The 221,425-nt window shown below is 40.3% G+C and overlaps 5 protein-coding genes across 22 annotated transcripts; 3 read left to right on the forward strand and 2 right to left on the reverse strand.

Annotated features, from left to right (window-relative positions):
• Positions 1-46,779: 46,779 nt before the first annotated feature.
• On the reverse strand, positions 46,780-56,856 carry LOC113016546 (uncharacterized). 13 transcript variants are annotated; one of them, XM_080297073.1, is made up of 12 exons: positions 56,705-56,856; positions 55,001-55,163; positions 54,858-54,895; positions 54,694-54,761; positions 54,331-54,601; positions 52,746-52,772; positions 52,573-52,655; positions 52,290-52,481; positions 52,035-52,128; positions 50,966-50,986; positions 47,856-49,136; positions 46,780-47,693 (listed from the first exon to the last, which is right to left on the reverse strand). In XM_080297073.1, the coding sequence occupies exons 2-12, from the start codon at positions 55,090-55,092 to the stop codon at positions 47,686-47,688; spliced, it is 2,175 nt and encodes a 724-aa protein (XP_080153199.1). In that variant the 5' UTR covers positions 55,093-55,163; positions 56,705-56,856; the 3' UTR covers positions 46,780-47,685. The 13 variants fall into 13 exon arrangements, with proteins under 13 accessions (XP_080153199.1, XP_080153203.1, XP_080153196.1 ...); XM_080297077.1 differs by having other exon boundaries at positions 54,862-54,895; positions 56,705-56,760; XM_080297070.1 differs by having other exon boundaries at positions 52,290-52,478; positions 52,746-52,769; positions 54,694-54,895.
• A 5,236-nt stretch (positions 56,857-62,092) lies between these two features.
• LOC145424437 (sodium channel protein type 2 subunit alpha-like) lies at positions 62,093-69,592 on the forward strand. Its single transcript, XM_080297773.1, has 3 exons — positions 62,093-62,334; positions 68,314-68,633; positions 69,347-69,592. The coding sequence occupies exons 2-3, from the start codon at positions 68,367-68,369 to the stop codon at positions 69,590-69,592; spliced, it is 513 nt and encodes a 170-aa protein (XP_080153899.1). The 5' UTR covers positions 62,093-62,334; positions 68,314-68,366.
• A 193-nt stretch (positions 69,593-69,785) lies between these two features.
• LOC113015665 (sodium channel protein type 2 subunit alpha-like) lies at positions 69,786-105,625 on the forward strand. 3 transcript variants are annotated; one of them, XM_026157765.2, is made up of 24 exons: positions 69,786-69,870; positions 70,281-70,409; positions 70,931-71,022; positions 74,160-74,450; positions 75,207-75,270; positions 76,079-76,220; positions 76,573-76,779; positions 79,006-79,284; positions 79,866-80,207; positions 80,966-81,098; positions 81,192-81,430; positions 81,543-81,716; positions 84,956-85,312; positions 85,745-86,269; positions 89,521-89,656; positions 93,297-93,451; positions 93,715-93,888; positions 94,277-94,399; positions 96,365-96,637; positions 97,795-97,848; positions 98,012-98,149; positions 99,899-100,003; positions 100,095-100,365; positions 100,469-105,625. In XM_026157765.2, exons 1-24 carry the CDS (start codon positions 69,800-69,802, stop codon positions 101,659-101,661), a joined length of 5,667 nt encoding a protein of 1,888 aa, XP_026013550.2. In that variant the 5' UTR covers positions 69,786-69,799; the 3' UTR covers positions 101,662-105,625. The 3 variants fall into 3 exon arrangements, with proteins under 3 accessions (XP_026013550.2, XP_026013549.2, XP_080154045.1); XM_026157764.2 differs by lacking the exon at positions 70,931-71,022 and adding an exon at positions 71,265-71,356; XM_080297919.1 differs by lacking the exon at positions 70,931-71,022 and adding an exon at positions 71,265-71,356 and having other exon boundaries at positions 79,866-80,186.
• An 8,664-nt stretch (positions 105,626-114,289) lies between these two features.
• LOC113016892 (uncharacterized) lies at positions 114,290-123,066 on the reverse strand. 4 transcript variants are annotated; one of them, XM_026160056.2, is made up of 5 exons: positions 122,626-123,066; positions 118,833-119,006; positions 117,941-118,197; positions 117,536-117,832; positions 114,290-115,607 (listed from the first exon to the last, which is right to left on the reverse strand). In XM_026160056.2, the coding sequence occupies exons 2-5, from the start codon at positions 118,978-118,980 to the stop codon at positions 114,507-114,509; spliced, it is 1,803 nt and encodes a 600-aa protein (XP_026015841.1). In that variant the 5' UTR covers positions 118,981-119,006; positions 122,626-123,066; the 3' UTR covers positions 114,290-114,506. The 4 variants fall into 4 exon arrangements, with proteins under 4 accessions (XP_026015841.1, XP_026015839.1, XP_080154046.1 ...); XM_026160054.2 differs by having other exon boundaries at positions 117,521-117,832; positions 122,626-123,018; XM_080297920.1 differs by lacking the exon at positions 122,626-123,066 and having other exon boundaries at positions 118,833-119,175.
• Positions 123,067-135,814: 12,748 nt separating this feature from the next.
• Positions 135,815-219,864, forward strand: xirp2a (xin actin binding repeat containing 2a). The gene is made up of 10 exons (XM_026157815.2): positions 135,815-136,071; positions 165,926-166,034; positions 197,048-197,193; positions 205,557-205,694; positions 207,151-207,231; positions 207,400-207,469; positions 207,821-207,924; positions 208,425-217,683; positions 218,629-218,762; positions 218,849-219,864. The coding sequence occupies exons 1-9, from the start codon at positions 135,871-135,873 to the stop codon at positions 218,721-218,723; spliced, it is 10,203 nt and encodes a 3,400-aa protein (XP_026013600.2). The 5' UTR covers positions 135,815-135,870; the 3' UTR covers positions 218,724-218,762; positions 218,849-219,864.
• Positions 219,865-221,425: the final 1,561 nt, after the last annotated feature.

The raw sequence follows: 221,425 nt of genomic DNA on the forward strand, positions 1-221,425 counted from the left end.
GTGTGAGTGTGTGTGTGCACAGTTATCACACTTGTTTCTGTTAAAGAACCAGTGCAACATTTTGAGAATAACTGCTCTGTTTTTGTCTAGAATTAGACAAAAAGATTGATACGTCTCTGAAATCAAAACTCAAGAGTCCTAGCAAAGAGACAGCTTAAACTAGACTGTGTTAGTTGGGCTCTGTCAAAAGCAACAACATTCACCTATAAACATATTAAAGCCCACCGATGTGCTTAAGATTCTAAATGACCTACCGTAAATGGTAGCTAGAGCTTCAGATTTGTGCAGCTTGGGTCATAATTTTACAATTATGCACTCTGAATTTGGACCAACTGCAGTGGGCTTGTCCATCTGCAAGGTAGTGATAGAACAAACTAAAGTGTCATGCCTTTTTGAATATTGATATTGTAGTTTTACTTGCTGTCTCACATGGACCAACTTTCCTATGGTTGGTATCGGTCCTGAATTTGTTTTAGTTTAGTTTACGTAGGGATAAATATGTTAAATGAACAAGGCAATTCACAGCCTCACAGTTTGCAATGTCAGTGGTTAGTTGCCCATTTGAAACACAAGAAAATCAATGATGTGCTCAATTTTTATAATAAATATACAGATTAAAAGACAACAAAATACTTGATAATACTCATTTCCAAATTTCAACCAACTATTTTTAGTTTTTCCCCTATCTCTCCTCTTCCATTTGCTCTAAGTCTATATACTGTGGTTTGAAAGAATAATAAAAGTACGATTTTGAACTAGCCTTGAAACACAATAATAATGGCAATTGTTCTTTTGATTGCCACGAACAAGCTCTCGACCCTATTTCTCTATTTCCAACAGTTGGTTGTGATGTAAAATGTAAATAAATGTAAATAAAACTATAATTCAATGGCTAGCAAATACTTTAATCTCTATATATTGAAAATTTTACAAAGGTAGTATTTGAAGTGTAATTTTTTAAAACAAATTTCATTGCTTCTTCTTTGAATAACATGCTAAGTGTTTTGGATCTGAGGAGAACGATCGACGGAACCATCCATTGTGAACACAAACCTTCCTCTCCTTACTATGCCATTTAACTGTGGCTTGTGTACTATTGCATCCTGAGATGATAATTTGGGTTTCTAACTGTTAGAAAAATAAAATAATTTTATTTATAATTAAAATCACCAGACAGTCTTCCATGTTTCTCAGCTCTCAGTACAAATGGAATGTCCAAGGAACTCAGTGAAGACCAAAGAAGTAAAACTGTAGATTTACACGAGTTGGGAAGGTTTTTTGGATGGTTTAAAAAGTACTTTTAATTACTCTAGGAACAACAAGTAAGCCTGCAGTGCGAGAGCGAAGTGCTCTAATGGGGTGATAAGATAAGATGGGGCCTGATTATTTAAGACCTTGTATGTGAGGAGCAGAATTTTGAATTCAATTCTGGATTTAACAGGAAGCCAATGAAGAAAAGCCAATACAGGAGAAATATGCTCTCTCTTTCTAGCCCCTGTCAGTACCCTTGCTGCAGCATTTTGGATTAACTGAAGGTTTTTCGGGGAGTTTTTGTTACATCCTGATAATAATGAATTACAGTAGTCCAGCCTGGAAGTAATAACTGCGTGAACTAGTTTTTCAGTGTCACTCTGAGACAGGATATTTCTAATTTTAGAGATGTCGCGCAAATGGAAGAAAGCAGTCTTACATATTTGTTTAATATGTGCATTGAAGGACATGTCTTGGTCAAAAATGACTCCAAGGTTCCTCACAGCATTACTGGAGGCCAAGGTAATGCCATCCAGAGTAAGAATCTGGTTAGATACCATATTTCTAGGATTTTCAGGGCCGAGTAAAATAACCTCAGTTTTATCTGAATTAAGAGCAGAAAGTTAGCGGCCATCCAGGTCTTTATGTCTTTAAGACATTCCTGCAGTTTAACTAATTGGTGTGTGTTATCTGGCTTCATGAATAGATAGAGCTGGGTGTCATCTGCATAGCAGTGAAAATGTATGCTATGTCTTCTAATGATACTGCCTAAGGGAAGCATGTATAATGTAAACAGAATTGGTCCTAGCACTGAACCCTGTGGAACACCATAATTAACCTCAGTGTGTGAAGAGGACTCTCCATTTACATGCACAAAATGAAGTCTATTAGATAGATATGATACAAACCACTGCAGTGCAGTACCTGTAATACCTACAGCATGTTCTAATCACTCTAATAGAATATTATGGTCAACAATATCGAATGCTGCACTAAGGTCTAGCAGGACAAGCACAGAGATGAGTCCACTGTCAGAGGCCATAAGAAGATCATTTGTAACCTTCACTAAAGCTGTTTCTGTGCTGTGCTGAACTCTGAAACCTGACTGAAACTCTTCAAATAAACCATTCCTCTGCAGATGATCTGTTAGCTGTTTGACAACTACTCTTTCAACGATTTCTGATATGAAAGGAAGGTTGGAGATTGGCCTATAATTAGCTAAGACTGCTGGGTCTAGAGATGGCTTTTGAGTAAAGGTTTAACTACAGCCAGCTTGAAGGCCTGTGGTACATAGCCGATCATTAGAGATAGGTTGATCATATTTATGATTGAAGAATTAATTAATGGCAGGACTTCTTTGAGCAGTTTTGTAGGAATGGGGTCTAAAAGACACGTTGATGGTTTGGAGGAAGTAATTATTGAAGTTAACTCAGAAAGATCAATTGGAGAAAAAGATTCTAAATAAATATCAATGGTACTAAGAGTAGCTGTAGATAATATTACATCTGTGGGATGATTATTGGTAATTTTTTCTCTAATGATTAAAATTTTATTTGTGAAGAAGTTCATGAAGTCATTACTAGGTAACGTTAAAGGGATGGTTGGCTCAAATAGTAAGATGTTCTAGCTTTGCGGAGGGCTTTCTTATAAAGCAGCAAACTATTTCTCCAGGCTAAATGATGATCCTCTAAATTTGTGACACGCCATTTCCTCTCCAGCTTACGAGTTATCTGCTTTAGGCTACGTGTTTGAGAATTATACCACGGAGTCAGGTACTTCTAATTTGAAGCCTTATTTTTCACAGGAGCTACAGTATCCAGAGTCGTATGTAGTGAGGAGGTAAAATTATTAACAAGATGATCGACCTCTGTTGGAGTAGCGTTCAGATAGCTGCTCTGCTCTATGTTGGTGCAGGGCATTGAAGATGATAACAGTGGGTGGATTATATTATTAAACTTAAATACAGAACTTTCAGAAAGACATCTACTGTGATAAATGTAAATGTTATCAGGAAATGATCAGACAGGAGAGGGTTTTCAAGAAACACTGTTGAATGTTCAGTTTCTATGCCATATGTTAAAACAAGATCTAGAGTGTGATTAAAGTGGTGGGTGGGTTCTTTTACATTTTGAGAGAAACCAATTGAGTCTAATAACAGATTAAATACCATGTTGAGGCTGTCATTTTTAGCATCTACATGGATGTTAAAATCACCCACAATAATTATTTTATCTGAGCTGAGCACTAAATCAGATAAAAAGTCTGAGAAATCAGACAGAAACTCTGTGTAAGGCCCAGGCGGACGATAGATGATAACAAATAAGACTGGTTTCTGAGTTTTACAGCTGGGGTGCATCAGGCTTTCAAATGAATTAAATGCCTGTTTTGATCTTTGGTTGATAAATAGGCTGGTGTGAAAAATTGCTGCCACACCGCCCCCTCGGCCTGTGCTTCAAAGTTTCTGGTAGTTAGAATGACTCGGGGGTGTTGATTCGTTTAGACTAACATAATCATCCTGCTGCAACCAGGTTTCTGTAAGGCAGAGTAAGTCAATTTGTTGATCAATTATTAAGTCATGTACTAACAGAGACTTGGAGGAGAGAGACCTAATGTTTAATAATCCACATTTCCTGGGTTTGAATCTGTGTGGAGTCTGGATGTTCTCCCCGTGTCTGTGTGGGCTCTCTCCTGGTACTCTGGCTTCCTCCTGTTGTCCATGTTCTAAATTGGCTGTGAATGTGAATGGTGGTCTGTCTTTTTGTGTTAGACTGGTGACCTGTCCAGGGTGTACCCTGCTTGTCACTCCATGACAGCTGAGAAAGGCTCCACCCCAACCGTGACCCTGAATTGAATGGATGGATCATTACCAGAGTTATTTTCTTGTAAAAAACAAACAAACAAACACCCGAAAGCATGATCTGATTTTTTTTGTATTAAAAACAGGAATGTCAATTTATTTTCTGTTTCCATCACTTTCCACAATACTTCCTTCAATTTGCTAAGTTCCACACTTTTACCACGCAATGTTCCACTGAAAATAATGTAATTTTAGCAACATTAAATTACACAGTAAGCTCAGCTGCACTGGTGTGATGCCAGAAAAACAAAGATGCAATGTGTAGTACAGCTTCACCTTGAAAACCTTGTGCGTGGATAGAAAAAGCTGCCTACCCTTATGGGGACTTCAGGCTATCTGGCGAATAAACTCCTTAGCACCATAAGAAAGGAGGAGAAGAGGGAACAACCCTTGTCAGACAGCTGTGTCCCTGACAGACAATAGATGGCCAGGATCCATCTGGATGCAGCAGCCCTGGACCAACATGATGTATACATCTTCACTCGCCAATGGGATCCATCAATCCCTCTCTCACCATGGTGACCAAGAGTGACACGTAGCCTATACCACCAGAGCCCTAATCTACTGAAAAAAATGAAATGCATTAATCTGGATGTGAACAGGTAATTGGTTTGAAATGTTTTATATTTTTTCTCAGTAGTGTTTGTGTTTTCCTTAACTCATTTCTTGTGCCTTCACTGTAACCAGGAGAATACAATGAGAAATTCAGCTTAAAAGGCATTCACACACATTCATAGTCTGATAGATGCAATGCAGAGTTAGTATCTTGTCCAAGGATATTTGGCATGCAGACTGAAGCAGCCAAGGATCGAACCACCAACCATCTGAGTAGATGACCTGCTCTATCACCTGAGCTACAGCCACCCCACCACTGGCTCTTACGGTCAGATGTTCCCCTGTTTGACAGAACACAGTGACCTGATGAGTTTTTTCATAGATATTTCTCTCAATAGAAGACTTCAATCACCTGAATCCTGTAATAAAAGACTACGTCAATTTTGACATGACTTAACGTTATGAGTAGTGAACCTTTAAGTACATATGAGGAGTGTAAGATTGTAAATGAAAGGAAAAAAATCAAAAGTGTGGAAAATGCTACAGTCTATGTGACAGGTGCTTTGCAGTGGTAATTCTAAAATCAGTGAGGACTTAAATGAGTTCTCCACAATGTGAAAAAGATTTATGCCAAGTAATTTTACACAGCTGGAGTAGCTCCTTTGAAACTGATTGGTAATTTTTATCTAAAATGTTGAGTTGACTTCATGAGATGACCTGTCAAAACACACTCAAACAAATAAAACCTCACTATTGTTGGTTTTAAAGAATCTTATTTAGTTCAATTTACTGAATAAATTTGTTTTATTTAAGTTTACTGTAGTCATTCGTGTTATTTAGTCATTTGGCAGGTTAACTCAATGGCATGCTGTTGAGTCAGTTCAACATGTTAGAGTTAAATGCAACCAGTTTTTTTAGGCGTTTTTGGTGGAATCACTTGACATAACTTTTTTAAGTAAATACAAAAAAGTATATTGAAACACTGAGATTTTTCTGTTTGTTTCATGTATATAAAAAGAAAATAAGACTGTACCAGAGCTGTGAGTGTGGTTGCTGGGTAGTGCTGATGAGTGGGAGGTTACACTTGGTCAAGCTGTCTTTGTAAGTCACATGACTTATTTGTAATATTTAGATTACTACACTATTTATTCAAAAAAGAATCAAACGACTTGAAATGAACAAATTTTATTGGAAAACTTCCAGTAAAACTGAATAAAAATCTAAAACTCTGTTCACCTGGTGTTTAAAATGGTATTTACAATTTCATATCGTCCTTTGAAAAGACCCTAGTTGAGTGTTTACAGCATCCATCCCTAATCTTCTCTTTTAAAAAAAAATCATGGGCAACCTTGTCAGCCAAGCAGTGGAGATGCAAAGAGGAATTGGGGGAATGGCCTTGCTACAGCACCATTCTGAATATGTTAACAGTGCTGCTTCCCTTGAACTGTCACAACTTGAAAATCCACCGTGTTAAGAGCTTCACACGCAGGCAGCCATGAATATCTGCTGGCTTCCACAGACTTAGCTGGGGAGGCTCTTAAAAAGCACTTGTTGTAATACATGACCAATTTCCCGGCAGCGAGTGTAGGGGAGTATTAACATCTCCTCAGCCTGGTTCGGCTTTAATGTGATGGAGATGTTATTAGAGCCATCGCCGGCCCAAATGAATGGCCAGTGGAAGCACCACAGCGGGAGGGAGGGGGGAAGGGGCCACATCGACCTTGGCCTCACCAAGGACAAGGACACTTGTGCTCATAAAAAGGGGTGGTCCAATTGTTCACACTAGCCATGACTGCTGAGCCAAGCCTTGGAGTCAGGCTTACATGTCCATATGCCCAGTTAGTCAGCTTCTATTTCACACTTTTTTTTTCAGTAAAATGCCATGACATTTTTTTTTTTACATTTGTATTTGCCATAGCTCAGTCTGCCCAGCATTTAATGATCACAAGCCTTTCATTTGGCCTCTTTGTTCTATAAATACATCAATAAATGTCACAAATTCAAGGATAAAATGTTTGAAAGTATATAAAGAGAATGATTTTGAGAAATGATAAAAACTATATAAAAATATGGAATCACATCATTTAAGAAATCTTTAATACATAGTGACATATATGTGGATTGCTCTGTGAGTTTGGAGATTATCTTATGCTATAAATTGGCTTTAATAGCTCTGGCGAGCCATGTGATTAATTTGGCTGTCCTGCATTGTTGTGGCAAGCAATTCTTCCTGTGTCAAGAGGTGCTCTCGTCTTTGAACATTTATCTTGCCTCCCTGCTCCTTTTAAGTGTAATTATTTCACCTTAATTAGAGGTGAATCATGCTTAGTAAACACAAAAACACGGTCTCTTCAGATTAATAAACCGAGGTAATGCGTTAGGCACGGGGAGTCGGTTTGAATGAGCTTTGGCTCTGCTCCAATTTGGGCATGATTCTCATTGTGCAGCAGCTCCCAGCCTTGACGAAAGTGACCAGTGAGTAGCAGTTGAGGACAGGATGGCTGGGCGCGGTGAAGATACAGCAGAAAAGGAGTTCGGGCCTGTGTCCAACACTGAATTCTGCTATTGTTTCAACACAAAAACATGTTGTTCTTTGGTGTCTGCTATTAATAATACATTGGCCAAAATCTGTAAGTCAGATACAGTAGAATAAGGCATGAGCCACCTTTTAAAAAAAAACCCAAATAGCTTGTGTAGTTTTTAAATGCTGTTTTATTATTTGTTTCCTTTTTTGCTTTTTATTTTACGTGGAATCAATTATACATATAAAATATACATACTAGTGAAATTTGGTTCAGTTCTTCAAAATACTTTTATTCTGTCCCTTAAGCCAGTCAATTTCATGTATTATTTCATTTTAAATAATCGCTAGATAAATGTAGACTGAAATTCTTGCTATCGCTCCTTAATGCATGTAACTATACCATCAAACTGAAAAGATAAAATGCTCTAATATTTACTTTCAGCTGCTATGTGGAGGGAGGGTGCAGAAGTAGGGAGGGGGAATCTACTCTCCCAGCAACTAATTACTTAAGCAGTTGTCAAAGGTTTGAAGCTCGCTCTTGAATTCCAATGAACACTGCCCATGGACAGCGGTGGTTTTGCATATATTATGAATATTTCAGCTTCTCCCAGTAACCTTGGTGTCGTTTGGCAGATAGGTGCTGGCAGAGAGCCATTTAAAAGCTTCTCTTTTGCAGAAGGGAGGAGACAGGGTATTAAGCTTTATCTATACTTGACATTTCCAAGTATTTGTAATTAATTCATATAGAAAATCTTTGCCCGCTTCATCTAAATGACTGGCCATGAAAAGCAAAAGGTAACTATTTGTTGGCTTTTCATTATTGTTTCTGTGAAAGGACACTAGACACAAACCCAACTGGTGCATGTCAAAATTACACATCAAGACAGCCTCATAACGCAAATAAAAAGGAAATTATGCAAAACAATTTACCACATATCTTCTCAAGCACATATAAATGTCTCTGTTTACACATGCTGTTCAAGATTCAAGGTGAGAGTTCACATGCAGTCAGGCTCTGAATACAGGCACAGAGATTTGAGATTCTGAGTGTGAATAAAGATGCACATGTAAACCTTATGAAAAGTTTAGTGTGAAAGTGCAGCTAGGTGGACAAAACTAGTCTGCATGTCACTACGCCTGGTTGTGTGTATATATACCTGTGTATCACATCGTTTCTATAGTTCTTTGAGTACTGAGTACTGTGACATGATATAAGCCTGGGGATATCTGCAACAATCTGGCCTTGCATATACTATTTCTGTAGTGCTTGTATTCCAGAAATGGTCACAAGCAAGATATCATATCCACTTTAACAGATGATAGCTAACAGTTTTGAAAACAACGCAAAACATTCTGAGAAGCCTCCACAGCTAACATGATTTCACATAAAAATTTAACTGGTTAAATAGCTGTTAATGTTTATACCAATGTATTACTTTTTTATTATGCATGTTTATCACTGCATAATAAACATGCATATCTGGTTTTTGTCACCTTGGTAGGGTCTCCCATGGCAAATGGATCCAGGTTGAAGGACCAGACAAAGAGCGATTCAGAAGACCCCTATGAGTGAAAAACCTAGGCAACAGTTGACCCTTCCTTGTGATAAGTTTACCCGGGCATCGCCCTGGAGCCTTTCTTTGTGATTTTTTTTTGTTTATGTTTAAGTCATTTTTAGTTTCTTTTTTGTCTGTTTTAGAGGGGGATACAGTCTCTGAGGTGATGGGGTTTTGAGGGGATAATGGGAGGAGAAAAGCTGCAGAGGCATGTAAGACTGCAACTCTGGTCCCAACTCTGGATAATCTCGTTTTGGGGGTTTAATAAATTTGGCCAGATTTCTAGAAATGAAAGCTGCTCCATCCAAAGTGGGATGGATGCCTTCTCTCCTAATAACCAGGTTTGCTACAGAAAGTTTCCCAATTAACTATAAAAGCCACATCGTTTTTTGGACACCGCTAAGACAGCCAGTAATTTAAGCAGAATTTGCAGCTAAACATGTCACTCCTGGTTTGATTGGGGAGGGGACCAGAGAAGACTGCTTTACCCCACTCGCCGACACACCCACTGGGGATCAAATTCTGGTAATTGGTGATTCTGCTCTGAGACATGTGAAGCCACAAATTTAAAAACTGCTGGCTAGGGGTAAACATAGATTCAGTAAAATTATAATACTTAAAGAAATGCTTGAGGGTGCTCCACCTAGGGACTCTGTCATCCTACTTGGAGACTTTAAGGCTTTTATGGGCAAAGACAATGAGACATGGAGGGAGGAATGAGCTGCCAGATCTGAACCTGTGCAGTGTTTTGTTACTGGAATTCTGTGCAAACCATAGTTTCACCATGTTCAAACATAAGTGTGTCCATAACGGTGTCAATAAGTGGCAAAAGTGGCCCCTAGGCCACAGGTCAATGATTTGTATTTCAATTTTGTAATTGTATCATCAGATCTGCATCCTGGACACTCGGGTTAAGAGAGGGGCTGAGCTGTCAACTTATCACCAAATGGTGGTGAGTTTGATCAGGTGGCGGTGGAGGATGCTGGACAGACCTGGCAGTGAGAATGCCTGGCAGAGGCCCCAGTCTATGAGATCTTCAAGTCCCACCTCCAGCAAAGCTGTGACAGCATTTCAAGGGTGACTGGGGATATCGGTCCTTAGTAACTGAAACTGCTGTACTGAGCTGGCCAACAGCGGAAGTGAAGGGAGCCATCCAACTGAAGAGAAAATCCCATTGGACTGATTCTTATATAGTGCTTTTCTACTCTCCCGGAGTACTCAAAACGCTCTATACAACATGCCACATTCACCCAATCACACCCATTCTCACAAGCACTTTCTCTGTATTTAGTGCTTTTTAAGTACATTCACACACATTCACACTCCCTCCGATGGATGCAATTTGGGGTTAGTACCTTGCCCAAGGATGCTTGACATGCAGAGTGGAGGAGCCAGGATAGAACCACCAACCTTCCGATTAGTAGATGACCTGCTCTACCTCCTGAGCTACAGCCACCCCTCATCCTGTGAAACTTTGTAAGCAGTCGATAGGTACTGACAGGCCAAGATGGAACGTAGTTTGGCCAGTGGCTGAAGCAAAAATTCAGGTGTAAGAGGAGTTTGGAAAGTCCACGAAGAGAATCTGGCAAACCTTCAGGTGACTCAGGACAGGAAACTGGTGCTCTACCTGCATTGTGTATAGTGCAGGTGGAGCACCGCCGACTTCACCTGAGGAGTTTGTGTCATGGTCCTGAGTCTGAGGACTCGGTGTTTTGCGTTTCTTTATATTATTCTTTGTTCTCGGTTATTCTGTTTTGTCTTTTGCTTAGGTTTGCTATGTGTTAGTGTTTTTGTTTCATGCCTGCCTGTGTTTTCTCTGTCTGTCCATGGTGTTATTGTGTCTGCTCATGAGTCTGCCTGTCAAGTTCAGTGTCCTGTCTGGTTCTCTGTGTCTGTTATTTCCTGTTTTATTCGGAAAGTTCATGTCTCATGTCAGTGTATTCAGTTTTACCTCTCCCCTGTCTCGTTAGCCTAATTGCTCCCAGCTGTGTCTCCCTCCTGTGGCCCATTCCCTGATTACTCCCCATGTATTTAAGCCCTGTGTTTTCCTGTGCTCTCTGTCGCGTCGTCTGTTTAACCCCATGTCCGTCTAGGTTTCTCTGTGAATCTCCCGTGTAGTCTATATTATTCCATGTTTCTTCGTGTCTCTCTGCTCCTCGCTCCATGTCCTCCATTTTGTATTAGTTTTCCCAGTTTAGGTTTATGTTCGGTTCTGCCCACACCTTGGTTTTGTGCACTGTAAATAAAACCCACTTGCACCTCCGCCATTGTCTGCTATTGGATCCTCCTTTCTCACCCTCCACACGACTGCCGCCCCAGCCGTGACAGTTTATCAAGTGGTAGAAGAAATAATTTGAGGACCTTTGTAATCCCACTGACACGTCTTCCACAGAGGAAGCAGAGTCTGGGAATGGTGTGGATGACTCCTCCATCACTGGGGGTGAGATCCTTGAGACAGTTATACAATTCCTTGGTAAAAGGGGCCCTGGGGTGGATGAGGTTTACTCTGAGTTCTTGAAGGCACTGGATGTTGTGGGGCTGTTTTGGTTGACACAGCTCTACAATTTTGTGTGGAGGTCATGGGTGGTACATCTGGATTGGCAGACCAGGGTGGTGGTTCCGATCTTTAAGAAGGGGGGCCAGAGGGTGTACTACAACTATAGAGGCATAACACTCCTCAGCCTCTCTGTGAAAATTTCTGCTAGTGTGCTCGAAAGGAGAGTCCGTCAGTTAGTTGAATCTCAGTTTAAGGAGGAACAATGCAGTTTGCGTCGCGGTCAAAGAACACTGGACCAGTTCTTTAACCTTTCGAGGATACTTAAGGGTGCATGGGAGTTTGTCCATGCACCCTCAAGGGCAGCTGATGTAGTGCAGATACAGAGAAAATAAAAGGGCAGCAGATACAGGAAGACCTGAAGTCATGTAGATTTACACAGAAAGGTACAAGTATGATGTGAACCACTCCAGCGCAGTATCACAAATCCCTACACAGCCTACACAAATATTATGATCAACAGACAAAAGAGGCTCTTAAGTCTAAGAAAACAAGGTTACAAAGTTCCCTGAATCTGTAACAAGGATGATATATTAAAAAGTGTCAGCAGCGAGTATTCTGTGCTATAAAGAGACTTAAAAGAGACAAAGAACGCTAAACCTCAATTATCTGAAAAGACTGTAAACAATTTTCTCCAGAATTTTTGAAAGAAAGGGAAGTTTGGAAATAGGCATGAAGTTTCATAAGACAGTGGGATCCAGGCCAGATTTTTTGTTTAGGCCTTGGTGGTAGCATTTTGAGCTTCTTGGATCGAATATTTAGCATAGTTGGACAAAATACAGAGTGTTAAGATCAGAATTGGTTAGCAAGTCCCAGTTAGTGCTAAGTTACCAGACTATAGTAAAAAAAAATATTAAAAAGGCACCAACAACACAAACATGCTTGAGGGTTGTAGTTCAATGACTGTAGTTAGCAAAGTAGAGGCCTAGCATAGTTGAGCCTACAGCTACCCGTGTGTGCATGCTCCTACCTTTAAGCGTTCAAAGAATCAATCTGAATGGATTATAAAAAATAAATAAGTAAGTTAATCGCCCATTGTAGTGTTGTTATAAATGGGCATTTTAAGATGGGAGTTTATGGGGACTGACTCAAATTTAGAGGCGACTGCTGGAGGAAAACCAGTCATTTGGCACCCATGACTGCCTTTTGATTGGCACCCCAAACCATAATCATTTTGTAACCATGGAGGTTTAGTAAATACAGTACAAAACAATGTTTTTCCCCATATTCTTAAGTGAAAAGATTTGTATAAACATAATTTAGAAATACTCAGATTGGTTCTGGTTACAACAGAAGGAAAAATGCACTGATTTGTCTTATTTGTGTTATGCTAACATTTACTTATATAATCAATGGATATAGCCTATGGAAACAAACTGGTTCCCAAAGAATAATGTCATGTTAAAGATTTCATTATTGTGAGGATATCAACTTGTTCTTTTTTTGGATGGGTCACAGTGGATTTTAGTACCACAGACATGATCTTATTGACCTAAACTGCAGCTGTAGCCTCATAAATTCTCTGACAGGAAAAGAAAGGAAAAAATAAAACAAAAACAAATGAACCACATTATCCAGATGCCAATTAGTGTGAAGCAAATGACGAAAGAAAGGCAACATGACTTAGAGCTCTTACAGAGATAAACATGAAAAGTTGTTTTTTGTGCCAAAAATGATGCAAATTTTCTTAAAAGTTCTGACTAGTGAATTTTTTTTTTATTTCTTTTGAAAAAAGAAGGCTGTCTGTTATCACAGTTTTAGCAGAATAAGCTGTTAGTTGCTATGATCTGATCAGAGTCTTGGATTTCCAAAAGCTTGGGCTGGTTTGGAATATATGGCTATTGCTGTGCTTAGAGTTTTTCTGAGAAAAAATATACATCTATGTGTAGTCTCTTTTAATGGTCCTTTGTCGCTGTTGAATAAACTATTAGTACCTATAAAATCTGCACTGACACACAAATCCTCAAAGCCAAAACATCTTAGCCACAGTGGACTGAAAATGGGTGAACTAGCCAACTGCTGGGTGGAATGCATTTTAGAAAGTCAAAATACAAAATCTGAAGCCAATGTATCTTTACTACGCACTTTCCCGGTTGAATTTTGGGCTCATATTAAGTAGAAATAATATTCATTTTGTAAATATTGGTCCCAATTTAAGTCAAAAATATGAATAAACTATGGCATGTCCTATACTGATAACATCTTGTTTTAAAAAGCTAAGCCGGACAGGCAAAAACAATCAGTTTGAGCCAGGACATTGTATCCTCACCCAAATAAAAAAATAAATAAAATGGTTCATTCCTCTTTTATGTACGGCCAGTTGTTTTAGTATTTTTTTCTACATAATTTTCAATAATCAATAGATAATAAACAAGTAAGTTTATTATCTATTTTACAAGCTAACCAGTGAACGTATTTGCTAGCTAGCTAAGACTAAGATAAGATGAGATAAGATAACCTTTATTAGTCCCACGCGTGAGAAATTTGTTTTGTTACAGCAGTGGACAGTGCAAAGTTGCATAGAAAAATTAGAGAAAAACAGTGGAATAAGATATCAATAAGATACTGTACACAATAGAATAGAATAAAATAAAATACTATATACAATAAAATAAAATAGAATACAAATGCTATATACAATATGAGTATAATACAACGATGCCAGAAACAGTATTGCACTTAGTGTTATTTCTATTGCACATGTGTGGATGTGTGTGTTTGATCAGTTGAAGTCTTTGTTGTAGACTACCAGCATTTAGCTTGCTGTGGCTAAAAACAAGGTGATCAGGAAGTATCAGGAAGTATTTTATTTAATAAAATAATTTTACTCTTTCCAAAGAAATTGCTGTGTTGTGCTTAAATTTGTATTATAAGCCAGTACACGAGTACAGCCATCTGTTCTACAGCACTAAAATAAGTGACCAAGAATACTTACAAACATGCAGCAGACAAGATGCAAGGTCTGGTTCTGAGACAGTTTTAATGGGAAAAAATCAAAGTAAAGTCTGATTACTTATATCTCAAGAGCAAAAGTTTGGAATTATCTTCAGCTCTGTGTACTGACACACAAACCCTTCTCAGTCTCCAGTCACAGGATCAGCGTCTTCCTACATCACTCCATTTTTCAGCCTCTCCATTACCGTAATCTGTTAGTGTTGCCTTGAGATATTTATTTGACCCATCCTCTTTGTGAAGAGCGGGTTCCTAGGAAGTTGTTTAGTGTACATCAGGATAAAAAGTCATTTTTACAAATCATCTAGTTACCTACCAAAGTCTTTTTCGAGTATCCCTGAGTACATAATTTGTCTTTTGCCATTACAAATAATGTAACAAAACAAACACTGGCTGATTACAAATGAATATTCTGATTTGCTTTCTGTTCCAAATTTTACCAAAAAGGTTGGAAAGTGATCCCAAATCTTTTCACATATCCATTATCTTTGGGTTCTTTGGGTCATAGTTCAGCACTGATTTCCCCTTGTGGGTAGAAGCCAAAGTTTCCTGCTCCTCAACCGGACCGCCTCATCAGCCTTAGTGTAAAAGGATCAGCTCCAGCACTCTGGGTTCACCAGATTGTCTGCTTCGTAAGTGTAGTAAACAGGCAGTTTTTTTTAAAATAACTCATTAGTGAAGTTATATCCTCACTGTGCTAATGACATCGGCTAAAATAATGTCCTAATTTTCAGTGCCTATCTACTGGTTGAAAGAGTGGATCACCTACCTGTAGGGATGGGTATTGATAAGATTTTCACGATTCCGATTCCATTTTCGATTCTGTTTAACGATTCGATTCTTTATCGATTCGCTTATCGATTCTTTTTAAAAAAGGAGAACACTAAGTTCGATTAGCTTAGAACTTCGTTTTATATCTTCTCTTTGAACAAGATATAAATTTAGGAGTAACGTGGCCTTACAAACCCAACAGTGAGATCTTAAGAGATCCACAGCCTACGGCTCTTCAATGGGTGTCACAGGGTCCCCAGGAAAAAAAATTGTAAATGTAAAATAATAAAATAAATATTCTTCTGTAGCAATAACAAAGTATAACATAAATTATTCAGTAGCAATTACACAAGAATATCCAGAAATGTCCCTGCCTACAATTAAACACATTCACTTACCTAAAATTGGGGGCATCTGCTGTGGCAAATGGGTTCAAGCCTTTGACCACAAACTTAGTCACTGCTCGGTGACATTCGTTTATCCTGTCCTGAAAGGAGACGCTACCAGTAGACTGCAGCGAGAACTGCCAGCATCTGAGCCAGACTCTGTCTGTCTCTCTCATCATGGTCACCTAAATGCACAGTAATGGCAGGTTTTGTAATAAGGCAGATCGCACTAACATAATATGCACGTGTTTGGAGACCGCAGACTGGGACACGGTGGAGGCTGCTTCTAACAGCTTGGACGAGTTTGCGGACGCTGTCACCTCCTGTGTCCACTTCTGTGAGGACGGCATTGTGCCATCGCGCACCAGGGTGAGTTATAACGATGACAGACCCTGGTTTACTCCTAGGCTCAGGGGGCTGTGGCTGGAGGAGAGTGGGGCGTTCGGGGGCGGAGACAGGGACTGCTGCGGAGAGGCCAAGTGCAGGTTCACTAAAGAAGTGGACATTGCCAAACATCAGCACTCTGAGAAGATGCAGCAGCAGATCTCAGAGAATGACTCGGCCTCTGTGTGGAAAGGTTTTAGGAATATTACAAACTACAAGCCTAAAACCCCCCACTCCACTGATGACTTGCTCTTAGCCAACACCCTTAACGACTTCTACTGCCGTTTTGACGAGCCATCAGGCAGCCTTCACACCTCCAACGACCCCAACAATAGAGGCACTTTGGACACTCATTCCCCCACCTCTCCCCCCTCCATAGAGCCATCACCACCTTCAAACTGTTCACCTGCAACACCCGCCCCCTCACCCCACACAAAAGAGGATTTCACACCACCTCCTCCGACCACAACTCTTCATATTCATGAAGCAGATGTGAGGAAGCAGTTTAGGAGTCTGAATGCTCGGAAAGCTCCCGGCCCAGACGGTGTGTCTCCTGCCACCCTCAGACACTGTGCAAACGAGCTGGCCCCAGTGTTTTCTGGCATCTTCAACTCCTCACTGCAGGCATGTCATGTGCCTGCCTGCTTCAAGTCCTCTACCATAATCCCTGTCCCCAAGAAACCTAGGATCACTGGACTAAATGACTACAGACCCGTGGCTCTGACATCTGTGGTCATGAAGTCATTTGAGCGCCTAGTTCTCTCCCATCTCAAGACCCTCACGGCCCCCCTCCTGGACCCCCTGCAGTTTGCATATAGAGCCAACAGGTCTGTAGACGACGCCATCAACATGGCCCTACACTTCATCCTGCAGCATCTGGACTCCCCAGGAACCTACGCCAGGATCCTGTTTGTGGACTTCAGCTCTGCCTTCAACACCATCCTTCCAGACCATCTCCGAGGCAAGCTTTCCCAGATGAATGTGCCTGATCCCATCTGCCGGTGGATCACTGACTTCCTGACGGACAGGAAGCAGCACGTGAGGCTGGGAAAGAATGTCTCGGACTCCCGGACCATCAGCACTGGCTCCCCTCAGGGCTGTGTTCTTTCTCCTCTGCTCTTCTCCCTGTACACCAACTGCTGCACCTCCACCCACCAGTCTGTCAAGCTAATCAAGTTCGCAGATGACACCACCGTCATTGGGCTCATCTCGGACGGGGATGAGTCTGCCTACAGGAGGGAGGTTGAACGTCTGGTGTCTTGGTGCAGCCACAACAACCTGGTGCTGAATGCCCAGAAGACAGTGGAGATTATTGTGGACTTCAGGAAGCACACAGCCCCACTCCCCCCCATCATCCTGACTGACACCCCCATCACCTCTGTGGACTCATTCCGCTTCCTGGGTACCACCATCACCCAGGACCTGAAGTGGGAGCCCACCATCACCTCCGTCATCAAGAAAGCCCAGCAGAGGATGTACTTCCTGAGGCAGCTGAAGAAATTCAACCTGCCAACACGGACGATGATGCAATTCTACACTGCAATCATCGAGTCCATCCTCACCTCCTCCATCACCGTGTGGTACGCTGGAGCCACTATCAGGGACAAACAGAGACTGCAGCGTGTTGTGCGCTCTGCTGAGAAGGTGATTGGCTGCAGACTCCCATCTCTGCAGGACCTGTACACCTCCAGGACACTGCGGTGTGCAGCCCGGATCTCAGCTGACCCTTCTCACCCTGGACACAGTCTGTTTGACCTGCTCCCCTCAGGCAGGAGGCTCCGGTCCATTCGCACCAGAACCTCTCGCCACAAGAACAGTTTCTTCCCCTCTGCTGTTGGACACATGAACAATAACCACATGATTGTCCCCGCCACTAACACATGACCCTACGCTGTGTCACTGCATCATTTCATGTTTGGCACTGATCACCACCTGCACTCATGTATATATCTTTCTACGTAGCACTCATAATTCTTATTCTCATGTATATATCTCATGTATATCTCATGCACATATCTTTCTTTCTACATAGCACTTTAATTCTTATTGTCTGCACTGAAGCACCGCAGCAATTTCCTAATGTTGTAAACCTCAACATCTGGCAATAAACCCATTCTGATTCTGATTCTGATTCTGCACTGTTAGTTGATTATTTACCTGCCGCATTAACGGGAGAGGACGTGCAAACGTTACCGCTACTGCTGGGTTGAGATTCCCGAGTCCGGAGTGGAATTAAAAACACGACATTCATTTAAGGTCATTGCGTGTTTTGTGAGCAAATGCTTTTGCATATTCGTAGTGTTTCCTCCCTTAAATGAAGTATCTACTTTGCAAGTATTGCAAGTTGCCCTGTTGTCATCCATTCTCATAAAGTATAACCAAACTTTTGAGCGTTTGAGCCGCTTACGCGCCGTGTTTCCTGCCAAGTAAATGATGCTCCGCAACGTGGTGACGTCATTCGGGGCGACTGGAATCGATAAAGGAATCGTTTGCAAAAATGGCAAACAATTCCAAGGAATTGAAACAGTGGGAACCGGTTCTCAACAAGAACCGGTTTTCGATACCCATCCCTACCTACCTGCATAACCAACCAGTTTCCACTGATCCGTTCCACTTCCACTGAAAAATCTTTTCTGGAACACTTATATGTTTGAGGGTGGGCAGCAGAGGACTGACCCCAAGAACATTAAATCTATCACTGAATCATCACTATCATGGACAGATTCTTTAAGTCAGCTCATTTCCTGGCATTTTTAGAAACTCTGCCATGTTCCTTCCCATATCCGCGTCGGCTGGTGTATACAGTTATCATGGATAAAATATGCTTGCAATGCTCTAACCTCTTTCCAGAGAATTTGTCCCACATTTCCTCTGTCACAGGCGAAACCTTATTTTTCCAATCCTCTGGCTCACTATCTGACTGCTTCTAGTGGACTCAAGTAAGCATTCTGAATCAGCTTCTTTTTTGTCTCATCTGGACCAATTACTGTCTTTTTGGTCTTGTTGCTCTCCTGAGTCATCCTAGTGCCACTTCGGTTGCATAACCTCTCCAACTGTTAATCCGGTCGTAAAGTCTGACGTCACTAGCCGTGTCTGAACCTAAACTCCGCTGCAGGTCCATATATCAAACGATCACTATGGCATTACTGAGAGTTGAAAAACTGTCTAAGTCTTTCATCTTTAATAAAATGATCAGCGTTCTGCTCTACCAGGTGTAACAATTGAGTTTAACATCCAGGCATCCATGAAAACGGAATTTATGATATTTAACGGAGTTAGAAGTTAGCAGGAAGTTAGCTCGCTAGCTTCTATCTAAATACAATATAGCATGTCCTGACTGCGGGGTTTTGGAAACAAATTAAAACGTACATCTCTGTTATCCCTTTCAACATAAATGAAGACAGAAAACTAAACAGCAGTGACGTTTGTAGGGTTACTGAAGTTGGGCTAGCTGGTATACAATGATGTGCTACGTGACCGCTAGCGACACAGCTATGTTAGCATAATATAAACAAGCTAACTTTTTTTCCACTTGATAAAAGTTAACGTGAGTGTTCTCGGTGGTCAGGAAAAAATGTAATCGCATGGCAGGATGTTGTAAAAGGACCAAACTTCAGCCTGGAGAACAACTGAGATAATCCATCCACAATATGAGGTTAGTCATTCATATACTGCTGCATGGGCTGGGCTGTAGTTACATCCTAAGGTTTTAAAAACTGAGCTTAAATAAATGATTAGTGGTAATAAAAGCCGAGGGAGGTCAACAGTGATCACTGACTGTTTTAGGCAGAGGTGGGACCAAGTCATTGTTTTGCAAGTCTCAAGTAAGTCTCAAGTCTTTATCCTCAAGTCTCAAGTCAAGTCTCAAGTAATGTCAGGCAAGTCAGAGTCAAGTCTCAAGTCACTGGTGTAAAAGTCCGAGTAAAGTCACAAGTCTGAAACTTTGAATTTCAAGTCCTTTCGAGTCTTTAAAAAAAAAAAACGAAAAAATAATGTTGCAGTTATATGCTAAATGTAAATATTAGACCATGTAATTTTAAAATCTGTGTTTTTCTCAACACATGACAAAATAGTGAACTTAGAAAATATACACAAATTGTGAAATTGCACCTCTTTAAAATGCAGCTCAATTAAACCTAGCTCCAAGAATAATTTTCACCGACAGTTCTGAGATAAGCTGCATGTTATTCTTGGATGCGGTTGTAGGACCAGCTTTAAAATCGCATGACAAAAATATCATACACATTAAAAAAAAACTGTATCACCAACGTAGCCTAGACAACATTTGCTAGTTAGATGAAGTCAGCTATCTCATTGTAGCATATTTATATGCATATTTATAATCATACGGTTCTTGGAGTGAGTGCATACACTCATGAAGTTTAGTAACTTCAGGTCACTGCAACAAGCCCAGGTACAGTTTACCGACGGATGGGTACAGGACCTTGAAATGCACCGTGTAGAACGAAAGACCATCGTACGTATCATAAGTTTACCAGTCTCACAAATTGTCGTCATAAATACACATTCCTTAACTGTTTATTAATAGGACCTTTGAGCTCAAGGGTAATTAATTAGTAGTGGAAATAATTTCTGGTACCCATCACAGAAATGTAGCAGTGACAACAATATTGTATGCTGTAATCGTACTGGGCAATTAGTGATACAAAAACCCTGTTTTACCCTGTGAATAAAAGTATATGTTTTTGTCAATGTACCATAATAACAGAAGCGAAACGCAATATTGTGTCAGGACAATTCACTATTTATGCACAATAAACAAAGGAGCATAGCGCGACAATTTCTGTTCAGCGCCAGACTTGCTTGTAACCTATATCACCAATTATGTAATGAAAATGACGTATTAAGTACTAAAAAACACTGACCTTCGTGTAAATGCTTGGAGCAGACTAACCTGTGAGCTGGAGTGTTCTGGGACGTTATATTTGATCTTTGAATGGCTGCAATCCAGGCCAGACTTTGTTACTTTGGAAACATGGCTTGAACAATTTCTCTTCAACGACGTAATCCGATAACAACCGATCTCTTTACCCGTCGGCTTCCCGTGGCTGTCATGCGACCGGCTATTGCAGTTAATGATACAACAGCTCCTTGACATTTTTGTGTTTCTTTTTATCGCTGTATAACTGATTTTAATTGAAAGCCTGCGTGCGCTAGTACCGCTTGCCACGAGTTCCCAGAATCCTTTGCGGTTCTACCCGTGAATGACGTCACATTTTCAATCTCTATATAATATGCATGTTAAATTTTATATTTGGGGTAAAATATCAAGTCTTTTCAAGTAAACCGGTTCAAGTCCAATTCAAGTCCCAAGTCATTGGTGTAAAAGTCCAAGTCAAGTCACAAGTCTTAGAACATTTTTTCAAGTCAAGTCTAAAGTCATAAAATTAATGACTCGAGTCTGACTCGAGTCCAAGTCATGTGACTCGAGTCCACACCTCTGGTTTTAGGAGCTTTTTGAGATTAAATGGAATAAAATACAAAACATTAAACATGTTAACAACACAAAAGCCATATTAAACGCAGACTACTTTATGCCCGGAAGTAGGATTCGTCATGTCATCACCGGATTAAGACTTTACCTGGGTTTGCTTTGCAATTAATGGGGAGTGGAATGGAGCCTAAATTTCTGATTTAGGCTCAGAAATGGCTAATGACACGAGAGTATAACAGATATCCAAAGATCAGTTAATTAATATTATGTTGATTAAAATACAAAGACCACAGAAATGCACATAATTGTTTTTCAAAATCCTGCCCACTGTGATTCAACCAATATCCTCTGTGCGCTCTTATAGAGGGTAAGCTCTTCAGTACCTCTGATTCTTGCAATAGCTCAGCCTCTTTCCTGGAGGTGATGTCAATCCTCTGAGATGACTACACAAGTGTAAAGACTTCAATCTGCGCCTCTGCCTCATCTAAAGCTGAACCCATCCACACCATTGTGTCCATTTTCTATGAGTGAGTGAGTTCGAGCAGCATGGGGGTGGCGAGTGTGTTTGTATGGGTGTGCATTTGTTTGTGTGTGTGTGCGTTTGGATCAAGTGTGCCTGTCCAAGAGGTTGCCAACTGGGATTAAGGGAATGTGAATCAGTGAAGGACCACCGTGGTAGTATCCAGTAGTGTTGAGAGTGTAACCCCCCCACCCCCCACCACAACCTTCCCAACCACCACCACTGCTGCCATCACTTCCACCCCTGTGTTCTCTCTTTCACCACCCTGCCCCTTCTTTTCTCCCCCCACCATACATGTCCCTTGTCTCTGCCTCCAGCTTTAGCACTTCCTAGTTTAGTTCTGCCTGAGCGCAGAGCAGCTTTCTCTCCAATTTAGTGAGTGGCAGGGAAGATGCAGACTGACACCATACTGATTCAGTGGAGTGTTCACTGATGTGTGTGTCTGTGCGTGTGGGTTGGGTCTCGACACACACATACTCCAAAACCAGAGAAGAAAAAATTAAGAAGTAAACAGAATTAAAAGTATATGCAGTATATGGTATCTCTCTCTCTCTCTCTCATATATATATATATATGTTTGTGTTTGTGTGCATGTGTGCATTTGAGAATGAAGTAATTTGTCACAGTAGCAGCTGAAAAGTATCTTGATCTTCCTAAAATAATCAGTACCTATTGGGACATGACCCTGTGTGTCTTTCCTAATTAGTAACCCATTCATGTTAGACAATACAAAGACAAAAAGAGGCTTTAAAAAAATCTTATCTTCCATCAGCTGCAATGGCATATCTCTAAATCCCCTCTTTTCATAGCGGAGACTGGTGTTTGCACAAGGGCTGCTTCCATGTGAAGTCTGTATGTGTAAAAAGCTATAGCTCTCTATGAGAAGGCCAGCTCTCAGTCTTCAGGGTGCCATCCTGTGGCAACATCAGAAGAAATGTCAAAGATTTTGAAGGCTTGGTTAAATACGACTGGATTTCTTTGCCTTAAACCTTCAATGACATTTTTGGCTGTTGGAAAGGTCAGCATGCAGCTCCTGTGAAATGCTAGCTCTTTTGGGGTGAACTTCAATACAGGATAATAAATCCCTCTCTATTTTTTCTTCCATACTTCAGCACTGGCCCTGCCACAATAGTCTGTCACCTACTAACAAAACACACATTTGATGTATATATTACTCTCTATAATACTCTCTATGTGATAAATATTCTAGTCCTAAAGCAATGATGATACATTTTTGTGGAATTCTACCACTTCGCCAAAAAACTGAGATATTAATAAGTGAGCAATGTTTTTGTTTTGTTGTTTTTTTAAAAAAAAAAAAAAAGAAGATATTTTCAGCCAATTTTTAAATGCATTACCTGCTAAATAATGACTGTTTTTCGTCTGCAAGGGTTTATTCATCACGGTCGACACTTTTTTGGCTACGAAGCTAACCCTAAGTTGTGTTGACCATTTTTGTAAAATAATAAAATTAAGCCTTTATGTCTTTATGACTACAAACTGGAGGCCTGGGCCAGGCTCAGTTAAAGATTATTCTGTAAAATAGCTATTGTTAGGCTATATCATACATTAACAATCATTATTTAAGTATTGTAAATGGGACAAGCAAGATATTTTTCATCCTTAATCTTTGAAACAGGATATTGGCCAGCTTGTTTCTGAAATTTTTATAAAATGTCACGAGGTTCCTCTGAGAGCAGAAAAGCAAAATGTTGAGTTTAGTTTACAGATTGTCTTTAAAAAACCATCTTTTGAGACAAGACGGATGAACTTCCCCTGACAGGACCATGAGCATTTCAGAGTGTTTTATAACTGAACTGGTTCCTTTTGACAGTAAGTGTAAGCAATCATACAACTTATTACATTATGCTGATTAATTACAGTTTTTAAAAAAAAGATGTAGGGGTGTCATTACGTTCCACAACAATGCTCCATCACCTTTTCTATTTCCTGTACTTGCAGTTTGGACAACCCAAGGGATATTTATATAAGCAAGTAAAGCCAGTAACATGTAATGTGTCCATTGGAGGAACCATTAAAATTGTTAAGATATGTTTTGTTCTTGCTCCAGGATCATTTCCATGGTTTACTCTTTTGTTTTGTGTTTTGCGTCACTTTTATTGCTCTCGCCACATAATGAGCACTAACTCTGCCTCTTCTCTTTCTGTGTGTACATAATCTAGATGTTATTCACCAAATCTTCTTTGTCTGTGTCCTTAACAGTCACAGACTGTTTTCATGTTGTTTTGCCTGATTGCTCCTTATGTGCCAAGTCGGACTCAATTTATGTAGCGAACTCCCACTCTAGCTGACTAATACATGTAAACTAACCATCTCTAATAAATAAAATAAATAACACCACAACCCTGTGTGTGTATGAGAGAGAGAGAGATGTGAAAAATCTAAACATTTAATTAATACCAGAATAAGAAACCATTAATATCTTCAACTGAAAAAATTTGTTTAGATGTTGTTGTGTCTCTGTGTTTGTGTAAGGGTTCTTGACTGGCTTGCTAAATGACATTCAGTACAGCTGTATTTACTTGCATGTGCAACTTGAAAACAACAGTTGTCTCAAGCCACTTTATGAAGACTCAACAAAAGTATGATCCCCTGTAATCAAGCAATTGGCAACAGGGGAAGAAAAAAACTCCCTTTTAACAGGAAGACACATCTGACAAAGCCAGGCTCAAAGTGGCATGCCATGTAGTCCAACTTTATGGCAGTAGATGAGGAAAAAGAGAAGAGAAACAAAGAAAGAGACAAGGACAATATATGATCTATGTCAGTGAGTCGACAGAGGTTCAAGAAAGTTGAAGTAGTTGAAAGGAAGAATTCAGGTTTATTTTATTAACTCTAGGCTGTTTGGTTTTGCTGCATATTGAGTGAACATTTTAAGACAGCTCACTGTGGGGATTGGCTCACTGTTTGGAGGCAGTCTCTAGTGGCCATCGGAAGAATTGCAGGTTTGGAAACTTTCACAATAGCTTGTTTTTCTGCCAGGCTTGCAAGTTGGTTTAATGTTAAAAAGACAGCATTGTACACAAAAGAAAAAAAAATATTGGTGGCTGAAATTCTGTTTCAGCTGTTTTAGGGAGTTCATATTGACAGACAGATTTAATTGGGAAAATAAAAATTTTGAAATGTCCTTTTTTAAATGTTTTGGTTACATTACATTACTTTCCTTAAAATTAATGCAGTAATACTTAATCAACTGTATTATAATTAGTGAATTTAGCACAGTAAAGCATTATATTAGTGCATTACTGAAAAATGTTAAAAACGAAAAATGTAGTAATACTAAAGCATTACTTCACAATGCAATATACCCAAAACTGGTTGCAGCATTGAAGCCAAACTTTCCCTATTTCTGGTTTGTGTCTGAGTTTTCTGTGTTTCACGCAGGTCAGAGAGTAAAAGGCGGGTGTTTGCAGACAGGTCAGCATCTTCCATGCAGGTCAGTTTGTGATTATCAGAAATGGGCAATAACCCGTTACTGTAATCTGATTACGTTTTCAAGTAATGAGCAAAGTAAGGGATTACTATTGCAAGAAAAGTAATTAGATTACTGTTACTTTCCCGTAAGTAAGCTGTGTTACTGCATTACTAAACTGTCATGATTTTGTTTGTGAGAGTGTCTCGTGACAATGACGTAAGAACGTGTGATGTCAGTGACAGCAACAGACTTGTGTAGATCAACAATGGATAATATGGAGTGTGGGAGAGAGTATGAACATGTAGCATTTAAAGCTTGGAAGTACTCACATTACTTTGGGTTTGATTCTGTAAAAAGTGACAAAAACATTAGTGTCTGCTGTACACTCTGCGTGGGAAGAAAACGTCTTTCTACAGCGAAAAATTAAACTTCAAATCTAACCAAGTACCGAGCACACTGCCACGGGAATGTGAAATTCACAGAGAAACCCCCACATCCCCCCACTGATATGACCGCTGCGGCACCGGACAAACCCCCACTCCTGCTAAACAGGTGAAAATAGATTTAAGAGCGACAGGACTCAGTGTTGCTGAATCTTTGATTTTATTTCTTGTTTGCTGTGTTTTACTATTTGAAAGAGTGAGTGTATGTATATGTATGTATATGCTGGAATATGCAGAAAATAGGTTTACATGTTAAACATATTTCTTCCAGTCAGAGACTGTTGCATATAATTACATTTTTGCTTGATGCAATGTGCTTTACTTATTCAGGTTGTGTATCATGTTTTAAAAAGTAACAAAGTAATAAAGTAACTAATTACTTTTGAAAATAACAAATCTGTCTCCGGACTCCGGAGTTATGTTTTAACAGAGACGGTTTATTTACAAGATCTTCAGTGTCCAAAACTCCACAGAGAAGTCCGCCATACACCGTCTTCCTTGTTTTAAGTTCAGCAAACGGTGGCCCGCTGCCTCTGTTCCGGTGCCCCTTTCAAAAACACTTTTAAACTTTGAGAGAAAATCAGCATAGGCAATCTCCGGGTCGGTTCACAACACTGCTTGAGCCCAGTTTAAGGCTTGACCGCGGAGTAACTGTACAGAAAAGGCCATCTTTGCTCCATCACTTTCATATGTCCGCCGCAGTTGCCTAAACTGCAACGTAATCTGTGTTAGGAAACCAGCACACTTGTGGACTCACCAGCAAACGGCTCCGGTGACGGTAGAGCTTGTTCTGGAGGTTCTGCGGAAGCGGGGGTTGGTAGCGTGGAGGGTTCCGGGGTTGGCGGCTGTGAAGGAGCAGACGGGGGAGGCATAGTGGGACCTGGCAGAGGTCTGTGCTGAGCGAGAGCCTGAGTGAGTGCGAGCAACTGATGGTTAATGTGTTGTAGCATCTGCTCGTGTCGCTCCAACAAGGCTTTAGGAGAGGGGGCGGATTGCTGAGCCGAGTCTGCTCGATCCATGGTATGGCTGGATTGTTATTGTCACGGGTTGCTCTGAGGATCCACTTGCAGGACTCCGGAGTTGCGTTTTAACAGAGAGGACAGTGCGAGGATAGTGCTATATACAAGATGTGAGAGGCAGGGTTCCAGGGCTCCAGGGAAAACAGGGGAATCACACACGTGCTCACTCCAACCTCTCTCTCTCCTTCCACACTCCACACGGGGAAACACGGGGACGGGTCCGGGGAATCTAGAACACAGAGACACACGTTAACTTTCTGAGACGGAGGCACGAAAACTTGGGCTCGACGTGTACTGACTAGAGTCTTCACAACAATCCAGCGTTGAACAGCTGACCTCCTCCCTCTAAAATACCAGCTGGTCTGATGAGGCCGAAGTGTTCCCAATCTAGGAAGGCGTGGGCCGAGGGCATGAACCCACCATGAGTTCCACCCCAGCAAAACAGGAGAGAGGGGGAGAGAGGGAGAGAGAGAGATAGAAAAGGAGAGCCAGGAGTTTGGAGATTATGATCAGCGCCTTGCCGATCCCACAGGTCGTGACAAAATTAATTAAGTAACAGGATTACTTTCTTGGAGACGTAATCAGTAATTAGTAACTAATCACTATTTTCAAGTAACTTAACCAACACTGGTGATTCCACATTTGTCTCTACACCCGAGGTTACCAGGAGGTCGTCGACCGGACTCTCAGCCTATGTGACCCTACAGCCTAAGCTTACACTCCTGAATCAGGTGGTCTCTGCTTGGAGTGGAATGGTGTTTTAATCTACCTGTTTTCATTGTACAAATTGAGAATTTTGATTACCAACAATCAGTCACTTGGGCTATTAGTTCATGTCTGTTAAAAATGTACACACTTTTGTTTTGTATTATTATAAGTTAACGGCAGAGGGTGGAGTAAGTGGATGTAAAAGTTTTAGAGTTTGTGCCTTATAGGAAGCTCTGATGAGTCAGGTAACACAAATATAATGTACAATGTAACGGATTACCGTAATTCCCGGACTACAGAGCACATCTGATTAAAAGCCGCATGCGCTTATTTTAGAAAGAGAATCAATTTTGTACTTGTACAGGCCGCACTGGATTTAAAGCCGAATGCGTTTCACTCGTAATATGAGATATTTACACAGAAATATTACACGTGAGGATTTTTAACGTTTAATTTAATCCGTAAGGTAACATAAACTTTATGGTAACATACAAAAATACATACTGCAAATGCTTTTTCCCCCCCTCGAACAGCGTCTGTAACACGGTTACCTTTAAGTATACGTACGTATCGGTAACACACAAATTACATTGCTCATGGTTTTTTTACGGAACAGTGCACAAACAATATTACAACGTCTCTTAACAACCGGTAAAAATATATACCGTATATATGCTACTTATCAATTTTATTGGTCTACTGGTACCAGGCAAAATGTTTTTGGCCGCATGAAAAAAAATGCATTAGCTGCACGCAGTGTTGGGAAGGTTACTTTTAAAATGTATTCCATTACAGAATACAGAATACATGCCCCAAAATGTATTCTGTAACATATTCCGTTATGTTACTCGATGAGAGTAACGTATTCTGAATACTTTGGATTACTTAATATGTTATCATGCTTTTTACAACTATGTGAATGTACTATTGCTGTGATTTATTACTGTTACTGAAGGTCCGCGGCTCCGAACCCGTAGTAAAGGGACCTCTGACTAATACGGCGGGGTCCCTGTCGGCTCGTAGCCGAAAAATAGCTTTACTTTGTTGTCTGGGTCAACTTTACTTGCGAGAGACAGAGAGAGGCGTTGAAAGGCTGCTCCAACGGAACTTATTGTTTCGGAGGAAAACACAAACACAAGCGTACAGTCGAGTCTTAATAGCGTACTTACAACTGGGCTTGTCAGGCACTCTTCTTGACTGCAGTGGTTATTATTATATTTACATGCTCCCAGCTCCCGTTTTTGCTCGATGACAACTCGTACTTTTCCAATCGCCTTTTTCTCCCTCCTCGCGCTCACAGACACATAACGAGTATAGCAGTCCATTCTCCCTGCAGCACGGACTACACTGCCCATGATGCTACATTCTTTAGAGCTATACCTGTAGCATTCTGCCTATTAGCTTAGCACAACAACAACAACAAAAAGGCGTGAGCGTCACCCTGTAACCATGGCAACCGTAACGCTGCTGCCTGGAACAACAGAACGTTCTGTTGTTCCAGGCAGCAGCGTTAAACAGCTGTCAAACAAAACCGAAACAGTCCTGACCCGCCACAATATGAAACAGGAAAGCACCGCCGTGTAATCCATTTATTTCAACAAAGTAACTGTATTCTAAATACCACCTTTTTACCACCTCATATTTTGTATTTTAAATACGTAACGGCGGTACATGTATTCCGTCACTCCCCAACACTGGCCGCACATCAGTATAAGCCGCAGTGTTCACAGTGTGGGAAAAAAGTAGCGGCTTATGACCCGAAAACTATGGTAGTTTTAATAATGAGTAAGTAGTAAAAATATTTTTAATTAGTTTTTAAAATTATTTAATGATACAGTGACACACCACATATTTCTGTTTTGTGGTTTGAACCATAGGTCATGTGACAAAAACTAGCCCTTCTTCAAGGCAAGAAACAGAAACTCAGTGAAACACAATGAAAGGCCACATATCCCACTTCTGCATGAATCAACATGTTATTGGTGAGGGAGCAGCACTGCAGTGCGTTCCACAAACATGTAATTAAAATATCGATCACGCACCTGCTCATTGGTTTACAGTCACTTTTCATTAGTTGCAGTTGTTTTCACTGCTGTGACTGCCGTTACTGAGTCACTTTCACTGAAAGAGAACATTACCACAATATTGTAAACAGCTTTCTCACTGGCAAGAAATGATCAGTAACAGTACTGCAACATCAAGCAACAGCTTCCCTCATCACTTTTTTTTCCCTTGGCTTTACCAGAGGACGTTGCACTCCACCATCCACAGTGATGCACAATTACTCCTTCAATATGATGCCACACAAAGACGATTTGGAGAGATGGAGAATCTGATGAAAAGCATTGAACAGGAATTAAATCATGTTTTCCACACCATAGGCTCAGAAAATGGTGCTTGAGACACTGGAGAGCCCAGCAGCGGATTCCAATCTGTGGACTGAAATTGGAAATGAACAGTGGTGGTGTCTCCATTCTGACAGCCTCGTGTCAATAAAAGTCAGTTTCCCTCCATTGCTTCCCATTGCTGACCACATAGGAACGTTTGTTAGCTTACTGTCAGAGCACTGGACAGTTAACAGTGTGCTAACATGCATAAAATAATGATTAGATTCACGAGCAGCGAGAATTTAACGATTAATCTGAATGTACAGCTCGGCAGAGTAAGCGAGGGAAAGGGGAAAACAAAGTCTTTTAAAACCTCCACCTGTGCCCATAAGTGCCATATTATACAGCGGTGAATTGGTCATTTTCTGCATTTAGCGAACAGCACACGACAACTGCACGGGCAAAGGAGATCTTATACTGTGATTTATGGTTCTGGAGTGAATTATGGAAACACTGACCTTCCCTTTACATCCCATCAAACAGATAACTGTGCATGTAAGTTGCTGTTATGATAGAGGCTACACTGTCATGCCCGCTTACATGTTCCAATATAAGCGAATAGCAAACAAGACTAGATTCATATCGGACCCTGCCTTTGATATTAAAGGCAGAAATTTGGCGGTGGCATTCCAGCGCATGGCACTATCATGTTTGAAAAAAATGCGCTAACAAAATGCCATGAGTGGTGGTATCTCACATTTTTCTTTTCCAGCAGAACATCATGACAATACCATCTCAGAGGTTTTTTTTTTTCTTCATATTATTAAAAAAAATCCTCTTCATCTCCCCCACCTTTGTTTGCACTTTCAATTTGCATATCAAAGAAATCCCATCGGGACCTGCTTTGCATATTTACATATGATTAGTAACTTTAAATGAACATGTCAAAAATGGTCGAATTTTCTTTTTTGAATGTGCGAGGACTACCTAGCTTGTATAATTAGTGCCAGCACATGTAACATAGCCAAAAAACAAAACAAGCTGATTTCAAACAACACAAGAGGCACCTTTTATATTGCCTTTCATTAGGCGTACTCAAATATTCCTGTCTCACCTTGGACCTCGAAGCTTGCTAAATGATAACTCCCTTCGAATGATAAAGACAAAAATATGTACTGTATGTTTGTGGTAATATTTCTTTGCAATGACATTAGGTCTCGTAAATTCCATCAGTTTGCTTGTGATGGGAATATTTTTAGATGTACGGAGGAAGAGTTTGAAAAGAGAACAGCTGGGTTCAAGGTCACTTAGTTCTGTGACAAAAACAATCTGTCTGCTTACTGTCATATAGTTCAAAGTCACAATAGGGTAAAGTGATATTCTGTCTTCTTACCTGACAGCAGAGTATGTCTCAATGCTGACATGTTATTCCTCTCATTCTAGAGGCCCGAAGTGAGATCTAAAACCAAATTTAAACATTTTATTTTGCCTGTGTTTTGTCACATGTGGGAGGGATGGGAGGGCCTGTGCCTTCTTATTTGCACCAACTTGAAGCTTGACATGTTTGACGCCTCGTGTGCTTGCGTGTGGATGCTGCGGAGCGTTGTGAAATTGAAGCCAAACTTTTGCCTGCCGAAACTTCTGGAAGGATGAGATCTCCTGCAGGCCGCGGTGAGCGCACGGGGAGCCTAAAAATGAACTAACTATATGATTATTAATTGGAGCCTATTTTGATTCAGTATTCCACGCTGCATATCGTCACGGGTCCTCAGTGGGGTTGTGTCTGCGTATCGGCGTGTTGAATTGGGGGCTGCAGCAGCAGTCTGGAAGGCTCTGCCGTGTGGAGCGCTGCTCGCTACCCGCGCATCGGCATACCAATGAGTGGGGTTAAGAAGGCACCGCTCCTCACGGAGACACCGTTCCTTCAGCAGACCCAATACGCCAAGTCTCCACGGACCTATTTCCAAAAGCTGCTCCTAATGTGGGCCTGTGTCAATCACCCCCACAGACAGTTCCTCCCTCGCTCCCTCTCCAGTCCATATGAAATAGTCATACATTAGGAACCAGGGGAGTACACCTCGCTGTCTAGAAGTCCTCATGTATTCTAATGCTATTCAAAAGCTGTGGGTAGTTAAGTGAAAGACAGCTGCTGGTTGTTGCATCCATTCCTTCTTTTTGGCTTTCAAAGAGTCGGATTTCGACATGCAAGATTTGGGCTGTCTTTTGTCTCTGTTTGTTTGTTTATGAAGAGTCATACTGTGCAGGCAAGAAGAGACTTTAACAGGAAAGACGTCGTTCTGTCAGCCAAAGGACGGGGGCTAGATATTGGATCTCGCCGTGACATGTTTATGTGACAACATCATTTGACAGCTTTGACACTCCATAGACAAACACCTTCAAATGGCTGAGCAGTATACCCACTCAAAAAATATAGGGACACCTTTTTGTTGCCAAATGTACACTAAATTGATGGGATAATGTTGTGTGTGTGTGTGTGTGTGTGTGTGTCTGTGCGTGTCTGTGTTTGTTTTCAACAGAATAGGGCTTTGTGTGCATTTCAAACATCATCAGGACTACAAGCCCAAACTTGTAATGTTGCTTCACTGACTGCCACATTAAAACGTAGTGAAGAATATTGAAGAAGATATTCACCTGGAATAAAATTATCCCTTCAAACAGGTAATTAAACTTTAGGTTTGGGGCTTGTATTTTATTTTTATTTTAAATACAGATTGGTGCATTTAATATGTAAGAGCATTATACATTGTAAAATCATTAAGCGGTGGACGATACAAGTAAATAAAACATAAACCTAAAAAAGGCCATTAATAAACTTCACAATCTAGTAAGTAATAGGTGCTGTTAGTTATTTAGTCATAATTTAGTCCTGAGGAAAGGACAAAAAAATTCAGGAAAGCACTTAAATGGATGTTTAAATTATTATGTGGAGGCAAATGCAGAAAAAGGATAGCAAACAATAAAATATTATAAAGACATGGGCCTAATATCATTTTTCCGTACATGTATACACTGTAGCGGCTTTTTAAAATATTTACTGGCCATCAAAGCAATTTGTACTACAAGACACATTTACAAACACACTCAAACATCAACAACTATTAATTTATCACAATTAAACCCGCACACACAGACACTTTTTTGCATCAGGGGAAATTTGGGGTTCTTTTCAGGGCCTTCAACAGATTGAACCAATAACTGATTCTAGTATTTCTCTGGCATGACTAAAACTTGCTTGGTATGGACTATTTTCAGCCACATGTAGTGCATTATTGAATCATAAAAGCAGCAAGACAGTGTTGTGGGAGAAAATAAGAGTAGACTATAGTGCCCACATTCAATCTATATTTTTAACAACAATGAAGCTTCACTAATATAAAGCTCCAGAATCCACACATATTACTGCTAAGTAGGATAGATATGATGGAATGGGCTGCTGTTTATATAGAGCTTAACTGATCTTACTGACCACTCAAAGCATTTTACTCTTAAAGCTGTATTTACCTTTACACATATATCCTTACAGCACTTTATTCTATGCATTTACCTACCTTTGGATCCACACCTGGTCAGTTTAAAATGAGTTTAAAAATCTGGCATGCGTGTCTTTGGACTATGAGAGGAAGCAGGAATACTAGGAGGAAATCCATGCAGTCACAGGAAAAATATGAAAAACTTTGGGGAATAATACTGAAAGAGCTTTAAAACATAAGAACAACATAAGAACTTGAACTGAAAAAGTTGACAAAGTAAAGGGGATGATCCCGTCTATCCTGTACTGACTCCTGATTTATCCCGGGGTCTTACATTTCTACAACTAACACATTATCCCGCTGTATGGAGTCACACTGCGAAGCCACAGAGGCAGCCGCTAAGGTTCTCTGCTACCAAGGATCCAATCTCCTCTGGGGTCAGAGTACAGAGGGTTTCCATGGCTGGTCCAATAACACCATGCTTGGTTGAGTGCGGCCCACGCTGGGCCAGAGGTATAGTCACAAGTCCACAGGACGTGAGGTAGGATGAGTAAACCACAGGGATCTGACTGGATTTATTCTCCTACCAGCATCTTTTTTTGGTCAACAGTGAACCTATTGTACAGTTTCAATGCGTTATAAGCAGCAATGTGACAAAAAGAGACAGGAAATAAAGACAGGTAGAGAGAGGATGGTGCTAATAGATAGAGTCTGACAATGACTTTTTTATTTCATCTTATTTTTTTCCAATTCTTTGTAAAACAGCAGGGGAAAAAAAATCAACCACAACAGTAAATGTATCGAGGGCCTTCAAGCAGAAAATTATAAACACTTTGTGAATAGTTTTTGTGCACACTTCCTCATGTACAACTTATCTCAGAAGTTAGTTGAGCATACGTGAAAAGAAGCGGATAAACCAATTAATTGTAAAGATGTGCTATGTAGAGAATGCGGATTCTTTTGAATAGATTCGTTTAAGATACAATGCTGAAGGCTGTTCCTTTGAGAGTATCGTTCTACTCAAAAAATTAACTGGAGTATGCAGCTGGAAAAATTAAACGGCTCCCATTCATTGTTATGATCTGAAATTAAGTTTTAGTGCATTGACAGTGAAATGAGACATTGGGCTGGTGCTAATTCATCTAGTTATAGCGTGACAAACATATCTTTACATGAGAGAATATTTGATAGCATAAAAAAGAAGGGTCACGAGAAGACTGTAAAATGTTGCCTTTGAAGAAATTGCTTTGAAAAGTCATTTCTTTAAGGTGTCAAATCCTGAAATACCTACACAAAGTGTCAGGAGAAACTTTGTTATTTCTCAGTTCCACAACAATTTAGACAATGGTTTGTAGGAAACTGTCAGACTTTAGCTAACTTCTGTCTTCACCTTCACCTGTTCTGCTGCTGTTTGCTTTTACTTTATATAAATATTGGTGGCTTCCTGCTGGCTTCCATAAAAGACAGTTAATCAGATTTTACCTTCATCTGGTAGTTAGTAATATTCAGATAATACACACATTATTCTGGACTTGATCTCTTTTATTATTATTATTATCATAGTTAGACACTGCAGAGGAAAGTGTAAAGGACTGTCTGGGGGAGGGGTTGGATAGGTTTTTACCTGAATGTATGCTTTACTTCAGCTGCACAGTTTCCCAGAAAATTAGAGCGACTTAAATTTTGTGTAAAAAGGATCTGTAAAAGGTATCATTAGAAGTCACGGATCCTATTTTGCAATAGTCATATGCATGCCTCTCAAATTGCGTCTTCATTTTGAATCTTCCACATAACATAATAAAGTGAGGCAACAGTAATCCCTGAGTTAACGTAGGTTTTGCACTTTTCTTTTTAAAATTTTTTTTAAATCTAGAAAAAGTGCAAGCGAGAAATACAACATTTTTTTCATCAGTCACCCTCACAAGACAAATCATTTTCCTATAGTCCTTCATTTGAATTTAAAGTTAAGTCTTTTTTTAGATATGCACATTGTCAGGAAAATCAATTCCCATAATAAGACCTTGAATTCCATCAAATAAGAAACAAGCCTTTCTTCTCAGTATTGGGCACAGTTACCATATACCATGAGGTCCAGTGGAGGAATTTATCATTACTGTGTGAAGCCTGATGGTATGTGTGCTTTTAAAATTAATGACAGAAGCACTCTGACTTTTAGTCCATCTAAAATTTTCATTAAATTTCATTATTCAGCTGTCTCTGTGGCTCTGAATTAATAAACTCCAGGTATCATTCCATGAATTCATATTACATTTGAGACAGATGGACTGAGGTATGCAGCATTTTTTCCCCTTTTACAATATCCTAAAAACATACAATTAAAAGTAAGTAAGTTCAAAGCACTTTCTTCAATGTGCAGCTTTGGTTCTTGCTTTGAAAATAGAACAGATAGAGCTGCTGCCTAGTAAGACGATCTCTCTTATAAAGAAAGACGGGCACATGGTCAGGGGCTATTTTTGTGAATGCAGAAATCAGTGGTTCAAACATATATCAGTTAGCTGGAAAAATATCTCTTTTTACTGACACTGTATCTGCATAAAACCCAAATATCCCTTAATGGCAGTGTCGTTAACTATTTTCATCTATACAACCTGATTTCCAAAGTACTCTATATGAAGGACAAATGGACAATACTCCTTTTTAATTTGTGACAGTATACTGAAATAACATCACAGTGCTGTACAGATGCCGACAAAGTAGCAATTAACTGAAACCACTTAAATTTAGGAGGTGATAAGCAACTGCAGGAGAAGGGAAATTATTTTCCAAAGCGAACATTTAGGCTCAGCAAATCCTTCCTAGATAAAACAGTGTAACTGGCAAGAGTCAGACTCATGAATACGGATTTATCTCCCACGAAAGAGTTTCTGACAGACATGTAGGGCATCTCTGCTTTTTTGTCATGTTTCTTGTTTTTATTTCCTTACATAAAACATCTGTATTGTTAGAAACTTTCACATATCCTGTGTTTGAATCCAGAAATCTAAAAGTATCCCCAGTTAATGTGGAGAATTTGCATTGTGTTCCATTTGACTCTGAAGAGCAGATTCCCACTGTGTTTAGGGACCACATTTGTTTACCCTATATGATGGCACTGAGGTTAAAGCTCCCTCTGGCTCTATAGACAGGCAGAGCTGGAAGGCAGTGTGAACACCTGTTAATAGCACAGCCGCCGACAGTTTTTCTTCAACAAACTCTTTAAGAGATTTTACATTACAACACGCCAAACAAGAAAGCATCTCTCAGGCTCTGAACCTTCCACCTTAAACTCACAGCAGACATGGATGTAAAGTTTGAGAATGTCAGCATATCAATGTACAGATAAGAAAGAAGCAGATGCTTTTGAAAAAAGAAAGGAGCTTCCATTTCTGCGGAAAAAGAAGGAAGGAAAACTAGGCTTGGGGTGGATTTGGGCAGTCAAGTCAATGTTCCCATCTGGTAAGAAGTGTACTCACGGAACACTTGTCAACACTTCAGGTGAGAAAAGTCATTAACTGCATTCAAAGATAGTCTTTTATCTGTTCCCCCTGGAAGTAAACTCTGTGGTCCTGCTTTCCTGAATGAATGGATTCCTGCCAGATCTTTATTTCTCTTTGCTTTTTCCATCTTGTTTCTCTTCGCTTTGTCTTCTTTTCAAAACTAAATTAAAATGCAGATATGTCAATAGTTATTTACGGGACATTGCAAAAAATTATCATGGGTTGGAAAAGATTACATCTAGTGTATCTTTTTGTCAAAAAATTAGTGAGTTTTTAATTTTTTCCACTTTAATTTAGAAACAGAATGCAACTGCATCTGCTTTACCTGGAGTGGAAAAATGCTTGCTCCACATTGTGTTGATTCTATTGTTTGGTCCTTGTTTATGTTTTCTCAAAACATATCGGTTTTTAATCATGTGCCTGATCAATGGATTGCCAATGTGCTCTTGCAGCTCTTTCTCTGCGTCAGAGGGTACGCATGAGAAGAGATAGTTTTAGACAACGAAATTCCATGTGGGGAGTCATTTTTGGAAAAATAAAACATAACGGACCTCAGCTAGTTTTTGGAGACTCAAAAACAAATTTGTTGGGGGTGGCCAAGAATTCTGCCGCCACAGCATGCAGAATGTTTCCATTCCACATGCTGGGCGGATCACTTTGTCCACCCTCTTTTTAAAAGTTAGGAAAACAACAAAAGATCAACTCATTGCTGTGCTTTAAATAACACTAATAAATGCTGGTATGCAAAATAAAACATAAATCCCATGCAAAGCAATGCTAACGTACTATCATAGGGATGCCTGAATAATGTCTCCATTACACACTTGCATGGAGAGGAAAAATAAAACACAAACAGTAAGTAACGTCTAATATTTCAGAGCTACCCAATAAGTTTCTAATTATGTATCATACAGTATTCTGAATTCATATCAAGCTGATTAACACAAATAATACCCAGCAAATTATTACTCATCTCAACCATCTTACACTTAAACAGAGGCAGTGAAAATATTTTTGTCTTTATTGCAGTGCCGTATTAATGCAGGTACAGGTACTGCATTTTATGTATGTCTCCATTTGTTGGTCTGCGTTGGAATAATTTCCTTTGGTTGCCTGTGAATTCTCATATGCAGAATTGAGTAGAATATGAATGATAACTTATACCCCTAGTTAGTTTGCCATAGAAAACCCATACGGGGGCCCCAAAGGGCAAAACTGTTGTTGGCCATGTGTGAGCAAACCTACTTGGGGCCCACATGGGATAAGGATAAGGCCCACACATCCCCACAGTTGACCGTCAGTTGCCCATTGACACACAGGTGTCTTCGCTGACACAATATTTATAATACTGCGATTACACCATAGAAGATTTTTACAATCAAAGAATCAAAAGATCAGTAAAAGGAAGTGAAACTGCATCTTACATATACACTAATATACTGCAGAAGAACTCAGGAAGTTAAAGTTCAATTCAATTCAATTTCTATTCAGTATCATTTATATAGCACCTAATCACAACAACAGTCATCTCAGGGTACTTTATATTGTAAGGTAAAGATACTATAATAATAGATAGAAAACCCCAACAATCAGATGATCCCTCATGAACAAGCACTTGGAAATAGTGAGAAGGAATTACCCATCAATCAAAACTTCGTTTTAAAGGGAAGAAATGTTTGGCAGAACCAGGCTCAGGGAGGGGCAGCTATGTGCTCCAACCAGCTGGGGTGATGGGAGGAAGACAAGACAAAAGAAACACTGTTTTAAGCCTAATCTTAAAAGTAGAGAGGGTGTCTATCTCCCAGTTCCAAACTGGGAGCTGTTTCCACAGAAGAAGGTCCTGAAACCCGAAGGCTCTGTCTCACATTCTACTTTTAAATTTCCTAGAAGTTATCAGGCCACATTCTATTTTATAAGACAAACTCATTTGGCAGTATTTGAGTTCGGTAGCCCACTGGGGCCCATCTGTGTCCTACATTTAAGCCATTTTACCCTAGTGGGGCTTGTTGTAGGCTGCCCATCCTGCGCCATGTGGATCTGTCCACATTGCCTCAATGGGCCCAAAGAGCACATGTTTGCTGGGAAGGTTATGGAAAGCAATTTGAGACTGCATCATTGTAAAGACTTTTGCAGCAGTTTTCAACCCACAGTGTGCCTTTCCCTTTCTTTTTGGTACATTGCTATTTTAATGTAATATTTTAGGTAATAGTCAAAAACTCAATGCTGTAACTTTAACTACTCATAAACACTTACAATAATATTTATTCAGAAACAGGGTACATTTTTAGCTAGTTTGTTAGTTAGTTTTAGAATGTTAGTTTTAAAAATGATCTCTCTGAGACCTGTGCAGTGAGGCATGGGGTCCCTCAGGGCTCTGTACTTGGACCCTTGCTGTTTTCTATGTATCTGCTGCCTCTTGGTGTTCTTTTAAGTTCTTTTAATGTAATCTTTCATTGTAACTCTGATGATCTGCAGCTTTATGTTCCTCTAACCATTGGAAATTGTGCTGAAGTCTCTAAAATAGAATCTTGTCTATCTGCAATTAGGGGCTGGTTATCGGATAATTTCTTGCTCCTAAATACTGATAAGACAGAGTTGATGGTCATTGGACCACAAAAATTTCAGCACTTGTCCCAAAATGTCATCTTGAAAATTGATGACCATGTCATAAATTGCAGGGACAAGGTAAAAAACTTGGGCATGTGGTTCGACATGGTGCTGAGAAGCTGCATAAAAGACATCAATACACTGTAAAAAAAAAAAAAAAAAGTAATATAAAAGTATTTTACAGTTTTGTACTGTTCTTCTAGAATATCATTAAATTCACATATATAGACTGTAATTTTACATTTCAAATGTAAATTAACGTAAAATCCGTGTAAATGTAATAAAACATAATTTTCTTGTTTTTTAAATGTATTTGTCTGTACATATGCATATTTAGATTGTTAAAATACATTCACAAATGTATCATAATTTCACAAATATTTGTCTGTTATTTGAAAGATTGAACTGTTAAATTCAAATGGAAAAATATATAAAATGATTCGTATAAACTTTTTTCACTTCAAATCATTATTATTATTGTTGCTGTTTAGGGTGATCGTGGCTCAAGAGTTGGGAGTTCGCCTTGTAATCAGAAGATTGTCGGTTCGAGCCCCGGCTCGGACACTCTCGGTCGTTGTGTCCTTGGGCGAGGCACTTCACCTACTGGTGATGGCCAGAGGGGAGTTATAAAGTAGAATTGTAAAGTGCTTTGAGGGTCTTATAAAGCGCTCTATGCAATCCATTGTTATTTAAACCAACTGTTAACTGTATATTTCTGTACATTTAAGTATTATTATTCATATTGCTGCATTCATTGACCTTGTTTATAGATAATTTCATTGTTTGATCACATTAAATTATTCCTAATTTAATGTTCAAAAGCACTTGAAAAAGGCAAAATCCCATGTAAAATTAGGGCAACAAACTGTATTGTCATTACTGAAAATAACCGTATTTTCATGGGAAAGTTATTTTCTGTTATTTTCTGATATTATTTTGGCGCTCCAGCTGCCGGAATATTACTAGTTTTTTAGGATTTTTTTTTTTTTTTACGGTGTAAGATTAAAAGGGATTTTGTTGGGCGTCGCTGGTTAAGCAGGCAACAATATGTCAAATCAGGGGCTCTCTGTCCTGTCCTACATCCCACATTAACCCCCCACCCTCCCAAAAAAAGCTAAATAAAAAAATCTTAAAAAACGAAGAAGAAAATCTGCTGTAGCAGCCCAACTGTAGTTTAGTTGTCTAAACTAGGCAATTTGACTGCCAAGGCAATTTCTTTTTCAAATAAAATTCATACTTGAATTTTGAATAGTTTTGACTTTTTGTCTAAATATGTATGTAGGCCGTGCAGTGCATCAAAGAAAAATGATTCAGGATGGTAAGTTTCTTTGTATCTTTTTCCAAATAATGTACAATATGTCAGTAGGCAATGGCAATATAACAACCTGGAAACATTTCTCTGTGACATTCAGGTGCTCAGAAAATATACACTGCTTAACCAGTTCCATGTTCAGCAACTTCTTTTCACTGTGGATGAATCCTCAGAAATCACCTCTGTCTGATTACAATAAAAAGAAAAAAAAAACAGCCATATTTAATAAGATGTCACAAAGAAAATTATAAATAATTGTCCACTGTAATATTTTCAATATAAAAACTTGGAAAACAGACAATTACAAGTGCCACTTTTCAGCTTAAATCTGTTAATTCCCATATAAGAATAAAGCCTGTTGAAATGGCTCATGCATGTTCCTGAGAGTGGGACAACCACGAAGACAGCCGAGACAAATGTAACTAATTGTGATATATAACCTCAAATTGGGGGCAGGAAAGTGTCTAAATAATGGCAGCTAATTTGGCTTGTATTGTGCTTTCTTGATGGGCTTAAATTGAATGAGTCAGGATCCATTCTGGCGTAATGTGAAAGCTGGAGCACTGGTTCACACCGGAGACATTCAAGGTCGAGCTACTCCGAATGAAGGGGTGACGGGGGAGTGAAGAGATTTAAAGAAAAGCAGCTGAGTCAATGGAGGACCGCGGAGCAGATTTGGCACGGCGTACATGTAACCTTGAATTATTGTTTTTTGTCTCTCTCTCATGCATTGAAAGCTTTTCTACAAGCCCTTCTCAAAAATATATCCTTTTTTGTCACCAACATTAATGGCACAATCAGCCTGAAAAAATTGCAGTCACAAATTATTCATTGTAATCCTCCATTTGAGGACCCTAATGCCTCTAATTGGGCTTTTATGACTTACAAACTCTATCTTCCGCTCCCTTTTTTACATTTTTTTCCCCCTTCTGGCGTTTGTTTTTCTTCCTTCCCGCCTTGCTGCAGAGTGACATTGAGCCTCTCCCTGTTGGGGTGCTCTCTTGTCTCACTCCAGTGCACATTTTCGCTGTCCCCTCTCCTCCTCCCCCAGACAATGAGCTTTTGACTGAATACATTATCCGAGCTGTTGTTCTGTTTGTTGTTGTTTTAGCATCCAAGAAAAGAGATGAATTATTAATGATGACAGACAAAAAAGAGAAAAAAAAAAGAGGAAAAAATCTATTATTTTTAGGATTGTTGCTGAGTGCTGCGGCTCCATCAAGAGGCCTGTGAATAAGACCGTAAATGCTGATAAACCTGATCAATTATTGCAAGAATTTTTGTTTGCATTAAATACATGCAGGATGCAGAACTAGAAAACAAACGTTGTCACTGCTTTGTTCTCACCATGTAATCAACAATTAAAAAGGATTAAAACTTTAATATTTAATATTCAATATCTTATTAAATGTATTTGCATGTTGCTTTTCCATGTTATAGGTCTTCTTCTTGGATCAAAATACAGCTTTCCATATCACATGCTGCTTGTAATTTTTTTGGAATCCCAAATTTAATTTAAATGTGTGGAAAAACAGATATGTTGAAAGCTCAGTTTCAGATAGGTAGCCTTGTGGTCTGGCAGCTTGACCTGTTGCTATCTTATTGATCCATCAGTAAACTGAGCTAATAACTTGAAAGACAGACATGGAGCAAAGCAACCCTGATCACCCGGTCATTTAAGAAGCTTTAGGCTCTAGTCTGCAGTTGTCAACTAGTGGAATAATGTTAACTGTGCAACCTTGTCAGACTCCTTTAAAGTTACTGTAGGTTACCTAATACAGGCTGTTGCTAAGATAGTCTCTATGCATGCATGGATGGACAAGCATTGCTGGGAACATGTGATTATGTATTAACTTGTTCCTTATAATCTAAACATCTACCAGATCACTGGCCACCCACCTGAATTGGGGTTGGTTTTTTTTTTTAACCACATGCTACTGTAAATCAGCAAAAGATCAGAAACTGGGAGATCCAATTTATTTATTAAAAGCTCTGGGTGTTCCAAACTGGGGAAATTCTGTTAAAACAGGAAGTTTACCAAACCTTTCCTCTTTTTCGATTCCTCAGTGGATCGCCATTGATCTGATGGATGTTAACAGGTAAAGTTTCACTCATATTAATTACATGAGCTTCTTTTGAATTTAAGTTTCGATGTTAGCCTCAAACTTGACTGTAAAGACCTCATTTTTTTCCAGATCGCATGGTGATGTAGAGGACATAATACTAAATCCTACATGTGGGTGTAATAAGTCTGCCGAAGGCACAACTATAAAAATCAATTTCCTCACATAATAGTCTCAATACTCTGCTGTAAAATATGTTATACAGAATCTGCTTTTACTTCTCAGAAGTGTATCGGTAGGTTCAGAGTACTTAAAAAAATGTAATATCCCTTTCCTCAAAAATATGGCAGGGTTCCTCCATACACGAGCTATTTCACTGAGATGCATGTTAAAATGAAACACTTTTTAGGTCATGATTTCTACTTATTAAAAATAAAATGAGCAGAGTTCTACAAAGTTAGGTAAAAATAATAATACTAATAATAATAATGAGATTCATAATGGAGATAGTTTCCAGCAGTTTGAGTTGTTTTATTCTGTCAAAGTGAAAATCAAATATCCATCAACTTCACCAATCATCTGTGACTCTCCTGGGTTTACGTCTCAATACAACCATCAAAGTCAGCGCGTTCCTCGGATCCATCTTAATGGTACTAATCTGAATCAGGGATTACTGTGCCCCCTTTTGGTTTTGAATAAGCACTGCATGGGCATTACAAGCCTCACAGCACATTCTCAGTGAGCTCACGGCTAAGAGGTGTGATTATTAGACTGATTAGAATGAAGGATGCACTACACTGGTGATCATCAGGAGGAGGAAATGCATTGTTTTTGCATTTGTTTCACTAAGTAGAATCAGGGGCCAAGGGGCTTGTGTTTTGATCAAAGAAACAGCCACCGGTGACATATTATCGGCTGTGATTGTGTCAGTTTGTCACCGCGCTGAATCAGACATGTGGACTATTCATCACAGAAGAAAGCTGCATTTTTTCTCCCTCTCTCAGGTCTCAGCGATAAGAGGTGAATGAAGAAAAATGACGGCGAGATGGAGCTTGTCCACTATCTATCACAAAGCAATAGGGGCCGACCACTGTATGTTGAGCCGTCAAACGCTGCTTCTGCTTTTGCTTCTAGTTTGTTTTATAGAGAGCTGTCAAGCATCATTAATCAAATTGGTTTGACTTTGTGGTTTGTGTCAAAAATTGTTGCTGTGTCCTACAAGCAACAGTGGATCGTGATTTTAAAAAGGCATCAGCTCAAGTAGAAAATTTCAGATATTTGATTGATTTTAATACCGCCGAGCTCCGTTTCAGACGTCTATTTTTCTCCCTCTCGTTTGTATTTATAGCGTTGCTTTTACTGTAAGTCCTTCTTCCCTCAAACGGGGGGGGGGGGGGGGGGGGGGGGGGGGGACAGCCTGCCTGTTTGGAGTTTACAGGATCAAAGAAGAGGTAAATATCATTTCCATAACATTTGAACCAGTTAACCACCAGCACAATACAGAGAAACACTACTGTAAGCGCCTGACAATGCCAATGAGGCAGGAACTCTGTGATTTGCCGCTCCGCCAAAGAGGAGGGAAGCGAGCGAAAACATGGAGGAGGTGAGAGGTCAACTGCGCTCTCCCTGCATCATTTTCCAAGCAGCCCCTCAAGCACTGGTGATGTTTTAGGCAAGTGTACCTCACTTTGGGGGGAGGCCTGATGGATGCCGTTCCCAAGGTGAATGGAAAGAATAGCATTAAGCTGCACCACACTGCCTGGGGAGAGCTCCACTGCTTTGGGTGATTCATCTATTGATTATTTCTACCAAAGCATGGAGGTGCCATGTAAACACACATATATTAGTAGTCTACAATGCACATGTGCACCCCTTACACACATCCAGACGCAGCGGATCCAGCAAAGCAAGCCTCGGGCCTGCTCACTGTTTTATAATCAGATTCCGACTTTTACCAGCTCGTGGGCATCTTTAAACCACGAGGCAGATACATCAGATGGAGAACTAAATAGAGATGAATGAAGAGATGAAGGAATAAATAAATGATAAATAGCATTACCTCGATTTGTGTGGGCCAGCTATTATGTTATTGATTCCAGCTGGAGTTTTTTAGTTGTACTCACAGCGCAGTATGTGGGCCAAGTCAGATGTTTACACTTATTTTGTGTTGTATAAAAATGGCAGAATTTAAATTTTTCTCAGTGGAGTGCTAAATGCATTCAGGGCGTACAATACATCTTCAACTAAAGCAGAATTCATCAACTTACAGGATTTAATGCAAATGTAAGTGTATTTAAAGATGCTCCAATCAGGGGACATGCGTGCTTTACGAAACTGAACACTTTTTTTTTTTTGAATAACTGAAATCAACTTGATTTATAAAGCACCAATTCACCTCATCAGTTGCCTCAAGCCATTTTATATTGTAAGGCAAAGACCATGAAAAAGAACCCCCAACAATCACACGACAGCCACATAAGCCAGTCCAGGTGACCAGAGGACATCATGCCACTAATTAAAACCCATGTCAGAGCCCGTCTTTGTGAATCCTGGAGCTTTTTGTGTTATTTCTTAGTTTTTAAAACCTGTTTTGTTTATTGGATCTTTTTTTTCTGGCATCAGAGGCATTTTTTCTTTAAAAAAAAAAAGTGGTGAGAAATGCCAGGAAAATTAACAGATTTCTGTCTGATAATTGAAATTCTCTTCTGTTATTAAAACTAGTTTTAGTCCCCACTAGATGTGATGCTGCTGGTGCAGAATAGCTTTCAAAATCCTGATCATACATGATACATTTTGGATTTTTATGAACCTACTCTAACTGCCCATTTTCTCTTTATTAAAAAAAAAAAATCATTTATTTTTCGTCGTTGCATAATTTTTCCAGTATTTTTTATAACTTTTTTTATAATTTAAATATATATTTTTTATAATTCAGGAAGATCTTGGTGGAAAGAGCTGCAGTACAACTGTAAGCAGTTTAGTGGCTTTCATATTGACATCAACATGATCACTGAAATCAAACATCAAAGACTTTTTTCATTTTTTAATTATGAATTTTGTGTGTTGTGTGAGTGATTAAGAGAGAGATTTTCCTTTGATTTTGAGGTTGTACGGTGGAGTCTTGCCGTGTAGGTTCCTTTGTTGTCCATCAGTGTTCTGTACATGCACTCACTTTTCCTTGTTTGTTCAGGTGTGTTTAACTAAACCGATCCAGAGAGTGATCTTGCATTCATCCCAAAGGCCCCTCATTAATGTGTTTGAACCTGTGTGTGCTCATGTGACTGAAGTGTCCTCCAGGATTTCACTCACCTCGTCTCCAGAGACAATAATCAGTAAAACCTCTTTGCGTCTGTTTCCTCTCTGTCGTTCACCTGGGCTAATAACATCACGGTTGTATGCTTGATCAGAAATGACATGTAGTATTTTTGTTATACCATGTTATAAATCCAGCTTCGTTGTGTCTGAATAATGACGAATATTAGTGCTCTGGTTGAAATTCAACCTTTCCCTGCTTGGAAAAGGATAATGCCAGAGTTGTCACTTACATTGGATATCATTGCTTTGGGCAGGAGAAAGAGCTTCTCTCCAGCATGTGTGTTTCTTTTCCTGCAGACTTCTTTTTTTTTTGGTAAACGTTAGACATGGCTCTTTCCCTTAGGGGCGGTAATGGCATTCTCCATGACAACGGCAGCGTGACATGGCTGTGCCCTTGAGGGCCAGGCATCTCCTCTGGGAGGAGCGCCGCGGAAACACGACAGGGTCAATGGTCACCTCCCATCATCCACCAGCAACCCATGCTCCTCTCTCTCTCTCTCTCTCTCGCTTCTCAGGTGGAGCAAGGAATGTTAGAGAAAGAGAGATAAAGAGAGGGAGACACAGAGAGAGAGAGACGAAGAGAAAGAAAGTCTTCAAGTGAGCCCACTCAGTCCAGGCCTGGCAAACAAGAAGCTTTAGCCACAGGCGGTTCTGGCTAGGTCTTGCATAGCTCCTTGCTGTTCCTTTAAGGCCAGGGCTGGATCAATACATATAGTAGTGCAGATTCTTTTGGCACCCAAGTATAGCTATGCAGTATTGCCCCAAGGTATGGGTCCATTAAAGACATAACTGTGTGTGCATGTGAGCAAAGTGGACTGAGTTTATTCAGGAAGGTGCTGAAATGCTTGGCATAAAACCCAGGCTTACACTAAAGATATTCTTTTTTTTCCCCTTTTCTTTTTTCTGGAAATGCAAGAAATTATCTCATCTCTAATAAATATTACATGTATTTCTTACTCACGGCATGTCCCTGAATGGGTATGGATTTTTGAACAGCAATAGCCTACGGGAAAATAACTCTGACACTAAAAAAAACAAAACAAAACAAAACAAAAAACCCCAAATGAGTATTAGAATAATGTTCCATATAATTTCAGTTAAATATATAAAATGCTTTTTGTCTATTCTGTCTTTGTAAGCAGCGATTTTATAAAAAAAAAGAAAAAAAAAATCTCAAAAAGAGATGGTGTCAGGCTCGTGCATTTTAAAAGCTAAGCTCTTCTGCCACCTGGTGACTAAAATCCAGACCAGAATATGAGACAGCTCTTTTTTACAGTATTATTGATATCTGGAAGCATACAAACAGGAATTCTGAAAGAGAAAATAAATTTCAAACATGCAGAAAATAAGCCTATAATTGCAATTAAAGACACAAAAAAAGAAGCTCTCGCATAGAGTTGTGTTTGTGTCGGCACATGCTGAATGAAAATGGTTTAAAAAAAAAAAAATAAAAAATAAACCCCACACAGGACATTTTCCCTCATGTCCTATGAATTTGGCCTTCTTCATAACAGAAAATGTTTATGCTCAACATGTATATAAATCATTTTGTAACAAAAATCAGACATTTGACAGTGAGCACAAACCTTAAAAAGAAAAGAATAAAAACTGATGATGTTCTTAGAAATTATTCAGTCTGGTGTCCACAGTCAGGCCCAACTGTGAACCAGGACTTTCATTCAAACATCTGAGAGGAAGCAGGTCAGGCACCTGTAGAAGAATAAGAGAAATGTTTCTAAGTCACAGGGCCTCTAGCAAGCAGACAGGCAGTGGAAGACAGTCAGACATGTGAATATAATTATTAGTGAGTTCTAAAGTAAGTCATCACAGTAAAGAGACTTAACTAAACTACCAGTCGAGTACAGAACTCACCATACTGATATGTGGACCGAGGTGGTGATGGAAGCAAACCATGTGCACCACTGGAAAGTTGAGGACCTTTACTGCATTGAGATCTCTGGACAGCTATTGCTACTGCCTGAGCAAATCTGGAAGGGGCTGCACTCTTCTTTTCCAGACTGTTCTGTTCAGGCCTAGGTGAAGTAGGCTCGTCTTGAAGGGTCTCCCTGAATACATTAATTTGCCCATTCAGGGCAACTGTAGGGCTTGATATTTGGGAGGACAGCAAAGAGGGGGATGTAGTATCCTCTCTTTCATTCTCCATTATCGCTATGTCTTCATTGAAAAAGACAGGTGGAGGAGGTGGAGGGAAACTGCCCTCCTCCTTCTCCTCTTCTTCTTGCACCACTTCCTCCTCAGCTTTCGTCTCATCGGCGCACGTGTCTGCGCTGGAATTATCGACAAATTCCTTCTGAGGTTCTGAGTGGATGTGATCTTCAGTATGAACCTCTCCATAACTGCACCCTGAAATCACCTCTGATGAGACCTCATAGCCCACCTCTTCCCTCTCCTTTTCAGAGGTGTCCCTAGCCTCCGACAGAGGTGGACTGGGTAAGTTCTGATCAGTTAAATCATGCAAAAGTGGAGGAGAAGCCAGGTTGTCAGGAAGCTGAATCTGCTGAGAGGAGGTATCCGGACTGGGTGCAGGGTCTTCACTCCCCGATGTGTCTGGTGAATATCGTTTCTCATCAGTATCTACTTGATTATTCCCAACCTCATGAGACGTTTTGCTCTCTGGGGTATCTTTAGGTGATATACAGCACTGGTCTGGAAGATCTCCGGTAAGATCTTGTGTTTTCTTCAGAGGGATAACTTTAAATGTGGTCATCCCCCTCTTCTCAGCTGGATACTCCCATTCACTCTCAGTTGGAAGGTTAGATTTGAAAGCGGATTCAACATCTGTGCAGAAAACTTCACTATTTGGACACCTTGGGGTCATGGGGGTAAAGGAGGAGCCATTTTGAAATTTGGGGAAAGTGGCAGAGTTCTTCAAACGTCTGACCAGTGTTTCTCTAGAAACAGAAGACATCAGGACTTTGGCAAGGTTGCAGCGGGCGCTGGAGAAGTCTTTGCCTCGTAACATAGGCAGATAGGGATCAGCCACTTCGTGGAGATGAGCCAGTGATTGCTGTAAGGAGGATGATCCTGACTTTGGCTGTAAAGGGCGTGCCAGTGAAGATGGTGATCTGTTTACACACTCTGACTCATCACTTTCTTTTAGTTCCTCCGGAGTGTTCAGGGACTTGACAGTTTCTAAAGAAACAGGAAAGACTTAGCAACAGTTTTCATCTTAATTATTCATTTTTAAAAGGTCTTGGACCCAAAAATCTGTGTGCAGATACTTCTAAATGATTAAAAACCCTTACTTTTTTGTACACACATAGGAATAACTTTAAATGAAGAAATTGACTATAAATGGTTAATATTGTGGCACTCAACAGTTGGTATCAGTTCAGGAGAATAATGGTCTTTATCTGGAAGCAGATAAAGCAAGGACTGAGCAAACCAAACAAGAAGGCCTTTGGTAAACTCCAAGCGTTGTCTGAACATCCTTAGAAGAACCTAAAGATGGAGCTTCAAGGATGCTTTCCATCCTTGATTTGAATAACCTCGTCAAAGTCTTGTAGAAACTTACCTAAGAGGAGACCGAATTAAAGATCTAAATAATCTCATAGAGTAAAGATTTCAATTCTTGAGTTCTTCAGTTTTGCATTTAGGCTTTTTCAATGTAGATTGATGGGGAAAGAATGCTACATTATTAATTTGTGTGCAAAAAGTAAAGAGGATTTAAATTATTTCTGAGGCAACGGTATATCATTAAGATGTAGGCTTACATAGTATACAGAAATATACATTAAAATATTGATATGATTATCAATCATTTTAATAATAAAATAATCTAGAAAAGTGTGCACATAAAACTGTTACATTTATCTTAAGATGTATTGTCTAAATGAGTAAGCAGAAGAATAAACTTCAAGGACTCGAACATTATACTTTAAAACACATAACTATATTATTTAGCAAAGAAAGAACTAAACATGCAAGATTTTAAAAAGTCACTTTGGAATCAACAGAATTAATAATTCATTTTAACCAAATGCTCTTCTTGGTGGCTTCTTTATCATTTAAAAGGCACAATAACTAACTCTAGTCTAACCCATTAATAGGAAATCACACACAAATTAGAAAAAGCAAAGTACAGAATTATCAGAGAAATATGGATCAGTAGTATAAGCAGACAGCTGAACAGCACAAATGGACAGCTTATAAATGTAGAAGGCGTGAATACAGTGCCCGCCATAATCTTTGGGACAAAAAACACAACTTGTTGTTTTTCCTTTGTGCTGTGCACCATCACAGTGGATTGTAAGGTGTAGATATGACAAATGAGGTAAACATAACATCTGAAGCTGAAGCTTAAGTTTTGAATGTGTAATTTATAGATTTTCACTGTAATTTTAATCTCATTTTAAATATGAGATGTGAGGAAGACTGTCATTAGGATAAAAAAAAAATCTAAATAAACCTATCAGAGAAAAAGCAGAAACTCTACAAGTGGCTAAATCAATATTCTGGTGTTAAAAAGAATAAATGCACTGACTAGTTCAAAGGAAAACTAAAGTACACAACAACAATAACCCAAAGCAACCCAAGAGTTCCTAAAAGTAAAGGCAAATCTTTCAATGGCCAAGTCAGTCACCTGATCTGAACCCAAAACAGCATTCCTTTCCATGATTAAATATCAAACTCAATACGGCAGCAACTGAAGGTGGCTGCAGTGAAGGTCTTTATATCTCAATTTATGTTAGATTCTCCCATTAGCTAACATTAACCTCTGAAAATGTCTAATTCTTTTTATAAAACCAACATTTGTGTCTTTGTCTCAAATGTTATAGAGGGCACTGTGTGTCCATATAAGCCACCAAAAAGATCTACAAAAGCCACTAAGACGGGAAGGAGGAAGAAGAGGCCAACGCAGGAAGAAGATGGAGAGGAGCAATAGGGTGATGGAAGGAGGAGAGCAAAAAGTGACAGGGGTGGTGGCAGCAGCAGCACCAGCAGCAGCAGCCCTCAATTACCTCCTTGGGATGGCACAGAGTCTGTAAGCAGGGAGGAGACAAAGCTTCAGTCTAATAGCTTCCTAACTAACATCCAAGATGTTTAGAACCACCTCATACTGAAGAGACTCCGTTAAATGTTCTGCCACGGATGCAAAAATCCTGTTATGTTAAAGATCAGATTGTAGGGGATCATGTTTACGCAAGCGTAGGAGATCAGGAGTGTGTTTAATGTCCATCTACCTTTGGCTGGGAGTTGTTTTTTCAGCATCACATTGACACTAGCTCAGCAGTGTGGCATGTGTTGTGGTTTAAAGAAAACGAAGGAGTGAACCAAGACAATGAGGCTGCTGTTCACAATTACACTGTTATTTAGATCACCGAAAGAAAGCTTTTTTAAAAAAGTGATCAATTTACTTATTCTCACTTAGTTATTATTAGCAGTTTTTAACTAAAAATGAAATCAAGAGCCAAATCTGTAGCAGATCATTAAAAAGAAAGCATGTCCACAGAGAACCTGGACCCAGGCAGGAGACACATTTCAGACAGTAATACAGGGGAATGAAAGCTTGAAGCTGAGGACAGACTGGAGCCAATATGTCTTATGAACAAGGCCCTGGGTCATTTCACACAGGGTTCAACTGTATGGACCGATAAATGCTATGTTTTTTTTGTCAGATTTAACTGCCAAATCTCCCATTTGAAGGCATTTTCTTTGATAATTTTCATCTTAATTTCATTTCTTTCTTGAACCCCTCTGAGGTTTTGAGGATTCATCTCTGTTTAAACACATTTGATTTCCAATTTGACAGCATTTCAGTAAAAATGACCTTTTACTGAAATACTGCAAAAGGGCAATTTTACAGGGATTACTTCACAAGCATAGTTTACTTGTTTACTTGCAGACAGTCACCACTAGGTAGCAACATAAACAGCTTGCCCTATAAGAGATGAAGCAATGAGACTGACAATAATTTGTCAGTTTAAAGTGAAAGACTGGCTCCATTATCTCAATTAATGCCTGGAATCTTTTTTTTTTTTTTTTTTTTTTTTTCTTCACAGCGCCACCATTTTGCATTCATGATTTTACCTTTAGTATCTGTCAGCAGCTCCTGGAGTGTGTTTGCACAGGGAGGTGGTGGGGCCCTCCTCTTGGTACTTCTTAAGGTAGATCCTTCAGAGCTCTACAGAGACACAATGGTATCATTGGCATATGTCCCAAGTATTTCCATTTATATAGTGGTTCCTTTATTCTTTCACAGTTTGACCAGTGTTCTCATTTTTACAAAAAGATTTTTCAGGATGTTCTGGTCGTGTTCCATTTTCATCCCTGCCACCAACTAACCTGTGCTCCTCCTAAATTGCAGGTGCTGAAGTTACTGACACTCTGAGAAACAGCAACTGGTGGCGGGGGGGCTTGCCTCTTCTTGGGCTTTTCTATAGGCAAGGTGTTGGAAGATGAAATGCTCTCCGAATTCATACGGAGTACCGCTTGTTTCCTGGGTCCTGGAGAAGCAGGAGCACTTACTGCGCCCTGCTACACGTGAAATGTAAATGCTGGTCATCAGTAAAAGTTGATCAATAAAGAATAAAGCAAACATCGTTGTCCTCACAGACTGACAATATACCATTTCGTGTTTCTTCTTCCTTCTTCTAAATAAGCTGAAGAATCCTTTCTTTTCCTTCCATTTCTTCTCCTTTTTTGGCAGGTCTAGGGAATGAAAAGGATCTGATTGGTAAGTGATATACAGTATAAACCCTGAATGGCGAGCCACTATATGAAATTGTTTGGGTTGGTTACCTTGCAGTGGAAGTGAGATGACTTCTGCTGGTGTGACAGTTGTTACAGACAGAAAACAAAGTTGCCAAAACAGATGAATTAGGTTAATATTTACACAGGAGCAGGTGTATTGCAGGAATAAAAGATATGTGACTACGACTACTAAGACAGCAAGGTTTTGTGAGACATGGCATCATGGGAAGATGTTTTTTTAAGAAATAAACAACTTATCTATGGATCCCATAACATATACAACATGTTGCATTTGGCTTCTTCTTCCAAAGGTTACAGTGCAAATTGATGGTACTGAATTACTCACTAAATACTTTATTAGGAACACCACATTACTGCAGGGTCAGGCCAACTCTTTTGGTTCCAAACAGGCTCAGCTCTTGCCATCATGGATGCCACATGATGTTAGACAAACTTGCTTGTTGCTGATGACTGCACGTCATATCTCTGAGACAGTCAGGTGCACGTGGTCATGAAGCTTAACTACTGAATTCATATCAAGTGATCATGTTCATAAAACCAGTTTGATGGCTCTTGCTTTGTGCCATGTTGCATTTCCCAAACAGCAACCTTGGACTGTTGACACAAGCGGCTTGGCTCCAGGGATTTGTGCTGCTGACACCCAGTTATGAGCCACCATCTGCAGCCCTCAACAGAAAAGGCCAAAGCCATGTTTTTCCAGTTTTTAATTGTTCCATTTTGTTTAGACTTTGTTTACTGCAGACTTAGAGGTTTGTGCTTCACAGGAGTGAAACCTGGAATGGACTCGTCCTGTTTAGACTGTTTGCTGAATCTGGCTTCTGTCATCAAACAGTTTCCGTCTGCTTCATGTTTTTTGCTTCTAAGCATTTCCCATACACTCATGGGAAAAAAATCCACAGAAAGCAGCAGTGTTAATCTCCAGTGTTAAATTAACACTAGAGAGTGTCTATATGGGTCCACACCTCTGAGTGTTAAATACAACACTGTTGAGTGTTAAATTAACACCTTTGACAGTGTTATATGTTTAAAAGTAACCTAGTCAGTTTTGAAGATTAACAATGGCTAACACTGAGCAGTGCTGATTTTCTAACACTGGAAAATAACTCAAAATGTTAGAAATATTCCAGTGTTAGAAAATCAGCACTGCTCAGTGTTAGTCTTTGTTAATCTTCAAAACTGACTAGGTTACTTTTAAACATATAACACTGTCAAAGGTGTTAATTTAACACTCAGAGGAGTGGACCCATATAGACACTCTCTAGTGTTAATTTAACACTGGAGATTTTGCTGTGTACTTAAGGCAGAACAAACAGTGATACCATACTCAAAGTAATTGACATCTAATTTCCCCCAACTTTAAGCCTTTAACTATTTATGTTAACATAAACAAAAGTTTCTGATGTGTACCTGCTGTGTTTATGCTGTACAGCTTTAACATTATTACCCAACAGGGGGACAATAGAAATGAGGTTTTCCCAACAAAATAAAATACACAAGCCAGTGTGACATTACCTGAATTAAATCGTGGTAAAAAACATCACAGGTCTTTTAAATATTTAGAGGGACATAAGATCACAGGACTGCTGACTAGCAGCTTTCACATCCTTCATACCTGTTTCTGCTGTCTTGGGCTGATGATGGTCAGTGAGGTCTTTACCCCCTGTGTCTTTGGCAAACACTTCCCTGAGTCCGTGGTCATTTAAGCTCTTAGTCAGGTCCAGCAGCTCTTTGGACTGAGAGTCTTTCAGTAATATGGTTGTTTCTACTTTAAACTCACACTTGTCACACACCAACGGCAGCAGCATCTGCAGCGGCAGTTTGGGATCGACTCGCACCACAGTCTTATGGGATTTATTGTAGTTGATCAACAGACGTATTGTTGCCTGCAATGAGAAACAACCGTTAACATATACTCATTGTGATGAAGCGCGATGAAGCAACGGTTTACTTTACAACTTTCCCCCTCCTTTTTTACCTCAGGCACGTATGGCCCCTTGAGCTTTTCCTCCATCCCTTTGGGCTTCAGCACAATCTTCTCAGCTTCTACCGAGCCAATAGTAGAGTTTGGTTTGAAACTTATGTTGCTCTTGTTGGGAGATAGAATATCAACAGTATAGTCTGAAGGATTCAGATGGTTACTTGCACAGAAAGTCACTATAAAGTCCATCAGTGGTTTACTGTGAAGATGAGAATTTAAGGATTATCTTAACATGTTTTGCACTTTGTGAAAATCATTGCTGTTGCAGCAGTTATTTATTTTTTTAAACTGTGATATGACCCACCTTCCATGCACTGTGACACTCTTCTCCAGCCCACCTGGCAGAACCACGCACAGCAAATGGTCTCTTTGCAGTGGACCCACCTCCTCGCTCATCTCTGTGAACCTCAGAGGAAGTCACGGGGACGCACAAGATCTGAAGTTGTTCCCAGTGTCAGACAAATGACCTGTAAGCCATTTACATTCCTAAATATGATTAAAACATGACCTCCCACAAACTAACAGAAACCAAATGGCCACCATACTTCACTATTTGGCAACAGCTAATTATCATCTTTAAATTATTCTTGCATTTTATGAATTTATGACTTATCAATAAAGGGTCTTTACTGTTTGTTATTCAGTTTACTGACTGCCAGCGACATACTGGGAAATAAGTTTATCTTGTATGGTGACCTACGTTTATGAGTCAGTCCATGAAAAATTAACACTGTCTCTATTGTGACAGTGTTCATTTCCTGGTTGTATAGTATTTAGACTGTCATGTGGTTATTTCCTGTAACCCACTACTATGGACTTAAAGGGCCTGTAGATTGGACATTTTTCCATAGTATCACATTTACATGGCTCCATTATGTATACTAAAGTTGAAACCCCAGCTGTTTCTGAGGATGTCAGGTGGAACACTTTCTCAGATTCAACTGACCTCATATGGAATTACTCTATTGTCACATTTACTTTGTAGTATTTATACATCCAGTCACATGAACTTGTAAGACTGAAATTTCTCATTCAAAGGTGAAGAACTGAAAAAAACGTTTGTGTGTTTGCGTTTCCCCCCCCCCCCCCCCGCCATTCTTAGAATTACAAGGTAAAGAAACAGGAAACATGAAAGCAATGATAAAGCGCTCTATTGGCCCACATACGAACCCCTTAAGTGAAATATGACGAAAAATAAATAAAAAGGAGAGAGCCTGAAATCTAAATTGCGATTACTGCCGTGATTCCGTTTTCCCACGTCTCAACCTCCGCCATGAACTGAAGGTTGCCTATCTGGGTACATGTGAGGACACCTCACCTCCTTCATGGGATTCCATTACGCTCTGTCCTCACCTTTGACCTTGTGTTGTTCTCTGCCATTGCTTAGACGCAGTCTCTCAAATAGCTCGATTAAAAGCCAACGCCCCGATGTGTGTTTGAAAAAGAGCTGCTCAGCGGAGCGTGCTACAAAACAGCTGCATGTCTCCGCTCATCAACACGCGCGTGTCACAGGCCGCTGAAGCGCGCGCACAGACGCTGGTACACTGAACAGCCAAACTAAACCTGTAGTCCTTTACTACACCCGAACAAAGGGATACCGATATACACACCGGACACCTGAATTATCAGTAACAATTAGAACGCTATTTTTTATTTGCATTTTAAGCAGTTAGCCTAGTTATCTCGTTAAATTTAAACTATCTAAAGGAACAATTTATTCCACTATTAGCCTTCACCGAATAACCAACAGTTAAAAACTCGGTAGAAACTTATCCTACATGCACAACAAATTTGTGTGAATAAATACACAGTACATGATCCGCTCAGCCTGTCTGTCTTCAGCCATGTCGTTCAGGCAGTAATGCTGAGCACCAAATAAGCTTAGGCTACTCTGTTTCTTGAGTAAGAAGGATTAGTGCTTTTAAAAGGCTGCATCTCTACCCGCAGTCACATTCAAAGACACAGGAATGATTCATTGTATATGCACTCATAACACTATTACACTCACCTGTGTCCAGACATTGGTCCCATTCTCTTTCAGGTTTCTCCTCTGTATTGTTAAGTGATGGGAGGAGAGAAGGAGAGGGGCAGGGGAATTCTCTCACTCTGTAAGCCAGCCACACCCACAGGCCCTGCCCAGTCATGTGATGGCACTTTGCATGTTTGTTTATGTGCATGGCTACTGTGTGTATGCTTTGTGGGTGTTGGTGTTGAGGAGGACAAGGAGGATTGATATCTGCATCTGCATGTGTGATAACCTGGTGAACCATTCTGCAACTTTAAACTCTGCCCCATCAGTGCTGAAAGACTTTGCCACTCATTTTGTAAAAAAAAACCCCTCTAATCCATATAAGCTACTGATCCTCTCTATTGAGTCGGGCTAAATTATGACATCTCAGCAAGAGCCCATCATATTGTATAGCATGCAGGAACCAGTGCTGTTCTGTATACATGCAAATAAACTTTTACCCCATTGCACAGAATACATGAAACAAACTTAAGCTACAGTGGTGATTCAGCTATCATCAGTGTTGTACTGGTCTTTCACAGTGTTTTGCACCATTAGAAAATTGCATTTTCTTGCTGGTACTTAGTCCACTACATTATATAACTGTGCTATAAATTGAGTCAAGCTGGGTCAATACCCTCAGGGCTAATGTCTTCTGGGTAATGTAGTAAATCTCTTGTTGAGTAGCTGTAGGAGCGTTGAACAAGGAATGTAAGCTAAAAAATAACACAAGGAACACTTTAAGCAGTTGTTACCATCCTTTGGTGGGTGACAGGGCAGGATCTCCCAAGAATTAAAATTGACCCATTCTTGTGCTCCTATGCCAGTTCAATAATTTCTTAACACCTGTGCTGTTTACCTTGCAAATGGATTTGGCTCAGATTCAATTAAAATATTGTATAGTTTTTTTGTTAACTAAACAAGGTTTATAAACACTTAAACCTAACCCTAGAGATTGTGAACACTGGACCCTGGAAACTTAGTCTGTGTGTAGAGCTTTTAAGCAAGTGTTAGCATTCTGAAGCTGAATTTAAAAGGCAAATGGTCAAACTTTTATCAGGTAAAAACTGTTAAAATGCTGGCACGTTATTACTGAGCCGAGATGGAAACTATTTCAAGCAAGTCTGTCTGCCTAGAAAGTTTTTATAATATATAGTAAGTACTTATGTCTTTGTCTGTTTATGGTCTACGCATGATTGCAATACTTTTGGACATAGTTGTTGTCTCAGTCTACCAAAAATAAGCTTGCATACCTACCATCAAATCTCTGTTACAGTCACAGTTTTGTATTTTTTTTCTTTTTAAATGGGGTTAGGGTTAGCTATAAACCATCGCTTTAACTTACGGAAGGATTCTTGGATTTTCTTTTTTCTAAATAATATTTGATTAGTCAAGCCTTCCTTACAGAGGATGTTTATAAGACAATAATGAATAACTGAAACTCAAGCCAGGCTCCTGCATCATCCCACAGAGCCCTTTATTCATCTTTATACAGTAGGTGAGCAGGAACAGGCTGTTAAGTGGGAGTTTTAATCAAATTAAGAACAGGGAACACATGTCCACACCGACTGTAATCTTGTAATCTCATCACCAGTCTGTCAGTGGAGACTCAGTGGGCTACAGGAGCTGACTGCAGTAAACAGATCACCATGTGACTGTCTAGGTTAATGACTAACAGATGAATAGAAAGAATGTTTAATCACGTCACTCTGTTTCATCTTTTAGCATGTTGTGAAATGGAAGAAGGCCATGTCATGTGTACATATGCACTTTGCCTCAAAGCTTTAGCTCCACTGTGAGATAAACAGGTAGAAGGTGTCACATTGTTTCCATCTTGTTGCCTTACACTAAATGCTTTCACTTCATGTTCATGTCAGCAGATCTGTTAACCCTGGTATAGTTATGTGTAAGAAAAAAGGTGATGATGCAGGCAACAATGTTATCCTCTATTTGTTGGTAGGCTTATGTAAATGCTATTCTTGCATAAATTTATGTAAACCTGGGAAGCCTTTAATCAAGCAGTGTAAATGATGTGTGCTATTCAGTCTGTATTCTCTATTCATCTTGAAAACACACTGTGTGGGCACACAAAAAAGTGTTTTTGTTTTCCTGTTAGACTTTTCCCAAATGTCCAACAGGAAGACAAGCAAAGAGAGAGGGCTAATTTGGAGCTTTACACAAAGCGACAAAGCCAAATGGGATCCTGTCCTTTGAACAAAGTGACAGGCTACAACCTAATTATGACAACCCACAGTCTGAACAAGGTTCCCAAATTCCTCACTGTGCCACTAATGAAACACGGCACAGTCGCAGAGAGCTGCCAAGGAGGACATATTTGAACCCAACTTTGGAAACATTGTTTGGCGCTTCTTGTGTGTCCCTGCAGTATTTTAGATTATTTATTCAATTCAGTGCTTTGAAAGCTTAACTTTTTTAAACAATCTTCTCTAATCTCATTATCTCAGTTAAGATTGTTTGCATGACTTGTCTTGATTACATCACTGACTGTCAGTGGAGTTTTATTCAAAGGCTTGTGCCATGTAGCAGCAATATTCAATGACCCTACAATCACTCTGGTACTTTGGTATACACAGGATTTCAAGGTGAATTCAATGGCAACAAGGATCTGAGGTCCTGTGCCTGCAAAAGAAGCCCAAACCGTCACTCCTCCAACATCATGTTTGAGAGCTGATGTGAGGTGTTAATGATGTTATGCTCTCTGTTTAGTTTTAACCAACCATGGTGCTGTGCATTGTTACCACACATCTCTACTTTGGTTTCATCTGTTCAAAGGACATTACCCCCAAAGTCTTGTGCTTTGTTCAGCTGCAACTTTATAATCATAAGCTGTGCTACAATGTTCCAAGGCCTTTTCCTTGCAACATTTATGCAGTCTGTGGGCTGTAGAGTCTGAGCATTGCACAGTTTGATCTTGAATGTCTTGCACTTGTGAAAAATGTTTCTAACCATAGAACGATGGAATTCGAATTGTTTTGAAATACATTTCACTTCCCAGAATCGATAGGCAGCAACAGTTGCGTCTTTCAGATTATTGCTGGTGGTGTTCCTCCTTGGCATTGTGTCTAAATTACACTTTAAAGAGCCATTTGATCAGTTTTTTCTAGGTAAGAAATTTTTCTTTTAAGTTTTAAGTTAGCCACAATTAAATGTAATTATAATAGGACATTAAGTTATAAATATACTAGCTTGCCAGCAATATCAAAAACCACAACTTCCCAGATCTGTTTTCTCATGCAAATATATTTTCATCTGAATGGGAATGGCTTCAAAATGGTACATGTTTTTTTGACTGCTCTCATTTTGATGTGTAAAACCTGACCTCGTCAGTGAGGGTTGGATCTGACTGTAGCCTGTATGCTCATGTGGTAGTGGCTAGCCTGCCCTGAAACCATACTGTGCTTTGTACTCCTTTGCCCTTTGTACTCATTTTTCACAAATTGTTATTTGTCTGTACTTATAAATATGCATAAACTCTGTTGAATCTAACATTATTCTAGTTCTGTTATGAAATGTTATGAGCTTGTTTATTTACATTTGCATTTACATTGCATATTAGCTATTTTGCAGCTGAGCTATAAATATTTCAAGTCGTGCTGGTTTGACTCAGCGGCATTCTGTCAGGACAAGCAAGGCAAGCAGTGCTTGCCTGGTCAAATCTAAAAATTAATATTGATTAAAACTTACCAAAGAGAAATCTATCTTTTATCTCAACCAGCATTGTGACATAAAGCCTGTTTTCACCAATGTTGCTGCTGTCTTATGCTCACAACTGACTGTTGTTGCTGTAATTGATTTGCTACAATAACAGCAACATTTATGTCCCTTTCCGTTAACAATGGCCGGAGCTTGTCAAGCTGAGAGGCCAGCAACGTGTCCTTGTTGTCTGCGCCTGCACATTGTGGATAAACCTCCAGTCTTTGACAAGGAAAGTGACAGGATACCAGCATGTGAGGCAAGCTGCTGCTGGTTCTGTTTTCTTTGCTCTGAGATGATTTATTAACTGTACTTGGGGCTAGCTTTACTAAGGTGTTCCTCCATTGTACTGACAGTATTTACACATAGAGCACAGCAGAAAGATTGCACGTAAGAGATCGCAACTCAGAGAATTTTGTGATTCTGTTGAAAATTTCTGGGAGTTTGTTCCTCAAGGCACAAAATATAGGGAGAAGAATATTTACATCAAGTGTGCAAACCGATTTAACAACATCTGCGATCTCTGTATCAGATTGGCAACCTGTCCAGGGTGTACCCTGCCCCTCTCCCTGTGGTAGCTGGTTAAGGCTCCAGCCCCTGCCCCGGCGACCCTGATAAGGATAAGTGGAAGAGGATGGATGGATAGTCTACTCTTAATTTTATTAACAGAAAACAAACGTGACATTACAAATACAATAAATTTCCACATACTAAAAAGCAACTTAACCTGATTGTTAAAATGTGTTTAGAGCAGCCGTTAACTGTGTTCTCATTGTGAAGTGAAACTCCCTGCATGCTACACTGAGCTCAAAGGTGTGTCCACTTCTGCTCATAGTGACTGTGAGGAGTGACTCTTTTTCATTTCCCAAATGGAGTCCACCTGTCTGTTCACTCAGCTATGATTATGCAACTTTCATGCCACCTAAAACTTAATTATAATGGTGGCTGTATTTCCTGTTGTGAAGGTGACAGCTTACTCCATACTGTGATTACGCTCGTTTCACAAGGGCTCCATTTTATTCCAACAACAGAGGAGAGCAAACTTTCCATAATATAGGCGTTACATAATCGAACTTCAATGTAATTACACAGTCTGTCCACCAGGTGTCATAAATCTACAAGAAAAACACACAGGGGTGTACAGGTCTGCACGTGAGCACGCACATGTCTGAAAAACCTAATCTCCGCTCCGTCTTCACCAAATTATCAGCAATCTATAAATATTTACCTTTTATATAGCGAGACAACAACCTGAACGTGAGCAAAACCTGCGCATTACAAGCAGTAAAAGCACATTTTAACTAATGTGGATAATAGAATTGAAGCCAAATTAAAAACGTGTAACCACTGCCGAAAAAGATAGAAACAAAGTCACAGAGCATTTGTTATGTTTTATTTTTTTTTTGCAGCCAAATAACTGTAATATGTCGATATAGCTTTATGAAAAATAACAATCCAAAAGACCCATACTTTAAAAAAACGGGAAAATTAAAATAGTACGAACTTAAATATAAAGCGTTGCTTTTACATTCTGAATCTCTATTTCAAATTCTTAACGTTTGTGGATGACAACAGGTTGCTGGCTCTCTCTTTCACTTGTATTTTCTAGAAGTGTACACTCAGGCCATCTTGCGGCAGTCACAGCTTTGAGTACATCCATTCCCAGTCTGTGATGTCTAACCAACCGGAAGCGCGGATTGATTCCTCTATGGCCAACAAGGGCGGATAGAAAAAAGGGAGAAATCAGACGAGTCCTTATTAAATAATAAGCTATTAAGCATCGACCGGAATTTGTCAATAGGAAGAGGAAAGCGTTCAAATCTTAAACTGAGTGATTCTCCGCTGGAAGAAGGGATTATTCTGAGGAATATGGGATCTACCTTCAGGGTCCTTACCTGCTGGGCACCGTAATGGTGGTGAGTGTTCACATCTTTTGAGAAGGGTCCCCCATCATTTTAGATGTTTCTTGTCCGAGGCAATAAGACTTTTCTGAACTCTTGTGTTGAGCAGTCTGTGGCATCAACATTAATGTTTTATATTCCAGTTTTGATATTCCTCCACTAATTGCCCGGGTGATAGATAGATATTAAAAGCCCGTGTTGCTGATATATATATATATATATATATATATATATATATATATATATATATATATATATATATATATATATGTGTGTGTGTGTGTGTGTGTGTGTGTGTGTGTGTGTGTGTGTACATATATTCCCCTTCTTCAAGATTGTTTTAATTACGCAGACATGCAGTCTTCACCAAATATACTATTTATATTTGTCTTGAGCTTAAGTTGTGTATTTTACTTCCATTTCCAAACAAATGTTGAAAGAAAAATGAATAACACATGACAGATAACCTTCACGTCGTGACAAACACGGGCTTCAAATATTAGCATCCTCACCGACGTGCTGGGAGGGACTAGCCCTCTTATTTACAGGCCCCTTCAGTGTGAAAATGTTGCTTACTCCTGACAGGAGTGACGCAAAGGGGTGACTGCATTTAAAGAGGTTTCATTGAGGTAAGCCAACAACTGAGGTGTCAACCGACAATAACGCCGACGTATTTATTTTTGGTACACCAGAAACTGTCAGTGTCAGGGATTGATTACAAGGAGCAGACACACATCTGCCAAGGACACGCCCAGACTCATTCAGTGGATAATTGTGGATGTGAAAAGGAGCGAGCAAGAGATAAAAATATCTGATTAACGACTTTAAGTGATACCTGTTTGGCTTCGACCCTCAGGTGGGCCCCGGACTTTACCTGTAGGGGTGTTGGTCGGGTGGCAGGAACAATTATACACGTCAACCTCGGTCGGTCGCTTACCGTATCTGTGTGTGTTAAGATTTATTTATTTATTTATTTATTTATTTATTTATTTATTTATTTATTTATTCATTTATTTTCCCGGCTCCTGGGAATTGTGCTGCTGGTGGCGTATCTGGAGGGAGTGAGGACATAATGGCCGCGGCTCACTCGAAATATAAAACTCAAAGTGTCGTTTTTTTCCGGAGAGCTAGAGGTTATCATCAATATGGCGACGACTGCCGCGGCCCCCTCTTCTCGTTTTGAAACAATTAAGGTACTGCCTGACACACGCCGTCTCTTTTTTTTTCTGGTTTCTAATAAGCTTCGCAAGCCACTTCCAACCAATGCCAGTCTCTCTACCAGTCGCCATTAGTGGGTTAAAAATGAATACGCAAAATAGCATACACGTATCTCACCTATCTGGCCAATCACAGACGGTTAAGAGCATTTTCAAAGGGCTTTGAAGTCCAGATAAACACGCAGTAGGGGAGCCGTTGTGTGTTCATATAGTTATCATGTAAAAAAAAAAATCTCAGTGTTTTCTCGTGTAGTCGTTTTTTTTCTTCTTCTTTAAACACCATGGACAACAGGACCTTTTGACGCCAAATCAGCTAAAATCATTCTATTTGAGTAGTGCAGGTGGGTTTATTTGTCTGTACAGAAGCTGTATGCTGCTTTCAAAATATCTGATACATTCAGGCAGGTTTCCACTTATTTGTTTTCTAAGGCAGCTGCTCTAGCGTTTAGCACCATGGACAGTGAACCGTCTGCTCTTGATGGGGGGAGACTTAACATATTTGCTCAAGGGCATTCAGGGGAGCCATTGAAAGGCACCTTAAAGGACAGGTTCAGTCATTTTTCCAAGCTGTCCTAAAGCAGTGCTGGCACACCTATGTCATTCAGGCTTTGATAGACATTCTGGCTGATACTGGAGGAACTAAATCCTCAAATGTAAAGAGCATTTTTGCCCACAGCAATGAGTGTCCAATACTAACCCTTTAAAAATCTCCTTTACAGGCTCTTTTTTTGAATTGCATGACACACCTAGATGAGACTCTGTAATACTGCACAAAAGAGAGTTTTCTGCATGTGAATCAGATCACTGTCAGAAATGTATACATGATATGTTTTCGGTTTCTGTCGGTGAGTCCAGGGATGACCACACTGATAACAGAGTTCAAAAGTGGGTGTGGATGTTTTGGCTGTGGGGTTGGTAAGGCAGAACAGCTAACAATCCACCACCCAGCATCTCATGCTAGACAAGCTGTCAGGCCACATGTCACAACACTGGATCCCGAGGCAGTTTTTGGGACACAAGCAGATGTGTTTTATGGGAAGTGTGTGTGTTCTCTGGGGTTCTCTAATTCTCCTTTCCAGTAAACTGTGGAGCTTGAACCACTGTCTCTTTTGTTTTTATTAATGTCTTACCATAAGAAAATATAATGTCTATATGATTAGTTGAAAAGGCTTGTGATCGTAATTTAAAGCTGTCACTGGTTTAAAATAAGGTTTAAATTCCATAGTAATAGAAGGTAGCTTTCAAATTGGGAACAATCAGCTCGTACCAGATCTGAGTATGGCATGAAAGTTGACAGCGGTTATATAGTATAAATTCCTTTAGCTTTGGGGGAAGAATAAATAAATAAAGCAAATGCTTCAGATTTAGACACCACAGTGGCGTCAGTCTTCCTATCTAACCTTTCTAACTCTAATAAAGAAAGCAAATAACCCTGTATTGGTTTGTTATCGGGAATAGTTTGGATTTACATATTGGTTGTGATTTAGGTTAGCTCTGGTTTGATAGGCATGAGTATAAAGTCTAAATCTGGTAAACTCATATTTGCCGACATCTTTGGCTTAGTCACTGTACTCTTAGTGGATGACTCTGCATTCCAGACTTTCCCCTGTTTTTAAGATCTAAGTATAAAAAAAAACAAAAAACATTTTTATACTTTTACCTCCTTTTAAAAAGGAAGGCAAATTAGATGGCAGCCAAGTGTGGCAGTTTCAGGTCCTCCATTTCCATTTCGAAAAGGAAGAAAAGCTGATGATTCAAGGAGACCTCACTTTTGAGGTTGCCAGAGGGGAGGTTCCTGTTTTCTGTGGCAGTATAAGATCCCACAGGGAACAGGACCCACCTGTGAGACTGCAGCGACTGGGCGGCACCGTGAACCAGCTAATAATGGCTCATCAAGGTTTTTTTTAGTTTTTTTGGCAGGGGAGAAAATCTTGTTTGTGTTTCTTCCCTTCCATCCTGTGGGAACAGGGTGGGCCTCTGGGTGTGAAGGGTGGTACAGTAGATGGTTGGCAGGAGGAATCGGGTAGTGTGGCTGATTGAGGGAGGAAGTAATAAAAAGCCTGTAATTAATGCCTGCTTCATTTGTTTCTGCTGAAAGTCACTGGAAAAACAGGCTTTTGTTTTTTTCTAATTTGAGGCTGTCCGCCAATTAATTAGCAGTAAAAGGACAGTGGCTCCTCTCATTCTGCAGATGCTGCTTTCTCCACATGGCAGAATGCAGCATTAAAAAAAGTAGACCAATATTCTCTTCAGTGACACTCTTTTTTTCCTTTTTTTTTTTTGTTCCTTTTGCTGACCACCTCTGTTGCTGCTGGCTACTTTTGTGTCCCAGTGAATCAGCTGAAGGAATGTCACTGACTTCAGTGCCACTTTTGACTGCCTCAGTGAAGACTGGGACCTGCTTTGCTTAAATAGTTTACCTTGTAGTCAGAGACAGTTGTTGTTGTTTTTTTTGCCTCTGTCTCAAAGTGTATTGATGGTTTATAACCAGATCATACTTATTATTTTCCATGTGATGATTGTGAGATGATTCCTGTTTGTCATTCACTGGTTATAAAAACTGCAAATGCCACACTATTGTGTTATACAATGAGGCACTCAATTTGGTATTAGTCACTCAGGACCATTTGCATGTGAAATGTGCTCTTTTCATACGTTTTCTCTCCCAGCCTTTCAAATGCTTCCAAATCTTTGCAAACTGGTTTCATGTCACCATATAAGAAGCATAATAGTGATTGCATGGTCAAAATATGATATATGTGCCTAATTGTGATGGTAATCGAACATGTCTGAATAAGAGTGGGGTTTTTTGGCGGAACAATGGCAGACTATCCTTTGGGTCAGACCTGCTGCATTTTCCTAACGCTTTAAACACAGCTAAGTCTGAACTGAATGAATCACATCAACGTGATTCCTTTCTGCAGGATCTTCTATGGAATTAACTCATTCACTGCCAGCCATTGGCAGTGAATGAGTTAAAACTCATTCACTGCAATTGACGGCTATAGACGTCAATGGCAGTGAATGAGTTAATAAAACAACAACAATAATAATAATAAAAAGAAGAAGAAATCTCTGTAAAACTTTAGCAAATGTCTAAATTGGCTATCATTCTAACAGCATGATAAAGTGATAGAGATGTGAAATATATAATAAGAGTGGATGTTTTAGGGAAAGGTCTGCCTTTTATTTCTCTGCAGACTTTTCAACTGATGCCTGAATTTGCACCAGCTTTCCATTTACTTTATATGCCACCGGTCCCTCTACAGCTATCTTTTCACTAGTGCAAACATTTACAGAAATGTAAACAACTAGCAAACATAGTTGAACTGTTAACGTCTCTGGCCAAAACTGGTTTTGCTACGACTGTAATGTAGTCATATGTGAAAATGGGCTCACTGCCCTCTGATATCAGCGCTGTAAACCCTGTGATGGCAGTTTATCAGTTAGCTTGGTAGCATAAGAACTGTTCAGCACATGGCACAGCTTTTACCTTAGACCTACTTTATTAACCAAGACTAGATGCACAAAAGAGACATGAAAAAACAGGGTCTCCTAGGTGGCTGCGGTCTAACCAAGAAGACCTTTAGATTACTAATGAACTCATCCTATTTTGGCCTGATCCTTCACCTTTCTCATAATCATCATCACCACATGAGCCAAGATTTTTGCATGGAGCTCCAGATCAAGGGTAACTGGTAGTCATTTTATATGTCTTCCATTTCTGAAAAATAATCACTCCAACAGCTCGCCCCTTGTCACCAAACTTCTTGCTGATGGTCCCAATTCCAGCCATTTGCAGGTTTGCAATCTTGTCCCTGTTTTTTGGTCTCATCCGTGGTGGTGGAGCAGTTGGAATGGAAGAAACTGGTTCTGTGGAACAGTGCGTTGAGATCAGGAGTATCTGCGATTGGTTAACTGAGACATTGGCTGTGGTACACAGATTGCAACCTGTAAGAGCCAGAATTCTAGTGGCCATAAAAATAGTGACTGTTCATTCCAGACTTACACATTCAGCAGAGATCAAAAAATCATTTTTCTCCCTTTAAAGATGATATTATATAGCTATTATTGTTATAATCAAAATAAGATATTTCCGCATGAAAACCCAGATTAACCCAAGTCTTCCATATCACACGTACAACGAGTTATGCTTTTATATTTACTAGTATGAAGGTATAAACATCTGCCTCCACAAAAGCTGCTTTGATATGGCGTTCCAGTAACCAGCAGCCAACAGTTCTGCATCTATGTGTATTAAATAATATAAGTTGGCAGTCTGCTCAGGTGACGTACATGAGGAAATGCTATAATTTGACTTGTATTCGGTCTGAACTCATCGAAGGGATCAGGATGTTGTCTGTTGCTAATTAAATTACTCCCTACAGAAAGAAATGACCTACTTTAAATCCTTCTTTTAGCAAAGTATAGCTGGTCATGTTTAGTAAATATTAAAAATAGAGGAACTAATATTTTTTTTGAGATGCTGTGTGTCATTAGTGTTTTCTCTTCTGCTAATAATCACAACAGTATTTGGGGGGAAAAGCATTTTGTGCTCATAATGCTTTGCCCTTCTCACATTCTAGTTGCAAACTGTCAGTGATAAATCCAGAAATGTCACATGGTCCAGCTTCACACGTCATTAAAATCATTTACACAGGTAGCAGTTCCACCTGTTCGTACTATATTATAACATGTCCCAGGTAGATGACTTCACTCCTCCCACTGGTGCTTTTTTTAGGTCTTGGTTCATTTCTCCTTGCCTTTCCCCCTGCAGCTACCTATCCCAGCTGAGCACTTCGCTTCCCTCTGAAGGAGCAGGATGACAAGATGGCACAGCTGCTTATACCGCCCGGACCTGACAGCTTCCGCCCCTTCGTCCCCGAGTCGCTGGCCGCCATCGAAAGGCGCATCGCCGAGGAGGAGGCCCAGAGACCACGGGTGGAGCGCCGCAGCGACAGCGACGATGAAAATGGGCCCAAGCCCAACAGCGATGTGGAGGCGGGGAAATCTCTCCCCTTCATTTATGGGGACATCCCTCCCGGCCTGGTGTCCACTCCTCTGGAGGACATCGACCCCTACTATAGCAGTCAGAAGGTGTGTTATTAATGTCATCGCTTCACGTTCCGCTGTAAAAGAATAACATCCAAATGGACGTCCGTGGATAACTCTAACACAATTTCTTAGCTTTGCAGGCCTCAAAGTATCATTAAGTACACCAATTTAGCTTTCAATTACAGTATGACTCATGCACTGAATTTTGATACATTACAGGTCTACATTTTCTAGTTCAAGCTTTGCAGTTCATAAAAGCTTGAGGTTAATTGCATGATGTTCTGAACAAACTATTGTAAGTGAACGACTGGGCAGAGTTTCCTCCCACATGTCTAAAATCCCGCCAAGGTTTTTCAGGTTTTCTTCTGAAGGCAGGTTGCATTGAATCTGTGGCTCAGACGAACAGGGTTTGTTTTTAAATCACGCAATATTATCAAACTGTAGCACATTTAGCACATGGACAGACTGAACTGTAAACCATAGTGCAGCATTAATGTGGTTAGTCAAGCCAGAGTCTTTTAAAGCCTGGGCCAACAGAGGTGCTAAATGCTAATCTGAGCTGCTGTGCCAGTAGGACTGTGGTGCCAGACATGTCCTGCCTGCGGTGGACTCATCCAGCTGGACATAGCCTAACACGGTCCTAATTACCGTTATAACCAATCACACATGCACAGGGGTCTCTTAGGTCTTTTGAAAAAGAATGAGGTTTTTGTATGACACAGATATTAACCAGATTTCTTTTGTCTCTCTTTCAGACCTTCATAGTATTGAATCGTGGGAAGGCAATCTTCCGTTTCAATGCCACTCCTGCTTTGTACATCCTAAGTCCCTTCAATCCTCTGAGGAGGATAGCTATTAAAGTTTTAGTGCACTCATATCCTTTTAGAGTTTGCTACAGATGCAGCTTGATTTGGATTAAAGGGTTTATCACACAAAAGAGGGATTTAAATGGGCTGCTGATGAACACTAAATATCATGATTGGCTCAGACTTTTTAAGTAGACTTTTTTTTTAGTCCTTACAGCAGCTTAGCTGTCGAAGAAAAGATATAGTACTGTGTACTATGACAGCGATGGATGAGGAAATATCAGTTTCAGCTGTTTAACTGTCAGAGCTTGTTGTATGTACCAAACAGAATGATATATGCTTCAAGTGCCCAAATACTGCATTGTCCTTGACTTTGTTTCCACGATGTTCAGCATATTGATCATGTTCACGATCCTGACCAACTGTGCTTTCATGACCCTCAGTAATCCCCCAGATTGGGCCAAGAATGTAGAGTAAGTTACCAGTTGTTTATTTTTGAATTTCTCGCTGTCCCTATTCAGTTAATTTTGGACACACGGAGACAACACTCTTCAAATCAGGACTATTTTTGCCTGGCGCTCGGTCCTGATAATTACTTAATTTGTGATTCATAAGATTCTATTGTTATCGAGGTTTTAAAATTCCCTCTTAAATACGAGTATGTGCCAGACCCAACCCTACTCCAGTCTGCTATGTATAGAAACTCCATCTAAGAATCTACATATAAATAATACAAAACAGACACTATTTAGTGCCTGATTAGATTAATAATGGATTTTTTCGAAAAGTAAGCAGATTTTGTTAAATCCACAGTCAGAGGGCAAGTAGAGCTGTTATAAGGACCTCTTATGCTCAGAAAAACTCATTTCACCTTCTTTTCCAGGTACACATTTACGGGGATTTACACCTTTGAGTCCCTTATAAAGATCCTGGCCAGGGGCTTCTGTGTGGGGAAGTTCACTTTCTTGCGAGACCCGTGGAACTGGCTGGACTTCAGTGTTATCCTCATGGCGTAAGTATTATGACAAACACAGTTAGGATCAGCTTAACATGATATGGCGTAGATTACAAGGCCAAATGCTTTTAATTAGCCCAGCAGCCTAATAAGGCACACTGAATGTGAGAAAAAGAACAGATCAAATGGAGAGCACTGCAGCAATCTGCAGCTTATTCATGTACGCTTTAAAATCGTGGCCAAGAATCTTAACTCTGCTCTGTTATAATGGATGTGAGGCCCCAAAGCACTGTGTATCTCGGCCCATATTAGTCTCATGCCTCAATGACTTCTGCTATCTCCCTTACAACTATAAAAGGCAGCCTTCGGCATTACAGTGCTATTTTTTTTGTGTGTGTGTGTGTGTGTGTGTGTGACGTAGTATTTGTTACACGCTGAGCACGTAATGTAATAGTACTATCATCTTATTGTGTCTGAGAGAGGTCTGTAGTTGGTAATGGTTGTCTGAGGGGCAGTTTTGTTTCTCACTGGGTTTGCCTGTTCTTTGCTGTGTAGTAACTGTGCATTTAATCCTGCAGGTATATAACAGAGTTTGTAAACCTAGGCAATGTTTCAGCTCTGCGCACATTCAGAGTTTTGCGAGCTTTGAAAACTATCTCAGTAATACCAGGTAAGGCCGCGCCTGCTGCCAGCACTCCTCCCTTTTGTCCTGTGTGTGACTTTTTGTCGTTCCCTCCTCTCCCCTCTTCCCATCCTACGACCCTCTTTTTGTCTTGTCACACCTCATGTGTGTGTGTGTGTGCGTGCGTGTGTGTGTGTGTGCGCATGTGTGTTTGTGCCACACCTTTCCTGAAATGCCCCACATCCCCGCCCACCCCCTCCTTCCCGTCTGCCTCCTCCTTTCCCTTACAGATATGTCACAGAGTTTGTGGACATGGGCAATGTCTCAGCACTGCGAACCTTCAGGGTTCTGCGAGCCCTGAAAACTATATCAGTCATCCCAGGTGAGAGAGCCATCAAGGCCCATGGCGTTAGGGAAATGCTAATGGCTAACTGGCGCTAACATCCAACCCCCCCCTCCCCCAAGCTCATCTCACTGTAGCTAAGCCGTCCCTCGTGCTGCCTTCGTCCCAAGGCCAGTAAAAGCTGGAATCTGGCTCCAATCTGCACAGATTGACACGATTCTTAGCTTTTAGATACATCCTTTAAGGCAGAATTCTTTTTGGTTGGAATCTATTCTTGCCTTGGGAGCCGTAAGAGTAGATTTCTGTGCACTATTTCATTTTCCTTTTTGCATGAGACATTGCAAAAGCCGATTTTCTGGTGGTAAGCACTTACGTGTGTAGGGTTCCTCCTTACCTTGTTTTTCCTGTGCATGTCTTGTTCAGTGTTGTGTGTTTGAAATTGTGAGAAATTGTGAGAAATTGTGATATGGTGAGTGGTGGTTGGGTAACGGCATTCTTAACACTAACGCAATTCACAGCGCAAACTAACAAAACGTTCATATGCTAATCAACAACAACAATAGAACCCAGGACAGGTACAGACGATAACATTAGCTGATCATTGTCATGGCAACAGCAGTCTCCCCAAGCAGGACAATGGCCCTCATTTGTGTATATGAATGTTTAATGCACAAGTCAGGGATTTCTCAATAGTTTGTCCCTACATTTGTCATTTCTTTATGGAAAAATTAAATAATTATGAACTATCCCTTTAGGAAATTTAAACACAAGTATTTAAAATAAATACTGCTACTAATAAATTATAAATTATAATTATAAAACTAATAATTATTTTAATTATAAATAATTAAAATAATTATGATGCCTTTTGGCTATTATTTCCACTTTACCAAAACATCATAATCGGCAATAAAGTAAATTGCATATACAAAAATCAAAATACTAACAGAAAGCTGTAGGCTTTAGCCTTCAAATCCAAGCATATTCGTATTCTGCATCTCGTTTTATCATATCATAAAGTATTTTGGGTGTCGTCACTTCTTGGCACTATCCCAGAAATGCTGAAGAATAGGAAGGGTTTTTTTTTTCATTGCAGTGAGTTACTTGTCTTGGCCTGACAGATCACATGCTCCATACCCTCTGCCTGTTTTCTTCTTTATCTTATAGTATGTTATTCTTTTTTCATTTCCACTTTGACTCCATGCAGGCAGGACAAGCACACATGTCATAAATCTTCTTTTTAGGGGGTCAGGGCAAATATTAGAAAATGAGGCCCAATGTGTCCTGCCATTCCTTAAAAAGACAATGTGGAGCCCAAGGAGTTGACTTGGCTTCCAGATTCTAATCCATCAAACATCTGTTAAATGTGCTGGAGCAAGCCACACATCCACAGAGCCAGACTGGCTCTCCTGGAGGTCCCATGTCGTGCCCTGCACAGTCTTAGATAAATGGTTTTAATGTTGTTGTTGTTGTTGAACGGTTTATGTGAACCGGTTTATGTGCCAAAAACTGGCACTGACTCTTTGGATAAAGACCATCATCTGTTTCCCCTTTCTATTACTTTTTGCAGCTCTCATAGCTACATTCAGACTCAAGTTAAACACAGTGAGCTCATTCTTTTGTGACAGTGCAAGCAGTGCTGGTGCATGGTGGTATTTTTCAGGAACTGGAACACATTTTGTGATAAAGGGTAATAAAAAAGACGGTTCTGTGAAAAAAAATGGTTGTTTAAAGAACGGAGAAGTAAATATCTCATCAGTCTTCTATGTAATACCACTCTGTTATGGGAATTTACTTTGTTAAGAGATTTAACGTTCTCATTTTCTTGGTGAGAGTTAGATGAGCAGATATCATTCTCAGTTAAGGTTAAGGATAAATACCAGGCTTTAACAGTCATGCCAGCTAACCTGGCGATATATAGATATCAAAAAACATATCAGCCATCAGGGTCAAAAACATAAATAGAAAAGTTGGAAGTTAATTGTGCCAGATAAAGTGTTTGGTGTTCCAATGAAAGCCTAGGTTTGTTGTAGCAGAAGAATTTTGGAACTGAGCCAAGGGGTTTGTGTTATCATCATACGGTCTTTATTCATCAAACTTGATGTTCTACCAAGTTTATCAATCTAGTGTGGGTTTGCTAAACATTGCTAACATCTTCCAGTCTATATAATATAATTTTCATCAAGAAAATAAATAATACGACTTGATTCCACCATGCACAAACAAAATGTTCAAAGGTTACATGCAGAAATAATTCATCTCTGAAGCACATAAACAAAACTGTAGCTCCTCAACATAAAAAGGCTGGGGTGCAGTCTTCCCTGTATGTGGTGGCCCATTTTCTTTATGCCTTACAAACCAGATGTCTAAGAAATTCATGAGACCATTCTGTGTCTCAGAGGATAAGTCACACTCCAATTTATACTGCACTCCACTGAATGCATGCAGCAGCAGGTTTTCAATGATCCCATCCACAGTACTATGCACTGTCAAAAAAAGAGCTCACTTGAATAGTTTCAGTGACAGTCTGTTTAAAATAAAAGCAATGACTTATTAATGATCATTCTCCCAGAGACCCCAAAACCATAGCACTGTAATGGGCATGAAATACATAAATTTCTCTAGGGGTTTATTCATGATCAGCAGTGGTCTGTGTCAGCTTGGTTCCAGTATGACTGCAAGTAGTTCATACAGGAACCTCCACTGCAGATCATTTTGGCTGCTTTCTCCTGTAAGCTGTTATTAGCTTCTTTACCAGCTAGTGGCTGCAATTAGCAGGCGTTAATCATTCTGCGATGTCCCACTCCTACTCCCGTACCCCCTTGCCTTCTCTCCCATTTAGGTTTGAAGACTATTGTTGGTGCACTGATCCAGTCAGTGAAAAAGCTGTCAGATGTGATGATCCTCACCGTGTTCTGTCTCAGTGTCTTTGCCCTCATCGGCCTCCAGCTCTTCATGGGCAACCTGAGGCAGAAGTGCGTGCGCATTCCTTTGGGCAGCAACACAACTTTGAACAACACACATGAAAGCAACAACACATTGGTGGAGAACATCACATTGGTGGAGAACGTCACGTTCATGGAGAACATCACAAAAAACTCCTTCGACTGGATAGAGTACATCAATGATGAGAGTAAGCCAAATGAATTGGTGAAAGTGTTTCGTGTCTGCCAGGCGCTCATTGGGGTTAAATACAGTCAACTCTCCCACCCTAGATGCTGGTTATAGTCAGAGATAGGTCAGGGTGGTGGCGGTAATGGTCGAGTGGTGGGGGGAGGTCAGGCATGCTGACTTGTTGCCTTGATAGAGAGTGACAGCGATGGCTGGGAGCAGGCGTTGCGCTCTCCAACAAGAGCTGGTGGGAGAATGTGGCAAATGTGCCAGATAATTGCCACAACAATGAAACCCTCCACTTTCACCCCCTCTCTACCTCTCATCATTCTCCCATAGCCCATCTGTGTGGCATGAGCAGTTTAAAGTGTTAGAAAAGGGTGACTCACTGGTTATCAACAAGACATGCACCGGCTACACAACAATCACATAACAAGCCAGAGAAAAAGAAGATGGATACAGAGAGATTACATTTGCATTTCTTTTAAGACCTAAAATGAAAAAGGGATTAAAAAACATTTTTGTTTTTAAAGATAACTGATATACTTATTACACAGTTAAATGATGATATGTGCTTACATCATGAAAAACCACCAAACAGATGAGTAGTGTAAAAACAAATCCTTTCCTTCAGACTTTTAAGCCATATGCTAAAACTGAAGAAAAACCAACAGGGTGCATATTGGCCTTCTTTTGCCACCATTACTCATATCCATGACGCTCATGGCGCTTTGATGTTGTTGTGACTGACCAGCCCTCTATCTCCTCTACCCTCTAGGAAATTACTATTACCTCCCTGGCCGTAGGGATGCTCTGCTCTGTGGAAATGGCAGTGGTGCTGGGTAAGACTCAAAATGTTTTATTTATATGGCCAATTAGACTACACCACAAAGCTTAGTATACGTACACAATCAGTTTTGACACTTGCCACTGTGCAGAAGCATTCCAGGAATCTAAACTGCTGCTCTATCCTCAGGTAAATGTGTAAAATCTAAGGTTATATCATGCGTGTCAATGTGCTGTACTTGTGTTAGTAGATTACTTATCCTTTTTTTTTCTTCTTCTTCTTTGTGATCTGCTGAGTAACTCTAAGTAGCTCTAAGTAAGGCCAGACTCCCTATTAAAGTCCTTTGAATGCTATCTTTCATATCATGTTAACTACTGCAGTATCTCAGGGGTTTAAAGGCAAATGTTTATATTTGTTTATGGAAAATTCCTTAGTTATTTTCAATGTCTGTCTCACACTTTGTTCCAGGTCTCAAGTCAGATTGAGCAGGTAGTTTTGTACTGTGTAATTGTGTGGATGCTTAAGCATCCACACTATTGAGTTCCTGTTTCTCCTTATTGATTATTGAAGTTGTTTTTATGATGGTAAAGGCTCGTGTATAGCGTAGCATGGGGGGGGGACAGTGATACTCTGTAATATGCAGCAGTGTCATTAAAGTAAATTGTCTCTATCTGTCAGAATGGAAATGTGAATGGACAGAGGTATGGACAGAGGTTTTGTTCTACTATACTTTGCATTGACAGTATGCATTGTGACAATAATAACTAAATTTCAGGGTTCTGATCCCTCAAACTTACTCTTATTACTTCTCTTTTAAAATAATATAAAAAGTACATCTAATCCAAAGTGTTGTTTTCTCAAAGGGTCTGCCCAGAGGGCTTTTCATGTTTGAAAGCAGGTCGCAATCCAGACTACGGCTACACCAGCTTTGACACCTTCAGCTGGGCCTTCCTGTCCTTGTTCCGCCTCATGACCCAAGACTACTGGGAAAACCTCTACCAGCAGGTGGGTAGGCCTCTACAGCAGGGGTCCCCAATCCCAGTCCACGAGGGCTGGTGTCCCTGCAGGTTTTAGATGTGTCCTTGATCCATCACAGCTGATTTAAATGGATAAATTACCTTCTCAACATGTCTTGAAGTTCTCCAGAGGCCTGGTAATGAACTAATCATGTGATTCAGGTGTGTTGACCCAGGGTGAGATCTAAAACCTGCAGTGACACCGGCCCTCGCGGACTGGTATTGGGGTCCCCTGTTCTACAGCATCACTGTGCCTTATTTCTGAGGACTAAAGGATGCATATTGTGCCCGTTTCTTGTTTTCTTGTCTTAAAAATAATCCAGCTGTTTTGGATTTTGCAGACTTTGCGTGCAGCAGGGAAGCCCTACATGATCTTCTTCGTGCTGGTGATCTTTCTGGGGTCTTTTTACCTGGTCAACCTGATCTTGGCTGTGGTGGCCATGGCTTATGACGAGCAAAACCAGGCCACCATCGAGGAGGCCCAGCAGAAAGAGGAGGAGTTCCAGGCTATGCTGGAGCAGCTGAAGAGACAGCAGGAGGAGGCACAGGCAGGACATTCATCTTTTTTCTTTAGAACTGATACTTTAAAGCTAAAGAGAAGAGGTTACTTGTATAAGTAACCTCCTCTCTTTAGCTATTTAATTATAATGATTATCTGAGAAATTTTATTTGACATTTTTTTTCATGTGGGCATTTATTGTTAAATAACTGTCCATATTAATTAATGTTGTTTCAAACTGCTGAGGAAAGAGAAGTTTGGGAGCTTTGTTTTTATTCGCCTTTTTGTTAATGAGGCCCAGGCAACTCTGGAGATTTGCTGTTGTGGTTGACTGGAAAATATTAGATGCCAAATTAAATAATGTAGTTGTTCGACTTATAAATGAACACACTTGAAATAAAACGGGTCAAATGGCTTCGTTTCTATTGCGTTGATTGGTCTCAGCACTGTTTGCAGCAGATGCATCATAGCTAAGCAGCCAGTGGTACTGAGTTGAGTGGTATCTTCACAGGATGTTGCTGATTAGTTTGCAAACTACACTCTATAATGGCACTGTCATTTTTTCATAGTATAACTCTACCATCAAACATTGACCAATACATTAATTTTCATTTTTAAAAAGTATTTGTTTAACATTCTAATGTGCTTGTTTCTTGCTTCCTTATTACCGTATTTCCCGGACTACAAAGCGCACCTAAATATTAGCCGCACAAGCTAAAATCAGGGGAAAATCCTGTTTTGTACATACATTAGCCGCACCTGACCAAAAGCCGCAGGTGTTTCAATGTTGACTTATCATATGTAAGAGAATATGCACAAAGGGAATTGTCAGGAAAGAGATGGCTGTTTGGAGACATCACTTTTATTAATATTTTGAAAAACAAGTTATGGGTACATATTTGCACATGTAGTACATAACAATAACCTACAGCACACCAGAACAATAGATTCGGCCTACCTTTTAGGCTCAGGTGCAGTGACACAGCTTTAACAAGAAGAAAAGTCAGTCATTCACCACCATCTTTCTCTTCTTCCTACGCACTAAAACCACCAAAGTCCTCTTCTCCAGTGTCGGATACAAACAGGCTCATGATGGCTTCGTCATCCACTCTTCTTCTCTCCTTCGTTGTCACTTTCAAAACCAAAGAAATCCTCATTGTCAGTGTCAGAGTCGAACACCCTCTGAAGGGCCGTGGCGGTGTCCTCCTCTCCATCATGCAGCAGTCCAGCCCTTCAAAATCCGTTGGTGATCGTGGATGTTTTCACACTTTTCCACGCTGTCAGAATCCACCGGTGGAGTTGGGCATAACTTGCTTTTTGGGCATAACTTGCAAGTTTATCGCCGCTCATCATCCACGACTCCCGCTGAACGCGTAGCGCTACTTTGAAGTTTGTTTTTCGCGCTACTTCGTACGGCACTACGTTGCCTGGCGGACGGACATGTGACTAACATACCACTCTTGAACCCCGATCCTTCCGCCAGGCAACGTAGTGCCGTACAACAGCGGAACACACAAAACAAATCGTCTTACGATATGACAAAAATCACGGACAATCCATAGAAAAGCCGCACCTGACTAAAAGCCGCAGGGTTCAAAGCTTGTGCAAAAAGTAGCGGCTTATAGCCCGACATTTACGGTATATTAATGTACATGAGTCATTTCATAGCTGCATTTTCAGCGCTCCTTCTCCACCTCTGATCTCTCCTTCAGTGGTTCTGCTCAAGCATTCAGATGTTTTTATTATCCCTCAGCAGTAAAAGGCTGATGGGGTATTTCTGTATCCCTGTCGGACGGGCAGGAGGGCAACACAGACACCCAAACTCAAGAGCTTTCAAAGGGACTTGATACCAAAGATAAATCTACTAGGAGGTTGAGGGGTTGCCATGAGAGACTGTTAAATTCTTATGCTAAAATATAATTATATGTTTTACACTGAAGTGTAGCACATACACATTTCCAAGACATTCCTATCCCAATAACGGTATATCCAATGAAACAGACAATGTGTTTAATTTCAAAAAGACTGTAAACTAAGTATCTAAGCATCCACACAGTTTGTTGTTTTTCTTGAAAAATGTTATAAATGCAAGAATGGTTTGACTGGAAATAAACAAAAGTCAATTTTTAGAAGGTATCAGACGTGTTTGGCTGTTACTGTTTTTGCTGCTGCGCTCAGCTGCCAGGCTACTCTCCTCCGCTTCAGTCTGCCAGAGCCTCTGAGACAGTCGCTGGGTTGCTATGACAACTGTGTTTGTGTTCGGATTGGCTGGCAGGTTGCCGCGGCAGCAGCCACAGAGAGTGGCGAATACAGCGGGAGAGGACGCCCTACCTCCGAGTCCTCCTCAGGGACATCTAAGCTCAGCTCGAAAAGCGCCAAAGAGCGACGCAACAGGCGGAAGAAGAGGAAGCAGAGGGAGGAAGAGGAGGAGAGGGGGTGCCGTGACAAGTTCCACAAATCTGAGTCTGAGGACAGCATCAAGAGGTCCAGCTTCCGTTTCTCTATTGATGCCAACAGGCTTTCTTATGAGAAGAGATGCTCTTCACCCAACCAGGTAAATAAAAAGAGTTCAATAAAATCAAGACAGTGTTGTCTAATATTTATTCAAATCGGTATGCATTTGTGAAGAAGTGATGTAAAATGAACAATCTTGCTTTTTCTTTGCAATGTCAAAGAATCCTTGAAAAATTCCTGAAATAGATACAGATCTGTATCAGCTTTCAAAGGTCATCCCTTGTAAGCTTGGCCAAACCCCACACTGGGTAAGATTTTTAATGAAATTATGTAGAATTGTATGACTAACCATACCAGCAACTAAATGAGCTGCAGACTGTGAACAGATCCATCTCTAATGGGGTAAAAAAACTAAACATTACTTGTTTATTATTGAGGCCTAGAGATGCCAGTAGAGAGAATATATTGAGACAGACTAACTATTTCATCTTTACGCTAAGTTAAGCTAACCTCATTAGTGTAAACTCATGTTGGCTGTAGCTCTGGAGGTTACCATTTTCCAGAAGTACACGGGTAGAAAATGCATACGCTTCAGTCAGGTTCAGTTAGATGCTGCATTCTCCTTCATGTCCTCTATAATTACTTTCCTTACTTATCTAACCCCATCTCCGCCCCCCCCAGTCTCTTCTCAGTATCCGTGGCTCAATCTTCTCACCTCGGAGGAACAGCCGTGCAAGTCTTTTCAGCTTCCGTGGCCGGGCGCGAGACATGGGCTCCGAGAACGACTTTGCGGATGACGAGCACAGCACCTTTGAGGAGAGCGACAGTCGCCGGGGCTCCTTGTTCTTGCCGCGCCGCCTCGAGCGCCGGTGCAGTGCCGTTAGCCAGACCAGCCTCGGAGCACCTCGGATAATGCTGCCCGCCAATGGCAAGATGCACTGTGCAGTAGACTGCAACGGTGTGGTGTCACTGGTCGGTGGAACTTCTGTAACAACCTCTCCTGTAGGTCTCCTGCTGCCTGAGGTGACTTAACGGTTTCATGGTTTATTTTCCCATTGACTTCCTCCAGTTCATACCTTTCCCTTTATTTGATTTCCTCATTATTCTGTTGTTGAAAAATAGATATGAGATATCATATTGTCATATTAAATTCTCATTACATTGGTACACATTTCTTGACAAGGTCTGTAGCTGTAAATGATGCAGGATTGTACAACAGTACTATTAATCTTACAAAACCCAACACTACTGCATGAGAGATCAGATAGAACCAGAAGGAAGGTAACTGGGTACATTTGCTTGAGTACTTCACTGGAGTGGAGATTTAAAATACTTTTACTTGTAGTGTAAGAATTTCTATGTTCTGCTGCTTTCTGCTTTTTCAATGCTTATTTTATACTTTATTTAGCTAAAGATACTTACTAGTTTGCAGATAATTTGCTTTATTATTAACATAAGAAATTTAAGTAATAAGTAATTAAAATCTTCAACAACTGAAACTTTAAAGAGGAAGATGCACATCAGCAGATAGTTGTGATCAATAATACGTATATAGTGCTGTGTATGATTATGACACTTAATCAATATTCTTTAAATATTTTGATTATTCAAATTTTGTGCTATTAAGCTACAAAGTAGAAATCTAAGTTGTAATAAGTTCAAAAAAAGAAAAATTGTTTAGCAAAACAGTTCTGGTGCATTAAATGACAACGTGTATTGCAGCGATACTAAAAAGACAGCCTCACAGTGTGTGTTTCTTTTTCTTGTATGTTTTTTTACAGGGGACAACTACAGATACTGAGCTTAAGAAACGGCGGTCGGGTTTTCACCAGCCATCTATGGATTATTTAAATGAACCAGGTGGCCGACAGAGAGCCATGAGTGTGGCCAGTATCCTCACCAACACTATGGAAGGTCAGGTCATACACATTTGTAAATCCAGAGAAATAAAACAAACTGCATTCTGAACCCATTAAAACTCATGAAGATGTTTTTATTGTACTCCAGAACTTGAAGAGTCGAGACAAAAATGCCCTCCTTGCTGGTATAGATTTGCCAACACCGGCCTGATCTGGGATTGTTGTCCTGCGTGGCTGAAAATCAAAGAGATTGTCAGCATGGTGGTCATGGATCCATTTGTGGATCTAGCAATCACAATTTGCATAGTCCTCAACACCCTTTTCATGGCCATGGAGCATTACCCCATGACAGAAGAATTTGATAATGTCCTTTCTGTGGGAAACTTGGCAAGTATTCATTGTGTTTCACTTAAACTTGACAAAACCAGAACCATTGTCATTGTGAGTCATCTTTTATAATCCAGATTGATTTAAAACTGCTTTTATTCCCCATTGTTAGGTGTTTACAGGCATCTTCACAGCAGAGATGTGCTTTAAGATTATCGCTCTGGATCCCTACTATTACTTCCAGGAGGGCTGGAACATCTTTGATGGCATTATTGTTAGCCTCAGCCTGATGGAGCTTGGCTTGGCTAACGTTGAAGGGCTGTCTGTACTCAGGTCCTTCAGATTGGTAAGATCACTCACAGATACGCTGGGTTCAGAACGCCTCAGTCTCCAATAACACCAAGATGTTTCAAAAAATTCTCTTTAATAATGAGGGAATGATGTAATAACAGCACATGAAAGGCATCACTGAAAGTTACTTTTGTCTTTGGTGTAAAGTGAGATCTCCCTGTTTCATCCGATTAGCTTTTTGACTTTTGCTAGTTGTAAAGAGAGACAACAAGTACGTAATGGACTTGACTGACCACTCAGTGGTTTACATTACAAATCACATTCACACATTAACACATCACTTAATTTAATGCACTTTAAGCACTTTAGTTGGTCAGAAGGTTCCTTTGTGAGTGCGCATGCGCCATTAGCGTGCTGCCTGCTGTAACCCCTAATTTCCCTCGGGATGAATAAAGTATTCTGATTCTGATTCTGATGTCTGCCTCACATCTATTCCCACTGAAATTTCAAATGACCACTTAGCCTAACATGCTTGTTTTTGGATTGTAGTTTCAGTAGATTATTAAAGTTATTGGAAAAACAGATCTGTTCATGTAATATGTGGCAAAAGACAAGAAGTAATTAGAAGCACAAAAACAACTTGTCTCACTCAAAATGAGGATTGCATATGAAACATGGACATGGCCACCCATTGGTTTGCAGACTTCATATTGAGCTGAGGATTTTCACTAAGAAAGCAGTGGATCTCTCTGAGAAACTGAGGGCACTGCATGTCTCAAGGCCTCAGACACACAGGCTAAGATACTGGTTGGTGACTTCTCATAACCCACGGTCACTACAAATGTGCATTCCTAGCCAGTTGGCAAGTCATTGCTGGCTGTCACCAGGTGAAATCTGCTGCAAATAGGGTGTTGCTCACAAGAAGCCAAACCTTCTTGTGAATGCTTTGGCTGCGAGCAGATTGCTGTGGTTGCCCAAGACACTGTCTTAAAATAAAATAAAAATACATGTCATTTTATTCTCCGAGCTGTAGTGAAACTGTAAGTACCATCGTGCAATCTGGAAGTGGAGAACAGTTGGTCCTTACCATTGCTACCAACACATTTCAAGAGATACAGCTTTTTCTTTGAAGGCAAATGTGCTCAACTTCAGGTTGGCGTCCCACTTCTCACAGTATCACTATTGCTTGATGGGTAGTTTGCAAAAGTTGCATAGAGATTGGCATTTTCTATAGTGCAATAACCAATACCACTTTTGACCAGTGTCACGCTAGCAACTGCCAGCAGCCTGTAGAAACTACTTGACAGCCATTCACAGAATACATATTTTTACCTAGGGGGTAATCAGGGGTCGCTGACCAGTCACTGACCTGCATTAATGTGGCTCTAGCAACCAGTTTCAGAGAGACTTCTAGCACGCTCCTGCGTAAACATTTGTGACTGGTCAGGGAATACATTTCTCTTGTGACCGGTGGTTGCCAGATGATCACTGATCGGTCTTTAGGGCTGTGTGACTAAACTCAATCAGGAAAATGTGTACAATGAATCACGTGAAAAGTAGATGGTAGTGGTAAATGGACTGGTTCTTATTAGAGATGGCACGATACCACTTTTTTATGTCCGATACCGATATCATAAATTTGGATATCTGCCGATACCGATATGAATCCGATATAGTGTTTTTTAATCAACAAAACTGTTTTTTAAAATATCTTGCTGCATTTTGCAAGTCTGCAAGTTCATACTCAAGTTTAAAACAACAACTACACTAAAGCTATTCTGTTATACCTGTATACAAAAAAAATATTTCATAGTTCAGCAATACTGATCAATCTAATAAACTTAGACCTACACCATCCTCCCTATTCTGGTATTTTAAAGAGTACTTAGCGTAAATATTAAGCAACCTAACTAATAGGGTTCCAACTCCCAGCAACAACAAAAATAAATAAATAAAAAATAGGGAACCACCCCTCACGCGCCACCTCATGATGCTTAATCGACGTAATCAACCTTAATTTGATGCAGTGTGAAAAAAAATGCACAGAAATCAATTATTTTTCAAGAAATATTAAATAGATTCAACATCTTTCTTCAACAAAATTGCAGACTGCACAGATGGTACCTTCCCAAAGGAAAAAGTACTATAACTTACTAGGGTATATATATTAGACTTAATAGTCACTATATACAGTAATTGACTTCTATTCATTTTACATCAAATTAAAACTTTGTGTGTCAGATAATTATTTATTAAAAGCTAGACATTTTAAATGAGAATAAGAAAGAAAAGTATGTCTTTGTGCCCCCTTTTCCCAGTTAATGCGCTATCGGCCCCCCTGGCTAAACTTTGCTAGATCCGCCCCTGCACAGTTACCAGCGTCAGCTACGTAGAAAAAGATCCTGGTGTAGAAAGTAATATTAAATAAATTCTAACAACAGCTTATCAAGCTTAAACGTGCTGCTGTTGTTCAGCCGCTGGTTTCCTCTTTCTGGTGCAAAGTGGGCCAAAAACAAAGACGGACTCGCGACAGAAAAGCCGATCAGCTGATCATTTAAGCAGTTTCACGATTGAAGTAGCAGCCGGAGAGCGAGAGGCAGTCGCTCGTTAAGCTTAACGCAGGAATGCTTTACAAACATTCAGAAATGGACTTACACACTTGCTTTACTTCTCTCGGGGATAACTTTGTCGGAGATGAAATGCCAGGTTGCTAGCGAAGCTCCAAATGCTATCCAGACCACAGGTCCCGCATGCCACAGCCGCTCTATCACGTGATGCATACTGCTCCGACATGCTAACGTTCTGAGGTGAGTTACGGCGTGTTGCAAGTTTTGTGAGGTGCTTTCGTGATATTTAATGGATCGGATTACATTTTTTATTTTTCTCCGATATCCGATCCAGTCATTTAGGTCAGTATCGGACCGATACGTAATATCGGATCGGTCCATCTCTAGTTCTTATATAGTGCTTTTCTACTCTACCTGAGCACTCAAAGCACTTTATACAACTTGCCTCATTCACCCATTCATACAAGCAGAAAAAGCAGAAAAGAGTCTATGGGCTGCTGGTATTCACTTCTATACAATCTGACTTTCAGAGTAGTCAACCCCTGATGGCCATCAGAAGACACACACATATAAACACGTGACTTTCTTTTTTGGACTAAGAAACTAGGCCTGTTGGTGGTGTATAAATAAAACATGTGTCAGTAACTGATAAGATTAAAATCTGATATATATATAATATATATATATATATATATATATATATATATAATTTCTTTTCCTCAAACAGCTGAGAGTCTTCAAACTAGCCAAGTCTTGGCCGACTTTGAACATGCTCATCAAGATCATCGGTAACTCTGTGGGTGCTCTGGGAAATTTGACTCTGGTGCTGGCCATCATCGTGTTCATCTTCGCTGTGGTGGGCATGCAGATGTTTGGCAAAAACTACAAGGAGTGCGTGTGTAAGATTTCAGAGGACTGCATGTTGCCCCGCTGGCACATGCACGATTTCTTCCACTCCTTCCTTATCGTGTTCCGGGTGCTGTGTGGAGAGTGGATTGAAACCATGTGGGACTGCATGGAGGTGGCAGGACAGACTATGTGTCTTATCGTCTTCATGATGGTCATGGTGATTGGAAACCTGGTGGTATGGGCTCAATATTTTCTTTTAAGTTTTTCACCTTTGGACAGCCATTAAGCTACGTACACACTGGAAGCGATCTGCTTGTGGCACATGTTGTTGAATCTAATGAAACTGGTTGCTTGTGGACATTCTATGCTCCAGTTGCGTAGGTGAGCTAACATATTTACTACCAGGTCATATATCAGTTAGCTGTATTCTTCACTCTAATTGGTCTTTGCTTCAGGTGCTCGCTTGTAACTTGAGCAAGTTTCTTTTTAGGAAGTTTATCTCTAAACATCATTCGCTTTCTATGGTATCTAGTCGCCAGGTTGCTGCAAATCATTTCCGGGGTGTACGTAGCTGTAGAGTTTTTATCAAATGTCGACTTCATAGGGCAAAGAGTTAAATCTGTATAAAATAGAGTTTTTATGTTTTCCTGCCATGACTCTTTCCTAGGTTCTAAATCTCTTCCTGGCTCTCCTACTGAGTTCATTCAGTGCCGACAACCTGGCGGCAACCGATGAGGACAGCGAGATGAACAACCTGCAAATTGCTGTGGGCAGGATCCAGCGGGGCATCGCATTTGTCAAAAACGCAGTGCGGCAGTTCCTCCAGAGCTTGTGCTTTGGCAGGGGCGGAAAGGGCTCTGGTCTTGCTGAGGAAAGCAAACCCCTGGATGAACTACACAGCAATGGCAAGGGCAACTGCATTTCCAATCACACAACAGTGGAAATCACCAAAGACCCCAGTGGGGTGTACATGAGGGAGGGCAACGGACGACCAGGAGGGTTGGTGGTTGGGGTCAGTGTAGGACGGGACAGTACGGGAAAATACCCAGTTGAGGACTGTGACTACATGTCATTTATTCATAACCCCAGCCTGACAGTCACAGTGCCTATTGCTGTGGGCGAGTCAGACTTTGAGAACCTAAACACAGAAGATTTCAGTAGCGACTCATCTGACGTGGAGGGCAGCAAAGAGGTAAGATGAAAAATGAAGTGACTGCAGTATGTCAGATTAACAGAAATCTCTTGAATGACACAGCTTTTGTATTTGATTAGCTCCTTTATGTGTAAACTTAACTCCCAATAGAAGTCAATCACTATATGAATAAGTCAAGAGATTGCCTTTTGAGAAATTTTCCAGAGACAGTCAAGCAGTTTTAAAATAACACACCTGCTGACTCATTTGTACATGCATCATGCCGTGTTGCTGATGAAATCTGCTCGAGATTTTAGTCAGACCTGCAGCTCTTGGCAGTAGAATAAGATACAACGTTACAAATAATGACTCAAATTTGCATTTTGACCAATGAAACAGTTTAACGTTGACCATATACATAAGGCTATGTGTCTCTGTAATATTTCATGTAGACTTGCTTAATATCTTGTTTTCTTTAGGGGACATGTGTGCCTGTGTGGAGAAAGACTTAATGAAGCAGCCGTATTATTAGAAATGTAGAGATGTTGCTCTATCAGCTTGCGTCCGGACATTAATAAAATGTTTAAACAAAACAAGTTACCTCACCCTTAAGACATGTTTTTCTTTTCTAATTCATTGCCTATTCTAGTAGAGCAGCAGCTACATTTGCTCTTGAGCCTTGCCAGGCTGACAGAGCACTGAGACTGTGCTCCCCGGTGATGTCAACCTGTTACTGTGGGTGTGGTGCCAATTATCTGTGATTCAAAACAACCCAGAAGACTATGTCCACTATATTATGTCGACGGCACCTCATCATCCATATATGAATCAGGCAATGGTGATCTTTAAACCCTGTATCGAGTAGTTGGTGAGCCATTATATTCATGCAGCAAACGATGCTGTGTTGTCATAATATTTAATGTCATAAACTCAAATTATAGCGAACATCAATTTAAACATTAGGAGCTACACCGGTGAGGGGTTGGTGGATGTTCTTATTGTGTATGCGTTGTGTGAGACGTGTCAACCCACTGTTTTTGCATTGCTGTTAGGAAATGTGTATTTGGGGACAGCTAAAGTCATATTCTCTGAGGATAAGTGGTCCCCTTGTTGTGTGTTGTGGGCTGACCAGTGAAAACAGATTTGAGGTTGTATGTTAGCTTTTGGTGTGTATGACTTACTTTGTTTAACCCCCCGTTTGTTATTGCAGCGGTGTCACAGGCGCTCTCAAGGTTTTCAGTGAGAGGAGAATTGTAAGACCTCTTTATTGTACCATAGCACTAACCATGAGGACTGCCTATGCCATTTACAGACAAACAACACACTTACTTTTTTGTCATATCTTCAATGGATTGCCCATTTTTGTTCTTTGCCTGGTCTGCCCTCCGTTCCCCTACCCCACCCTACCCCTCCTTCTTTGCTTTATCCCCTCCCTTTCCCAAACAGCAGGGCACTCACTGCTGTAACCTCTGAGTCCTTCTGTAACCCCCCCCCCCTACCCCCCCGCCCCTTTCATAATTTATCTCTGAGCATCAGGCTGTATTGCAGTTCCAAACCATTAAGAATGAGCAACACCACCTCTTTTTCCATTGATAGATAAACTCATCTAACATGACGTTTGCTTTTGATTTCATTGCTTGGTTTTTGACTTGGTTTTGGGACTTGATTGGCATCAAACACTCCGAGCTTGAGAATGAAGGAAGAGAGGAAGAGGAGAATGAAGAGGAGTAAGGGGGAAAAAGATGGAATGGGGAAATGAATTTTGCTTTAGCTGGACAAAATTCATTTGTCTGGTTCATAGCCCATGCATACATACATGAAAAACTTGTTTTTTGTCTTACTTGAGTAATAGCGGAATGATGAAAGATTCTTAACAGAATTCTTTCCGAGAAGAAAATAAAGAAATGCTGATGTGTAAATGATGACTTTTGCAGGGTGGTAAAACAGGTAACACATGGCTGGTTATACTGAATCAGAGTTATGTAAATGAGGGCAAATGCTTTATATATACATGCTTAAGAAGCCACCTCTGTTGTTGGCGCTTCTGCCCCTGTGTTATCGACTTTTGTTACACTGCAAATATTTCATCACCTGATAATTAAGTCTACCAGTTATTATCCCGATAAAAATATGTTAGGTTAAGACTAAAAGCCTTGTATGTAGTTGACATCCAGAAGAGGTAACATGGGTTTCTTATTAAAGGTGAGAAATAGAGCGGGAGGAAACCACCCTTCCAGAAAACACTTGCAAGCAGCATGCTTCCATCATTCCCATGCCGTATTAGCTGGGTCCCACGGCAATCAGGGCTGCTGCACTGTCAGACCGACATGAGGAAACAACACCATCTCTGCCCAAAGAAAACAGACAGGAAGCCTTGCGTCACCCAAAAAGTCTCACTATATGCAGATGATTTTGTAATGGACATCACTGCATGTGAGGGTTTTAGAAAAGCGTTAGCAGTGTGCATAATTCACGGTAAGGAGGGCAGAGAGAAGGTTGAGGTGGAGGACACAAATCTTAGTCCTGGATGTTTCTGGGTATGTGTGGATGCTAATTCCGGATGTTTTACAAATGGGAACCCAAAAAATACCTGCCAGACCACATGCTGTCTTATAAACAGTGCACAGTACTGGTTTTTGCTGGTAAGCTAATGTGGTTCTCCGTCTACTTCAACACAAACAGAAGGAGCTTGTACACTGCTTTCAAGGAATGGAAATAAATGGTGTTTTCATGTCACTGAGGAAAATTTTCAGCGGCAGTTCTGAAGGTGGATTTTAGGATTGAGGGTGGGAAAAGAATTTCAGATCATAATTTTTAGAAAAGAAATGGGATAAATATCTTTAACAAATTGATTTTGAGTCAGTTTCAGTGGACATGAAAACACTGGAGCACACGTTCTGCTTGGTACTATTTCAGGCTTGGATTGATAATGCACTGGAATACTGCATGAACTATTCCTCGAACTGAGGTCACATCAAACGTACCCACAGTGCATTTCCATAACGCCAACTTCCCCATGCCACGTATTCTGATTTGAGCCATCAGATAAATCTAATTCCTAAGCCTGTAGGTACATTTGATCGATGCTGCATGTGATGATGATGATACAATGACTTTAAAGAGCCCAACTCTGTGAGCTATTACAGTGCCTAGTCCTCACACTATGGTATTCAATCGTGGCACTGGGGTACGTGTGACTGGAGAATCACAATGATAACCAGCTCAGAAGGTTGGCTCCTATAACCAAGGGACTTCAGTGTGATGCATTGTAGTGTGACTTTGTCCTCTCGTGTCCTTCCTCATCCATGCAGAAGCTCGACGTAGAGCCCCAGCCACTGAGCTCATCGGAGGGGAGCACAGTCGATATCCGCCCCCCTGGAGATGGGGTTGATTCAGTGGAGCTGGAACCTGAGGAGTCACTGGACCCAGAAGCCTGCTTTACAGAGGGTAAGTGGGATGCAAGGGTGATAGGCAGGGATGATGATGGAAAGTGGGAAGGTGGACCAGAGCGAGGAAGATGGGGAGACAAAACACTTCCAGAGCACATTTCAAGACTTGGAGTAAATCGCATTAACTGCTTGTGCTTAGCACAGGTCTGTCTGACTAACAACTGAGTGACAGTGAATTCAAATGCTCAGCGGAACAGATAAAAATGTGGTCTGTGGGGTTCTGTTGTTTTGTAATGTAACCTGACATTTTATCTGACATACCTTTAGTACCATTAAAGCTACTTTCAGCAGCTCTGCTGTTCATAAAGGGGTCACTACAGCGGGTAGCTCTGACTATTTAATTTGGGAGATTTTTATGTCGCGTGGCCTTCCTGAGGGGATTTGTGTCTCCTCCTGGGATCGAGGCAGAGATATTTTGCTTGTTAGGTGTGTAAACCACTACTGGAGCCACCTCCAGTACAATCGTGAATATGCATATAACAGATGTAAGCAATATATTATGACTTGCATTATGAGTGTGCGTAAATCATAGCAGCAGATGAAAGCATAAGACCCCGAATGAATTAACAACAAAGAACAACATATTTTAACGCTATTCTATGTTACTAATATGTCAAATAGAACATTAAGACCCTTTCAGTGAGCAATCATATTTTAACTTTCAGTGGATTTTCAAACAACTGCATGGAAAGATTTTATGAAATGTTGGTGAAAAAAAATAAACTGAACTGAATTCTGTATGCTGCCTGAAAGTTTTGTGGACTCCTTTGATTTTGTTTTTCAATTTTTTTAAGCTTTTGCATTTTCATAAGATAGCATAGAAGAGAGACAGGAAAGCAGAGAGTGTGAGAGTGTGTGGGAGAAGATGTACAGCAAAGGGCCTTGGGTCAGAACCAACCCTGGGCCACTGCATTCAGCCTTGTGGCATCTGGTTGCCTTCTCAGGTTGTGAGCTAAACAGGCATGCTTAACATGTGACTTTGATTTGAATCACACCACTTTAATAGTTTGCAGTGAAGCATGGTCACAGATCTAGAGCAGTAAGCTTGGTTGGTTTATCAGTTTTTGCGTAAAAAAATGATTGAAATCAATAATTAATGACATTAGGACATTTCTGGATGTTTGGATATTTATTTCAGTCACTTTAAGGTTATTTACAAAATAAAACCCCTCAAACAAAAAAAGCTGACTGATTTCTTGTGGGTAATTTTGTTAACACATTCAGTTGGATCAAAAAGGGATTACATCAAAGCTCTTCTTTGGTCCCAACTACTAAACAGCATCTTTTAAGTTCGCTGTTGCCATCTGCATACATAAAAATTCCCATTCACTACTTATATTCAGAATCGAGCCAGAACATCATAGGTCTGAAATAGATTTCCCAAAATTCCTCCACAAATAGTGATGTAGTTGCTACAGGATAGCGATTGCTGTTAAACTGTGAGGTGACATAAGTGCAACCTTGCTTTTTGAGAATGACACAAATATTAGTTTTCACAAAGTTTGCTGCTAAACTGCTTTTAGATCTTTGTCTCAGTTGTTTCTGTGATGTACTGAAATATAATTACAAGAACTTCATACGTTTCAAATTACATGACAAATGCAAAGAGTCAGTACTTGCAGTGTTGGCCCTTCTTTTTCAGGACCTCTGCAATTTGACTGGGCATGCTCTCAATCAACTTCTGGGCCAAATCCTGACTGATAGCAACCCATTCTTTCATAATCACTTCTTGGAGTTTGTCAGAATTAGTGGGTTTTTGTTTGTCCACCCGCCTCTTGAGAATTGACCACAAGTTCTCAATGGGATTAAGATCTGGGGAGTTTCCAGGCCATGGACCCAAAATTTCAACGTTTTGTTCCCCGAGCCACTTAGTTATCACTTTTGCCTTATGGTACGGTGCTCCATCGTGCTGGAAAATGCATTGTTCTTCACCAAACTGTTGTTGCATTGTTGGAAGAAGTTGCTGTTGGAGGGTGTTTTGGTACCATTCTTTATTCATGGCTGTGTTTTTGGGCATAATTGTGAGTGAGCCCACTCCCTTGGATGAGAAGCAACCCCACACATGAATGGTCTCAGGATGCTTTACTGTTGGCATGACACAGGACTGATGGTAGCACTCACCCTTTCTTCTCCGGACAAGCCTTTTTCCAGATGCCCCAAACAATCGGAAAGAGGCTTCATCTGAGAATATGACTTTGCCCCAGTCCTCTGCAGTCCATTCACCATACTTTCTGCATAAGATCAATCTCTCCCTGATATTTTTTTTGGAGAGAAGTGGCTTCTTTGCTGCCCTTCTTGACACCACGCCATCTTCCAACAGTCTTCGCCTCACTGTGTGTGCAGATGCACTCACACCTGCCTGCTGCCATTCTTGAGCAAGCTCTGCACTGGTGGCACTCCGATCCAGCAGCTGAATCCTCTTTAGGAGACGATCCTGGCGCTTGCTGGACTTTCTTGGATGCGCTGAAGCCTTCTTAACAAGAATTGAACCTCTTTCCTTGAAGTTCTCGATTATCCTATAAATTGTTGATTTAGGTGCAATCTTAGTAGCCACAATATCCTTGCCTGTGAAGCCGTTTTTATGCAACGCAATGATGGCTGCACGTGTTTCTTTGCAGGTCACCATGGTTAACAATGGAAGAACAATGATTTCAAGCATCACCCTCCTTTTAACATGTCAAGTCTGCCATTCTAACCCAATCAGCCTGACATAATGATCTCCAGCCTTGTGCTCATCAACATTCTCACCTGAGTTAACAAGACGATTACTGAAATGATCACAGCAGGTCCTTTAATGACAGCAATGAAATGCAGTGGAAAGGTTTTTTTTGAGATTAAGTTAAATTTCATGGCAAAGAAGGACTATGCAATTCATCTGATCACTCTTCATAACATTCTGGAGTATATGCAAATTGCTATTATACAAACTTAAACAGCAACTTTTCCAATTTCCAATATTTGTGTCATTCTCAAAACTTTTGGCTACGACTGTACAACCAGTTGACAACTATTTGAGTTGGATGGACTACTCCAGCGACTTACTGTGCCAATAATATGGACTTATTGGCACAAACTGACTCCAATCTGTGTGAAAGTGAATCCAGTCGGTCCGAGTCAGACCTAAATGTTTGGAAACTGGTTGCCTCTCACCAGCTAATCTGAGCAACAGCTTTGCAATCAAAGTAGCACCCAGAAATACAACACAATACAAATACAACAGAATACAACACCCTCAACCCCTGGGCAACCATTTGGTCACCACAACTTATTGCAGTCAATCACAGAATATGAAAATTCTTCAATAAAAACAGTGTGTGGGGGGAGGGTCGACCCTGATCACAATGAAACTTCAAGAAGTCATGAACAGGACAGAAGCAGTGTTATGTGAAATAACAACAAAAGACTCAATTATTGTAACAGCAGTGAAAATTCAGTTTATTCTGGGATTTTGTTGGCTAAAATGTTAGCAACAACCTTTACCGTATTAAGGCATGCAGTTCGTATTCATATAACTTATCTGGATAACAGAAAGCAGTCCCGCAATATGTTATCCAGTGGGGCCGTGTTTATGTGTTGATTCACCATGGAGTTTTGATACCTGGGTTTCATTTCTCATTCTGTTTTCTCTGTGCCTGCAGGCTGTGTGCGCAGGTTCCAGTGCTGCCAGATCAGTGAGGAGGGAGACAAGTTTAAGAGCTGGTGGACACTCAGGAAAACCTGCTTTATCATAGTAGAGCATAACTGGTTTGAATCCTTCATCATATTCATGATTCTGCTGAGCAGTGGAGCACTGGTGAGTGGGTGTTAGACATCTTGATAAACACTGCTGGGGTCTGTCTTATGAACAGAGTTTGTTCTTCACTGCACTCGTTTGGCTTGCTTTTATATACTTTCTGTTTTTATTTCACAGTCTGAAAGCACCACATTTAGGACAGCTTCAGTTCTCTAAGCAGTTACTGTACCTGTTAACATTCTGAATAGATCTTTGATGAATCACTTATTTCACACTTCACTATTTCTATCTAAAGTTTCTATAAAATATTCCATGCTGCACAGGCTTTTGAGGACATTTACATCGAGCAGCGGCGGACCATCAAAACCGTGCTAGAGTACGCAGACAAAGTGTTCACTTACGTCTTCATCCTTGAAATGCTGTTAAAGTGGGTGGCATATGGCTTTGTCAAGTACTTCACCAATGCCTGGTGCTGGCTGGACTTCTTAATTGTAGACGTAAGTATATTCAGTGTTCGCTCTTATTAAAATTAAGCCTCCAATCTGGTGTACAATGAGACAATAGAACCAGAAAGCACCTTAACAGCATATGGACTGGTAACTGGAACAGACCGCTACCATGGCCCACACCAAGACTTAAGTTAGCAAAGTCAGCTGAATCTTCTTCCCTCCATTCTTTGTGATAACATAAGCCAGCTCATTAAACATTTGACAAGAAAGAAAATTAACTTTAATAACAGCCATGCTGACATAATTGTAGTTAACTTATTGTTCTGTCATTTCTTTACTTGAAGTTGTTTTTCTAACACTCATTATAGCACAGAGCAAGTGAAATCCTTTCATTTTTCACCCTTCACCCTGCTTATCTGATATTATCTCCTCTCAGGTGTCCTTGGTCAGCCTGGTAGCAAATGCTCTGGGCTACTCTGAGCTTAGTGCCATCAAATCTCTGAGGACACTGCGAGCTCTACGGCCCCTGAGGGCCTTGTCTCGGTTTGAGGGCATGAGGGTAAGAACAGCAGGAATACTGTTTGTGGGCAAGTTGAAAAAAAAGAATTAAGATCAATTCTCACACCAACCAATTACATCTTCCATATGCTTCAAAATGTCTAGGTTTCAGATATTCAGTTAAATTGTAAAATATGATGGAATTCAGTTTTACTTTTATCTGTTTATGTACCAATAGTTAAGGGAAAAAAATACCACTCTCTTGTTAGTTAGTACAGTCGATGCCTTGAGCACCTGCAAATTGTTAAAAACACACATTTCTGACATGCATATAAATCCCTATTTTTATAGTTTAAACCCTAAATATGCCCGAAATACGTAAGAGAGCTACGGGCAGTAAAATGTTACGATTCTGGAATACTGGACTGCCCGAGATGAATAATGCTCTTGGATTGGCTACTTTCAAACTTTCTATCACTTAGTACAGTGGTATGTCACGACCCCAAGCTGAGCTTTCCTCTATGATTGCTTCGTGTTGTTTCTACTAACAAGACTAAGAAGTCTCTGCTTTTTAAAGAAAATTTAGTGTATTCTGGCTTGATTTGTCTGAGAACCTAAAAATATATAAATAACTAACTGCAACCTGAGTGCTGGCTGTGTCATGCAAAGATGATGACCTGCTCTAAATTTTAAAAAGCAACCTGAGATCAAACCACCAACTTTCTGATTAGTAGATGACCTGTTCTATTCAATTCAATTTTCACTTCTAATTTATTCATACAGCGCTAAATCACAGCAACACTTGCCTCAAGGTGCATTATATTGTCGGGTAGACCCTTACAATAATGCATACAGACAAAAACCCAACAATCATATGACCCCCTATGAGCAAGCACTTTGGCGACAGTGGGATGGAAAAACTTCCCTTTTACAGGAAGCTCTACCTCCTGAACTACAGCCACCAGGTTCTGAGCATGTGCTCACTGATTAATGACTTGTCAGATCATTAGTCAATGAGCACCCAGTTTCATTCCACATATAATCCTCCATTAAGAAAAACAGTATGACCAAGACTTATAAAGACTTTTGGTAGCGATATCATTGCTATCATCTAACTCTGGGCAATGTAACGTAAATAGGTTTATTTTGCAAACGTTATGTAAAAATGCTCATTTGAACTTTCAGCCTACGTCTTTATTTTCCTTAGAAAGGTGAATTCTTATGACATTCTTTTTGTTCTCTGTATCGCTGAAGCTGTATAGACATTCTCAGTGTTTTTGTTAGATATGCTTTTAGATATGCTGAAGGGAAAATGCCCCCATATTTTTTTTACTTTCGTGTTTCAATATTTTAATGTTACTTGATAAATCTTTTTACAGAGGTATTGTAAGAAGGTTTTAGCTTTTTAGGGGGCCTGTCTGTAAGACTGCATGCTTTTAAAACTTCTGTAAATGTATCATTTCCTTACAGTTGGACACTGTAATTGTTCTCTCTGCATGACTTTCTTCACATTGTGTTAATGGATTGCTGTATATAGCTGTTCTCAGGCATTGTTTTTCTGGCATTGCTTGCGTGGTGCCTTTGACCTGTAATTTTTTTCTTTGTTGTGTGTCTTTTTTTCATTTACAGTCAAACAAAATGTTGTGACTTCATCCCGCCTCTCTAAGGTTTTTTTCTGTTTTGCTTTTTTACCTTTCAAATGGTAGCCTTTTCACCTATCCACCTTCTTCTTTCCAACTGTCATGTTGTTAAGTAGATATGTATGGTGTTAAGAGCTTTATGTGTGCAGATACTGTTTATTAATCACAGCTCTGAGTAACACAGCTTCACTGTTAACTTTTGATTCAGTCTTGGTATTTGTTCTGAAAGCATAAACATTTTGGCTCAATCCAGTCAGTTGACCACATGTGCTTCTGACAGCTAAGTGATAAGATAATTGTAATGGCCAGTTATCCTTCTTTAGCACAGACTTTGATTTGAGAAAACGGTGAGTTCTGAGTCAGACTGTGTGTTTCGACATCCCCAGGTTGTGGTGAATGCATTGCTGGGAGCCATCCCCTCCATCATGAACGTGCTGCTGGTCTGCCTCATATTTTGGCTCATCTTCAGCATCATGGGTGTCAACCTGTTTGCGGGCAAGTACTACTACTGCGTCAATGCCACCACGGATGAGCCCTTCCCTAGCGAAGTCGTCAACAACAAGTCTGACTGCCTGAGCTTGAATGACAGTGCCCGCTGGAAGAATGTTAAAATCAACTTTGACAATGTGGGAGCCGGCTATCTGGCTCTGTTGCAAGTGGTGAGTTTAGATTGCAATTGGCATTAAGAAGAAAAGAGCAGAAATCTCAAAGTATACATATGTATTTGGAATCATTTATGCCGAAACTGTCTGACTTCTACAATTCTGTTTTGTGATTTGAGTCTGTCTTTAGCTTTAATCTTGCAGTTGGCGCGATCCATCCGTAAACTATATCCACTTATTCGTATAGATTGGGAGATTTTACTCTGGTCAAATTGAGGAAAAAAAACAAGCAGGAAAAGAAAAACATGTAAACTCAAACACAAAGCCACCATCTGACCAGCACACTTCAACACAGAACCATTTGGGGTTAGGTGAGAGGTTTGACAGGACCACTTAGTCAAAAGGTCATTTTGACGTTTGATGGTCATTTTTGGATTAGGTCATTTGTATTTGGTGGTATGTCTCAATTTGATGACCTACACACACAGTTCAAAATCCTAAAGCAAAGAAAGCACACAGCCGGTCCTTCCATGTATAAAGAGAGAAGGACTGAAGAATCTGTAGCCCTATATTGCCATTATGAGAGTATAATGAAAAATAATTGTGCTAACCTTGTAGTTCCATTCCTTGGACTTATTAGTCTGCTTGCCTATCGATTCCACTTATCAGTTCCACTTGCACTACAGTCAGCTGATTTCAGTCTGTGTGCCAGAAGAGGGAAACAGTGGCACAGTCTACAGCATGGTTATAAACGTTACTTTTATTTTTATTACATAAAAGGACAAGTGTGCAAACTTCAACATGTACAAGCAGTCAGGCTGCTGAAACTGTTTAGAGGCAGAAGCTGTTTGCTGTCATGCAAACATGTTCATGTTTCTAAAGTAGAATTACTGTGGCATCACTATAAAATCTCTTTGTGCTGGTTTTCATCTTTGCCACTGCACTTAGGTGCCACTTGAGCTCCGGTACCAAGCAGAGTGAGCACAGGGGCCACTAGAAGATGCCGAACCCTAAGGCCATCCTCATGAAGTCTATTTTTTGATTGTTTCTACTGGAGGTTGCTTTGTGGTCATTTTGTAGGGTTTTGGCAGTGCTCAAAAGAGCACCTACAAGTCCTGACGATGGGTTAAGGACTTCTACAGTCTTGTCTAGCTCTCATAGAGAAACTGCCCATCTCCTGCTAAAATACTGTTTCTTCTGTTACCTGCTTTTAGGCAACATTTAAGGGTTGGATGGACATCATGTATGCAGCTGTGGACTCTCGGGATGTAAGTAGATGTTTAACAGAGTTGTAGGTTTGCTTCCACATAGTGAAAAGTCCTTGCTTTTATATTTTAATATAATCTATGTTTTAATATTTTCATCATATTACATATTACATTTTTATGGTAGCTGGTATAACTTTAAATTTGCTCTTTTTTACTTTTCTAGTTGGAAGAACAGCCTAAATATGAAGTAAACTTGTACATGTACCTCTACTTTGTCATCTTCATCATCTTTGGCTCCTTCTTCACACTCAACCTTTTCATTGGTGTCATTATCGACAACTTCAATCAGCAGAAGAAAAAGATAAGTTACATCTTCATTTAAAAGTTATATTGACTAATAGTTTCTGTCAGCTAATGTAAACCGACATATTTCTTTCAGTTTGGGCATTTTAAGTTATATTATTTGTAAAGTATTACCTTTATTTATTGTATTTTTTTGGCTAGGTCTTAACACAGCAAAGGATTCTCATTATAGAGTTCAATTTAAGAGAGTTACCATTTTTATTCTAATGACTTTTTAGGATTCCTAATTGCAGTGAGCTAGCTAATTTGTGTTGTCAATCTGCAGTGAAATCTTCACACTGTTTAGTCACCAGAGACAATTCCTTCTAGTTTTCCTCTCCAGTTTATTAATTACAAGCAGATTTTGGACATGTAGCTCCTCTGTCTTTGCGTAAATGTAAAACTATAGTTTGCTCAAAACACCAAAAATGTGTTTAGTATGAAATCACTTTTTAAATCACTTTAAGAGGTGGATAACATTTTTTTAAGTAAAAAAATGGGGATGTATTTGCAGATTTGTCAAATTTGATAGATGCATACAGCTGTGTTATGTTGTCTAGATATTATACATCTAGACATGGCTGTGCAAAAATAAAATGATGGATTATTTATTTGGTTTCTGGATTTATTAAATGTCTCGTGTTACAACAGCAATGAAATTCAGACTTGTTAAATATGTTGTTGTTGAGTTAACTGCAAGCTTCCACCTTTGTTCTGTGTCTCATTTTTGTTGAGTAAATGTTATAAATGCTAATGTGGGGTTTATTTGTGGACCAAATTATATGGGCTACATTTTCAATTAAGGCAGATATGGAGATTTCTTAGATAACTCACTTATACATCCCTGCAGTAATATTTCTTAGAAAACACAAAATCGTGAATAAAATATAATAGAAGAGCATGTCTCTCTTGAGCCACAATGCCACCTATTTTTATTAATGTTGACACAAATAGCTTTGGTAGTGCATTACAGTGTCGCTTCTTTTGAAATTGGAACACCAGTAGGAAGCAGTCCTGTGCCACACTGTGCAGAGAGCACACACAGCCTGGGTACAAAGCAGGGCAAATATAGCTAAGGTAGACCCAGGGCTGTGTTAAAGAAAGCAGTGAGCTACAAAATAATGGTCATCTAAAGCTGCTTCTGTATGCACGAGCAGTGTCGTAGCACATGCAGTGTGGAAATGTACCCTCCATTGAGCCATGCAGACTAACAAGTAGAATCGACAACACCCGAGAGATTTATGATGGAGAGGACGGGGAGGGGATGGGTCTACATTGACAGTTTCTGCATGATGGCCGGTCTGATTTGACTGACTGAGACATGTTATCGGCTGGTGTGGTACAGTGGCTCCAAAGCATCACACAGATGGTTGTTCCGTGCTGACACCAGCCACCCCCTGAGATATGTATGCAATCAGTGAGCAGCAATGAGAGTGGGATGTGTATAGTGTGTATGATGCCGAGAGGGAAATCTATATCTTTGATTAATAGAGTGTAGTAATTTTTTGGCTGAAATTTAAAGCCTTTAGGAAAGAGTAAAATGATGTACAAAATGTAACAGCAAATGGAATCGCAACAATAAACAAGGAAATATATAAATATAATATAATCATCAAACAAAACACAAATGAGCTAAATTTCCAAAATAATAACAACTAGAATGCTGATTTTAAAAAATCTGAAAATTAAAACCAGATTCATTTTGGGTTTTTGTTTTGTTTTGTTTTTTCAAAGTATGTGGTTATAACCAAGTTTTTGCTCTCTTTACTTGGGAGGTCAGGACATCTTCATGACTGAAGAACAGAAGAAATACTACAACGCCATGAAGAAGCTGGGGTCCAAGAAGCCGCAGAAACCTATACCTCGACCAACAGTGAGACTCGGACTCCTAGGTCTTTCTAATCAACTCCAAGCAGAGTGAAATGACTCATTTGTTTTCATTCCTTGTCTCTCTTTTTTTTCAGAATGCGTTTCAAGGCTGTGTCTTTGACTTCATCACAAAGCAGGCCTTTGACATCGTGATCATGATCCTCATCTGCCTTAACATGGTGACCATGATGGTAGAGACGGATGCCCAGACGAAAGAGATGGACCATATCCTGTACTGGATTAATCTGGTCTTTATTGTGCTCTTCACTGGGGAGTGTGTGCTCAAGATGATTTCACTGCGTCACTATTACTTCACCATTGGCTGGAATATTTTTGACTTTGTGGTGGTGATCCTTTCGATTGTAGGTAAGGAGATGTCCTAAAGTTCTTTTCATTTGATGGTGTTTAAAAAAATATAAAAATTATATCAACACAAAAAAATCCAATGGGGCTTCTTTTTCCTTTGCAGGCATGTTTTTATCTGAAGTTATCGAGAAGTACTTTGTGTCCCCGACACTGTTCCGAGTGATACGATTGGCCAGGATAGGCCGAATCCTCCGCCTTATCAAAGGTGCCAAGGGCATCCGGACGCTTCTCTTTGCCTTGATGATGTCACTCCCTGCCCTGTTCAACATTGGCCTCCTCCTCTTTCTTGTTATGTTTATCTATGCCATTTTTGGCATGTCCAACTTTGCTTATGTCAAGCGGGAGGCAGGAATCGATGACATGTTCAATTTCGAGACCTTTGGGAACAGTATGATCTGTTTGTTTCAGATTACCACCTCAGCTGGGTGGGATGGCCTGCTGGCACCCATACTTAACAAGAGGGACCCTGACTGTGAGAGCCAGCTGGAGCACCCAGGCAACTCCTACAAAGGCAATTGTGGCAATCCATCAGTAGGCATCTTCTTCTTTGTCAGCTACATCATCATCTGCTTTCTCATTGTGGTCAACATGTACATTGCTGTGATCCTGGAAAACTTTAGCGTGGCCACTGAGGAGAGTGCCGAGCCACTGAGCGAGGATGACTTTGAGATGTTCTATGAAGTGTGGGAACGCTTTGATCCTGATGCCACGCAGTTTGTGGCGTACAGCAAACTCTCTGACTTTGCAGATGCTCTAGATCCACCTCTACGCATACCCAAGCCTAACATGATTCAGCTCATCTCCATGGACCTGCCCATGGTGAGTGGTGAGCGCATCCACTGCCTCGATATTCTGTTTGCCTTCACTAAAAGAGTTTTGGGTGAAGGCGGTGAAATGGACATGTTGCGCGGACAGATGGAGGACCGCTTTATGGCCTCCAACCCCTCTAAGGTGTCTTACGAGCCCATCACCACCACGTTGCGCCGCAAACAGGAGGAAATGTCTGCTATAATCATCCAGAGAGCCTTCCGGCGCTACATGATCCGCCTGGCCATGAAGAAGGCCTCAGCCCTCTACAAGGAGCAGTTGAAAGAGGGCATGCATGACCCTGACAAGGATGTGATGGTCATCAGCAAGTTCAATGAGAACTCCACGTCAGAGAAAATGGACATGACCCCCTCCACAGCCTCCCCGCCATCATATAACAGTGTGACAAAGTCAGATAAGGACAAATACGAAAAAGAAAATAGGGAAAGAGAAAATAAAGCAAAAGACTTGAAAGACCGAAAGAAATAGACTTCTTAAAAAGGAACAACAACAAAAAAAGAATGCATCAGAGACATGAGGGAACTTTGTTTAAAGCTTATATATATAGGGGATATATAGATTCACATTTGTGTTGATTGTTCCAACATGAGGAGTCTGTGCCATGTAGGCATGGAATGGGAATGTGGTTATGTCAATATATGGGGAATACGAAAACAAACTGTCCAGCAGACACTGCCAGAGTTTGAGTGGGAAACAGAACAGCCTCTCTGCAAAACGCTTGTGATTCTCCTATTGGTTTTTGTTACTGACACACTTGAGTGTACTGTTAAGTTTTCTGTAGCTAGTGCTGCTGCTACTACTATAAATCCAGTGTCTTGAATTTAACAATCGCTGTATCACTTAACAATTGCTCCACATTCTTCTGTGAATTTTCCTTTCCAGTTTCCAGTTTCGTTTTTTAATGCGAAAGAATGTTTTCTACATTGTTTTGTTTCATTATCGTGAGAATGTGTCCACTGCTTTCACTGTTGTAAAATCACCAAGGGCAGACTAAGTCAATGCTGGAAAATACAACAACCACCTGAAACTCGTACAATGCAGGGTCAATGCCAGAATGCTCTTGGTTCATACGGTATACAAAGCTGAAATAACGAACACGCCACTAAAGTGCAATGAACAAACACATTGCATTTACTGATGTACCATCACTGATTGTTGAAATCTGTATTGTTCCTATTTCAGTAGAAATTACAAGTCTCCAAATACAGAGAAGCTGAATGTATGCAAGAAAAGGAATGAGACGCATTAAAGGAAACTTGTTCCTTGGGAAATACTCTTGATTGCTCTTTTATAGAGAGTTTGATGACAAAATTGCTACCACTCCCATTTCCATCTGTTTAGTATAAAGCTAGAGCCAAGGGATTGTTAGCTGAACTGAGCATGAAGGCCAGACTCGGGCTAAAAGTGTCAAACATCTAGATTTTTTGTTTGAGAATGTATGTATATATAAAATTGAGGTAATTTTAGCATACTAATAAAATAGCAGCAGAAGCCTTACACAAATTCATGTATGGAATTGATAAAGTCTTTGTTAGTAAATTTAACTATAGTCCCATCAAGCCAGAGCACAGTCACTGCAAAAAGGTTCCAGATGATGATGTATACACCATCAGTTATTCTCACTCATGAAGCTATAACTGCTAACTGCTGTGGTTTAAACAAGTGTGCCTGTCTAGTTTGTGCTGGGTACAACTGTATTGGAGGTGGTGTGCATTAGTCTTGGATTGGCACTGAAATAATAATTGACACTGGTTGGGAGCACGGAAAACGATTTGTTTTATTTGGTCGTATGTTATTTTAATTCAAAGTTAACATTGTTTTAGGTGTCTTTGGTCCAAGACTAGGGTTTAATGGGCAGTCCAGTTCCTTGTTTACCACTGGAGGTCAAGGAAACATATTGACACAATTATGAATGGTTTCACAGCTGCCAATCCCAAGCCTAATCAAATATGACAATTTAGCACATAAGGCTAATTAGCTTTTTTTTTTACCCCCTGTTTTTTCACGATGAATACTTTAATATAGTTTTTATAATGGTTCATGTTGGATAATGTTAAAGGCTTCTGGAATAATGTCAGAGTCAGGTTAGGATTAAAATATTCTAAATGACAACAGTTGGAACCCTCATGTTCACGATGGGTGTCATCTTAGTTTTATGCAAACCTCTTCATATAAAGTGTTACTGGACATTGTTGACCTCCCTGATTACTGTCTTCATGCTAAGTTAAGCACAGTTCATTAGTTTTTGTTTTTACCTCTCCATAATATTACTTTATTAGTAAATGATAAAGTTAAGTCCTGGTTTTATCCCTTTTCCTCTACACATTCTCTACACCTGTTAGTTCCTATCCCAACCCCATATGTCGTTTCACTAGCTGGGCCCACGTCCTCATTTTAGGTTTGGCAGCGTTTTTAGTAGATAAAGGCGAATGGCTTAATTAAGAATTGAGCTGCGGTTTGGGGAAGGCCTCGATGGGGACTGGCGGCAACTCCCAGGCCTGGCAGATCCCCATGTGAAGAAGTGAAAGACTTGGAAAAAAGGGTGAGGCACAAAAACAAGAAGGAACAGCTTGTAGAATAAGACCCGAAAGGAGCGTGTTTGGAGGGGTGGTCCCACTCTTGAAATTCAGATAATTTATCTCCAAAATGCTAATGTAAAAACTTGGGTTTGAATCTGCCCTGGGTCATTTGCTCTGCCTCTTCCTCTGCTCTCTTATCGTCTGCACTGTCCTTCCATAATAAAGACTACAAATCCCCCTAACAAACTTCCATGGTTTAAATAAGCTAATTAGCTTCAAGCGTCACATTTGGCTAATGTACAGATATAAGAGTGGTAATAATCTTCTCACTGGCTCTGGCAGTGAAGCAAATAAGCACATTTTCGCAAAACGCGTCTCTGAGAATAACACTCAAACCTGCTCGTCTCACAGCGCAGTGTCTTTCACATACGTTTGTCGTCCTCCCTTTATCCTCCACCCCACTTCCTCCCAGAACTCCTTACGTAATGAAATATTCTAAAAAGATCTTTCTAACTGCTGTCAAGCTAGAACATTACAATATATCACATTAAAGGTTGGTTATAATATCACAGATGTTTGTATGCCATTCATGTTTAAATTGAGCGTGTGATTTAATGTAGTGGTTTGGTTTGTAAATATTATAGATATTTGGGCTCACAGTATGCATCACACATTTGATGTATAAGATGAAGCACTTTTTATCCCCACTGCTATGTAATACCATGTGTGACGGTCACATTTGTGTGTGCGAGACAAAGGGCGAGTGTGTCTGTATATTTGTATATGTTTATCTATGTAAGAATGGGACTGCGTGAATGTAGGCATCTATCTCTTTATGTGAGCGAGTGTGTCTGTGTGCATTAGGGTCTGCAGGTTGCTTATATGCTATTGATTATAAATAACATTTTCACTGTAGATATGAGTGCATTTTTCCAGTCTTTGACGTTGATTCACATTTTTCTAGAAGAGTTTTTTTTTTTCATTCTGCACTGTAACCTTTGACAATATAAAAGATGGACGTAACTACTGTGACATCAACTCAACAGTTTCCAAAGTTGCGATTTGAAGCTTTGAGATGAACGTTTCCATTGTTGCAGCCTTGGTTGCAAGAAATTGGATGTGATGACAAACGGGTGGGTCTGACTATGACACTGCTTGCTCATTGGCTACTGACTGGTAATTGACAATTCAACTGATGAGGTTTTTTGAAACATGGTATGAGCAAGTTTTACAAATTAATTCATTTTTATTTACCCAAATCGAGCGACTAAGATAATGAACTCAGCAACAAAGTGTTTACAGAGCTCAAGAAAGAGCCCTTCACGGGACAGGAAGTGTTTTTTGCAACCGCAGCTCTCGTCATCTGGTGGCCTTCAGATAGAATACAGGTTTTTAGGCACTTCCACATTGGCTTCATTTTTTCTGACCAGGAAGCTATGTCCATCTTTTTTATTGTCTATGACTGTAACACATGATGAAACACATGTATGGTCCCCATATCTGTAGATACAAACCATGAAGCAATCAGTAGCCATCTTTCATTGCGCTTGTAGTGTTTTAGTGAACTGCATGCCAGAAGTGACTACTGTCCGCTCATATGGTAATATAATTTCAAAGCCAAAAGAATAAAGGACATATTTTTTGTAAATGCTTGTTTATTTTCTCCACTTCCTTCCTTGTCTTTTCTTTCAGGGTCTAAAAGTTTGCTCATATGTGTGTGCCATCAGCTCTTTGATCTGTGATCTGAACCTGAAGTATGATTGCATTACAGGTTTAACAGGATCTTTCATGTGATTCAAGTACATGTTACACCTGACTGTATCGATTTGCAAAATGTGACAAGTGACTTTTTTTTTTGTTATAACCAAAGATGTGGCAACTAAAAAGTAAACACCTAGATTTTCAAAATAAAACCTGTTTTGGGAAGCATATTTTGCATGCACAACACATTTGGAGGCTAGAATGAAGATGGAAAGAGTTAAGTGGCTCAGCATATTCAATAGGCTTAAATAGAGACGTTGCTGCTGAGGTGACTATCTGTTTTCAGCTTAAGTAATCTGTGTTGAATGTAGACAACTGGGACTCTTGAAAATATTCTCATAGCAGTTCACATTTTAAAGTCTTAGAAAGCACTTATTAAATACAGTATTGTGCAATGGTAGTTTGCCACCACTCATTTCTTTATATTTGGTTAGTAAAACAGCAATTTTTGGAAATAAGTAAGCAAGTTATAATGAGCTTGAAGGGTTATTTAGTTTGACAACCTTTATTCATCAGCACAGGTTGAATTCTCTTAGGCTTCTCTGGGCTCTGGTTCACTTAAGACACGTCTTTCAGATACTATTAGATACTCATGTGTAGTCGATAGTTTGTTTGTTTTTTTTAGGCCTGCCACTTTTTCTTTTGTCCTCCACTTGTCCATTTTCCCCAGTTTTTATCAGCATCACACACCTTCTGATTTATGCCAAATGTTTTGCCAAATAGCTCTTTGAGAATCACCTTGTTGGTGAAAAAAAACTATTTTATGTGTGCAAAACTGTGATATCTCTGGCATTTCTTTTGTAGATTCAACTAAAGAAAGTGGAACAAATTACATGTTTTTCATGACAGGCTGCTATTAAATTTAACAAAGTGCCTAAAATTGGTTTGTCAGTTATACGTAGACAGAATACTGGTTCACACTTTGAACCTATTATTCATAGGTCAGTGTTAAGTGACATAGCAACGAAAAGGGCTTGCTCTAAAGATGGGCAGATACAAGGACTGCACTGAAAATGAGTGAAAAAGCAGCAAATACCCAAAGAAAAACTTTGAGAGATGTTCAGAAAGCCTGGGTTACTGCTAGTTTATAAAAATTATGAAGTTCAATTCAATTCAATTCAATTCAATTTTATTTATATAGCGCCAAATCACAACAAAAGTCGCCTCAAGGCGCTTCATAGATACAGAGAAAAACCCAACAATCATATGACCCCCTATGAGCAAGCACTTTGGCGACAGTGGGAAGGAAAAACTCCCTTTTAACAGGAAGAAACCTCCGGCAGAACCAGGCTCAGGGAGGGGCGGCCATCTGCTGCGACCGGTTGGGGTGAGAGAAGGAAGACAGGATAAAGACATGCTGTGGAAGAGAGACAGAGGTTAATAACAGATATGATTCAATGCAGAGAGGTCTATTAATACATAGTGAGTGAGAAAGGTGACTGGAAAGGAAAAACTCAATGCATCATGGGAATCCCCCGGCAGCCTACATCTATTGCAGCATAACAAAGGGAGGATTCAGGGTCACCTGGTCCAGCCCTAACTATATGCTTTAGAAAAAAGGAAAGTTTTAAGCCTAATCTTAAAAGTAGAGATAGTGTCTGTCTCCCGAATCCAAACTGGAAGCTGGTTCCACAGAAGAGGGGCCTGAAAACTGAAGGCTCTCCCTCCCATTCTACTTTTAAATACTCTAGGAACAACAAGTAGGCCTGCAGAGCGAGAGCGGAGCGCTCTAATAGGGTGATATGGTACTACAAGGTCATTAAGATAAGATGGGGCCTGATTATTTAAGACCTTGTATGTGAGGAGCAGGATTTTGAATTCAATTCTGGATTTAACAGGAAGCCAATGAAGGGAAGCCAAAACAGGAGAAATATGCTCTCTCTTTCTAGTCCCTGTCAGGACTCTTGCTGCAGCATTTTGGATTAGCTGAAGGCTTTTCAGTGAGTTTTTTGGACATCCTGATAATAATGAATTACAGTAGTCCAGCCTGGAAGTAATAAATGCATGAACTAGTTTTTCAGCGTCACTCTGAGACAGGATATTTCTAATTTTAGAGATGTTGCGCAAATGGAAGAAAGCAGTCTTACATATTTGTTTAATATGTGCGTTGAAGGACATGTCCTGGTCAAAAATGACTCCAAGGTTCCTCACCGCGTTACTGGAGGCCAAGGTAATGCCATCCAGAGTAAGAATCTGATTAGATACCATATTTCTAAGATTTTCAGGGCCGAGTACAATAACCTCAGTTTTATCTGAATTAAGAAGCAGAAAGTTAGCGGCCATCCAGGTCTTTATGTCTTTAAGACATTCCTGCAGTTTAACTAATTGGTGTGTGTTATCTGGCTTCATGGACAGATAGAGCTGGGTGTCATCTGCATAGCAGTGAAAATGTATGCTATGTCTTCTAATGATACTGCCTAAGGGAAGCATGTATAATGTAAACAGAATTGGTCCTAGCACTGAACCCTGTGGAACTCCATAATTAACCTCAGTGTGTGAAGAGGACTCTCCATTTACATGCACAAACTGGAGTCTATTAGATAGATATGATACAAACCACTGCAGCGCAGTACTTGTAATACCTACAGCATGTTCTAATCGCTCTAATAGGATATTATGATCAACAGTATCGAACGCTGCACTGAGGTCTAGCAGGACAAGCACAGAGATGAGTCCACTGTCAGAGGCCATAAGAAGATCATTTGTAACCTTCACTAAAGCTGTTTCTGTGCTGTGATGAGCTCTGAAACCTGACTGAAACTCTTCAAATAAACCATTCCTCTGCAGATGATCTGTTAGCTGTTTGACAACTACTCTTTCAAGGATTTTTGATATGAAAGGAAGGTTGGAGATTGGCCTATAATTAGCTAAGACTGCTGGGTCTAGAGATGGCTTTTTGAGTAAAGGTTTAACTACAGCCAGCTTGAAGGCCTGTGGTACATAGCCGATTATTAGAGATAGGTTGATCATATTTAAGATCGAAGAATTAATTAATGGCAGGACTTCTTTGAGCAGTTTTGTAGGAATGGGGTCTAAAAGACACGTTGATGGTTTGGAGGAAGTAATTATTGAAGTTAACTCAGAAAGATCAATTGGAGAAAAAGAGTCTAACTTAATATCAATGGTACTAAGAGTAGCTGTAGATAATATTACATCTGTGGGATGATTATTGGTAATTTTTTCTCTAATGATAAAAATTTTATTTGTGAAGAAGTTCATGAAGTCATTACTAGTTAACGTTAAAGGGATGGTTGGCTCAAAAGAGCTCTGACTTTTTGTCAGCCTGGCTACAGTGCTGAAGAGAAACCTAGGGTTGTTCTTATTTTCTTCAATCAGTGATGAATAGTAAGATGTTCTGGCTTTGCGGAGGGCTTTCTTATAAAGCAGCAAACTATTTCTCCAGGCTAAATGATGATCCTCTAGATTTGTGACACGCCATTTCCTCTCCAGATTACGAGTCATCTGCTTTAGGGTACGTGTTTCAGAATTATACCACGGAGTCAGGTACTTCTGATTTGAGGCCTTAGTTTTCACAGGAGCTACAGTATCCAGAGTCGTACGTAGTGAGGAGGTGAAATTATTAACAAGATAATCGACCTCTGTTGGGGTAGCGTTCAGATAGCTGCTTTGCTCTGTGTTGGTACAGGGCATTGGAGATGATAACAGTGGGTGAATTATATTCTTAAACTTAGTTACAGTGCTTTCAGAAAGACATCTACTTTGATAAAGTCTACTCTTCACCGCTGTGTAATCAATTATTGTAAAAGTAAATGTTATCAGGAAATGATCAGACAGGAGAGGGTTTTCAGGAAACACTGTTAAATGTTCAGGTTCGATGCCATATGTTAAAACAAGATCTAGAGTGTGATTAAAGTGGTGGGTGGGTTCTTTTACATTTTGAGAGAAACCAATTGAGTCTAATAACAGATTAAATGCCATGTTGAGGCTGTCATTTTTAGCATCTACATGGATGTTAAAATCACCCACAATAATTATTTTATCTGAGCTCAGAACTAAATCAGATAAAAAGTCTGAGAAATCAGACAGAAACTCTGTGTAAGGCCCAGGTGGACGATAGATGATAACAAGTAAGACTGGTTTCTGAGTTTCACAGCTGGGGTGGACAATGTTAAGCATCAGGCTTTCAAATGAATTAAAAGTCTGTCTTGGTCTTTCATTAATTAATAGGCTGGTGTGAAAAATTGCTGCCACACCGCCCCCTCGGCCTGTGCTTCGAGATTTCTGGTAGTTAGAATGGCTCGGGGGTGTTGATTCATTTAAACTAACATAATCATCCTGCTGCAACCAGGTTTCTGTAAGGCAGAGTAAATCAATTTGTTGATCAATTATTAAGTCATGTACTAACAGAGACTTGGAGGAGAGAGACCTAATATTTAATAATCCACATTTCACTGTTTTACTCTTTGGTTCAGATGTGGATACTGTATTGTTCTTTCTTTGTGATTGTTTATGTTTAAGTTGTTTGTTGCTGGTTTTTAGTTTGTTTTTTGTCTTTTTGGAAGCTGACACAGTCTCTATGGAGATGGGTTTTTGGGGGGGTAGCAGGAGGAGAGAAGCTGCAGAGAAGCGTGTAAGACTGCAACTCTGCTTCCTGGTCCCAACTCTGGATAGTCATATTTTGGGGGGTTTAATAAATTTGTCCATATTTCTAGAAATGAGAGCTGCTCCATCCAAAGTGGGATGGATGCCGTCTCTCCTAACAAGACCAGGTTTCCTCCAGAAGGTTTGCCAATTATCTATGAAGCCCACATCGTTTCTGGGACACCACTCAGACAGCCAGCAATTTAAGGAGAACATGCGGCTAAACATGTCACTCCTGGTCTGATTGGGGAGGGGACCAGAGAAAACTACAGAGTCCGACATTGTTTTGGCAAAGTTGCACACCGATTCAATATTGATTTTAGTGACCTCCGATTGGCGTAACCGGGTGTCATTACTGCCGACGTGAATTATGATTTTACTGAATTTACGTTGATCGTATCATTCACTTCTTCTTTAATATCAATAGGCTTCCTTCATCGATGTGTTCTATTCACCTCTTACATACATTTTTTTGGTAGTTACTTTAAACCTTTAGCTAAAAATAACAAATAAATTAATTAGGGTAAAGCTTTTATTTTCTAGTTTTTATGCAGTCTAAATCCCCAAAGCTGTAGCTTTGATTCAGACTTAATCAAGATCCAACGCTTGAAATCTCTGGTGTATGAATAGCCTCTCTTTTGTTGTGAATTGCTTGCATAGTGATTCCCAACCACACAACAGTGTCTTCCCCACATTATGCAGAATCAAGTACTACTGAATACAAGATCCACACAGACGTGTATAAGAAGGAAAATCTTGTGCTGGGACCCACAGGAAGAAGAGGTGAAGAGCTGAGACAACCCCCACCCAGCAACCCCTCCAGTGCTTTGCTGCTCTGTGCTTCTCCCTGCCTGTTGCCTAGCAACCTAACATCACAGCTCCCTTGCCTGTGATTGATCAGCAGTCTCTGGGCTTGCTTACCCACAATACCTTGCTGGCAAATAGACAAGCAGTCACCCCCTCCTTCAACCCTCAGCACACGTTAAATTATATTAGAAATGGGAGAAGTCACATGGTGGCCTTGTTCCAGCTCAGATCCAGTGTATTGTTCTCATCATTGTCGGAGGATCACGAAGGACTGCCAAATGTTTGTTTAGCCTCAACTTAACACAGCACCTGCTGCAGGTGTTGTGTGTGCAGCAAGCCATGAAAATATTTCTATACATGAATAGGCTGGCCAATAATGCAGAACTTCCTCTTTCTCCAGTCTGAGCTCAGCCTCACCCATTGAAGGTGTCAGTGTGTTGCTAGCTCACCACTGCTCTCTAGAGGTCCACTGGAAGAACTGGTGGGGTGTATTAAAGAAAACGAATTGCATGCATGATGACACAGCACTTAGTCAGACTGTTGTCTAAATGGAAAAGCACAGATGTGTGCTGACATCTAAATGTCCAGATTAACTTTACAGATCTTTTTTTCAGCTATCACTGCAGAAGAAATTAGTTCACCTCGTGTTTTTCACGTTGACAAGGAACAAAGGTTCTTGGCTAAACCAATGTCACAGTTTATACTGAGGAAGAAAAGAACACACTGATGACGTAAAAAAAAAGTATTCTAACACCCATGATCATGTCCAGATATATCAGCAGCATGCAAGTGAAATAAATAGATGCCACCTGCTGGCAGCATTATATAATTACACAATTTAAATTTGATTTTATGAACTTTTTGAGTGTACAAAAGACAGAGCACAATTAATAAAGAACTCTTAAACTACAGTGGGTGTTAAAATTGATTTTATTCACACTTTCATGAAAATGTGCATTGTGTAAAAAGGAAGATACAGAACACGTGGCCCCCAGTTTTTGACAGTATTGATTATTCTCACTGGAAAAAAGCAGAAGTAGTTTCATCACTGATGTTCACAATTATCACTGTAAACTAATAAGTAATGCACAGACAGACCATTCTCTAATCTAAATATATGCTCTTTTAAGAGCTTAACTTAATGGTGAACATTTTGTGATAGTTTTAGGGGTGAGACATGTACAGTATATTAGCAGTGTATAGCAGTGCTTTGAACAAAATACTAAGATCAGCATGGTAACATGTCAGCACTGCTAACATGCTGATGTTTAGCAGTTAGGCTATGTAATGTTTGTTATCTTCATTTGGTTTCTTAGCATGCTAACATTTGCAAAATAGCACAAAATACAAATCAGAGTTGGTGGTAATGAAGATATCGGACCATGTTACATGTCTTCTGATAAGCTGTTTGCTCATTTTCTCTCTGTTGGCATGTCTTTGACTATTTTGTACAGTCAAAACAAATGCCTGCTGTAGCTGTTTGAGTTGTGAGGGTTGACTGTTATAGTAATCTTGAGATCTCTAACGAAAACCACAAAAAAGCTTTGTAAAGTTAAGCTGAACTACAGAATGAATAAATAATTCAAGGTTCAATATTAAAAAAAATTCGTCCTAACTGTGGCAGGGGACCTTCCTGCAATGTAACACACGCCTATAGTTTTGCTTTTTAGGATCTTAGCTCTTAAAATTATGGGCGGACTTACCATAGGCTCCATTGCCTTGTACAGACAAGGCAATGGAGCCTATGGCAAGTCCGCCCATAATTTTAAGAGCATCCACACTCAAGGACAGCTGTACCACCTTAAATATGCCCAGGCACAGCACAGAGCGATCATACTGGCAATCAGGGTAGGAATGGCCTTGTGTTAGTATGCACTACTAGTGGTTGTGTGCATATGCACCTGTAGTCTTGGTAATTTAGAGAACAAAGCTTTCTAATAGATGTTTAAAGCTGCAAAAGCCTGACCAAACAGTAGCTGAAAGTGAACGGTCACGAGATGTAAAACAGTTTCCTGGTCCAAAGTCACATGTGCTTGTGCCTGTGACCATACCCAGCCCTTTGGCAAGCTGCAAACACTCCTACAAGTTGTTCTAGGTATGCTAACATGGGAAGATTAACTTTCATGTCTCTCACTTGACAGATGATAAACTTCTTCGGTAAGCCGATCACATGCGATACAGACAGAATTGAACAATCATTACCATCAACAATAAGATGGTGGCACAACACAAAAAAACCCCAAAACAAAACAAGCACCTCCAAATCTAATTTTGACTTGTCATAGATGCCAGTCACAACCAGAATGACCAACATGCGGTAATGACCAAAGACTGTACAACAAGCCATAAACTGTATGCTATATAGTTACAGGTACAGAAACACTGATTGATTGATTGACTGAGTGATAAAGATGAACTTTTTCCTAAATTTTTATACTCTTTAGTCCAAGTTGACGTTCCTAGAACAGTTTAGAGACAACGTGAACTTAAATTTTACAGTGCTGTGAAAAAAAGAGTATTTGCTCTCTTCCTGATTTCTTTAGTTGCCGCTGGGGTTTTTGTTCTTTGCATTTTTGTCACACTTGCATGTTTCAGTTCATCAAACAAATTTTAATATTAGACAGAGAAAAGCTGAGTAAATTAAATTTCAATTATTTAAATGATGATTTCATTTATTAGGATTAAAAAAAGCTATTCAAGCTTACTTGGTACCATGTGAAAAAATAATTGCGTCCTAAACCTAAAAACTGGTTGTGCCGCCCTCTGCAGCAAGAACTGCACTCACACATTTGCACTAACTGGCAATGAGTCTTTCACATTGCTGTGGAGGAATTCAAACTTGCTTTTCTTTGCAGAATTGTTTGAATTCAGCAACAGTGAATGGTTTTTTGAGCATTTAAGCTCATGCCAAAGCACCTCAATCACTCCTCAGCACCTCGGCGACTCCAAAAACATCATTTGGGGATTTTTATTTAGCCATTCAGAGTTTTTACTGATGTGTTTTGGATCTTTGTCCTGCAGTATAACCCGAGTGAGCCTCAGGCCACAAACGGATGGCCAGATATTTAGGATTTTTGGAGTCGTCAAGGTCCTGAAGCAGCAAGAAGGCCCAAACCATCACTCTACCAGTACCATGTTTGTCAGTTAGTATGATGTTCTTTCTATAACATGCTGTGTTATTTTTATGTAATAGGACTCAAACCTCCAACAATTTCAACTTTGGTCTTGTCAGCCCACAGAGTATTTCACCAAAAATCACCAATCATGTGGTTCACCAAGATGTTTATTGGCAAATTCCAATGTCTCTTTGGTTAGCGATGATTTTCTCTTTGGAACTATCTCACAGATGCTATCTTTGCAATACTGTCTTTCTTATTGTTGACAATAGAGACCTGGATACCTTTTTTCCCTTAATAACTGAAATCATAATTTCTAAACTTTATTGTTTATTTAATGATGTCTGAAAAATGTAAAGAAGACAAATGTTCACAGCACTGTACCATCTATCTGTCTTTTTCTGTGTCAAATACGTGACTCATTCTGTCTTTGAAAGTGCGTTTATCATGAATAAAGCAAACTTCAATTCTTGACCGCATATTTCCACATGTTAACTGATCTCTCTTTTCAGACACTCTTTGATGATGTCATTTGACCATGTGTCTGCGGTCCTGTTTCCTCCTGTGCAGGCTCTGCTCTCTCCTCCCCTGTCTGCTCCTCAGACTCAGCAGGATGCTCAGCCTGAGTGTCATGACAGTCTGGATTGTTCCGGAGGTCTGTTGAATGAGGTTGTTCATCAAGTACACCAGCAGGGGCAGTGTTAGCATCACGCGTCTCTACATGTGAGCAAGTTTGGAGTGGCAGGGACTCCGAGAAATGGCGAGGAGTGCTGTGCTGCTCTGTTTGGCAGTGGAGTTCTGTGTTTAGTTCTAATGCAGACTCTACTGTGGGGAGCGTGGGTGTGCTGCTGACATTTTCACTGTGGAAAGCAGGCGTGTCGCTCACAGAGCTGTTTCTTTGATAGTGCTGCATGGGTGGAGTGGTGTGGAAGAGGTTACTGAGGTTCATGAGTGTGCTGTTAGAGTAACTCATCACAGAAGGAAGTGGAACAGAGTAGGGTGCAGGATTTGTTCCATGTAGTGAACAATCCCACTCTTCCTCCTCATCGTCTTCATCTCCTTCTTCTTCTTCCTCCTCCTCCTCCTCTTCTTCCTCATCATCTTCCTCATCCTCATCCTCCTCATCTTCTTCTCCCTCCTCAGGGTCAATTGTTTCCAAGCTGTGTGTGCTGCAGTCCGACAGCCCACTGCAAACACTGCTGCCATCTTCATCATAAGCTTCATCTTCTTCTTCCTCGTCGTCATCTTCTTCCTCTTCTCCCTCCTCCGCCTCTTCTTCCTCTTCTTCCTCATCCAGATGTGACTCAGTGTCACCTGTGTTCTGAAGCTGCATGATGTGAATGTGCTGTGTGCTGCTCATCAGTGGAAACTGCAGGTTTGGCTGCTGCTGCTGCTGCTGGACCAAGGTGGAGTCTCCGTGGTAACTGTTGCCATTGGTTACAAGCTGCTCTGGCTGCTGATAGTGCTCCTCGCGGCTCTTCTCCAGCTCCAGCTTCATGATAGTGTGCAGGAAGTGGGTGCGCACCCGGACCGGGTTGAACTCCAGGCGTCCCGTGGTGTTGCTGCAGCCTTCCTTGGTGCAACCACAAGGGAAGGACATGCGATCCACCTACAGACAGAGTGATACACAGTGCAGAACACAAGCAAATTAAAGTGAGCTGCCAATCAAAGCTGATCATGCATGAAGAGAAACAGCAGATTCTACTCAGAGTGTTATTAATATCATTAAACAAGAGCGTGCAGCCAAACTTTGTGAAGCCAGAACACCTTAATCACTCAAGATTTACTTTTATGTGTCTGAAAAAAAGACTATCATGCCTAAAGCTCCAGATCTTTTTGTATGAATTCAGTAATGCATAACACAAAATAACATTCCTGATGTTCTAAGAATCAGAAGGACGGGGCTTTAAAACGTCCATCTGAGCATGCACAGACTGTACATAAAAGATGGACATGTGACAGCTCTCTGCCACTGGTCCCAGTTTTGTAGCCTAAAGCATTTTGATCAGCATCATCTCAGTTTTTTATTATGTGATGTTACAAATGTGGGGTGGATGTGACAGTGAAACGGTGGACAATGCACACTCATACTTTAGCGATGCATAGAGTTAGCTGTTGCTAAAGCATAACTTTATTTTTCTTCAGGACACAAATAAAAACATCATGTAGAAAATAAATATCTAGTTCTATTCAGTAAGACTTGAAATCAGCAACTTGCAACCACAAACTCATCAGAAGAGTGTTCACTGAAAACATGAACCAAGGGAACAAGGGACTTCTTACACTTTGACTTCTACACGACTAGCTGAAAGTGATCTGAAAGAATGTGTCATCCAGGGGAGGACTTTGTTTTGAAGTTGTTTTGCTTTGCATGTTTGCTGTGTTTTACTGTGTTTCTATGTGGAGTGTTTTATTCTTATGGTTTTATTGCATGTTTTTATTGTATACGGTATATTAACTTGTCCCGGTGAGACTCTGCCCACTTCTAATCACTAATTGGATGCATCTGGGAGGGCACAGAGGTGAATAAGAGGGCCTGGCAGACCACAGAGAGGAGGCATGAGAGACAGAGCAGGAGAGATGGCGGAGTAGATGGTGGCAGGCGGCGTTGGTGCAGGTTGGTGTGGGTTGGTGTGCAGTACGTGGCGAGGGCATACAATGGCTAGTGCGTGAGAGGCAGAGGGAGCTGTGCTGCTGTTGGAATAGCTGGATGCCAGAGGATGCTATGGTGGGGAATTAGTTGGCAGCGAGACAGCGCCCTACCTCCCACGGCAAGACCACAGTGCTGGCGTGACACAGAAAAGCGGCGGGCAGAGTTAGGAGCTATGCCCATTTCCGGTGTAAGTCCCACGTGCTGCAGTAACCCGGCTCACTAGAAAGAACGGTGACTGTCGCTGCTCCTCTCTTCTAGTATTCTGGAGTGGAGAGACAGACGGGAACGGCTGGTGACGCCACCGGGCTTTTCCTTGCCCCGCTCCGATTTCCTGGATTTTAACGTTGTGGCTGACGACACTGGACTTTTAATGCTCATGTTTTATTAGTTTTTATTGTGTGTTCTCCCTGGCCACGGTTGTTTTAATTCATTTAAAAATTTTAACTGTTTTTGTAAAATAAATTATATTTTAGTGATACAGTTTTTATATAGTTCTATTCCCTTGGCTGCTCCACTGCTCCGTCCGTTTTTTGGAGGGTTTCCCTCCTTAGAATAACAACTGTTAATCCACCATTACAAATGCAGGTATAAATGGCAATGAAATGGCACCAGAGACCGTTTTTCAAATAATTCTTAAAAATAACTGCTTAAATAAGTAACTTGTGAAATTTGAAAATGGTTACAGACTTGTTCTAGAGTCTGTACCCTGCCTCTCACGGTTTTTGGGATAGACACCAGGACTCTAAACTGGAAAACTGATGGATGGGTGGAAACTTGTATGCCAACTTATGCAATGAAAATAGCCAAATTGAACATTTTACTGCACAGACAGACATTGACAACATTTTAGTATTATAGCTGGGCCTCACCACAGTTCCATTTACCTGGCACTTAATGCCGGCCAGGCTGCAAGCACAGGTCTCAGGATCACATATTCCCTGGCAGCGACACCCACACTCCTCCCGGGACATGCGCAGGGCACGCAATTCATGCTTCTCTTCCACATCAATGCGACGGACACCAGAGGCACGGAGAAGAGTACGGCGCCTTCTAGTAGTCAGAGGCTGGAGGAAAAAGTAATCGTCCACCTCTGTGTTGTCCACATCCAGGTCATCTTCAGAAATGTCATCGATTGTGAGTGTATCTGCTTCCAAAGATGACACAGTACCATTCTTGGTCAGCTGGAGGATAGGAAAACAAATAGAAACAAACAAATTAAGACTGAACCATGGATATCAGAAATTATAACCCCTGGGATAAATAAAGATTCATCGACTCCTTGTACTGACTTTGAGTTTGATGGCATTAAGTTTCTCCTCTTTCAGATGGTCCCTCAACATCTTCCGGTGGCTCCGTTTCTGTTCCATGGCAAACTCCCTGAGAGTGAATTGCCTCACCCCACTGTGATGTGGTGACATCCCCAGGGTGCTGCCTCCCTGTGTGGGTACACTGGTAAAACCCTGCCGCCGGTTGAAATAGTAGACTGTGACGCTTTCAAAGTGCACATTATGACCTCGTAGTCGCTTTGACTGCTGCTGGATGGAGGCTAAGATTAAAACCGAGAGGGTTGACAGTTACTAAATCAAAAAACAAACCAAAAAACTCCAAAAGATTTGTTGATAGAGGCGCTACTAAATGCTAGTTAAAGCATAACTTTTGCCAACAAGTTTCCATGACTAAAGCTTTAAACAGAGTTTAAATATCTTATTATGTGACTGTAGGCTTTAAACAAGGGCATATTAAAGTGTAATGTAACAGTATAACAAATACAGAAAAAGCCATACTGACCAGGCTATACACACTAATTGCCTTTATTCCCCTTTGTTTCTTTTTCTATTTTTGTAACATTAAGTAAGACAACCTTGATGTAGCAACAAAACTACTTATACTTTTGTGGTTATATGCTGGAGTGAACATAAGAAAAAGTGGTCCCAAACTTGATCGTTGCGGGACTCCACACCAGATGAAAGTATATGACTCCCAGTTTAAACATAAAATGGTAAAGAGGACACAAACCAGTTGAGATAAAACATTGTTTTCTTTACTCATAAATCAAATTGTCACCACATATATTAGGTTTAAAGTAGAGGATTAAAGGAGTCAGCAAATTGCAGATCACAACAGCAATTTCACTTTGTTAAATGAACACAAAACAGAAGTTATGTGGTAGTGATGTCTTACCATCCAGCAAGCTGGAGGGGACAGAATGGTTGAGGCTGTCACTGCTGTTACCACTGTCACTGCAGGATACCTCATCATCATCAGACCCTTGCACTGACAAATAAGGGGCGGGGTCATCATCAAGCTTCCTCTTCAGGATCCCACTCATCCTGTGGTTCCTCCAACTGGTTAGACCTGAGCAAAGCACATTTAAATTTATAGAAGACATCAATTTAATTTGTACTGGACATGGAAATTATTTGTATTTTCAAACACACAAGCAAACTTGTTTTCATGGAGTCCTTTCATTAAAAAACTGCAAACTATAACTTCTGTAAAACCTAAGTTGCTATTAGTATTTCGACAGGACTGGTGGACTGTTACAAAAAACCTGTGAATTTTCTCCAGTGAGTAACTAATAAATATATTGTCAAGTATGGAGGGTTTTTTATTTCTTTGAGAGCTCATTTGTGCTATAACTTTGAACGTTTCAGAATGTCATAATCTGTTTGTTCACAGTGCAGTTCTACATGTCAAATGTGACTCATTTATTGTGATGAAAAAACAATTTCTTCTCATATTTGCTTTTTAATATAATTTATTTATTTTCTTCTTGTAAAGCCAGGGCACAAAATTAGTCGACTTCATGTATCTTCATCATTGAACGATTATGACATCTAGACTGATCAAATTTACCTCGCTCTCTACCTACAGTTTTTTCAAATACAGTTACTATGAACAGTTGGCTAGTAACTGGTCATCGGCCTCATAACTGATGGGGACGACAAGGAGTACAGAGGACTGACTCAAGACTTTGTGGACTGGTGCCAGCTGAACTACCTCCAGATCAACGCCAGTAAAACCAAGGAGCTGGTGGTAGAATTCCGCAGGCACAAGCATTCTCCACTGCAACCACTGAGCATCCAGGGTATGGACATTGAGGCTGTGGACAGCTACAGGTACCTTGGTGTTCATCTGAACAACAGACTGGACTGGACTCATAACTCAGACGCCCTCTACAGGAAAGGGCAGAGCAGGCTGTACCTGCTGCGGAGACTCAGGTCGTTTGGGGTGGAGGGCCCACTCCTGAAGACCTTCTATGACTCTGTGGTGGCTTCTGCTATCTTTTATGGTGTGGTCTGCTGGGGCGGCAGCATCTCTGCTGGGGACAGGAAGAGACTGAACAGGGTGATCCGAAGGGCCAGCTCTGTTCTAGGATGCCCTCTGGACCCAGTGGAGGTGGTGAGTGACAGGAGAACGGCGGCTAAGCTGTCATCCCTGATGGACAACATCTCCCACCCCATGCAGCAGACTGTGACAGCACTGAGCAGCTCCTTCAGTGGCAGACTGCGGCACCCACGGTGTGGGACGGAGAGATTTCGCAGGTCTTTCCTCCCCACTGCTGTCAGACTCCACAACAAAGACTTTAACTGAACAAACACACACATCCACACATGTGCAATAACACTAAGTGCAATAATCCTTTCTGGCATTGTTGTATTTTTACTCAGTTGTATATAGCATTCGTATTCTATTTTTATCTTATTGTATATTTTTATTCTATTTTATTCTACTGTATATAGTATATTATTTTATTCTATTCTGTACAGCTGTGTACTGTATTTATTCTTATTGTATTCTAATTTTTGCGTCATAACTTTTGCACTGTCCACTTCCTGCTGTGACAAAACAAATTTCCCACGTGTGGGACTAATAAAGGTTATCTTATCTTATCTTATCTTATCTTATCTTATCTTATCTTATCTCTTTCTTATGTTTACTTTATTTATTTATAATTGCTTCTTTGTAAACAGACAAAATGTGTTTTCTGCCATCGGGATCCCCTGTGCAATATGTATGAAATACTAAGTATTCTGTGGAGTTTAAATTTTGTTACTTAAACTTGAAACTACAAAAATAAAATCCTCTCATAGAAAAACTTACATTTATTCAGCTTGTTTTTAAGGCAGTCAGCTTGGATGTTTCTTTTTAGTAATGTCAACTAATTAGAATTTACAGCTCACTGTAAAGAGATGATCTATGATCTATGTTACTAAATTTTACCATTTTGGATGGCTTGGATTAACTGAGCCACAACTGTCACGCATTTAGTGATGAAGGCTAATGGGACTAAAGGCAGCAGTGAGAGAGCATAATGATACTTCAGTATTTCAGTACAAGTGGATTATCGTTGCACCAAAAAATCTCAACAAAGCTTTGATGAGTTATGTTTACAAGCATGTTAGGTTTTCTTGACAAGCGGAGGTCATCATACAGAACAGGTCCATCACCATGTTCATAATAATGCTGGAAAATTGGAGCCACTTAGCCGATTTCTTTTTGTTTTGTTTTGTTTTGTTTTAACAAGTTGAATCCTTTCTTTCCAATGGCCATGTTCAAACCAGGTCAGGTAGCACCATTCATTCATGTTTGACTTATTTTGGACAAAAGAATACTTTCCTCAACAAACCAAGAAGACGAGAACTTCTTGTCCAATGAGATAGTAGGCAGCATGGTAGTGCATTAGTTATGTGTTGCATAAATAGTGCCTTGCTCTATTTGGCTGTAGGTGTGGGCATGCATTACATTATATACATTAAAAGTACTGCATGAATATGAGTTAAAAAGGTAAATGCACATTGAAGTATAAAACCAGAAAAGGGTGATATAAATCCCCGTCTTTTCCATTCATTGACAGTGACAGATGTCTTGGATCTGTGTTATCTTTGACACTATGAAATGGACACAGTACTGCTTAATTATAAAGAACATAATACAAAATGTTGTACTGAACATGTAAATAAACAAAGCAAGGAACAACGATTTTAGATTTCACCAATGTAAAACCTACATTTTAAACCTGCTAAGCTGGGCTCATTAAATTTTTTTTTTTTCAAGAAATCCAGTCTAGTTATTTGGCTGCCTTATGCAGAAACTGTCTCCCCACCACTGGGTGTTTTCCAGTGACCTTGCCAAATTCTGTGATACCTCAAAAATGGGGAGAATTTTTCACAGATGATGTGTTGAGCTCATTAAAATTTTAATGAACTGATATTTCTTTTCATACTGGTTGATTCTATAGGAAATTGAAAGTACACCAACTCTCGAGGGAGATAAGAGGTTATTTTACACACTATGAGTTCTCCCCCACATACTGGAAGCACAGCTAATCAGGAGAGGGGTGTCTTTTGACAGTTGATGGTTACATTTGAAATTCATAAAGATTGTTGAGCTGACTGCTTGGACTGATGCTGGATTCCATCATATACGACATAGCTTAATGCTAGGCCAAGCTTTCTCTTGCTGACAGGCATTGTCTCCCTTCCCTTACAACCTGCTGCTATTCAGTTTTTGTTTTCTGTGACTTCTCCTGTATTCCCTCATTCCCCACCATTCTCTTCCCTCTTGGTATCATAAAATGTTCCAATTTCCATCTCCAGGCTCCCACGTATGCTTCTGTCCTCTTACTTTCAGAAAGAACAATGAAATCAAAGATTTGTAATAGAAGACACCGTGACATGTTTCTGTATATTTGATACCACAGAAGGTTTTTCTTTCACCTTAACATCTGTCGTTGAGATCTGACAGAGTATACACACACACACACACATGCACACACATCTAAAAGCCTGCTCAAACATCTGCATGTAAGCGCATCCTCCCACTCTCCATACATGTCCACATCCCAGTCCCTGGCATGGGAATTCTTATTGACAATTGTAAATCAGCATTATCCTGTAATGTGAAAACTCACAGAGCCCGTGTTGTTTGATACTATAAAGGCTTTTTGTGAGTCTCTATGACTGTCACTGACCTGTTTCCTTAGCTTGCCTTTGGTTTCCAGGAAGTCCTATTTGACTCTCTCCTCTGCATCACACAGTATTCACCAGCAGCAGCCAAACATCCCCATGTGTCGTGATGATGCAGTGAGCGTTGCCATGATGCCAGCTCTCTCTCTTTCTTTTTTTAAAGCAGCTTCTGGCACTATTGTGCAGCACTGAGCACCTCTGTTTCTATCGCTATCTTATGCCTTCTTTCTTTCCGCATTCATTCTATATGCTCATACTCTGAGGTCCCTCACTGCCTGATTCTCTTCTGCTTCTGCTCACCCCTTTCCTCTCTCTCCCTCCCTTTCACCCTCTCTCTCTTTCTTTCTCTCTCCTCACAAATACTTGTTAGCTTGGTGCTGCTGCCGGCTTGAATCACTGGAGCTTGACTGAGGTGAAGCAAGCCCTATGAGATCACAGAGAGAAAGGAGGAGTAGTAGATGTGGTGGTGGGTGTGATGGAGTGGGGGTTGAACATGGAGGTTGTGCTATGTGAACTACCTCCTATTTCCATTCTTCAGCAGAATTTTTGAAGTAAAAGTATATGCATTAAATTTTGCTGCTACTGCACAAGGTGATATCAGGTTGGCTAACTACTATCTGAAATTTATACATTTGCTGGAGTAGTTAGAATGAAAATGCGATGTGCGTTTTGCTTTGTGTCATTTCTTGTTTTTGTTTCTAAAGCCCATTTGACTTACAATATGATAACGAGATCTGAGGATTTAAGAGGAAAAACAAGATTTTTGAAAGAGATGTTGATTTCAATGAGACTTTGACTTTTAAAATAATGTCATTTTAGTTGACATGGTAATATATATAGCATATAATGTATCTTTCTGTCACTAACAAACTAAATTGTTGATGGAAATAACATTTTTACCATGCTAAAAGTATCATGAGCATTGGAACAACAGTGTACAGAGAACACACTCATAAAGGTTAGGGATAATCTTATGGACAACAGTGGACTGATCTCTGTTCTTGTTCTGTTAGACCTCAGTGTATCTCTCAAAGTCATTGTACTGCAGTGGTTTGAATCATATAAATATCCAGTTTGCACATGTAAGTGGGGAGTCTTAGTCACACACTAAGGCTAATTATGGCGTTCCACAGGGTTCTGTGCTAAGACCAGTTCTATTTACATTATTCAGTATTATTAGAAGCGGTAGCATTTGCAGAAGATACACAGCTTTATCTATTTATGAAGCCAGATGCCACAGACCAACTGGTTAAACTACAGAAGTGTCTTAAACATGTTAAGGCTTGGATGACCTCTAATTTGCTGCTTCTAAATTTAGATAAAACAAAGACTATTATACTCGAAAAATCTTTCAACAAAAGGGTGTCTAATAGGATACACTGGATAGCATTTCCTTGGCTTCCAGTAAGACTGTGAGGAATCTTGGAGTCATGTTGTTGTTCTAAAATTTAGGTTGTAATTTTTATTAATTAAGTACTAGTAGGTACTACAAAAAGCTGACAATAGCTAGTTTTAGAGGAACGTAGAAACATATTATACTGTATTTGATACTGTACCCTTTTTTCAAAAAGGAGACACAAAATTCTACTTTGAGCGTGTTTATGTAATTTATATGCAGGTATCTTTAGGGTATTTTAGGGGAAAGGGAACACAACTGATTACCAGAGGTGTGGGCTGTATTGGAGTATCATAACCTCCCCTTCTTACATTATAATTACAGACTTTGGGCCTCAGAGCAATTTTGGCAACTTGTCAGGTGAATCAGAGGGGAAAAGCAGTGCTCTGCTCAAACTACTGTATATAAAATGGGGATGGGTACTGCTGGCTTCAGCTGAGTCATTAATCAGACGGTGGAAGGTGTGTCAGTATCTCACTGTCACAACTTCTGTAAAAGAAGCAGACTCTCTTAATTAGGGGAAAGACTAGGACATCACTGGAATACAGTCACTGTTAACGGAAAATAGCTCCTTGTTAGCTCAGATGTGCACAGATTTCCTTAAAACTCTAAATGTTTTAGGACTGTCTTGGTTGACACATCTCTGCATAGGGGTTTGGGTCGGGGACTCTGGATTAGCAGGCTTGAGTAGATGTGGTTCCCCTTTTTAGGAAAGGCCATAGGGTGTGTTCACATTGAAAGGGCTCACACTCCTCAGCTGCCCTAATAAGGAATCTTCCTGGATATTAGTGAGGAGAGTCCATATGTAAGTTCTCGAATTTAGTTGAACAATGCAGTTTTCAAACTGGTGGCAGAACAGGTGACTGGTTCTTTATCCTGTTGCGGATATTCGAGGGTGCGTGGGGTTTGCCCAACCAGCCAGCATATGATTTGTGATCTTGAAGGGGGCATTTGACTGAATTCCTTGTGGTTTCTTTTAGAGGATTTTTGAGAATATGAGGTATCTGGCCTGTTGTTACAAACCGTTCTGTCACTGTGGTGAAAGCTTAGTAAGTACTGCCAGTTGAAGTATGAGTCTGCCAGCACTGCCTTTTAAACAATAGTTTTCATAGTTTTTATGTACAGAATTTCTAGGTGTAGGAAAATGGCTCTGCTTTGTTGGCCTTAGTTTCCCTTTTTACAGATGATGTGGTTCTTTAGGTTCATCAGGCAGTGACCTACAGATAGTAGTATGCAGCCAAGTGTAGGGTAGCAGGAGTTAGCACCTCCATGATGCTAATGGAGCCCGCTAACTGGTGCAGTTTGGGCATCTGACAAGGATGCCTCCTGGGCGCCTCTTGGGTGAGGTGTTCCTGGTATGTCCCACTGGGAGGAGGCTCCGGGGCAGACCCAGGACACGCTGGAGAGATTATATCTCTCAGCTGGCCTGGGAACGCCTTGGTGTTCCCTCGGACAAGCTGGAGGAGGTGGCTGGGGAGAGGGAGGTCTGGGCTTCTCTGCTTAGACTGCTGCCCCCACGACCCGGTCCCGAATAAGCGGAAGAAGATGGATGGATGGAAGGATGGATGGACAGATGGACAGATGGACAGATGGATGGTTCTCAGTACTTCTTTCAGGTCAGGGACGAGTTGCTGCCCCCAGTTTTCTTGTTCACAAGTGAGCGAAGGGTGGTGCATGAAAGATGGATAGATTAGGTGTTGGCAAATGATTTACAAACAATTGTTAAGTTGAAATGTCTAATAGATAAACCTCCATTGTTAGTGAACCTGTTAACTGTAACTGCTAACTATATAGTTTATTCTCACTTTATCCGGTGAAATCATGCACGAGCACAAAATGCCTGGGCAGAGTACAGAGGAGAAAACTGAAAGGTTTTTTTTTTTTGTTGACTAGTGCTACTGTGACTGCCTACCATGTTAGCAATTATCCAGCAAATTGCAGCTGTTTAGCAAACATCCCTTTACACAGTCTCTCAGTATGGATATATTCAACCCATGAGTAAATTCACTCAATTAGTAAGTAGAAATTTCACACCATTGCCTTTTTAAACAGTTTATATTGTACCTTACATAGTGCTTTGGAAAATTCACATTATAATACATGCCAGTTGCTTTTGAAAAATATGATTAACTACCCAACCCCTACCCCACAAGTCCCTAAACATAGTTGCTATAGCAATGCCAGACTTTGAATGGAAAAATATCAGGAATAAAGCTAGAGCCTCAGCCTTGAGTTTGAGCACACAGCCAGGGAGCGAGTTAAAATGATTCTGTTTCATCAGTCGAAGGGGAAACAGTATGGATTCATACAGAAACCTATTCTTTAAATTAGCTTTGCAATATTATGACCTGGATGATAATTATGGATGAATTTTAATGAGCGCATTTAAGGAAGGTGTGCAAAAATCGTAAACATGAATGAATAAAATGATCTGTCAGTTGGAAGATAATTGCACTGCATTATGTGATCGAATAGCTGATTATCTCTCACCACGAGCCATTCTGATAATTAGTTTAAAGCGTGATTAAAAAGTGTGGCAGTTTGACATCAGTCAGGTTGTTTTTTGTATAGTTTCTTGTTTTAAACCAAAAGTGCAACACACACATTACAATATGTATCAAATGCTTTGCATGAATTAATGTGCATGTTTTAGAAAGTTAAAGCTAATAATAATAAGGTGTCATTTTTTTAATATATTTATGTCAGAAACTAATACATGACCTGCACTGGTTGTTCCAGACGAATATTTCTTTTGGTTTTGTGTCCTGAATTGCCCTATTTTCTCCTGGCAAGGATAGAGTGGTAATGTGCGGGAGAGACAGAGTGATCCTTCCAATCAGCTTCCATGGCAACAGGCCACCGGGGGGAGGGAAGGGAGGATGAGGGACTTTGGAGTTGGAGGAAGAGGAGGAGGCAGCCAGAAGGGTTGTGGGGAGGTGGGGGCTGGGAGGTGGTAGAATCTAACGCTGAAGCATGAGGGGAAGGCTGCGAGAGGTCTGGTTTTTCACAGAGAGGGAAAAAAAACTGTGTGTGTGTATATGTGTACTTTGAAATCTGAACAAAGGCGGAGAGTTAAAATAACTGCAGCAGAGCCTTCGTTATGTTTCATTCTGTTTAATAAAGGATATATATAATATATATAAGGATACATTGCAATGTCTTGTAATGTATGGAAAGTATGACATGTACAGAAACACTGTAATTGCTAGCTATCCCATCCACATATAATGAGTAACGTCTGAGCTGCTTTGCTTCCTACGGCCACTAGATGGACTGTAATCATGATAACCCAAACATTTTTCCATTCCCAATACTGTTATCAGATATATCACACACAGTATGTATCTGGTACTTTTCCCTTTAAGGGGCCAACAGTGTTCAGTCTGCATCTAATTAATGAGTTCAGGCTACCTATTTGACCTCATGGTAACTATGTGCCATTTCAAAAGACACAGTTACCAAAAAGGTGCCTGCATGTTCCTAAGAATCTAACAGCTTATTGGATTTCAATGTGCGGTATCAGGAGAGGGTCGGTACTGGTCAAAATACAAAAAGAATTTAGTTAACAGACATGGCTGTATTCTCTGATCTTAGTGGACATATATGGTTGCAACCAACAATAAATTTTATTTGTAATAGACAGCTTATTATATAAAATATACATATATAAATATCATGCAGACATATTAACAAAGCACTTTTTAAACTAGAAAGAAATCAAAAAATTTAAAGCTGCTTTCTTCCCATGAAAAATGCAAAGTTTGAAAAACTGAGAATTTTTGCTGTTTTACCTGAAGCAATGACATCAATGATTGATCAGCTGCCAGTCTGTCACAGTGATTTGTGTCTCCAACTGTGTACTGTGTATTTTTTTTGACTACTGGTCGTTTTGCGTCACTTTGAATCTCCTTGTACTCCTTTTGTCATGTCTGTTGGCAGGTTTATTTATTTTATTTTGTTACCTTCCCCAAGCTGATACTTTCGGTAGCATTTGCGTGTCATTCTGTCTGTAAACACAAAAGTTTTGAATGAATTCTGGTATAACTTTATAGGGATGTAGAGTGGGGTCATGTTAATAATCTATTAAAATTTAAAGTACAGCCACCAAGGTCTGATTCATGATTCACTGATTTTGGTCCTCTAGGTCTTTGCTGTGTAGACCCATTCAATGGCCTTAATGATAGAGAATGACCAAGATTTATTACCAAATCGGAGGTAATAGCAAGTAAACAAGTACTGTCTCATTATTCTGATGACAATTTTTTCTCAGTGGTCAGATGACCTCCAAATGTTTTTATAGCCCTTCTGCTTACTAACCATTTAACTGAAGTGATTGCCACAGCCCTCAGCCCTAATATGTCACGCCATCAGTGACCAGCAGAGGGTGTTCTTTGTCAATGACGCCATCTTTTTACTGCAAATCTTTGCTTCAGCTTGAGTCAGGAGCCCATCATTAACTCTTTGTCCTGTTTTGCTGCCTGGCTGGGTGTAATTATTTCCCCAGCGACTCAGTCAAAGGACTCGGTAACCAAAACAGACCTCTACAATAAAAATACAAAATGAGAGAGCTGGTTGGGCTGAGGGAACTGGTTAACATTGGGCACAAAAATGTAAGAGAAATAAAAAAATATATATAATAATTGCGCTGTAATTTAATTTTCCCCAAACATAAACATTTCTGGCTGATAGATCTGAGGAAGGTCAAAATCTGTGTATTAACAGATTTCTAAATTGGACATAAGAATGCTGGACATAATGAAAAGTGGTGTGTGGGGCTGAAAATATGCAGAAGCATTGGAAAATAGCATTCCGAGCAGATTAAAAGCCTGGCTCACAGTTTTATTTTCCTGCCTGGATCCCTCACTGAGACATTGTGGTATGGTCATTTCCACCCATAATATTCAGCTCACATTAAGTTATCAGTGACATACAGCATGTCCTGCTGGACATCGTGTGGGCAAGATTCTGACAGAAAAACAGGATGTTAGCTGTAGAAAAATGTGCTGAGGGAAATCTGTGTACACGTTTCTACAGCTAACATTTGTTAGTTTGGTTTATTTGATTTTCTGGCTCAAGAATGAGAATAAGAAAATACAAAGAGGAACATATAGCTTTTTCTTATCTGTTATCAGTCTGCATCAAATCTATTCTTAGTATTTTGAACAGTGGGCTCCAGCTCCAGTATGGCTAAGGTCCATGGAATGAACTTTTTATCTTACAAGTGGTTAAAAGAAGAAGAATATTTTTTAGAATTTATCAGAACATATTTAAATGATTTCTTGGGGGAAAGAAAAGAGATGATTAAGGTTACCTACAACCACTGCTATTTTCATTTTCATTTCAACCTATATTCTGTTTTCCACAGTCTTGTTTTATCATAATTGTATTGCAAATTAACGAAATAAGTATCATTAATCTACTAGCGGTAACTAGCTTAGCAACTGTTTTAGGCAGCCCAGCAGTACCAGTAGTGTTTTTAAAGAAACAGTGATTACAAAAAAAGTGCAATTTTTTAATGGTTTTTTTAAATAGCTAATAGCTCCTTTATTACTACTATAAACTTTGGAGAAAAATACAGATTTTAAGTGATTTTTTTAATGTCAGTGTTTTGCATGTTTTTCCACTAATTTTAAGTCCAGTCACAGGAATCTCTGTTAATTCACAAATATGGTGATTTCCAAAGAGCTATTAGCCAAAAACTATAGTGTGCAGTCCATGCTGGGGTAATTTAATGAAAGTGAAGAAGTCGAGGACAAAAGACCAAGTGTCACCCAAAAACCAGATCCCATCTATACCAGATGATCGGTATCTGAATGTCATTCCCTAAAGAAATAGGAAAAAATCCAGCAAAGACCTGAAACAGGACCAGGGAGATGTATCTGGCCCTTCAGTGAAACCATCTACTTTCACTGACACCTTAGAAATGATTCAGCGGAAGAGCGACTGTGAAGAAGTCGTTCACGGAGGAATGTTAATTGGTGACAACCAGTCTTATGTAGTGATGAATCTAAAGATTTAGGTTAAATCCCTCATCACTCTGTATAGAAGAGGTAAAAAGACAGGTACTGTGTCCACAGCCATCTGTAAAATATCAGTACATTTCTGAACAACTGCAAATACTCGCCTATTGTGAATCTGAAATTAAAATCACTGACCTTTTTCCAGTTTGTCCTGGCAGAATTTTTCATGGACTGGCTGGACCTCAGATATTACCGAAGCAGTGGACGTGTAGAACATGAAGCACCCAAGATCGAAAAGAAGCTTTGGAAATTCCTTCAATGAGCCTTGGAGTCTAATACTGAAGACTAAAAGAAATGACAAGAAAGCCTGAGTACAGACTGTGCTGAACAATAAGCAAAATATTGACCTTCAAGCTCATTAGATTTGTACACTTGATTTTTGCTGTAGATGCTGTAATTCTATGCAGTTTGCATGTCATAATAAATCACTGCTATCCCATTTCTCATTTTTCTTTAAAAAAATAAATAAAGAAAAGTGTGTTGTCTTGAAATGTGTACAAAGTACCCACCCTATGATTTGTAGTTGCACTGCATTTTCTATCCAATATAAGCCTCTGGTTTTTTTGTGAATGAGTTTTTACTTAAGTAAATGACCTCCAATGATTCCTCTGTGTGTTTCCAGGGAGTAAGCACCAGATGGCAGACTTCACCTTTAAAACAGACTTATTATGTAGCCATTCAAATACACATCCAACAACTCTACTATCAAGGTTAACGTCACCAGTAACAGCATATTTTGGCTAAATGTGACAAAATAAATATTTTTATTGCCCAGTATACATGTCAAAAAGGGCACTAAATGTGATGTTTTGCTGGAAATATATCCCTGTAAGAGCCCATAAGGTGCCCGGATCTTACTTAGTTAACCTAGTGGCCCATTAAAAAACCTGTTACAAGCAGATACAAAGTATTTCACTGTTTATGCTCCCATTAAAACACAGTACAAGTTGGGGCCAGCTGTGGTGTGTGAATGTGAAAAAGATGAAACAGTCATTTTTTTCCAAGTCAGAAGAGGAGGAGGTGGCTGAGAGCCAGTCAGGAGAGCAGATGGCGTCTCCATCTGTCTGGTCTGTTTAAAGAGCTCTGCAGGCGAGGCCCCAAGCCAAACAAGCCAGCTACACGGTCTGGGATGATCTCAGAGCTTTCACTCTCGCATTGCACCCTAAAGCTATCAAGATTTGATCCTTTCACAGAACTCCAAAATCACTGCACTTTGCAGTGCAACCCAACTTTAAAGACTCTAAATGAACTGATTTGCTAGAGACAATATTGCAAGTATACGGATGCATAAATCCAACCAGGAAATGTAGCTATTCACAAAGAGTTGAGTTTTACTTCTTTGCACGTTCTGTTGCTTCACCTTCAAAGACCGTGCATTGTGCTGCTTTCCTTTTTGATAGACACGGTTGTTAAGATTGTACATCGCTCTCCTCTAGCCTGCTGTATCTTAATGGAGGCACAGCAGGAAGTAAAAACCTCAGTAATAGGAGAAGTGTTGCTGTCATCTGATACTGAATGCTGTGTCTACCTGTGTCCCTAGAAAGTGATCAGAAAGCGCATTCTGAATAACAAAGTAGAGGTCATAATATAAAATTGGCTGCATGTCTCAATTTCAATTTTATTTATATAGCGCCAAATCACAACAAAAGTTGCCTCAAGGCGCTTCATACAGGCGCTTGTTTCTTTTAACAGCTTTTTTTGTTATATAACACTGAGAAATATTATCATTTCATAAATTCTACAGAAGTGATGGGGAAGAATGCAGTCTTTTCCACAACACTGACTAGACCAAGGAGCTTATCCTGGATTTCAAGAAGAAAGCTCCCCCTCTGGAACCTGTGTGTATTAAAGGTGCTGAACTGGAACATGTTTACAATTTCAAGTTTCAGAGTCTGTCAACCGCCAACAATCTGAGGTGGTCGGAAAATATTTCAGTGACGCTATTTCATTAGGTCAGTAAAAGAAGCAAGCCTGGCAACCAGTCCGGCCTTACAGAGAAGAGGTACTTCACAAGACTGTGAGGAAGTGCCACGCAAAGAAAAAGCGAGACCTTGCTCAGACGTATTAAACTGTAACAAGCATAATGGGCACACAGCTCCTTCCATGGACACGTTGCAGGGTGCGTGAAGTCAGGTCAAGGAAGTCAGAGGCATAAGCAGAGAACACCAAGAAAAACAGGAAGCATTAGCACAATAATATTAATCATTTGAGACATTGTAGAAAAATAGCTTCAATGTTTTGATTTCTGTGATGAAATTATGAGTATAAGGTTAGAAAAGCATATGTTTCTGATTAAGTTTGTTTGGTCCTGAGAAGACAGTGTAGAGTAGGTTTGTCAGAATGTTTGTCACATCTTTATCACAGTGCCCAATAGTGCCTGTTTATTCTGAAATTCTGTATCTGAAAGGCTAAAACATGCCAACACTCAGTAGATGCTAACACAGGTCCTAATTGCCCATGGGTTGATCCAGCTTATTTTACATTAAACTTAGAATTCAAATTGAAATATTTAGTTTTAGATTAGAAGTTAGACGTATATTTTATTCCACTATAAATTTGTTAAAACTGTACTAATTTAACTGGCATTAAATACAAGTTGGTCAAAGGCATAGATTATCATCTGATGAAGTTTTGCCTTGTTTTGAACATATCCTAGCTACAGAGGCCCTAAAAGCTGCCCATGGGTGCCCAAACAGCAAAAGTTCCCTTTCTTAAATGTAGTTATCTGGTGTTAAGGTAAAGTGAGTTCATTGCATAAACCAGAGGTCTGTTGTGTCGGGGGAAAGGTTTTCATGCAAGACAGAACCAAACTCGTATAAATCCATGAAATTAAAACAAATGGCTAAAAGAAGCCAGCAGCTAGAGAGGTACAGATGATAACTCTCCAGGTTTAGTCACTTGAATCACAGTTTATATAGTTTATTTATGAGTATAATAATGCAGGATAAGCCAGGCCTTCCAAAGGCCGTTTATCTTTAGCTGAAAAGGAACATCACAATCAATCAATAAATGCTGGGTGTTTTAGGCATTCTCTGCAACATAAAGAAACTAACAATAATAAATAATGTGCATTGAGGTGACATTTTAGCAAGGCATCAGGGCTGTGGGATGCTGCTACATTTCCAGACTTTTCTTGAGAACCAGAAGGACCTTTTGACCCTTTAAGTGGTGCCATGTTAAACTATGCTAAGTGCTCGTATTTGGTAGCAATATCATTCAGTGGTTTACTGGAATATATGACATCTGTGTCTAGATATAATTTGTGGCATTGTAGAAAAATAAAATGTGAATTGCTGCTTCCATCTTCTTGTCTTATCAAAAGAATCATATTTCAGCCTGTCCTCTAAATACAGTCGTCTGGAGTGCTTGGCCAAAAACCAGCGAGGGAGCCCACACACAACCAGCAGCATCTTTTCTTTAATAGAAGCAGACAGTGTTTGTACCCTGCTGAATCTTCACCATAATGTCCCTTATATCATCTGTTAATGAAGAAAATCCTCTCTAAAACTTTGTGTTAGGGGACTTTATGTGTCCCCTTCTACTTATCCCTGCACTTCAAACAGTGTGTATAAGCTTGTGCATATGTGAGTGTTTCTATCTGTTTTGACTATGCTACACATCAAGATGCATATCACAGAAACTCTTAACTACTTCATTAGTCCAGAACATGTTCTCAGTGGCCAATTTTCTTTAAAACTGACCTTCGCTTGCAGAAGTGAAATAACGTTGGAAATAGAAAGTGGCTTAATCAGGTACAAAACTACACTTGTAGTTCTTTTCTTCTGTGTATATCAGAGTAACTGCAGTAAGCTGAGTGGCCTCAGTGGACACAGGATCCAGCAGAAAGTGACACACTCTGGCCATTTCTGAATAATGTATGTGCTGCTGGTATAAATAGAGTGATACTGTGTCCTCTAAAGTACTATCAGATGAATATATCATGACCACTCATTCATTAAGACTGGATTATCTGGATTGCTTCTCGATTCTTTTCTCTCTGTTTGTGTATTGATGTTTCTGCTGTGGCTGTAACTCCCTGTTTCAGCCACATAACTACTGTTTTTCTTTCTATCTAGTCCTGTAACTAAGCTTTTCTCGTGGCTCTTCCTCTCTCCTCCCACTCTGTTCTTCACCATTTGCCTCCTGCTCAGCTTTGCCAGCTCATGTGAGGTGAAAACAGTGACTCCAGGTGCTTCCCTTGCTCCCCATTAAGAGTGTAAACATGGGACAACATAGTGGAAATGACACTTTTACAGGATGAGACAGTTGAAATAAATTTTTCAGAAGTTAAATGTAAGCAGTGCAAGAGGAAACTGAGTTAAAGTGTTCATTTCTCTCTTTGTGTTAGTAGTCAGTAAAGGAAAACACTCCCCGGGAAGAGGTGGTGCAGTTGTTGAAACATTAACAATATATTTGCCTTCATGGATGCAGCGTGGGCCATCAGCTTAGGTGTTAAGGGCCTTCCATCATTTGTTCAGAAATAATAGGCTCTCCTACCCTCCCCGGACCTGGTGTCAACGGGAGGATGGGTGAGGCAAAAAGCTGTTAACCTGCTTCCTGGAAAACTGCTGGGGTTGGTTTGTGGTCCCACAGTTGTCAATGGTGTGTGTTATATCTATAAAAATAGCAGGAAAATCAACCAGTTTGTCTCTATGGTTATCTGGTTTTCTTCAGAACTGATATAAAATGTCACATTTGATGAAGGTTACAAAGGAAATGTTACACACAGCTCAGTGTTAGAACATTTGTTAGTTCAGGCTATATACAGTTTAACCATCAACAGGTGGCTTGAGGCCAGCCGCAGCATGTGCTTCTCAGTTATTAGCACGAGCATAAAATTTGAATCAGTGACTTGAGTGACCAGTGAGAAATCTGAAGGATTGTGAAACAAATAGGAGTAAACCTACCTGGAACCCTTATGTGCTTCCAGGAAGCTTTTATTTTGGAGGAGTTTCTAAAATGCATTTGCAGCAGCTGCAAGTTTTGTGAAAACCCACAGTCAGTTTTCAGGTTTTCACAATCCCACTGCTTATATTTAATTAGTAGTCGTGCACAACTACAGAAATGAACAAGTGTAAGAGAAATTAAGTTGCTAAATGTGCACATGGATTTGTGCATTTTCACAGAAATTTCTAGCTGGACCTCCTTCTTGATGACAAAACGAACTTCATGGCGGATGGCAAATGTGAGTCCTGGAAAAGCACAGGTGTCATTTCTAACATTTACTGTGATAGCATCTAAAACACCAGAACACAGAAGCTGAAACAGCACAAATGGTTTAGCTTTACATCTTTGCCTTACACAAAAGTCTGTTTTATATGTACAATCAACACGAGTCAAATGATACATTTGCCATAAAATGTATCTAAATATAATGTAAATGTATTATTATGAATGTAATTAAGGAATCCTTAAGCTATTTGAACATTATTAACTATATATTTTAAGCTGTTAAAGAAGAAACTTAACAGAAGGTTAGGGTTCCCTGTCCCATTTCCCGCTTCTTTATTCTCAGGCAGACAGCTTCTCTTTTTTGTAAACATGTGACTTTACCTAGTCTTCTGTGAGCATGAGTGATTCAAGGGCAGAGGAGAAAGGAAAAACTTTCCCTGTAAACTTTTGCTATTCTCCTCCTCCTTCCTCGAGCCTCTTACTGTGCCTGCACAACCCAGAGCGCTCTCTAGACAGAGAAGGACTCGAGTAACATCTCATCTCTGTCCCTCATCCTCTCATACCCCCCTCGCTTCCTGACTCACCTGACACAATAGACTTCCCCTCAGTGCATCAACCTGAAGAGAAAAGAGGTAGTGGGGGTGTACGGTTTCTTTACAACAATGGAAATTCAATCAGGAAATAGAGAGGAGGTGGCGAGTGTGACCTCGGGCTCCGTTTCTCAGAGTCCCTCTGGGCTACAGGTAGAAGCATCAGATGATCCGGTGCTCAGAGAGGACCTACAGGCTAAGAGGATTGAGAGGTTTGACATCCCGCTCGATAGCCTGAAGAGGATGTTTGAGAAGCCCGCTGTAGGAAGCACAGTAAGTACTTTGACTGTGAAGTTTTGTCTTTATATTGCAATGTGAACTGCACTTTTGTGAGCAGTGACATCCGTTTTTCTCCAGGGGAAATAAGTGGTATAGGTAACTGCCACTTTTTGCTGAGTGTGTCAGGTAGATGGATGGCTTTAATGCAATGTGCATTTGAACAAATTGAAAAGCTCTTGCAACCTTCAGAAAAATGTAAAGTCAGTAGTGGTAACATGACTGTGAAGTCATGCTTCAGGCAAAAGCCATCAAGTTTATGTGGAGTGAAAGTGTACACTATGCAGATTTCACTGCTGCAGACTGTAGCTCTCTTTCTTTATGTACTGGCAGGAGCTGACCTTTACTGGTGACTTATTTTTGGATATAATGGGAAAGAAAACACACAGTGCTGTTTATCTCTCTATTTACTTTAGTACAGTTATCTTGCTGGCAGTTTGGAGTTTCCATCACTTTGTTGATTCTGGGGGAAAATGCTTCTAGGACACGTCTCCTTACCCAAGAGGAGGACGGCCTTCTCTCTCTAGCTTTGTTTTTCCATCCAAGCTGGCTTCTCTGAGGGGAAAATCTAAGTCTGTTGGAATTGAAGTGTTCCATTATGAGACAAGCTCCCATTTACCAAATGTCTGATGATGGGACAAAAAGGCCCAGATGACCTACTTTTTTGTTCCTAATGTGGTTTAGAGACCAATTCAAACCCCTTAAATTATTCCAAACGCATAAAATAAAAGGCAACAAAATCCAAAACAGTTGATGAATTATGGACCATGTATTTTTAAATATACAACGGTGCCGAGTGGTGGCAGAGATGCACTGATATTTGACACCCTGTTATTTAAGGCCTATTTTGGGGGCTTTATGGTTAAGCAGGATTTTAAAAATAACCCTGTAATTGGTATGTCGGCTGCTGCTGGAAGCAGCGTGAAGCTTCTGTGTTAGACTGAGAAGAGAGAAAGAGAGGAGAGAGGTGGGTCCATCAGAATTCACACCTGGACCCTGAGATGAAAACATTTTATGTCTGTGACTAATGAGGTACATCACTAAAGTCAAGATTTAACCATAGCATCTTCAGACGTTTTCTTTAGCTTTTAAGTTTATCTTTTAGTATACCCTATTTTTTTCTTAATCAGAGCGGTGTGGACTACACTTATCTGACCTCTAACAATCTCAGGAATTAACACCTACACTTTGGCTTTATTTTGGCTCTTGCATTTCAGTTTCCCATGTATAAAACTTTGTTATCTCACCATTAGGAAAATGGTGCTAGGCTTTGATACACAAAGAAATGTGGATACATGTGTTCTCAGTGTTATCAGTCAGTCTTGTAGTATTTGGCTTAGTAAAGCTGTTTCAGCAAAGAGTTTTTCTGTAACAAGGCGTTAAATGAGTCTTTGTAAGGTGAGAGAAGTGACTTGTAGTGGCAAACATGAAGAGACACATGCTTGCTCTTCTTTATCCATACGCATTACTGCTTCAGTTATGCTTATGTCTACCGTTAGCACATTTTACATCTGTAGCAGGATATTGTTTTTGTTAATAGCTACTAGCTAACAATAGCATTCAGCAGATAAAGAGAGAAGTATTTTTTCACTGTAGACCAAAGCAGAAGTCATTTTTAAACATAATCAATACAGTATCACAAAGCAGGAGGGGAAACTGTGATTTTCTTTTAAATTTACTGTCATTTTATTAACGAGCTTAAAACGTCAGTATTGTGTTCATGGCTTATTTTTCTGCTCAAAGAAAGAGTGTGACATAAATATTAATGTAATTTTATTAGACAATTAATATATACAAGTTTTCTAAAGCGAAAACTCAATTAGAGGTAGAACTGCAATACCAATCAACAGCCTTCCTAATTATTAACTGCTGCTTAAAAAATAAAAACATGTTAGGGTTTGTTATGACTTTTCTGTATGAAATTTCATATTTGGTTAAAATAATTACTTTCCTACATGACTGCAATATTAAATACTGGGTAAGTATGCTAATATTATTGCTAAATAATAATTGCTCCCGTTATTTTGTGCAGTAAAACTAAAATTAATGTCTATAATCACGCTGTAGACGCACCACACAAACTGAAATCAGCTGATTGTAGCACAACTGTAGAATTGATAGGAACGCAGACTAAAAAATTCCAAGGAATTATTGGAATTCTTAGTTTCTTCCCCACAAGAACCAGTTCTCAGTTGTCATCCCTAGATAAAAGAAAAGAGTTTTTTTTAGGACAGAGTTTTGCATATTTTACTACTGTATTTACAGTCTACTTCCAGTAAAGACAGCTACCATAATGCTTCTGGGAAACAGTTACCTTTGTCAAAATTTTCTATCAGACTCAAGTCTTCTAATTATGAGTTGGTTCTTTATATATATATATATATATATATATATATATATATATATATATATATATATATATATATATATATATATATATATATATATATATATATATATATATATATATTCAAACATATTTCTCTCTTACGTGTGTCTCTCTAAGAAAACAAAAATGGATCAGTTATTTACATTCTTTTTAGGTAACAATCTGTACAGCTGGTCAAAAGTCTGGGTGTCATAAGCTGGCACTGCTACACATGCTGTATCTTGGCACTGTATCATGAGTGCTCATAATCTGCTCCGTAGAAAAAAACAAAAACAAAAAAAAAAAACAAGCCTGTAGTCAGTGTCAGTGGAGCATATGGGCAGTATTCCCAGATTCCCAGAGAGAGTGAGGACTAGCTCTCTGCAACCGGCTAGCTATAAAACCTGACCTCATCTCCAGCTTATCTATATTGTAGTGCTTCATATTTGATGATGCACAGCATTTTTCTATCTGCGCTCCATTTCATTTATTTAAACAGCACAATGCCATTCGATGGTCAGCAAAAGCAATGTGTGATGGATTCCCGGGTGGTCGCTCAGCCGTGGCCAGAATCCACAGTGTTGGTGGGGAGAGAGGACTGAGAGGATTGTTCGCAACAATCGTGGATTTGAAATGATGTAAGGTTTTATTGTGCAAGGAGTATGTTGTTTTGCAGTTGTGTAGTATGCGTGGGATACTGGCTTGCGTTTACAACATCTGCCTGCCCTCCTGGTCATGACTGTGCACACAAGGAAGAATAAACACATGCTTTAAACAGATGTGGTGGTGCTGTGTCATGTTTAACTCTTTAAAGCTTGAATGGGCTTTGTATATATGCACAAATGTAGGCCACTGACCAGGACACTAGATGGTTAAAATGTATACACATGGCTTTCTGGCTTTCATGCCATGAGTTGGTGCTCATTCATGATGCGATGGCCGCTGTTTGCCAGTGGGTGGCAGTGTAACATCTGTTGGACTGAGGAGGTAAGCTGAGGTTCACAGCAGTCACAGTATAGGTCAAACTGTGTGCAAAGGAAGATAAATAATATGGTCTTAATCAGGAAGTTATCATGGTGAGACAATTGCTCATCACCTATGCTAATTACAGTTGATTCCTAATCCCAGAAGATGTCTTAAAATGGCCTTTTTATTTGTCTAAGGCTGTCAGATTATCAGGATTTACATAAACGGTGAAACATTTAATTCTGATGCATCTGGTGGATTTTAAACCCAACATAACAGAGTTTAAAAGGATTTCATACTATGGTATAATCCTGGTCACAGCTGGGTAACAGGATAACATGGTTAAAGATAGAGAGCCGTCTAAGCTTTTTTAGGCAGAGGTCTCATGGTCTCTAGTTTCTGGCTCAAACTGTGTCTACATAAATTCGGACAGCGGCACAAGAGGTCTGGAATGTTCCCCCAGTTTATTTTCATAACCTAAATCATCACTGTCACTGACTCACTCTCAGACATTTGGACTGATTCAAGCAATAGTTGGAAATATTTTCTCTAAAGCTTTCACGATATACTCTTGAGGAAAGACCTTTATTCAAAGAGTGTTTGATATGAAAGGCAGTAAAAGAAGCAATGCATTAGGCTTTTCATATAGTTCATTTGTGCTGCTTTTTTAAAGTCGTCTTTTGCCTGCTTTTAAGTGAGTGGGATTTTGCCACTCTGTCACACTTAGGAATCCCATTGTAAAGTGCCAGATGACATGCTGAAAGCTGAAAAATGAGACTGCCTTTTGCTTAATTGTGAACCATTTTCCACAAAATAAAAAGACGAGATCAATCAATATGCACCACCATACCTAAACGCACTTAATTAAATATTAAATAAACTAAGGGCCACAACATGTCCCTGCAAGAAATCAATCCAGACTTGATGAGGATGCTAGCGTCTTTATCAAGTGCATTGGGCTCGTAAAAATTCCATTAACACTTTACCAGGCATCTATTTTGTCTCTGATTCAAATCTTTTAATGGAGCTGGCATCACAGGCATGTGTGTGTGAGTTGCTAGTCTTGCTGCATGATGATGAAGGTTTGTTGCTTGTCTGCTTGGATGTGAGAATAGTCACACGCTACCAAACAGAAGCTCTAAATCGCTCTGCTTTATTTGACTCAAAGGAGTCTTTTTCCTAGCGTTGTTTGGTTTGTTTATGGAGTGTACAAGTATAACATTTTCTGTTTATTTAAGTCTGTGGTTGTTAAGGTTGTTTCTATAGGTACTGTAATGTATCATATGTACATTTCCAATATATGATAATCAATTTCCATGTGTGGGAAATGAATGCATATCTCCAGTTCTCTGTTTTTTCCATACAGATTTCCGTGTGACTCACATGGTCTTTTTTTCTAAACCAGTATTATATGCACAGCCCCATAAAAGCATGTGTGATAAACAGTCCAAGACCTCAAGGCTCATTCTTTGAAAAATTCAGTGTGGCGTTGCAAGTGCACCACTGCACATACCCCAATCATTGTTGCCATAGCGAAACAAAAGAGGAAGTGCTCCTGAGATAAGGCGCACAATGCAAATTAGGTGGTTGTAAACCTGTTGACTAGAGCATTGAAAATGCAGAGAATAAAGAGGAGGTTACAGTTAAGCCATAGCTATGCTAACAGCTCTGTAAATCTATACTTAGTCACACGAAATCTTTGACTGGAAAATATAAACGACAAATATAATGGCAAACATGGCCATGCTTACAAGTAGTAGACGTTTATAGTCAGTATATCTTCTGTTAGTTTAAAGGGAAACAAAACTAAGATTTTTTTTTACTTACTTTCAAAAAATATAAATCTGCACAAGTATGTATAACACGTAGGACACTCCATCTGTAGGACAACCTCAAAAAACCCAGGTTGTATTTGAGTTTTTCTTTTTCTTGCAGAGATGCTGATACTATTATATAATGCAACCTTTGTGCTATTATGTTTGTAAAGTGTTGATTGATGCATGTGAAAGAAACAGCTGGTTGTGGTAGTGACTGATTTCACAAGGGCAGAATTTCAGTTTAAATTCAAGGGGTTTAAATAATTTTTTTTAAAGACACTCTTCAGTTTTTAGAGAATAATTGGACAGTTGACTGGCAAATGGTTTGATGCCCAGGTGAGGCTCGTTCTCTCATTATTTCATGACAAATTAAGCAGATAAAGGATCTGGAATTTATTCCAAGTGTCAGACTTGTATTTGGTAGATGTTCATTTAAACTCTTAACATGAAAGGGAAGAAGTGGAAAAAATGCATCATTAGTCTTTACAACTGCAATAACCCTATCAGAAAATTAATATTATCTTTTTAAGTGGCCAAACAAATAATCTCTCAGCACTCAATCAAAAGGCTCAGAAGACTATCCCTACTACACACTACTAGAATGGCCAATAAGCACTAATTCAATTCAATTGTATTTATACAGTGCCAAATAACAACAGCAGTCACCTCAATGCACTTTATATTGTAAGGTAGACCCTACAATAATACGTACAGAGAAAAACCAACTATCATATGACCCCCTATGAGCAAGCACTTTGGCGACAGTGGGAAGGAAAAACTCCCTTTTAACAGGAAGAAACCTCCAGCAGCACCAGGCTCAGGGAGGGGTGGCCATCTGCCACGACCGGTTGGGGTGAGAGAAGAAAGACAGGATAAAAGACATGCTGTGGAAGAGAGACAGAGATTAATAACAAATAACATAAGAGTCCTTTTGAATTAGTGGTAACGAATGTACTGTACCTAACATTCTTATTTTGTTTACAGGAGTGATTCTGATAGACTGGCGAGATATTTTTTTTCTATTTTCATACAAAATCCAAATTCCACAGCGTATGGATATCATGTGGAAGAAGGAACAGATCTGTGGAGGAAAAACAAACAAAAACCCCTACTCACGGATGTAATTAAAATTACAGGGGGGCAAGGGGGTTTGCTGAAAAACAGAAGGTAATTTTGTCTGTAATTATTACTCCAGGAGGGATGAAAATTCCTTCCTTACACATAGTCTCTAGACTGGATTAAAATCACCAACCAAGGAAGGCAAAATTAAAATCAGCCCACCTACTGTTGAGAAAGCCCATATGCACGGAGCTTAGGTGACTCTTGTTTTAATATAGCAGTCAGTTTGCTCATCTACATGATCTTGTGTGACTCGCTCACATAATTATAGACTTAAATCCCCAAAATATGACCTAGGCATGTAGCCTATGTCATTTACATGGTTTAATTTATATTTGGGGGAGCCTGAAAACAGACACAGATCCCAAGCCTCTTTGGAAGTCGACATGTATAAATAGTAGTGCCTGGTTATGTTGGAATTGCTCAGTGAACATTTAGAGAGCCAGGCGCCTGATGAAAGAGACTGAAATATGATTTACATTCAGCGAGCATGGGGCCATATTGTGAAAGAGAGGACTGCGAGAGTGCATGGGAGGGGCAGGCAGAGGGTACGGAAGATGAAGATGGATAGGGAGCAATAAAGATTCAGAGGGAATCAGTGGGGGTGGGTGGGAGTTGAAAGAGATTTCAAATGAGTGAGTTCATATTTTAGCAGTCTGATTAACAAATTATATTCATGTTTCAATAATGATTAGCTTCATCAGGGCCCACTTCAGGGGTGCACAATCACTGACATAACAAGGTTTTTTTTTTTTCATTTCCCTACATCTTTTTCTCTTTGGACACGAGCGGATGCTTGTCAGGTTTCAGCTCGAGTTAGAGAACACTGACATTCAGGGGAGAAAAGCCTTGATTGCAGAATAAAGATTTCTGCTGGCCAAGAGACAGAGAGACTAAATGGTGACTACATACTGTATGAATGCATACACAGCATGAGTGCACTCATGGCAGTGCTTTGCAGAGACTCTTGTTCTTGTTGTGCTTCTTTTAATGATCCTTTAGCTTAGCCTCTTTTGTAGAAAAGAATTGGTAACATACAAAGAACTACTTTATAGTTGCTGGGTTTCCGTCAAGTCATTTCCTGTTTAGTTTTGGTATCCGTGATGATAATATCTTTATACCCTGCCCTCATTAGTCTCACCTGTGTTCTGTGAGAAACACTTTTTTCCAATAAGTCCAACCATCATTTACTTTCTTTGTTTACTTGGCTTTCTTCTGTATGACCTTGTGGACCTTTGGAGTTACGCGTTTCACCTGTTCTTTGCTAGACTGACTCCCACTGCCTTCCTGCGTACGTACGACCTCTGCCTCTCTGAATTCAATTTGATTTAAGATTTACTTTTTACTTTTTTGAATTTATTTTTGAATTTTATTCTGCTCCCTGGTGTTGTGCTCTAGGGAGCAGAATATTTCTTTCGCTGTGGAATTATGAACACGCTGAAGTAAAACTGAGTGTTAAAATCACTGATAAATATTCACTGAAGCTTTTGTCTGCGTTTCTCATCCATGACTTTATAAAGGTTTTGTTTTTTTCCAGTTTTTCTTCATGGTGAACTCTGCTGTCTCTCCCTTTTTGTGTTTAAGATGACTTTTCAACCAATCACTGACACTATGATCTTTTTCAGAGAAATGGAAGAAAGTGAGTGTCTTGGCATCTGTGTAGGTTGAACCTCCACAATCTCGGTGTCACCCATAGTCAAAGACCTACAAACAAATATAGGAACATACATCTTATAATCACTTTTTAATGTGATTTACAGTTTTTCTCAGTCGCTTTGGTGCGTTCCTCAGAACACCATTAACATTTGCACAGCAGTTAGTGCATTTCCCAAAACAATTAGTGCAAACTGCAAAACCTAGTGGATAGCCTGCAAAAGCACGTCACATGCACAGAATTGATTATCCATACCTCAAAAGCAAGTATCCATGTCAATGAAACTGTCAGTGCCATCAAAATGAAAAGTCTTGACACCATCTTTATGAACAAGATAGTCAAATGGCATTGTCATGTTTCCACTATGACAGTTTATAATTCCAGTGTTTCCCATTGCAAAAACAATTGGTGACACCTGAAAATGCTGACGACAGCACTATGGCCTACCTGTACAGCCATCTGAAATGTGCAGTAAAGTCACTGTAGATGTTATGGGAGTCTTGGGAATACAGTACAGTAACATGTGATGTGTCTGAGATGGCACAGTACAGTACAGTGTATTACTGTTTGCATACCTGTTTTCCCTACGGAATGTTTGAATGATTGAACTGACAGTAGTTCTTCCAATATTGGGTTGCACCCTTCGACCAGCCTCCTCCATGGTGAGGCCGTGATTGACAACATGGTCCACAATTGTAGCCCTTATTTCATTAGGAATCCGCCTATATCTGCCTCTTCTCCCTCTTCCCCTTCCCCTTCCTCCCCGCATCCTCACCCCTCTTCCACGGTGCTGACCTTCCATTTTGTGTCACAGAAGTGTAGAAATGGTACACACTAGCTCCTGCGCAGTTTATATATGCTTGCCAATTGGGGATTCACAGGATTCATCCATAATTGACAGTGAACAAGTTGTTTGTCATTGGTTACAACTAAACTTTCACACGCCTCCTCATGAGTGACAGCTGTAATTCACCTGAGATCAATTGTTCAATTTCGGAGACATTTCCAGGAACAATGATACAGAAAGGTATAGGATTTGCTTGACAGATGGCCAATATTTGGCATGTGATAACTAGTTCAACAATTTTGTGTGTGATGACTCAAGCAATGGATGTATGACTATTAGTTTTATTGGGAACGAGTATTCAGCATCCATAGGTATGATTACTTTTGACTGACATGACATAAGCAAATGGAAATGTCAGAAAGCAGCAGGGAAATGTATGGAAGCAACTGATTCATGTCCAAAATCATTTGCAGTTTGTTCAGAGAGAGGAGAAATTGCTACTATGATGTGCACAAATGACTGAGTGTTGTGGAGGTTGAACTAATAGTTATGAGAATTTCAATTCTGATCTGAGAAACGCACCAAAGCGACTGAGAAAAACTGTAATGACCTATAACTGCCGGGTTACCTGTATTTATTCTTCTATAATGTATGTAAACATACAGATTTGTTTCCCAGCTAAGTCTCTGTGAGCCATAAGTCTTTTCTTATGGCTTCCATCCCACAGTGATACTAGCTAATAACTGTTGGAACTGGATGCTAAATTACCCACACCCTAATGTACAGCTAGCGGTTTGCATTGGGGGCAGCAGAGTGCAATTTGTCTGCAATTCAGATTTGTTTGTTGAAGCTTGGTGCCTACTCTTAGGACTTTCTCTGCCAGCAGCCAGGACATGTTAGCTCTAATCAGTCACATTAGTCCCCACAATTTTTTTGGAGCTTTTGTGTGTGTCTGTGTCTGTGTCCCAACCTCCGCCCCATTCCCCCAGGTATTGTTTTTGGAATTGACATCATTTCATTTAATTAAGATTTATTGGAAAGGGATAAGGAAGCAGGAGCCCTCAGAGCTAATCAGTGGGTTAGCTGTCAACCTAGTTTGGTGACTAAAAAGTAGTAATGAGTTGCACACAGTTTACATGCAATTCCCTGGAAACCCTGGCTTTTTCTTTTTAGATTGGCTTACACACTGACACGTGTAGAGCAGATCACCTACTAACCGGAATGCTGGTGGTTTGATCCCAGCCCTGCTCCAGTCTGCATGCCAAGTTGGGCAAGATATTAACCCCATGTTACTCTGATGCATCCATTGCAGTATGAATGCATGTGAATTAGAATGAGACATCTAATTCGATAGGAAGAACTTAGAAAAAAGCATAGATAAGGAAGTGCTGGTGTACAATGATGTTGTGTAAAGCTCTTTGAATGCTCAGATAGAGTAGAAAAGTGCTATATAAGAACCAGACCATTTACCATATAAATAAAGGTTAAGTAGATAAAAAGACATGTGACAGACCAGCTGTGGAAGTGACAAGCTAACAGTAAACAGCTCATAGCAAACTTGTGTCTACCACAGTATTTGAATCATGTAAATAAAACTTGAGTTACTCTTTTGTTCCACTTCCTGTTCCACACATTACCATTCCCAGGTTGTGACATACTAACACTAGATCATAAGTGCTTCTCAATGGATACCCTTTTGGCAGCAGCACAACAGAAAAGTATTGTCAGATGAGAAAATATAAAAACCCACCAAAGTCCACACTGGGCTGTGTGTGGGATGGCAGCACCAGACCTTCACCAAAAGACACAAGCTCAACACTGGTTTAAGTGGGCAGTTTTGGCTTATATTTTTAGTGGCTTTTTAGTTAGGGAATGGAAAATATCATGGTTTGAGATAAAAGAGAAATAAATCTTCATGTTAATTACATGTTCAAAGGAAAACCTCTTACATTGGCACCAGGAGTCAGGCAAACATTTCTACAGAGAATATTTGGCCAAGAGTCCCGCCCAAATGGCAGTTTGTAAAAAGCTGGGTGTGAGACTCGTTCCTATCAAATAAAAGTTCCAAGAGTTCCAAAACAATGTTTTTTGCAGGTGTTCCAAAGAGAGCTTATTATCTGTTGCTAGTAACTAACCATTGTCCTTGTGTGTTGTGGGTTTTTGCATCCACAACAAACAAAAAAATAACATTTTATGGTATTGAGTAACATACATTATAGACATGAAACTACCAACAATAAAAAAAAAATGGGGAAAAATCCGCAGTAACAATTAAATATACATAAGACGATACAAATTCAAATATGTTATGATAAAAAATTCGAAAAAAATTATGTGTATAATTCATTAAAAGGGCTTTAAATCTGATTTGCAGATCTTTGGCATTTACTGTAAAATATTTCATCTCTGTGTAATTTAATTTCAGTTGGTGTGTGCTCCATAGATGACAGGCGTTTATGGAGAATCCTAACTGGTAAAATTTGGATCTACAATGTACAGTCTCACAATATGCAACTTTATAGTTGCTATCCACCATTCTCCTAGTGTCTTATCTATTAAATTCAATTTCAGTTAAATTCAATTTTATTTATACACCGTCAAATCACAACAACAGTCGCCTCAAGGTGCTTTATATTCTAAGGTAGACCCTACAATAATACATACAGAGAAAAACCCAACAATCATCTGACCACCGATGAGCAAGCACTTTGGCAACAGTGGGAAGGAAAAACTCCCTTTTATATATCTTTTATAGATCTATCAAGAAAAAGGCCTTGTGGCTTGACTCTTTACATTACATTACATTTAAAAACAATTTCTTTTTAAAAAATGAATGAAAATCTATAATTTCATCAAAGAGGTTTTTTATTAATTTCCAAAGCTTTCCTGTTGTGTTGGGAAAATTAAGTTATTATTTCTTTGTCCCATTAATGTATATTAATGGGACAAAGAAATAATAACTTAATTTTTGGATCCACTTCTTAAAAGAACAAAGAAAAAGACTTTGTAGTAACCAGCAAATCATTTAACAACCCAGTGTTGTTTTTAATTTTTCTGTCAGTTTTGTGTCCAGTTCAAAATTTGTGCCGTTTGGTGACAGTTTAACTCTCTGAGTTGATTACCATATGCCACAAAGCTCAATGCAGCAGCCTGGGTTTGACCCAGGGACTTTGGCTGTTGTATTACAAATTGTCTTGTGAATGTACGGTCTGGCTAAATAAGCTAAGTTTACAAGCTAATGAACCTCAGCGGAGTCTCGCTCATTAGTTACACCCTTACTTTTACAATTTCATTGAACTTAATAGTTCATCTGTTCTCATATCATCATCTCAATGATCTCATCTGTTCTGTTGTGATGGCTGTGGCTCAGGTGGTAGAGTAGGTCATCTACCCATTGGAAAGCTGGTGAATTGATCCCCAGCTGTAGCAATCTTTGCAGATACTGAACTGGCGCCCCTGATGCAGCCATTGAATTGTCTGTGAATGTTACATGAAAGTGACTGACACTTGTAGTAGAAAGGTTCTGTAGTACCAATCCAGTCAGTAATATCCACATTAATCTTACTGTAGTACTTAGAAAATAAGACAGAATGTGTCACAAAATATACAAAGTGATTATTCCAAAAAATGTCTCATCCTGTTTTTATCTTGCTGAGTGAAAAAAATAGAAGCTTAAAAGAATTTAAAAAAATAAATAATTTAAGAAGTTCTGCACATCAGGCAGACAGTGAGGAAGAAAATTTTGACAGGACCCGACCGCAAATACTGCAGAGGGAAAACTCTGACTTAATGTTGCATCATGTAGAATAACCCCCCCCCCCCCAAAAAAAAAACAACAACACAGGATGGGATGAAAACACACCACTGAAGTTTTGTGTCAAAATAACTTCCAGAGAGAAAAATGAAGCATATGCTGCAACCAGAGCAGCAATATAACTGAATGTGCCCTTTCCTCATATATCAAACCAGAAAGCTCCAATCTGAAAATACCAGCATGTTGCAGTCTGTTCTGTCATCATGAATGACGATCATTTGGTCCATGTTTTATTTATTACATGTCTGTGTATCCTTTCTTCTTTTTTACTGCATTATTTCCCTTGCCTGTCTCTCAAAATCTTTCAATTTTACAGTTGTCCACCTCTAGCGTTTCACTATGAGCAAGTCTGTGTGTTTGCCTTTTACTTAAGCTTTTTGGTCCCAGCTGGCCCTGGTGGAAAAACTTCAATCATTATTACAAACCAGACCCCTGTGGTCTCCTTCTCTGCCCCCTCCGTTCTCTTTTCTGTTGTTCATCCAATGTTTTTATGTTCCATGCGGTGCCATTCTCAGTCTATGATTTACTTTTTCACTCACTCTCTTCTGCCTTTTTTTGGTGCTCTTCTTCAGCCCTCCCTCCTCTCACTCTGTTTCTGGACCATGTCTGCTTTGTGCCCATTTTTGCCCATGAGTGCCTGAAATATTAATGTGGGTGGTTTTCACTGTGCCTCCCTTTCATCAGGATGAGGACAGTTATAGAGGATAGAAAATAAAATAAATTGTTTTCATACCTCTTGCAGATTGCAAAAGGGAACACTTATGACACCGAGACAAAAGCACTGGTGAAAAGAAAGCAGCAGTCAAAGAGAAGAGAAAGAAAGAAAGAGGGACTGATGGGAATGGTGTTCTTTAACTAAAAAGGAGAAAGCAATAGATGAAGGCCATCTGAAAATCAAAGGACAGGCATTATATCCCTAAAGGGACCAGTAATATCTCAGAAAGTCTACAAGATCTTCCTGCCATTTGTTTTTCTGTCTTCAAAACAATGTACAGCTGATTCAGGTACATCTTCTTTTTTTTGGGTGGGTTGGGGGGCATTTTAACTGACTTTACTGGATAGATACACCCCAAGTAGACAGCTATGTGGCATATGGTCGCCTGCTCACCCGACTGAGCTAAGCCAGCGCGGCAGAGTCGGGTACATCTTAGATGAAGTGCAGCAAACGTCATTTGAAGACTCCATTGATGCTCCTTTGTTTTCATTGGAGACCAAATGAACAAGGACATCAGGCATTTTGAACATTTGTACAATTTCGATTTAAGAGGAGATTTCAAAACTAGTGTTTTCAAGGGAAGGAGTTGCCAGAGAAACACTTATGCAGACAAAGAATACACCTGCCTTCAAGTTATTAGAAAAACGTAATTATTATTTCGACTCATATTCGATACCTGACTCTGTCAATATAAAAATTGAACAAACCTGTTTATCAGGACTTTTCGAGAACATCATTTTATGAGATTGGAAGGATTCCAGTTAAAAATCATTTAGATGCTGATTGAACAATCAGTCTTAATCTTGTGTACAAGACATTTTGGTAAACGTGTATGTACCCACACATACTGCAGTCAGGTAATCAGTGTACATATTGGCTGGAAACATGCACACATACTTTCCTATTATTTAATCTATCAATGCTTTTAAGTAGTTCTCAAAAAAATTCATGTTGGACTTATTTTAGGAGAAGTATGTCCTAAAATGTCTCAGCAACTGTTGATGTTCCATACATTTAATGCACATGTCCTGATGGATATTTTGATCCTTTAAACATCAGCATGCTGACACACTAATTTTACAACACTGTACCTGTATGGCAAACACACATGAGTTTAATGTGTAGTTTCTTTAACAGATGGTATCATTTGTTTTGTTTGGCATCCTTTTGGATTCACTAACTAGATAATAATAAAGTTCAATCCAATCCCTGTCAGATCTGAGAACGGGGAACTCTGTGGCACTGTTGGCAACCTGTCTTGGCATGGAGCTGCTTTTTTGCATTTCTCACACTAATTGTCTCCATCTGCTGTCCCTTGGTACTATTTCCAGCTGCTGATGGCTAAGCATTGGAGGTTGTCTTTCACACAATCTTCCCACCTTTAGACAGTCTGTCTTAATCTTGGGAATTTCTTGAATTGGCTGCATAGGAATTGTTTTGAGATGCTGTTCTCATTTATCCTGGTTTTCTCTAGTTATCATCTCTTAGCATTTCTTCCTCTGGCCATAAATCTTGACTGGTAACATGCTGCTAAGATCTGCTATTCATGAGTGACGCTTTTTGTTTTGATGAACCATGGTGGCCCAGGGATCAGGGATCAGTGGAAAGTGACTTTGTACACTGCCAGGTTTTATGAAAGTTTCCTTTTTTAAAAATATTATTTTAGTATAGCTAAATTGAGTATTCAAATTTCTCTGGTCACTATCAATTTTCCTGACACTCAAGAATAAAAATGCTCTAAAAGATGCCTTCAGAAATTCGTATAGCCGTCCTACAAGCTATTGAAACAGTGGAACATTTCTGTATGAACAAAATGAAAGAACAAAAAACAAAACACAAACTGCTTACCCATCAGAACTTCATCTTTCAGACTTTGAATTTGAGAAGTGTTGTCAATTACTTTGCTGAACACAAAGTCCTGGCAGTATACTCAACCTGCCCACTCTCTTCTGGCTCTTTTGAGCACAGTTGTTTTTCTTTGGCTTGATAAACATAATTAACAAAGCAATAGTGACGAACTTCTCTATAAGATGTGCTCAAAAAAATAAATTGTTGGAACCAAAAAGTCACATATACCCACATAAAGACGGTGTCAGTATGGATAGATAGATCATCAAAATATTCCATTTTAACACAGGGAACGGTTTATTTGTTTTTCAGACAATATCTCGCCTATTTAGTTGAATGCAGTTTTATTTCAGTATGACTTTGAGAGTTTAGGTGATTTTTTTCTTTTTTTAAGTTATATAAATTGCTTGTAACACCTTTTATCAATCACTTGTATTGACCCACTACTTGAAATCGTGTAGATCTGAAATCTGACTAGCTGATTGGGAGGAAGGTAAGATTTTCTCAGATATATACATGATACTTTTATGAGCATTTAAGCAAAGTAGGGTAGAATATCCCAAAACATCAGGTGAAAGTACAATTATTTGTTAAAAAATAAATAAATAAATAAATAAACATTCAAAGAGAGGGAAAGCAAAGTATGTAAAATATATTGTTGCCCTTTTAACATCCATCTGTCTCTTTTCTTAACCACCTGTCCAGTTCACGCTCATGGGGTATGGCTGGACCCTATCCCAGCTGTCATAGGGCAAAAGGCAGGGTACGCTCTAACTGGTCAGCAGTCTGTTGCAGAGCTGTGATCTGAAAATTGTTAAAACTGAAATTATATTATAATTTTAGTGTGTTAAACAATACAACAACTACAGAAACTATTTACTCGCAAAAGTCTCGAGTCACCCCTCATTTCTCTTGAAATGATTTTTTTTCATGAATCGTTAAAGCATAAATCTTCGTCGTCAAAATTAATGGAAGCAAGTATATAGAAAAATGTCAGATTTTGATCTATCATGCAACACCATCTAGAAAGCATCTGTTTGGCAGTTGCTATATTTTCCAGCATGCCAATGATTCCAAAAACGCTGCTAATGTAGTAATAGCATACCTGGATTTATAAAATCGCTCTAGAACGGTTTGCAGCCGAGTGTGAAGCGGTGAGAATGAAAATTAGCACCTCCAAAAGCGTGGAGTACGCACTCCGGGTCAGGGATGAGTTCCTGCCCCAAGTAGTGGAGTTCAAGTATCTCGGGGTCTCGTTCATGAGTGACGGGAGAAGAGATCGACAGAAGGATTGGTGCTGCTGCAGTGATGCGGTCGCTGTACCGGTCCATCGTGGTGAAGAGCAAGCAGAGTGTAAAAGCAAAGCTCTCATTTTATCGGTCAAGCTACGTCCCTACCCTCATCTATGGTCATGAGCTATGGGTAGTGACAGAAAGAATGAGATCACAGATACAATGGGCTTCCTCTAAATGGGCTTCCTCCAAAAGGTGGCTGGTTTTTTGATATGCCAGTTGATATGGTTCGGGCAACTGACAAGGATGCCTCCTGGGAGCCTCCTGGGTGAGGCATGCCCCACTGGGAGGAGGCCCCGGGGCCTACCCAGGACATGCTGGAGAGATTATATCTCTTGGCTGGCCTGGGAACACCTTGATGTTCCCAGGCCAGCCTGGAGGAGGTGGGTAGGTAGAGGAAGGCCTGGGCTTCTGTACTTGGGCTGCTGCCCCGCGACCTGGAGGGCAAGCGGAAGAAGATGGATGGCTGGACAGATGGATTTATAAAATGCACAATGGAACATGATCAGCCTCGGATTGGCCTCACAAGAGCTTGGACATCAAACCCTGGCTAAGCAATGTGGGAAAACCTTGATGGGGAATGGAAGAAAAGGCATCCAAGATCCAAAGAAGAGTTCTGGGATGTCCTTCGGAAAGCTGCTAGAACTACTGTAGTCCTGAAGATTATTTATAGATAGATAGATAGATAGATAGATAGATAGATAGATAGATAGATAGATAGATAGATAGATAGATAGATAGATAGATAGATAGATAGATAGATAGATAGATAGATAGATAGATAGATAGATAGATAGATAGATAGATAGATAGATAGATAGATAGATAGATATCTTACCATATATGTTTATATGGAAAACATATATTCATAGCTGGTGCTTGGCTTGGGTTCTTTCCCACAAATGTCTAGTGGTGCCCGTTACTTCTTATCTGGGTCTGCTGCAACAACACACCAGGGAACAGCAGGCTTTACCCTTTTTTTACTGAATAGGCACTCTTTTTTAATTGCATAAAGTAAACTATAGCTCACTTTATTTTTTAACCTCACTGGCATAAAGGAATATCATCACCAATGTTTTCTAGTGTTTACTTCACTTGTGGTCCTGTTGACTTTGCTTGTGTGAACCAGCCATAAACTGTAACACAGCTAAAAATTGAACAAAATTAAACTGAAGACTGCACTTCAGCTGTAAGTTCAGTCACATTTCAGCAACTGCAAAACAACCCCCCAAATCCAGGCTTCAAAATATCCATTGAGACAGCTTTATAAAGCTTTTCCCTTAGAATTTGAAATGACTGCAACGACCTCTGGATCAATGCTTTTACTTGTTGGAGAAGCTCATGTATGTTTAGAAAAACACGTCCAAAGCAACTGATTGGCTTAGTCTTGACCAGTGATTTGTTTTCTGTTGTTGAGCCTTGTGAGTCATGTTTGAGAGCGGCCACTTGTATGTTATGCCAGCAAACCCATAAGGCAGCTTTCACGGCCAGAAACACTCAGTACGGAGCATTAGAGCAAGCGTGCATGTGGCTGAATGGTAGGTGTAAATACAGTGCACATGTCTTTGTGCACAGATTCACTCATGTGTGTACCATTTGCCGTCAAAGAAATCTTGTAATATAAATTGAAGTACCCAAACAGTGAGTCATGTGTGACTGGCTTGTTTTCTTGGCAGGCCCCTAAACCGACTCGCTATAAACCAGGCACAAGTACAGCACTTTGTAAGTTTTAAATGAGCTATTCTGTTTCATTTAAAACCTAGAGGACATGAAACACATGCAGAGTTAGGGGAGGGCACAGAGACTCACCTTATACTTGCTGAGATGGAAGCTTTTATAGATCTTGGAAGCACTGGTCCCAGCTGTTGTAGCACAATCCTGACCACCACTGACCTCGTTGCAATTGAGATAACTAGTAAGCTGCTGACATACTCAGCTCAGGCAGTCCAGAGAGCTGTCACAACCCCAAGAAGGGAAGAAGAAAGAAAAGAAAGCAGAATAACAGTGAATAAAAATGACAGGTAGGACAGTATAGGGAAAGCGGGCTGAGAAAAGAAGAGAACAAAAGCGAAGAGGGAGACAGAAACGAACAGCGAGCAGCACAAAAACAAGACATTTAAAGGAGTTTAAGGAGTACGTTCTGTTTAGGTAGATAACCTCTCTTTTCCAATGTGTTACATTTGATATCGAACTAGCTGACCTGATCGATCTGAACTGCTGCTGTAGCTTCACCAACTCCAGCAAAAACATTTGGAGCAATTTCTGAGATAGTCAGGCGCAGGAGAGGCGCAGAGCAGCTCTTAGTTTTGGCAAAGTGATGTTTTCAGCACACCGTAACCACGGTGATTTGAGAAAACTGTATCGACCACTATTACTTGTAACAGGACAAGATAAACATTTTGCACAATAATGTCTCAAATCAGGAAATATTATCAGCATACGCTGTTTAAAATATTACAGAAATCCTAGTTATTTCTTGGATAATGTGACAGTATGTGTTTACTCTCACAACAGCTCGTGGATTACTCATTTATGGTTTGGTGACTCTTCTTTTATCAGCTGCTTGTTGTCTTTGTGGTATTTCAGACAAGTGTTGCTAACAGAGTAAGTGTAGTGTGCAACATCAACACTCATAACATTGTTAAGCATGTTTTTCCTGTGTCATCTTTACTTTTTTTACTTTCATTAAGAGGATGGAAATTCAAATTTGCCAATACCATTATATACATTCAGATCATTTGGCACGTCTAAAAGCTAGTAAAACACTCTGAAAACAGTAAAAAAATAAACACAGTGGATTGAGGTTCAACTACACCTCCACCATCTTGGTTATGTTCTCAGGAGGGTACTCCTTTTGACCAGATTTTCAGATTTGTTCTGTGCTATTTATGTCTACGCAAAACTACACATTTTGCATCAAAGGTGTTTCTTTTTACCCAGGTGTGTCAAATATAACTTACTGTTTAGTCATTAAGCATCCAAAATGAAGACCAGAGAGCTGTTTTTAGGATGAAAGCTTACCATTCTAAAGCTAAGCAAAGGGGGGAAATCCATCAGAGATATTTCAAAAACATTGGGGATAGTCAGCAGCACAAACAAACTGGCTTTGCTGTTTCAACACTTTTTGATGGCACTAAATAAGAAGCAAAGAGCAAATACTGTTTGAAAGGAAAAAAATGTCCTGCGTGGATGTTTTGGTTTTCCTTCACAGCTGCACTAGTTTAACATTGTGTTCACATTTGGTTAGGCTTAGAAAAAGATAATGATTTGAGTTAAAATAGCACACAATCACAACATTACATGGGAACAATAACTGTGAAAGGATACCCACTACTCCCTTGCAATGTGTCCAAGTCTCCATATGCAATGTGTGTGTGGACAGGGTTGTAATGCAGGGTGATGAAACTTGTTTTCAGACAGTCTTTCTTAAGAGTCAAACTGTGTTTAAGTTTTATCACAGAAATGATGATTCAAGGTATAGAACCTTCGAGCGGTTTGTTAAAAGACTTTTTGGTGTGAAAGAAGCGACTTAGCAACTTAAGCAATTAGGGACAATATTTCTTTATATAGAGGAGATGGTGCATTAGATATAGTTTTACAGTCCAACAAGAACTTAATTTAATCCTTGGTTCATGCCCAATTATCTCCAGCCAAACCCTAGTTGAAATCCAAATTGGAGTGGAGAGCTGACCTTTGTGAAAACATAAAAACCACGTGATTCAGTTTAAGACTCCATCCAAGCTGAAATGATATCAGTTTGTTACTGGGGTACAGCTGAGACAATACCCTACACCCATGCTGTCTCTCCAGGGATGTGAAAAGTAAAACCTTTAGACTCCAGTCTTAACTGACTTTTTGAAAGGGTTGATTTTCACAGAAGGTATGCCATCGAATGGAGACAGGCAGAGGATAGCTGTTGAAGAGAGCGAGGTGGACAGCTATCTAAAGAGACTCTATGTGTCTTGACACATCATTAAAATCATATGAGCACTTCTTGTTAGAGGACATAAATGTCAACAGCAGATGTGAAGGAATCAGTGAAAAATGTAAAGAGTCCTTACATGTGTGATGATGAACTCACAGTTTCCCCACATGCTCTATGTTCAGGTGGTGTCTCCCTCTAATAGGCACTGCTGTAAAGGTGCAAGGTTACACAGTGTTAGTGTTTCCAGTTGCCATGGTTTCACCATCACAGGTCTGACTGTCCCCTTTGTCAGCATCTGTCACATGTGAAATGGTCCCAGATGGCAAGCACTGATTTCATTAGCTGAGACTCTTAAGAGGATCCACTGATTTTTTTTTTTTCCTACAGGGATTATCTCTTGCGACAGGCTGGCCGACCACATTTCGACAGATTTCACCAGGCCCTGTCCCTTATTAACTCTATCACTCTGTCAGATGCCCAGAGAGGCTCCCCCACCTAATATAACTGCTATCATTATTCCCTCTTCCTCCTTCATGTGTAGCAGCCTGTGCCAAAGGGAACTTATGGTGGGGACTTAAAGCTACATAGCACTTGGTTAAAGTTGCATGAGACATTGTGCTATAGCACCGCTACTGTTCATCATGTTATTGTATTTCAGAAAATGGATAACAGCAGTCCTCACTTCTAATTCCTGAGGTCAAAATTTCTGAGTTCATTCAATTTCCTATAGCTAACAAATGTGTTCTTTTTACTGTAAATCTTGATAGCACCCAAAGAAAACAAATATATGATCACAATTTATATTGCACTTTTATGAGACTTTACCAGTTTTGTACAGTGAAGAAAAAACATTAAATAATTTCATATTTCTTATGTATATGTCTGGAGTTCAGACCATAGGATGTTATCAGAAACAACATGCAATCGACACATTACTGACAGAATAAACTTAAAATGCACTTTTGTTGAGTTGGTGGGAAGCTCATACAAACAAGAGTCCATGCAAAATCAAAACAGAGAGATTAAAAGGATCCAACAAACTTAGCAATAAGCCAGGGACCTATTCAGGTTCAACAAACCAAGGAATAATGCTGACAGACTAATGATGAAAAGTAAAGCAGACCCCAAAACAATAATCCATAACATCATGAACGACCTCCAATGAGGAAGGGTGGAAAAATCACATTCCACTGTTTAAAGGAATGTCATTTTTCCACAGTGTCTTTTGTCATGTCTCCTTCTCCTCACCCCCAACTGGTCATGGCTGATGGCGGCCCTCAGCGAGCCTAGTTCTACTGGAGGTTTCTTTCTGTTAAAAGAGAGTTTTTCCCCCCTTACTGTGCCCAAGTGCTTGGTTTTCTCTCTATTATTGTAGGGTACAATAAAAAGTGTAACATTGTTGTGATTTGGCATTATATACATAAAGCTGAACTGAACATAACTGGCTGCTCCAGTCTGCAGGGCAAGATACAAATCCCAAGTTGCTCTCTAATGCGTCTATCTAAAGTATGAATGTTCGACAGAAAGCATTTCATAGAGAAAGCAAAAAAAGTATTTGCATGAATGAGTGTAAATGGATGAATGAGACAAGTTGTATAAAGTGCTTTGACTGGTCAGATAGAGTAGAAGAGTACTATATAAGAACCAGTCCATTCACCGTTTTGGAACAGACTAAATCATTTTTATTGATGATGTAATTTATGACTGTCTTAGCAGAATGAATATAGAAGCCTAATGCAATCATTTTGTCTTCTGTCTTCTGCTACATTAAAGAGAAGTACATTCAAAATATTTGAGAACAACTTGATCATACAGCAAAGAATGAAAACACACTCAACAAATAACTTTTTCAGGGGGGAAAAACAGAAGGTTTTGGACGGGCCAAGTCAAAGACCATATCGGCTTGGCTGTAATCAATATTCTGTTTAAAAGAGTTCATTAACTCTGAGGTCAACAACTGACTTTTCAATTCCAAAAAGGTGATCAGGGTTAGTTCAAGCAGATACATGAGTAAGGAAAGAAAGCCATCTCCATCAGAGTCCAATACTAGGATTCACCATGGCAACAGGTAAGTAAAGAGCAAACCCTCCGTTTGAATCCAGTGGATCTAGGAATATGAACATGTGACAGACCTTGATATTTATCTTAAATAGGAGGGCAGGAAGGAGAACCCACTTTTACTGAGTTACTGCTATTGGTAGTTACTGAACTAAAAAATGCAGAATGGCTTTCCAAGTATTTAATGAATGTAATGTTTTATCACTAAAGCCAAATGTTAAAAGAAAGGCCTCAGCTTTTATAGATTTGAAAAATTTCAGCATAATTTTGGGAGGATGAGCTATTTTAAATAAAGAATCTCTGTTATCCTTTTCCATGTTGGATCCATCCTGATATGCAAGTGGACTTGAATCAAATACAGTTTGCTGCACCATTACACAGTCTATGATAATTTTGGGTGGTTGGTCCAGTGGTCGACCCACTGAGACTGATTTAGATGATTTTCAGTGGAAAGTATGCAGAGAGTCAGACTCTGAATTTCAGACTCCGTACTTTTGGTAATGTTGACAGCATAATGACTGAATCTCAATTTGTGAGCAGGTTTCAACATAAAATGCTCAGATCACAGACTGTCTGCAGGCTACATTTAGACTGACTTCAAAATACATTTCGTTATATTTTTAATGTTCAATATGTGTAACATATTTTTTAATAAATCATAAAAAATGACAGTCTTGCAATTATGATTAGTGTTATGATTTTAGTCATAATACTATGTACAACAAATGGCTTTTAACCAGCTGAGAAATACATCTTGATTTAAAAACATATCAAATGTGTTCATGAAAAAAATCTGCACTGAATTAAAAGGCTTGAGTGTTCAGTGAGTAATTAACTGCTAATATCTACAGTGAGATTAAGTATTATTGAAATTACTATGAGTCACCAGTGCTACTTCTCAGTCGCCTAAAGATGCACATGTGGTATAAATGTGAAAATCTTGGATGACTTCTTTCATAAGTTTTCATATGTGCAAATCTTTCAGAAAACGTGACCTCTGACCTTGGTAGTAGGTAGTAGATGCACCTATTGTTTCAATTTGAAAATCCTATCTCGCCTCGTTCTTGAATTATCACATTCACAAAGTTGGGTGCGCACAATAGCTGCCCACCCATCCAACCTCTTACAGCTGAGGGGTAGAAAGGAAGATGGCATATAAGAAAAACAGCAAGTTAAACTTGGTGTATTTAGTGATCACCAACTCTCTGGCACCACCAGGAACTCCTGCCATGTCCATTAAACTGGACATGGCAGGAGTTCCTCATTAAAGCTTTTATGACTAATGTGTTAAATATGTTATTAAAACTTTCTTATATCACCAGTGTTGGTCAAGTTACTTGAAAAAAGTAATCAGTAACTAATTACTGATTACTTCCCCAAAAAAGTAATCCCGTTACTTTACTGATTACTTATTTTCAAAAGTAATTAATTACTTAGTTACTTGGTTACTTTTTAAAAACACGATTTACAACCTGAATAGGTGATAAAGCGATAGATCTTTCAGCCCAATTCTACTTTTTCTACATAATCCATCATATAAAATGTAATCAAATGGAAAAGTCCCTTTTTAAAACTTGTTTTATTAGTTTTAATCTTTTAACTTTAAATTTAATTATATGCAACATTCTCTGACTGGAAGAAATTTGTTTAATATATAAACCTATTTTCTGCACATTCCAGCACATAATTTATTTATTTTTTCCTTTTACACTCACTCTTTCAAATAGATGCAAGTAAAACACAGCAGAAAATAAATAAAGTCAAAGACTAGCTGTCCTTTTGCTCTATTTTCACCTGTAAAGCAGGCGTTGGGTAGGCGGAGGTTTACCCTGGTGAAGGTGTGCCGCGGTGGTAAGTGGAAGAATCCGGGAGTGTCTCTGTGAATTTCCCATTATGTCATAGTGCACTCGGTGCTTGCTTGGAAGTTTAGTTTTTTTTTTCGCTGTAAAAAGAAGTTTTCTTCCCACGCACAACGGACACTAATGTTTTTGTCACTTTTTTTTTTTTTTTTTTTTCGCCTGTCCCATTTGGTTCTTTAGCCATCAGAATTGTTGTCTGAAGACCAACAAGGATACCCAATGGATTTACTTTGCCAAATGGATCATCGTGGCATTGCCGTATTGGTCCATTTGGTCGATCTTTGTTTTTATTATTTATTATATTTTATTTTCAGATGTTACAGACGGGACAGACATGAGTGAGAGATAGGAAAGGGAGAAAGAAAGAGGAAGGAAAGGAAAAACAGAAGGGGAGAGGGACAGTGAGAAAGGGGGGGAGAAAAAAAATAAAAATCTCCTGGATCACCTGTTGAGAGAAGAATAGAAAACAAGCAAAAAAAGACAAAAAAACCAAAAAAAAACAAAGCAACATACTAAACACAACACCATCGTATTAATCTAGCTAAGTGTAAACAGCAGTAAATACTAAATATTCAATGTTGTTGTGCAGCACGCAGGACAGATGTGCTTCGAAGTAGCAGCCAAGAAAGGTGTAATTTGGGTCTACGAGCAGTGAACACCCGTGTGCATACCTGTGTGGATCAGCGCGCTTGTATTCCAAAGGTTTCTCCATGTAACGATCTGCTAGGGAGTGTGGGGGGGCCACAGCCCCGTCCTCCAGGGTGTGAAGCAGGTATGGAGGAGATCAAAACTCCAGACATCCAGAGGCCCCCAGAACACAAGAAACCATGGAAGACCAACAGAGGGGCAGCCGCGCCACTGTTCCAGTAAGAGCTGAGGAGAGTCCCAGATGAGGGTTCACTCAGCAGCCGCGGAGCAGAAGTCAGGGGGAGTTGCAGTGACGCGCCCGTGAGCTCCGCCGGCCGCCAGCTGTGCCTGAGTGACCGAGCCCCAGGCCGAGAGGCCGGGGGCACCCCACCCCTGAAGGGGCCCGAGCGAGCCCCAGGCTCCAGGCCCCGATAAGCGGCCGCCAAGGAGTGAGCCGGTGTGTACCTGGACGCCCACCCCCAGACACAAAGAACCACCAACACACCGACACCTGAGGGAGTCCGCCACCGGCAGGGGAAGTGGTGGTAGGTGGAGATAGGCCTCCAAACCTTGGAGGGCCTGAGGTGTCCCCAGAGAGGTGGCGTCTGATACCCAACCTGACATATAGACACAGACATACAGGCACACACAGACACAAACATCCATTCCCCCCCTCATGCTCTCATATGCACTCACTCCACACTCAACCAACGTGGAGACAGACATAGAGAGACGCTGTACACACGATCACACTCCCCAAGCGTACTCTACAAACCGGGTCTAGGTACCCTTGCCCCTGGAGGGGGGAACTGCACCCAGACCCAGGTGGTGTTACCCTTTTCCCTGCGGTGGGGAGAGGCAGACCACCCCGACTCCGTAGCAGCAGGGAGGCCCCACACTCCAGACCGCAGTCGGACGGCCAACTCCACCTAGCCCTCCCGCTCCAGCAGGCCGCAGAGAATGGGGGTGGGAGAAGACTCCAAACCTCCCTCCACTCGCTCATTGTAGTGTTGATGCATGTGTGTTCTAAGGTGCAATTAAAACCCAAGAGGGCATGGAGCTACCTGCCAAGGAGCAGCAGGTAAGCGCATAGTCCCTCCTGATAGCCCTCAATGTCTAAGTGTATTTAAAATTGAGAGGTGGGCAACGACGCCAGGGGTGAGGTGTACACCCTGATGGTAATTTGGACTCCGTGATTGTGCCCACCCCCAAGATCCTATATGTATGTGTAATGAGAGTGTGAATAATGTGAATGTCTAAGTTGTGGGATAAAATTGAGGCAGAGGCAGCCAGAAGGGGACAGAGGGGGGGGGGGGGGGTAGCCTCCTCTGCACCCTGGTGACATACCCCTACTCCAAGGCCCTGCATGTGTGGGTGGTTGTGGTGGAGCGGGAAGAGAGAGGCAGCTGGAGATGGGGAGGGAAGGAAGGGAGGGGCAGGTAACCCCTCCCTGGGGCCAGCTCCCCCGCTGACCCCAGTAGGCACTCCCACACTCCGCGACCCGCCAGGGAAAGGGGGCCCAGGCCCATCCAGACAGGGGCCCAGTGCAGCAGCGCCTCCCGGCCCCACAGAGCCCGGGACAGTCCACCCAACCCCACCACAGAGAAAACTGCACCCACCCCACCATCCACTCATCTTCCAGACTACATAAGACAGTAAACGCCCAGGCTGAGATCTTCCTCCACCTCTCCTGTATCTCCCCCTCCTGCAGAGAGAGTTCCTGAAGAGAGGAAAGCTCCTGCAAGATGTGACCATCTCCCCCACCAGTTGAAGAGCCCCCCAGGTGGTTCGACGCACCGGCGGCACCCTGCTCCAGGGCCGGGCCCCCATGCACCCACCCGCCCACAACCCCGGCAACACACCAACCAGGATCCAAGCCCCCGAGGCCCGGCCCGGGCCCCAGCCCAGAGACGGAGCGCCCCCAGAACCTCACGCCCATCCCGGACCCACCCAGGGCCAGCCAGGCTACCAGGTCAGTAACCCACGTCCGTCAGCACAGACCCTCCCCTAGCCCCGCTGCACGCAGCCGCGAGGAAACAGTCACCTGAGAGCCAACAGAGCCCCCAACTGGACATGACCGCTACCTCGGGTTGAGCCCCCCAAGGAAGATGCCTCTGGGGAACCCCCCGACGCCCTAAGCCTGTCCCTACCCCCACACCAATCACAACAGTGAAGGTGGGACCAAATTATGACCCCCCACCCCCACTAGGTGATGGAGCTGATAAAAGGAGTCCAGAGCAATTGATCTGATGTGGTGGCAGAGGCTGTATCAAGACTAATGTAATCTAATAGATAATTTCTATATTGGTTAGAATTAAGATTATTTTTATTTTTCCAGTTCATGAGGACTGTTTTCTTGGCTATGCATAGGGCAGTGAAAATCATATGGGCTATATTCTTTTCTGAAGTGACATTATCTAAGCTGCCCAGTAAACACACTAAGGGGAGGTTGGAATGTTACATTTCAGACACTTTGATAAGTCTTCACATATCTCGCGCCAAAACTTTTGCACTGGTGGACAGAACCAAAGAGCGTGGATGTAATTGTCTGGTGTATTGCCTTGACAGTGTGAGCAGTTGTTGGAAGATGTAAAGCCCATCTTGAACATCCGATGACCTGTATAGTGCACTCTATGTAGTATTTTGTATTGTATTAATTGCAGACTGGGATTTTTAATTAATTTAAAGGTTTTTAAGCAAATCTGAGACCAGAAGTTTTGGTCTAAGCTGACTGATAAATCTGCTTCCCACTTTGCAATAGGAAGGGATATTGATTCATCTAATTTAGAAAGTGTTCTGTATATTTTAGATAATAATTTGGGGGATTTAAGAGTAAGAAAATGTGCCGCACTTAGTGGTGTTTGTAATTCAACTTGACTGAGGTTAAATTTCTTTTTTACTATGGATTTAATTTGTTGATATTCTAAAAATCTTGTCTTGTTGATCCCATATTGTGCAACTAGTCTGTCAAATGGAATAAATTCTGTTTTGTCACTTTTTATGGAATCAAACTCAAAGTAACATCAGTACTTCCACGCTTTAAACACTGCACGCTCATACTCTCTCCTGCACTCGATTTATGATCTATTGTTGATCTGCACACAGCTGTTGTCACGAACTTCGCACTTGCTTACGTCACTGTCATGAGACATTCTCGCAAAAAAAATCACGGTTTTAGTAACGCAACGTTCCTACGGGAAAGCAACGGTAATCTAATTACCGTTTTTGCAATAGTAATCCCTTACTTTACTCGTTACCTGAAAAAAGTAAGCAGATTACAGTAAGGCGTTACTCTCTGTATATCACACATGTTGACTGACGTAGTTAGGAAGAGAAAGCTCATCTGTCATTAGGATAAATGTTTCCACACTAAGCACTGCTCATAACTGTAATAGTTGATAACTCTCAGTGGAAGCAGAACCAGTGGAAGCTAGAGGTTTAGCTACATTGTGAATGTACAAACAATTATCTGCAAGCTGCTGGCCTCTCAACTTGATAAGCTCCAGGCATTATGCATGGGACAGAGATACACCCTTGAGGAATCTTAAAAAATTACAATGACTCCATTGTCAAGCTGCATCAATTCTGCCTCCAGAGACAATAGCGAACGCCAGCCACAAGATGGAACAAGAACAGATGTGTGAGAAGCTGTATGACACGCAGCTGGTTGTTTACACATGTACACTATTTAAGATAAAAGGACAGAGAATGCTTTACTTTGGTATGTTTAAGTGCTCTCACCAGCTCACCATATGTATTCACAGTTTATTGAAGAGTAAACAAACCCATCAGATAGTCAAGACAAGTAAATGTTTAATGGCTCCTTCAGTGGTATTCACTCCTGCAACCAGCAGTAAGGAAATCACACCAGCACACATTTTTCACACAGTGGCCTTTAAAGCATACAGTTGCACAGTACATCTTCCAGTGAGCAAAATATCATTGTGTTGTAGACAACATACTGAGTATAAAAATCAGCAGTCAAACTTAAAGCACTGGGGAGCTGCACTTTCTGATTTGAGCTTTATTTGATGTGAGTGCTACTTCAGCAAGCCAGGGACAACAGCAGTGACAGAAAGAGGGAGATTATGCTTGCATCCCTGTATTCCCATGGTGTGTGTCTGTGTATGTGATACCGAAGGAAAATATGCAAATAGCCATGCATGTCTTTCAGGGATTTGCTAAATGAGATTTTTGAGGACAATGTTTTGTCCTTTGCTGCATGTACTGAAATTATGGTTGACACCTTCAGCACAGTGAAATGAGAATAAGCAAGACAGACACAGGTTTGCATCCATGTGTATATGTTTCACACGGTTTTTACGTGTGTAGAGCTGAGAGTGTTTATTGTCCTTCTGTGTCGACGCCCAACTAGGTACTGTCGAAAAACCGCTGTGGGAGATATATTTGATTTGCAAATGAAAAAAAACACACCCGCACATTTGCAAAGAGAAGGATACACACACTCAGACACAGGTGTGCTTGTTCTCTGTGGGGATGATTTGCAACTGAATAGGCATGTTGCAGTGGCTGACTTCTAAGTTTTGACAAAATTCTTCCTGGGGAAAAACAAGCACGAGTACACCAAGGACATGCTGCTTACCAGTGTACCTCTTATCAATAGCAGCCTGTGAAAGCACTTGCAGTTAGAGCGAGAGTGGCTCCATTAAAATTCAACCAAATGCTGTTTACACTAACTTTCCAGTCAATGCTTAATGTTTAAATTGTGTTCAAGGTTGGGTCTGGTAGTGTAGTTGTGCATATGTGGAGACTAGATGTCAGTACCTCGGTCTAACTGGAGCTTAAATGTCACTTTGACTGTATTTGAGGTATGTATGTAACCATGTGTTTTTCTGTCTGTGTGTGTATGTGTGATAGGGTGTAATGACATTGCCATGCCAGCTGGTTTTGATGACCTGTAGAGTCACTTCTCCATCTTGCTGTTGAAAAAGCAAGGTGTTTCCTCTGATAGTCCTCTGTCTCTCTCTGTCACTCTGACCAGGAAGTCCCAGCCATCCACACCTACCCAGCCAAAAGAGTGAGTAGCAGCCTCGCTCAAACTGACCTGTCAACAGATCATGCCATGGACTCACCCCAGGATGCTAGTATTAGTGAGTATTTTCTTGTTTTTCATTTGCAAAGCTTTAAAGTTGCTGTTTGTTTGTTTTTTCATAAAGCTTTGATGCAGTATGAGACTTGTTATAACTCATGATAGCTCTGGAATTGCATCATGCTTACACTACTCTGTCATCCAAAGAACCGAGTCTGCAGGATGGTTAATGCAATGTTTTGTCCTATTTGTTCTATTAGATAAACATTTGGCAGAAAGCAGCTTTTGAAAACTAGATTGCTCATTTCCAGATAAGGCTGCCTCCTTGGCAGCTTTTTTAATGGGGAGCTTGGGGCTCGCTAGATGTGGTGCTTTCTTTTTTGTGATAGCAGTAGTATGGCGGGTACTTGCACTTTGCCTTCCACCGATAGCAGTGAACACACACGTGGAGCTTGCAGTAAGATTTACAGTTGCTTGCAATAAGATTTAAGTGTTGCTGAAGTATTAAAGTATTAAAATGAAACTGCGCAATTTAAAAATTCAAACACTGGATTACAGTAGAGCGTGGAATCTGTGACACTTTTATTTCACAAAGGTGAAATGCTCTGCACACAAGAAAGCAAGCTGTATTCAGATGAGATTAAAATCAGTGGGAGTGGTTGGTTATTTTACTAAGTGTTCCTGTTGGAAATGTAAACTTTATCAAATTACAGAATTTAATCATGGGCAATATATAGCAGGACAGCAAAAAAACCTGAAAAAAATCACCTTTCTTTCATACACAAAAAAGTCTCATACAACTTGAGATGTTATAAACTCCAATACTCCAAAGTAATTCTGCTGATTATTATGTGTTACCCATAACCCGTATAGTAACCCATAGCAGAAAGCAGAAGTTGTGTATGCAAAGTGACATATAAAGATAAGCCTATAAAGTAAACTAATCCAGTAAGATGTCTGAGGCTACATTACAGACAGGACTTGCTAATGGCTACAGTAACTAAAGATTTCAAGGCAATGTAAAGAATTATATGTTCAAAATGAGCCAGAAAATCAAGAGCAGTACATCCTTGCAGCAGACACTACTGTTCTAGCTGTAAAATAGTGGTCTTACAAGTGCTCCATACTAAATAAAAATTACTGACCAGTGCAGTTAATATTGAAAGGCTCCCAGCTCTCTCAGCAAAAGATTTTTCATCCATGCTAGCTGCTCTGTCAAGTTGAATTTAGGTGGAGCAGTGCTTTGATTTTACTGCTAATCAGTATATAACGGCGTTACAAGTAACGGCGTTACTTTTTTCAGTAACGAGTAATCTAACTAATTACTGTTTCTATCATTACAACGCCTTTACCGTTACTAACGAGCTGTCTTCAGCTGTCTTCAGCTTACCGCATTTTATACCAGTTGCACGGAAGTAGCTGTCTACGTAAGTAATCTGGGCGCTACAGCTTTAAGCTACAGAGCCCCTCTGATGACATGGTCCAAAAAATAAATAAATTGTGGCCACAAAATACTACTTCGTGCCTTCGAAATAGTATAACGTGCCCACGAAATACTTATGTGTGGCCACGAAATACTATGCACGGTGGTTAGCACTGTTGCCGCACAGCAAGAAGGTCCTGAGTTCAATTCCACCATCAGCCCGGGGTCTTTCTGTGTGGAGTTTGCATGTTCTCCCTGTGTTTGCGTGGGTTCTCTCTGGGTACTCCGGCTTCCTCCCACCGTCCAAAGACATGCAGCTTGTGGGGATAGTTTAATTGGATAATCCAAATTGCCACTAGGTGTGAATGTGCGAGTGAATGTGAGTGTGAATGGTTGTCTGTCCCTGTGTGTTGGCCCTGCGACAGACTTGCGACCTGTCCAGGGTGTACCCCGCCTCTCGCCCTATGACAGCTGGGATAGGCTCCAGCGCCTCCCGCGACCCTGAAAAGGATAAGCGGAAGCGAATGGATGGATGGATGGAAATACTATTTCAAGGGCACGAAATAGGTATAACGTGCGCACAAATTGGGTATAACGTGGCAAGGAATTACGTATTTGTGGCAACAAAATAGATAACGTGCGTACATCATATTGATACAATTCCTGGAGAGATGCGTAGAGATATAAGCATAAGAGTAGGCTAAACCTATACACCATGGACAAAGACAGTATGATTGAGTTTTATTTTGGGCTGGGGATGAGCTACAAATGCATTTTGAAAAGCCTGCAATGCAAGGAACCATTATTACAGAGAGACATTTAAACAGGACATTGAGAGCCCAGTTGCTTTACAGACGTAAGTAGGACCTGGACGCTGGGATAGATTTTATTGTTAACCAACTGCAAGGGCCTGGGAAGGATCACAGTTATCGGTCAAGTGTTTCGTGGGCACAAATTAGCATTTCGTGCGCACGTTATACCTATTTCGTGCCCTCAAAATAGTATTTCGTGGGCACAAATAAGTATTTCGTGGGCATGTTATACCCATTTCGTGCTGACGAAGTAGTATTTTGTGGCCACAATATATTTATTTTTTGGACGATGTCATCAGAGGGGCTCCATATTAAGCAGCTGCACGCGCTCCCAAGGAGGCAATCACTTTCTGGCAGACTATCACTTTTTGGAACAACACCTGGAGCTAGGGGGCAAAACAATCGCATGAGTGCTGCTGTTTGACTGAGGAACAATAAAGTAGTCGTGGTAAGCCAATCACATGACCACTTCAAGATGACAAAGCAACAAGCTGATATATACCAGTTTTTAAATTGTGTTGATGGGCCACGTAAAACCAGAGTCATGATAAACAATATATCCAAGTGTTTTTTCCTCAATAGTTTCTTCACGTTTACTGTCTAAGGACAGCGCTAGCAAGCACTCTCTGCTTATGAAAATTAAAAAACAAAACAAAAGCAGCCCGTTGGTGTTGGTGGAAAAATGCACCATGTCGACCAATCAAAAAAAAAAAAGATATGACAACATGACATTTGGTTGTTTAGGAAGACGGGGAAGTTTTAGGAGTGACGGCGAGAGAGAGCGTGAGAGAGAGAGAGCAAGTTTTGAGATGTGAGAGATTTGTGACGTTTAGCGTGTTCAGAGTGTGTAGTTCATGTGTTGTCTTGTGTAGTTAGTGTGTTGTGTTTCTGAATAGTTTCTGGGATGCTTAGAACTCAAATTGCACTGCTTAAAATAGTTTATTTTGATGCACATGCTGTTTTCTTTGCAAATTTGCATCATAGGATTGTTTTTCGTTTTTCCTGCAGTATATAAAAAATGGTGTATCTCAAAAATAAAACTATGAAGACACTCAAAATAAATTTCCTGTTATTGTAAACTATTTTTTGCAACTTTTTTGTATTTAAAGTTTCGAGGGGTAAACCTCTTGAATTTCTCCAAGTAGAAATATATATAAAAAACAAAACAAAAATGATTTTAAATTTTTTTATGTAGTTACTATGGACTTAATGCATACATAATATTAAAATATGGGCTATAACAGTTGTGTTGATGTATAGCAACTTGAAATGCTCCCAAAAATGGCACTACAGCATGTAAAAATATAAAGTAAGCTCTGGCGGCCTTGGTTCTATGGTAGGTCTTAAAGGGTTAAGTGTATATTCGTCTTAGTTTTAGTTCAGCTGTGGGTTCTGTTTATGGTTATATTTCTTGTTTCAGGTTATCCTGCTGCCCTGCGTTGTTGTTACGTTTTTGTCTCTCTGTTCGGTGTTTTAATGTTCGATTTTGGAAGTTTCTTGTCTTTTTACTTTTCTATCTTGTAATGACAGCTAGTGCAAACTGACACTATAAATGAGATTGTACTGAAATGAATTTTAAAAGAATCAGAATCAGAACACTTTAATAATCCCTAAGGAAATTATGTGGGTTACAGTTTTTTAACAGTACCAGACTACAGTGACGAACTATTTAAATAATACAGTATATTGCAGGGTTTACAAAGATGAGGCTGATTAGAGGAAGAGTGTTTTTTGTGCATCTCATAAAGGAAACTTAAACTTAAGTGCCTGAACCAAACCTACTGACAGTACAGCCTGTAGTATTTTGAGACATTTTTTTCAAATTTTCAAATGTGCAAAAATTTTATGATGCTGGGAAATCATCCAATTTATTCGGTTTGGTCTTTTGGGGTCCATGGGTATTTGTGCCACTAACCAGTAGTTAATCAAGCTGGTGTATTGGAGAACAGTGGCTTGTTTATACACGGATTAGTTCAAGAGTAATATTAAACTTAATTTGGAATTGTGCTTCTGTCCATATGACTGGACAAAAATGTATCATTTTCAGTGCTGGTTTTAGTCACTGCCAACTCCCACGACAAATATCTGGTATAGCTTTATAAACATCTGCCTGCTTCTTCCACATATAGCAGTGGTGAGTGAGGAGCAAGAAAGACAAGACATTTTGCAAAACACTTTGCAGAAGTACAGAGTTTATGATTCACTTACTTGGCCATTCACGTTCTAAATGTAATCCACAGTTTGTATGAATGCAAAGAGTGTAACCTAACTTATTATTTTCTTATGTAACTATATTATTGATCTGTATAAAAGCTACTATTTTTTTTGGGGGGGGGGGGGGGGGGGGTCGTATTTTTAGTGCTTTAGTGTGTCACTGACACTGAAAAATTGTGTCCAGAAGCATGTAGAGGATACAAATCTACAGATGGGTAGATGCGCCTCAGTGGTATCAAGGTGTATGCAAACTCATACTTCTGAACTCAGTCTTGCATGCTGACACTCAGCATATTCAAGTAGGCAGGCTGAGAGCCTCTCCATCTCCACCTTAGATCAATGAGGCTTTTGTGTCGCCCTGCACGTCTCTAAATCTCGGCACCACATCTAAAATTGGAACTTGTTGACGATCCCCAACGTTGTCCTGACTGATCGACAGCTTTAGTCTTGGCTGACAAGTTGACGGTGAAAACAGTGACAGATCAAATGACTGACAGTAGCGGTGAAGGGTATTGGTACTGAAGCTGTACCCTGCAAAGCCCCAAAGTTTAAATAAAGCACAGCAACAGAGTAAGTGTGCTTTAAACAGATGCAAAGCTCACCTCTAAGTCCCCACACTGGTTCTAAACAAGCATGCTTGTTTACATGTTGCCTCTCATATTGCACGACTATGACACTGTTGCTGTCTTTGTGGCATACAGAGTAGTGCAAAATAAATAGGATTTTATTTTTTTATTGTTAAATTCTGCTACTTATTCTATTATTTCACAGTTTTGTATGCGTGCTTGTATGTATGTATATATATAATACACACACACACACATATAATCTTTGGCTGGTTAAACTTGTCAGACATGTGCCCAAGAGAAACATCTCAAAATGCTGCCAATTGGAGGTAGATTTGCCAGAAGACTGTTTTTGTTTTAATTAATCTCTCAGATTTGCCTGGCAAATGATGATGTCTTTATATTATCATCCTGAAGGAAAACAAAGATTTTCTTCCTGCCAGTTTCAGATTTGATCCCCTTAGTGGCTATTATGTGTCGCAGATTAAAATCAAATGACGTTTGGCAATTGAATTTTGAGGTTTAACTATATCGTGTATGTGTGTGAGGTTGTTTCATGTTTATCAGTACAGTTGTAGGTTTGATATACAGAGAAGCGTATGTAATTTTTCTTTTTCATTGGCATTTAAATGAAACCATTTTTAGCTGTCTTATAGTTGTAAATGGTTATGATCCACAGATGTTTAACAAGGATTACACTAATAAAAACATGGCTCCTCTCTTCACTCTTGGTGAATATGTTGCTTATCTGACATACTTTTGACCAGGACACTGAAGTTCGATTATTTTCTCTGGTCATTGTCAAGGTATGCTTTCACTTGCTGTTGCTTTATTTATTTATTTATTTTTTACAAGATCAAAGTAAGTGTTGATGAATATATATGTATGTATATATTAACACTTACTTTAAGTTTTTGTCTACTTGTATTATTTTGACAAGTATAGAGCTTCTGCTTTCTTAAATATTAAATTTACGGAATCTCTCATTTTTAAATGCCTCATTACGCTGTTGTAAAGACTTTAAATCAGGGGTGTCAAACTCAAATACGCAGTGGGCCAAAATTCAAAACTGAAACAAAGTCGCGGGCTAACATTAATATTTATTGAAAAAAAAAAATCTTCCTCCAGATATAAGAATGAATCTTTTCTTATAGACTCAAATACGTTTTGCTGGAAAACTGAATATGGAACAAGCAAAGCTTAATACTAAACAATAAATATATTAGCTGTATAATACCAGTAGGCCAGCTGTAATAGTAATTTGGTATGGCTTCGCGGGCCAAATGTAATTGGGCCAGAGTTTGACACCTATGCTTTAAATGATGCTTTTGAACACAATTAACATTATAATAAGGTCTGTTTTTATTTTATTTCGTTTTTAAATTGTGTAATTTTGGTGCCTATGATATCAAGTGAAAGAAAAGCAAGAATCACAACTCTACATGTAAAGTCAAACAATATAGATGAAACTATAAGGTGAAATCAGGCAGTTATGTTTCACAAACACAAAAAAGTTAAAAGTAATCATATGTGAAATAGCTCAATGATTTAAAGACAGTGCTTGGCACCAAACTGCATATTGACCACGCAATCTAGCATATTCAATTATGTGACATTATAATTAACATAGTTTTTATACTAAGGTAAACAGATAGTAAAATCTCTGAAAGTATCAATAAAAAAAAACAGGAAATGAAGTAAACATCTTATTAAAGAAGTGGTGGACGATTTACCTCATAGTTCAGTCCTGGAAGTGTCACGGTTTGCCGGGGCAAGCCGTGTGGAATTATGTAGGACCAGGACGCGGCAGCTCTGGTGCAGGTGAGTATTTATTAACGAAAGAAATACAAACAACAAAGGCACTGGGAACATGAAACTGAAGCCTAAACTGGGAAAAACTAACAAAACAGACCAGAAACGAAGATGCAGGGAGGTCCGGGGAAATACACATGGAAAGATGCAGGGAGACCGAGGGGAAACAACACAGACGAACCAGCAACTACCATGACAGAAGACACAACTTAAATACACTCAGAGAACACAGGGAGATTACACACAGGTGGGGAACACAGCTGGGAGTGATTAACGTGACAAGACTATTCAATTCAATTCAATTTTATTTATATAGCGCCAAATCACAACATAAGTCGCCTCAAGGCGCTTCATAGATACAGAGAAAAACCCAACAATCATATGACCCCCTATGAGCAAGCACTTTGGCAACAGTGGGAAGGAAAAACTCCCTTTTAACAGGAAGAAACCTCTGGCAGAACCAGGCTCAGGGAGGGGCGGCCATCTGCTGCGACCAGTTGGGGTGAGAGAAGGAAGACAGGATAAAGACATGCTGTGGAAGAGAGACAGAGGTTAATAACAGATATGATTCAATGCAGAGAGGTCTGTTAATACATAGTGAGCGAGAAAGGTGACTGGAAAGGAAAAACTCAATGCATCATGGGAATCCCCCGGCAGCCTATGTCTATTGCAGCATAACTAAGGGAGGATTCAGGGTCACCTGGTCCAGCCCTAACTATATGCTTTAGCAAAAAGGAAAGTTTTAAGCCTAATCTTGAAAGTAGAGATAGTGTCTGTCTCCTGAATCCAAACTGGAAGCTGGTTCCACAGAAGAGGGGCCTGAAAACTGAAGGCTCTGCCTCCCATTCTACTTTTAAATACTCTAGGAACAACAAGTAGGCCTGCAGAGCGAGAGCGAAGTGCTCTAATAGGGTGATATGGTACTACAAGGCCATTAAGATAAGATGGGGCCTGATTATTTAAGACCTTGTATGTGAGGAGCAGGATTTTGAATTCAATTCTGGATTTAACAGGAAGCCAATGAAGGGAAGCCAAAACAGGAGAAATATGCTCTCTCTTTCTAGTCCCTGTCAGGACTCTTGCTGCAGCATTTTGGATTAGCTGAAGGCTTTTCAGTGAGTTTTTTGGACATCCTGATAATAATGAATTACAGTAGTCCAGCCTGGAAGTAATAAATGCATGAACTAGTTTTTCAGCGTCACTCTGAGACAGGATATTTCTAATTTTAGAGATGTTGCGCAAATGGAAGAACGCAGTCTTACATATTTGTTTAATATGTGCATTGAAGGACATGTCCTGGTCAAAAATGACTCCAAGGTTCCTCACAGCGTTACTGGAGGCCAAGGTAATGCCATCCAGAGTAAGAATCTGGTTAGATACCATATTTCTAGGCTTTTCAGGGCCGAGTACAATAACCTCAGTTTTATCTGAATTAAGAAGCAGAAAGTTAGCGGCCATCCAGGTCTTTATGTCTTTAAGACATTCCTGCAGTTTAACTAATTGGTGTGTGTTATCTGGCTTCATGGACAGATAGAGCTGGGTGTCATCTGCATAGCAGTGAAAATGTATGCTATGTCTTCTAATGATACTGCCTAGGGGAAGCATGTATAATGTAAACAGAATTGGTCCTAGCACTGAACCCTGTGGAACTCCATAATTAACCTCAGTGTGTGAAGAGGACTCTCCATTTACATGAACAAATTGGAGTCTATTAGACAGGCTCAACCACCCAACTCTGGAGTGGACCATCACCTCACTACCTGGATCCTGGACTACCTCACCGACCGACCACAGTATGTGAGGACTCAGGGCTGTGTGTCGGACAGGGTCGTCTGCAGTACGGGGGCCCCACAGGGAACGGTTCTGGCTCCGTTCCTCTTCACCATCTACACTGCAGACTTCTCCCACAATTCCACCCAGTGCTTCCTGCAGAAGTTCTCTGATGACTGATGGGGACGACAAGGAGTACAGAGGTCTGACCCAAGACTTTGTGGACTGGTGCCAGCTGAACTACCTCCAGATCAACGCCAGTAAAACCAAGGAACTGGTGGTAGACTTCCGCAGGCACAAGCATTCTCCACTGCAACCACTGAACATCCAAGGTATGGACATTGAGGCTGTGGACAGCTACAGGTACCTTGGTGTTCATCTGAACAATAGACTGGACTGGACTCATAACTCAGACGCCCTCTACAGGAAAGGGCAGAGCAGGCTGTACCTGCTGCGGAGACTCAGGTCATTTGGAGTGGAGGGCCCACTCCTGAAGAAATTCTATGACTCTGTTGTGGCTTCTGCTATCTTTTATGGCGTGGTCTGCTGGGGCGGCAGCATCTCTGCTGGGGACAGGAAGAGACTGGACAGGGTGATCCGAAGGGCCAGCTCTGTTCTGGGATGCCCTCTGGACCCAGTGGAGGTGGTGAGTGACAGGAGAACGGCGGCTAAGCTGTCATCCCTGATGGACAACATCTCCCACCCCATGCAGCAGACTGTGACAGCACTGAGCAGCTCCTTCAGTGGGAGACTGCGGCACCCACGGTGTGGGACGGAGAGATTTCGCAGGTCTTTCCTCCCCACTGCTGTCAGACTCCATAATAAAGACTTTAACTGATCAAGCACACACATCCATACATATGCAATAATACTAAGTGCAATAATCCTTTCTGTCATCGTTGTATTTTTACTCAGTTGTATATAGTATTTGTATTTGTATTCTATTTTTATCTTATTGTATATTTATTTTATTTTATTCTACTGTATATAATATTTTATTTTATTCTATTCTGTACAGTTGTGTACTGTATTTATTCTTATTGTATTCTAATTTTTGCCTCATAACTTTTGCACTGTCCACTTCCTGCTGTGACAAAACAAATTTCCCACGTGTGGGACTAATAAAGGTTATCTTATCTTATCTTATCTTATCTTATTAGATAGATATGATACAAACCACTGCAGTGTAATACCTACAGCATGTTCTAATCGCTCTAATAGGATATTATGGTCGACAGTATCGAATGCTGCACTAAGGTCTAGCAGGACAAACACAGAGATGAGTCCACTGTCAGAGCCCATAAGAAGATCATTTGTAACCTTCACTAAAGCTGTTTCTGTGCTGTGATGAGCTCTGAAACCTGACTGAAACTCTTCAAATAAACCATTCCTCTGCAGATGATGTTAGCTGTTTGACAACTACTCTTTCAAGGATTTTTGATATGAAAGGAAGGTTGGAGATTGGCCTATAATTAGCTAAGACTGCTGGGTCTAGAGATGGCTTTTTGAGTAAAGGTTTAACTACAGCTAGCTTGAAGGCCTGTGGTACATAGCCGATCAGGGAGGCAAACTGAAAACACTCACATAAGATGCAGACCTTCACAATAAAACAGGAAACACATACACGCAATGACATAACCCACCAACTTAACACAGACTGGGGGACACAGAAGATAGGAACATGAACCATGAAACAGAAGAGTACAAACACCCAAGGCAACCAAAACCACAGAATACTAATAAACTAAACATAAACACGGAGTCGCAGACTCCGGACCATGACAGGAAGTTTAGTGACCTGCAATGTTAATTTTTTCCTGAGATGTCAAAAATGATCAGTACTGCATTAGAACCACAACCTTTTTAAATTATCCTTCGAGTTTCAGAGGTTTACTGAAACCCAGCAACAACTTCATCATACCAAAAGAATGATGTTCATAGATATCACTGATGGAAACACCAGTGCCTTCCTCCAGAAGGTGTCTCCATGGTTGATTTATGCTTCTCAAAGTATAACTTAATTTCGATGCCTCTTACCTTACACGCAAAACTTCCTGATCCGTAATCTGAACTGATCCTATCTTGAGACCAGTGACTGGTGAGTCAGGATGGGGGAGGGGACAGGGAAAGTCCCTACAAGCATGGCCTGGAATGATCCAGATTAACATTATGGCAGCTTATATTAACAAGTAATTAAATTTGATAAACAGTTAAGTACAAAATACTCTCAAGTTAATTTTTCATGTTTTTTTTTCCAAGTATCTGTATGCTACCCAGTGCAAAGCAGAACTTGTGGGAGATTTTGCCTTTCTTCTGCACCAGAAGTCTGTAGTGTGATGGTTTGAATCTCACGCAGGCCCAGGTCATTAGCTTCTCATGGCCCTTCAGACTCCACTTACATCCTTGGACAGATTGTCATCGTTAGGGTGGGTGCCAGTCTGACATCCAACCTGGTAAGAGGTCCTCTACACTCAACCTCGACAGCCTTTACCAGCATGTTCATGGTGAGAGAGAAAAGGATTACAGAGAGGATACACCCTGTGGCCATCCACTACTCAAGCTTTTGCCATGCTGAGGTTGTTGTCCCAGCAGAGAAGCTACTGTAATAGTTGAGAATGAGGTTCTTGAAGTTTCCTGGGATTTAGTACCAATTAGCTTACGGGGTATGGACCATAGGTGTTTGGGACAAGCAGAGCACTATGTTGGAATGGTTCTGAGTGACTGTGGTGTTCATGGTCAATGTTAGGTTACATCGAGTGTAGCAGCTTTTTGTGGAAAAAGAAAAAGATGGTTTAAAAACAGTTCAATAAGGAAACAGGATCAGTTGGCTAGGTAATGAACTCTGATGATCTGTAAATAGAAGTATTAGGAATTTAGAACATCCTGACATTGTGTACCTCTTGAGTCTTAGTTGATGAAGACAGCCCATATAAACCCAGATACAGTATATATACTTCACTGGCTGCATCAGTAAAGTTCTTTATTGGCAAATACATGAATTAAAAACATATTTCTCTTTCTTTCATTTAAAGCTCTTTTGGGTGTGGACACACTCTGGATTTTATTTTGGGGATGTTTTCAGGCCATTTCATTTGGTATTCTACTCGAGTATGTTTATTTTCCACTTTAGGAACAGGAAATCCATGTGCGGTTGCAGTGGGATTATCAGCAGAGTGCAGCTTTCTCCCAAAGCCTAATAACGACACACTTTTCTCTTGTCAGTATGTTGCTAAACAACACCTCTTGGGGTGGGCCCCTATAGAACACCTTATGTTTCATATATAATGTTAGGAAACATGAGGTCATGATCACAGGCAACAGTACAGACAGAAAAGGCATGGAATTGAGAAGTGCAGCATAGTATTTTCTAAAGTATTGTGATGGATGTAGGTTTAAAAAGATTGAATTGATGGCCTCAGGCTGATCAGACCCAAACAGGAGGTCACTTGTTTAAGAGAGGAGCTGTGCCAAACCTTTAGGGCAACATATGTCCAAGAAAGAAGGGAAAGGGATAAGGAAAGAAAGGACAGAAAAAAGTGCCTCGATGGTTACGGATTTCTTGTTCAGTCCTTTGGGCTTCTGCTCAGCAGGCACTGCACTGAACACCCTTACACTGCATTAGCCGTAGTGCCTTTCTGTCCATTTAAGGTGCCTTCTTTAAAAAAAGGTTCAAAGCCTTGATGGTAGGCAGAGTGTACAAGATGTGTTTTTAAAGGGGACAAAGGTTTCACCTAGAAATGCTCTCACAATTCAACTCTGTACAGAGTTTTATTCCATTCAGCGCATTGAAAACATTCAAGATTTGGCAGCATTTGCAAGCAACATTTAACTAAAGATCACCATTATATCTAAGACCTGTGTGACAGCAGGCTTCTAAACACAGTGAACTGAGTGTAGGACTAAATGTTAAAAAGAAAGAAAGAAAAGGAATGTGATGTATTTCCATGAAAATGTTATTCAGTATCATAAACCAGCGGTCCCCAACCTTTTTTGCGCCATGGACTGGTTTATGTCCGACAATATTTTCATGGACTGGCCTTTAAGGTTTCACAGATAAATACAACAAAATAAAACAAGTACCGGTACCAAGAAAAAGAAGATTTATTTATAACACACAGGAAAAGACCCAGGGAAACCGAGTTAACAATAAAAACTGTAAAAACCCTGAAAACCATAAATTTCACACCCGAACCTCAACTCTCGCGGCCCGGTGACAAACGACTCACAGGACCCGGAGGTGGGGGACCGCTGTCATAAATAACAAAGGCTGTTGGCTATAAATTGCTAATGCTAATGATGTCATACGCAAAGTATTAAGGACAGTGTGGGACACAAACTTCCATGCAACAGCATCAGGTCAGACTAATGAGTAATATAACAAATTATCAGTTTCAAACTGATGCACTTGATCGTGTCTGAAAACCATACAGTTTTTATTCCTCTCTCTTCTTTTAAGCCTCACTTTAAGGCAGTTTTCATGTGATTGGCGTCTCCTTACTTACAAAAGGTGTTAATGACAGGTGGGTGGGGCATCGGTGCCCACGGCTGACTACATTAGAGTCACTTGTGATATCTCGTGCCAAATGAAGAAATGCTGTCGGAAACCAAGCATTTAGAGAAGTCTGAATCCTGACCTGACGTGTACACACACTACCTAATTTAAAACTCTGGTTTTACAATGACAGAAAACAGCCCAGGACATAAATGCTGGTACTGCAATACCAATTTTTGCAGGTTTAAGTGCTATTGTGTGTATTGAGTTTTTGAACTTAGAAAAAGCCAGACTTTGCTTTCAGCCTTTTAACTACACTAGACTAATCTATTCTCAGGATTGCAAGCAGAAGGTGCTCATTTTAATTGGTTAAACCACATCTCTTGTCCTTAGTTGCATGAATTGTGTTTATTAGGCAGTATGTATAAAATATATCTTTCCTGTTTGTGTCAAATCCTAAAATGCCATGATATTTAGCCTGCTAACAAGCAGTGATTCAAAATGCCAAGTGTCTCCCTGCTCTCTGGTGCGTAAATGTAGGACGTACCAAGAGTGAGTTTTTCAGCTCATGTGGTCGGGACGACTGTCTCCATAAGTCTGCTGTGACATAAGGCCGAGAGCATGTTGAGTACCTTGATACTTGACTCTAAAAAAAGCCACATCCACTTACCCCCTTTCCGAAGTCCATCCTATTTTTTACGAAGGGGAACTGCTAAAATAAAATCAGCTGTCACTGGATGCCTGGGCCTCATTGAGCTGGGGAACACACTGCTGGAGCTGGTCTCCAAGCCTCACCGTCTATCTCTAACCAGGATTGACTTTCTGTGCTGGGTTAAGACTGGGTAACAAAAATTGTTTAACTTTCTGGAAGTCCCAACGTCTTTTTCACTTCCATTGGATTCTATTGTTGTTTCACTTAAACGCAACATACAGAAGGTAAGTGATATATGAAGACTATCAGCATATCAAAGCTGGCTCTTGTACCAACAAAAAAACCACTGTCAGCACAGCAGCACAGCTCTTTGTAAGTGATTTTCCACCGGAGCGTGAGTGGAAGGAGACAGATTGGAAATGGGAGATGGCATTTTAGCTGATAATGAAACAGTTTGATATAGCTGGGCTGCACAGACATGAGACATCTTTGGTGTGAAATCAAGAATAAGATGAAGTGGAGGGGCTCTTTTGTGTTCAGGTGATGGGAGCTTCACAAAGAATGAGATGAGATATTGTAGTATGTTTCTATAATTCCACTAGGATTTGTGCTTTGCCATAAAACATGCATGGGCCCTTCCTGTTTCCACCAGTCATAACCGGCAGCAGTCTCATCTAAGCTATTCTAAAAGCATAACAAATTGGAGACAAAGTGCTTAGCATGGCATAAGGAAACACTCGAGGGTAATCCAGTCTCCTTGTAAAGAAGTTATTTTGATAGATTTGACAGCTTAATTATTCTGCCTGTTTTGCTTTTGTCGGTGAGGAAGAAATCGCCCTCCATGGCTGACATTTCAATTAGTGAAGCTAGTTTTGGCTCTCCTGTCTAGCCTTACCAGATAAGCGCTCTGGTCAGTAAGCACAGAACAGAAATTGTGTGGCTTAAAGCTTCTGTTGTGAGGAGAGGGCAGAGAAGGAGGTGACACCGTCGTGATTAGGGGACGGCTTTGGCCTGCAACACATCTATGGTCCCTGATTTCACTTTGAGCTATGAAGCCATGCCATATTCTCTCACACCCTTAACCACCAAATTCACTCTCATGTTCCTTTTATTTCTCCTCTGACGCTTCCCTCACTAACACCCCCTCTCCCTTCACCTTTTCACTTCTAACCAGCCAATGGTTGCTTTAGAAGAGGCAGTGACAGAAGGTCACTGACCCTCAGCTCAGCTCAGTATTGTCACTGGGCCATGAATACTGCCAGTAGCTTGGCCTCTTCTATTGACTTTACTTTCTTCCCCTTCTAGTACCTCCGAGCTGGTTCCATCATTTGTGCTGCCGCTGTGGCATTGAGAAGATAAGACGCTAATAATCTAAAAGGAAGAAAACAGTGTAATGGATAAATATGCCTGGAAGCATCCATCAAAAAACAAATCACACAGGTTACAAGATTAAGCCTTTAAAAGACGCTTGTTCTGATATGAATACCACACTGTAAACAGATATTTGGCCCTCATTATGCTGGGGCATCTTAAACAATGAGTCTGTGTTCGTAAGCTGATATTAATGCTAATTAAACATCTACTGGTGTCACTGTCAATTAGTGGCAGCATGAGGAGAGAGTTAAATGACTTTAGATGTTTGAAAACATCTTTTAGGAAGTTTCTTTAATTTCTAGAATCTTCTTGAATTTTTCTTAGATGCACATGTGCTCCCCGGCACTCACTCCTGCCCTTTAAATCTCATGTTACAGGGAAACACAACACTGCAGACAAATCTGGATTATAAAAGGACTGGGGATATTTTTTCTTTGGAGTCTGCTGACCTCACCTCCATGCTGCCATAGCTTTACATAGAGCATACCCTTCTCAAAAGCCAGAGATACCTAAAGCACTGTTGTCACTGCTCTCAGTCGTCAGAACCGTCATGTCTCTGCCTCTCTGACAACTCCAGACCATGACGTGAACATTTGTCTCTGGTGATAAATGAGGGCATTATCCTTGGGTTTCTGTCATCAGGCTGGCACCCAGTAACATTGCAGCCTGAGGTGTAGGATTTCCAACCCATATTTATGGGAGGTAGCAGGTTTATTTTCAGATGCTGCTGTTTGGGCAGCTTATTTCCCCCAGTGATGTGTTACTGGCTGCACTACCATGCCACACATAGCAGAAAGCTAAAATTGGTGGGATGAGGAGAGCATGCTTTTGTCACATGTCATCTGAATGAAAGCTTGGTCATGCCGGTATGTGGCACAGCAAAATTCATATGTGTTTGCAACCCGTTCTCATTTTGAACTTGTCACAAACAGTTAGGTGCAGGTTTTAGAATTTTGTTTCTGAACACCACCACAGTGGTTTTTATTAATCATTGTGGTGTTTCTGTTTTGATGCAAGTTATTTAACAAAAATATTGCATTAATTGTTTAAGAATTGTAGCCATTTCTAGACATAGTCCGCCACTTCCAGAGACTGATAAAAATAGGCAGCTAAAAGGTCTGGAGCTGATTTCAACACTGAACTTACATTTGTTAGCTTTTTGAGTTATAGCAGACAATATCAGGTCCAAAGAGCATGTGAAGTAGGTCATTGCTAGGCTGAAAAACTAAAAAACACCAAAGACATCAATGAGAGATTCAATTCAATTCAATTCAGATTAATTTGGTTTTTTATGTAGTGCCAAATCACAACAGCAGTTGGCTCAAGGCGCTTCATATTCTAAGGTAAAGACCCTACAATAATAGAGAGATAAGCAGGCAAGAATAGGAAAGGGGAAATTCCCCTTTAAAAGAGAGAAACCTCCGGCAGAAACCGGCTCAGGGGCAGCTGTCTGCTCTGACCGGTTGGGGGTAAGAGGAGGAAAACATGATAAAAGACACACTGTAGAATGAGATGAATAAAAGATTAAATGCAAAGTAGTCTATAAAGATATTCAAGTTACATCAATTTAATAAAATTTTGTTTATATAGTGCCAAATCATAACTACAGTTGCCTACAATAATACAAAATAGTACAAAGAAAACAGAGAAAAAACAAAAAATCACATGACCCCTTATGAGCAAAAGCTTTGGCGACAGTTGGAAGGAAGAAACCTCTGGCAGAACCAGGCTTAGGGAGGGGTGGCCCTCTGAGGGGAGGAAAACGGGACAAAGACATACTGTGGAAGAGAGCCAGAGATAATAACTAATGAATGCAGACAAGTGTATAAACACATAGTGAGTGAAAAATTTGACTGAAGAAGAGACACTCAAGGCATCATGGGAATCCCCTAACAGCCTAGACCTATTGCAGCATATATAAGGGAGGACTTTCCTTTTTCATAAAGCATGTACCGTATTTCCCGGACTACAAAGCGCACCTGAATATTAGCCGCACAAGCTAAAATCAGGGGAAAATCCTGTTTTGTACATACATTAGCTGCACCTGACTAAAAGCCGCAGGTGTTTCAATGTTAACTTATCATATGTAAGAGAATATGCACAAAGGGAATTGTCAGGAAAGAGATGGCTGTTTGGAGACACACCCCTTTTATTAATATTTTGAAAAACAAGTTATGGGTACATATTTGCATAACTTTTTAGGTATATGTACAAGTACCGGTAATTGCAAGTAGGAAACATGTACTGTGCTTCATAAGTAACTCTCTTCATGAGTAACAAATGTAGTACATAACAATAACCTACAGCACACCAGAAAAATAGATTCAGACTACCTTTTAGGCTCAGGTGCAGTGACACGGCTTTAACAAGAAGAAAAGTCAGTCATTCACCACCATCTTTCTCTTCTTCCTGCGCTCTAAAACCACCAAAGTCCTCTTCCCCAGTGTCGGAAACGAACAGGCTCAGGGTGGCTTCGTCATCCACTCTCAGCTTCTTTCCTTCGTTGTCACTTTCAAAACCAAACAAATCCTCCTTGTCAGTATCAGAATCGAACACCCTCAGAAGGGCCGTGGCGGTGTCCTCCTCTCCATCATGCAGCAGTCCAGCCCTTCGAAATCCGTTGGTGATCCTGGATGTTTTCACACTTTTCCACGCTGTCAGATTCCACCGGTGGAGTTGAGCATAACTTGCTTTTCGCAAGTTTATTGCTGCTCGTCATCCACGCCTCCCGCTGAACGCATAGCGCTACTTTGAAGTTTGTTTTTCGTGCTACTTATACGCCACTATGTTGCCTGGCAGATGGACATGTGACCAACATGCCACTCTTGAACCCCGATACTGTGTGTCTGATCACATGCCCTTCCGCCAGGCATAGTGCCGTACAACAGCGGAACAAACAAAACAAATCGTCTTATGATATGACAAAAATCCTGGACAATCCATAGAAAAGCCGCACCTGACTAAAAGCTGCAGGGTTCAAAGCTTGTGCAAAAAGTAGCGGCTTATAGCCCGACAATTACGGTAGTAAGGATCACTGATCCAACCCTTACTATATGGGGTGGCTGTAGCTCAGGTGGCAGAGCAGGTCAGCCACTAATCAGAAGGTCGGTGGTTCGACCTTGGGCAAGATACTAACCCCATGTTTGCCTACTGGTGGTGGTCAGAGGGCCCGGTGGTGCCAGTGTCCGGCAGCCTCGCCTCTGTCAGTGCGCCCCAGGGCAGCTGTGGCTACAATGTAGCTTGCCATCGCCAGTGTGTGAATGTGTGTGTGAATGGGTGAATGACTGAATGTAGTGTAAAGCGCTTTGGGGTCCTTAGGGACTAGAAAAGCGCTATACAAATGCAGGCCAGGCCATATGCTTTATCAAAAAGGAAAGCTTTAAGCCTACTCTTAAAAGTAGAGATAGTGTCTGTCTCCCAAATCCAAATTGGAAGCTGGTTCCACAGAAAAGGGTCCTGAAAGCTGAAGACTCCACCTCTGTCCAAGATAGAGTAAGCATCTGGTTATATATCTAAGATTTTTAGGGTCAAGTACAATTTCTTTAATTTTATCTGAATTTGGAAGCAGAACATTTGCAGTCATCCAGGTCTTTATGTTTTTAAGACATTCCTGCCATTTAACTAATTGGTGTGGCTCCATGGATAGATAAAATTGGGTGTCATGGGCATAGCAGAGAAAAAGCATGGGATACCTTCAAGGGAAACATGTATAATGTAAACAGAATTGGTCCCAGCACTGAACCCTGTGGAACTCCATAATTAACCTCAGTGTGTGTCCATTTACATGAACAAATTAGAGTCTATTAGATAGATATGATACAAAACATTGGAGCACAGTACCTGTAATACCTATAGCGCTGCACTCAGCAAGGGTCAAGCGGGAGAACCACACTTTGTAGGGGATGCTGCTCTGCACTATTTTGGCACAAGGCATTGAAGAAGATAACAGTAGTTAAATTATATCTTTACAGCACTTTCAGAAAGACATATACTTTGATGAAATCTATTCCCTACTGCTGTGTAACCCATTATTGTAAATTTAAATGTTATTAGGAAATTATCAGAAGGTTTTCAGGAAACACTGCCAAATGTTCAGTTTCTGTCCCATATGTTAAAACAAGATCTGGAGTGTGATTAAAGTGGTGGGTGGGTTCTTTTACATTTTGAGAGAAGACAATTGAGTCTAATAAGTGCCGTGTTGAAGCTGTCATTTTTAGTTTCTAAATGGATGTTAAAATCACCCACAAAAATTCTTTTATCTGAGCTGAGCACTAAATCAGATAAAAAGTCTGAGAAATCAGACAGAAACTCTGTGTAAGGCCCAGGTAGACAATAGATGATAGCAAGTTAAACTAGTTTTTGAATTTTTCAACTAAGTTGGACAAATGAGTCATTCAAATGAATTAAAACTCTGTCTGGGTCTTAGGTTGATTAACAAGCTGGAGTGGGAGATTGCTGTGACCCCCCGTCTGCCTGTGCTTCAGCTAAGGGGTGTTAATTAATTAAAACAAACATAATCATGTTGTAACAAGGGTCTGTAAGGCAGAGTAAATTAATTTGTTGATCAATTATTAATTCATGTACTAACAGAGACTTAGAAGAGAGAGACCTAATGTTTAATAATCCACATTATAGTGTTTTACTCTTTGGTGCAGTTGTGGATATTATATATTGCAATTTAAGGAGAACATGCAGCTAAACATGTCACTCCTGGTCCGACTGGGAAGGGGACAAGAGAAAACTACAGAGTTGTTGTTTTGGCAAAGTTACACACTGATTGAATATGAACTTCAGTTACTTCCATCTGTTGTAACCTGGTGTCATTACTGGTGATGTGAATTATATGGAGTTCTTGTTTACCTTTAGACAGCAGTTTTAGATTTCCCTTAATGTCACTTGCTCTGGTCCCTGGAAGATAATTGACCTATTGTTGCTGGTGTCTCTAGCTTCACATGTCTGAAAGCAGAACTGCCAAAACAGTTAAACGCATGAATGGGTTTGTGGTGTACCTGGGGATTCTATTTAGGACTACACTTTGTCCTTACCATCACCCATGCCAGCTTGTTTTCCTTGCTCCTCGGGACAATCTGCCGGCGAGAGCTAATGGTGGCTACACTATCTTCGGCTACACTAACTATAGGGCCTGGCAAGCTACTGTAAGGATTTTTCAAGGTTGCGAAGTGGGTTCTTCAATTCAGTGATCCTGACCTCCAAAGCTGGAAACAGGCTACATTTATTACTGGTATCATTATTACTAAAGGAAGCCAAGGAGTAACTAAACATCTGACACAATGAGCAAGAAAGTGCAGGAAGGACAGGTGAATAGGGCATGCTGTTAGTGGGTCAACTACGAGCTAAGCTAAGTCAGCAAATCCCTAAAGAGACAGTGAGCGAGTACTACTGTGAATATAATTAGTTTTAATTCTGAATTTAACAGAGAGCCAATGAAGTGAAGCTTGCTGCATTTTGAATCAACTGAAGGCTTTTTAAGGAGCTTTTTGTACATCCTGATAATGATGAATTATAATTGTCCAGGACATAAGTAACAAATGCATGTACTATTTTAATTTTTAAGTTGACATATTGTGCCAATGCAAGAAAGTAGTCCTATATATGCTTATAATATACACATTGAAGTACATATTCTGTTCAGAGATGACTCCGCAATTCCCCAGTGTTACTGGAGTCCAAGGTAATGGCATCTAAAGTGAGTGTCTACTTAGATATCCTGTTTCTAAGCCTTTGGACAAGTACCGAACATAACCAATTGCAAATTATGACAAAAGGCATACTGGAAACCCCAGAGACTTTCCCAAGTCTAACAACTGGGATATTCTCTAATGGCCAAGTAGTCACCTGGTGTCAGTCTAAGAGAGTTTGCTTTTTAGGTATTAAATACAAAACTCTATACTCAGACCCAAAAACAAGCTGCAACTGGACCTCAGGCAGTAATTGACTACAAATGATTTTCATCCTAGTGTTCAAAACAATCCTTATATTTAGAATTATCCTAGTTTGTCCGATCATTTATTAGCCTTTGAAAATTAGGGACTGCGTATAAAAATGCCTTCAGTTCAAAAATAGTTACAGCAATACTCATTGAACCATTTGAATTGTAATGTCTTTACACTGATTAAGATTTTTACCTAGTCTTTCAATGTGCACTGTAATCTCACTGTAAGTGCCTCAGTATCTGTCATATGTGTTCTGCTGGTGTCCACACAAATGCTGAAACCATAATAGTAGTGGTTTTATGGTGGAAAAGTAAATTGTGGAAAAGCTACAGTAATAGACTGGAAATCGCAAAGCATCCTGGGTAGTTGCCACCCATGTCAAACAACATCAGAAATATGAATGGCTTCAAGTTCCCATTCAGGTGTCGCAGTACTCAGGCAGGCACTCCCCTGATCTGCAATACATGCAAACAGTTTTGCATCTGTTACCCAGCAACGACACTTTACTGTACTGAAAGTTTTGTTCTTTTCAATTTTGCATTTCAGTTTTTAGTGTAACATCTCACAGCACTACATACATGCTTATAACACATATGATTTTACTGGCATTTAATACTGCACTGTAATAATATAGAAGTTACACATAGTTGCAATAAACTGTAGTGTGAATCTTAAAAATAAGTCATTCAGATGTGAAGTAGTTTTATGTCTTTTCTGATAGCACAATGTTTTATTTGTAGCTTGCTGCCTCTTTGTTCTCTGTTGATACCGCTCTCGAGCAGCCACAACTTCCTCTTCTGTGTGTTATGATGTAACCCTGTGACGATCACACTCTCGCATTTCATAAGCTGATTTGCCTAAAACAAAAGCAGGGAGGGTTTCTTTGCTTTAACTATCCTGCTGCCTGTGACCACGTAACAGTTTGATGTGGGCCTGAAGTATAACAAAAGTATCCAGTCAGGATCACATTCCATTCAGGTCATGTATCAGTCAACAAAAACATAGATCACCATTCTGCTGTGTTTCACCACAATTTACGGCCACAATTTAACTTTCAAACCTCCATTTATTCCATTATAAGCACTGGTGACATCATAATTCCAAGCTAATAAAGGAGCATCTCTTTTACAGAAAATGTAAATCGTTTTTCATCAATCATGGAACGGTTTTTATTTGTTGTTCTGTTTTTAGCTTCAAATAACAGAAGTTAAAAAAGAAAGAGGAAAAAAAACATTTTGACATTATGCTGGAAAATGTTGCCTTCAGGAAAGCAGAAGAGTTGACCTTGTTCAATAAACAAATTCCCATTTATTTTTTTCATAAACACCTTAGGTCTCATCACTGCTTACTATGTTTATCTAAACAATTACTGAAATTAAAATTCTGAAGTTTTCTTTCATATCTGCATATTCTTATAGACGTGTTGTTCCAAGCAGCAGTTAGGTTAAATGTAACCAAAGTTGAAATTAAAAAGTGGGGCACTGACCAAGTCATGAGTCTTTTTTTGTAAGCTGATATTAATGCTAATTAAACATCTACTGGTGTCACTGTCAATTAGTGGCAGCATGAGGAGAGAGTTAAATGACTTTAGATGTTTGAAAACATCTTTTAGGAAGTTTCTTTAATTTCTAGAATCTTCTTGAATTTTTCTTAGATGCACATGTGCTCCCCGGCACTCACTCCTGCCCTTTAAATCTCATGTTACAGGGAAACACAACACTGCAGACAAATCTGGATTATAAAAGGACTGGGGATATTTTTTCTTTGGAGTCTGCTGACCTCACCTCCATGCTGCCATAGCTTTACATAGAGCATACCCTTCTCAAAAGCCAGAGATACCTAAAGCACTGTTGTCACTGCTCTCAGTCGTCAGAACCGTCATGTCTCTGCCTCTCTGACAACTCCAGACCATGACGTGAACATTTGTCTCTGGTGATAAATGAGGGCATTATCCTTGGGTTTCTGTCATCAGGCTGGCACCCAGTAACATTGCAGCCTGAGGTGTAGGATTTCCAACCCATATTTATGGGAGGTAGCAGGTTTATTTTCAGATGCTGCTGTTTGGGCAGCTTATTTCCCCCAGTGATGTGTTACTGGCTGCACTACCATGCCACACATAGCAGAAAGCTAAAATTGGTGGGATGAGGAGAGCATGCTTTTGTCACATGTCATCTGAATGAAAGCTTGGTCATGCCGGTATGTGGCACAGCAAAATTCATATGTGTTTGCAACCCGTTCTCATTTTGAACTTGTCACAAACAGTTAGGTGCAGGTTTTAGAATTTTGTTTCTGAACACCACCACAGTGGTTTTTATTAATCATTGTGGTGTTTCTGTTTTGATGCAAGTTATTTAACAAAAATATTGCATTAATTGTTTAAGAATTGTAGCCATTTCTAGACATAGTCCGCCACTTCCAGAGACTGATAAAAATAGGCAGCTAAAAGGTCTGGAGCTGATTTCAACACTGAACTTACATTTGTTAGCTTTTTGAGTTATAGCAGACAATATCAGGTCCAAAGAGCATGTGAAGTAGGTCATTGCTAGGCTGAAAAACTAAAAAACACCAAAGACATCAATGAGAGATTCAATTCAATTCAATTCAGATTAATTTGGTTTTTTATGTAGTGCCAAATCACAACAGCAGTTGGCTCAAGGCGCTTCATATTCTAAGGTAAAGACCCTACAATAATAGAGAGATAAGCAGGCAAGAATAGGAAAGGGGAAATTCCCCTTTAAAAGAGAGAAACCTCCGGCAGAAACCGGCTCAGGGGCAGCTGTCTGCTCTGACCGGTTGGGGGTAAGAGGAGGAAAACATGATAAAAGACACACTGTAGAATGAGATGAATAAAAGATTAAATGCAAAGTAGTCTATAAAGATATTCAAGTTACATCAATTTAATAAAATTTTGTTTATATAGTGCCAAATCATAACTACAGTTGCCTACAATAATACAAAATAGTACAAAGAAAACAGAGAAAAAACAAAAAATCACATGACCCCTTATGAGCAAAAGCTTTGGCGACAGTTGGAAGGAAGAAACCTCTGGCAGAACCAGGCTTAGGGAGGGGTGGCCCTCTGAGGGGAGGAAAACGGGACAAAGACATACTGTGGAAGAGAGCCAGAGATAATAACTAATGAATGCAGACAAGTGTATAAACACATAGTGAGTGAAAAATTTGACTGAAGAAGAGACACTCAAGGCATCATGGGAATCCCCTAACAGCCTAGACCTATTGCAGCATATATAAGGGAGGACTTTCCTTTTTCATAAAGCATGTACCGTATTTCCCGGACTACAAAGCGCACCTGAATATTAGCCGCACAAGCTAAAATCAGGGGAAAATCCTGTTTTGTACATACATTAGCTGCACCTGACTAAAAGCCGCAGGTGTTTCAATGTTAACTTATCATATGTAAGAGAATATGCACAAAGGGAATTGTCAGGAAAGAGATGGCTGTTTGGAGACACACCCCTTTTATTAATATTTTGAAAAACAAGTTATGGGTACATATTTGCATAACTTTTTAGGTATATGTACAAGTACCGGTAATTGCAAGTAGGAAACATGTACTGTGCTTCATAAGTAACTCTCTTCATGAGTAACAAATGTAGTACATAACAATAACCTACAGCACACCAGAAAAATAGATTCAGACTACCTTTTAGGCTCAGGTGCAGTGACACGGCTTTAACAAGAAGAAAAGTCAGTCATTCACCACCATCTTTCTCTTCTTCCTGCGCTCTAAAACCACCAAAGTCCTCTTCCCCAGTGTCGGAAACGAACAGGCTCAGGGTGGCTTCGTCATCCACTCTCAGCTTCTTTCCTTCGTTGTCACTTTCAAAACCAAACAAATCCTCCTTGTCAGTATCAGAATCGAACACCCTCAGAAGGGCCGTGGCGGTGTCCTCCTCTCCATCATGCAGCAGTCCAGCCCTTCGAAATCCGTTGGTGATCCTGGATGTTTTCACACTTTTCCACGCTGTCAGATTCCACCGGTGGAGTTGAGCATAACTTGCTTTTCGCAAGTTTATTGCTGCTCGTCATCCACGCCTCCCGCTGAACGCATAGCGCTACTTTGAAGTTTGTTTTTCGTGCTACTTATACGCCACTATGTTGCCTGGCAGATGGACATGTGACCAACATGCCACTCTTGAACCCCGATACTGTGTGTCTGATCACATGCCCTTCCGCCAGGCATAGTGCCGTACAACAGCGGAACAAACAAAACAAATCGTCTTATGATATGACAAAAATCCTGGACAATCCATAGAAAAGCCGCACCTGACTAAAAGCTGCAGGGTTCAAAGCTTGTGCAAAAAGTAGCGGCTTATAGCCCGACAATTACGGTAGTAAGGATCACTGATCCAACCCTTACTATATGGGGTGGCTGTAGCTCAGGTGGCAGAGCAGGTCAGCCACTAATCAGAAGGTCGGTGGTTCGACCTTGGGCAAGATACTAACCCCATGTTTGCCTACTGGTGGTGGTCAGAGGGCCCGGTGGTGCCAGTGTCCGGCAGCCTCGCCTCTGTCAGTGCGCCCCAGGGCAGCTGTGGCTACAATGTAGCTTGCCATCGCCAGTGTGTGAATGTGTGTGTGAATGGGTGAATGACTGAATGTAGTGTAAAGCGCTTTGGGGTCCTTAGGGACTAGAAAAGCGCTATACAAATGCAGGCCAGGCCATATGCTTTATCAAAAAGGAAAGCTTTAAGCCTACTCTTAAAAGTAGAGATAGTGTCTGTCTCCCAAATCCAAATTGGAAGCTGGTTCCACAGAAAAGGGTCCTGAAAGCTGAAGACTCCACCTCTGTCCAAGATAGAGTAAGCATCTGGTTATATATCTAAGATTTTTAGGGTCAAGTACAATTTCTTTAATTTTATCTGAATTTGGAAGCAGAACATTTGCAGTCATCCAGGTCTTTATGTTTTTAAGACATTCCTGCCATTTAACTAATTGGTGTGGCTCCATGGATAGATAAAATTGGGTGTCATGGGCATAGCAGAGAAAAAGCATGGGATACCTTCAAGGGAAACATGTATAATGTAAACAGAATTGGTCCCAGCACTGAACCCTGTGGAACTCCATAATTAACCTCAGTGTGTGTCCATTTACATGAACAAATTAGAGTCTATTAGATAGATATGATACAAAACATTGGAGCACAGTACCTGTAATACCTATAGCGCTGCACTCAGCAAGGGTCAAGCGGGAGAACCACACTTTGTAGGGGATGCTGCTCTGCACTATTTTGGCACAAGGCATTGAAGAAGATAACAGTAGTTAAATTATATCTTTACAGCACTTTCAGAAAGACATATACTTTGATGAAATCTATTCCCTACTGCTGTGTAACCCATTATTGTAAATTTAAATGTTATTAGGAAATTATCAGAAGGTTTTCAGGAAACACTGCCAAATGTTCAGTTTCTGTCCCATATGTTAAAACAAGATCTGGAGTGTGATTAAAGTGGTGGGTGGGTTCTTTTACATTTTGAGAGAAGACAATTGAGTCTAATAAGTGCCGTGTTGAAGCTGTCATTTTTAGTTTCTAAATGGATGTTAAAATCACCCACAAAAATTCTTTTATCTGAGCTGAGCACTAAATCAGATAAAAAGTCTGAGAAATCAGACAGAAACTCTGTGTAAGGCCCAGGTAGACAATAGATGATAGCAAGTTAAACTAGTTTTTGAATTTTTCAACTAAGTTGGACAAATGAGTCATTCAAATGAATTAAAACTCTGTCTGGGTCTTAGGTTGATTAACAAGCTGGAGTGGGAGATTGCTGTGACCCCCCGTCTGCCTGTGCTTCAGCTAAGGGGTGTTAATTAATTAAAACAAACATAATCATGTTGTAACAAGGGTCTGTAAGGCAGAGTAAATTAATTTGTTGATCAATTATTAATTCATGTACTAACAGAGACTTAGAAGAGAGAGACCTAATGTTTAATAATCCACATTATAGTGTTTTACTCTTTGGTGCAGTTGTGGATATTATATATTGCAATTTAAGGAGAACATGCAGCTAAACATGTCACTCCTGGTCCGACTGGGAAGGGGACAAGAGAAAACTACAGAGTTGTTGTTTTGGCAAAGTTACACACTGATTGAATATGAACTTCAGTTACTTCCATCTGTTGTAACCTGGTGTCATTACTGGTGATGTGAATTATATGGAGTTCTTGTTTACCTTTAGACAGCAGTTTTAGATTTCCCTTAATGTCACTTGCTCTGGTCCCTGGAAGATAATTGACCTATTGTTGCTGGTGTCTCTAGCTTCACATGTCTGAAAGCAGAACTGCCAAAACAGTTAAACGCATGAATGGGTTTGTGGTGTACCTGGGGATTCTATTTAGGACTACACTTTGTCCTTACCATCACCCATGCCAGCTTGTTTTCCTTGCTCCTCGGGACAATCTGCCGGCGAGAGCTAATGGTGGCTACACTATCTTCGGCTACACTAACTATAGGGCCTGGCAAGCTACTGTAAGGATTTTTCAAGGTTGCGAAGTGGGTTCTTCAATTCAGTGATCCTGACCTCCAAAGCTGGAAACAGGCTACATTTATTACTGGTATCATTATTACTAAAGGAAGCCAAGGAGTAACTAAACATCTGACACAATGAGCAAGAAAGTGCAGGAAGGACAGGTGAATAGGGCATGCTGTTAGTGGGTCAACTACGAGCTAAGCTAAGTCAGCAAATCCCTAAAGAGACAGTGAGCGAGTACTACTGTGAATATAATTAGTTTTAATTCTGAATTTAACAGAGAGCCAATGAAGTGAAGCTTGCTGCATTTTGAATCAACTGAAGGCTTTTTAAGGAGCTTTTTGTACATCCTGATAATGATGAATTATAATTGTCCAGGACATAAGTAACAAATGCATGTACTATTTTAATTTTTAAGTTGACATATTGTGCCAATGCAAGAAAGTAGTCCTATATATGCTTATAATATACACATTGAAGTACATATTCTGTTCAGAGATGACTCCGCAATTCCCCAGTGTTACTGGAGTCCAAGGTAATGGCATCTAAAGTGAGTGTCTACTTAGATATCCTGTTTCTAAGCCTTTGGACAAGTACCGAACATAACCAATTGCAAATTATGACAAAAGGCATACTGGAAACCCCAGAGACTTTCCCAAGTCTAACAACTGGGATATTCTCTAATGGCCAAGTAGTCACCTGGTGTCAGTCTAAGAGAGTTTGCTTTTTAGGTATTAAATACAAAACTCTATACTCAGACCCAAAAACAAGCTGCAACTGGACCTCAGGCAGTAATTGACTACAAATGATTTTCATCCTAGTGTTCAAAACAATCCTTATATTTAGAATTATCCTAGTTTGTCCGATCATTTATTAGCCTTTGAAAATTAGGGACTGCGTATAAAAATGCCTTCAGTTCAAAAATAGTTACAGCAATACTCATTGAACCATTTGAATTGTAATGTCTTTACACTGATTAAGATTTTTACCTAGTCTTTCAATGTGCACTGTAATCTCACTGTAAGTGCCTCAGTATCTGTCATATGTGTTCTGCTGGTGTCCACACAAATGCTGAAACCATAATAGTAGTGGTTTTATGGTGGAAAAGTAAATTGTGGAAAAGCTACAGTAATAGACTGGAAATCGCAAAGCATCCTGGGTAGTTGCCACCCATGTCAAACAACATCAGAAATATGAATGGCTTCAAGTTCCCATTCAGGTGTCGCAGTACTCAGGCAGGCACTCCCCTGATCTGCAATACATGCAAACAGTTTTGCATCTGTTACCCAGCAACGACACTTTACTGTACTGAAAGTTTTGTTCTTTTCAATTTTGCATTTCAGTTTTTAGTGTAACATCTCACAGCACTACATACATGCTTATAACACATATGATTTTACTGGCATTTAATACTGCACTGTAATAATATAGAAGTTACACATAGTTGCAATAAACTGTAGTGTGAATCTTAAAAATAAGTCATTCAGATGTGAAGTAGTTTTATGTCTTTTCTGATAGCACAATGTTTTATTTGTAGCTTGCTGCCTCTTTGTTCTCTGTTGATACCGCTCTCGAGCAGCCACAACTTCCTCTTCTGTGTGTTATGATGTAACCCTGTGACGATCACACTCTCGCATTTCATAAGCTGATTTGCCTAAAACAAAAGCAGGGAGGGTTTCTTTGCTTTAACTATCCTGCTGCCTGTGACCACGTAACAGTTTGATGTGGGCCTGAAGTATAACAAAAGTATCCAGTCAGGATCACATTCCATTCAGGTCATGTATCAGTCAACAAAAACATAGATCACCATTCTGCTGTGTTTCACCACAATTTACGGCCACAATTTAACTTTCAAACCTCCATTTATTCCATTATAAGCACTGGTGACATCATAATTCCAAGCTAATAAAGGAGCATCTCTTTTACAGAAAATGTAAATCGTTTTTCATCAATCATGGAACGGTTTTTATTTGTTGTTCTGTTTTTAGCTTCAAATAACAGAAGTTAAAAAAGAAAGAGGAAAAAAAACATTTTGACATTATGCTGGAAAATGTTGCCTTCAGGAAAGCAGAAGAGTTGACCTTGTTCAATAAACAAATTCCCATTTATTTTTTTCATAAACACCTTAGGTCTCATCACTGCTTACTATGTTTATCTAAACAATTACTGAAATTAAAATTCTGAAGTTTTCTTTCATATCTGCATATTCTTATAGACGTGTTGTTCCAAGCAGCAGTTAGGTTAAATGTAACCAAAGTTGAAATTAAAAAGTGGGGCACTGACCAAGTCATGAGTCTTTTTTTGTAATGCTGAGGGGAGCATTGAGACTCCATTGATATGTTGCTGTGGTTCAATAATAGAGATCGGGCTTTAAATGAATTCGTTTGGAAGACATAGAAATGATGAGTGGAATATGATAAGCCACAGCCATTTAATAAATGGGCATTAGGATAGATAAGCACAAACACTATATACTCTACAAAGCAGTGTGTACTTTACATGGCTCTTATCTGTATACTACAGAATCACCAAAGGGAACATTTATTTAATCCATCCATCCATCCATCCAAATGCATTGAGGAAGCAACATTTTTCAAATATTTTTTTCCTCTGTTATGAAGTCAAACTTCCTGGCATCCACTTTTTGCCAAGTTATACCAACATACATGTCGAGAAAAAATACAAGCACCTAATGTGAAAGTACAGCCAGGAGGAACATTTCAAAATGTCAAAAGGTCACAGCATGAGCATATAATAAGGGAGAATAATTTATATTTTGGGTCTGCTTCATCCCACGGTGTTGTTGGCTGAAAACATGCCAAGAGCTAAAAGGTCCGGTGTAGGCGTATTTTGAGCCTTATTGGAGCCTTCTCTGTTGCCTAATGATGCTTTGTAGCACAGAAAAGTCAAATCTAAAATCAATGGTCCTCTCTAATTGGCCATCCACAGGGATGTTCTGTGCAACATGTAGGCTGATGAGTATCCTGCTTCTTTTATGTGTCAGTATTTGATCAGGATCATTTGACTCTTACAATTTCTTGGTTAAAATATCTGTGGCATGTTGAACTAAATCAGATGTCTGTATAAAACTCATAAAACTCAATATAAATCGTCTTTGATTGATTTTTTTAATTGCTAGCAAACAGCAAAAAGAAGAGCTTGAAACCCAACCAACACCTACATATGCTATGTATGTTTTAATGTATTATAGTGTTATGTAATATTTTAATGGGTGCTATTCTGTCTAAACTGCCGAATAAAAATAATCTATTCCCTCATTCAGCTTCTTCCACTGTAACAGACTCGTCATGCACAAAACTGTCCCTTATGTCCAATTAAATGGCACGCTCTGTCGCAGCAGTCACTGATGTGCCAGAAAAGTAATGAGTAGGTGTAAATTTTCTGCAGTTTTCTTGAGAAGACATATCCAGCAATAGGATAAAGTTCAGTTTAGCTTGCTGGGAATTTTTAAATTTTAAATAAGCATCTTAATGGTTAATATCTCTTTGTGTGTGTAGCTGCTGGCAGCGCAGGTAGACATCCCAAGGAGAGGGCCCCGAGCGCTGAGGACCAGGAGGCTGAGTCGGTGTCGGTGAAAGAGCGGCTGGCAATGTATCAGGCTGCCGTGTCCAAGAAAGAAAGCAGCAGCTCCTCCTCTGCAGTGGTAAGATTATACTTGCACATGCACATAATGAAAGATGAAGGTGGGGATGTGTAGGCAGCCACAGAGACAGTAGACAATCACCCACAGGAAATCTACTGTCCTGCTTGTATTGAATCCATTACAGGATGGGAAGAACAAATCTCTAGAGTGAATGGAAGTCAAGAGGAATCATCTAGTAGTGTTTTCTTACAAAACTGGTCAATCTGGAAGTGAATCGTTTTTTTCATTCCAGTTTATTTTATTACATATTTCTAATAAATCAGCAGGCATTTGGCTGTCAGCTAAATTCTACACAATTATGTAATGATTAAATAAAAATTGATGGAGTATTTTATGAAAAAAAGATCCAAATCATGCATTAGATGAATGGAAAACAGTCTATTATTATTGTAAAAATTTCAAGAAAGAAAAAGTGACATTCACAGAAAATTGAGCATGTAAATTATTAAGCAAATATTTAAAGAAAAAATTAGATGAGCTTATAAAACATAACATATTATAAATATTTTAAGCGAGGTTTTTCAACCCCTTTTGCTTGTGACCACTAATGCAGGGTTCAAATTACACAATATCAGCCTGATATTAGCCAGGAGAACAGCTCAGCGAAGCTGTAGACTAAAGCACTGATGGGCCATGCTGTTCTTTTACTATGATCCAGAGACTGGTGCAAAGTAGGTTTTTCTTTCTTACAATGATGGCCAGTACTGTGCGCGCACTTCAGATGAAATTGTTACACAGAGTGGACTCTGCCATCTCCTTCCTGAAAGACATGTTGACATTGGTCATGTTTTACAGCCAACTAAGGCTAAGAATTTATGACTATAGAGCAGTAAATTTATGCCCCCACCCTGCACCCCAACAGCACACAAACATACTGTTTGTGCTGCCTGTCTGCACTCTACATGGATGTCTGCACCTTTCTGCACTCTTTCCTTGCTGATTAATTTGAGAGTAAATATTAATCTACTATATTACCAAAAAAAGTACTATTAGCGGACAATGACAAGCAGTAGAAGAATTTTATAAACCATTTCTTTAAGAAGGAAACTATAAAACACTGAAATCACCCATCGTAACTGATCCTAGCTCGCTGAAAGCAGAGCCAGCAGCAGCTTGCCTCACACGCTGGTCTCAGTTTAACATGAATGACCAGAGGTGTATTAACAATGTACATGCCAAAACACCAGAAAACACTACTTGTCCCTCATCTTGCCCAGCTTCAGTCATTGTTAACAGGAAACGGACACACCTATAAAATATATACAGCTAGTTTCTTCTGAGTATGAAAACAAGCTGAGGGTTCAGCAACAGCAACAATTACTAACTGCGGCTACAAGACAACAGTAATATAAAGGATGACCCACGAGGGGCCTTAGTATATTTTAATTTATGTCTGTTTTTAGATGTAACATTGTGTTGTCTACTTAGATAAGGTATTGTGTAGCATGAACCATGCAATACAAACTAGTATTTAATTGGCCCATGTGTCACTCCTGGTGTGTGCAAAAAACACCAAAATATACAAAATATAAAAGGTACTTCTGCATCTTTTTAAACAAAGGTGAACAGAAAAAAACAGCATGATAACTGGGTTTTTTGTTTTTTAATTTAAAAGATAGTGAAATGACCTCATTGGCTGTCTATTACAGGCTTTGGTAACAATGTAATAATACAATTGATAATAGATTTCCAGCCACTGTCAAGACCATGTGGCCCGTTAGCAAATGGGACCCGAATGCAGAACCAAGAGAGACTCAGTGAAAAGTTTAGTCTTTCTTATGAATTTGTTACCATGGGGAACTGAGCAAAGGTAAACACTGGGAATTTCATCTTAAAATTTCATCTCGTTCAATGATGATTATAGTCGTCCTACTAGGTGGCGCTCTAACCATTACTGACAAATTATACTGGCATATCAAACCTTTCCGAGCTTGACTCCCAACTGATGCCTGCGATGTTTGGGAGAGATTGGACATTGTGTTTTTGAGTGACAGCAGATTACTGTTTTTTGGCGAGTGATTGAAACTCCACGTACCGCCATGACCACCCCGTTTCGCCAAACATAAAAAGCTTCTCAATTTAACATCACAACGGTCTTTAGGTTCCATGCATGCATTTCATGAGATTGTGTTGATATGATGAAATCCCTAGGAGGAGTTTGTCAAAGTACGAGGCCTGAAAAGAGGGGAAAATGTCGCCAAAATTACACTTGAATTTTAAAATGGCTGACTTCCTGTTGGATTTGGGCTATTGCTCCAAGAGACTTTTTTGTACATCTTGATATCTTACATAAGCTTACCAAGTGTTCAGACTCATAGATGAAACAAAGAGCAGGGGCTGGTCTTTTGAAATTTTGTAGGGGGCACTGTGGACCCATTTTAAAATATTACATGAAAATAATTACATATCAAGAAAGCCGTCCTCACATTGGAGGAGTGTGCAACATTTCAAGAATTTGTGAGCTTTCCAAGCCCCTCAAAAGCTTCTTCCTGTTTCAGGGTGAATCAACTTGCCACCTGGGTGCGCCGTTCAACTTAAACTCACAATTGTCTCACTGAACCATCAAGAGGGACTGATGTTTATTCTCACTACTTTTCAGGTTGATCTAAACAACCTGTGAGGAACAGTGCATCAAAGTATAAGACAGACTGGATTTCTTTGAGTTATAGCAATTTCGTTCTTCATGGCAAAACGTCAATGTTCGCCATGCTGCTTGGGGTCACACCCTGCTGTGAAAACTCACAGTTTTCAATGTATTGCCAAGTCCAGCCCCTTAATGCTTTCCTGGAGAAATTTCAGGCTACGTGGGTCACCCACCTCTATCTGGTTGTTCAGTCTGACGTCACTAGCCGTGTCTGGACCTAAACTCCGCTGCAGGTCCATATATCAAACGATCACTATGGCATTACTGAGAGTTGAAAAACTGTCTAAAGTCTTTCATCTTTAATAAAATGATCAGCGTTCTGCTCTACCAGGTGTAACAATTGAGTTTAACATCCAGGCATCCATGAAAACGGAATTTATGACATTTAATGGAGTTAGAAGTTAGCAGGGAGTTAGCTCGCTAGCTTCTATCTAAATACAATATAGCACGTCCTGACTGCGGGGTTTTGGAAACAAATTAAAACGTACAGCTCTGTTATCACTTCCAGCATAAATGAAGACAGAAAACTAAAAAGCAGTGACGTTTGTAGGGTTACTGAAGTTGGACTAGCTGGTATATAATGATGTGCTACGTGACCGCTAGCGACACAGCTATGTTAGCATAATATAAACCAGCTAAAGTTAACGTGAGTGTTCTCGGTGGTCAGGAACAAATGTAATCGCATGGCAAGATACTGTAAAAGGACCAAACTTCAGCCAGGAGAACAACTGAGATAATCCATCCACAATACGAGGTTAGTCATTCATATACTGCTGCATGGGCTCGGCTGTAGTTACATCCTAAGGTTTTAAAAACTGAGCTTAAATAAATGATTAGCGGTAATAAAAGCCGAGGGAGGTCAACAGTGATCACTGACTGTTTTAGGAGCTTTTTGAGATCAAATAGAAGAAAATACATAACATTAAACATGTTAACAACACAAAAGCCATATTAAACGCAGACTACTTTAGACCCGGAAGTAGGATTCGTCGCGTCGTCACTGAACAACCGGATACTGTACCCCAAAGTGTAAAACATGACATTTCCTGTTCCCACTAGGTGGCGCTGTTGCTGCTGTCAAATATAGCAGTTGAAATATGTTCAGGGGCGGAGCCTTATCATATGTCAGAAGCAAATAAGAATTTCATGGCAAATGATTAAAATTCGCCGTGGCGCCACGGCCACACCCTTGTCTGAAAACTCAAAAGCTCCGCAATTTAATATGGCCCAGGTGTGTAGTTGAGACTGACCAAATATGAAGCTGATCCAATCAAATTTCTATGAGGAGTTCACAAAACTTGGAAAAAAGGCATGGAAATGGCTAAATCACCTTCAATCCAAAATGGCAGACTTCCTGTTGGGTTTGCGTCAATGGTCCCACTGACTTTTTTGTTCGTCTCAGCATGATACACATGTGGGCCAAAGTTCATTCATGTAGCTCAAATTATGTATTCGTAGGACTTCATTTAACAACGCTCCAGGGTCATTTGTACCGCCGATATGTGAAACCATTACAATACAAAACTTTTCACCAGACCTGACACTTGTGCAAAATTTCATGAGTTTTTGAGCATGTTAAAGCCCTCAAAACGGCACTTTGTTTTGCCTGAATAATAAGAAGAAATGGAGCACATACAATAGAGCCTTCACACTCTCAGTACTCAGGCCCTAAATATACGACCAGGAAATCAGAAGTTTAAACAATGAGGTTAGATTTGGCTTTGAGAGAGGCAGACTATCTGGTGAATACTGGATGGATCAGGTGGTCGTGTTATACTTGGGCTAATGATGATGATCAGCAACACTGTGTCAGACTGAGCGTGAACAGAGAACTCTGCCCACTGGGGAGGATAATGCCTGAAGGAACCGTAACCGGTAACCAGGAGGAAGGATAAACCGGATCAACCTGGATTTTTTATTCTATGTGTGTATTATAGTTCCATTCGCTTCCGCTTATCCTTATCCAGGGTCGCGGGGGGCGCTGGAGCCTATCCCAGCTGTCATAGGGCGAGAGGCGGGGTACACCCTGGACAGGTCGCCAGTCTGTCGCAGGGCCAACATACAGGGACAGACAACCATTCGCACATTCACACCTAGTGACAATTTGGGTTATCCAATCAACCTATCCCCACTAAGTGCATGTCTTTGGACGGTGGGAGGAAGCCGGAGTACCCGGAGGGAACCCACGCAAACACGGGGAGAACATGCAAACTCCACACAGAAAGACCCCTGATGGTGGAATTGAACTCAGGACCTTCTTGCTGTGCGGCAACAGTGCTAACCACCGTGCCACCGTGCTGCCATGTGTGTATTATAGTTATAAGATTTATTTTGATCACTTTTTTATTAGATGTGAGACTAAAACCTTTTCAGTAAACTATTTCAGTCAGCATTTAACCAGTGGATTATGTAAAAATCAAGGTCTAACACATTTGTTCAATTTGTTACTGTACAAAATGATAGAGCAAAAAAACTACCATGGCCTACTCATTGTAACTGTAGGCATAATTTAAAGAAAAATAGTCATCATCAGAGCTTCAAACATTATTTCTTCTTTAATTAAACCCACAAAAAATGAAAAAAAAAAACTTCCAGAATATCCTTGAGTCATTAGTCATCATCAAGGACAAAAAAGTCTCAGAGGCTTAGAAGAGTCAGCATGTAATTTTAAAAATCACTAATTCAACTGTGGGAGCAGTTTTGTAAGCCAAGGCCAATACGGTAAGCCTGCTCTGTTTCTAAAACAAAACCGTACCTGCTGGAAATCACCTTTTCCTTATTTGTAAAATATGCTCTTCATCCTAAAGCACATAAAAGCCTATCACTACTTCCCACCATTTAAATGTTTTACAGTAAACGACAAGGTTGAAGCAGCTGCAGTGAAGTCTGTTAATGTTTTCTTTGCCAGACAACATAAGAGGGGAAGGATGGAGGCTTCAGTTTTTCATTAAAACCATCGTCAACTTTCATCTGAAGCTGATAAATAATCAATGTGGAGCATTCATCTGGTCACTCTGGCATGTTTCCAGAAGAGAACCCACCTCCCACTATCACCCTACTGCACGTGACAAACCAGAGCATGCAAACTATAAACACACACTAACAGAAAAATGGCTCAAATAGCTCCATGATAGTGATTTCCACTGCATAAACTCATTGCTCGTCAGGGGTCTGCAAGGCAACAAGCACTAACATCACTGTAAAGCACTCCAACCTTAGCTGACTCTCACGTGGTGTCTACTGACAGCTGCATCTGGATGTGTATGCATATGTGGGTGTGAGGGGAGCGGGGTTGTGGGTCAGTAGCTGTGAATACGAAAGGGAGGAGGCTACTCACCAGATGGAATTTCCATGGTTTTTTGCTCTCCACCTTTTACAGCTGTTTGTTATGTCAATATACACGTAACAGCATGCTTAATAATAGCAGAGGTCTTGATCAAGAGTATTCATTAATAATATAGCAAGGCTGTCTATTCAACGAGTCACAATACATAGAATACAAAAGAATATGCCCTGTACAAATTGTGTTGATAGAAATGTAATCAGGGTGTCATTACAAAGTCTGTCTATTCTTGTAGTATCTAAACTATCGCAATTTCACCAATGTAGCTACTCATAGCAGTTATTAAGAAGGGATCTGCCTAAAGACCTGCGAAACATCCAATATGCAACAACAAAATCATCACAACACATCTCGGGCTCACTTTTTCAGGTTCAGTATCTCATTTGTTGAATTAGAAATATGAAAATGTCATTTTTGGTAAAATGGTAAATGGCCTGTATTTGTATAGCGCTTTTACTAGTCCCTAAGGACCCCAAAGCGCTTTACACAACCAGTCATCCACCCATTCACACACACATTCACACACTGGTGATGGCAAGCTACATTGTAGCCACAGCCACCCTGGGGTGCACTGACAGAGGCGAGGCTGCCGGACACTGGCGCCACCGGGCCCTCTGACCACCACCAGTAGGCAACGGGTGAAGTGTCTTGCCCAAGGCCCAAGGACACAATGATCCAAGCCGGGGCTCGAACCGGCAACCTTCCGATTACAAGACGAACTCCCAACTCTTGAGCCACGATCTGCCTCAGCACAAAACAGAAGCTCCTGTCAGACATCATAGCAGCAAAGATGAACAGGCACATGGCTCAATACCAGTCCCCCAGTGGTAATCGAAACAACTGAGGCCGTGACCCCCAAACTGGGCGAGTGGTTTATCAAGTGATCCCAGGAGCAACATCCAACATCTTTGTCCAGAAGAGTGCAGTCCTAGGAACAACAAAGATACCCCGCAGGACCCTCAAGCTCCCAGGTCTCTTTTAGAGGACCTGAACATAAAAGACTGCCCGCGGGGCAAGTGTGGATTTTTTTTTATTTGGAAGGTAGAGCAGGTCATCCACTAACTGGAAGGTTGGTGTTTTCTCCCTGGCTGCTACAGTCTGCATCGTGAAATATCCTCGGGCAAGAGGAAAGGGTTGCTCTCTGATGTGTTCATCAAAGTGTGAATGCATGTGAATGTTACATAGAAAAGTACCAGTCCATTCCTACACTGTCAATTTTACAAAAGTGCTCTTCCTACAGGTATATAGTAATTCGCAATCTAAATGGCTCGTGACTTCACTACATCTAGACGTCAGTTTAAAGGAGACATATTCAATACATTCCGAATGTGTCTCTAACATGGCCATGTGAATGATTATCATTATCAATATCTGTTGTAGCAACCAGAACTGCTCTGCAATAACTTGCAAATATCACAGTAGCCCTCATTTGTATAAAAGAGGGAAGGTGGCGAGTCAGTATGTTACAAATACATTCTCACACACAAACACAAATATCAACAGCCACAAACTTGGCTGTGTATGCAGAAGTCAACATATAAATGTCTTACTTAGGCTGTAACTAACAATCCCAAAAGGAGATTATTTTATCAAAAAGTCAGATTGCATTCTTACCCAGATCTCAGAGGGCGAGAATGCTTTCTCGATACAGATGTGATTTACTCAGTGATCATCAATCGTCCTCCTTTCCTTTCTTTGCCAAGAAATTGTTACTTTGTAAGCTCTAGTTTAAAGAATAATTCCTTCCTTGCGTTTTATTTAACCGAATAATCTGAAAGACTATATTTTCCACTGCTGTTTCAATCTTTGTTGCACTATATGCAAAAAGCAAATGAATTCCTGCTGGGCACCTGCATGTTTCTCAGGTTTATTTGAAGATACATCCAATCTTTACAACCTAGAGTTCTAAAGAAAAATGAATGTTAATGGCACAGCAGTGATTTCTTGGTTAAAAGAGCACTTATAGTGCCTAGGATTCTGAAAGTATTAGCATAATGCAATTTCTTTCACTTTTTTGTACTAGCATAATGCAAACAAATATAACATAACACAAACAGTGAGAACAGAGTTTAGTTTATCAAGGTAAGATCCAATCCCCTGAGAGAAACAGCAGATTGACAGTCTGTCCAAAAGGAAACGATAAGGCTTATACAAGGTATAATGGAATTTAATCATAAAAGTGGCCACTTTCATTCAGTAAATATTATTTTTTATGAGCAAAAATACACACAAGTGCCACAAAATAAGTCTTACGAAACTTGTTTATGCCAAACATGGAGAAAATGGGATATTATTACCATTTGACCGTTTTAATCTATAACACCTGTGTAGATGGACACTCTGGGGTGATTTTTGCCATCTGCTTTCTGCTGATAGATGATGCATGAGTCAGAGGCTTGTTCGCTGCCTGGAGGGCTGGCCAGTGTGAAGAGACAGTTTGAGAACCAGGAGTTTGCCGCCTCCTCCTCTCAGTCTACCATCACCCAGGTTCACTTCCAGCAGAGATCTGTCCAGGTGAGACCATAAGCATGGTCAATACATATTCTATGTGTTGACAAGCTGTGATGATTTTAGATAAAACAAAAGATTAGTTATAGTTGTTATTTTCCAAGGAAATATATTTCATACATTTGCTTTTTATGATCAGATGTAATGGTGCATTTTAAGCCGTTTCCTCATCACAAGGGGGTAGTTGAAGGCACACCAGGTATCTGTCCACATTTGAATGTGGAAGAGTTTTGCACCAAACATCCGAATCTATGCAGTCCCAAAAGGAATTTTGGTATTTTACTGGTGCTGAGCCAGCAAAAAATAAAAAAATAAACCACTACACTATGGAATTATGTCACAAAAGCAAGAGTGGAAAATCTGAGGCTGAAGTATGTTTGTGATATGGACTGCGTAACCTTTCCTAAACTAATGAATTGTTAGAGATAGTGAAGGTGGCAGATGAAAGGGAACATTTTTCTTCTTCCTACATAACTTGGAAAACAGGGCTTCGCTGTCCTGTCTGATCACAAGCTCCGTGTAACGTGAGAAACGTGAAAACGACTGGATAATTTGAATTCTACTGTAGCGTTTTATTGGAAAACCTTTGCTGGCATTGCTGAGGTGTCGTGGCAGGTCAAATCAAAGAGGGCACCTTCAACTTTGCTTGTCCATGTGACTCTGTCATCCAGTGCGTGAGGAAAATGCCAGAACGTGTTACTAGCAGCTTGGGACAGAGGCCAGATCTCAGTGAAGTAAGGTCAATTCCGGCCTTTCATACATTTTTCCCCATCTGCTCATTCAGGCGTGGAAGCAGAGTGGATTCATCGAGCCACGAGGACCTTGCTGAATGCTAAATTTTACATAGTTGTACATGAGGGGAAATGTCTGAGTGTATTTCATCGAGTGGTTTTGCCTTTGCTTCTATGCAGCAAAGGCAAAACCACTTTCCCCTCAAGTTTTTTTTTTTTTTTTTTTTTTGCACAGGTGTAATATTGAATGCGTGTTTTGCATCAGGAAAGCTCGCATTATGACATAAGTGGTTTTTGAAGCACAGAACCCCCTCCCTCCATGTATCTTTCATGTTAACAGCAGAGGATACAAGCTCAAATATCATCCATCTCTTTCATCTCCTTCAAAATTGCATGAATCACAGTGGAGGAAAAGGCTGATTCAGTTTTATACAATTTTTGTAATCTATTGCTCCAACACCAAAATCCTCCTTTGGCAGCATTCAAACTTAGCAGCTCCCTGAGAAGCAGCATAGTAATGGAAAAACATTTGTTACCGACCACAGAGGGGCTTTATTAACCTTTTTCATGGTCTAAAAATTGCTTCCGTCCCGCTGTTTCCAACAGCTCGCTGTCATGAGGTGATAAAACTTCTTTCTTAGTGTGTGTGTGGCTATTTTTTAGCTGTGGGAGTGTGTTGGCACACTGAGAGGGGTTCAGCATGTCCACATTCCCATTTTTCTGTTTGACAGGAGATGTCAAGCTCCTCCGAGGTGACAGCGAGAAGCAGTGCCAGAGAGCTCACCCCCACCACAGCCCTCTCTCTCGAAGAGGTATTTGTCATAAGTTATAGGGTAGCATCCTACCTGTAATACACACAGACCTTACTATTAATTCTTTAGTAAATGAGCCTTATACCGAGCCTTTTATATCTCATTGACTAAAAACAGTCCAAGGCTTGAGTGCAGTTGCCAGTATACTGTTGATTTGTCTTTTCACAGGCGAGCCACAATCAAAGAGTCCACCAGAACGACGCGGCTGCCAGTTACGGGAACCACTACAATGAAACAGGTTATTCTGCTCATGCCTTTTATACTGTGATTTACAGGTTTTTATCACAGCACCCCTTACGTCCTGCATAATAATAATTGTTCTCTCTACACGCTGAATAAGGGAAGAGCTCTGAAAATGAGATGGAGTTCTGATGATTTTATATTCAGTGCATAGCAGCAAATCTAATCAGGGCAAAGTCAGGAAAGTAAAATATTGGAAAGGGAAATTGGGCAATCACCACTGCATGGTTTCAGAAAATGAAAACTACTCAGGTTTTTAATGAAATGATTTATTTCTCTTTCCAAACCCCCTGAGCTTCCCCACTACGAATGACTTAATGAGGCAGCCTTCTTCTCGTGTCTAATTCAGTTATGCTTGTCAGAGGAGAGGACGTACCAAAGGTTTCCACTCAGGCTTTGAAGCAGCAGTATGAAAAAACGATTGAGGAAGCTACACCAGCCAAGGAAATTAAGGTAATGATGCTGTCTGTTTATCGAAATAGATGATAGTTTGGGTTGTTTATTAGGTATCAGTATGAGGATATGGCCACATCATGAAATCATCAAAAGGAAATTGCGCATGCCATGAGTTGATGGGGAATAAATTGGATTGGATAAAAGGCCTCATGTCATTACACAGCTGAAGTCTGACAGTTTCACCGTTAAAGAGAAACCCCAGAAAAACACACACAAAAAAGAACGGTCGCATTACTGTCTGCAGTTCAATGAGTATTTCAATCAACATGTGTCAGCTTTTGTGCATTTACATCCAAATTAGAATTATTTGTGTCTAGCTTTAACTTTTCCAATCATTTTCATTTGAGGTGTAAAATGTGCAACTTCTTAATTCCTGCTCAGCTTCAAAGCTTTCCTCTCCACTACTTTTCATTCCACAAAATCAACATATTTTTTCCAAATACGATTCTAACCTCACTGTTCCTCTCTTTGTGATGAAAACGTCTTGTGAATCATAGGTTGATGTGGATTTTGACAAGTTTCAGTGGGCACCAGTGAACCAGTCCTCTAAAAAATCTGCTATGACAAGATATGAAGCTTCTTCCACTGTAAAGACAGCTTCTGCTTCATCAGTAGCATCTGCTTCAACAGTGGCTTCTGAGGTGACAGACCATTTCCCTCCTCCACCCGCAAACCTGCTGCAGGTGTCACAAAAAGTCCCAGACCACATTGTCTCTCCTCAGCCTCAGGAGTCGACATCTCAACATAAGTATACTATTAACAGGGAACAGTACTTAAAACACAAGAGCATGGCTGAAATAAAGCGCCTCTACAAACACATACACCCAGAAGTGCGCAAAAACCTTGAAGTTGACATTTTAAGTCAGCTCAGTGAAACAGAAATGACAGAGTTGGAGAGCAAGGAAGGGGTGGGTGACGTCCAGCAGGTGTGCTATATGTTTGAAAATGATGGCAACAGCTCCAGTAAGTGTTCGAGCCCTGACAGAGAATACCTGGAGTGGGATGAGATCCTTAAAGGTGAAGTGCAGTCCATGCGCTGGATGTTTGAAAACAAACCCTTAGATACGATTAAAGACGATACCCCTGATGAGAATGATGAGAAGACTATTGCCCAGCAGGAAATCATTGCTGGCAAAGATGTCAGATACACAGCTTGGATGTTCGAGACGCAGCCTATAGACACTCTGGGCGCAGAAACATCCGATACAACTGAGCAATCGCAAAAACAGACCGATCTAGCAAGAGGAGATGTCCGTACTGCGACGTGGCTCTTTGAAACGCAGCCGCTTGATTATCTGAATAAGATCTACCAAGAAGATGAACAGGAGACGGATGCTTGTGTGACTAAAGACATTACTGGTGGAGATGTGAAAACCGCCAGGTATCTGTTTGAGACCCAGCATCTGGATTGGTTGGGTAAAACAGAAACAATCGAGGAGAGTCACTTCCTCAACCTGAAGTCTGAGCTGGAAGAAATTAAGGGCAATGTGAAGACAACGTCCCGCATGTTTGACACACTGCCCATGTGTGTCATCAGAGGCGATTCAGGAGAGATGCTGGAAATCACTACCATTCGCAGAGAGGAGACAGAAAAAGGAGATGTGAAGACATCACGTTGGATGTTTGAAACCCAGCCTCTGGATATGATCAACAGAGACCCTGCCAAAGTAAAGCTGATATGTGGGATTTCTATGGAGGATAACATTCAAGGTGGTGTGAACAAAGGTAGATGGCTTTTCGAGACAAAGACACTCGACACAATCAAGGATGAAGAATGGGAGAGCTCAAAGAAGGAAAAAGATGAAATAATTGGAGCTGATGTAAGGAACCACTGTCTTGTTTTCGAGACTCAGCCTATGGATACTCTGAAAGATAATGCCAATGCTCGACCTTTACCCTCTGAGGAGATTGTAGGAGGTGATGTTCAATCAGCCAAACATCTGTTTGAAACAGTACCGATGGAAAATCTGAAAGAGCTGGTTGAAGTAGGAAAACTTAAGAAAACAATGGCAACAGAAGAAGAAAAGGGTGACGTGAGGCATCAAAGGTGGGTGTTTGAAAGTCAGCCCTTGGAGAATATAAGGGAGGAGAAAAAGGAGATTACAAGAACTGTGAATATTGAAGCGCTTGACAAAGGGGATGTGACAAACTACAAAGAAAGGTTTGAAAGCATGGATTTAAGTAAATGTGAGGGAATGCAGAAAATTCAGGTCGAAGGTGTCACAAGTGGCTATGTCAAGTCCAACAGAGTTCTCTTTGAATCAACCCCATTGTATGCTATGCAAGACAGCTCTGGCCATTACCATGAGGTAAGGACTGTGAGGCGTGAGGAGATTGTGAAAGGAGACGTTCGCAGTTGCAGATGGATGTTCGAGACGCGTCCTATTGATGAATTTGATGAAAGCATTAGTAAGTTTCAGATCATAAAGGGCATATCTAAACAGGAAATTGAGTCAGGGGATGTCAAAACAGCCAAGTGGCTGTTTGAAACCCAACCACTTGACACCATTCAATTTTTCGGTAATTTTGAGAATGAAGATAATAAAACTAACAAAAATATTCAGATTGAGAAAGGAGATGTAAAGACTTGTAGGTGGCTATTTGAAACTCAGCCAATGGATGTTTTGTATGAAAAAGTGGATAAGAGTGAGTCCGATGTTGAAGAAGTGCAAAAAGGTGACGTGAAAACATGTACTTGGCTCTTTGAGACACAGACACTAGACAACATACGAGATCATTCAGAGTCAGAGACCATCCTGAAGACCTGCACTGTAAAGCAGGAGGATGTTCAGGGAAAAGACGTGCGGCTGGCTCGCTTCCTCTTTGAAACAGAGAATCTGGAAAACATCACTGGGGAGGACAGCAGCTCTTTCAGGAGAGTCACAGAAATCGACATCCAGTCCGGTGATGTTTCCAGGATGAAGTACATCTTTGAGAATTGCTCCTCTGACATTATGAGCTCCACCTCTGAGGAGACAATGCAGAAGCTGAAGGTGCAACAAGCTCAGGACCTCCAGAGGGGAAATGTGGTCAACTGCACTTGGAAGTTCGAGAACCAGCCGATTGATGCGATCCGTGATGAAGGCACTGAGGCAAGGGAAATTCGCACAGTAACTGATGTTCAGGGAGGTGATGTTGATAAAGGCCGCTTTATTTTTGAGACATTCTCTCTGGATCAAATTAAAGAGGAGTCCACTGAGAGTGATATTTCAAAACTCTCCAGTATCTTTAGAGATGAAATAGAGAAAGGGGATGTGAAAAATTACACCATGATGTTTGAAACCCAGCCTCTCTATGCCATCTGTGACAAAGAAGGCCACTATCATGAAGTAACTACAGTTACTAAAGAAGAAATCATGAGAGGAGATGTGGTGGGGGCCCGATGGCTGTTTGAGACAAAGCCTTTGGATTCAATTAGAGATTCTGAGGAGGTGTATGTTATTAAAGCTGTGACTGAGGAAGGTATCAGCAAAAAGGATGTTAGCTCTGCCAGGTGGAGGTTTGAAACGCAACCTCTGGACGAAATTACAGAGGAGATAAAAGTGAGGTCAAAGACAGTTGAAGATATCCAAGGCGGCGATGTGAAGAAAAATAAGCAGCGTTTTGAGACTGATGAGATGTCTCAAAAGTACATCAGAACTGTTAGCATGAGTGAAATCCAAAAAGGCGACGTTAGAGCTGCCACATGGATGTTTGAAACCCGCACGATTGATGAGATACGCAGTGATGGCGCAGAGTATGATGGCATGGAAAGAGTGACAAAAGAGGAAGTAATGAAAGGGGATGTCAAGCAGTCTGTGTGGCTCTTTGAGAAGCAGCCACTTGATAGAATCAAAGAGAGTGATGGCACAGATCTTGTTGTGATAAAGGAGGAAATCCCACAGGCTGATGTGAAGACGACAACATGGCTGTTTGAAAGCACTCCATTTCATGAATTCAATGAGAGCAATGTGGAAAAGACAGAGATAATTGGTAAAAGTGTCAAAGAAACACTTGAGGAACTTTATTCTCAGAAAATGGTGGATTCACAGGGTATTCTTATTGAAGCGGATGAGATTGGAGATGTCCGCATGGCAAAGTATAAACTCATGAACCAGGAGACTCCTCAGATCCAAAAAGAAGAGATTATTAGAGGGGATCTGAGCAACATAATGATGAACCTCCTGAACCGCAGGGAGACCACTGAAAGGGTCATAACTATCGACGAGGAGGAGCGTGGGGACATCAGCACCACTGTGATGCAGCTATTCAACCAGGAAAGGGGAATCAATGTTGAGAAAGAGGAAATTATCCGTGGTGACATTCAAGAGGCCATGAGCAATCTCCTCAAGAGGGAAGGCTCCTCCAAGCGTGGCATTCTGATTCAAGAGGATGAGAAAGGAGACGTTAGGATGACTATCTACTCTCTTTTAAATAAGGAGGAGAGGGCTGGCATGGAAAAAGAGGATATCATTCAAGGAAATGTCAGCAAAACTCTTTATCGCCTTCTCTCCAACTCAGATGGAGAAGACTCTAAAAAGATAAAGGTTTTAGACACGGAGCGGGGTAATGTCAGCTTTTACTCCACATGCATTGAGTCCGGAGCTTTGGATTACCTGAGGCAGCTCCAGTATGAATCGGATGAACTCCAAGAAAAAGTCCAAAAAGAGCGCATTATAGGCGGCGACATCGAGGAGACCAAAATATTGCTGCGGAAGAATCAGCAAGAGATCGGTCGCACAGTAACAGAGGATGATATAGTTCCTGGTGATGTGCACAGCATTGTTAAGGTTTTTATGACAGAGCCTACTGTCACATACAGAAATCTAGAGAAAAAGGACATTGTTAAAGGCAACCTCAGTGCAGCTTTGGATTCACTGACCCAAGCCATCAATCAGAAAGTGGTAATAGAGAAAGAGGAGGTGGTAAAAGGAGACATACCCACTACTATGAAGTCTCTGGAGGAGGCCCAGAATCAAGCCAAAGAAATGGAAAAGCCTGAAATCATCAAAGGAGACATCAGGGGTGCTCTCGAGTCACTGGAGAAATCTGCGTCCAGCAAAACCGACGCAGCTGTTGACGATTTAGTGCCAGGTGATATTAAGGGCACCTTGAAGTCCCTTGAGGAGGCAAAGCAAGCTGTGAAAGAGGTGGAAAAAGAGGAGATTGTTAAAGGAAATATCCACACAGCCATGAAAAGTTTACACGAGGCATCAAACGAGAAAAAGGTTTATCAGCACCAAGTGAGCGAGCAAGGTGATGTTAAAGCCACCATCCAGCTCTTGCTGCAGCCAACAACGTCCCCAAGAATGCAACACAGAGGGAGCCATGAAGGGGATGTGAAAACATCCATTAAATCGCTTTATGAAGGACAGGAGATGACACAGGTGGAAAACGAAGATGTTGTGAAAGGTGACGTTCAAGGGACAATAAAGTGCCTAATGCAAAAAAAGCAGTATTCAAAACCCAAGCGCATGTATCCTGCCAAGAAGGGAAAAGCGCCCATGCAAAACACATTAACTGTAAAACAAGAGAAGCATGAATGTGCACATGAAGTTAAGAGCGAGAGTGTTGCAGTCAGTCCAGCCCCCGCTGTGAAAAACCTCTCTCTGAGTGGTGAGTCACAGAAGCACACACAGAAGCAGCATGAAAACAAATCGTTGAAAACACAGGTAATAACCCAAGAGGACCGCTCTGTTACTGTAGCCAAAACAGACAATCCTGCAGGGGCCTCTCAACTGAAGAGCACGAAAGAACAGAAACAGAAAATACAGGCAACCAAGCCTGTTATGATAAAGAATAAACAAATGATTAATAAAGATCAAACAGATGTGAGGGCTGCTGATGTGTCGGTGGTGAAAGAGGAGCAAAGCACATCACAGGCGAACATTTCAAACAGGCAAATGTGTGAGACAAAGACGATCAAACAGGTGCACACTACGGTGACGGAGAAAACTGTTGTGCACAAGCAAAATATAACGGAGCAGGTGTCAATGTGTCAAAAGCAAACAGAAAATAAGGCTCTCGTACAAAAACAGAACGTAAAGAATATGAAGGTGGATAACCATAGCCTTGACATGAGAGGGAAAGGTGTGAATAAAAAGCCAGTGAAGCCAGAGATTCACTTTCCCCCTCCTCCGTCCTCGCCGCCTCCCCCATCAGAGTCTGAGCTCTCCCTCCCTCCACCGCCTTCACCAGTGACTGAGAGCCCAACACCCCCCATGTACCGGCCTTCGATGATGAGGCAAGACAGCGACCTCCCTCCCCCACCTCCACCGCCTCCACCTCCTATGGAATGCATAAAGTCTGAGCCCGAATTTTTCCCTCTTCCTCCACCTCCTCCACCACCACCCTCTGCGAGCGCACAAGATTTTCTCCCTCCACCTCCCTCACAGCAGGAGCTTAATGCAATGCCGCAGCCTTCCCCTGCAAGGCCAGGGAAACCCATTAGCAGACCTTTATTCAAAGTGCCCAAGCAACCAGAACCACAGCAGCCCATACAAGTTAAGCCCAAATGGCAGAAAAAACAACCCACTCCTCCGCCGCCTCCACCTCAGCTCCCTCCTGAGCAAGAAAAAGCTGTGTCAACAGTCAAGAAAGTAGAAGCTAAAGTTAAGGAGGTGAAACAGGAAATAACCCAACAGGTTGAAATCAGCAATCAGACTGAGTCAACAGCAATGTCCCAGACAAAAGTATCAAGCATTCCAGTTGCAAAATCAGTCCAAAAGCAAAGCCCACAGCCACCTAAAAAAGTATTTGTTCCTCCAATTAAACTGCCTCCAACTCCAGACCCTGATTCAGCATCCAAAGCTAGACCTTATGCTCGCAAATTTAAAACCCCACTCATGTTTGCAGAGGAAAGGTACCGCCAAGAAAGGCTGGAGAAGGATGAAATGGAGAGGAGTAAAGTGAATACCCCCACTTCTCCCCCAAGTAATATACAGTCATTTGATGCTAATGCTCAGCATCCTGCAGCAGAAAACACTGAGAAAAAAGTAGATATAGCGACAATAGAAAAGGCCGAAAAAGCTAAAACTGTTTCCAAACAAGCAATAGCGGTCCAGGACATGCCTTCTAAGAAAGCCACTTCCCAAATCCCTTTGAGCAAACCTTTGATCTCAGTGGTAAATAAGAAAGCAGCTGCTGGATCTTCAAATGTTTCCAGACAGCAATCCTCGGAAAAAAATCTAGCCTTTGCCGAAGTTAATAAAAAGGGACAAACTACATCCGCCAATCAGACTGCTTCTGTTTCTCATGCTCACCATGAGGTTTTACAAAATGAAGTCCAGTTGTGCTCGAACTTGGCCACTTTTTCAGTCCAAGAGCAGCAGCAGATTATTAAGAAATCTAGCACCAAGTCTGTTACTGCCACACAGGGAGCGGCCCATGAAAATGTAGATCTTCAAGGCCAGGTCACATTGAAAGCTGAAGATGTAAGGAATATTAATGTGCCTTTGACTCAGGTGGAGAAAATTAGTCCCCCTCAACCCACTAAAATTCCAAAGGTGACTCCAAGTTTCAAGGTAAAAACCTTTAAGATGCCGGTGGAGAAGAAAGAAGAGAAAAGTGACAGTTTGGGACAAAAGAAAAGTGAAATGAATTTACAGCAAGAGAAAAGTAATGTGTCACAGAAAAGTGAAACCAAAGTGAGTCTGGAAGGCAACCTGCTAATTTCCACGAGAACTGAGGTGAAAACAGAAGTGAAAGGAAAAGAGAAAAAAAGCCAAGTGACCCAACCTGTGAAGGAAGTTGAAGTAGACGTTCACACAAGAAAGGGAAAGCAGGTGCAAAAACATGAGACAGAAGTAAAACTGTCGCCATCAGTTACTGTGTTAACACCCAAGGTGGCTAAGATAACATGTGAAGCAATCCAACAGGGACAAGGCCATGTAGCTGTCTCCCACAGTCAGCAGAGCGTGAAGACAGAGGAGATTCAAAGACAAGAGGAGGTGGTTGTGACTGAGAGTGTGGTACAGCAAAGGCTTCAGAGGCAAGAGGCTGTTCAGATGCAAAAACAGCAAATGAAGCTGCAAGCGGTGGAGATAAATAAAACTCAGATCAAAGCAGGAAAGTCAAAAGGTGAGCCTAAGGATGTGTCTGTGAAAGGGGCAGGCAAAATTTCCCACAAAGACGAGGCTTACCATGAAGACATCACCGATTTAGAGAAATGCACTGTAACTCATAAGCTGCTCACTCAAATGAAAGAGCTGGAGGGCGCGCCAAGCAAAATAGACTCCAGCACTGTCAGGACGATTTTAAGTGAAGTCCCTGACTGGATAATGGGCTCAGATGAGAAGAAGAATTTAAGTGAAATTGCTAAGCAGCAAAGCAAGAAAAAGTTGAAAGAGATGATGGTTTATGTCAAAAATATAATTGAAACAAAGCTCGCATTTTTTGAGAAAAACCTGACAACAGTGGAAAAGGAGGAAAGAAAAGACAAAGACAACCAGCCCGTGCCACCGCCAGTGCCTCCAAGACCAGAGAAGAAAGTTTTCGGTGGGGCGACTGCAAAGATATCAAAGATAAGCACTGGCTCCTCCAGTGCTGAAAAGAAAGTAGTGGAAGAGAAAAAGTCCCCTCAGGAGAACAGAGTGCATAAGGAGCTGAGTGAAGGAGCCGATCACAGAGTGTCCTCTCCATTAGCAAGCATCCGCACTCCATCTCCTACTTTTATTAGTATTGAGTCCAGGAGAGTTGACTCGCCACTCAGAGTGACACCTTCTCCTCCACCCTACAAATCAATCGGAACCCCTCCACCACATCATGGCAAGTCACATACGCCTACATCTACCTTTAGCAGGGCCACACCTTCTCCCACACTGAGTCGCTCAGAGAAGCTGGTGAAACTGGGGGATGCCACATCAAAGCTTTCTCACATTATCACCCTTCCTCCTCTCGTGCCAGTTCCCGAATGTTTTGCTGTTGAAAAAGAGCGAACATCCCCGTTTAGAGACAGGGAGACCCTCATTGAGAGAAACGAGCAAGGCTTGACGGATGTCGCAGAAATGGTGGATTCCATGATGACAGTGAAGGATAAAAAGTCTTTCTTTGAGGAGGCCCAGAGAGCGGAGGTTAAAAAGATGTACATCCGGAAGGATCCAATAGATATCCCTGAGCGGTTGGGACCTGATAGTGAGGAAGTCACTGAAACCGTTGCCATAGATATTCTTAAAGAGGATCTCCCTAGAGTTGACTTGTCAAAGCTCGTAAACAGATTTGAATCTCCGAAACCAAAAGTTTACACCAGAAAAGATCCTATTGTAATAGCAGAGAGGCTGGGGAGTGACACAGAGGAAACAGAGACTGAACCACATGCGCCAAGAACCGAAGACATCCCCACACTCAATGTCAAAGCAATCAAGGATGTGTTCGAGACGGGAGAGCATAGTTCTCAAGCAGCCAGAGAGCTTAGAGAACAAATAGAAAGAAGAGAACCTGAAGCAGCCTGCTCCGGGCAGGCGGGTCACTCTGAAGCGACATCAGTCACTGAGCAATTCTGCACCATTGATAACTTTGGAAATATGACAAGACAGATGAAGAGCGAGGTGCATTCTGGGAGTTCCCTGACCCGTGGTAACCCTCCGTCCTACGCAGACGTTGTGAGGGGAAGAGTTCCTACTGTTGCTGTGCCCCCTGAGGCCTCCTCCGAAGAACTGCTGAGAAACTTCCAGCAATCATGGGCTGAAAGCCAAGGAGTTTTCCAGAACCTGGGCTTCAGTGTCATGGAGCAGAGGACTTCGCAGATTATAACGCACCAGCAGCAGAGTGTCGTGACGGGTAAACTGAGCTGTGGCATGAGGCATGATGGGGTGGTGAACATGCTTTGTGTGGGGAATTTTTAAGGAATCGGCTGCACTGTGTGGAAAGATAAAAAGCATTAACTTTCAGAATGTGTTTTTCTAACACTTGATTTTCTTTCATGTGTTTTCATTTGTCAGAAAGGTTAAAACTCACTGTTTGTATCCTGGCAGTTTTATGCTTTTTAATATTCACAGGTTACATTTTGTTCCTGTTTATCCACATGTCTGCTGTGTGAAACTAGCAATGATGCTAATATATTGAACTAATATATCTCCTGCCTGGGTGTGAGATGCTGTTTTTGTCTGTGAAACAACAAAGAACCGCCTGAAAACTCATCAAGGAAAAAACAAACAACAGCTTTAATGTGAATTCTTTTCTTTTCTGAAATGGATTCACCACATGTCAGCGCTTCCTTTTTCCAACATCGTTTTTTGAATCAACATTTTTTCATTTCACAGCATAAGATTCCCAAATAATCAATAATAATAATAATTATTATTATTCATATTTTTATTGTAATCATGACATCTAACACAAATATAAAATTTCTCTCCCATTTTGAGAACTCTATTAATATTCTATGATTAAGAAGATCGGAAGAGTTTTATTAACTTTTATTAACTGTTCAGTTTATAGTTAACAAACTCAAAACAATCAAGCAGAAACAAACAAAAGGATTTGGACTGCGTTCAAGTAAACACAGTCGGGTCCGAGATAAATCTGAAGGATGACTAAAATAATTATAATTGATAAAAAAAAAACATCTACTTATTAGCTTTATGAACTTTGCTAAAAGTTTTGCTTTCTGCAGCTTTTCCAATCCTTTATTTTATTATCATTTGTTTTTTTGAGACTAATAGAAATCATTTCTCTATTATTAGTTACAGATTACAAATTAAAATGTTTCCTTCTCTTTTGCAGAAAATTCGAATTCCAGAGTCCGAACTGTGCAGGGCATGTCGGAAGAGAGTGTACCCCATGGAATCTCTGATTGCGGACAAACAAAACTTCCATAAAAGCTGCTTTCGCTGTGAGCACTGCAAAGGCAAACTAAGGTGGCGCTACTTCACACAGCAAACGCATTCTTTGCCTTTTTATTTTCCTCTGTTTTAACTTGTCTACTTTCTTTAAAAAAAAACAGCCTTGGCAACTACGCCTCTCTCCATGGACGCATGTACTGCAAGCCACACTACAAGCAACTGTTCAAGTCCAAAGGAAATTATGACGAAGGATTTGGACAAAAACCACACAAAGAACTTTGGAATAATAAGAACACGCAGAACTCTGTCATGAAATCACCGTCACCTGAAAAGAAAGTCATGGATTCCAAATATTCCACTGCTCACAGTACCTTAGCCACCCAGGATTATGATGGAAGCAAATCAGCTGATGAGAGCAAAAAGCCCACAAATAAGATTTCCGTAGTGTGGCCTCCCCAGCCAGATTCCCCTAAAAAATCCTTTGCAATCGAGGAGGAGTTGAAGGTGGTTAAGCCATCATGGCCCCCTAAGGAGGGCTCAGCTCAGGAAAACGAGCACCTAAATCAGCCTGTGAAGTCCTCATTAAAAGACACCGTTGCTCCTTCAGCTGAAGTACAAAATGGACTCCAGGAAAATAACAAGGTGCATGAGAGTGCCTGTTTAACAGAGAGTGTAAAAAAGCCCGAAGAGACTCCAGCACAGTCCGAGTTTCTGACCTCCTCTGTAGCAGCCGCTGAGGAGCCAGCGGGTGTCAGTCACACTCGAGAAAGTAAAGAGTCAAACAGCGGCTCGGAGGCTGCGGCACAAAGGGATTCTGAAATGTACTCTGAAGTGCACCCAGGAGTGGAGGAGAAAGAACAAAGTGAAGGGAATGATGGTGGAGATGGAGAAAGCATGAAAGTGCCAGAAGAGAATGAAGAGAAAAGTGCAGGAAGAAGGGAGAATGTGAAAGTAAATGGACATGACAGGCAGGTAGAAAGTGCAGCATTTGAGAGTGAAGGCCAGGAGGAGATAGATAAGGGAAATAATGAAAGCATGAACAATGGGGAGGCAGTAAAGGTCACATTAATAGATGAGCAGACAACAGCAGGACAGGCACTGAATGCTAACTCCAATAATAATAATAGTAATAATAATAATGACCAGACATTGTTTGACCATGAAACCCTGCTCGAAGGGCTTAACAAGGCTGAGGGAAATAAAAATCATCTGCAGGCTTTGACAGATACAGCTAGAGCAACAGATTCATCTCAGGCCGATCCCTTTAAAGAATCAAAATGGATGCCAAGTGAAGTGTTGGAGTTGGCACAGACAGATGATGCTTTTGTGCCAGAGGGTGCCAAATGTCCTGAAGCCACAGATTGCTTTTCAGATACAAATTTCTTCACAGAAACAGGCGAGGGAATGCTGGCTGTCAAACACGAGGCCACCGAGCCAAAGATTAGCACATCAAGCTTCCTGGAGGACATTTTCGCCGGCTTGAGTACCAGCAGCTCCAGCCTGCTATCTGATTTCAAATCTGACATCTTCAGTCAATCTGCCGGGGAGAAGCCTCCGGCCTCAGTGCTGGATGACCTTTTGGATTTTGGGATGGACCCGAGAGATGTGAGGGGAAAAGATGAGAAGAGCGACAGCTTTGCCACAGACTACAGTGCAGGAAGGGACGGTATTTCTCTGTGGGCAGAGGAAGACGACGAAGACCTGACAGTGGAGGAGCAGATCAAGAGGAACAGATACTACGATAGTGAGGAGAGTGACAATGCTTAAATTTTGGGCCCATTCAGCTAATAATGACAACATGTGTTTTCACCTGTCCATGGAGAGATGAACGGCTCTGATTGAATTTAGCGTTTTTGTACTGAGTTTTTTGAATCTAGTCTTGTTTGATGGAGACTGAGTGCACCTGGTGTGCAGAGGAATGGATATCTGTTCTCTGTTTATGTTACGTTGGATCTATATATTTGCTGACTGATCTAAATAAAGCTATATTTTCAAACTTTGCAGTATATTAGGTAATTACAAGCAGTTGATTTTCTTTAAATCAGCATAAGGAGGTTTTTTTTTTTTCATTTCTATTTTGTCTTCTGTTTGAAATAAAGCTTCATAAACTTAACAGTATGTGACTCCTGTAATGACTTATTGCAGAGACAGGCAGAAGCAGTAGTGAACCATATCTAAATCCTTGTCTGGGTGGTCAGTGCGCCTCACCTGCTGAAATTTCCTTGGTAAAAGACGTATTGATTTTCACTGATCGAGCAGACCTGCTGTACGAGTTACAGATTTTTCCATTACGTGGCTTTTGTCATCTCCTCAGTTACAGTTTGAACATGTGAGGTAATTAGCTGGCAAGCGAATATATACTGCAGTGTTAATTACAGCAGCAAAAAAAAACAAAACACTACAGGACTTTAGAAAAAAGTGATGGCTTCACAAATTTTGTGCAGGTCCCATTACATTATGCTGACAGATCCTTTAAGTTGAGGAAGTATTGTTGCTGCTTTAATAATTCAGCATCCTTTCCTGAAAGGCTGTTTGGCATCTTTTTAATTGGGGTATATTTTTTCCAAGTAATGTTTTAATGGACAATCCAACAAGAATGCCATTTTTACAGATGGGATTTGTGGGCAGAAGGTAGTAATGATACCAATAAAAAACCCAAATGGTATTCAATTTTGCAATTAAAACACATTTATCTATAAGGGTGTTCTGAACTCTTGGTACGCTGATCTTAGCTTAAT

Source organism: Astatotilapia calliptera, chromosome 23 (assembly GCF_964374335.1).
Source record: "Astatotilapia calliptera chromosome 23, fAstCal68.1, whole genome shotgun sequence".
NCBI classification, from domain to species: Eukaryota; Metazoa; Chordata; class Actinopteri; order Cichliformes; family Cichlidae; genus Astatotilapia; species Astatotilapia calliptera.

Excerpts from the sequence above, each read along its gene's own strand:
- LOC113016546 (XM_080297064.1), bottom strand. The coding sequence starts at position 55,092 with ATGAGCGAGGAGGTGGGTCCACTGCAAAGAGACCATTTGCTGTGCGTG. Across the intron at positions 54,602-54,693 it reads AGGGGCCATACGTGCCTGAG|GCAACAATACGTCTGTTGAT; the intron begins GTAAAAAAGGAG and ends TTCTCATTGCAG. Across the intron at positions 52,656-52,745 it reads CATCTCACTTCCACTGCAAG|ACCTGCCAAAAAAGGAGAAG; the intron begins GTAACCAACCCA and ends TTCATTCCCTAG.
- LOC145424437 (XM_080297773.1), top strand. The coding sequence starts at position 68,367 with ATGGCACAGCTGCTTATACCGCCCGGACCTGACAGCTTCCGCCCCTTC. Across the intron at positions 68,634-69,346 it reads CCTACTATAGCAGTCAGAAG|ACCTTCATAGTATTGAATCG; the intron begins GTGTGTTATTAA and ends TCTCTCTTTCAG.
- LOC113015665 (XM_026157765.2), top strand. The coding sequence starts at position 69,800 with ATGTTCACGATCCTGACCAACTGTGCTTTCATGACCCTCAGTAATCCC. Across the intron at positions 86,270-89,520 it reads ACGTGGAGGGCAGCAAAGAG|AAGCTCGACGTAGAGCCCCA; the intron begins GTAAGATGAAAA and ends TCATCCATGCAG. Across the intron at positions 96,638-97,794 it reads ATCTGGCTCTGTTGCAAGTG|GCAACATTTAAGGGTTGGAT; the intron begins GTGAGTTTAGAT and ends ACCTGCTTTTAG.
- LOC113016892 (XM_026160055.2), bottom strand. The coding sequence starts at position 119,040 with ATGTCTTCTATAAATTTAAATGTGCTTTGCTCAGGTCTAACCAGTTGG. Across the intron at positions 117,833-117,940 it reads TTAATGCCATCAAACTCAAA|CTGACCAAGAATGGTACTGT; the intron begins GTCAGTACAAGG and ends CCTATCCTCCAG. Across the intron at positions 115,608-117,520 it reads GCCAGGTAAATGGAACTGTG|GTGGATCGCATGTCCTTCCC; the intron begins GTGAGGCCCAGC and ends CTCTGTCTGTAG.
- xirp2a (XM_026157815.2), top strand. The coding sequence starts at position 135,871 with ATGGAAATTCAATCAGGAAATAGAGAGGAGGTGGCGAGTGTGACCTCG. Across the intron at positions 207,925-208,424 it reads CACCAGCCAAGGAAATTAAG|GTTGATGTGGATTTTGACAA; the intron begins GTAATGATGCTG and ends TGTGAATCATAG. Across the intron at positions 217,684-218,628 it reads GCAGCAGAGTGTCGTGACGG|AAAATTCGAATTCCAGAGTC; the intron begins GTAAACTGAGCT and ends TCTCTTTTGCAG.